This window comes from Lemur catta, chromosome 12 (genome assembly GCF_020740605.2).
Source record: "Lemur catta isolate mLemCat1 chromosome 12, mLemCat1.pri, whole genome shotgun sequence".
Classification (NCBI taxonomy): Eukaryota; Metazoa; Chordata; class Mammalia; order Primates; family Lemuridae; genus Lemur; species Lemur catta.
This window is the reverse complement of record NC_059139.1, coordinates 84,403,901-84,692,258: the sequence shown is the minus strand read 5'-3', so window position 1 is coordinate 84,692,258 and position 288,358 is coordinate 84,403,901. Positions and strand designations below refer to the sequence as shown.

Sequence of the window (288,358 nt, the reverse complement as noted above, 5' to 3'; positions counted from 1 at the left end):
CAAGAGCCCAATTTCATTCTTTTGTATGTGGGTACCCAGTTTTTACAACACTGTTTATTGAAGATACTATCCTATTCCCATTGTATATTATTGGAACACTTGTTGAAGATCAGTTGATCGTGTATGAATGGATTTATTTATGGGATCTCTATTCTATCAGTCTATATGTTTGTATGCTAGTCCAATACTGTTTTAATTATGGTAGCTTTGCAATATAATTTGAAATCAGGAAGTATGATGTCTCCAACTTTGTTTTTTTCTCTCAAGATTGATTAAGCTACTTTGGATCTTTTATGGTTCCATATGAATTTTATGATTTTTTTATTTCTTAAAAATACTACTCAACAGCAAAAAAATAAATGTCTCACTTAAAAATAGCACAAAGGACTTGAAGAGACATTTCTACAAAGAAGACATACAAATGCTAACAAGTACAAGAAAAGATGCTCAACATCATTTATTGTCAGGAAAATGAAAATCAAAAGTACAATGAGATATCACCTCATAGCTGTTAGGACAGCTATTACCAAAAAATCAAAAGAAAACAAGTGTTGGTAAGGATGTGAAGAAATTTGAATCTTTGTACACTATTGGTAGGAATGTAAATTGGTACGGTAATTATGGAAAACAGTATGGAGGTTCCTCCAAAAATTAAAAATAGAACTACTATATGATCCTATACCCAAAAGAATTGAAATCTATATGCCAAAGAAATATCTGCATTCCCATGTTCATTGCAGCATTTTCACAATAACAAAAGTGCAAACAGCCCAAGTGTCTATAACAAATGAATGGATAAAAAATGTGGTAAATACATATGATGGAATATTATTCAGCCTTTGAAAAGAAGGAAATTCTGCTATTTGAAATAATAGGGGAGGGGGAAAGGAAAGTTGTTCAATAAGTATAAAGTTTCAGTTGTACTCAATATATGAGTTCTAGAGATCTTCTGTATAATATAGTGCATATGGTTAACCATATGGTATTGTGCTCTTGAAAATTTGTGAAGAGAATAAATCTCTGCTATCTATTCTTACTACAGAAAAGGGAAGGGGCAAACACAAGAAACTTGTGCAGGTTTTGTATAAGTCTATTGCCTTTATTGTGGTGATGGTGTCATAGTGTTTGCATATGTCCATTTTTTATCAGATTGTACACATTATATATGTGTAGTTCTTTGTATGTCAATTATACCTCAATAAAGCTATCAAAAGTCCACTGTCAAGAAGTGTTATTCTAAAAACTAAATAAAGAAATTTAAAATAATCTACAATGTCTGGCTTTAAATAGGTGTATAAACCTCAAAAAAAGACAGAGAGACAGAAAGGCATGAATACATGAAATGCCATCATTTGTTTGGTGACAGTGAGCAGTATTTTATTTTGAGGAGATCAGTACATGTTGAAGGATTGGGAGTTGTGTGTATATACACAAGCTTAGATAAGATTTTCAAAGTCTTTGGGTCTTACCTATTGAGTAATGCTCAGAGGATAATGGATGGCATAGTCTTAAGAATCTAATGCCCTGGGAGATGCAAGACTGATCTCATTTTTTATATGTGAGACTTTTTCAAGCACTAGATGTTACTTTGCTAATACTCAGAGTTTCAATATAATACATCTTGAATTGTATCTCCTCAGACTAGCTACATATACAGAAGAATCCTTTTATGTCTTAAAGCTAGTTCTGTTCTCAGATACCGTAATATGAAATGAATCATTCCATTATTCAATTAGCTTCACAGCAATACAAAAACAAATTAAGTATATCCACTCAAGACCAGAGTGGTAAGTAATGTCTGAGGAGGGGAAAGAATCAGTTGAATCTATTTTCTTACCCTTAAGTTAAATTTGCCAAATATGTCTTTCTTTTAAGTATTCTTTGAGTTGAATCAAAATCCTAAGAAATGTAACCTGCAACAACTATGACTGCAACTGTTTATTTTTTCAAAATAGTTCTGCAAACCTTTGTTTTTCCCTTATAATTTCATGCTCATAAAACCTCAGGTAAATATGGTAAGCGAAGTTTATACTTCTCTCCATACCTGTTAGGCATTAAGCCAGGATTATGAGTTCTTGAGGATAGATTCTCACTCCAGCTTCTTCAAATTAAAGACAAAGTCAGAAAGTCAGTATTTTTTATTTTTCTATTACCTAATAACTGATCATTTTCAAGGAGGGAGGGTTTAAGAAAACAGTGCTTAAACTACTGTAGGGAAATCTTAAAATGATGAGAATATGAAAGATTAAAATGAGTAATAATTGATACTTAGGAAAGAACTAATAAATTACAATATCTAGTTCTAGTTCTCTAAAACATTTTCTATAATTATATTGTATAATGCCACTATTCTATAACACCCATCTATGATCACTGGAAAGAAAAATATAAGAAAATTATTATTTGCATTTCAAAGTTAAAATATATATCAAGATTGAGTGAAGACCACATATTGTATGGTTTCACTTAAATGATGTGACCAAATAAGGCAAATCCATAGAGATCACAAGTAAATTACTGGTTGATTTGGGCTGGGAATAGGATGGATGGAAATTAACTTTTAATGGATTTGGGGTTTCTTTCTGGGGTGATAAAAATGTTCTAAAATTAGATTATGGTGAAGGTTGCACAATTCTGTGAATATAGTGAACGAATATGATTGTACATATTAAAATGGTAAATTTATGTTATGTAAGTTATATCTCAATAAGGTTGTTTTTATGAAAGTGAAGTATGAAGAACTCAGTCCCTCTAAGCTGCCAATATTTTTAATGCAAGAGATGTACTTAGAAGGGGTGGTGGAAATGGAATTGGGAGGGGCTAAAATGTGAACTCCATTTCAAGTCTGTGTTCCAGACTGACATATTTACCATTGCTTTTTATTTTGTTTTTCTTTACATAGTGCCTTTTTGATCATCCTGTGACATCATACATTTTTTAGGCTGTTGTCAACTTCCCTTTGTGATTTGGCTGTAGTGAAGTACTTCTAAACTTTATGAAACCTGAGTGATTTCTGGATTTTCAGGCAGGTAATATTGTTAAATTTAGGGCTCAGATGACACACATCTTCAAATCTTCAAATTGGGGTGAAGGGGAGCAGGTAATGTTGCATTTGTAACCCTTTTACTCATGCCATTGCTGGTGTTACTCTGCCCCACTGATGGGATTTGCACATATTGGTGATCATAAAGAGCCATGTTTGAAGACTCTGTCAAATACTCTATTTTATGGGAGAGCACAATCAGCACAGTACTCTGTGGGAGTTTGCTCTTTGACCTGGACATGAGGAAACACGTTGCCTACTCTCATGATGCCATGTAACTTCACCAAGTCAACCATGTCTCCCGAGATCCTGAGATCTGAACTGACATGTGTTGTCTTTGCAATAATGCGGCAACATTAATATAATAGTTTCTAAGGATGGGAGCAGTCTAACACAAATAAGTGAGTGCTGGTTTTTAATGCTTCTAAATCAGGGGTTCCCAACCTATGGTGAGTTGTATAATTATTTCATTATATATTACAATGTGATAACAATAGAAATAAAGTGCACAACAAATGTAATGTGCTTGAATTATCCTGAAACCATCCCTCTAACTCCTCGGTCCATGGAAAAATTGTCTTCCATGAAAACCATCTCTGGTGCCAAAAGGGTTGAGGACTGCTGTTCTAAATCATTTGCTGTTAATTCTTGCCATGTTCACACAAAAATGCTATTCTCCAATTGTGATCATCTATTCCCAAAATTTAAGCAAATGTGAGCTGAGCAACTTGAAGAATGGGTACATAAACATTCTCATTTTATTTGTGTTTTAACATCACATCTTAAAACATTTACTTTCTCTTGTTATTCCAATCTCTAAAATAAAGCAATCACTAACATTTTGCCTTCATGTAGTAACCATTTAGGGGAAAAGGTAAAACTTAAGTACTTTGAAGTAATTTTAAATCAAACATTCTACTTGTCAGAGTTTTCTGTTAACCAGGATTATATTAAACCCATTTTTTTTCATTTACTGGCATTAAAAAAAGGGGCACCATTTGGGGAATTGTAAATTATAACAATGTCTTCAAGCTCATTTATTTCATCAAATATTTAATAAGAATCTATTATATACCCAACTCTGTAATCAGCTGCTTACAATCTTACAGAGAAAGAAGATTTTTGTGCTATATTGAGGATTACAGTTACTAGAAAATCAGTGAAATGGAAGATTAGTGTGAGCTGATTAGTTTAAGGAAGAATTTACAAAAAAGTGGGAATTAAGCTGATTATTAAAAGTAGGTAGAAATAAAAGTCACCACTTAAACAATGAAAATGGAATTCACACAGAGATAAGACATTTGCAATGCATGTATTATATAAAAGATTCACTCAGAATATATTAAAATTTCTGTGTATCAGTGAAAAAAGATATAATAGAAAAGTTAGAAAATAGTTGAATAGGTAGTTCACAAAGGAGGAAATTCAAATTGCCAATAGATATAGTTTTTAAATGTTCAACTTCATTAATCAATAGAAAAACTCAAATAAAAAACATAGTATGATGCCACCACATATTCATCAAAACAAATAAAATAAAGGAAGAAAATGCCAGGTTTGGGGAAGGATGCAATACAACCAGAACTCTCATATGCTACTGGTGTAAATATAAATTTGTATAAATACTTCAGAAAACTATTTGATGTATCTACTAAAGCTGAACGTATGGATACAAAACCCATCAATTCCATTTTTAGGTGTATATCTAATACATAGATAGGTTTATCAAAGTGCAGGTACTAAAATGTCTACAGTATCATTGTTTATCATAGCCCCAAACTGCAAAACCCACTATTAACATGCCTATGAACACTAGAATGGATAAATAAATTATGGTATATTTCCATAATAATAGTATATGGCAATGAGAATAACAATCAAAAACCACATGCAATGATATGGGTGAAGCTTGTAAATATAATTTCAGTTGAAAGAAGTTAGGTATAAAAGACTATGTACTTATCTCTCCAGTATATAAAGTATAAAATAGACAAAACTAGTCTGTGATATTAGATGAAAACAGTTAACTTGAGTGTGAGAAATAATGACTAAAAAGAAGCATATGTGAGCTTTAAAAGTGCTGGTAATGATCTATTTCTGGGTCTTACTTCTAGTTACACAGTATATTTAGTTTGAAAAAATTTATTGTGTTGTAAATTGATGATAGGTGGACATTAATGTATGCATATTGTAATTCAATAGACAATTTTAAAAATGGGTAAAAGAGGTTTAGAAAAAAGTAAAGTGATTAATTCCTTTATTAAAAAACACTTTTCTCAAATATTTTCTGAAACAAAAAGTTTTCTTAAATGAAAATAAAGATGAAAGACAGTTTAAAAGCTCTAAAAAATTTCCCCGGAGTTGGATTTTTCTGAGTTTATATAGTGCAATCTGCTTAAGCTGATCTACTCTAAACAGCCTTTCACCACTATGACAGTCCCAAATCAACAACTTTTGTTTATATATGTAAGGCATTTCTAGGGTACATTTGAATCATCAAAGACAAAAATGTGTTCAATTTCATTTAAGTCTATTTGGTTACATTTTCATTCTTTGAATATCAATAGAACCATATGTTATATCTAAGGGAAAATATTTCATAGATTATTTGCTTAAGTAGCTGATTATGCAAGGGTTCATGATCCCTTTTTACATGTTAAAGATTTTTTATTTCATTTTAGAAGCATTTAATTTTCTTCTCTACTTTCTGCCCTTTCTCTCAATCCTATGAAAAGTCATAACTAGAACCTACATATTCTAAATCAAAATATGTCAGATTCCATAAAATAAAGGATATCATTTAAATATTTGGGGAAAAGGAAAATAATGAGTCATGCAGAGCATAGACACTACAATCTTGTGCAATCAGGGTTATTCCTCAAAAAGGAGAAATGATCAGGTTATAGGATTCCTGGCAGATGATTTAAATTTGATTGGGGGTTTTACTTTGTTGTATGATGAGGAAATTTAATGAATTTAAATTTTGAAGAAGAAACATAAATGATAGTGGGTGGCAAAACATGTTAATTATTCATTATCTAATTTTCTTCATGTTAATAAGGAATGGGATAATTTTGACAGGTAATGGACAATGACTTCTATGAGTAGCAAAATGTTTAATTAATAATTTCTAAAATAAATTATATCTACTTACTTGCATTTTTCCATTGTCAACAATGAAACAAAATTTAACCTTTTCCTTGATTAATCAACAATTTTTTAAATCTTCATTAGTATATTTTACGTATAGTAAACAGGCCACTTATGCATCTATTTTTGAAAACCCTTTTAAGAAATTCTTTTCAAGTTAAGTTTCACACTTTGAAAAGGCATAAACATTCATAGTTAACTAGTTGAAATTCTCTTCTAGGGCAGAGTCCTTTACTGAGGATAAACTAGAGGATATAGAATACAAATATATAAATTTAGCATGGCAGGGAAAATAGGAACTTAGGAAAAAAGGTACAATTAAAACTGGGTAAGGGAAATAATTCCAGAAGATTTTATGGAATTACAAAACCATCACTTTTTAACATTTAACAAAGAAAGCAAAAGAAAGAGATCAAGAGCCTTATAGACTGTTGATCCTCCACTTCCTAAAAGTACAATAAAAATAATTTCCCATAAAGACAAGAAAAAAATTGAGTTTAAAATTACTGTAAGGAAAAGAGAATAATGGACATGTATATTTTAGGATCCTAGTGGCATCTGTCTGATGTTTTTCTCATGACTAGACTCTGGGTTATGGGTTTTTGAGAGGGAGAGCACAGAAGTAAAGTACTATTTCCATCACATGATAACAACATGAGTTTTACACGCTATCAACAAGATTTATCACCATTGATGTTGATCTTGACCAACTGGCTAAAATTGTTTTTGCCAGATGTCTCCACTGTAATATCACCTTTCTTATCCCCTTTCCCATGCTGTAAGTAAATCAGTGTGCATTGCTCATACTTAAGAACTTGTGAGTTATGCTTCCCTCCTGGAGAGCATAATGCAGTTAGCCCTTGAACAACACAGGTTTGAGCTGTGCAGGTCCATTTATATGCAGATTTTCTTCTGTCTGTCACACCTGAGAGAGCAAAACTAACTTTTTCTCTTCCTCCTCCTTCTCAGCCTACTCAACATGAAGACAACAAGGATGAAGCCCTTTATGATGCATCTCCACTTAAGGAATAGTAACTATATTATCTCTTCCTTATGATATTCTTAATAACATTTTCTTTTCTCTAACTTACTTTATTCTAAGAATAATAATACAGATAACATACAAAATATGTGTTGGTCGACTGTTTATTTTATCAGTAAGGGTTCCAGTCAGCAGTAGGCTATTAGTAGTTAGGTATTGGGGAGTCAAAACTTACATGTGGATTTTTGGCTGCATGGGGGTTTAGTACCTCAAACACCCATGTTATTTAAGGGTCAAGTGTACTTATAAAGTATTTGTTATTATTTTGCATGAGAGATTTGCCTCTTCTCCCCTACTTCTTTATTCAAACATTGATCTATGTCAGTACAGACTCATGGGTATTTCTTTTATAATTTGAGTTATAACTCAATACTACTTTATTTTGTGGCCCAAATTTTTCTAGCTTTGGCCATTAGAGTTGTTTTAATTGGCTTTTGTGTCCCTTTGGGAGACCTTCGTCAATGTTTTGTTTGCTTTGTTTGAGAACTTCCTTACTTTCTGGTACTACAAGATGCTCTAGGCTTATTTTGTGTATTCCTTGTTCGGGTCTGGAATTAGCCATTCTCCTGGGATCTTTGGTTCCATTTATTAGAAAACAAAATCTAGCTTTTATGCATGCTCATTCCTACTAAATGTTATTGCTTTTAGGCTCTGTCAGCTGAGCAAAAAAAATATATGTATGCATATTCTAACCTACACATATACACATCTATAATTATGTCTATATGTAACCATCTGAATATACAGCTGCTAAATGTGAGTTCTTACTGATATCTCCAACTCCAAACCATTACCACATGGATCATTCTTCCTTTGCTAATCTGTAAATTCACAACAGTGAGAAATATGGTTCCCACCATCCATTTGCTTAATCGTTTAGTTCCATGTATCGTAATATCAGAAGTAACTTGTATCTCATTAGGAAACAACTTTATCAATAGTGTATGTATGCAGTTTGTTTTGCCTTTAGACCTAGAGATGCCAATCATATCTAAATTACTTAGGTCAGCACCTTTTATACACATTTCCTTCAAAGAGATTGTTTTACACATTTGTATTACAGTTAGATTCTACTGTCATATTATTCATTCCTTTCTAAATGAATTTTTAAATTTGCACATATTAAGGGTCACTTCCTTGTGCTATAAAGTTTTATGGGTTTTGACAAATGTTGTCATTATAATGTCATGTGTCTGCCATTAGAATATCAAATGACATAAATATAATCCTAAAAAAATAAAAAAATATACGTACTTCATATATTCAACCTACCATACCTACCTTTGAGCCCATGGAAATCAATGATATTTTTACTGTCTTATATTTTTATTCTTTTCCAGAATGCTATATAATGGGAATCATATAGTATATAGCCTTTTTAGACCTTTTTGTTTTCTTATTGTTGAATTTTAAGAGTTCTTTGTATATTTTGGGTACAAATCCTTTATGAAATAAATTTTTTGATAAGATTTTAAAATAGCTCCAAAATTGGTGGGGTGATATGAATTGTAATGTAGCTCATAAAGGAAATTTTAAGAAATAATCTTATAAAATCTACGGATAACTCTCCAATAAGTGCATTTTCTATTTGCATCAATAAGAATGTTTAGAAACAAATATGCTCAAAAATAAAAATATGATAAAATTTTACTACTGATAGAAAAATACATTTTTAGACTAAGTATGAACAAAGTTTCCATTTTTCTCATGCTCTAAAACAAAATGAAAATAACTTTCCAATTCCTTGAAACGATAGTACAAAAAAGCTGATAAAAGTTAAATAAAATCAAACAGCTAATGCACATGAGACCTGTGGCACAGAGTCTAGCAATAGTAAGCCTTAGTAAATATTTACTATTATTATTTTCACTTACTATGAAAACCAATAGCCACGTAAAAATACTTCAATTTCAGAATACAGAAAAATTTGATTAACACATTTTATAATAAATAGAAACCACTTCCATTATTTTTGCATCAAATTTGATTCTAAATAAGAGTTAGTAAATAACTCAATGAATAATTACAAGTAACTACAGTAAAAAAATTGAGTAACATGTTAATGAAGTTTTGATTACCAATAAAGTTACAAACAAAGCAGCCATGTTAAAATACAGTTTTACATTTTAAGTTTATATGTAATTACTCCCCCTCTATTTATCCAGTAAATCTTAGGTTAATGATACATTTTTATTCTAATTCATTTGTCAAAAACTTAATAGAATGAATATGAAAATGAAAATTATAGTTCCTTTTTTCCTATTAAATTCAGAAACTGTAAATATCATTTTCATTTTGTGTATGTTAGTCATAAAAATTTCTCAAAATAAAAGCAGTAATGGGCTTATATTTGAAATTAGTTACACATCATCAGCTCACCAAGCTTGTGATCTCAATTTATCTGCATTTATTACTATATTATTTAATCGTAAGTGAGAAATATCATGACCTTATACTTTAAGAATATTTGTGTCAAAGGAGTATTTATGATCATTCTTATGATGATAACCAAAAAAATAAATTAAAATTATTAAGTTCTTGATGTCAAACACTATTATTTCTCTTTTGCTATATAGCAAAAGAAAAAAGCTAGTAGATCTAATTTTCACCCACAGCCAACTTTCTCCAATTACTTTTTAATTATAATGAACTGTGAGGAAATTGAAATTCAACTGATTTTACCTAAAATTTTCCAATTAATTCATAGTATTAACAACTTGCCTTCAGCTCTTCTAGTTGGAAGAAAGAAACACAGCCTTAGAATATTCAGTTGACATGGGCGTATTGTAAATTGTTCAAGGAAATAAGAATAGAAAGTTAGCTCAATAGAGATAGAGATAGCCCTCTACTGCCCATTATCATGAAGACTTAATTCCTCTATTTTTGTTTCTTTTTACCTGTTTTAAAAGAAAAATGATGCCAATACTAATACAAATTAAAGAGATAATATTTTTGAAGAAAGATGATGCACTCTTTCCTTTATATCTCTTTTAAGGCCTTAGGGGAAGCCTATCAACTCCACCTTGTAGATCAGAAAACTGAGAAATAAAGAAGAAAAAAATTTGGCTAAATAATGCAGTTGGAAAGTGGTAGACCCAAAATGTCAACCCAAGCAGTTTTTCCCTGGCTTGTATTCTCTATGGTACTCCATTTCCAATTTTCTATCGCATTACCAACTAAACTATTTTCACTCTCCTTTATACTTCATGGCTTCTGATTACTGAACTAGAAAGTTTTGATTGATGTATTTTGATCCTGTTCTTAATTTTTTTAAACCACCAGTGGTATAGAATTAGTTGTAAATAAAAGTCAATATGTTATTAATATTGTTTCTTTGCTGAGGAAGACAATTCTATTGACTTTGCTTGAGCTTTAATTATCTCACGAGGACTACAATATAAGATCATTTCTACAAAATTCTGGTTAATAAACGTAAACTTCAAGTATAGCAGAGTACATATAATTAAGTAAATTTTCTAATTAATTTAGAATAATAATACTATGTACCCCATATAGAAGTTGTGAGAACTAAACAAGGTAATGCATATAAATGTACTTGGCATGGTGATTGGCATATAGTAAGTACCAAACTGATTCCTACATATTCATCATCACTGTCATCATTATCACCATCCTTAGGCTAGTCTGAATTCTGGAGCAAGTGTAATTTCTTATAATATATATGCATATATATATATACACACACACACACTTATGTCACTCATCACTGTTTACTCATCAAGTTTCCAAGACTCCATCATTTAATTAAAATTTTCTAAATTTATTCAAGCTAAGCTGATGCCCTCTGGCCTGCCTCAACAAAACGGGGCATTTTCTTTCTATTCTTGGCTGTTATGTACCTGTTCTTTCTCCTACTTTAATATCAACTTGTTATTGCAGCATATAAGGAAAATTTTAACTTTTCTTATATGATTTTATTTCCAATCATATCACTGTACTGAAATTACAGGTGAGTGACTGTCAGACTTAAAGGTCATTTCTTATTCTCTATGCTCCTGGATTTCTTTAGGGCAGCGGTCCCCAACCATTCTGGCACCACAGACCCATTTCATGGAAGACAATTTTTTCACTGGGGGATGTTTTGGGGATGATTCAAGTCCATTACAATTATTGTGCAATTTATTTCTATTATTATTACATTGTAATATATAATGAAATAATTATACAACTCACCATAATGCAGAATCAGTGGGAGCTCTGAGCTTGTTTTCCTGCAACTAGATGGTCCCATCTGGGGGTGATGGGAGACAGTGATACCCGGAGTGTGTTGTTTATGTCCAGTCTACTCTGTAATGTCGATTTGGTTGCTGTCACTGCAGAAAACCCTGCTTCATACAGATAAGATGTTGGAAATGGAAACAGACTTTTCAGGGCATTTCTGGCAATCTCAGGATATATTCCACCTTGACTTTAATCCAGAACATATGGAGATTTGAAGTTGTCTCAAACATACTTTTAAGAGCACCGTCATTTGTGATCTCAAGCAGTTGATCCTCTTTCTAGCATGGACAAAGTAGATTCACCTGGTTTATTCGTGAATGGGTCACCGATCCATTCCTTCCCGTTTCAGGAGTCTTTTGTGTTAGGAAAGGATGCTCAAACTCTTTTGAAAGCTGAGATAGGTGATCATGCACCAGCTGGGAGAAAGAAGGCCTTGGCTCAGCCTCTTTCAAAATCTCTGCTAACATTTGAAACATGTCAAAAATCCCAATGTTCACTTGTCACCTTCATAATTCCAATTTAGCTTTGAATGAAGCCACTTTATCTACCGACTTGAACACATTTGTCATTCTCTCCTGAAATGACAGATTGAGTTTGTTGAGCAGGCTGAATATGTCACACTAATAAGCCAGTTTTGTGACCCATTCTGTGTCACTAAAATGCGCCACCATTGGTGACTGTTTTTCTAAAAGAAATCTCTGGAGCGCCTTTTGTGACTCAGAAACTCTGGCCAGTGATCTGCCTTTAGAAAGCAACCTCACTTCTGTGTGTAAGAGAAGACGTGTGTGCTCTGCGTCCGTCTCCTCACGGAGCTGCATGAACAGAATTGAGTTAAGGGCACGTACTTCAATGCGGTTGATAATTTTAATCACCTCCTGCAAAATGTTGTCTAGTCCAGGTGACACTTTTTGGCTAGCCAGCATTTCTCTATGGATGACACAGTGCATAGACTCACATTCAGACGTCACCTCCTTGGCCTGAGTGGTGAAACCAGAAAGCCCTCCAGTCATGGCAACCACTCCATCCACGCATGTACTGACACAAAATGACTAATTCAGTTTTCCTGATATGTAATCACTCAAAGGCAGTTGTGGTTTTGGTTGGCAACAAAAGTGCACATACCATATCCTCATGCACATCCCCATGAAAATATGTCACACAAAAACAAACATTGTGGCCTTGTTGTCAACATCAGTAGACTCGTCAACCTGGATTGTGTACCATGGTGACTCATTAATCCTCTCTAACAATTATACCTCGATATCTTCTGCTATTTCAACAATAAGCCTAGTTATGGTGCTATCTGAAAGAGCAAAACATGACACCTTTTAGACTGCAGCCTCTCCTAAAAGTTCATGGCAAATGTCCTTAGCAGCAGGCAGGGTCAACTCTTCACCAACAGTAAAGGGCTTCTTAGCTTTAGCAATGGGGTTAGACACTAGGAGTGATGTCCTTCCCAGAGACACAGTTGAAGAAGTAGTGGCCTTCAATAATTGCTTCTTTTCTTTGTGTTCACATTTTTTTTCTCTTGAAAAACTCCAAAGACTTGTCTTTTTAGGCAGAGTGCTTGGTCTCTGTGTGGCAAAGCAGATTTGAAGGTTTCATGGCTCTGTTGGATAGCTGGTCACCACATATTATACCATGCAGGCTTGGAGAATGTGAATCATCCGTGGCAAAGAACCTGTAGTTTAAGTAGGACTCTGGTATTTTCTTTTAAATGCAACTTTCATTTTGTTGGCAGTTTTAGAGTCTTCTGCTGTCTCATCATTGGGTCTTTCTCCCTTTTCAAAGAAGCTCTTCAGCAACCTTTGTTTTTCACTCATCTTTGCTAGGGTTAGCTTGTAGGCTTACCAAAACCATGACTGAGACAATTGAGCAGTGTGGCAAAGAGGCAGACAGAAGTGGTTAATAAAATAATAAGGGGAACACATGCTGACTAAGTGTCAGATTCTGACGTAAAGCCTGCCACCAGATGCAGCTTTACAATTGAAGTAAGATGTTCACTTGCCACTACAAAGCCTGCCACCAGGTGAAGCTTAATTGTCACTTGACACTCACTGATAGGGTTTCAATATAAGTCTGCAAGCAATTGATTTATTATGGTCTCTGTGCAGTCAAACCTCTCTGCTAATGATAATCTGTGTTTACAGCCACTCCCTAGTGCTAGTATCCCCGCCTCAGCTCCACCTCAGGTCATCAGGCACTAGATCCCTCGCATGCACAGTTTATGGTGGGGTTCGGGTTCCTGTGAGAATCTAATGCCACCGCTGATCTGACAGGAGGCGGAGCCCAGGCAGTGATGCGAGTGATGGGCAGCAGTCGTAAACACAGATGGACCCTTGCTTGCTGGCCCTGCTCACCTCCTGCTGTGCCGCCCAGTTCCTCACGGGACACAGACTGGTACTGGGCCTACTGGTCCATGGCGGGGGGTTGGGGACCGCAGCTGTAGTGCATTTAATTCACTTGACTTATTTTTCTTGAACTTCTTGGGTTTAATCCACTGCAAATCTACCCTGAACATCAGACCAACCTCTTACAGATGCTCTTTATCATATCACTCCTTTCCCAAAAACCATTAGTGGTTCCTCATTTATTCATGGGAAAATAAAAAAGTCTTTAGTGAGGCATTCAACACATCCATAAACTTATCTTCTCTTATCTTGATACCATTCTCTGAATGAAAGAGGTAAGTTTTACATTGTGATCTGATGTTTTATGATACCAGCATTTTTCCCATTCTGTCTCTGAGAAATATATAATTACCCATTATTGGAACTTCCACTTTCACTTTGCCCGCATTTCCTGTCTGCTGCTTTCCACTGACTACTTTGAGCTAAACTAAGTATCTGTGTAATGGGTATTTTCCCTACTGCAGTCATGACTGCAGGGAAATCCACAAATAAACAGAAACTTATGACCAAATATCATTCTTTAACACATTTAAAGTCTACAAATAAACATAAATACCATTCTTTAAACACATTGACTGCCATGTGAGTTATATTTAACTCAGGCTAGTTTTGAGCCTGGGGCCACATGAAGCAAAACCCTGCAGTTAGGAAAAATCTTACTTGTTGATGTTATTACTTTTACAATTAATATTGACAATTTAATTCTAAAAAAGGGGATTGTATTGCATATAGTCCATACACAGAAAACAATAAAAATTAACAAATTAAAAAGGATTTTTTTTAATAAAACACTGTGGCCCCAGGGAATTTTTTTTTTTTTCCTAGTGTGGCAGTCAATGTGTTAAACTTCTGAACTAGATGTAAATAAAATCATACATTCATGACTTTGGGCAGTTCAGTCAGTTCTATCCTACCTATAATACAACCTAGAAATGTAGAAGATGTTAATTGTTGGCCTCATATAATGGTATCATTTCCTATAAGAAATTTTTAACAAAAATCTTAGGTTTTTTGGGGGGGATCTAAGTAAGTAAGTTTGATCTAAACACAAACAAGTCTAGTCAGTGCAAAGATAGCACAATAGGAAAATGTTTCTGATACACAAATGCTAGGAACCACATTGTCTCCTCTAACATTACAACAAAAACAAGACAGTTCAAAAAGTGAGATTTTCTGTTATTCTATATTATTTCATTCTTTAATTAGCCCCACATTATTTCAATTGCTAGCTATTTTCCTGTATCCCATTATGGCTTTCAAGGTCTAATTGGGTTTTGATATATTTATAGCTTATATCACATGGGTCATATCTTGTCCAATGGCCAAAACAAGTTGAAAATATATTTTCCTGAAGTAGGCAGTTCTTAAAAACAACTCATTCTCTGTTTGGAATTGAGTTTTTTGAAAACAAACCTTCCTATAATAACAAACTTCTAAATAATCTATTACTGTGATAACCAGGACAGTATGATGTATTTAGCATTAATTTCTCTATAAGTGTTAAAACAACTACATTAAAATAAAATAGTCTAAGATTTTTCAGGAAAAGCCAGTTAATCTTGATATGGAATAATTTTGAACATAAAGGAGAAATCCTTGAACTACCTAAATGAAAAGGTAACGGGAGTTTAATATGTAATTCTGAGGAGGTGAACTTAAATGAATATTCCACAAGTAAACTGAAAAAAAAAAAATAAAGGCCTACCTGTGAGTCTAAACTAATACAGCAGACTAAAGGATTTCCACCCATCCCCTAAAAAGAGGATATTCTATAGTAAAAGGATATTAATAATTCCATGTGATAGTTCAGTTTGTCCTACATGGTTCTTATTAAAAAATATTGTCATAAATTTTTAAGGTCAGAGAGAAGAGTGCATGTTCAGATTTGAAGCAATACAAATCAAAATATTTTATTTTATTTTCTTGCTTCTGTGGATTCTGAGATGCAAGTCTTCTGAAAATATACCACTATGAAAAGGAATTGTAAGCTGTAAAACTAAAATAAACTAAGGTGCCATCAAATATGATGACAGGTTTAAAGTATGGGGGTCTTGAGTCCTATAGAGCTTGTAATTAAGTTTATATCATATCAGGATGAAATAGTAATTTATCTATTAGGCTCTCATATTAAGTTTTAAAAAAATCAAATGACTGAGGCTGAATATATTTTTTCATTAAGCTTTTTTACCAGTCAGTTGTCATTCTATTTCGAACTCCCACAAAAATGTTAAACTCCACACAACCATGCTGCTGAATGCTTTGCTATATAAAGGTACCCATATTTTCACAACAAAATAAATGAAAAAAGATTCAACTATGACTCATGTTGATTCATCTGTATTCTCTGGCTTCAAACATTCTAATCTTCATTATATCATGGGGTGAGGGGAAGTGGTTAGGCAAGGAAATTTCTCAGTGATCTTTTCTCAGCAAAGCTATATAAGTCTATAAACGAAAATTTAACTTGAAATTAGACCTTGAAAAACTTCAGAATGAAAATACTCTTCGGTACTTCTCTACCATTCATTTCCCACAAATGCAGAATATTCAGAAGAGGAAAACTGCATATGCCGCTTTCTTTCTGTAAACACTTTTTGGTGATATCCTACAGAGCTACTTTCACCTTTTGCTACTTGAAAACAAAATTTCATAACATAAATAACTATACTTTATGGTATTAATTATTTTGCATTATAGGTGAAATCAGTTGTGTTCGTACCAGCATTTCATTACCAGGAAATGCTTAATGAAAATAACACACAGCTTGACAATATAAATACTCTGATTGTACTGATTAGAAATTCCTCAGTGGTTTCACTGTTTCCTTAATTTTGTACTTGTATCTGTAATAATCCAAATTTAGTTTCAAGTTTTGGATAAAAACTGATTGAAAAATTGTATTTTTTTAAAGACAAAAGAAAATATGGTTATAGAGCAATTTGGAAGTTAATAACAATTCGGTAGTTCTTTGGACTATTTAGAATAAAAACATTATGTATGATTCTGCCAGTGGGTGAGAAATCTATGCTTTCTGTGTTCCTATTGCTTCAAACATCAGACAAAAATGTATAATAAAGTACATTATTATGAATAACAATCAATAGTTGGGAAACAAAATATTAAAAGACTTATGTTTGGCTTTTTGATGTTTTTTAACTATTCTCTAACACATATTTTAAGCTCAGGTAGCATCAGCAATTTTCCCTGTGCGTGGTTACAAAATAATTTGTGTGACATAACCAGATTATTCAACCACCTCATATAAAAATTTTGCCTAAATTTATACAATTTCAAGTTAAATTTTGTGCTTTTTTAATTTTTAATGCTCAAGTTAGTCCTATAAATTCTTGATTTCTATATTTAGACACAAAGTATACATGTAAATATCCATAAGTTAGCCACTATGTAATTTTGGAATGTTTAAATTAGCAAAGATGAATACGGACATACATGAGTTTGTGATGCAGAAAACAATGACAAAGTTCTCTAAGAAATATTCTGTATGAACATATACTTTAACAAAATGAATATGTTTTTATTTATGTGATTCAAAAATATTTTGATATTCTCATGATTTTCTAATTAAATAATATCAGCAATTCATAGTATGGGTTTTCTAATTCCAACTCAGAGATACAAAAATATTTCAGCCCAAACCTGGAAAAACCGTTGCTCCCACCACTACAACATGAGAAAAATTAACAAACAGCAAATTAAACATTTTTCTTGAAATTATCGAAGAACTTAAGTCACAAGACAAACAACTATCCAGAAATCCAGAGGACCCAGGTATTTGCAGGAAGAAACAGGGACTTGCCTAACTAGAGCAGACACTGCCAAGTGGCACATAAGCTTGTCAAAACATTGAGCTAAAATTTTTTAAGAAACTGCTGAAGGCTAAGTGTGGGTTAGCATGAGAGTGGGAAGCTTGTGAGGCTGCAGATATGGGTTTCAATACTCTAGTAGGCTTTCCCTACATAGCCTCGCCAGGGCAAGGTCCGGGAGATCTGAGGAAGCACCACAGCCACAGCCGGCCGTGGGAGAGAAGCAGCAGCCCCTGGCTAACTGTACCAGGAAAGCCTGCCCAGATGTTTTCACGGCTCAATTCTATCAAACACTGAAGGGAAAAATAATACCAATTCTACACAATCTTCTCCCAAAAAATGGAACTAGGAACATTTCCCAACTCATTTTGTGCAGCCAAATTTACCCTAATACCAAAACCAGATAAATACCTTTGATTATAAACCTTCTATAAGCATGGAGACAAAAATTCTCAGCAAAACATTAACAAATCCAATCCAGCAATCTATAAAAATCATAATACATCAAGACCAACTGGAGTTCATTCCAGAAGTGTAAGACAGAATCAACATTAAAAAATAATCAATATTTATCATATTAACAGACTAAAAAGAAAAGCTATGTGAATATCTCAACAGATACAGAAATATCTGAAAAAATTCAACATCTGTTTATGAAAAAAATATCTCCCAAAGTAGAAATAGAAAAACTTTTTAAAACTAGTAACTGGAATTAAAAACAACAAAAAACTACAGCTAACATTATGTGTACTTAATGGTAATAAACTCAATACTTTCCTTCTAAAATCGAGAGCAAGGCAAGAATATTTATATTATTGTTCCTATTTAACATTGCACTGGAAGTCCTAGATGGTGCAAGGAAGTGCAATAAGAAGCATATAGATTGGAAAGGAAGTCATAAAACTGTAGCTATTTGAAGGTGACATAAATGTCTTTGTAGAAAATCCAAAAGAATCTACACAAAACCTGCTAGGACTAATTCATGAATTTAGCATGTTTTTCAGGATACAAAGTTAATGTACAAAACTCAGTTGTGTTCCTGTATATATCAGCAATAAACAGCTTGATTTTTTTTTTAATTTCATTTATAATGGCACCAACAAAAGTACTTAGGAATAAATCCCATCAAATGTGTGTAGGATATATAAGATGAAAACTACAAAATATTCCTGAAAGAAATTTTAAAATACCTAAAGAAATAGAATAATACATCATGTACATGGATTGGAAGACTCAAAGTCATTTAGATGCCAATTTTCCCCAAATTGGTCTGTAAATTCAATGCAATTTCAATTAACAACAAAACAGGGACTTTGGGAAAAATTGAAAAATTGATTCTAAAATTCATCCATAAATGCAAAAAGACCTAGAATAACAAAAACTTGGGAAAACATTACAAAGTTGGAGAACAAATTCTACCTTATTTTAAGATATATTATAAAGCTATAGTAATCAAAACAGGGTAGTATTTGTGTAAAGACAGATAAGTACATCAAAGGAGCAGAAAAGAGAGTGATAAATATATCCACATATGAACAACTGATTTTTCATGAAGCTATAAAATATAGCCTTTTCAACAAGTAGTGCTGGAACATTTGGATATCACATACAAAAAATGAATTTTAATACATATGTATGATATACAAGAATAACCCAAAAGATTGTAGACCTAATTATAAAGCATAAAACTACAAAATTTCTAGAAGAAAACATGGTAAAAAACTTTTGTAGCCTTGGATTAAGCAAAGATCTCTTAGCTATACATCAAAACCATATTTTATAAAAAAAATTGAAAAATAAAACATAATAAAAATTTAAAATTTCTGCTGTTTGAAAAACAATTAAGAGAATTAAAATATAGTATCCACACTGGGAGACTTCAACATATCTCTTTCAGAATTGTACAGATGTAATAGGAAAAATATAATGTATATCAAAAGTATTTAATACAACCAATAAATGTATGGAGAGAGAGAGAGGGAGAGAGAGAAAGAGAGAAAGCAAGAACTTTATCTCTCAAATGGAGAAATGTAATATTATTATATATAAAGAAACTTTATAAAAATGTCATATAATTTGTCCCAATAATATATTATAAAAATTTGAATAGAAATTTATATATCCCATATTCCCTGATAAATTGAAAGATAAATAACAAAAATTAAGAAATTACTGGCAAAAATAACTTTTTAGAAATTAAAATATGTCCTTTTACTTAGTAAAAAAGTGTGCCACAAAAATTTTTAATTCTAAAAAAGAAAACACAGATGAACAAAATACTCATTGGAAAACAAGCAACTAAATAAACCATAAAGAATTTAAATAGGAATTAATGAAGGAAAAAATCTGAGATTAATAAAATTGAAAACCACAGGCATACATACATGCACACACATACACATACACAAACAGAATTTCTAAGTCTAAATATTACTTTTTTGAAAATACTAATAAAACAGAAGCCCATTGATAGCTTAAGTGTATTAGATAAACTGTATAATAGTTCAGATTTGGAACAAGAAAGGAAAATTAATTTCAGATTTAGATGAGATTAATAGAATTATAAGATACTAGGACAGGTAAACTCTTTGACATGTTACCCTCTGGCATTTCCCAAGGAAATAAAATGTATTTTATATGAATTGTGAAATGTATATTTTCCCTCAAATTGAAATTGATTACAGAATAGGTAAAAAGGATGATTGGTTCAATTAACAAGGAAAAAAATCAGAAAAATGATCCAAGATCTACCATTAAAGGGCAACTAACTAGGGAAGCAATTCAGGAGAGAATTGGCAAAAGACAAGAAAATTGAGAGAAATAAGGAGAGATGCAAATAAATGAGGCCAGATGATTGTGGGTCTGAAACTTCCAGCAACAGTCCTTTGCTGAGTATTTCTTTTAAAGTTCAGCCATGCAGATGACATATGGAGTAGATACTAAGGGGATAGATATTCTTTTAAAAAGCCAAACATGAGTTCATTGTTTAAGACTTCTTGTTTGCAGTCCATTATATTTGCATATGTCCAATAATCATCCAAATGACATATTTAAATACATGAAGAAAACATCTTATGAATGTGACAGAGGGAACGATGATGGCCTCCAATTTGGGGAATTCTTCACTGTTCGGTACAGAGAACCAATTCAATTTCCTCAAAATAGTAAATTTCACTTATTTTCCTGAGTAACATTGTCCTGTCGGCCTGCTGTTTAAATGTGACTGCTCTTTCACTGAAGCTGATGCTGATAGAGATAACATCAGATTTCTTCGAATGACTTTTCAGGTCTTTTGATCATTTCTACGGATGAGGTTCTTACACATCTAACCCAGAACAACTGCAGGACACTTGAACCCAAGAGAAAACTTCAGATACGTAAAAATCTCAAGAGCCTGAACAACAGATGAACTATGACTAATTTCATAAAATTTCACAATCAGAAGAAAATATAACTTGTAATTTTTCATCCTGTCAAAAATATTCTATTTTTCATATTTTGCTAACATTTTGCCTATTAAAAAGAGGTAAAGATCTTTCTAAAACCAGATTCACAGGCACTCTAGACCGAAAGATATTTTAACAGTGATTTAGTTCAGTCCCTTATGTGCAGGTTGACACCTGTGTACTAACCAGGATTCTGTGGTTTTAAACAACAGAAAGAAAATCTGAATAGTTTTGTAATATTATGAATGGATTAGGAAAATGAAGAAGTGTCTCTTAGAATGAGCACTGAACAGCCACACCCAGACTGCAGTAGGCAAACAGAAACTAGAGCAACTCTGAATAGCCAAGTGGGTTTACTCATGGGCAGTATCTCTTCCGTTCCTCTCCAGGGATAAATAAGTTCCCACCTCTTGCAGCTCAGATTCTAGGCAGAGAGATTCTGGTTGACTTGGATCAAGTTTCTAACTTGGCCATTGGGGGGAGGGGAATTATATTAACAGCCCCTCTTAGACCTTATCCAATGAAGGTAACTTAGTTCCTCTGGCAAAACAACACATATCCATGCCACATTCCCCATGATTTCCTGAAAAAAGATATCTGTTCTACTTAAACATCGTCAGCACTGGGAATCCATGACCTCCCCAGGTAGCTTACTTCATAGTTCAATAGCTCCATTATATACGTTTCCTTAAGTTGAGCTGAGTTTTCTTTCTTTATAGCTTTGATCTTCTACTTTGAATTCTACCTCATGGAGCTCTTCAAGTCAACAGTTCTCCCTCTTCCTTATAACATATTTGAAAGCAGTTTCAAACAACTCAACCAGGTTCTGATCCATTTAGTCCCTATGTCAAATTTATGTATCTACATCTTATCTACAAAGAATTTGGGGAAACTTTGTAAAAATGCCTTGAATATGTATCCACTTGATAATGCCAAACACACGGCTGAAATGGACACCACCCTTTCTAGGCTTTGGTGGTCGTTGCTTCCTCTTCTATTTTTTTGTTTACATAAATCATCCATTTAATAATTAATTATATAAAATTTGACATACGTAGTTAAGGCTTTGGCATACTACTGCCACTTGGTGGTGGCATAAATAACAGAAATATCTGGAATTTTTTTCAACAGTCTATCTATTTGTAAATCTTAATAATCCAGGGAGAAACAGAAATTGCAAATATCACTTTAGGAAATGTTTGATAAACTAAATTTTTCTTCCTTCCTTCCTTTTTTCCTTTCTGACTTCTTTTATTTTCTTTTATTATATAAAACAGAGTAAATGCCCAGGCTCCAAAAAGTACCTGATTCCATATATACATCTTGCTATATTTTTGAGTAATACTTACCAATTTAATATCAGATTGTGTGTCTGCAGGCATTCATCATGGGTACAGAATTCCACTTAAGGCAGCTTTCTTAGTTAATTCGCAGTGTTGCTCCATTTTCATAATGACATCTCCCTCTGGCAGTCTTACAGTGTTAGAGAATCACTGATCTCATCAGTTCTATCAAAGACTGGAGCATTTTCTAAAAGGTAAAGCTTTCTATATGAAATAGAATCTGATTGAAATTGCAGCCCTACTGCAATTTCTGAATTTGCTGAAGTCTGGTTAATGGCATTGGTTCTTAGCAGAGTAAAAGTTGATTGCTTAATTTACATATGAAGATAACTTAAGAAAAACCAAAACAAACCAAAACAAACAAAAAAGAAAAACAAAATAATACTTGACTGTATAAAGCTAAGATAAATTCTCTAGCAGCCCAGTAGGTTAACTGGTAAGTGTAGACCACAGACATCTCCCCAGCCATCTCCCTAGCCCCACATGTATGACTAATCTCTGGGCATAAATATATATGTCATTTTGTTTTTTGAAAAAAAAAAAAGTTTTGGATTTTCAATACACATTTAACTTTGAGCACTTTATCTCCATAATGATAACAAGCTTCAGGTAATCCTAAAGGTAAGCTTTCTCTTCAATAATTGCAGAAATTAATCTCTTGGTAACTCTGGTGGAGTAAATTACCTCAAGAGAGCTGACTATAAAAAATAATATTTTAATGTTTTCACCCACGTTTCAAAAGAAAGTTTTCTTTTATTCTCCAGTAAAAAAATGCTTTTATTCAATAACTATGTTGGATAATAGTTTAAGTCAAAAATAACTTTGCCTGTGGCTCCAGGTGAAGAAGAAATAACTTAGTTTCATTTATCCTGAATTGTGGTAATGTTAAAGCAGTATTCCCTTACATCCCATCCTGAAAATGAATATTTTTTCTTGATTTATTGTCTATTACAATGTTTCTCAACACTGCCTATACCCTAAACACCTCCAGGAACTTTTTAAAAATATCATTATCAGAGTCTCACCAGACAAATTGAAACCAAATTTCTGGAGCTAGAACCTGAGCAACTGTTACTTTTAAAACTTCCCAGACAATTCTAATACACAATGAAGGTTGCAGACTACTAATCCAGTGTTTCATCTGAAAGAAATCAGTCAAAGATGAACACTGAAGAATTAAAGAAAAAATAGTAGAGAAAATTGAGAAGGATCTAGAGTTAGCTTCCAACTGGCTCAAGAAGTCCACATTAAGACACATTTCACCAAAAAGGATTTTCAAATTCCTGTTGTAGTTCCAAATTTCTTACTTTCTTCAGAGACTGGAGGATACCTTTTCAAAAAATCAATTATAACTTCAAATGAGAGGTGTTCTCAAAATCCATGTCATGCTTAACTGGAGCAGAACCAGGACTTGGAAGCAGATCTCATTCATATCACTGTCGTTACTTTTGTGCCAATCATAGTTGTGGTCACCTGTGCCATGGACATCACATTCACCAACGTATTTCTGTAACAATCACTTTTATGGAAATGATCCAGAGGAACAAAAATGTAATGTCATTAAACAGAAAAAAAAAACTACTTCTAGAAAAAAAATCGAACAAATATATATACAAACCTCTAAAAATGACAGAATTTTGTCAAATCTCAAAATTGTACTCCCTCCAACCTAAAGATGCAAGTGTGTGTGTGCATGTATGTGTGTTGTGTGTGTGTGTGTATATATATATACACACACATATATGTATATATACATATGCAAAAAGATAAGGCCAAAGCAAAATAAAAGCAACAAACAAACAAACAAAAAATCTCCACAAATACACCAGAAGCCATTAAATCAAAAGCTAGTAAGCCAAAGAAAAAGACATTTTTTATATATATTTATTTATTTATTAATATTCTACAGCCTTGACTTGGGTTGGCCCCATGCAATTCCTAACAGTCCAATCAGAAGCATACAGAGACAAAGATGATTTTTAAACATCTTGAAAAAAATACAGCTAAAAATTTATGGCTGGGAAGAGCATAATGAGAAAGCATAGAGGCAGCTTATAGAGGTTCAACTTCCAAACACCTCAGAAAATGGTTAACCTTCATGATTTTTGGTTTTCCTGCCAGGAGTAAAGCAGAGAGAAAAAGCACTCAGAGATAAGATCCCATGCATAAACAAGAATTTAGTTAAACACAAAACTAGAGAAAAAGAAAGAATAGGTTTCTGGGGTAGTAAGAAGTAAAAGATAATAGTAAAATATATCTGATCCACTCAGAACTTAGCACAAGGCCTCCAAATGACACTGACAATCTATCCTCTTATGCTTATGGAGGATTGGAGAAGACTTTTGGGGAAAGCCAGTGTGAAACAGGATTAAAAATTGCTTACACAGCTGTTCTCTGACAAATGCCAAGATTCTAAGGCTCTACACCAAATTCATAGGTACTGTTTGAAGCCTGGACATCTTCTGTCATGGATTAGGATATATCTTCTGTATAGTGAAATGGGTTATAGGACATTAATAAACAAAATACAGTTCAAATTTTCTGACTTGGTTTATGTCTAGTCCCAGCCAATTTCTACTTCACTCCCCATTGGCAATCCCCTTTCCTCAAATACACACAAACCACACACAGATGTGACCTGCAGCTTTGAGAAGACAGATAGAAGTCAGGAGAGGGGAAAAGCAAGCATTTATAATAAAGTTATACAAATAGTAATGATGCAATTAAAAGTATGGGCTAAATTATCCATGTTAAAAATGAGCCAGGCAGGAAATACCACAATCTCTATTTTAAAAGAAAATAAATGGGTAATTCACATTTAAATTTTAATGGAAAGTATGATTCTAATGCCTCAATATCTCAAAGATAAAATCACATAACAACAGAAAGAGATGAAAAGGGAAGATGAAGATTAAGAAAACAAATACAGGATTAATACTACACTGTTACTGAATTATTAAATATATTAGATGAAAAGGAAAAGAAGAGATAGGTGAGAAATGATTTGATAACAAACACAAAAATGTAATATATTCAATATGAAGGCAAAGGATAAAACAAAGTGATTAAAATAAGTAATAAAAAGAAAGGTTTGAAAGTTGGGCAAAGTTGACCAACTCAAGGTTAATCAGAGTCCTCAAAACAGCAAATCCAATTAATGGGATTTAAATGCTTTCAGAGATCAAAAAATTTTTTTCCTGAAACACAGAATAAAGTAAACATAATCTTGAAAAAACAACATTTTCTAGGGGAAACATCTGATATAAAACCATCAACAGTAAAATATATCTTGATCAAGTGATTGAAGTTCAAGGATAAAGAAAGTATTCGAAGTCACTTACAGTTGGAAAAATGTCAGGTTACCTTCAGCAAGTTCCACTATGATATTAGATGCAGAAAACAGAGCAATAACTATGAAATTCTAAGGCAAAGAAAATTTGACCCAGTACTATTATACCAACTAAGCTGACATTCACAGTAAAAGCTACAGACTACAACTACAAACATTAAAATTTAACAAAATCACTTTGAAAATATACTACTGGTGAGACATTCTTGAAGAAAACAAATAATTCTCAAAACCGAATTTTAGTAACCAAGATGTAAAAGAAACACTGAATTTATTTAAATAAAAGCTAAAATGAAATAACTGGGGAAATAAGATAAGACATAAATATCCAAAACAAACCGTATGAAATACATTATAAGAAAATATTAAGGGAAGGCAAAAGACAGAAGAGGGTGTGGTAGACAGGAGAATGGCCTCCAAGGATGTTTAGCTTCTAGTCCTAGAAACCTATAAATATGTTATATGACAATAGGTAAAATAGGAACTTTGCCATATGTGATTAAATTAAGTATTTATGAGATGGGGAGATTTTCCTGGCTTAGCCAGGTGGGTTCAGTGTAACCACAAGTTTCTGTCAGATAAAGGCAAAGTCAACCAAGGAGCTGCAAAGATGAAAGCAGAGGTTCAGAGTGCTGCACTGCTGGCTGGAGGGCATCCTGAGCTAAGGAACGTGGGCAACCTCTAGAAACTGAAAAGGGCAAGGAAATAGAATCCCTGAGTCTACAGAACAGGGGGGATCAGGCCTGTGGACACCTTAACTCCAGCTCATTGACTGTGGATACCTGGACTTCAGAGCTATAACATAATAAATTTACATTGTTTTAAGCCACTAAGTTTGTTTGGTTTCAATCTCTTTTGTAAAATTAAAATTAATAATTTGTATTATTTAAAATTAAAATAAAACAAAAATAATTTACAATAAGGCAATAACTAACAAATTTAGAGGTCAAGTGGTAGCTGGCAGGGAAAAATACTTAACAAAGGTTCTTAACCAAAAATAATATGTATAATATTAAAAGTTTCAAATATAACAGCCAAAAAATTATAAACTTCCAAATTTTCTGAGTAAAATAGACACACACATGTGCAAGCACACTCTTTCTCACACACACACACATCTAAACTGTAAAAGATAAATATTTTAAAAATTGAAGATAAATATTTTAAAAATTGAAAATAAAAACATTAAAATAGAGCAGACAACAAAACAGAATTACAAACTAATATATTAATTCCATCAATTTATTCATTGGTTAAACAATTATGCATTTATAAAAATAATTAAAATTTTATATAGTGTATGAAAGAAGTGTATTAAAAACAGTGATTAGGAAAGGTTAATTGTAAATAAATGAAAGAAGACATATCAGACAAATGGGGGAGAAAAAGCATCATCTAACAGATACAAGAAATGCATTTGAAAAAATTTAATATCCATAAATGGTTAAAAACAAAGACACTTAGCAAAAAAAAAAAAAAACACAAGGAAGAGCAGGAAACTTTCTAAATCTAATACTATCTACAAAAACTTCACAGAAAATATCATACTTGATGAAATAGTTAATGCTTTCCCCCTGATAGCTGGAAAAAGATAAAAATCCTTGCTGTTACCACTGTTAGTCAACATTGCCCTGAAGGACCAAAAGTTTGCAATAACTAAAGAAGAAATAAAAGATATAAGGATGAGAAAGGAAGAAATAATACTTCAATTAGTAACAGATGATATGATTGCATATGTAAAAAATATGAATCTACATGTAAATTATTATAATTAATAAGCAAGTTTAGCAAAATCAACAAATTTCAGGTCAGCATTAAAATTGATTGCATTTCTATATATAAGAAATAAACAAAAATGAAAATAAAAATTATACCATTTATATTAGCAGCATTATGTATCATATATGAAGGAATATAGCTAAAGCAACATCTTCAAGTGTTCTATATAAAAATACTACCCAACAATACAAGATAAAGAAAAATTAAATCAAATGAGCCATGTATTAATATATCCTAATATATTAGTATATCATATATTAATCAATTTAGGTATAAATCTATATGATTTAGAGCACTGCTTATTATGTCTAGATATATAAAAATAAAAAACTTTAATCTTATTTTCATAAAACCAGACTCTCTGGGGAGATGTCCATACTGCATGTTGAAGAGATAATGGATTTATTGTCACCAATTTCCTAGAGATAAAAGGAAGTGAGGGATGCAGCTAAAAGATAACTTTCATATTACTTTTACGTAATTACCTAATTTTCAGATGTTTGCATACACCTAGTACCTATGGAATCTATTCCCTTGAAGTAATTTCCAGTAGTCCTAGTAAGTGTTCTGAAATTGAATGATCAGAATAGCATTAAGGATAAAAGAGAGAGGCCTTTAGGAAAATTAATTGAGCTCTATATTTTTTGTAAAGAAAGTTGCTTCCTATGATTTTGCTATGAAAGTAAAATGTAAAATAAATGCTACCTTTTCAAGTTATCACACAATTTTATAAAAGATCATTTTGAAGTACAAAAAACCCCCAAATTACTGCAAGTTTCCTCAAATTGATCTATATATTCAAGATAATCCCCCCAAATCTTGGGAGTCTTTTTTTGAGGAAATTGAAAAACTGATTCTAAAATTTATATATTAATAGAAATGAAAAAGATTAAGAATAGGCAACGCAAGAAAAGATCAAAAGCTGAGGACTTACACTATTATGTATAGGCACATTTTACAGAGCTGTTGTAATTAAGGCAGTTTGCTATTGGTATAGGGATACAAAAATACACCAAAGAAAGGGAATAGAGAGTCCAGACACAGAGCCACACACTTATACCCAGTTGATTTATGACAAGGGTGACAGGGCAGCACAGTAGGAAAAGTGTGCTCTTTCCCAAGAAAATATTTAAAAGTAAAAAAGACATAAACACAAAATAGTTCCAGAAGAAAGTCTGTGTAAATTTATTTATAATTTTTATGTGAAAGTAGTATTTTTTAACTAGAACACAAAATACAAAAGCTATTAAGGAAAAATTAGGTAAATTTGGCTATAAAAAATGTATCAATTCCAAAGAAAAATAATTGTAACTTGACAGTGAAGAAACCTGCCAGACATCCTATGGCTACGTGAAACAGCCAGAGAATGGGTCGCTGAGAAGAGAAGGAAAACGAATCAGCGGACCATCTCTGCTCATGTGCAAATATCATTTCAACAGAAGAAAAAGAAAGACCAAAGCCCTCTAAGTATCCAATGGCATTGTCATTATTTTGAGAGTAATAATCAGTTAGCCATTAAGCTATCATTCAAAAAACCAAAACTTCAAGTACTGCATAATATCCTAGAGTTCTAGAAGTTATAATGTCACCATTTAAGCATATGAGTATATTTACCACAAAACATTTTAGATCAAATCTGCTATTTTTAATTTTATTCATTACATAGATTTAAAAATATGTTTAAGTATTTTAGTAATTTATTAGAGTCTTACTGAAAAATCACTTCAGAATTCTACTTACTCAAAACTGATAAGGAGGAATAGCAGGATTTCTAGAAGGCTAAAAATGTGAAACATCCAATGTATCTTTAAACGCATTTAAGACACTACTGCCTTCTTAAATTGGCAATTTCTTGTAAGGATTTTTTTTTCCCTAATAAGAGAAACAAAGAAACCTCTATGGCCAAAAAGAAAAAAATAAAATAAAAGACTTCTTAGAAAGTAGTGCCACTGATAGCCTTAAACTTTACAGTTATTGATGTCATATGTGCAATATAAAATAGAACATTTTGTTGAGGCAATCTAAATAGATTCTCAGCTATGAGTTAACTTAGTTTTGGTCTCAAATTTACCATTCAATATACCGTCCTAAGAGGCTGATGTTTATATATACAACTCAGATACGGCAACTGCCTTTTTATTTTTAACTTGCTCTCACAGTTGAGTTGAACAAAGAAAAGTAAACCATTCTCCTCTTGTGTGACAAGCTAAGGACTTGTTATCTGCAGTTTCAGCCTTGCCTTTTGATAGCAACTTGACTTTTAATGATACATGTTTAGATACATGCAACCTTAGGAGACCAGGTGTGTTAATATATTAATATTTAACCTTATAAATTTTGTGAAGACATCTAAAACATAGCTCATAAGCACCCTATTTAAGTATTGCTCCTACTTACTGAACTTAGAAACTTTAGTTTGCAGTGTCTTTTGCTAATTTCTGCTGTTAGGGTGGCCTCCCAAGGTTATACCTTCCTCATTGTACTATTTCCTGCTCCTTCACCTCTATTTCTGTTTACACTTATGTTCCCTGAGAACATGAATCATGTCTCATTAGCCTTTTTATTCTTTGCCAGTGCCAGAAGAGTGTTCAATTCGGTATATAAGTAATAGCTTTATATGTAGGAATTAGTAAAGTTGCAGAAAAACTCAAGGAACCAGATCTCTTCTGCAAATATTAATACCTGATGCAGTCAGTGTCTTTTATTTGATCTTGGTTTGTCTCAGTAGGTGGCCCTGTCTCTCTGCTCATTGCTGTTTGCTAAATAGCCTCTTGCAGGGAGGAAGTGTCTGCTAAAAGCTGTAGTTGCTGACAGTGAACACAGATCCACAGATCCGTCAGTCACTCAGATGATGCCAGATCAAACCGGTACACAGAGGCGGCTGCCGGCATAATAGACAAAATTTTGAGCTCTGTGCTTAAGAGGTGAAATCTAAGATCAGCTACAAACTGGTGAACTTTTACAATGGTTTCATTCAGGTTCAGATATAAAAGGTCTCGAACTCCTGAGCTCAAGCAATCCTCCCGTCTCAGCCTCCTGGATATAAAAGTTCTCTATTAATTTGAAAAGATTTTCTAATGTACAAAATCATTCCCTCCCTTTCAGCCATAATGGTCATGTTGTCAAATGTATTAAATAAATAAATTAGGGTAGGGGCAGTCATGTCAGTATTAAGACTTGAAAAATGAATATCAAATTTAAGATGATTAAAGAAGAAAATTTATGAAATAACATTAACAATACATTTCTAAATATGATTTTTAAAAAATATTTTAAGGATATCATATCTAAAATGGAAACTTTAAAGACTAGGCTGGCTAGCTTGCCCTTTAGGAAAATTAATTGAACTCTATGTTTCGTGTAAAGAAAGATCCTTCCTATGATTTTGCTATTGTACCCATCCTCTAACTTAACTGAAGAGTTAACTCCAGTCCATTAAATCAAAGAGAAGGTCATCACATGGCTATCCCTAGGAGCTCCCATAGGTGTATTACTGATATGCCCAATGTTTTAAAAAAGACTGTCAAATAATTCCATATCCCACTTATTAAAAGTTTCATTTTCTATATGGACACGGTTTTCGTCTTCTTTCCAGTCATTTCTTCTTCTGTATAATTCTCTACACTACCCTCATATCCAATTCTTAAACCTTTTGCCAGGAAAGTCATTTTCTTAGGCTTGCTTTCTTTCATACATTTCCTGAATCATTCTCGGAGAGTTCTTTTTTCTTTTCTTTCTTCTTAAAGAACACATTGTCCAACATTAGTATTGAGTTAGCATTCTAGGGATGAGTAGGAGAATGCTATGAATGGTTATATGCCAATAAAATAAATAACCTAGAAGAAATGGACAAATTCCTAAAAACATGCAAACTGCCAAGACTGAATTATGAAGAAATTAAAAACCTGAACAAGGCCAGGCGCAGCAGCTCACGCCTGTAATCCTAGCACTCTGGGAGGCCGAGGCGGGAGGATTGCTTGAGCTCAGGAGCTTGAGCCCAGCCTGAGCAAGAGCGAGACCCCATCTCTACTAAAAATAGAAAAATGAACCGGGTGTCGTGGTGTAAGCCTGTAGTCCAAGCTACTCGGGAGGCTGAGGCAGGAGGATCACTTGAGCCCAGGAGTTTGAGGTTGCTGTGAACTAGGCTGATGCCACAGCACTCTACTCAGGGCAATGGAGTGAGGCTCTGTCTCAAAAAAACAAACAAGCAAAAAAATAAAATCAAAAATAAAAACCTGAACAAATCTCTAACTAAAGGTGACTGAATCAGTGGTAAAAACCTCCAAACAACAACAAAAAAATTCTAGTATCGGTTGGCTTTGCTAAAGAATTCTACTATGCATGTAAATTAGAATTAGCACCAATTTTCCTTAAACTCTTCTAAAACAGTCCAAAAGAGTGAGTACTTCCAAACTAATTCTATAATATAAGGCCAGCCTTACCCTGATACCAAAACCAGATAATGATACTACAAGAGAATAAAACTACAGACCTAATGAATATTGATGATTGATGCATGGACTTAACAAAATATCAGCAAACTGAATTCAACATCACATGAAAAGTATTATACACCATGTTCAAAGAGGATTTATTTCTGGAATGTAAGTATGGTTCAATACATGAAAATCAATCAATGTAATGCAAATAATAAAAACCACATGAGCACTCAATTGACCCAAGTAAAAATTGAAAAAATTAATCATGCTTTCATTATAAAAGCACTCAACAAACTAGGAATAGAAGGAAACTACCTCAACACAATAAATGTCATATGTAAAAAGCAACAGCGATGGTAGTATCATACTCAATGGTGAATGACTGAAAGCTTTTCCTGTACAGTCAGGATCAAAGCAAGGATGCTCACTCTCACCATTTTTATTCAGCACAGGACTAGAAGACTCAGCCACAGCAATTAGTCTAGAAAATAAAATGAAAGTCACCCAAATTGAAAAGGAAGAAGGAAAATCATCTCTCTTCATAAATGACATGATTCTGTATGTAGAAAACCCTAAAGATTACACACATACACACATACATATAAGCACTGTTAAAACAGATTTGAACAAAGTTATAGGATACAAAATTAACAGGCAAAATTATTTATGTTTCTATACATGACAGTAAGCAACACAAAAAGGAAATTAAGCAAACAATCCCATTTACAATAGGTTATGAAACAATAAAGTAAAAAACTCAATTAAGGAGACAAAAGAGTCGTTGTATATTGAAAACTACAAAATACTGCTAAAGGAAATTAAAGAAGACATATATTAATAAATGGAAAGACATTCTGTGTTCATATATTGAAAAAAATAGTATCATTAAAGTGTCCTCACTGTCCAAAATGATCTACAGATGCAATACAAATCCTATCAAAAACCCAAGGAAGTTTTTTGCAGAAATAGAAAAAAAATCATAAAATTTGGGAGAAAATATTCACAAACTATACATCCAACAAAGGATTAATATCCGTACTCTACAAATCAACAAGAAAAAACAAATAACCCCATTAAAATACACAGAAGACATGAACAGACACTTTTTCCAAAGAAGATATACAAATGGCAAACATATCAAAATGATGCTCAACATCATTAATCATGAGAGAAATGCAAATTAAAATGACAATAAGATACTACCTTACTCCAGTCAGAATGGCCTTTATTAAAACATAAAAAAAAAAAGGCCGGGCATGATGGCTCACGCCTGTAATCCTAGCACTCTGGGAGGCTGAGGTGGGTGGATCGCTCGAGGTCAGGAGTTCGAGACCAGCCTGAGCGAGACCCCATCTCTACTAAAAAAATAGAAATAAATTATCTGGACAACTAAAAATATATGTAGAAAAAAATAGCTGGGCATGGTGGCGCATGCCTGTAGTCCCAGCTACTCAGGAGGCTGAGGCAGAAGGATCACTTAAGTCCAGGAGTTTGAGGTTGCTGTGAGCTAGGCTGACACCACGGCACTCACTCTAGCCTGGGCAACAGAGTGAGACTCTGTCTCAAAAAAAAAAAAAAAAAAAATTAAAAAAAAACCCTACACACAAAAAAACAGAAGTTGTCATGGATGCAGTGAAAAGGGAACACTTATATAATGTTGGTAAGAATGTAAATTTGTACAACCTCTATGGGAAACAGTATGTCAATTTCTCAAAGAATTAAAAATAGATCTACTATTCAACCCAACAATCCCACTACTGGGGATCTATCCAAAGAAAAGAAATCATTATATCAAAATGACACCTCTACTCTTAAATTTAATAGAGCACTATCTATAATAGCAAAGATATGGAATCAACCCAAGTGCCCATCAACTGATGAGTGACAAACAAAAAATGTGTGGTATGTATACACCATGGAGCAATACTCAGCCATGAAAAAGAATGAAATAATGTCTTTTGCAGCAACTTAGATGGAATTGGAGGCCATTATTCAAAATGAAGCAACCCAGGAACAAAAAAACAAATACCACACGTTCTCATTTATAAGTGGGAGCTAAGCAATCTGTATGCATTGTCATACAGAGTGATTTAATGGACATTGGAGACTCAGAAGGAGAAGGTGAATGCAGGATGAAAAATTACCTATTGGGTAAAATGTACACTATTGAGGTCATGAGTAAATTAAAAGCCTAGACTTCTCCAACTATGCAATTCATCCATGTTACAAAAATCCGCTTGTACTCCCTAAACCCACTTAAATATACAATGAAAAAAATAAAAAAAAAAACACAAGTAAAAATGAGCACAGGACTTAAATTTATATTTCTACAAAGAAGATATGCAAATGGCCAACAAACCTATGAAAGATGCTCATCGTCACTACTATTAAAAGACAGCAAATCAAAATCACAATGAGATATCATTCATAACCATCAGATGGCCACTGCCAAAAAAATAAAAACAGGAAATAATAAGTACTGATACATATGTGGAGAAACCAGACCACTCATGCATTGTTTATATAGGAATGTAAAATGATGCAGCCACTATGGATATAATTCCCACTTCTGGATATATATCCAAAAGTATCAGAATCTCCAAAATATGTTTGCACACCTACGTTCTTCACATCATTATTCATAATAGCCAAGATATGAAATCAACCTAAATATCCATCTACATATGAACAGATAAGGAAAATATGCCATATACATACAATGGAATACTGTTCGGCCTTAAAAGGAAGGAAATTCTAACACACAGTACAACAAGAATGAACCTTGAGGACACCATGCTAAGTGAAATAAACCAATCACAAAAGACAAATGCTGTTATGTTTCCACTTTTATTAGGTATCTATAATATTTAAACTCATAGAAACAGAAAGTATCATGGTAGTTGCCAGGGGCTGATGAGGAAATGGGGAGCTGGTGTTCAAGGGATATGCCGTTTCAGTACTGCACACTGAGAAAATTATGGAGATGTGTTGCAAAACTGAAACTTGAACAAAAAGGGAACCTAAATTTTATCCATTTATCCAGCAGATATTTATTAAGCCAAATGTGGATATTACTGTTCACTACAAACAACAAAAAAAAGCCCAACAACATATTTATGATTTGCACAAATAGTCAATAAGCTAGATCTCAAACTAGTAAAAATCTCTATGACATCATTTTAAGCCTGGAAAGATGATTATTTCATATTAATAATAACAGGCACAAATATGAATAAAGATAAAGGAATAATACCAAAATCAAATATACAAAATGAGAGGATTGGCAGGTAAAAGGAAATCAGTCAGACAGCTTTGTTAATGAGTTAGTATAATCTGTTCCTTCTACACACATATTTTTGTAGTAAGTGATAATATAAGCTGAAATAAAATAAATGCAATGTTAAGTATGTTTTAATATATTTAAACTATGGTAAAAATCATTTTGCTTTGTAAAGGGCTACATATTTTTTTAGCCCAAGGGACACATTGAAAACATTAAAATAGAGAGAGAAAGAGAAAGAAAGCAATTAATAAAAAAATGACTTGATAGAGCTTCTTTTAACCAGCTCATAAAAACTTTGGGAAAGCTGGGTAATCAGACTGGATTCAAAGTTTCTGTGGTAATTGCAGTTTGAAACCTCTAAATTTGTGGTCTTCAAACCCCGATCCGAGGCCTGTTAGGGACCAGGTTGCAGAATTCCAGGCTGCCACCCCCATCCATGGAAAAATTGTCTTCCATGAAACCGGTCCCTGGTGCCAAAAGGGTTGGGATCACTACTCTAGATGCTTCCTAGCTGCATATTAACAAAGTTACAAAAGAGATATTAATAATTTGAAGAAAGAGCTGAGCATAGGTCTACAGTTGTGAGAGATTACAGACCATATTGAGCTACCACATGAGAAATTTCAATAATTTTCAGTAATACAGGAAGAAATTTAGCACAATAAGGATTTTAGGAGTCACTATACATGCCAGGAAATGGTATCAAAGACCAACTACATATTTTGCAATATCATAATCAACCTTGGTCTTCAAACCCAGATCCTGTACATAAAATGAATGTACAGCTCAAAAGATACTGCCACATGACTAGAATCTCATTCCATCACATTATAACAAATCCAGCCTATCATCACATCGTAGGGAGAGTGAAGCCATTCAGGTTTACAGGCTTCCATTCCACCTTGTCAGGTTCCAAAAGCAAGTGTGGCTCAACAAACATATAGCCTTTACCCTTTCAAACATCTGGTATAACCAAGTTAAGATACAATGTCGTCTCTTGCTCTCAGCCTTTTTCAAGTAATTAATGTAATACTGGATTCCCCTGTATTTATAATCCATTTAGTAACTCCTTTACCCTCAGCAACTATTCCTCCTTCTCTCCATCCGTACCCAAACATTTTTACCTTTGCAAAGGACATTAGAATCTGATTGCAGGCAGCAATGACAGTCTGGTAATTTCCTCCTCCTCAAGACACTCCCCATCAAATGGGGTAAGATTACATTGGTGCAGAACTAGTGAGCCGTCTTTACCACCACGTAATATAACTGCATTCACTCTTGGTCTCAATTTTGCCAGATAGAGTGAAGGCACAACCCACCCCTATCAGGCCTTTAGCAATTCTGGCATAAGGTTTAAAAATATAGTTACAGCTTCTTGCTTAGGAATCATACCTGTTTCCAGAGCTAGTAGTTTCGGCCTTGGTCCTAGGACCACTATATCAAGTAGGCGGGGAAACTGAGGTGATGTGGGGAAGAAAGAAAAAATATATAATCATTATATCAGGGTACTCCCACCTTGTTAAGAATTGCACAGCCATACCAGCATTCTTCCCCACCATCTCTTCCCTAGATCAGACAGAAAATGGAGGAAAATCCACTGGGGACACTCCTTCACTTCCACTCATGTGGAACGTGAACACACACTTGCAAAGACATGTAAGCCAGCCCTTCATGCTTTTATCCTTTCCTGTTTCAGACGACCAATTATTTGATTGCCCATTACACTTTCTATTGAGCCATTACTCTGAAGAGGATCTCTCTATGCCCATTGCTTGACATTATGAGCTGTACAGTGTGTTCCTTGGTCTGAAAAAATGATGGTTGGCTGTCAAAATCTGTGCAATCTTCTCTATTCTGGGTTTTCTATAGCACTCCGAGCACCCAAGTTTTCTATCAGGTGAGCAAGGCCTAGTCTAGGTTCAGCGTCTATTCCTGTTAAGACCCATTTGTAGTCCTCCAGGGCTACCAGCATCAGTCCCACTTGCCAGCTATATATTCATTCCTTCCCACCAGGGAATCTGCCACATAGCCATCAGCAGTCTGTCTCCTTTACTGGCAAACAACAGTTTTTATTGGCATTATTGATTATGAACCTGTACGTGTTATTATGATGCAATATTTTAAATGGGAGGGCATTCAAACATAATCGGTTCTAAACATTCATAGCATAATGCACTTTCATTGCCGGACTTGTCTTGCTGTGGAAATTAAGAATGTGTACGATACCCTATGCAACTGTATTTTGATGTACTAGGGCACAAAAAGAGTCCCACTAAGGGAGCAAATAAATTTCAATGGCAATGATCTATCTCCTTTGTGAGTGATGCAACTCCAATGGTGTGCTAGTGAAATTTTAGCAACCAGCTCTCCAGGGGGAACAAAAAGCCTGGATTTGTAGCCTTTGCCAAGTTCCATGGTGTTAATAGTTGCACCATGGCTGATTGTAAGCTACCAACATGACGTCACTAAGTGTGGAGTTCAAAAAAGGTGTGCACAATCAGCATTTATGAGTTTGTGCAAGCCAGATCCAGCACAGCATCCCAAATTTCATTAGAATTGAAATGAGCTCCAAATCATTATATGTAGGGTTTCCTCTATAGTTTAATAGCATTTGAAGGACATTTATGAAGTTTACTAATCCACCATTCTCGGTCTCTGTATTCCAGAATTTATAAAATATTGTAGTCTACTATAGACTTTGAAATACAAATATCTACTGCCTACATAGATCTCTATCTTTTCAGGGGAAATATTCTATCAGATTCATGGACAGGACTTCTTGTTAGATTCTAAGATCTGTTAAATTGTAAAATATATCTTTATTTCAATTTTCCCACAAATGTGAAAGCTAAATGCCACACTTCAAACATGTGTTTAAAAGGCTCAGATTTAATGTTACACTGTTTTAGTATATAATTTATCCTTTAATTATACCCCTTACAAATACTCACAGAGGATAAAAAGATTAACTCTACCCTCCATATGAACAATTTTCAGTCTGAGGCAATCAAAAGAGCAAAGGATTCTCAGCTGAACATGGTGAGAAATCCAACTTAGATGGATGGCATGGTAGTGCTAGAAAGAGCATCTCAGGGTAAATAATAATTTTGTTTTTCATGTGTATGAAGTATAATTTTAATTTTCTATTTGATAAATCCAATAGACATTTTATGTTTCATACCCTCACTCATTTCTTCTTATACTCCACATGCCCATGGCTTCAGAACTGTCCTATTTCTTCAAACCAGTTACTCAAACTATCCTGGTTTTCTTTGTACATTGGTTGACATTTCTTCTTTATCCCCTTGCTGGGCTCCCTGTCCCAACCTGATCTCTGAAAACACTGTCACTGCTCTTGTTTGTGAACTCTCACTGATTAATTTTTATCTACTGTTACAATTTGACCTCTATGTAATTGACAACCAAATTGATGCTTTCAGGTCAGAAATTTCTCCAAGTTTCAAAATCATCTGCCTAACTTTTAGTTGAACACCTGCTGCTGGCTATTCCACAAGTTCTGCAAGGTTTGGAGTGACCTAAAATGACTGTACATTGTCACACTAAAGTGTGTTTCTACCTCTTGTGTTTTCTACTTCAGTTGTACCATGATGAACACTTTTACCTGTCTTAGAAACCTGAGATTTCACCCTGAAGAGAGGTACCAGGACTACATACCTAAAATACAAAATCTCCGTACTGCTCTCCTGTACCAGATACCCCATTATCACCTTTAAAATAGTATTTTTTTCTATATGTTGTAAAGTGGTAAAATCATTCCTAAAACTAAAAAATTACTTTAAAACCCCCTAAAATATTATTTAAAATATGTGAAGGAAATAAGAGTTTGGGTTGGTATCTCATATTGGGGTTATGGGAGGGAAATAGAGTTGTAGCCATGTAAATAAAGCCCTATTCACACGGCTTTCCCTTCACTTCCTTGGCAGCTTTGAAGTACTCTGAGGAGCCCATTTGGATTCACATATAGGAAGTTGGAAGCCACTTGACTATAGAATAAAGTTCAGTTCTTGGGATGACATGCAAAGCCTTCCATGATATACTACTTTCCCCCACCTTTGTCTACACAGCCCAGCAATATCAAACCAATGGGAATTTCCCCGGGAACCATGCTGTTTGTCATTCCGTCTTTTTTCATGTTTTCCTGTTGTGAAGAACACCCTCTGAACTGAAACTCTCCATTCAATATCGTTTGGCCATTTATTGTCTAGTTGTAAGATTTAAATTATACATTTCACACATTCATTTATTTAGTCAAACATCCATGTATGAACAAAATAAATAACATACTTGCTATCATGAAACTCATAATCCCGTGGGAGGAGACAATAAGCAAACAAATACTCAAACCCCAGTAAACAGGGAACTGCTTAAATCACCTGTTATTAGTGCCATATTGGCCACGTAACAGACACTGCAAAATACATTAGTGAGCATCTTTTAGTTGCCATTTACAATGCTAAATGCTTTCATACATCTGCTCATTTTAATTCTCAATATTGTGTCAAAAAATAAGTATTGCTCTGCCTCTTTTGTAGATGAGGAGAAAAAGGCTCAGAGAAATTTATAAATTTACCTATGGCCACATAGCTGGAGAGTATGAACCTTAATACAAATGCAGAAATGTCCAATTTCAGAAGCCAGCCATGTGCATGGTAATATTGGCTTTCTGTAGCTATAAAAATTATGGAGTCCATCCATATCTCGAGTCAATTCACATGCTCAAATTTTTCAGTCCAGATAGATTTTACTAAATTCTAGGAAGCTTAGGGGAAGTTTTACAATGTGGCATTGTAGAATTAAAAGGATGTAATCATGAGCAGTGAATCTGCAAAATATGCTATCAGAGCCCCACTGGTTTCAGCAATAGGAAGGAACAGTCTCCCGCAGCATCTGTTATAACAAAATGGCTTTGGGAAGGTAGGGGAAAGCACAGCGGTATACTGAACACCTGGTATTTAAGACATTCTTTGCTATATAAGCACCAAATTAAAGCCTTAGTTATTCTTTTTGAAAATGCATACAGCTTTGCAATAAAATTCTCACATACTAGATGTGGACTCCGAACATAATCACCAACATATGATTTATAGTAATATGTGGTTGCTATATACAGTGAAAATAAATAGAGTAAACAATGTCAAAAATTAGGCACTTGAGTGCCTGAACTGCTGGTTACTGCTGCCCAGATGCAGAAAATATTCTATTCACTTTGACAAAGCATTTCCCTGTAGAGTCTGAACAAATGCTCTTTTTGAACCTGCTAACATAAATTTTCAAGGGAAAACAAAACCACAAAAACTCAAGTTCATATTTGATTCCAAATAAGGTCCTTTCATTTACTGCTAAAATAGGGAGATAGTTTGGAAATTTAGTATAATCTGGACAGGTATTATTTTCCATAAATGAAGAAATATCCCCTTAAGATCACTTCCTAATTGTATCATTAAAACTTAGTCACCTAAAATATTGCCTCCTTGCAGGAAAACAGAGGAAAAATAATTTTCTATCTTTGTGTCTCATTTTTTTAGTATGAAAAATGCTTCTAGGATCCCGTATTCTTATTATTAGTATCTCAAACTATTGTATCATGTTTAAATACTTACAATACTTCTTTGAGTTTTTAATATCAGAAACTGTTGCTTTACCAGTTTGATTTGATTTTCTAAGTTATAAAAGAAAATTACAATAAATACTGTTTTAAAAATTTGTCTCATATTACACATATATTTATAATACATATATATATATATATATATATTTTTTTTTTTTTTTTGAGAAAGAGTCTCACTTTGTTGCCCAGGCTAGAGTGCTGTGGTATCAGCTTAGCTCGCAGCAACCTCCAACTCCTGAGCTCAAGAGATTCTCTTGCCTCAGCCTCCCAAGTAGCTGGGACCAGAGGTGCACACCACTACACCTGGCTAATTTTTACTATTTTTAGTAGAGACAGAATCTCACTCTTGCTCAGGCTGGTCTTGAACTCCTGACCTCAAGTGATCCTACCACCTCGGCCTCCCAGAGTGATAGGATTACAGGCGTGAAGCACCACACCAGGCCTATAATACATATTTTGAAAATTATTTGAAAATTATTTATATATATAATTTAACCAAATGATATATGTAATTCTATATCATGACTTCATGTAATATTATAAATACTGACTGAAACCACTTTCAATAGCTGCCTAATAATCTGTTGAATAGATATTCTATAGTTTACTTAATCTGCTTTTGTACATTTTAGATTATTTTCAGGGTTTTTTTTCTGTATTATTAACACTTGTTTTTCTAATCTTTAAGAGTCTTCAAAAATTTTATATATTTAAAAGTTTTCTTGATGATTATAAAAACAAACTTAGAGAAGACTCTACCAGTAAACCTTCCTATTTCCTGCATCTCCATATTTTAACCTGAATAAATGTCTAAGTCTTGGTTTTATTTGGATATATGAAACAGGTAACAATATCAACTTTTAAAACAATAGTATTTGTCGGATCCGTTACATATATTCACAATAATTCTGCAAGACAAATATTCTCATTTCACAGATAAACTATTCAAAATTTTTAAGCAATATTCTCATGGCTTGTTAAAATGGGTGTCTGCAGGGTGGTGATGGTGAGAGGTTGTAAAGAAAAAGAACAGTATGGGTTTGTGGGGAGGAGCCTGAATTCTGTCTTGGACACATTGGGTTTGCATCACCTGCAGGATGCCCAAATAAAGTCATGTAGTAGGCAAGTGACAGATTTGAAACTTGGAAGAGAAGATTCTTCTAAAGACACCAATTTGGGAGTCTTCCGATTAGAAATGGACTGGAGGCAGTGGAACTGAAAGCGGTATCCCGGTAAAGTACCCAACATGGCAGGCAAAGGCAGGCAAGTACAGAATGTTGGATTAGCAGGTACACTTGGCAAAAAGCAGAAAAGAAACTCAGGAACTAAAGAATAAAAGTAGAAAGAAATAACAGTGGGTGAAGTCTTCAAAATCAGGGAAGGAGACAATTTCAAGGACAGGACATTAGCCATTCAGAACTACGTATGCCATTGGCAATCTTTGTTAAAGGAGGTTGCAGTGATATTCTGGGGCTGAAGCGGGGGATTTTGGTGGGTTGATGAGCAGCTCTCCAACTTAATGGGCAGAACTAATTTAGAAGGCAAATGCGGAAAACTATAAAAACATTTTGCTGCTCCTTTATAAACTATGGTGACAAAGCTCCTGCACAGGTGGGTGGAAGGACCAGGCAGTTTGCAACAAAGACACTCAAATGTGCCTTCTTAGTACATTAATACATAGCCCTGGATTCAACCTAGTTCTATAGGAAGTTGACACTGAATGTTTTCTCACTGTCGAGAGTGGACATTCCAGACAGAATGGGCAATAAATATGACCTGCCCATTATCCTACATCACAAATGAATAAAACCAACAGCAAGTACTCTTTTCTTGTCCATTTTGCCTAGTATCAAATCATATTAAACTGTGAGCTATTAAGTTATGATGATGATACGTGCCTTTTCCCATCAGCATTGCCAAAAACCAGGAGAGAACACCAGGATTCTGGTTTTGAGCAGTTCACAATTTGTTAACATATGATTTTTAAATATCTCAGAATACTATAGGGAATTGAGGAAAGTTGTGCGGATATTACCATCTCTACACTCCCCCACTGCATGACCTTTAAACAGCCAGCCCTAATGCTCACCCCCAGCTGCACTGCTTCAGAGGGCTTACAGAGGAAAAATGCAATTGTGATTTCTTGACATCCACAGATAATTACTACTACTATTTGAATCTGCAGGAGATAATTCTTTGTTCCGCCTTATTTTTGTTTAGAAAAAAACTATTTACATCTGAATGTGACAGCACTTTCAGCTTCAAATATATCTTTCCTTCTGTTTCATATTCAAAGCATTATCAGAACTACCAAAATTACATGAAGCCTCTGGCATTCTCTTATTCACTATATTCAATACTGAACTGTGTAAAAATACTTTTAATTGCGTAAAATGAGCAAATTTAGTGCCAAGTGCAAAGCCATGTGTTTAGCATCATAATCTCCCCTCTTTCCCAAGACATTTCCAAAATGTTGGCCTGACTAAATCTCATCCACAACTCTGGAGTTCAAACAGAATGGATTAAGGTTATGCTACAGGTGGAGTTTATAGATACTTTTCCTTAGATGACAGGGGTTCCATACTCTCTCACTATAATACTCATTCACTCATTCATTCATTCATTCATTCATTCAACAAATATGTATTGAAAATCAATTTTTCACAGTATTTATTTTTTTAGGCCATTTAGCACTCAGAAGAATGAAAATACTTTTTGCACTGAAGATGGCCACAGTACAGTAGGGAAAGGTATGTAAACAGATGATATTAATAATTACAGCCTGAAAATCCCATAGTAAGAATAGAAGATGCAAGCTTCCTAGGGTGTTGGTGATGGGTGTGGGTATGTTAGGGAAATCTCCCAGGGCCTGATGAGGGATTGGGGATGAAGGTTGAATAGCAGCACTTATGCTATAGCTGCAGCTAGAATTATAGGATATTTTTGATTGAGACATATACATTTCTGGTATCAAGGCACAAGTTTGGTAAAAGGGGAAAAATAAAAAAAAAAAAAAATGACATATCCCCTCAAAGCCACAAAAGGCATTAACTAATGTCTTAAACAGATTAATGAGAGTAAATAGCCTATATATCTATATCTAGACTTATATATCTATATGTAAATATAAAAATTAATTGATATTGACAAAGTATTAATAAAAAATTACAAATGTAAGTACTAGGTCATTTAAATGATCCAATGCAATATTTATGGGAGTGTTGGGATATTGCTAGAACTAGTAGAAGTCTCAGGCAATTAAATGTCTGGGGATTTATACATATAAGAAATTTTCAGGGTATTGTAAAATTCCCTTGAATGATGAAAGACAAACAAAAATAAAATGTTTTTAGGTACCAGAGACATTATATCTACTAATTAGTTACAGAATGATATTAGAAAAGCATAATTTGGCTATTTTAATTTCACAACTCTTTGTTTTCATTCAGAGCTATGTGAAATAGAACACAGTAACATCATAATTTTGGAGAGACAACCTAAAAGGCAAGACAGATTTCCCCGAAGGGAGACATTTGGCCTGAGTAAAAGGGATTTACTTAGCAAACCAGTCAGAATAATTGTAACAAAATGCTCATTAGAGATATCAGACTAGTCTAAAGGATCAAGTGATGTTTTAATAGGAGTTGCTGATGAAAATCAGCCTCTTTGGCAAAATAAAAATATTTGATTTATTTTACATACCTTAAAAATTGATAACACTACATTTACGTTTTGGTTTTTATTATAATTAATATAACATGACTTAATTAATTTCTTCTTTCAAGATTTTACCATCTGTTGGTGCCATAAACCCTTGAGTGACCTTGGGGATTTTTGTATCATCTTGTATCACAGACAATATGGCAAAGATAACACTTAACTCCATTCATCTCTCTGTGCTAAGAGTTTTCATTGTAATCATCTGTTTATTTCCACGGGGAACTAAAAGGAAATTATCATTTTGTTTTTGCCCCTTCCTCAAGCTTATAATGTGCACCTAATAAATACTAATATGAAAAATTCTAAACAAATATTTAACGAAAAATTGAATGGGCAAGTCATCTTCCCAGAAGAAATGGGTAAGAAAGTATTACAATACAATGTACAGTCCTTTTCCTGGGTTTTGTTTTAACTTGGTTGACCAGACATACAATACAAAGAACATTTCAAACAATAAATGATAATATTGACCTATATCCACAGAACTAGATCTCCCTGCACCGATGCCTATGCCAGTGAGTAGCATCACTGTGTTCAGGTACTTAAGCAGAAAACTGGATGCCACCAAGACTACATTCTCTCCTTAACACCAAACATACAGTTTTTTAAAACCCCATAGATTCAACCATGTTAATATATCCCTTATTTTTTACCCGTCCTTCCACTTATATACTTATTGCATCTTTTATATCACCAGTAGACTGATTTCCCTCAAAATTAAAGCCTGATACCTTTATGTAGCCTGATCCTACCTGTAACTCTGCACTTACCTATATAGTCTTATCTTGTCCCAGTGGTGCCACGAGTCCAGCATGGTCTGGCGCCCACTCACTTCCCTTGCTTCTCTCTTGCAGCACCTCCCAACTTCTCTTTCAGCCACATCAAACCCATGCAGGTCCCTGAACATTCTGGTCTGATTTTTTCATGCTGTTCTAGTTAACCAGACCTCTGAAGGGCACTGTCACCTGTTTTACAGTCATTTTTTTTTGTTTTTCAACAAATATTTACTGAAGACTTGCTATGTGCCATATTCTGGGCTAAGTCTTGATAATGGGAAAAAAATCATAAAATTTACAACCTTCAAGGAGCCTAAGAGTCCTGAAGATGGGACTGAAACTAATCAGATAGTCACGATCTTGTCAGGACCCCAACTCCTGCCTACTCCTTGTTCCTCACTCTTCTTCAGCCCATCTGGCCTCATTATTAAGCGAATTACCCAGGGTGGCTCCCGCTTCAGCACCTTTGGTTGAGATACTCTTCCCCCAGGTACCATCATGTCTTGTTATCTTATTTTATTAAGTTCTCTGTTCAAATATCTTCTCACAGTGGTCTGCACTAATAATCTTTTTCAAGGTTAAAAAATAACATGTTCTCCCATTGTTTTATAAATTTCCATCTTCATAATATGTATTGTTACTGAAGTTATATTGTACTGTTTTTGTTGATTTTTCTGTCTCCCCAACCTGAATACAGATTCCACTGAGGCTGGAATTCGATCTATTCATCCTCAAACCTTAGAACAGTGCCTGGTATGTGGTAGGCTTTTCATGTATATTTGATGAAACAGTAAGTGAATTATGAAGAAATTTAAGCATGCATTGAGATGTTATGCTAGGAAAGCCCAGGGTGTTACAAGAGCAAACTACATGTGGAGTTGAGAGAGATCTGAAAGGTCCCTTGAAGGGATGATGCTGTGACGGTCAAACTGAGGTCTGAAGGATGTCAAGGAGTTAACCAGGCAAAAGGACAGAAGTATCACAGGAGTCGTGGGATATATAAGAAGAGAAATGTAATGAGTGATATAATCAATCTCTGAAAAATGGCAATATATATAATTCATGAACAAAATAGTCGCTAGTATTTCTTGAGAATTCACAATGTCCCAGGCACTATTCTAAGAGCTTACCTGAGTCAACACATTTAATTTTCTCAGCAACCCTTAGGAATAGATGCAATCCTCATCCCCAGTTTATAGATGAGGAATCTGAAACAGAGAGAGAAGCAACTTGTGTATGGGCACAAACATAGCAAGTAAGTGCCAGGGTTAGAATATGAACCTTGGTCTTGTGTCTGCCTGTACTCTTAATAGTACTCTGTAAAAAGACTATCACAAAAAATTAATTATTCTCAAAATAATTAATACATTTCATGCAATTCCAATTAAGGTTGGGCAGGGGGTTGGAATTTGCAAAAAAATGGAACCTAAGAAAGAATCTGAAATTCATTTGCAACAATAGCTCGTCCGTTGGGAAAGCTAACAAGCATTTGAGAAAGCCATATTCTCAAGGACACCAACTATAAAAAACTTATGCAAAGACTGGAAGAAAACATTCCAAATGGTGGTCACCTGCTTTCTAAGACTATGGGTGGTTTTGTTTTCTTTCTCATATCACATTTTTCTGTATTTTCTAATTATCTTATTTTATACTCAGAAAATTTTAAACAATTAACATTATCAATGCAAAATCTCAAGAATGAAATAAAATTAATAGCCTTAAATAATTCCACGTTAAAAAATTAAGTATTTTGAACATCTACAAACTATAATGTATAATAATATCAGACAAAGTACTAACCAAATGCATGTATACTGCACAGGGAAAAAATAAATGAGGAAGAAGCACATGACCTAGAATATCATGTGAGTCAAAAGCACATGAAAATTTACTAGTTTGGAGTAATTGTGACAGATAATTTTTAAAGAGTATGAATTGCAGGCTATGTTAAAACCAAGATTCTTATTTCTTTCTGGCATAAGAATACGAATGACTTGTATTGAGAAACAAAAGTGCTGTCACATTTGCTTTACTGAATATATAAAATATTATTTGCCATCAGCATATTGCTTGCATGCTGATTATCCTGCTAAAATTATTAATATGTTTCTTTTTGTAATTATGCTCTTGAACCTTGTTTAAATTATTTACTTAGGAAAACTCTTATAGAAAATACAAGAGTTTTCTCCATATTTTACTTCTTGAAATTACTAATCAGAGGCATAGAAACGAATCTGATTTTATGTTTTATGAAAGGAGATTTCATTGATAGTATAATAATAGCACAAGTCAAATTGCAATGAGGTTATTCAGAGAATAAACAAGTATAAATTGAGTACCCAACACATGCCAGGTAATGAACTGGAGACTAGTCACTACCATATAATCAGTCCCTCTAAGTCTTTTTTTTTTTTTTTTTTTTTTTTGAGACCGAGTGTTACTTTGTTGCCCTGGCTAGAGTGAGTGCTGCGGCGTCAGCCTAGCTCACAGCAACCTCAAACTCTTGGGCTTAAGCGATCCTACTGCCTCAGCCTCCCGAGTAGCTGGGACTACAGGCATGCGCCACCATGCCCGGCTAATTTTTTCTATATATATTTTAGTTGGCCAGATAATTTCTTTCTATTTTTAGTAAAGACGGGGTCTCGCTGTTGCTCAGGCTGGTCTCAAACTCCTGACCTTGAGCGATCCACCGGCCTTGGCCTCCCAGAGTGCTAGGATTACAGGCGTGAGCCACCGCACCTGGCCTAAGTCTTATGTTTAATCACTTTTTCATTAAAAAGTAATGATTAGTTTTAGAATCTCTGTTCATAGATATAATTCTATGAAAGTTTTTTTCCAGGATGAACTACAATGATGGCATTGCTTCAAAAAGTAATGTGACAATTCAAAATGTGTCTTATGTAGAATCTTAAATTATATCCCATTTTTTACTGTGATATAACTACCTTATACCTTTCTGATATTTCTTGAAACATCACTTTAGTAAAACTTTATAGCTGTTGACAACTAAAAGTGCTATGTATCATGCACTATTCTTAGTGATACACACACATGTATCAGTAAGAATATATAAAGAGATTATACATATATAAATCACTAAGAATATATATGTTCTTAGAATATATAGAGTATATAGATATAGATAAATTTTATAAGAATGTAAATATTCTTAGGGTATCAAGAAAAAAATTTCTACAACTCCAGGTGCTATTATTACTCATAATTTACGGATGAGAAAAAGCTTAGAGAAAGAGTGTTAAGCAACTTACTCGAGTTCTCACAGATAGTGTGTAGTAGAGACAGGCACAATTATGAAACAGTCTGGCTCTGGAGTTCATAATCTTAACCGTCTTGATATTCTACTTCAGATAAGTAAAAATTTGAGCTGTTTAAGCAATCGAGGTATCTGGACTGTTCTTTAGCTGATTTACCAGAATTTTAGTGATTTTATATTTCTTTACCTTGTGATTTTCTGTTAGTTTGAGATAGGAAAAAACTAAAATCCTCAAATATTTTAAATTAATGAAAGATATAACATATATAACAACATTTCATACAAAACCTGGGCCTTAGTATATATTGAATAAATGTTAACCACTGTTATTGTGGCTACAGGCTCAATAAATCCTATAATTTATTACATTCTAGTCCAACATAATATATCTAATATATCTTGGTAGAATCACTTTTGAGATTTCTATATTGTACACAAAGAGAATGCTTAACTTTGAAATATACAGCATGACACTATCAGAGGTTTCTCTTTTTCTCTCATACCTTAAGAAATCTTGGCTCTACAAGAATGCTAACACATTTCTTCACTTCCAGTGCTACTTACTATCTGGTTTAAGTGCCCTTGTTTTTGTCTGGGCTATGGCAATAGCCGTCTAACTGCTCTTCCATCTTGTACTCTTGCTCTCAACACAGCAGCCAGAGCAATAATTTAAAAATGGAAGTCAGTTCATACTAGTCCTCTGTTGAAAGCCCAGAGAATTGACAATGGCTTTGGAAGTTGCATATGATCTGGCAGAATGCCACTACTTGTTCACACCATTTTGGCCACGCTGAGCTCTTTGTTCTTCCTTAAATCCTCAAGGGTGCTCTCTCTTTAGGAATTCCACATATGCTTTTCCCTCTGACTCCAAACTCTTAATACATATAACTGTATGGCTTAGTCTCGTTATCTACTTCCAAATTTTAGGTTGAAAATATCCTCTTCTCACTGAGGTCAAACATGACAGCCCTATTTGAAATTGCAAATCATATACCACTTCTTCCTAACCTGTCATTCTAGATCCCTCTTATCTTGTTCTACATATTTTCCCCATAGCATTTATCACCTTATAACATACTATATAATTTAATTATTTAATATGTTTATTGTATATTTGTCTGTGTTCCCCCTCTGGAATATAACCTTCAATAAGGGCAGTAATCTCTTTTTTATTGACTGATATATCTTCGTGTACTCAGAAAAATTTGTAGCACATAATAATCACTCAGTAAAGTCTCATGTAATAAATGGATGGCTGGATAAATGAATTCCATATATCTTATTTAACAGCTATTTATTGAGCACTTACATGCATAAATCATAAAAAAATATGATTTTTGTAAAGAAGCTCATGGACTGTAAAATTTCCATATTATGATGGTCACCATGAACTTTTCCAGTTCATGATGAAATGAATGATAAAAAAGAGATAATGTATTAATTACTAATTATATAGTTCTTTGAGATATGGAAGACTTCTTTTCCTTACAAATGAAGAATAAAGAATAGGCTACTTGGATATTCCATCTCTTTTTACTACAAAAGACTACTTACAGTTCATTTAAGTAATAGAATGAAATGGGAAAAAATAGAAATCTATCACAAAAGTATTCAAGATACATATTGAGAAAATATTTGTTTTAAATATAGAACAAACATAAAAATACAATAAAATTGTGCATAATACAGAAATTTCTCTGATTTTGAGACAAGTATTCAAGAAACTTATTTATGTTCCAAATTCCCACTGTTTGATAATTCTCTGATCAAAAAGTGGGAAAGAGAAATGAGCCTAGATGACAAATATACCACCCCTCCCGAATAGTTGTACTACAAGTTGAGAAACCCAGAGAAAAAATTGGCAGAGTTGGAGATAAGCTATGTGAGTGTTAGAACAATTGTCTAGGTGTGAGAACTACATTATTCTCTAATATTTCACAAATTAAAGCATGTGAGAAGCTTGGAAGGATTTAATTTTTTATGTGTATAGAAGAAAGATGCATATCTTTTCATTTGGAAGAGACAAATAAGATAGTAATGGATCAAAATAAAATTTAATTAATTATAATTTTGCGTAGGAAAATGGCAGAATACAGATGAAAAACAAAGAAGGATGGAAATGAAAAAGAGAAGAAGAAAATGTGAAATAAGTAGGGACATCAAAGTAGAGAACATGCTGAATACTGAGTCAGGTGGGTCACATTCGCAGGGACTAAGGCCCCATTTAGCAGATGAGAAGACAGAAGGTAATAGCATTATTCTTATGGCTACAAATAATTATTTCATGCCCATAGTTAGCAAAATTAAATATCAATAAAATATATAATAAATTATTTCCCTACTTTGGGGTTATATCTAAGCAAGTAATTGATAAAACCTTCTACTATATGCAGGGCTTTGGATCAGGTTCTTTACTTTTTTACACAATATGTACCATGCCTTCTTCCACGTTAAGAACAAATTTGGTAAATATTTTATTTTATATAGATTGTACACAATTTTCAGGGATTTCAAATCAATTAGTATGTATGTTTTTCTCACCTAACATATATTTACATGGGAGATCAAGATGAAGTAATAAAAAAAAAAACTCAACTGAAGCTAAAATGTGCCTAAGACAAGATTCATAAAATATATATCATTAATCTGTTGTGAGAATATTCCCCAAAATAGACAATTGAAACTGCTTAAATTTCTTCTATTATAGCTGTCATGCTATTTTGCTAGTATCACCTAGAATTGGGAACATACATGTCATGAGAAAACTGGCTTTTGGTGGTTCTTGTACAATAAGTCTCAAATGATAGAACTACTTGCAAATGGATTTAATGAGCATAAAAAATGTTCCCATCAGCAACAAATCCAAATGACAAATATGTCATCATATCTTTTCTCTTTCTCTCTCTCTCTCTCTCTCTGTCATTTTGTGATTTAAACAGAAAAATTGAAAAAGATGACCTATTTTATCCTATTTATATGACAATGTAATTGAAAATTACCTTGATGGAGTTAATTTATTTTGTGATGTTTTAATGTTTAGTATACCAACACAAAAACTCAGAGTAAAGTATTTCCTGCAATCCATCTGACTTCACATACACTCAAATCAAATAATAACAGTGCCATCTCATCTGTCTGAAGCTTCTGATCATCTATCATCATTGTCCTTATCATGCAAGTCAAACTCACCAGCTCTGAAATAACAAAACTATAATGAAGAGTTAGATTTCATCTTATCTGTAAATATATATCCCAAGAAAAGTATATAACAATGATATCTTATATATAGTATAGCTGAAGCAATAAAAATGTCTTTAAGATACTTTACATAATATTGTCAAAACTTAATGCCCTGAAAAATGGAAAACTATGACATATTCCCTAAACTGCAATCATAATCAAATAATAATAATATTAGTACTCTAGTCTCCTCAGCTGTAATATCTCTGACTGCTCCCCTTAATCTAAAATGATATGCCACTTTTTTTTTAATTTCATCATATTACGGGGATACAAATGTCTAGGTTACATATACTGCCCTTGCTTCAAGCAATATGCCACTTTTTATTGGTAATATCTTCTGCATAGTTTCATTAGTGATACACATCAAGGTGCTGTTTACAATCTTTTATCGTCTTATTAGTAACCCACATTACAGTGTAAAATTCTTCAGAGCTGAGGTCTAGTTTAATTTTTGAGGTAATAGCTATTGCCTACCAAAAACGAACCCCTATGATTCCTTGATAGCAGAGTCCTGATTATATTCCAGGTTCCCCATCATGCACCATGTTATCCAGGGAGGAGTGTGTCTCTCTTGGTCCAGGGCAAACCATGGATTGTAACTAAACTTATAGTTCCCTTCTGTGTCTAATGATTTATTTAGGCATAGGTGCTAGACAAAATGCCAGCCAATGAGAAATGAGGGGAAGGCTTTTGGGTGGCTTCTGGGAAAGGGTTAATATGCCTTTAAAAAAGATGTAAGAAGAATTGAAGATTTTCCTCCTTTGGAGACTTGTTTGAGTCTGTGTGTGATATCTGTAACAGTGACAGTGATTTAGCAACCATGAAGGGAATGTGCCAGAAACACTAAGGATAGGAGAAAAAGAACAAAAACAACAACTGGTTTCTTGCTTATATCTTTAGCTACTGACCCACCATCCTTGGTGTTGTGTGTCTTCTTGGTATGAAAAATAATTGATACTTTTACATGTAAACCATTTTGTTGGTGTTTTCTCATACTTGAAGTCAAAAGTGTCCTACATGATATAGATTTTCCACATTACTGATTAGGCCCAAAAATATGTTAAATAAATAATGAAGTCAGGGTTTCACTGCAGGATGTAAACATTAGATGGGAAAATTTATCAATAATAATTATGCATAAGAGAGGCACATTACAGGATTCCTGAAATAGCGCCCACGATATGAACTCACAATAAAGTTCTAAAAAGTATAGGGTATTATAAAGATAATGGGTTGAATCCACAAGGCATTTAACTTTTGTCTTATTAACAATAAATTTCTAGCTTGAGGAAAGAAAAACGCAGAATATTAAATTGCTATTACTTCAAATTTGCAATATTGGATGTAAGACATGGTTAAATGTGCAAAGCAAACCTCACTAATATTTCTATTTAGGTATGGATATTAAAAGATAAAACATCTAAAGTTGTTTATAAAGTTTCCTTTCTGACATTCAAATTTAATTAATAGTGTGTTGATGCTAAACAGTGTGATTCATTTTCAAACATGGGTTTATAAAGAGCACAGAGTCACGGAGAGCCCCAGATGAGGGAGGATATTACATCAAATTCTTCACAAAGGAAATATTGCACAATGCTCATATCAGGCCTTTTTCCTTTTAAGTCAAATGTCATCATCTTTCTAGATTATTAGCAGGCAAGAATAAAGCCCCTGGATATGTGAGAGGCAGCACTGCCATTTTGTTTGCAGCCAGTGGTTAAGTAGAAAATTGAAAATACACAGGTGTAAAAGCAGCTTTGTGATTTCTATGCAAATCTCTTCTTCATGAGTTTATTAATCAAATCATTATTTTTGTCAGGTAATCCATGAGTTTTCTCAGAAGCTTTTAAAAATAAATGATCGAGGATAACTAGGAAAAAAAAAGAAAAAGAAACAAAGACTTGACCAGAAATAAAATGTACACAACTGCAATATTTCCCTTCAGAAACATTTTTCCTCTGGTTAAATATATACACGAGAATCTGTCACTAGTTACAACTCATTATTTTCTATGAAAAGTGAAGGAGCTAATAAATAATTAAAGCTTAAAGTGTTTATACCATTTGACTCAATAATTCTATGTTTGGAAATATATTCTAAATTATTAGCACCGAAAAACCCTTTTAGTAATGTATCCATTGTAGCATTATAACAACGTATGTTAATATCAAAATAATTGTCAAACAATGGTTGAAATGGTTACAAAAATTATTGTTAGACTGCAAAGGCATGAGTAAATGAGCAAGGTCCATATTCCTCACCTTCAGCTCTGAGCACATTGTCTAGTACAGAGTAAGTGCTCAGGAATCATGGTTCATTCACTCACTTGTGCATTCTGCTTATTAATTCAATGACCATATATGAAGCCTTATTTTCATTCCAGGAATTCGCCAGCCACTGGTGACATAAAGGAGAATACCATGCAATTTTGTCTTCAAGGCGTTAGAGCTGGTGATTCTCTTGGTGATACAGTTGGAGTAGGAAAGAAGAAAAAGACATGCAAATAGGGTGATAAGGTGATAATGCTCCTCAGGTGTCTGATGGTGGTTGATGGAGTAGATGATGGAAACCATGGGTTTTTTTCCAGGAAAATAGACAGACATGTGAGTAGGGTTAAAAACAAAAGAGGTGACGTCCACTTGTTTCAAAGAATAAGAGGGTTGCTACCTGAGACAGTCAGATATCAGTCACATACAAGGGAAAACAGATCTCTGATGGTCACAAAGTCAGGGAAGGTGGTGGATTTGGGAAAGAGTTAGACAAGGGGCCCAACAAATATTTGTTGAATGAATGTAGCAAGAACTTGGAAGAAAATGATGACCGGGAGAAAGCTTCTAGGTTTCCCCATTTTGTATCTACGTTTCTTCATGTTGGAAAATTTCGGGAGATGCTTTTTCCTAGCCTCTCCTGATTTTTGTTTGCTTGTTTAAATATGTGCTATAGATGCAGATGAGAAGCAGTAAAGGCTGAACTAATGTTTGTGGCTGCTAAAGCCCAAGAGCCAGTTTGATGTTCAGAATTCCAGGCGAGAGAGTGACCCTTCCGGTGTATGACCAGCAGGAGGGGAGCAGAGGAGATTTCTTCAGTGTCTACTCTATAGAAAGAAGGTCTATGTTAATAAAGCAGCAAGGCTCAAGAAATGTCTCCTTGTATTATTTCTGTTTTAACTCTTCATCTCAAAAGACATTGGAGGAGGGAAGGGAAACCTACTTCAAAAAATAGCATATCTCTTGAGATGTTCAAACATAAAGAATAACAAGAGGAAACATATCAAGCAGTTGAATTTATTTTGATTTTCATACACACCACCACAGCTTTCACCTTCTTTTGCTTTGCTTCATTTTTATAATAACTTGATAATAGGAATATCATAGGGCAAAGTGATGCAGTTATTGAATTCAGAAATTAACTATGGAAGTAAAATTGCAGGTGATATTGATAAGGAGTTTGTTAACATACAATATTTCTCGATAGAGACCATATTAATATATATGAAGACTTATCTTAAAAATATTTTTATTTAATTTTAAATTTTGAGTGCATCTGAGAAACCTTCGTTATAGCTTGATTATTACTCAGTTATATCATAAATAGAATGTATAAGTGTGAGTGTTTATGTATTTTTCATTGAGTAGTAAAGGCTATAAATATAAATGTGAAACATTGAAATTAAAACAGTTTCCATGGGCTCTTTCACAGTGCTTTATGCCACTCATAATCAAGTCCTAAATTTATTTCAAAGGCATGACATACAAAGTTCAAAATTTTAACAAGATTGCCACTTATAGAAGTCAGAAACAGGCAACCAATAAATTTCAATATTTCCCACTGCAAGTCAATTCTGGTATAAAGTAACTTTGATCATAACATTTTCTTTCTCAGAATACTAAATAAGCTCCAATTATATATTTTACATTATGTACTTCTATATTTTGTTTGAATAAACTCTAACAAGTTGCTCAATATTAATCAATGACTATAATAATAACACATGCCATTCACCTCTATGGTCATCATTTATTTTAGTAAACTTAATATTGTATTAATTATATTTATGACATTATATGAATAATGTCATAAATATATCTAGCACGAAGAAGAAATTGTTTACCTGAAAAAAGTAAGACATTAAGTCAGATAATTTTTCTTTATTATTATGTTCTAACTATAAAATACAAATTATGTAAACCTAAAGCAACTAGGGAGATTCATGTCTTGGAAATATATCAAAATTTTGGTTAGAGAAAAATTTTCTGATATAATCTGGGCTTTGACATACGAGAACTATTTAGAAAAAGATTGCTTTTGAAAGTCAAGGTGCATTTAAATTGCTTTATAACACTCTAAATATATTCCTACTTATTAATTGTAGTAGTATGTACTTATATTCTGCAAACAATTTTTGTAGTATTTACATTTCAAGACCTCCACCAATTATTACTTGGAAAATTATATCGTATCAAAAAAAGATGTATTATAAAACAGATAGGCAAAGAGGGAAAACTCTTGAGTAGATGCCTTAGGTTCTAGCTCTGACCTAAGCTAGGAGCTATGGAAATTTGAGCAAGCTACTTAGTGCTGTTTGGACTCAAATTCTTCATCCATAATATGAATGATTTTATTACATGTTTTAGGATCAAAATTTCAAAAAATATCTGAGATTTCGAATTTCCATTTACCACATGTAAAATTTATTTTACCACTTTTAAAATGGAGAAGTACAAAGATCAAGATAATAATGCTGTCATTTTATCTTTAATATTCTTGTTTACAATAGGAAAAAATAATTCCTCTGTATACTAGAATGCATTTCTAGATTGGTCAGGACATTCTTTTTCTAGCCCACTAAAGGAAAGTTAAAAACCTTGACTACACACAGATTATAGATATAGTATGCTACATTTATGTAAGTAGGTTACAAGAATATATTTTCAAGAGTATGAAAAAAGATTCTATATATAAGTAAAATTATGCAATATTTTTTTTCTGTGTCTAGCTTACTTCACTTAGCATTTTGTGCTCTGTATTCATCTATATTTCACACATGGCCATATCTCCTTCTTTTTTAAGACTAAATAATATCCTTTTGTGTGTGTGCGTGTGTGTGTGTGTGTGTGTTTATGTGTGTGTATGTATGTTTTATACCTCACAATTCACTTATCCATTCCCCTGTCCATGAACACAGGTTGTTTTTATGTCTTGGCTGTTGTGAACAATGCTTCGATGAAGATGGGAGTACAAATATCTCTTTAAATTACTGATTTATTTCTTTGGGGTATATATCCAGAATTTCTAGATCAAATTGCCGTTCTATTTTTAATTTTTTGAGGAACCTCCTTACTGTTTTCCACAGCAGCTGTACTGATTTATATTTCCACCAACCATGTGCAAGAGCCTCTCTCCTTTACACCCTCACCAGCACTTGTTATCAATTGACTTTCTGATAATAGCCATTCTAATACGTGTAAAGTGATATCTCATTGTAGTTTTAGTTTGCATTTCCTTTAATATTAGTGATGATTAGTGATGTGGAGTATCTTTTCAAATATATGTTGGCCATTCATATGTCTTCTTGGGAAAAATGTCAATTCACATCTTTTGCCCATTCCTAAATTGGGTTACTTTTTTTTTTTGCTATCGAGTTGTGTGAGTTCCTTATATATTTTGGATATTAATCCCTTATCAGACATATGGTTTACAAATATTTTCTCCCAATCCATAGGTCACCTTTTTCATTTTGTTGATTATTTCCTTTGCTGGTCATGATCTCACTTATGTGTGGAATATTTTAAAAAGTCAAATATAGAAATAAATAGTAGAAGAGTGGTTACCAGGGTTGGGGAGGGGAAAGAAATGGGTAGATGTAGGTCAAAAGGTGAAAAGTTGCATTTATATAGGAGTAGTAAGTCTAGAGGTCAAACGTACAACTGGAGGATGATATTTAATAATACTGTATATAGAAAACTTGCTTAAGGGAGTAGATTTTAGGTGCTGTTATCAGAAAGAGGTAACTAGGAAAGGTGATGCATAGGTAAAATTGCTAACTTGTAGTAATCATTTCATTATGTACATGTATACCAAAATATCATGTTGTATTTCTCAAAGTTATACAGTTTTTAAAAATAGCTTGAAAGTAGCCCAGCCATTAGTGATCTATGGAGCATTAACAACATAGAATCAGAAGCTTGTCAGTAAGTAGGGAAAAAGAAGGCACACACGGTCTAATGAGGCTAACTTAATAACTTAAAGGTCAGAACCTTCTAGGTGGGGAAATGGGGGAGGAAACTGCCTTTCCTCTCATCTCAAATGAGAGGGGCTCCATACAGTAACACTTTTGGGTTCTCTCTTCAAATCCCTCACCTCTCCCTCTAAAGAGAAGTATAAGTTACCTGATTGGTGAATTTGGAAGAAGTGATGATTATGCTTGGCTCAGCCCTGTTCACTTTGTAGATCATGGACTATTTCATGGAATATTTCCTGTGCATTATGCACATTGCATCTGTAGTAGAAGCAGGCCTCTGCCTTCAGGTACCTTCACATCTTTTGGTCAAATGTGTCTAATGCAAGAGAGATGTATCTGTAGAACTATATGGCCCAGATCTTCAATCTAGGTTTTATCAGTAATAAAGCTACATACTGACATCTTTCTGCTGGACCTTTGTATAAATCTCAAATGATTCTCAACATAATCAGCATAGAGGGGTAGTATTAACTGGCTACCCTAAAACCGTAATATATTTGTATTCCTTTATTCAGTCTTCATTTGACCAGTATTTAATCACTGGCAAATGAAAGAGGTAGACATGATTACTACTCTCCACTAAGTTTATACTCTAATGAGAGGAAACAGACAAAAACAAGTAAGCAAATAAGTAAAATAATTACAGTTGTGGTAGGCAGAAAAATGGCTCCCCAAAGATATCCACATCCCAATCCCCAGAATCTGTGAGTGAGTCGCTATATGGCAAAGGAGAGTTAAGATTGCAGATGGAACAAAAGTTGCTAATCTACTGACCTTGAGATGAGGAATTTATTCTGGATTATCCATGTGTGCCCAATGTAACCACAAGAGAACTTTAAATGTTGAAGAGAAGGAAGAGGAGCCAGAGTCTGAGTAATGCAACGTGAGAAAGCCATTGCTGGCTTTGAAGATACAAGAAGGGGCCATCAGTCAAGTAATGGAGACTGCCCTTAGAAGCTAGAAAAGGAAAAGGAATGGATTCTCTTCCAAAACTTCCAGAAATGGGCACAACCTTGCCAACTCATTGGTTTTAGTCCAGTGAAACCCATTTCAGACTTCTGTGTACTAGACCAATAAGATAATGAATTCGTGCTCCTTTAAGCCACTAATTTCGCAGTAACTTCTTATAGCAGCAATAGATACGGTAGTAATAAGTGCTATGAAGACATCTGTACTTATAACAGGAAAGAGTGTATTTGGAGTGAGGTGCGCTAGCTACCATGTACATGGTAGTTCAGGCATGCTGGCTAAGTATTTTGAAATAGTTTTAATTTTAATGCTTTTAGGATATCTGTACATTTTCCTGTTGGTCATATGTCCCCATTATGAGTATTTTTTCCATGGATATATTGGGCAGAATATTCAGAGCCTATTAGATTTTCAGAAACCAACAATAATTTTTAGAAACCCCTTCCCTGCTCCTAAAATGATAAATTAAAAAAAAAAATCTTGTAATTTCTGTGTGCTGATTGTGCCATTGTAGCTCTATTTACTGTGCTGAACATCACTAATTATCAAGGAAATGCACATCAAACCACAATAAGATATCATATCACTCCAATTAAAATGGCTATTATCACAAAAACAGAAAATAGCAAATGCTGGCAAGGACACAGAGAAAGGGGAATGCTCACACCCTGTTGGTGGGAATGTAAATTAGGACAGCCACAATGAAAAGAGTATGGAGGTGCCTCAAAAACTACAAATGGAACTGCTATATGATTCAGTAATCCTACTGCTGGGTATATATGAAAAAGAAAGGAAATCAATATATTAAAGAGATATATCTATGCTCTTATATGTATTGCAGCATTATTCTCAATAGCTAAGTTAAGGAATCAACTTAAGTGTCCATTAATTGATAAATAGACAAAGAAAATGTAACATTTACACACAATGAAAAAAAGAAATACTGCCATTTGCAGCAAAATGGATGGAACTGGAGATCATCATGTTAAGTGATATAAGCCAGGAAGAGAAAGATAAATACCACATCTTCTCACTCATATGTGGGAGCTTCAAATGGATCTCATGGAGGCAGTAAACAGAACGGTCATTATCAGAGTTTGGGAGAGGGAGGATGAGGACCGATGAAGAAGGTTTGGTTAATGGGTACAAAAATATAGTTAGATAGAAGGAATAATTTATAATATTCAAGAAAACAATAGAGTGACTATTACTGACAGTAATTTATTGTACATTTCAAAAGAGCTAGAAGACAAAATCTGGAATGTTCCCAACACAAAAAATAAATGTTTGAGATGATAAATATCTCAATTACCCAGATTTGATCATTACACATTGTATGCTTGTATCAAAATATATGTAACCCATAAATATGTATGCAAAAAATTTAAAAAGTAAAATTTGAAAAATGTTAATAAACTTAATTGCATGTTTATAAAATGTATCATTATACTATCTTCATTATCTTTATTTCATATTTGTATAAAATTTATTGAATTTGTAAAAAATGTTCTCAGCGAAAAGTCCTATGTATTTTTGATAATGAAGTATATATAATTATAAAGACATTATAGACAACTGTCAATCAGACCAGTCAATTTTAATCAAATAATTTCAGGAAGGAATGCTAAAATCCCATCTAAAGAATTAACTGCAAACAAATTTTACTTAATGAAGGATAGGGAATATTTTAACAACTTGTGATGTCCCAAGGGAAGGGGCTCTGAAGGTAACAGTACCTGTGTCCAGAAGTGTCTTTAAAGGCTTCTGCTCACCTCTCTCTATTGTTTTCATGCTAAACAAAAATGACCTCTTTTTCATTATAAGCCTGTTCCCTGATTCCAATTAAGTTTTTGACTCTCTCATCATCCATTGACACACTGGGGAATGAAATAAAGAAATTTAACTTGCTTTTACTTGGGCCAGCAATGAGTACAGTCAGATCACTTCTATACTGGCCTCTGATACATGTCCCTTACACCAAATTCCATGTCTGACCTACTTTCCACCTTTGGAGTATTCGGGAAAAGATGGTATAGTGCAAGAGAATACTTGACCTAGAGAGAGTTAAGCTTCCTGGGTGCCTGTAGTTACAGGATATCTGAAGACCTTAGAGAAAATTCTCTGTGTCTCGGGATCTCAGTTATTCATGTTTAATGGAGAATTTGGTCTAAATAATCTCTAAATTCTAACACAACTATTTCTGTGCCTTCTAAGGGCCACAACAATACTGGGTCTTGTTTAACAATTGTGTCTAGTGGAAATCCTCACCTTTGAGACTTCCTATAGCTTCAACTTTGCCAGGAAAGATCAAAACTACCTGGAATTTAGAGTGAGGATGGTCTTGTGAGGACTAAATTGAGCTGGGTGCCCAAATAAGTGATACCCCGGCATTCCAGGCCCTCTCCAATGCATCAAGTTGCAGTCTGTTTACTTTTGCAAAGCACATTCTTCTTGAAAATTTAAAAATGTTGTAATCCATTTGAAGGAATTACCTAAAAGAATAAAGCTGTACACGGACAAATGTAAATTGTAAGGTTCATTCCAAAATAACTGATGGGAAGAACTTCACTGGAAAGACTTTGTTATATGTAGAACTGCCTCTGGAGAGACCTGTATGTAATTCAGACTCCATAATTATGGAAGAAACAGTACCCTTACTTCAAGATAGCTGTGATATTTCTAAATTGGTATTTGTTTCTAGAACTACAAACATTTTATAAGTGTGAAACCCTTAAATATATCAACTTGTAACAGGCCACTGTGAATTTAAAAACAAATCATCACCAAAATGAATGCTCTTTAAATCCAGCCATCGTCTGGTTTTGAAATGTCATACTAAGATCAAGGGGTTTTTATACGGGTTTTTCATGTTAATAAAAATTATTTCTTCTCAGCATAAGTTTTTCCAGACAGATACCATCATATGTAAGATAACATGTAATTATAAGGATTTTTTTTAAAAAATGTGCCAGAGTAAAGATAAATTCAGGAGATATTTTGAACAAACAATAAAATTTTTCCTTGCAAAAATCTTCTTGCAATTATTGGCATCATTTGCAGATGATCGGTTAAGAATGGCCTGGTCATACCTTTACAACCAAATGCTAATTTAGAATTAATGTATTTTATAATGCTTAGTCACCTTCTTCAATTTTGCTTCCTATTTTCCCAAACTCCTTAAAAAATGAAGCCGTGCATGTATATCTAGTTTAATTCTAGTCTCCTTTTGGCTCTAGGGTTAGATTCTGAAACAGACATGCTTAATGCTACAGTAATTTTTTCCCTAGTGTTTACAGTACTTGATAATTGCTCCTTGTACTTCATAAAATGACAAGTGTCTCTTTTACACTTTCCTTTTGTTATTTCCTTAACAATAGTAATATTTTCAGATTTTCCTATCCAAAGTTTACTGGAACAGTGGCATATTCAAGTAAAGATGTTTTAAGATAATTTCATGCAAGGTATCCTAAGGAAATCATTTCCTGAATATTAAAATCCAACAAGGAGCTTATTATTGCTATTATAACAGAGAATAAAAGCAAGCAATTGCCATTCTATTGAAAAGTTGAGAAAAATAACTGCTAGCCATAACTAGAGTAAGTGATTTGAATTTTCTAACCTTTGGATAAATCCATTATCAAAAAGCTTTTTGTCTTTCATGTATCCTAAGACTAAAAACAAGAAATAATGAACCACAATAACTACTTTTTTTAACAGCAAATGAATGACTGGGAAAGGTGAAGGTGTAACCCTGGCAGTTACTAAATTCAAGAGGCGATTTAACTGGGGATGAAGGGTGTCTTTGCTTCATCGGAAACATTGAAAAATTAGATAGTTATTTGAAAAATTAAAAATCAAGACAAATTATTAAAGCAAAAAGTATTAAATATTTTCATGGACACTAATTCTGTGCAGAGAAATTTATACTTTTTTTTTTTTTTTCATTCTTAGAAGCTAAAAATCAAATAGTAACCAGTTGGGGGGAAGACTTTTGTCTCACTGGGCCATCGGTTCCCAGCCCACCACCTGGATCTAAGCCCAGGAAGCCTGGCAGCTGCCGAGCCTAATTCTCATCATACGCAACAGAATTGCCCCTTGTCCTTCAGGGTCCCCGACAACTTTTCATACCCTGGTTCTCTCAAGGTTTTAATGAAAGAAACTCTTTGTATTAATAGGTGAAAGTATTATATTTTAACTTTTCTTCTTTTCTTCGTCTACTGTCAAAGATCGTGCCTTTACTCATGAGTCCTAAAAACAAATTTTCTTTGAAGAGGATAAACAGAAATTTTCTATTGTCATTTCACAAATATCCTGAGAAAATCACTGGCAGTTTGTAAGAAGGCTTTATTAGAAATAAGACACTTAACAGGCAGGCAGATTGGATGGCTCTTCCTGCCCTAAAGTTGCATCTGTTTTTAAGTCAATGAAATATTCATATTGTTGAAAACTATAGAAAAATGTGGCACATAATAGTTTTAAATGAATAGAACTTTATAGAGAAGTTTCCTTTTCTTAAAGGATCTGGAAGAGCTTTCGAAAAATATTTAAGGACCCCCACATAGGCAATTCCTCCTATGTAGGCCAGAATTCTCCTCTCACCTAGTATTTTTATGAGGCTGAGGTATATTGTGAGGGACACAGGCATTGGAGCAGACCAGAATTATGGTCAAGTCCTTACTGTCACTTAATAGCTGGGAGACTAGGGCAAGCAAACGTAACCTCTCCAGGCCTTAGTTTCTTAGTAACAAGGAGAGTAAACATTTACCTAAAAGGAGAACAAGGAGGCCTTTAAATTCCCCTAAGCACCTCTAAACTTTAGATTTTTTTTTCATACTATAAATCTCTTACCTCTCTTTCCTTAGAACATTTACTTTAGAGAACTTTCAATTGTAAATTTTGTCTGCTCCTTTAAGATGTAAATTTTCTCCTAGCCTCTTGGCAGTTTTACAATCCAGAAAGGTCTTTCTTGACCTGAGAGCCATAATCATCCAAGATTATAGTGCCTCCACCCCCACTTCCAATCTCTATGGAAGGGTAGGAGCCTAACTTTGATAAGCACCAATTAGCAAACACAGAGACCTAATCACATTGATCAACCTCCCCAATATTCTTTTCACTAACTGATCTCAGCGCTAAAAATGCAGCCTGCCTTTTGTCTTAGCAAAGTTGAGTTCAGTCCTTCCGTCTTATTGAACTAGTCTTACCTTCTATTGAAACAACCTTGAATAAATCCTTCCTTGCCAGTTTAACCTGTCTAGTGCAACTTTTCTCTGACAGAGGTTGTTTTAAGAATGACAGTAGCATTTGTAAAACACTCAGCATTGCATTTAACAGTGGCTTAGTAAATGTTTTTTTTCTTCATCCCCTTCTCTTTCAAACCACAGAATTATTCTCTCAGTAGAGATCCTTGAAAATCCCAAATACCTCTTTCCAAAAATCAGGTATAATGGCATGATATAGCAGTTAAACAACTTAAAAAAAAAAAAATCCCTTGCGTTTTTTTTTTTTTTCCTTTTCTTTATGCATGAACAGACTACAGGAACTTAACAACAAATTTCCATCATCCATGGGGTCAGTTGGAATGATCTGCACATTAGAGCCAATAACAATGAAGGAGCTTTGACAGCTGCATCCTGGCCAGAGGACACATAAGGCCTCCAGCCCAAATGTACAGTGATAAACACAAATTTCCAGCAGAGAGGGCAAATAGCATGTCCCCAAAGCCAAACTGTGAGTTTCCTTTTTAGGAACTGATAATGTCTTCAGGTGAGAATATGAATATTATCATGTCAGGAGGCATGGAGATGATATGCTTAGAAAGTATCAAAGGTAAAATCATAAAGTCCATTTTAGTCTAAATGCACCCCAGAGTTAAACCAAAGAAACCCTTCTTCCAAGTGGCTGAGTACAAAAGAATTAAATACAAATCACTGTCATTTTCATGAACATGAAAATGGTCTCATCCCTTTTAGTTCTTTACTGGGATCATTCCTAAGGTCATCTGAAGCCATTTTTGCACCTATTTTAATTAGATTACATTTCTCTGAACTTTGCTACATGGCTGTTAAAAGAGAATGATGAAAAATACAATGTAATTTCTTGAATAAAAGTGTTTTTTCAAAAGTGCCTTTTCTGTTATGCAATAAGCAGTCAATGACGTACCAGGACCTTCTCTGTTGGAATACTTGATATTTGTTTTCAGGTTAACATGTGTTACAATATTTTTCTATTCACATCATCGTATGCCAGGCTCCAGTTCAAGTTTATTAACTGGCAATGTTTATTTCTACAAATAATTACCACAAGGTCAGAGAAGAGCACTATGAATTGTTTACAGTTATTGCTATCTTTAATATTAAATACAGAATTCAAATGATTATCATGTCATTATTGTTAGCTCATTTCCTGAAATCAAAAAGAGGACTTTTATTTTCATAGCTAAAGAGCATAAAAACAAAAGAATAAAAAATTTTGAAGTTCTTTAAAACTGGTGTGGACACTATAAGCTGATTATAAAGAAAAATACTTTAATTAATAGCAAAGATAATTTGTAAAGGGCTTTGAAGAATAACATTTTTCTGAACCCTGAAATCGACTTGTACTTCCTTAGAATAAAAATTAAAAAGATAAACAGATATGCTAAGCTTTTTTAAAGCACAAATGAAAAATACTAAAGTAACTTACAGAAAGTAGAATTTGAGGGAGGTCATGAGGAATATAACATTTCTGACAAGGTCAAAATATTTTAATTGATTCCTTGTATGGTCAGCAAATAAGAATAAAAGCTCTTAATGAATCATTTTCATGTAATTAAAATAACATTCTGCATTCATAATCGGTAGATACTGATACCTAAGTATGTTACTGATAACTAAGCAATATTCTTAAAATGTATGCAATTCATCTTTTGCTTTTTATAACAATTTAATTTTCCAATTTTACTTTCCTCTTTTTGGAATAGACATTGAGCCAGTGAATGACAGAAACTTTGAGTGGTAACATAATACATGGAAGTCATCTATTCCCCATTTTAACCTTAAGTGGATTTGTAGGTCAGAAATTAATTACTTTTTATGTTACATTAAATAAAAAATGTTTAATGCTCTACATAAACTTTTTTTAAATGTAGAGTTCTAAGCACATTTTTGTCTCTTGCACATATGGTGAAAAAGTGTAAATAGGCTTCATAATAAGTGCTGATTTTATGTTACTGCAATTAGGATAAAATGATATCAGATGCACCATTATCCTTATAGTATTATTTAATGATTGTTAAGCCTGATGATGTAATCACCTGGGTAATTTTAAACCTGATGTCTGAGCCCGCCCATAAAGAGATACTGATTTAATTGGTCCAGGATGGGGCTCAGGCGGTAAAGCTTCCCAGGTGATTCTGACATTTAGAACGGACTGAGATCCATAGTGGTATATCTCAGAAGGCAAAGAGAGAGAGCTCTTGAGATAGAAAATATTCGTGAGTACACTGGTGTTCTATAGTATAAAATGCTAAGAATTTTTAGAACATATATTCTTAGATTTGTTCATCCCTCCATCTGGAAAATAAAATCAGGTTCTCTTTGGTGCAATGAGCACCACGCTTTTATAGAAACCCTGCATTTTTTCAGGTTTGCAACACATCCCTACACTAAGAAAGGAGGGGAAAGAAGAGAATAACCTCAGACGGATGGAGTTACTTTCCCACACGCATAGAAACTCTCTCTCTCCCCCACCCCCACCCATCACTGCCCACTTCTCAGACCCGAGATTGGGTGGGAATTCTGCTTTCCATAGCACTCTCTGCACAAAATGTACGTTCTCCTTCTCCACCACCATCAAGAGTTTTTGTTTCCCATAACCTTCTTTAAGAAACGGTTTCTCTATAGAGTTTAGAAAGGAGACTAAGAGTCTATGGTCTCTTAAAAGAAAGGCTTCTTAAATCAGCTTCTGTGTTTGAATTTTGACAATGGAGGGCTAGGGAAGCCCACAGTTCTGCTTGCATACCTAAACCCAGCTGTATCATCATATGTAACTCATTATAGAAAGCTCCTAAAATACCTTGAAGTAGTGTACACTGCCAAATGCGAGTCCATCTCCCTGTTCTTTAAAGGATTAGTGTATAACAAGTAAGTAGCAGCTATTTACATGGGTCTTAGGTCACGAGAAATCTAGAATAGCTTCCCTCATTTCATGGATTAGGAAATTTGAGGACTAACCTTTATAACTGTAAGCTAAGTAAATGTCACACTTTTTAACTATCAGTAAGAAAACTTTTATGCAGAGAATCACAGACATAAAAATAGTCTTTTCAAATCTCGCTTCGTTCGCCTCAGACATTACAAGGAACAATACATTAAGTAAAAGCAATAGACAAAAGCTATGAGAATGGGAAGAGGTAATCAATAAAGCACTTTACACCTGATTGTTCATTCTATGAGTTCAGTCAACAAATACATACTGAGATGGCAGCTGTATCTTTACTAAAGTGATTTCATCAAATGCAAAAGAAAGAATGCCTGCATTCAGCCCACAGGATAGCACTCTACAGGGAATAAAACAACATGAGGCTTCAGCTCATAGGCTTAGGAAATAAATTTGATGTAAATGAACATAACCATACAAGACCTATTAGAATTTTCTCACTGAGAAGAAAACTCCTATACCTTTTGTGTGCTTATTCCAGTAAGTGGACAGGTTTAGGATAGTTTAAGGAGAATGCCATCTGTACAATTCCAATTGCAAATTGTATTTACCTCTTTTATTTTTATCTTTGAATCTGACACTGAGATGCTTGCCAGCAGGGAGTACTCATTCTTGTCCCATCTACATCACCATAGTGATTTGGATAGAATTTAGGATGAGATGGATCTTAAATGCATGTAATTGAATGACTAAATATAAACCTAAGTAAAAGCCTTATCCTCATGGGAACATTTATACAGCAGACCTCTCCGAAATCCCTCTTATCAGCTATATGCATCCTTGAGAGGAAAAAGCAGCTTTTTCTCCACATTAAGTTAGTCAAGCTAGAGTGTATCTTCAAATCTAAGCAAAACAAGTAAAATCAATACTATAATCTTAATCTGGGTGGCAAAAAGTATAGCTAAACATTCATATATAATTCATTATATTCTCTTGTGTTCAGGTCAAATATTAAGTAAAAGATTATAATTGCTTATTTCTTTTTAAAACATTTTTATTTATTTTTTTAATTGACATAAAAATTGTATATATTTATTATATAAATGTTTTGAAATATGTATACATCGTGGAATTGTTATATTGAGCTAATTAACATATGTATTAGCTCACATAACATTTTTGTGGTGAGAACTTATCTTGTAATTTTAATTATTTTGCCTTTCCTTTTGTTCTTTTTGCTGGGCACTTTCTGCATACGTGACAGAACTTTACATTATTAACTGAATTCTCTTGCTTATTTCTTCTTTTGTGCCAAAATTCTAATTCTAACACACCAATATGTAGCAATTCATCTTCTACAGAGAACTGCTTGCTTTAAGTAAATAGGAATGAATTTTATATCAAGTGAGGAAACTTACATGTCTATGCAAGAATTTTCTCAAGTCTATTCAGCCTACTAGGAGGTCAATAAAATGAAGAGATTGGATTTAATTATTTTAAGTTCCTTCAGTTCTAATACCCTATGATTTTTTGTTAGTAAAAGTAGAAATTATAGGCACTGCCTTTAAAAATATTGCTAACATGAGAGAGGATACACAATTTAAAAACTTACATTTATTTAATTACTAGTTGGTTATTTCTTTCCATATATATTTTCAGGTTTTGTTTAATGAATTTTTACCTCTATTGTACCCATTTTACCACTGTCATTTTTTTTTTTAAGTTAGGAAAAGATTAAGATACACAGTGGAAATCTACAGAGCAAGATTTACAAAACCACAACACTAAGAAGTTATGTCAGGCTGGGGCCACAGGTCCAGGAGAAGGTGCAGCAATCAAAAATAAGCAACGCGTGTCAGGGGGTCACTTGGCTGGAGCACTCTTTTCAGTACTAGGCTCCATAGATCAGGAGGTTATAATCTGAGGTGTGGAAGGGTTTTTGTTAGAACTGCCAGACCCAGAGTTAAGAATTTTAAATAGCACATAATCCTTACCATCAAAATTTTTGGATTGTGATGCATGGTGAAAAGAAAATGTCTCTGTTGGATATCAGAAGAATGGAGTGGAAAATCAGGCAAGCGGTCAAGGGACCAGGCAGGTGGCAAATGCAACTTTCAGAAGTGAGAGGATAAAAGCCTCTCTGAGGAGGGTCATTAGGAATGACTTTACAAAGGAAGACTTGGCAAGGAATTAAAATTATTTAGATAAAAGGAATAAGGGAGATAGAAAAGCTAAATACAGCTGAAATTTGGAGTTTGAGTAATCAGAAAATGACTGAAAATTCATATGGAGGAGATATTTTTAACAATAATTATCTAATAGATGGTAGGTTCACTTAAAAAACAAAACCTGTTAAAAAAACAGAACTTTAGTACTTTATTTTAAATATCAAGGAAAATACAGTCATAATTTGATACAACTATGAAGTTTTAAAAGGAAGTAAAAAAAAATCCAAATACTCTGTTTCCTCACAAAGGCTGGTTTGAATTGGTAGAAAATAATATTTTCAGATGATATATTTAGATTCTTATTGGCAATATTCAATTTCCTTATACTTAAACCACAAGTCACTGTGATCACAGGACTTCAGTTTTCAGTCCTTTTGAAATGCACCTCACTAAAATATGATAAATGTTTTTAACCACAATCATAAACATTTTCTTTTTAAGCATAAACTTGATGATTTAATCTCTTATTTGAACAAATGTTTTTAGAAGATTTATAGATGGCAAATTATACTCTAAATAAATATATGTCCTTTATATATATAATTATCACATCATAAGTAATTAATCTAAGCTACACTTGTCAAAACAGCTTAATAAAATGTGCTTTTTGTTGCAGTCACCTAAGATTTCTATCATGTTCATTTTCTGACTTGCTAATTCACAAAATGTAATAATAAAAAATGAGACCTCTACATATGAACCAGCAAAGTTTTAGAAAAATCATTAGGCTTACCTAATACTATTAACTACAAAAACATCTAAGTAAATATTTACTTCATAAATGGTATGAATAAAATATCATTAGCATCAACCTAGGCAAATACAAAACAATCCACCATATTAACAAACAACATGGATAAATAGGCAAGAAATATCATAAATTAATAAGAATGATTTGCATTTGTTCCAGGTTTTACTGTTGGTAAAGTACTTTCACATTCATTAAATAATTAGGGATTTATAACAACATGTTGGCAGGTGGTATAGAGGAGGAATGTAGGAAAATGTTAGCAAACTAGGTGGTTATGGGGGACAGCTAATTATATGAATAACTATGTAGGAATAAAATGTATAAAACCATGAAATCTGAGCAAAAAGTACAGTATCAAGATCTTGTGAAGGAATAGATAAAAGCAAGGAAAATGTACATTATTTCTATTTTTGTGACTACAAGAGAGACATGAGCTGAGAGAGCATTGGAGTTGAGTAAATAAATGAAACAGAAGATATGAACCATGTGTGTAAGCCACCCTGTGTAAGCAGAAGAGCTTTTACCTCAAACAAATAACAATGACATTCAAAACAAAATATTGAGTAAACAGTAATTAGCTATAAGGTCAAATATAGTCTAGTTGGCTCCAGTCTAGGGGATGTTATAAGCGTTTGGGAGGTGTTCTGACACGTGCAAAGAATGAGGCAGAATCATTTGGTGATTCTGTCTATTCAGCATCTCTGAAGGCTGCAGACTTGTAGCATCCTGAAGTTGCATATCCAGGTTGCCTCATTCATTTTACATTTCAGCATTCTTAGGAAAGAACTGAAGCTTGTAGTCTTAGGAATTCACATGGAGTTTTTGCAATGGCAGCATCCTTCTGTTGACATTACTCGCCTTGCCCCTTGCACTGCAATGGAGTAGCCCAGGTGAGCCCAGAATACATACATAAAGACTTAGTAGGCCCATTATGTAGAAAGAGTGCCACCATTATCTTCATTTTAAAGCAACCCACAGACCTGGTTAAGTAATTTGACTAAGAACACTTAGGATTGGGAAAATTGAGACTCAAACCCAGGCTTTCTAGTTTTATATTGATATTTTTATTCCAATATACTGCCCTCTATATTAATATTATATATACACATATCATAATTTACATCATGAGTAACAGATTTCTGTGGTAGGACATCATGTGTCTTTGATGAATCTGGATACATAAATATATATATATATTTTCAAATTATATTATGTATTCTTAAGAGGACAATTCTTCATATACTAACCTAATTTATTAAAAAATTATATATTTGGAAATTTTCCTAATGAAAATTTAGTATGCAGTTCTAAAATGTTTAATTAAAAAATATAGGTTTGTGAGATAGAATTAAAATATGGTAGCTAAAGACTGCAATAAAACCCAACCCTCTTCATTGTAAATGCTGTCAATTCTCCCCATTGTTTATCAGGACTGTTGTTTGATTCCTTTCTTTTCTATCTCTGTTTAAAATAGGATGGCATCCTAATTTATGGTGAGGTTAAATGGATATCAGGTAATATGAAAAGGAATTAAAGTCTACAAAAATCTATAAAACATTCAAATTATTCAGACACCAAAAATTACTCCTTTGGAAACAGTTGTGCGGCATGACTTGGGCTCAGCCCTATGCAGATCTCCTTCCCTCATTGGGCACATGGGGACTATGGGCAAGATCATGTGACTAGTTTTGACCAATGAAGCATGCAGGGGCTGAGGTAAAAACACCAGTAAGATTCTCCAGCTGCCCTTTCCTCTGTTGTGATCCTTGAAGAGGATGCTGGATCCACAGGATCAGCATGGCCTATATTGCCAAATGACTGCTTAAGGGACTTTGGAGTCTCCCAGACCCAGGGTGAACTCTGAGTGAACAAGAAATGACTTGGATGCCTCTGACATACCGGGGCTATTTGCTACCACAGCATGAGGACTAGTCTATCTTGACTAATACAAAAATATAATTAATTATTTTTCTCTTATTTTATATTTTCCAGCACTTTCTCAGGTAAGTTCCAGAAAATGACGACTTTCACCTCTACAGATACCTGTATACCAGGCAGGATCCATGCTTTAGGCTGTTCTGAAAGCTGGTGAAGAATATGGATTGGGGATGCAGACCGAGTGCCTTAAGTCCAGCTTGACCACCTACTGGCTCTAAGATCGTGGGCAGCCAATTTCCAATGCCATAGTTTTCTCATTTTAAAATGTGGTTATTATGGTGTCTAGGACATCAAATTTTTGTGAAGGAAAAATAATGTTGTGAGGAAAAATAATATGTGCAAACCACTCAGAAAGTGTTTGGCATAACGCCTTGGAAAGGGTTAGATATCATGTCTTGCCACCATGAACCTTTACCTACCTGAGGAGCATATTGTTTTATTTAGCTGGTTTCAGATCCCCTTTGGTAGTTAGGAGGATTGACAATTACATTATCAAATAGTGGAAAATCATATCTGTAGTCTAATAACAAAAGGATGCAAATACTCTTATTAGGGAGAGTTTGAATGCACTAGTGTTTAGAGGTTACACAGAGTGGAACTATTGCTATTTCAGCTCTGGGGGGTCAATGTTAAATAGATGTAATTCACAAGTGAAATACCAGTGAATGACAGTGACACTTGCAAGGTTAATGGCATAATTCTGTGGAATCAGAACTTCTTAGGGAAAAGATCCAAATAATAGTCTTTAAACTTAGAGGAAAACAATCTGAAAGGTGAAGCAGCTGGTATAATACATGAGAAAATCAAGCTTGCATTATTCAGCAGCTCATTCATTTTAGAAGGTAGCTAAATTGCCTGAAATCCCTTTCATATTCTGCAAAGATCAAACACATTAAGAATGTCAAAACAACATTAGGTAACCCCTTTCAAGCATCAAAATAACTGCTCAGAATAAAGGAAAGATTTGTAAAGTTCAGGGGTATGAGGAACATAATTAAATGCTGATGTTGTGGGGAGAAAGCATGGTGAGTCATACCAGCACTAAAATGCCAGCCCAATACTTACTAAGGGGCCAATTTTGGCAAAATACTAAAAATGAGGTCCTGGGTTTCTCTGCTTGTAAATCAAGATAATAATATATATTTTATACATTAGTCTTACAGACAGGTAAAGTTTCAGAGAGAAGTTACTGTATTAGTCTATCTTTTAGAAGTTATCAATTATATGAAGCTATCAATTATATTTCCTCATTATTTTACTTTGGCCTTCATACAATTCTATATCCCATGTTGATTTAACTGTATTTAAAAAAAGCGTGTTCTTTATTATCTCTTTATATTCTTTGACATAAAGATGACTTTATGTTCTTTACATTGCACTTTAGTTTTTTTTCCCAAAAGACTAAAATAATAAATCTAAGTTCTTCAAATGAAATGACACCTACGTAATTGCCACTCCACTCAAATGCAGCTAACTGCGGCGTTATGTTCAACGCTGCTGTGTGCACTAATCATAGCATCACGTGTCATTATTTCAGAATCATGCAACTTGAAAAATTTTAAAACTCCAAATGTTTACACTAAAAACGTAATTACAGTGTCATAGTTATACATGACCCCAAAAATGTCATGTGGTTTTGTGACAATGTCTAGTAATTGTCAAATGCTGTACACTTTACCTAATTTTCTAACATGGTTTTTTATGAACTTTATTGCTCATAAAGAGAGTAGTAGAATTTATTACCTCACTTAGTAATCATTAATACTTTATCAAAGTAGATTACGATGTAATCTTTCATGACAACTTAGAGCATACATTATACCAAAATGTGCCACCAACAGAGAATTAGAATAGAGATCTTCAAGATAATTACAAGACTTGGCATTGCATTGTCACATATATTCCATGGGAAAAAAAAAATTCAGTCAAGGCAGTGATTCATCACTTGATTACACTATTCCTGGTGCAATTATATGCAGAACTTCTCAGACTTTCCTTTATGTAGCACCCAAAAAAAAACTATAATTGGAACCTGGAGATAAAAAGATTTTTACAGCTTCACAGACTATGTGTAGCTGCTACTCCAGTCATGCTAAAAGTAACTACTGATCTGTCCAGAAAAAGCCACAGAATACTGTGCCTTTTTCCTTTGTTCATTTAATAATTAGGATACAGTTATAATTCAAACACAAGATTTTTAGGTTAATTAAACCACTTCAGCTAGTAGTACATTCATTTTCCCAATATTATTAAGCTAATGAGGGGAGATTATGAATATAATACTATCAAATTGGAAGAGTGGGAAACTTCTCTCTTTGCATGTCCTAGTATTTTTGTAAAGATTTTTTTATTTATTTTATTTTTTTATCTTTTTTGAGACAAGGCAATAGAAATCTAATAAGGAAATCAGAATTAAGAGTCCATGCAGAGCAGAAGAATGGGGACCTATGGGAGTGAAGTCTCCCATGGCCATGGAAAGAATGATAAGTATTTGATATATCTGAGCATTTGGAGAATAAAATTGGCAGTTTTTTGATAGAGCTGAAAGTCCAAGATAAAACAGACGTTGAATAAGAAAGTGAACATATTCATGGTCCCTTCTTGGCTTAATGCTAAGCTATACTTAGCTTAAGCATGACCTAAAAAATACCAGTTTTATTTCCTTTTATAACTGCTATAACTATTGGGCAGCGGAAGAGAACGTTGGTCAATTTTCATTTTATTTTTGCCTTTCATCAATGACCTCCAAAAATGGGACAATCTTTGTTTCAAGTAAAAAGACAAAAATCTTTTCTATTCCAATTTAATTAATGAGTAGCCGTATCTTTTGAAATACATTCTATTTTTACCCTATGAATGGATATTGTTATAACTAGTATATTACCATTTTACATTTTGTGGGAATACCACCTTCAAAGGAGTATGAATGCTGGCTCTGTGGTACATGCTATGTGTAAATAAAAAATGTTCCCATCCATATTGTTTTAAAAAATCTGTTTCCTTTAAGAATTTGAGAAAAGCATTTCTGTTTAAAATCTTCAGGAAGAGGAAACATATACAATGTCTTATAATGATTTAACGGATAATGTGTAGAGCTTGCCATTTCAAAATTTAAATTTTGAGAGCAATAGTGACTGATTAAAAAACTGTGCTGCCACTTATGACACTTAATTTGCAAGTTTCCAGGCAAATAACATGATGCCCTCTCAATCAATATCTATATTTTACAAGTTTATACATATGTAAAGCAATAACTAAGTTCTAGTGAATGTTGCAAAATTATCAGTTGGGAAAGAAAACATATTGATACAATATATTCCGTACATTAATGAAAAATAAAACCTAGAGTAAATAAACTCAAAAGAAAGTCCCAATATTGTTTTAATCTAACATTTAATGTTGATTATAAATAAATAAACCATAATAAGAGAGTAATGTCAATAACTACAACATTTCAGGGTTGAAATTTAACTCAGTTTTCCAGGCCAATAGTTAGTTATTAATGTGTTGAATAAAAACAAGTAGAGTTTTGACATATGTCACTACTCACAGAGAAAACTATGGTCATTCATGGGGAAGCTTTGTCTATACTTGGAGGAATAAAGATGGATTTGAACCTTTGAGGTTGTTTCTAGTCATCTGACTTAATGTCCTTATTTAACCAACTTAAATGATTCATTATTCAAATTGCCTTATTGCAAGCAAGTTATCTGCTCTGTGGATGATTGTGATTGTTAGAAAGCTTTATCTTGAGATCCAGCTTGGTTCCCAGACATCAACAAGGGTCCAGGTCTCAAACTATATGGTGATTATTAGGTCACAGTAACCGGCTGAAGAAGGGAGATGGGTTGAAGGGAGAAAACTTCGTGTGTTCTATGATAGTTTATAATCATGAATAGTCTAAGGGACATGTGACAAGATGCAATCATTTAAATCTAGAAAGATAATGAAACCCTGGGTTTATTTATATCAAAACTACGAATGCATTAAAAAGTTAAGAACACATAATTTTGGTATTCAACAAGTCAATTATTTATTTACCTGGCTCATATTCTATTAAACATACTGATGATACAGTTAATAAATTTCAGACTATGGCCTTTCTTGATTTTTGTTCTTATGTTTTGTAACTTTCTGAAAAGTTGAATTATTTTGCTTGCATTATTTTCATGTCTAACACATACAGAATAAAAAGCACACAGAGTAAATGTTTAACATAATATTCTCTGTTTTTCATTCATTTGATCATTGCTTCAAAAATAAAGCCATTTTTCTTTCTGTATTCTGACTAAAATACATTCTCATTTTTAATAGGAAAATATTTAAAAACAGCATTTCAAATTACCATGATATGATCTGAAAAAGGCAACAAAGGAATATATTAAATAATTGAAGACTACCTCCATGTAGCAGCAAAAAGAAAAAAAAAAAGTTTAGAGACCAAAAGTCATATATTCAAATAGATTGTTGTACTCTTTATCAAGTTGCACAGTAACCAAATTTCCACCAAAGATGACTACCTCTACCCTTACCGCTTAATGGATCAATTTTGTTCAGGAACTTGTCCTCATCACGACTCCAGGAGAGATGAACTCATATCTAGCTCCAGGGCAAAACATCTCCTCAGTTCTAATCAATGCAGTTGGGAACTGAACTTGGCCCATGCATGGGTGGGTAAGTTTTCTACGTTGGCAAATAAGACTGAAGAGAAGGACTTTTATTTGATGTTAGAAGGAAAAGATTCCTTCTCTTCTATGAAACAGCAAAGAAACATAACATCTTTCAACTCTAAGAGGAGAAAGTTTAAGGCTAATGCTGAATGCATCCAACTACCAGAAGCATCTATATTTTCCCCTATAATCCTCCTATAAATGGGGGTTCACTCAGGGAGGCAGAGAGCTTGTTGATGCAGGAGGCAAAACATCTTACAGCCTCAAATTTAGTCTGTTCTGGAAGAAGGCTGAGTATGAGGGTCTAAAAGGCTTGGCCCCACATAGGGGGATTTGAACAGAGGGCTCTTGAAGAACCAAATGGAGATGTATAATACGCAATGTCTAAACTTCTATTTATGACATGGAATATGATATTTAATTTAGAAAAGTCTGACATACGCTCACTATAATCTTCTCAAAAATCTGTCAAATTTTGCTACTCATTCTGGTTGATATTAATATGGGGTTAAATGAACCACTACTTAAATTCTGAGGAACATTTGGTTTTGTCATTATTTACTTTTGTTTATTGACATAATGATATTTCCAAAGACCAAAATATTTTATTACATGTGTAGCTGAACATATAATTCATAATTGTATAGTATAGAAAATAAACTTTTTTATATTGTCCTCAGCATTTAATAATGAAAAACTAGTGACAAACATCTTTAGAAAAAAATAATAAAATAGTCCTTCAGTATTAAAATTTCTTAGTAAAAAGTATTAGATCAAAGAGTATGACATGTTATTAATGCATAGATGAGTTATCATGAATAAAATGAATCAAATCCTGTCTCTTCTAGTAAATCAAAATATTTAAAATCTGCAGGTCACAGTTTGTCACAGAATTGCAAAAACAATGTTTTCATATTTTCTCAAAACTCTGAGGTTTTTGATGATACAACATTTAAAATAACGCATACCTAGGATATAAGCAATACGCTGACTGCATACTTACCAGGTGATTTTTATGCCACTTTGTTGAATGCAGAATTAATATGTTTGGGCTTTTTATTGCTTGAGTAGAAAGTGCTCATTACTTATTATTTTATGTTTATAATATAGAAAATTAAAAAAACCAAAAAGTTATTTTTAAATGGCATACATCACACTGTTGTAGTGGTTGATTTCCTCAAGATCGTCTTCTGTGGTTTTGGTGCAGTGGGAGGAGGCACAGTTGCAGGTCTGAGAGGGGGGAAGCTGTTACTCTGGCTTATTCCCAGGCCCCCGTTTTCTAGTGGGAAAGGAGGGAGATGGGGTGGAGGAGGGAGGAGAGGCCCCTGGTGAGGATTTTTTCCTGGTGGGTGGATAGGTTCGTTGTGTAAGTGGACCTCCCTGTTTTTTATGTTATACCGGGTATCACAGTCGGGACAATAGCCATGGTACTGCACTTTTTCATTAAACCGAACCCGTTCTCGAGGCCCCGCCTGGGGACACCTGTCTTTTTCAGGTCTATGCATTAGAGGCTGCACTGGAGCCTTGTCCAGACTGCTGTTGGGTATGCAGCAGATATCTCCATTTGGAATTTTGTTAGGTCCACCTGGTAAGCTTCCGTTTCGTAGGAGGGTGCCATTGGTCTTTACAGGATTGGCAGTTGGCACTACCCTTTGGGAGTCCTCGCACTTCACAGGTGTCAACCGTGGAGGCGGTGGTGGAGGGTTTGGCTTTCTCAGGACCGTGAGGATGGCAGATGGGTGTGCTGGGGGTTTAATAAGCGGTGCATTAGCCTGCACTTTGATCTTCTCTAGGCTGGAGGCTGTTGTGCCGCTCGAGCTACTGTTCAGCGTGTCCGTTTTGGAGCTGTCGGTCATCTCATCCTCCAGCTGTAGGTCAGAGGTCAGTGTATCGATCTGGTCAACCACCTGGTGGAAAGGACAAGGTAATTGTGTTGAAGAATGACCCAAAGCAAAATATACTAGAAACAATTTCTTTTTGTCTGGCTGTGATCTAATATGGGAACTTTGATACTGAACTGTGTATTCCACTGCTGCTTCACGTTTCCAGTCAGGATATTTAGAGAATAGCTACCATTGCACAAACTGCCAACTTGGTATGAAATTATGATAACATAATTTCACAAGTCTAGAATATAATATACTACTTATGCATACATTCTATCCCCAACTTTGCTATACCCATAAAAGATGAAACCTGATGCAGGAATATAACTAATTTTTCAAAATAAGAGAGAATTTCCCTTCTTAGCATGTGGAAGACTACAGGACAGCATCGCTTCCATGCTGAAGATGAGAAAAGGCCAGATTAACCTGCAAAATCATCATTTTTCTTGAGACCATGAGAGAACCGAGATCACAAGGTAACCACGTCAACTAAACTGTCCAGAGTTTCAAGCCCTCTAAGGATAGACAGGACACATCAACTGTTTGACTTTTGGAAAATCACAGGAAAAAGAGGCAGCAGTCATCAAAGTGAGTAAAGAAAACAGCTAAAACTTTTCTGACTAATTAAAGGCTGACTGTGTGCTATCATGACAATTTAGAATCCCTGGTAGCCTCACAATGTTGTCTGTTCTCACTCATCATCTCCATTCCATGGGCTTCTCGTGTGAAGGCTTGAGGGAGGAAAGAGACTGGAAAGAGCCCCTCTTGGGCACGGAGGCACAAAACCCAATCCACTTCTTGGATATTTCTCACTTACAAAGTAGAAGCCTTGAGCACTGGTGGAGTAGAAGGAAACCTTCCAACTTCTAAGACACAAGTTTAACATCCTTTGCTTCCGGGAAAGCACAGAAGCAAAAGCTGTCTGACCTTGAGGAAAGGGACAGAAAATTACTCTGGTCCCAGGACCCTATGCTAATAGAAAGCAGATGTCTGCTATCACTAGGGGAGTGGCAGGAAATCACAACCACTCAGGGCCTGCGACAGGCACCAGGCAGGGAATTGGTTAAGGCTGGCAGAGCAGTCGGATCATGATGCAGGTCTGAACCCAATTTAAGGAGAGAAGGTGTAAAGACAGGACAATTGGATGGAAGCATCTTAGACGATGCAGTTCTAAGGAAAATTTGGCAAGGAGACTGGGGGGTCTGATATCTCCCGTAACAGGCTTGCCTTAGTATCTCCGCCTTGTTCAGTCATTGTCTGGGAGCAACTCGTGGGCAGCGTGGCCTCTGCTCAAATGCTAGATTTCAGAGCACAGCGCCAGGGTCCTCGGCCATTCATGCTCCCTGCAGGCAGAGATCTTGCAGGCCATTCTCACGGCCACCACACATACAGGATTGCGCATATATGAAAATAGAAAATTTATGGGTTACTTTAAAAATAGTTTGTGTAAGGAGGCAGTCCCTTGATTTCACACATTTCCATTCCATTTATTCCATATGGAGATTTTCCCTCCTCTCTTACTTAGGCCTAAAGTTTATTCAACTGTGAAGTTGGCTCAATAACACATGGTGGCAGGATTGGGCTCCAAATGAAAACAACATAAGCATCCAGAAGTTGGGGAGGATAAGGAGACTTTGCTTCTTCCTTATGAGACTCTTCTTTTAAAAAAATAAAAATAAAAAATTCCAAATATTATGGCGGTAGACACGTTTTGGTTCCATAATTTGCTTTTGTACAGTTTGAGTCAAAGTTCTAAGTGTGCTCATCACCCAGATAGTGTGCATTGTACCCACCAGGTGTGAATTTACCCATCCCCTCCTCCGCCCTCCCACCTACTTAATTTCCCTTGAATTTTACTTCCATATATGCACGTAAGTGTAGATCAATTAGTTCCAGTTTAGCATCAAATACATGTGATGTTTGTTTTTCCATTCTTTCGACACTTCACTTAGAAGAATAGTATCCAGTTCCATCCAGGTTGTTACAAAAGATACTAGATCACCATTTTTTTATGGCTGAGTAGAATTTCCTGTTATACATATACCACATTTTATTAATCCACTCATGTATTGATGGGCACTTGGGCTCTTAAGTGACTGATTCTACCAGGCAGGTTAATGCCACCAGTGCTCAGTCTTTAGGTATCTCAAAGGCCTACTAATTCCACAGTTTCAACACATTCAACAAATGCAACAAATAATACAAATTTCTTCTAATGTTTTCTATCTTAGCAAATGCCAATACAAATTTCCCATCTGAATAGTCAGAAGTCTAGAAACTATTCTTGACATCATGCTTTCACTCACTTTCTGGGCAGGGCTCCTGGAGGATACGTCCTTCGTGTTTTAGCTCCTAAATAAATCTTCAATCCATTCACTTTCCTCCATTTTCACTTCTGTGATCCTGCTCTGAGCCTCCATTATTAACCATATGGACCCCCGAAGTCACCTCGCTTCCTATTTCTGTAGTCTCAGTGATTTCTTTTTAAACAGATATGTGCTTTTCAACTCCCTGCTTAAATCCTTTCAATATCTGCTCATTTCTCCTGTGATAAAGATCAATACTTAACGTGTACTTCAAGGTCTCACTCAATGGTGTGCTGCTACTGGCTCTTGGCAGTGTAAGGGAATCTTGATTTGAAGAGTTTGTCGATTTCCAAAGTGTAAAATCCCACCATGGTTGATTTCAAGTTAGTAATGCAACATCACTGAATGTAGGATTGAAAGAAATGTGCAGTAGCACACTACTGTAAAGTGTTTCCACTATATTGATGTATTAATGATAGACATAAACTCAGGAGCACAAATAAAAGTAAACTGCAGTAAAATAGTTAAGAACAACTAGTAATAATTTGAAAATCTGTGTTTATAATGTAATTTGTTTAATTGTTAGTTTATAGTTCTATTTTTAATAATGGTTGTGCTTAACAATCAGCTAACAAAATTTCTGGAAATATAATTAACGATTGACCCTTGTTAGCCGGTATGAGTCACGAGTCGGTTCCAGCACATCACTGTCTCTCACTCCTAAATGACTCTCCATTCTCAACTCTAATAAGTTTCCCTTCTTATTTCTGTTCCTAATCTCCCAGTTCTGCTTTTAGACCCTCATAATTTTCAGTTTGCTTTCTGCCACAGGATGTTTGTAGATACTAATATTTTTTCTTGAAATGCTCTGACCTCTCTTCTTTGTCTAATTAACTCTTACACATCTTTAAATTCTTATCTCAAGAGTCACTCATGAAGTAAGCCTTCCATGTCTTACTGCATTATAGATCAAGTTAATGTGTTCAATATTCACAAGGAATCTTATATATTTCATTCAAAGCATTCACATCATTTTAAATTAAATATTTATTGATGTTGTGAGTCCTGGAATAATGTTTCCCATCTAGACTCTAATCTCAGTATGAGCAGGGCTCTTGTTTGTTTTCTCTCTTGTATTCTAAAGGCCTAAAATAGCCACTGGTACTTATCAGGGGATCAGCAAATATTTGTTAAGTAAATGCCCCAAGGGTTATTTCTTTGGTTCAAGTGTGAGCAAAAGCATTTTCTTTCCTACTTGTTTTTGGAGGTGTTGTTACTTTGATACTTGCTTAGTTATTTTAGAAAAATATGGGAAACAAAAGGATTTATCCATAAATGACCACCGAGTTAGTAGTATATTCTCTAGCTCTGAGTCAGATATTGTAGAAATCAAAGAGGGAGGATGTTGAAAGAATGTGAGAGTTAGAGGGACAGACTTGATGCATAGTCACTTGTACTATTTCATCTGGAGAGGTTATAGACCCCACAATTTTTACCCTATTAAATTCTGTAGCAAAGGAGAGAAAATGAGTCCACTGTGAGGAAAGTGAGCCGATTTTCAGAGATGAATAAATATGGCATAGGTAGGTGCCTGATGGTTTCACCGCTCCTGGCTGGCTTCAGTCTCTATGGTGTTGTTTCCTGAGTGTCTATAAAATGGCAAGGGAATAAAAACAAAACAAAACAAAACAAACAAAAAACCAAAACACTTTCATCATGGATCAGGAAACCTAGTGAAAGGGCCCAACTTTAGACCCTCAAACAAGTAAATGTAAAAGGGCAACTGCCCCAAGTGCTCCGAAGAATACAAGATGTTGTAAGAGGAGAATCGGATCCCATGAGAAAGGTTGGTGAAGGCCTGAAGGGCCAGTTGGAGTTGGAGCTAACTGGACCAAGTGTGGTTCAAGCAGTCTGCTCAGGAAACAGCCTGAGAAAGGCCCTATGACAGAAGGAAACATCTGAGTGTGAGTGATTTAAAGACCCTTCTGGTTGAAGGGCACTTGGGAGATGAGGTTGGAGAGTTTGATAGCAGCTAGACTGTGAGCACCACTGTGTTGTGACAAAGTACTGAATATTTTTTAAATGAGTTCTAGAAGTGAGAAAAACAGTATTCAAAGAGATAATGAATTAGTGTTTTAAAGAACTGAACAGTCCTCTAGAGAAAGTACACAGAGTTTCAAAGAAGAAAATATAAACAAACTCTTATCCAGACATACTGTAGTAAAACTACAGGACACTGAAAAAAACAATGAAGTTTTGCAACAACCAAAAATTTATAGAGCAACAAAAATTAGCCTGACAAGAGATTTTCACACAAGTTAATAGAAGTCTCAAGACAATTTAGAAATAGTTTTCACACTGAAAGAAATAATTGGAAAGGTAATGTAGTTTAACACTTATGTAAAAGTGAGAGAAATAGACATTTGCAGACAACAAAGACTGAGAGAGTATTCCTACAGCTCAGTATTAAAAGTACTGATAAATGACAATTCAGTGAAAAACAAATAATCAGCAGGAAGGACTGGAATGCAGAAAGTATAGATGAACAAAGACATTGGTAAACATATAAATCAAAATATGCACTGATTACAAAAATAATATATTAATGACAAATTTGGGACAGGGTTATAAAAATGTAAAACTAAAATACTATGAAATATAACAAGTCTGATTGTAGAACAATCAGAATTAAAGTTATTTTAAGGTCATTGTCTTTTTGTGTATGTGAAGAAAATCAGTATACATTTGATACTGATTAACTTTAGAACTTATTAAATAAGTCAAGAATGCACATGAAAAATTTTAGGGCAACTACTGAAATAATAGATTTAAAATTTTAACTTCCAAAATAATATAAGGAATAAAAAGCAAGTAAAGAAAACTCAAAAAATCTAAAAAAGGCAGAAAATAACAAAACTAAAAAAAAGGCATAGTAAATAAAAATCACTGCATAAGTAGAAGACATAATTTCAACATATGTTATAACAAATGTAAACACATTAAAATAATTTATTCAAAAGTAATGATTGCTGTCAAAAGGAGACACAGAAACATTGAACATAAAGGGAAAGAAATAACATATATTACAAATAACCAAAGGAAACCTGTTGCAGCCATATTGACACCAAGCAAAAAGACTTAGCCTAAATCTTTCTTAAAGAAACAGCATAGTATCAATGCCAACTTAGGTGAATAAATAAATGAAACAGAATCACGAGTTCATGTTTATGTACATACATGCACACACACACCCCAAAGACAAAATTGGGAAAAAATGTATGAATAAGTAATTCACATGAGGCGAACACCAAATTTCCAAATTCCATAAAACACACTGAATCTCACTAGTAACCGAGGTAATTCAAACTAAAGAAAAATGAGATAGCATTTCAAACCTAATGATTTGATAAAAATGAAACAGTCTGATAATCCCAATTGCTGTTGATGATGTGAATAACTAGAATTTTACACATTGCCAGCACAAATGTAAATTCAGTCATTTATCTTATAAATTCGATAAGGTGCATGCCCTATGGTGCAATCCTTTTAGGAACACAGCCTACACTGTGTAGGGAAACTCTAACAGATGTTCACAGGGATGGAAATACACAAGGATGTTCCTGGCAGGTTTTTGATTTTGTCACAGCTAAAAACTGGAAACAACCTAAATATGAATAAGTGATTGGGTAAGTAAATAAAGAATAGTTAAAATGAATTAACTAGAGCTATTTGTACCAGCACGGATAAATCTCAAAAACATAAGTTGAATATTCTTAAAAGCTATTATAAAAAGATATATTTAATATGTGCATGTGGTTTATGTATAGAAGCACAGGTAGTTTTGTTTATACAACATGAAAATAAATAATACACATCAAATTCAGACAATGAGGACAATGACTAAATGTTGGGCAGCATCAGCTACGTAGTTGAATTATTTGATTTTTTTAAAAACTTGATATAAAGTAATTCTGAGAAAAATGTTACCATTTGTTAAGCCTGGGCTATATTTGTTATATTAATTTATTTTCTGTTATGTGTGAAATATTCTATAATTTGAAAACAAATATTTTTAAAACAAATGCTATTGTGTATGTTATTTAAAGTATACACCATTATGTTATAAGATACATATGTAGCAAAATGGTTACTAAAGTGGAACAAATTAGCATATTCATCATCTCACATAGTTACCCATTTTCCCTTATGACAAGAACAGTCCTAATCTACTCACTTAGCAAAAACCCTGAATACGATACACTATTATTAACTATAGTTCTCTTGTTGTACATTAGCTCTTTTGACTTGTTCATCCTACATATTTGCTGCTTTGTATCCTTGGACCTATGTCTCCCCATTTTCTCCCCCTGGCCCCAACCCTAGTAAGCACTGTTGTTTGTTTCTTTGTTGGTCCTTTTGGATTTCACATATAAGTGAGATCATGTAATAATTTTTCTTTCTGTGTCTGGCTTATTTTACTTAGCATACTGTCCTCCAGGTCCATCTATATTGTGGCAAATAGAAAGATCTCCTTCTTTTTTAAGGTTGAATAATACATATTTAACATTAATTAAATAAAGATATAAAGAAATAAGTGATCTTTAAAGATGCCATGTGATAAATATATTGAAGGGTGCTGCGGTTTATTTAATTGGCCATTTAAACTTTATTACAGCCAAGTGAGAGTTGAATAAATTATCCAGACAAGGAATCCACTGCAGCCTTATAATTGCCTGTCTCTGTTTTGCTTAAACTGTTTCAAAGCATCATATTGCAACTGAAGGAATAGTAACCACAAGTATGATGGAAATTAAAGAGAAAACAAAATGAAAGAAAGTAGGACTGGAGAGACACATTTTTTTGCAGATACCTGGAGATGAGAAGACAGCATGACATCAACCATCTACGCTACTTAAACATCAGGTACCAAGAAGAAATATGTATCTCAAACTGCAAATTGGGTCATCTGTCCAAATGTGTTTACATGGGCCTGTGGAGGACTTTCCTAATCATGTGAAACAGAGAGAGTTTTAAAAGAAAGCTTATGCCAGGTGTTGTTTTTGACAATCTCAAGAGGTTTTTTGTAACCACACATTTAAGGAAGCCATGGTTAGATTGTGGAATAATTAAGAATAATGGGCTGAGCGCAGTGGCTCACGCCTGTAATCCTAGCACTCTGGGAGGCCGAGGCGGGTGGATCGCTTGAGGTCAGGAGTTTGGGACCAGCCTGAGCAAGAGCGAGACCCCATCTCTACGAAAATAGAAGAAAAATTATATGGACAGCTAAAAACATATTTAGAAAAATTAGCTGGGCATGGTGGCGCATGCCTGTAGTCCCAGCTACTCAGGAGGCTGAGGCAGGAGGATTGCTTGAGCCCAGGAGTCTGAGGTTGCTGTGAGCCAGGCTGACGCCACGGCACTCTAGCTTGGGGAACCGAGTGAGACTGTGTCTCAAAAATAAATAAATAAATAAAAATAAAAAGAATAATGATAAATGTGACTTAGGAATCACATGAGCTTGAGGTTTCACATCTGGGAAAATATATGTAAGTCTTTTCATAACAGAGGGGCAGATTTAGAAGAAATTAAATGATTATATGATCTAAGTTATTTGTGGGAATCAAAATTCAGTTTATATTACTTCAATAAATCTTAAACTACAAATAATAAAGACAAAGACACCATAGGAGTGTCATTAGAGAGAAATTCAGAAAAAAATAGATTTATATAAAATTAAAAATATATTTATGTAAAATTAAAAAAATATATATACATATACCTGTCAGGAGCTCCTTTTCCTAAGCTCCCGTTGTACTGTGTTCCTTTATTATAACAATTGCCTTCGTGTACTGGAATTGTCTAGTTCTGTGTGTCCCCTCAGACTATGCAAGCATGTCTACCTTTTATCCCTGACCAAGAGCACAGTGACTGCACACAGTGAGAATTCAATAATAACGTGCTTAGTGAAGAAACTGAATCAATGTAGACCTTGTGAGAAAAGTCATTTCTTGCCTTTATTTTCATCCCTGTCAGCTTTCCTTGGGTCTGATTTTCAAGATCTTCAACCCCACCAACCACAGATGGCCCCAAAAGTCACATAAAAATGGATTAGGTAGAGAAAAAGGAAGGGATAAAGACTTTTTGATAAACTTTCTTTCTATGTTATCTTAAAGCCTTGCTCCAAAGATTGCCACAAAGCATAGCTCAGTCTGACTCCAAAACAACTAAGAGAGCTTAAGTGTATATTTAGCTTTAAATATTTGTCCACATGGCTCTAAATGTATTTAGAACTTTTCTAAATCCTATTTATCTTGTTTAATCAAAACACATAATATACAATTCAATTGCTTTAAAAACAAGCACACAAAAAACACTTTAAATTTGAGTGACTCTTTCTCTAGGCCCTCCTCATCAACAATTCTCAACCATAAGAATTTCAATTACAGACTTAATGGAGACAAAGGAGGAGTTTAACCCTGACTAAAACCTTTTCAAGAAAATTTATGAATTCTTCTAAGACCTTTAAGAATGATTTATGAAAACAACCACATTTAATACACGGTGGCATATGCAGCAAAATACTGAAAAGAGAAATGAATCAGAGCTATAGGATTTCTACCAAGAGAAACAGGTAAAAACACTACCTTCTCACAATGATTTTACTATGCTCAGCAGCTGAACTCAAATGCTGGCTGGAAAAAAATTGTCCAACAAAGCCATAATATATAGGGTAGCTCCTGGCAGTTCCTTTGCTAGAAGAGATCAGATACAAGCCTAACAGAGCAGAAGCAGAATGTAGTGGAGTCAATGGTGGGGATATTCAAGCATGGAGACAGGAGGGACAATACTTTCCCTGAGCTTATATTCATAACCCACATACGTCATACAAAATTTGAAAATCTCTATCTATTCCAATGATCTATTGACAGAATTAAAATAAATAGTTCATCACACAACATCCAATTTGGTGTTCTGTTGCTAGATCACAGAACTTATGATATACCACATATAAATTAGTATATATATATAATAAATCCTATAATTATCTTCTTAATGGTAAAATCATATTGAATTCTATTTGTGTTGGAAATAATTTAATAAATAAAAACATTTAAATGCTTCCACAATTTGGTTAACTCAGCTTTTGCATTTATTTATTTAAAAGGATCTATAAGAAATTTTTTAAAAATAGGACTGACTCAGGCTTCTCTTGACCTCTGAAAATGTCCAGTGTCCAGTATGGAAAGGTTTCTCAGGTGGTTAATAATAAGTGATTGCTTCCAAAAGGATGACTAGAATTGCCTTGGGTTCCTCAATCTGTCTTTGGATTTCTATAATAGAGCAACCATTATTTCCCTAACAATATTATTGTTTCTTAGAGATGGGGCCAATTAGTTGCTGAAATACTTCCACATTTTTCTAAGATCTGTGTCTCTCTTTGCAGTTGGAAACATCCCAAACACCATAATTGTATTATCTAACTCTTTCTCCTTTTCCTTGGTATATTTGACAGAGTATACCATGTAGATAATGGAAGTGATCTACAGAAAGTAAGGCAATATCCTGAAGTTGTCAGAGACCCAGCGTCTGTCTAACTTTCTGCTCTGTTATTCCTAGAGTGTGGACTTCATTTTCATGTCCAAGTTTAGGACTGGAGCTCAGCTTTTACATATGCATTTTAAGGGGAAGGATGGAAAAAGATGGAGAAGGTATACCTACTTCTTTCTAAGATATTTCAGGAGTAACACATTTTGCTTACATCTTACCAGCCAAAATCAAGTCACCCAGACATAAGGGGGCTGGGAAATGTAGGCTTTTACCTGGGATTTAGTGTGTCCAGTGAAAAGCTATGGTTCTGCTACAAAATAAAGGATAAAGGATATTCCAAGGCAACAAGCTCCCTCTGAAAGAGATACTAAAACAAACAACAACAAAACACATATACACAAACATACACATTAATCACCCTGTTGGAAGGTAAATATGGAGGACAGACATATACTTAAAAATTGTTACTGAAATTGTTTTGCAAGGTTTTTTTGGAGATAGAATATAGCAAATTTGGGGGAGATGTTTTGTTATTTCCTTTTGTAACATGCACATAAGTGGCAATTTATACCCTGTTCCCTGGAAGCAAACTAGATTTAAAAATAAATAAACTAATAATTCATAGTTAAGCCTGATGAATAATATAAATATTCAATATCTAATAATATTTTTGGTCAAAAGTAAGATAAAGCTATAGTACAATTTGTCTTATTTTTCTGTGCGTTCATTTGGATTCAGCAAATACTTATTGTACAAGTACTATTAGTTTGGTATCATATAAGACACTGAAGATAAAAAAAATCAGATTTATATTTTAAACTGGACTGATAAAAAAAATCAGATTTATATTTTAAACTGGACTGGGTATTTAATTTATTCCTTCCCAAATGATCGTTAAATGAAAGTAAAAAAGTAAAAATAGTAATAAATTCAGAAAACTTTCTCAGAGTAAATTATAAATTAACCAGCTATTTTTATAAATATGTAAATGAATCTAAAAAAAGGTGTAGGAAAAACACTGATGAAGTCTCAGACAGATTCCACATTTGTAAGTGGAATATAGAGAGAGTGGAAGTGAGAAGTAATGCAAAGTTATAGTGAGGCAATGTTGAATCACTCACTATATTTCACAAGGGAACAAATTGTGTCTCATGGCCCCACATTCTTTCATGTGTAGTATGATGGGCAACATGGCAATTACTAATAATCTAAAGAAAAAGATAAAATTCTTGCTCTAAGACCATTTAACCATGTCTCTGGATAGAAGATCCTGAGTATGGTCTGTAGCAACTCAGAATAAATCTCTCTCCTTTATTCTTTCCATTAGGAAGGTTAAGAGAATATTGTCACAGCAGGTAGCTGATCTTCTCTCTGACTAGATACCATAAGATCTTGAACACACAACACACATTTGTCATATTCAAAATCTTCAATTCTCCCTCGGCCCATATATACAAAGACTCTAAAACATCTGTATCTTAAAAATATATGACCAAACATTTTGAGATATTTTTGGGAAAGCAACAGCACAAAAGAGAAGGACCAAAATGAATGAACATATTAATACTGAAGATAATGCTGCCATTATTAGTGAACTAAAGAGAACTTTGTAGTAAAACTAATGTATTTAGAGAGCTTTGAAAATGTATTCACAGCTATAAAATAAGAAAACACTGTTATATAAAAAGAAGCAGTCATAAAATAAGAAAAAAACATGGGATATGAAATATAAACTGCTAAATTAAAAAGATAAGTATAAAGGCTTAAAGATAAAAATAAAATCTAAAAAATATTCTCAAACATAAAGCAAAATTTTTTTTTACCAATTAACCAATTAACAACCATCTAGTCCAATTTGATTAATTCACATTCTATCCCTTTATCCCAGCATCACATGTACCCATAAATATACACAATTATAATTATTATATACTCATAATAATTAAAAATCTAAAAAAGGAAAAAATAATTTTTTAAATATGAAAAATAAAAAAGGTAAAAGACATGGAGCAAAACAAAAAAATCAATCCTTGAGCTTCAGTGACTAATTAAGAAGTTCCAGAAACAGAAAAAGAAAATGTAAAATGGCAATAATCAAAGAAATAATAGAAGAATAAAAAAATTTCATGGTTGACAATAGAAATGGAGCTTCAGATGGAAAGGGCCAACTAATTGCTGATCAGAGTGAATGAAAAAGAAAACAAAATCAATCACTTACCAAACAAACACAGGACACCCAGAAAAAAATGAAAATCAAATGATCAATACAATTTCTTCAGGAAGAACAGATGGTGAAAAAACATTTTATCAGTAACTTCAAAAGTTCCAGTGCAAAACAATTTCAACCCCAATTTCATACCTGGCTAAATGAACAGTTCATTGTAAGAGAAAATTAGAATATTTTTAGATATTCAGGACAAAGGCAGTCTTATTCCCTTGTATCCATTCTTTAAAAGTTAATAAAGGACTGGCCGGGCGCGGTGGCTCACGCCTGTAATCCTAGCACTCTGGGAGGCCGAGGCGGGTGGATCGCTCGAGGTCAGGAGTTCGAGACCAGCCTGAGCAAGAGTGAGACCCCGTCTCTACTAAAAATAGAAAGAAATTATCTGGCCAACTAAAAATATATATACAAAAAAAAAAAATTAGCCGGGCATGGTGGCTCATGCCTGTAGTCCCAGCTACTCGGGAGGCTGAGGCAGTAGGATCGCTTAAGCCCAGGAGTTTGAGGTTGCTGTGAGCTAGGCTGATGCCACGGCACTCACTCTAGCCCGGGCAACAAAGCGAGACTCTGTCTCAAAAAAAAAAAAAAAAAAAAAAAAAGTTAATAAAGGACATATTCTAGTACAGTAAAAATGGTATCCAAGAAAGAAGGGAAAAGAAACATTATAATTAACCCATAAGTGTGAAAATAAATAAAATAATTAAAGAATAACAACTATATCACAGTCCTAATGTGAAATTATTCTAAACTAAAACAAGAAATAAGAGGCTCCAAAAAATAATAATGGATTACATTCAACAGATAATGTAACTGGAAAGTTGTCACATCTTAATAATATGGGGAAAAAGTAAACTACTGTAGGATGGGTGATGAGAATAATGGTATATAGAAGAGATAATATTTGAATCTTGAATTCCCTTTTGAGAGGTTTAAGTTGAGTGACATAGGTTTAAATTTTCTTCTCTATGGGGTCCTTAACACTTATTACTGGGATGCTGGCTACTGATTTTTTTCTTCAATATATGACAAAAGCAAAAAACAAACAAACAAACAAAAAAAACCCCTAATTCCTTATCTTCAAAAAACATGAGTCAAATGATAGTGTTATGGAAGCTTTTTTTGTTTTTTAAATTTGAGCATATTATTTAGACAGCTGACTACCAGAAACAAAAACAAATGATCAAAAGGAGTTATCCTGGAACATACCTAGATATAGAACAGAGATGATACAATAGGCGAATTTTACTTATAAAGCCTTACGAAGAACTTACTTTGGAAATGGGGGTGCATGTACACATATTAGCCTGATAACAGTTAAAAATATACTATCTAAAATCAAAGAATCAAAGAAAAATGATAAAATAAAGTTATTCCCCATGCAAACTGTTATTAATATACTAACTTCTACACAGTGAGATGTGTGCAGTGGTAAAAGGATTTGTAAGTACAGGAAACCAGGGAAAGGAGTGATTTTCCAAGCAGATCAGTCAGTAACACTGTTCAGAGATAGTTTCAAGCCAGGTGATACCTGAAAGATATTGTGAATAATGAAAATGAAATTTGGAGGAAAAGGCATATTTTGGCAGAGGCAACAGCATGTGCAGTGGCAGGTAGGTATGAAGCAAAATTTTTTATCTGTTGGTAAAGAATAAAGTAAGAAATGTCATATGAATAAGAGAGAAGGCTGAAAAGGCAGATAAAAGCCAGGTTGTAGGGGGCCCTGTAGGTCATGTTAAGTTTAGATACTAGTTGAAATTTTAAAGATCAATCCCCCAAATATTCAGATTTGTGGCATTTTTAAAAGAATGCAGGAAGTAATTTGCACTCTTTTGACAGAGTGCAGATGGATATACATGTTTTAGTAAGTTCATTTTGAAGTCTAATTATTCTATAGCCATAGCATAGACAGTATATAGATAACCCACATCTAATATAGATTCATAATCCACATTCAACTGTAGATATGATTTGTAGAAAAATGTTAATGAATCCTTGCAGTCTTGGAAAAGTACACAAGTTTTAAGAGTTTATGTTACCTGAAACACTAAATGATCTAAAAATTTTAACTCTATAATTTGTATAACGATGATGTTTAAGTTTTGGTTTTTTTTTTAGGATCCATAATATAACACCAAAGTACCTGGTTTCATTTAATTCATTTTCTCATACAACCATAAGAATTTATGAGTTGCTCTTGAAGGAAGCAGAAATCCCCCAAATTATCATGCACAGTTTTTAATTGGCACATGCCCAAATGCTTACTGTTTAGAACAAGGAAACAAAACAAGTGCTAAGGGAGAAAGTGATATTAAAGCACAACCTAGTTCCATAAAGTTAAAATGTATTATATATTATAATCCCTTCATATAATTCCCATGTTTACTTATCTATTAGTTTTAGTAAGTGAAGTATTTGTAACTTTTCTTTCCCCTATAACAAATATTACCCACAGATTATAACGACTGAAATGTCATTGCTAACTTTAATTTTTGGTTTCATAAGTTATCCTGTTATTTCAACAGGCAACATTCTGCTATTAAGGCTTCCCATAAGTGTGGAAAAGGAAACATCCTTCATCCTAATTGCTTTAGCAACCTAATAGCTGTAAAAGACTTACTTACTTGCATTTTGTGTGTTTATACTTTAAAATGATTCCATTATGTTAACCATGTTCAGGAGGAGACTGTAACTCAAGATAATGGAACTGTACACATTAATAAAAGCTTACAGCTTTCGATATATTTAATTTATTTTTGCATTTGTAAAAGTATAAATTAAACAAAAACCCCTTAGGTTGTCTATTATTTTCCCTATACATGTTAAACTAGCTCAGTAAAAAATATTCTGCAGGTATCATGAGTAAGGCGACATGAACAAAGCTGCTCTGTATCCAGCCCGCTCTTTCTTCCATTCAGTCCATTCTCTCCATTACAGTTGGAGAGAGCTGCCTTTAAGTATGAAAACATTTCTTCTATATATTTATATCATATAAATTACTAAAAGCACTTAAGGGTTTCCAATTGCTCTTAGGATAAAGACCAAATACTTAAGAAGGTTACATTACTCCCAGGATCCAGGCCCTGCTGTCCACACAGGGGTGCTCCTGGGCCATGCGTCCTCACTCCATGTGCCTTTAGTTTCTCTGAGTGATTAGAAGATGCTAAGCTCCTGCCTGTGGGTCATTGTATGTCATTTCCTACTTAGGCCTAGTCACTCTTCACATCACACATACACACACCACACATACTCACTCTCTGTCTCTGTCTCTGTCTCTCTCTCTCTCTTTCATTCTTCACTTGTACTTCAGGAATTAACCTCTGTATCTTCTTCAGGCAATTGTCCCAATCACCCTCAGATCCCATCACGTAGCCCTCAAGCACCTGCGTGTGTGCTTCACACTAAGCACCACACTGTCACACAGTGATTAATTGTATAATTAGCCCCTTAGTGTTTGTCTCCTTGGCAAGCTTGTAATCTCCCAGAGGGCAGGGAATCCTACAACTTTATGTCTGGAATAGGTATATGTTGAACAAATAAATAATAAACATAAATTAATCAAAGGAAAAATACTGTACCTAAGTATTTTTATATTATATGCCTACTGCTTACATTTTGTGCATGTTTATAAATTTTTGAAGTAAAGAATTTGGGCTGTAAATAAGCTGTGTTCATGAGATTTCTAATTTCTCTCTCTCTCTTATATACATATCTATTTATATATACACATATCTTTAAAATACATGGCACTTTCAGAAACAGCTCTTTTGGAGGGAAGATATTCAAATGATATAAAGTAAGCTAGAAAGATTACTGTAGCATTTCATTTATCAATATTTTCAAGAAATATCTACATTTACATAAAATGATATTTTGACATGTTTTTACTTTGTACACATCAGATATTGAATTAAATGCTCAGTGTATAATGTAAAGGAAGGGTAATTTTAGTAAATTATACTATTATTTGCTTAAATTATCTTAGAATCTATTTATAATGTTAAATTATTTGTCAAAAATATCATAAAAGTCTATCCTCTCTTTAATATCTCAAGCACATCATTATACTGTAGAACTAATAATATTTACCAAAAATCAAAATAATATTACCAGAAATGTCCACACTGATAATTCTACTGGATATAAAGCTAGGATGTTTAGATATAATTACAATTTGGAGTCTCACTAGTTGTGTGATGATAAAACTGGGGCTTTTTTTCTAGCATTAGTTTCCTACACTGTTAATTTATAAAAAAACATATAGAAAGAAATTGTCTGTGATATCTAAACTTTGAAGGATCAAGTGGAAAAAAGAGTACTCCAGGCACCAGAAAATGCAAAGTAAAGGAAAAGAGGTTTGAAAAATAAAATGAGAGTTCTAGTAGGAGAAATTCATCTGATATGGTACAGTATAGGTGGTCGTGTGTGTGTGTGTGTGTGTGTGTGTGTGTGTGTACATGTGTATGCTTGGGGAGATGTTTAGTAAATAAAAGGACAAGCTAGGAAAAGGTAAAGACAGAAAGGGAAAGGGATGCAGGTGAAGACATGTGAGAAAGCCAAGGAGTCTTCAACACCATGCTAATGAGTTCAGCCCTTACCTTAAGGTAATATAGGTGGCCACAACAGTTTACACAAAAAAGCGATGTGGGCATCTATGATTTTGCAAAGTCTCGAGGTAGTGGAAACACATTACCGTAAAGCAAGTCATTAAAAAAAGTTATTCTTGTCATAAGCAAACCTAGGGAACACTATGGAAAATGATGCAAGTAGGGAGGCATTATATTATTTTTGCATTAGCATTAGTGAAAACATTTGAAAATCTCTAAAGCCCATCTTTAGAACAGTTTTCTCAACTTGAAAACAACTAGTTTAGCTCAAGTATGATGGGAGTGTGCTTGGTATGAATGCACGTGGGGACATTATCCCTGGTTTAGTAAAGGTATGCAAGCATTATGATATTCCTTTCTGTGCTTGAGTTTCGGCATTTTTAATGGAGTAAGGGGAGTTGCATGTTAAAATATAACACCTTCACACCTCATTTAATGAGCCAGATATATGAGATGAAGAGAAAGAGGGAATTGAAAATTTGGAATTCTTGCAGAATAGACTTTCCAAGCATCTGTTTTCCCTCTCATGGGGCTCCAGAGATATTTTATAAAAGTAGATTACACATAATTTGAAAAACAATGGAAGTCTTCATCACAGACACAACAGTTACCTAAATCTACTAGGAGATTTTGAAAATTGATCTTTTATGCCTCTCGTTCTGTTGTCAAATCCCTGAAAGACTTCAACATTCTTTGTTGTTGTTGTTGTTGTTTATGAAAACAGAGTATTCATAGCAAAAGCCATTTATGTTGTTTAGCTTTAACAAAACTGTATTGGGAGGTACTATAAATACGCATGTTCTATATGTGGTATTGAAGGAAGCAAAATGTGGAATGTGTCCTAACTCTCAAAATATTAAGGCAAAGAACATATGAAAACTGTAAAACTTATCCCTTTGTTAATCAGCATTATTTACCACTCTTAACATATTAAAATATGAAACACTGCCTTCACCACATACAACGCATCAAATATATTACATATTATGCTTATAGTTAGGATAAAATGATTGCATATTTTGTATATTACAACCCCATTTAAAAGTTTGTAATTATACACTTAAACCTTTGGTAGCCATATAACATTTTTCATTGTTTATCTTCATAATTATACTCTCATTGGTAAAAAATATCAAAGCCCTCTAGTGGCCAAAATTGTGTATTTCCACGGTACTTCCATAAATTCTCTATAAATTATTACTTTAAAAAAATAATTAGCATATTTGTAATGCTATTAATATAAATCCCAGGAATATTGTTTCTTCTTTAGAAACAAGACTTTCTTTTTTACCGAGGTCTAATTTAAAAGAAAATGTGGGTCACTTATGACTTTAAGATAATATCATTAATAGGAAAGACATTTTAAAAAATATGCCATGTAATATAAAATTATGAGTGTGAACAAACTGTTTTGAAATTTCAAATTTAATATGTAGAGGATTAGGCATATGGACTGTAGGACACATGATTTTCATATGTAGAAAGCAAGAATTAGAGGATAATGACTAAATAGCCCGGGTAATATTTGCAGTATCTATCCATTCAAACAATATTTCTTTTCAGAAGGCTAATGCCAAACATTTACATAAGAACTACATGAGACATTTTTACAAAGCAATAAGCCATTTTCAAGTATACCACAAAGTCCAGTTGGCCAAGCTAGAAAGCAGAGGTGCATGAATACACTGCAATGAAGCAGGGAACCGCAGTGAAGAATGGAGGATGCGACTAGCTAATGGGAACATAGAAAAAGGGCTTCATCTTGCCCACTTCAAAGGATTTTAAGAGAAGCTAGAAAGACAGATTTTCAAACACTGGTGTGATTTTTTAGAAATGGATTGTGCAGATTGAGCCAAATGTGTTTTCAGGAGTCAGTCAGCTCACACATCACCATTCTGAGACCTCTTGCTTAATAACCTCAGTGTCATTACATGAAGACATAACAGAGTTATTCTCTTATGGCACATTTGAAAAGAACACTTAGCCAAATCTTCCTCAAAATTAAAATAGCTGCATTAGCCTTTCACAAGCAATAAATTAACATAGGGCATGTCCTTTGTCAGAGGGTCATTTTATCTCATAAACATTTTGTCTCGAGCTTTCATTGCCTCATCACCTGTAGGAAGATTAGGAAGATGTGCCCATATGGCCATGCTTCCCAGGCATGTGGCATGAGGATCTTAAGACAGATAAGGATCTGTCCAGTTCCTGATATGTTTACTGTTTTAATCAATATATTGCTGGATAGAGTTAATCTTTTTAAAGCAAATTAATTTTGCAACCTCAATGTTTATTATTAGGAAACAAAAGTTACCTTCAGTCCACCTCAAAATAGGTTGTGAACCACGAGGGTGTCATCACATGTTACTCAGGGTCTTTCTATTGTAAGCTGTTTTATAAAGAATTGCTTACCAAATAGTACAAATGTGCTGAGAGACAGCTTCGACCAGAGCTGGGGAACCTGTGGCCTTCTAGGTCCTTAAGCGCAGCCTTTTGACTAAATCCATATTTTACAGGACAAATCCTCTTATTTTTATTAATACGTTTTTGTTTGTCTTTTATATTTTTATTTTTAATATGAACATATTTAAAATACCAAAGAATAAAATAAGTTTTCAACAAAATAATCCTCCCTGATGGACCGGCACAATTAGAACATCAGTAAGCCATAAGGGCTAAACTGATGGCTGCTACACTCATGCTTTAGTTCCAACTTTTCCCGCCTGACTGTCGTTCTACTGCACGAGGCTGGTTGGTGAGTTATAGGGGTTGAGTACACTACTCCGTTATCAGCTTTTGACAACGGTGCATTGTATTTCTGTCTGAGGTGGAATTTGTGCAAAGTTGCACAGCTCAACAGTATTTTTTAATTCTGTCTGCTTGACAGTTCATCATGTCAAAGATGACCAAGAGAACAATGAAGGAAGAAAACAGATTTTTTAATAAGAATTGAGAATTGCAATATTATCTTGTTTCTGCTAAAGACAAGATGATTTGCTTGCTTTGTCATATTGCAATATCAACATTAAAGAAATTCAGTTCTCATCAGCATTATAACGATCATAAGGGCCACAAATATTTTAAATTAGAGAGCCAGGCATAAAGGGTTGTATTCCAAAAATCAAAACATGAAAAGGAAAAGCAAAGACAATTCTTTCAAGCAGCAATAAGACCTGGAAATAATGCCACCAAAACAACTTATAAAGTAGCTTATATACTCAGGAAAAGAGGGAAGCCTTTCAGTGATGTAGAAATTGTGAAAGAATGCATTCCTGAAGTTGTAGGATGCTTAGACCCCAATAATGTTTCAAATTACAAACAACCGCCTCTTTTAAGGAGAATCATAACTGTTCAGCAGTATGAATTAGCCTTCAACTTAACAGAACAACTTCATGCACTACTTCAAAGGGAAAATATATACTATTCAATTGCTTTGGATGAAACAACTGATAGAACTTACCTGGCGCAGGTTATATACATCATTCTGGTCATAACAGAAGATTTTCTTTGCTACAAAGAGTTAACTTGCTTTGGGCACTCTTGGGAATAGAACACACGGAATAGATATTTTCAACAACTTTCAAGATCAATATCCTGAAGTTGGACTGAATTTGGTAAATTTTGTGAGTGTATGTACAGACACTGCACCTTCTGAGACAGGAAAACATGAATGGTGTATTGCACAGATTTAAAAATGTATTAACAGACCCAGATGTTCTGATTTCTTTTCATTGTATCTTGCATCAGCAAAATTTCTATGCTAAAGCTACTATTTTAAGTGACACTTCGCAACAAGTTATAAATATTGTTCACTATATTCCTGCAAATGCAACATGGCATCACCAGTTTTGTAACATGCGGAAGTTGAAAGATGAGGTATCTAGCGAGGATTTGCCGTATCATTCTAAAGTGTGTTGGCTATTGCAGGGACAGGTGTTAGCCAAATTTTATCTCAGATAGTTAAATTTTATGAAGAACAGAATCAGCACGGTGAATTATTGAAAGAAGATTTCTATAGGAATGCAGCATTTCTGTGTGATATCATGTCAAATCAAAGCTATTCGAATATTACTTTGTAAAATAAAACTAAGTCTATATATGATATGTGGCCAAAAATCCAAGCATTTCAAAAAAAACCCTCTTTTTTTCAAAACACTTCTTCAAAGATGAACATTTTCCCCAGTTAGCAAAGGTCACTGATGAGCAGGATGATATATGCGAGTCATTTGAAGAATACACAGCTGTCCTGTTAATTGCAGAATACAATGAAAGGTTCTCTGACTTTGAGAATCATGACATTACACTCAAATTCGCATTTCAGCCTCACTTAGTTGATATCTCCAAGGCACCTAAAGAACTACAGATGGAATTGACAGAGCTCTCAGTAGATGACATTTTAAAGTCATTGTTTGATGCTAAGAAAGATCCAAGTGAAATATGGAAAAAAGCAATAGAATACCCACACCTTCAGCAACATGCCCGAAAAATGCTTTCTTGCTTTTCAACCACATATTGCTGTGAATCTGCATTCTCCTACCTAACCCAAATCAAGACTCCCTTAACTAAAACTGCGAACTTCCATGCTGCCACCAAATACTCAAATGCTTTCCAAAAATAAACAAAAAATGATATAATAAAGTCATTAAAAAGTTAGTTAACTTTAAAATTAACAAATGGTTTCCATTTTTTGAAATTATTAAGTACGTAATAGTTACATTTTTTAAAATAATGTACATTTTTAAGTATATCTAATTGAAGTTTCTTGAATGAGGCCTCATTTGATTACAGATAAATTAATGTGGCCTTCCAACATGAAAAGCTTCCCCACCCCGGGCTTAGACTTAATTGTCAAAAGCAATAAGATAAAAATCCGATTTCCAAAAATATACTAGATGCACTCTACAGTGATAGGAATGCATCTATCAGAGAGGCAAGGGTTTCTTGACAGGAGAAAAGTGAAGTTTGAATTGTGAAGTAAAGTTCAAAAGTCTAATGTATGATTTTCTGATTAACAATTTTACTTCTAAGCTCATTTTCCTTAACTTCAGTGTTTTGGCATTGAGCTAGTGAAAGAACAAAATGTACTTACTTACGAGAACATGATGAGGAGTGAAATCTCTAGGAAGCAATGACAAAGAAAGAATTTCTGGGAATTAAAACCAAATAATCACGGTAGGAAGTGGGCACTAAACGACAGTGAAAATAAAATAACTTAATTTTAAAAAATTTTTTTCCTTCTCTGTTCAACTTTTTCAACCATTTCAACAGCATACAACATTATTTTTACTTATAAAAGTGAGGTCATTGTGAAAAGTTTAGGAAACATGGTAAAGTAGAATTTCCTTCCTCAGTAACAAAACAACAAATAGCACAAACATTTAATATTAATAGCAGAAACCAAAAAACTAAAGAGGCACAATCCACTGTCTGAAATTTGAAATACTATCTACTAAAGAATAAAAGAGAGAGTTTTATATTGGCTCAGTACAGATCCTAAAACTGGCCTTGATGCCTCACTAAAGGCTGCCCCTAACATTTTCAGGGCCTAGGGTAGGAGTAAATTACCATATATCTAAATATTAAATAAAGGCCATTTCAAGCTAATAAACTGTTTTAAAATGTTTATATAGTCTATCCTCCTATCTTGAAAAATACACTGTGATAAAAAGAGCTGGAAGGCCAATTTTGAATACAGAATTTATGGACAACTCTGCATTCTATGTCAGAGTGTGGCAGGGAAGAACAAATTCCTGCCTCCCAGGCCTTGACCATGGCCCATCACCCTCTTTTTCCCACCGCAGCTGTGCGCTACACCATGAGGGGCCTCAAATGTAATTGTGTGGAAACCCAGCTCACACTGCCAAGCTCTGTGCACAGTCCCTGCAAACAGTCAACCATTGGCCATTCCTTGGATCTAAGGATAATTACACCAGGGGTTTGGTTTGCCCTCAAAAAGAAAATTCATGACATGAGGCTACTGATGCCTTAAAAGAGTGTTTGAAACCAATGGTTAGGGAATTCCAGGGTCTCCGGTACGGCAGTGTGATCTAGAGGGAAAATACAGACTCCAGGTGGCTTCATATAGCAGCTGGAGGAGGCCAGAGTGCAGCACTCTAAAGCACAGTACCCAAGGCAAAGGTCTTTACTGATTAAGTTTAAACAAATTAGAAAGGGAATTAGAGGAAATAATAAGAATTGAGGAAATGCAAAGTTGATACATTATACATCATAGGAAACACTACTTTTTGTAATAAATAGACTCTATTATTATGGAACAGAAAAAAGGAGTGTTCAAGAGCCTAATTTCTCTGAAAGGAAGCCACTACTGAAATTTGGCCACTTAAACTGTACAATGTGTTCCAGTAAGATCTGTTGGTGAACAATAGCCACTAAGAAATACCCAGCATTTCAAGGATAGATCTGCAAGCAGAAGGAGCAAGTTAAGTACAAGGCAAAAAAGTCAGGCTCGCTCAGACTCTTCCAGAACAACATCAAATGACAGAAGATAGAATAGCAATGGTACAAAGTTCTGAGGGAAATAAAGTGTGACCCAAGAATGTCATGCTCCGCTAAGTTGCTATGAAGTATAAAGACAACAGACGTAACAGTCTCAAACCTCATGTACCCAAGGAAGATACCAAGCTCAAAATTTGGCAACCTAAAAAATGAAAGGAGAAGCCATGATGAAAAGATTAGATCAAACTTCAATGTCCAGGTCTATGCATTCTGAAGAATATATATTATTTCAGACTGTTCTTAAATCACCAAGTTATCCTTCAAATTATAGAGACAACTGACAGAAACTCTCAAAGATCTAAGAACACACAGACTACAATATCTTTGGAACATTTCGTTAGAAACAAACACACAAATAAAAACAAAAACAAAATTCTTGCCCAATATACTTGACAGCATAGAGTCATATCAAACATGGAAAAGGATTTCAAATTCATTTTTATTTTTACTTGTATATTCCACAATCACTAAACAATAAAATCATAATTTAAAATACATTCAGAAATTTATATAAGTTATGCAAATTTTAAAAACACAAATAAGACTACATGTTGTCATCTGTGTAGTTTCAAATAAGAAAAAAAGTCTCTATGCAAATACATCAAAATAAAACGTGTTCAATCTGGATCACTGGTACCATGTGCCTATTATTTTCTGTACTTTAACATATGCTTAAAAATGTTTATAATTAAAAATGTTAAAAAGTAAAAAGTCTGAAAAATGTATATTTGCTTGTTTTACCATGGAGAAGTTTTGAATATTTTAATTGGATAATTTGTTAAATTATTAAAATTCAGATTCATCATTAGGAAAGTATTATAATAAACAGGAAGAGCACTGTGGCACGCTTCCTTTACAGTGATGTTTGTCAACAAAGGAAATTAGAGTTACACAATATGTTGCCACTGATATCACATTATTTTAAATGTGTTGGTAAACAAAACTTGTTCATAAGAAATATAATTTCAAATTTAAAATAACTATAATATATATGTTTGGGGACCAGAAGATAGAAAGTTGATAAGTGTACTTTAAATGCTTATTTTGCCTAAAGCTATGTATGTATTTATACGTCCACATGCCAGTTTCATAAGTTTAGGATGAGTCTAGTAATGAAACACTCATCTGTGCCCCGGGCTCCACACTCACTCTGAGGAAGCAATCTAAGACACAGGGAAGAGGAATCTGACTTGAGAACGTGTGTGGCAGGGCGTACGTGGTGAGAGGTACTAGGGCTCTGAGTTCGAGGACACCTGTATTATCTCAGCTCCTTCAGTGGTCAGCTCAGGAACCAGAATACAAAGGTGATTCAGCTATGACATCTGTCACTCTCTATAAAAATCAAGTTTTTTGGCTCAATGGTTCATTTTCAAACCTTTACACCTTAAACCATCCTCTCTTCAGATATTACTGTGTCTCTTTTTGACCAGAGAAGGTCGAGGCAGCCAGCTGTTCTAGGATAAACACAAGAGACAAGACAGCATCACACCCCAAGTACCCAATAAACATAACAAACCAAAATTCACTAACCCACAAGATAAAGGAAAAGCTATGTTAAAAGGATTAGATCAATATTTTACTGTATATTTCAAAATAGGTAGAAGAGGATTTGAATGTTCCCAGCATAAAGAAGACATAAAGGTTTGAGCTGATGGACATCTGAGTATGCTGGTTTGATCATTATACATTCTATAAATGTAACAAAATATCACAAGTATCCTGAAATTATGTACAAATATCATGTATAAATAAAAATATTCACACATTCTGAAGAAGAAAATATATCACCAGAGTATTTTAAAATTACACAATTTTCCAATTACAGAGACAACTGACAAAAACTCTCAAGGATCTAAGAACACACAAAATGCAGATTTCTTGAAAATTTCTTTAAACAATAATGTACCTGATAATGAAATCTAGCCGACAAAGAAATAGAACAAGAATAAATACGGTCTTTGAAAAACCCTAACTACTAGGTGGTGGAGTCAAATTGGCTCACTTTTGAACTTGCATTTTTGCTTATGATAATTGTGTGCATCCAATTAACTCTTTGGGTCTTTAAAAGTATGGCTCATGAAAGACTTAGCATCAAACTAATATAACTTCTGAGACCTTAAAAGAACTGAAACATGGAGAATGAGAGAGGAAGAATTCATGCTAAATGTCTGAAAGGATCCTGATTCTGACCAGAAGGAAGAATAAGAAATTGGCAATGGCCGGGAAGGATAGGGGAGAGGAGAAATGAAAGAAAGAAAAAAAGAGATTGGCAAGAGATTGGCAAGGGCTATAATTTCTTTAGGTTTTTAGATGAACAAGGGCAAGATAATTTGATTTCAGACTATATTTCTAGATTTTAACTTACAAGAGTATTACTTTTTGAATATCCATTTCACCCTCAAATAATTAGAAAATGGGAGTAGATTTAATTATAAACTTGGGGCATCTTACCATTGGCCTTTTATTATTGGAGCTCTTTATGTATTTTGTATCTTTACATATGGGAGTTCTATATGCATATGTATTGTTGGAGTATCTTATTTCTGTCTGTTGACCAAATTGCAAACCTTCTGCTAGACAATGTGATTAGAAATAATATAGGGTGAGAAAAAGACTAGCAAATTTTCATAACTGAGTACAGACAACCTTTGGAACTGATTTAATTGGATTTGGAACTGATTTAAGTTGTTTGGAACAACTTCAACACTTCATGGGGAGAGTGGAATAGTGAGCACAGTTACTTTCTGTTTGCTTCATTCTTCCTTAGTGCTGCCTGGACATTGTACAGGTGTTGGTTTCATGAACAACTAGACTTCAGAGCACGTCTTTAACCACCTATGGGGAACTGTAACAACAGCTGCAGAAATATCCAAATCCTATCAACCTATGTGTGGGTACAGATGATACACTAGGCAGACATACATGTCACCCTGGAAGTTACACAGCATGGGTTTCTCTGCACAATGTGAAGAACAACTTCCATTCTAAAATCAAGTATCGTTGCAGAACAAAAAATGTCCAAAAAATTCTATAGTTGAATCTGTAGAGAGAAAATGGAATTTAAATCTACTAATATTTCATTTTAAAATATGGGTCCAGTAGGTAGAGCTCTATGGGAACAACAAATAACTGATCCCCAGTATTCCCAGAAAGGTACCCAAAGAAACAATGGTTGGTGTTGGGATAGCAGGCTCATGAAGTTAGAAAGAGATTGCCTTAATGGAAAGCTAATTTCCTCCCCACAGGGAAACAATCACACTTTTAATAACGTCCTACTCTTAATGGTTAAGTCCAACAGATAAAACAATAAAAAACAGAAGTTTGGGGCAATCGGTAGTGGACTATTCATTCACACTGCCAATGTTTTCTTCCAAGTGAAGTCACATTTTTTCACATCCTCACTTCTTTTCCCCTTGAGAAGGTAGAGTGAGTAGGAGAGTTGGGAAAGAGCATACATAATTAAAGTTCTTCCTTTTCCCTTTCTCTCATGAGTAAGCCATCTGCAGAGAATACACATGTTCAGCTCCAGGTGCAGGGAGTGCATCTCCTGGCATCTGCCTTGTGCGAGTTAGTGGGTAACTCTGGGACTTAGATTTTAGACTAAGGCATTCTTTCAAATGGTGGTATTACATTAAATGTATAACACCCAGATCTCCTGGAGAAAAAAACTCCCTGATTTGTGTTATTGATGATTTCCATAGTGCAAATACTTCAACTTCAGCTGATTTCAAGGTACCAGCATGATGTCACTGAACATAGAATTGGGAAAACATGACAACAATCAGCTCTCATAAGCTCTTACAAACTGGCTCAAGCACATCACTTCATATAAGAGTCATTTTTCAAGTTGCCTTTTATTAGAACCTTAGGTGTTATTTTAGTTTCAATCTGCTTACTCTAAAGTTTATTCTCAATTGATTTAAAACTGAGGCTGATAAGAGTTGTGCTAGTTATTTGCCTCCCTCAAACACCAAAATACATGTGTGCCATTTCTAATTTTCCTTTATAGCTCTATAAGCAAAACAGTAACTAAACCACACTAAGCACTCAGCAAATAAAAATAAATGAATAAGTTTTATTTTGTGATGGTATAAGGATATTTCCATATATATAAAATACCATGAGGTACAACCTCCATTTGAACAATCTAAGCTCTCTGGTTAAAAAAAAAATTGGCTACTACAAGGGTAAATGCAGACATTTCTTAATCTAAAATTCCGAGGAATAAAAATATTGTTATTTTATTTTTAATCTCAAATATTTCTACCAAAAGCATTTGGATGTGATTTCTTCTTGAAGAAATCTTCAGTAAAAGGAAAATTACTCTATGCACAGATAATGATCTCATAATAACTGTAGATTGAATGAAATAAATTTCCAGTTTACTACAGAAATATTAAGCACAAAATATATCACTTATGTATGATATTAGGTCAACAATTGACTGACTACGTAAATTGCTTACATTTGTTTATAAAAGACACAAAAATTATAGAAGTGGCTACTTTTAAAATTGGTAGAAAGCTACTTTGGCAAGGCATATATAAATATGTTAACTGAAATGTGTCCTTTTCATCACTTATTTGTAGTCACAACTAATTACACTGGATTTTAATTGTTGACATTATACTTACAGTGATTTTCTTTTCTATTCTGGTGTGTTTGATAAGTACTTTAGTAAATATTTTTTTGAAGAGTGATTACCACTGTTAGAAAGTCTTTCTATTTTCTTTGGAGCTTAATGTGACACGAGAGATTATGGGGAAAAAATAATAGTTTTCACATAATAGCAACTACCCTTCTTACATATCTTAAGAAAAGTGGTGCTTGAATTTTACCATACATACAAAGATGAACTGGTGCCCATCCTACATAAACTATTCTTCAATATTGAGAAGGATAGAATTCTCCCCAACACATTCTACCAAGCCAATATAACATTGATACCAAAACAAGGAAAGGATGCAACCAAAAAAGAAAACTACAGACCAATTTCTCTCGTGAACGTAGATGCAAAAATTCTCAATAAAATCCTAGCAAATCGTATCCAAGTGCTGATTAAAAAAATAATTCATCATGACCAAGTAGGCTTCATCCCAGAGATGCAGGGGTGGTTCAACATACGAAAATCTATAAATGTAATTAACCATGTAAATAGAAGCAAAAATAAAGACCATATGATCCTCTCAATAGATGCAGAAAAAGCATTTGACAAAATTCAACACCCTTTTATGATAAAAACACTTAACAACATAGGCATAAATGGGACCTACCTAAAAATAATACAAGCCATATATGACAAACCCACAGCCAACATCATACTGAATGGGGAAAAACTGAAAGCATTCCCACTCAGAACTGGAACCAGACAAGGCTGCCCACTGTCCCCATTACTTTTCAACATAGTATTGGAAGTCTTTGCGAGAGCTATCAGACAAGAGAGCAGAATCAAAGGTGTCCAAATAGGGACAGAAGAGATCAAACTCTCACTCTTCGCTGATGACATGATGTTGTATCTGGAAAACCCCAAGGACTCAACCAAGAGACTCCTGGAATTAATTAACGAATTCAGTAATGTCTCAGGTTACAAAGTCAATACACACAAATCAGAGGCATTCATATATGCCAATACCATTCAATCGGAGAACCAAATTAAGGACTCAATACCTTTCAAAATAGCAACAAAGAAAATAAAATATCTAGGAATATATTTAACTAAAGAGGTAAAGGACCTCTATAAAGAGAACTATGAAATGCTAAGGAAGGAAATTGCAGAACACGTAAATAAGTGGAAATCCATACCATGCTCATGGATTGGAAGAATTAACATCGTTAAAATGTCTATACTACCCAAAGTAATCTATAGATTCAATGCAATTCCTATTAAATTACCAACATCATTTTTCACAGATTTAGAAAAAATAATTATACACTTTGTATGGAATCAGAGAAGATCTCGTATAGCAAAAGCAATCTTAAGCAATAAAAACAAAATGGGAGGTATTGATTTGCCAGACTTCAAACTATACTACAAGGCTGTGGTGCTTAAAACTGCTTGGTATTGGCACAAGGGCAGGAACACAGACCAGTAGAACAGAATAGAAAACCCAAATATAAAACCATCCTCATATAACCATCTAATCTTTGACAAAATAGACAAAAACATACTCTGGGGACAAGAGTCCCTATTCAATAAATGGTGCTGGGAAAACTGGACAGCCACATGTAGAAGACTGAAACAGGACCCACAGATTTTACCTCTCACAAAAATCACATCATGGTGGATAACAGATTTAAACCTTAAATGGGAAATGATTAGAATTCTAGAAGAAAATGTAGGAAAGACTCTTACACACATTGGTCTAGGCAAAGAATTTATGAAGAAAACCCCTAAGGCAATTGCAGCAACAACAAAAATAAACAACTGGGACCTGATTAAATTAAAAAGCTTCTGCACAGCCAAAGAAACAGTCATGAAAATAAACAGACAGCCTACAGAATGGGAAAAAATTTTCGCATACTACACATCAGATAAAAGACTGATAACAAGAATCTATTTAGAACTCAGGAAAATCAGCAAGAAAAAATCAAACAATCCTATCAAAAAATGGGCAAAGGACATGAATAGAAATTTTTCAAAAGAAGACATAAGAATGGCCAAAAAACATATCAAAAAATGCTCAACATCCCTAATCATCAGGGAAATGCAAATCAAAACCACAATGAGATACCACTTAACTCCGGTGAGAATGGCCTTTATCAAAAAATCCCAAAACAACACATGCTGGCATGGATGCGGAGAGACAGGAACACTCATACACTGCTGGTGGGAATGCAAACTAGTGCAACCCCTATGGAAAGCAATATGGAGATACCTTAAACAGATTCAAGTAGACCTACCATTTGATCCAGCAATCCCATTATTGGGCATATACCCAGAAGAACAAAAGTCATTCTTTAACAAAGACACCTGTACCCGAATGTTTATAGCAGCACAATTCACAATCGCAAAGATGTGGAAACAACCCAAGTGCCCATCAATCCATGAATGGATTAGTAAACTGTGGTATATGTATACCATGGAATACTACTCAGCTATAAGAAATAACGATGATATGACATCTCTTTGGTTCTCCTGGAGAGAGCTGGAGCCCATTATACTAAGTGAAGTATCCAAAGAATGGAAAAACAAGCATCACATGTACTCACCAGAAAACTGGTTTCCCTGATCATCACCTAAATGCACATCGGGGAAGGATACCAGTTGGATATCAGACTGGGATGGGGGGTGGGGGGGAGGGGATGGGTGTATGCCTACATGACGAGTGCGTTGCACACCCTCTGGGGAATGGTCATGTTTGAAGGTGCAGACCCGGGGAGGTGGGGGGGGAGGGGATGGAGGTATGACTACATGATGAGTGCCAGGCTCACTGTCTGGAGAATGAGAACGGACGCGCTTGGGACTCTGACTCAGGGGGATGGGCGGGACATGGACAATGTATATGACCTAAACTTATGTACCCCCATGATGAGCTGAAATAAAAAAAAAAAAGTGGTGCTATAAGAAGTGAACAATTGACCTAAAAACCAGCAAAGATATAACTTTAAAGTGGCTATACAATCTAACTGTATTTAGTTGATTTCTTCTTCCATGATGCACAGAGAGCATATTACTAATTACAGAATTTCAGTCAGCAGAAATTAAAGCATAATAAAATCCTATCATAATGTGGTAAGTAGTATCTAAGTGATTCAGTTGTATAAAAGGTGGTGATGATATTTTGAGAATAATGAATGAGCAGTTAGGGGGTTGTGAATTCTACGTGCCTGGCTCTGTGTTCCAAATCCAAGTTGGCTCTGAAATTTGGCACCACCTGGTGGCAACTGTCCACTCTGTCTGAAATGTGGAATATGGTAAAGGCTGGGTTCTGAGACTAGTTGGGGCTTCCTGCACAGTGACAGTAATTCAAGGAATTTCCTGGTTAGTTGGAACCTGTCTTATCATCCCGTCCAATGAGTTGGGAATGATGCATACCAAGAATATAAGGACCTCTGCTCAACCTACACGGCTCTTGAGGAGTGTGTCTCACTCTCCACCCCACATCTAACCATCTCATTCAACCACTGTCATTTGAAAATGTCAGTTCAGTTTAGGATAATAATCAATTACCAATCACCGTCATCCAAATTTGCATTAGCATGGGTCACGTGATTGCATAGCTTTATTGTATTATGTTCCATACGAGGGGACTTTAATGGACAATCCCACAGTCCATATCCCCGAATTTTTATATTATAAATTAAATAAAGAAATTTAAGGGGGCAAATGAAGCAATAAATTAGGTTCTCAAGTATTATTAAGCTAGTACTTCTACTGCTTCCGCTCCTTCTTTTTAAGTATTTATACAAAAACAGTACTTGATCAAGATGGCCACTAGACACAGGTAGTGTGAGCCTCTTTCACAGAAAGGAGCCCGAATAATAAGCAGATTCTCACATTATGAACAGAGAATGGTAGGATTCACCAGGGACACAATAGGAAGCACCAAAAGTGGGTAAGGAGAGGGCTCAGGACAACTTGCCTGGCCAAGGACCAGCTAATATGTGGGAGAAGCTCCTGGATGTGAGGAAACAGTAAAAGAGAAGCCCCCAGGGGTTCACTTACTAAGATAAGATTTTATGATCTTGGCTACAAGAGAACCCCTCCTCCCAACCCGCACAGGTCTTAGGCCTAACATAGGGAGCTGTTTGGAGATTGCACAGAGACATTATTCCAGAAAGGCAACTCAAATGGAATTCCACAGGCATCCAAGCCTAAAGCTGCTTGAGCCAGGTACCATTCTGAGAGCCTAGAGAAACACAGGCATGCCTGCAGCCACTGTACAGCTCCAAGGAGGGATAGAAGAGACGCACTTCTGGGAAGGTTTCCACTGCCCTGCTGCAGGCTGAAGTTGACACTGAGACATGGGAGGGCAGCATTTTCTTCCATTTCTTGTCTACCCCAGCCTTTCTGGTCACAGGTCCAAGGTGCCATTTTGAGAGTTTGACACCAGGCTGTGCCCCACACTCGAGCTGAGATTTGGCTTGACATGGCTGCAGATGCTGCCTGGCTGTGTAGGGGAAGGGAAACCAGGCCTTCCAGTATGTACCTGGGACGTTGTCCATCATCCTGCACCTGGCTGCTGTGGGACTGAGTCTCAAGCTAACTACACTCCCTGTAGTTTCTTGCCAGCCCAGCCTGCCCGAGGAGGACCCTGCCTTCCCTGGTCACAGATCCAAAGTGCCATTTTGGGGATTTGAAGCCCCAACCTTGGCCTGAATTCGAGTTGATGCAGCCACAGCTCTGCCCAGCTAAGGAGGGACAAGGGTGCCCAAGCTCTCTTACACACACCTAGGAAAATTCCCACCACCCTGCTATGGGCTGCTGTGAGTTGTGAATGAACATCATTCTCCCCAGCAATTTTCACATGCTATTTGTCTGGAAAGGACCTCAAACTGTGGGTCAGAAGCCCAAAGTGCCAGTTTGGGATTCTAAAGCTGGGCAGTGGCCCACCCTTTGGCTGAGTTGAGGCTAACCGAGTTACGGCCCCATCCAGCTGGGCAGGGACAGGGAAGTCCTAGCAACAGTTGCCTGGGACAACTCCCACCACCTTGCTATAAGCGCCTGTGAGACTGAGACATGAGCGGGCAGCACTCCCCACAGTTTCTTGCACATGCCACTTGCCTGAAAGGGGCTCTTCCCTCTTTGATTGCAAGCCTGAATGCAGCACCAATTTGAGAGTGTAACACTGGCTGTGCCTTGCCCTTGGACCAAGCTCTAGGTGACACGACTGTAGCTGCCACCTGGCTGGAAAGGGACAGGGGAAAGACGAACTCTCCTAGGCACACAATATAATACCCATCCATCTGTTGTAGGCAGCTGTGGGACTGGGGACTAGCCTGCCCAATCCATTGCAGCTACCAGTAACACCAACATGCCTTGGAGTCACCACCACTAGTACCACGTCCCACATCACACCAGCTGCTGAGGGGCCTGAAAACCTGCCCTCATGCCTGTCCCTCTGATCTAATTACTAGTTTTGGGGCAAACCAATTGAAGGCCCAAGAATTGGCCCTCCAGGACACACTAACACTGCTGCCAGTGTAAGCTGTGGGCCCTAAAATCTGGCATACAAAACCCACTGCTTCCACCACTGGCTAGCCACCCAATGACTGCCTCAGCTGCCACACAAGTCCCCAGAAAAATTTCACTGCTGCCTCAACTAATAACTGTTCCTTAAGCCACCAAGGTAATCACAGATACCACTGACCCTGTGTACTGTCTAAGACATCTTACAAAGACCATACTGCTGCAGGCACAAAAATCAAAGTTGAAGTGTCCTACTCAACCAACAACATACTCTACCTATATATATATATTATACTTATATATATATATATATAATATATATATTATATAATATATATATTTAGGAAAAAATTCTCTACTTTGAAGGCAATTCCAAAAAGTTGGAACAAGAAACTGCTACATTAGATGCACAGATATCAATGGAAGAACACAGAAAACATGAAAAAGCAAGGACATATAACACCACCAAAGGACCACAATTGTCCAGCAAACAGGTCCCAGTCAATAAAAATTCCTTGTAATAACAGAAAAAGAATTCCAAATATTGATTTTAAAGAAACTAAATGAGATCAAACAGAAATCTGAAAACCAACATATATCAAAAATCAATTCAGGATATGAAAAAGGAAGGAGCAAAGCCTTCACAACATCTGGGAATACATAAAGTGACTGAACTGAGGAGTTATTGGTATTCCCAAGGGGGAAGAAAGATCAAAAAGTTTAGAAAAGCTATTTAAGGAAATGATTGATGAAAATTTCCCAAGACTACCAATAGAGTTAGACATTCAGATACAGGAAGATCAAAGATACCCAGACAAAAACACTGCAAAAAGGATTTCACCATCACATATTATAATCAGAAACACTAAAGTCATAGTGAAAGAGAGAATTTTAAGATTACCAAGAGAAAAGTGTCTAGTCACCTATAAAAGAAACTAACAGTGGACCTCGGTAGAAACTTTACAGGCCAGAAGACAATGGGATAGCATTTTCAGAGTGCTGAAACAAATAAAACTGCAAGCAAGGATTATATCTTGTCAGAATAAGTTTCAGAAATGAAGGAGAAATAAAGTCTTTCCCAGACTAGCAAATGCTGAGAGAATTTGCCATTATTAGACTGGCCCTATAGGAAATACTCAAAGGAGTCTTAAACATGGAAGAAAAAGGTCAATATCCACTATCAAGAAACCATGTAAAAATATAAAACTCACAGGTCTTATAAAACAGTCACAAAAAGGAGGAAGAGAAAGGAAATAAAGGACAACATGACAGACGTTCAGCAAATCACAAAGGCAAAAAGAGAAAAAGAAAGAAACAAAGAAATTATAAAACAACTAGGAATCAATTAACAATATGACAAGAACAAAGCCTCACATATCAATATTAACCTTGAATATAAATGGATTAAAAGCTCCACTTAAATTATACAGATTGACAGAATGTATTTAAAAACATGATCTAACTACATGCTGCTTACAATAAACTCATCTTACCCATTAAGACACATATAAACTGAAAGCAAAGGTGTGGAAAAAGATTTTCCATGCAAACAGAAACCAAAAGTGAGCACGAGTAGCTATGCTTATAGCAGATAAATCAGTCTTTAAATCAAAAACAATAAAAAAAAGAAAGAAAGAAAAAGAAGGTCATTATATAATGATAAAAGGATCAATTCAACAAGAGGTCATAACAATGTTGAATGTATATGCACCCAACATCAAAGCACCCAGATTCACAAAACATATATTACTAGACCTAAAGAAAAAGACAGATAAGAAGTCAAGCACCCAGATTCACAAAACACATATTTACTAGACCTAAAGAAAAAGTTAAGAAGTCAATAATAGCAGGGGACTTCAATACCCCAATCACAGCATGAGACAGATCATCAATACAGAAAATCACCATAAAACATTGCAACTAAATTGGACTTTAGAAGAAATGGACTTGACAAAAATGTATAGTACATTCCACCCAAAAACTACAGAATATTTTCATCAGCACCTAGAACATTCTCCAAGAGAGATCACATTTTAGGCTACAAAAAAGTCTTAGCAAACTTTTAAAAACTGCAATCATATCAAGTATCTTCTCAGACCACAGTGGAATAAAGCTACAAATCAATACAAAGAGTAACTTCAGAAACTATACAAACACATGGAAATGAAACAATGTGCTCTTGAACAATCACTGGGCCATTGAAGAAATAAAGATGGAAATTAAGAAAAATTATTGAAAGGAATGAAAATAAAAACACAACATACCAAAACCTGTGGCATACACACAAAGCAAACAAATAGAAAAATAGCCCATCCTTGTGGATCGTAAGAATCAATATTGTTAAAATGACCATACTGCCCAAAGCAATCTACAGATTCAATACAATTCCTATCAAAATAATACCATTATTTTTCAAAGAATTAGAAAAAATAATTCTAAAATTTATATAAAACCAAAAATGAGTATGAAGAGCCAAAGCATTCCTAAGCAAAAAGAACAAAGCTAGAGGGATCACATTATCTGACTTCAATTATACCATAAGGCTATAGTAACCAAAAAAGTGTGGTACAGGTATAAACATAGACACATAATCCACTAGAACAGAATAGACAACCCAGAAATAAATCGGCATATTAACAGCCAACTGATCTTTGACAAAGTCAACAAGAATATGCACTGGAGAAAGGACACCCTTTTCAATACATGGTGCTGGAGAAATTGGATAGCCATACACAGAATAATTAAACTGGATTCCTATCTCTCACTATATATAAAGAATAACTCAATATTGATAAAAGACTTGAATATAAGAACTGAAACAATAAAAATTCTAGAAGAACACCTAGGAAAACTATTCTGAACATTGCCTTAGGTAAAGAATTTATAATTAAGACCCCAAAAGCAAATGCTGTAAAAGCAAACTAAGACAAACAGGACTCATTAAACTTAAAAGCTTCACACAGCAAAAGAAATAATCAACAGAGTAAATAGACAACCTACAAAATGGGAGAAAATGTTCAGAAACTATGTGTCTGACAAAGGACTAATATCCAGAATCTACAAAGAACTCAAATCAATAAGGAAGAAAAAAAAAAACAACCTAATAAAGGGGGCAAATGACATGAACACGCATTTTTTTTTTCAAAATAAGATATACAATTGGTCAATAAACATATGAAAAAATGCTCAACATCACTAATAATCAGAGAAATGCAAATTAAAACAAAACCACAATGAGATACCATCTTACTCCAATTAGAATGGCCATTATTAAAAAGTCAATAAAACAATAGATTTGGGCACAGATGTGGTGAAAAGGGAGCATATATACTGTTGGTAGAAATTTAAATTAGTAGAACCTCTATGGACATCAGTATGGAGATTTCTCATAGAACTAAATATATGTCTACAATTTGATCCTACAATCCCACTACTGGGTTGTGTTAGTCCATTTTGTGTTGCTATAAAGGAAGTACCTGAGACTGGGTAATTTATAAAGAGTTTTATTTGGCTCATGGTTCTGCATGCTGCATGAGAAGCATGGTGCCAGCATCTGCTTCTGGTGAGGGTTTCAGGGAGCCTCCACTCATGGAGGAAAGCAAAGGGGCAGCAGGTGTGTCACCTGGTAAGAGAAGGAGCAAGAGAGGGAGGAGGGGGCGCCTGGCTCTTTTAAACCAGATCTCACATGAAGTAATAAAGCAAGAGCTCACTCATCATCATGGGAGGGCACCACTCCATTCATGAGGGATCTGCCATCATGACCCAAACACCTCCCAGCAGACCCCACCTCCAACACTGGAGATCAAATTTCAACATGAAATTTGGAAGGGCCAAACATCCAAACCATGTCAGGGTATCTACCCAGAGGAAAAGAAATCATTATGTCAAAAATACGTATACTTGTATGTTTATTACAACACAATTCACAATCAAAAGATATGGAATCAACCTAAGTGCCCATCAACTGAATGAATTAAGAAAATGTGGTGTAAATATTTACCATAGAGTACTCTTCAGTGATAAGAAAAAATGAAATAATGGCTTTTGCAATTCATTGTTACTATTTCTCAGATTTTCCTTGTTTTTCATGACCTTGAGAGTTTTCAGGATTTTTGATGAGGTATTTTGTGGAATTTCACTCAATTTATGCTTGCCTGATGTTTTTCTCATGATTAGATTGAGGAAATTCATTTGGGAGAAGAGGACCACAGAGGCAAAATGCCATTCCCAACACATCATTTCAAGAATACTTCCTATCAATATGACGTATCACTGTTTTGATGTTAAGCTAGATCACTTGGCTTCAGGCAGCATTTGTCAATTTTCTCCAGTGTAAAGTTGTTCTCCACCTCTACCCTTTCTGTATTATACTCTTTGGAAGAAAGTAATATACACTAGAAAATAACAAGCTTATATAACTCCAAAGTACAACATCATGACTACTACAAGAAAGAGAAATCTACATGAAAAGGGCATTTACCATTGGTCCAATCTATAAAAATTGTCTTATATTGAGTCTACGCAAAGATCACTGAAAGAGCTAGAATGTAACAAAAATAATTTACATATAAAAATCATTTGAACATCTAGATTAGTCAAATTTTGGATGATTTATGTCTTTCCTTTTCTTTTTGCATATTCAACCTAGTTTCAGTTTCTAAAGAAAATTTACATAAATATATACAATATAATATTCAGAGCTGATACCAGAAATATAGGAGAATGGCAAATTTATTCACAGAATATTAACATGTTATATAATTTAATTTATTATGAATTTCCTTATAAATGTAATCAAGTTATTACCATCATTTTTATCTCATAAGAAAACAAATATTTAAACGTATAGTGGGAAATATGATTGAAGGATATGTCTTAACTCTTTCTCTAGTTTAATATTTTATTAATCTAACAACCTTGAAAATAACATAGTATATTTTTCCTATATCATATTGCAAATTATATAATCTGCTCTCACCTTTTAAATGCTATTCAGTAATAAAAAACTATCTTCTAAATGGCCAAAGGCTGAAGTTACATCTATTTAGTTTATGCTTAACCCAGTTATCATACTTCTTTCTGAACTGAAGTAAAATTAAGAACTTGGGTAACTCATAAATATTATATATTCAGTAGTAGTAGAAATGACAGTGATCCTCAAAAACAGATTTTGCTATCCTCATTCATCCCTGAGCCAGGATGACTCTTGATGCTAACAATGAATCATGTGGGCTGCCTTGACTGTCATGCACCATAAATCTGAATGATAAATGTAAATCAGGAAGAAATGCATTGTAACCTTCCTAAAAAAATACCACTGAATTTCCATTACCTTAAAACTGATACTAAATTTCCAAAGAGTAGGAGAAAAGCATATTGAATTAGAGCTAGAATGTTCCCCAGACAGTTTATTTTCTACATGACTTAAATTAGATCTTCTCCAAACCAATGCTACTGATGTGCTGGAGCCAGCTCATACTGGCTCAAAACAGCCATTTACTAAATTTTCTGGAATTTGTGATCCTACTGTTAAAAGCAGCCACTATTAAAAATTAAATCATATACTCACAATTAATCCTACTAAAAACAAAGGTAATATATACCCAAAACTCATCACTTCTTAATGCTTTATTATTATCTATGTTCTTGAGGTCATTTACATCTATTGTGTATGCTAAAACTTCTATATAATAGTGCACTCTGTGCAATTTCACATTCAGTGACATAAAGTTGGTAGCCTGAAATAAGCCATACTGAGAGTATTTACACCATGGCAATAGGCCAATGCTACAAACAAGGGCTCTGCTTTCCTACCTCAAAAAGCCAGTTGTAAAACATTTACCAGCACACCACTGACTAACCCCATATTTATCCCTCCTCCCAATTCTCTCTCTCAAAGAAAACCAAGCTCTTAGTTTTGGTTCTCTTTAAAGATACTTGTTTTGGGGAAATGTCCTAGTTTTGCCACTTTCAGCAAAACTAGGACATATGCAAACATTTGTTCATTTAAAAATAATAAACAGAGATTTTTACTCTCTTGAGAGAAAAATAGAAAAGCAGTGTCACTCCAAACAACCAACCATCTGTCAGGTAGAAAGCCTCTATGTAGAGTTTAACAAATTCTGAATGTAAGGGAAGGTAGTGAAGCATACTGGTAGTGGACTAAACTGAGTTTAATTCTCATTTTATCACCTGCTACACTGGGAACATAATTAATCTCCCAAACACTTGAATCCTTAGTTATTTGAAAAAGTACTAATACCCAACATTAAAGAGCTGTCATGAAGAATGAAGTGAGATAACAAACATGAAGATACCAGAGACATTCAGTAAATATTAGCTGTTATTTATAGCATACAACTAGGTTCAGCAATGTATCACCACTTTGAAATAGAAGCTATGATTCAAAAACACCTAAGGAATACAGTGTAGATCAGCCTTTTCTAAACCCTGCTTACATATTTACATTGGATAGTAGCATATTAAAGCTCAAAGAAGTTCCACATATAAAAAAGGTAAATAAATATACTTATCAGTGTTCCAAAAACTTCTCATATTTTCCTTGATCTTGTAGTAATATCAGTTCATTGATAAGCCATTCTTCTCCTAAATGCTATATCTAACAGTGTAATAAGTCCTCTCAGCACAGCTAAATATGAATTTGTTGCTGTTTTATTTCTCTGCTAGCCCCTAAGTCAAGATCTCAATACTTGTCACCCCTCCAAACACATCAAATTATATAATCTGGTAATTTTCTCTTATTACCTATAAACACTAGTTTTTGTGAAGTACTTTAGGAAATGGTATTAAGAAGGAGCATAATACTCAGAAACTTTTACAAAGGACTGCAACATTTTCCAGGCTGTATAAAATTTAAAAAGATTATAAATTTATTAGAGTTCAGAGGTCAGCCAATAGCAAATATAGATTTAAAAATAATGAACTCATGAGTAACTCTTTTAGAGATTGGAATTAGTAAAGAAATAATTTGAAGAGTGATATTATAATTAACTTGTATTAAGTCAAAGCTTAGCAGTCAAAAGATTTGACCAACTGTAGTCTATTAAATCACAAACCAAAAATAAATAAGCTTACTTTTTAGTATAAATGATTAATTCTAAATAATAATGCCTTGGCATAGATTGGTATTTATTACCCAAATATGTAGTGACTCTGTTTATAAAATCTGTTTTTTTAAGTCTCCTCCAAAATTAACCAGATTTTCATGTATCTGAAAAATTTTAATTTAACCAAAAGATTGGAAGACATCATAAAATGCTTTTCTGTTCTACAAATATACGATTAAAGACAAAACACATATTAGGCAACAATTAAATAATTGCTGGGAAAAATTTTCAATGTTTTCCAATATTTTCTTCTTAAAATTTCTCATTCTGTGCTTTTTCTGTCATGGCCTTATTGTAAACTTTCTTAATTGTAGATTCCTTTTGAGGCTTATATAAATCATTTATAATTTACTTCATTTCAGAAAGCATTTAATCTAACTTTTTTATTGTTTGTTTTATTCAATAAAATTTCCAGTATTTAACATCTCTTATATAGCACATTCGGGTATCTGAACTCAGGTTATACAACTGAAAGAACTATTGCCTTTTCTCCTTTATAACATGCTGTCTCTGCAACCCATATTCCCTTAAAAACAAAACAAAACAAAATGTAATACTTGCTTCTGATATCCAAAATTCTGTTGTCATGTTTCTCTTAGTCTTCCCATTGATAATTATTTCCTCTTCTACTCATATTTGATTTCTTTCAATTTTCATCTGTAATATTGTTATATATGCATTTATTGCAATATTTTTCCTCTGTTAAACCCAAATCTGGATCTCAATAACCCTTCTTGACTTTTGATACAGCCTCCAGCCAGCAGTCAGATACCCACTTATAATCTAACATATCATCGCCAAGTTTTTCTTACTAAAGCAGTGCTCTTCCTACATCACCATCCAACTCTGAAGCATTCAGTTCTCTTTAATGTGTGCTAGAAAGAATCCATGTATTTCATACTCTGTAATACTGTCCCAGCATAGTTTCTCACTCTTCTGCTATGCTTACACTAGGATTCAGGCGAGTGTCTGAGTTCTCCTGACTTACGACTTTGCTAATGATGTTCCCTCTACCTGGAATGTCCTCTTCTTGGATGCTAAAATTCTACAAATTCTCCAAGCCCACTCATTCATTTTTGATTGATTTAACAGAGACAAGCACATTGAAAAAATAAGACGGACATTATTGCTATCCTTATAAAATTCCAGTATGGAAGCAACCACAGAAAATCAATAGTCTTATAAATAATTTCCTGCAAATATGCGAGGTGCTATGATGAACAAGTTAGAGGTAATATGACAAAAACTCTATAAATTAGGTGACTAAAACTTTTCTGACACCTTCTTAATCTAACCCTCACACCCACAGAGACTGTTGTCTTATTTTCTCTATGTCTAAGCCCTGTGCCATTTTTTTAATATTTCAATAATACTCCAATAATATTCCTATAGTATTTATCAAACTCTAATATGTATAACTTTTTTTTCGAAATTTCAACTTATCTTCACATTTGTAGGATTGTAGGTATGTCTTGAACATCCCTCATCAGATGATCACGTTAAATCAGTCATGATCCTCACTCTGGGCAATGAGACATAGAGGGAAGATTGCCGGGCTGTTTCCAGTGAACAATTTCCTTAGGCTTAAGGAAGATAACCACAAGATTACATGGTATGTATTTATTTTATTCTGGTCATTGATATTCAAGATGAAATGCCTGGAAGTGCTGCAGATAATTATTCACCAGGGTAAGTATAATACCAAAACCAAGGATGACACAATGGAGCAATAAAAGAACCTGGGCTATTGAATGTACCAATTCTCCAGTACCTTAAACCACTTATTAAGTGACTTTAAACTGTTTCTTTTGTTTAAACCAGTAATTTGTAGCAAATACCATACTGACATACTATATTACTAGATTGTAAACACTCTGAAGATGGGATATATGTCTTTTTCATATTCATTATTTCCACCGTATCTGGAATGACTTTTGCTCATAATAGCTGGTCAGAAACAGTAGTTTGGAAAACTAAAATTACACTTCAACTAAAATATTCTCTCTCTTTCTGTGTGTGTGTGTGTGTGTGTGTGTGAGTTGAGGCTCTTATGCCTTACACAGTACTAGACTTAATCTCTCAGCTTCATTAGACTGTTATCTTATGATTGTGTAACACACAGGTTGAGCATTCATAATGACACAAAGAAACAAGAAAGTATTTACTCGATTTTTCAAATCTTTACTGGTTTAGTAAATAACGGATCCGCGTCTTGTCTCTGTAACAGGCTATAAACAGAGCCAAGTAATCTGCATTTTTAAAGAGATTAAAAGGGTGTAGATATCAGAGAAGTTGAAAACATCTAAGGTTTTACAGAGATGATAAGACATACAAATGTTGGCAAAGCACCTACTCAGAAGACAGCCACAGGGATGATTATTTGATTATAGTCAACAGCTGGCTTTATATGAATTGGCTGCAGAGATCAATCTTTCTATTGTAAATGAAAGTCAGGTAAGAAGGCTTTCTATCAAAATTCTCATTTTGAGTTATTTAAATTCCAGTATGGTTTATGAACTTACAATATATACCAACTGAAGTACATACGCCAGCAACACTCTTTCAGTGTATCAAACACCCTCAATGGCAATGTTCTATGTCAGAAACACAGGCGTCATCCATTACTCTAAGAAAGGAGCTGAAATGCTATTCCAAATGCCAGGTCAAATGAAGAATCATGCCTATGTGTTATAAAAAAAGAGGTAGGCCTGGCCTTCAGCTCAAATGATTATGAAATATTGTGACCCCAAAGCCAAGATTAAGTGAAAATATAAATGCAGTTCAATTTTCTGTTGACTCAGGTGTAAATGCAATGGCCAACTGTCAGATATTCTGGAAAGCCCTGTTTGCACTCTGTGTGTGTGTCAACCTGTACCATCTATCTGCCCTATCCATCTTTACATCCCATGAGGCTCTTTTATTAGGAATATGAACAAAATTAAACAACACATAGTATAATGTCAGTGTTGTAAATTTTCCAAGTTTCTTATTCTTAGCATACTTGGGCATTTCATTTTGCCTTTTTTTTTTTTTATCAGAAGCCCTGCTAGAAGTATAAAGGTTTTCAGAGGATAGATATTCTATATGGTGAAGTTAAATAAAATAGCAGTATTTATTGAATACTCACTCTGTGCCTAGAATTAAAATAAGAATTTTACAGATATTATCTCAATTAATCCTCATTGTGATGCTAGTATTATCATTTCTATTTCCCAGAAGTGGAAACTGGAGATTAGAGAAGTTAAATAACTAGTCTAAGTACTTACACCACTAGTTAGGTAACAAATCGGTTTGGAACCCAAGTCTCTGAGCTCTATCCAGGAAGCTCTATGGCCTTAGCTAAAAAGCATTAGCAACAAGGCTATTTTCAACTCCCTAATTTATCCAGGTTTATTGCAACTCCAGCTGGAAAAGCGATCACTTGTTGCTTACATTATGGGCTCATTAGTCCATTTTATGCTTTCGGGACATATTCTGTAATATACATCAAGTTTTCAATATAGATATTTAAAATGCACTCTAATAATTTTAATAACTATAAAAGATAAACCATTACAGGTATAGTATAGAATTAATTTTTCTAAAGACTTGTAGTATTCTGACTAAAACAAAAGAATGAGTGAATCACTTTTTTTTTTTTTTTTACCATGCTCTCATTTTTCTAGCCTTACTAAGGTTAAATACTCAGTTACCGGAATGTAACCCAAACTTAAAATTATGGGTGGTGATTTTGACTACCAGTGCTCACAATACAATTATGCAGAAAAGAGAATCCTCGAATGTGCTAAAGATTAGACATACTCTTTTTCAAATGACTTAAATTTACTCATAATAAACTGAAGAAGCCAAAAAAGAACATTCAACATCGAATATATGGGCTCCAAATGGTGTAAAAGTGACAATTATGGGCTTTAAAAAAATGTATGCCTCTTCTTGCTTTCAATAATTATATTACCAACAAACTTAAATTTTAATTTTTATTTCTTTATGAGATGTAGAAACATATCACTACATCAAATATTTTAAGACTGCATTTATCTTTAAAATGAATTTTGCTCTAATTACAATAATTCAAGAAGCAAGCTATCTACTTATTCATGTCACAAATATATGCACATATAGCAAGCTTTTCAGAGGACAAATACTCTATATGTTGAAGTGAAATTATAAAAATAATATCCAGTATGATTTAATGCTTATCCTGTGCCTGGAATCAGACTAAGAACTATAGGCAGAAACACTGCGTTAGGTAGGTACTCAGAAATCAAGAATGAAGTCATGGATTCTGGCCTCAGCACGTGTCTTAGAGAAACAGATGCTAAGACAGAGGTACAAGACAGTATGTTATACAGGTAAAGGTAGAAAAGCAGTGGGACAATAAAGAGAAGGAAAGTTTTAGTGTGCCCAAGGGTGGGTGGGTTGCATGACAAGAAATAGATGACACTCACTGAGCTTCAGATGATGAGTAGCCAGTTGCTCGGAATTCCTGCCAGGGGTACACGTTCTGGGCTGAGGGACCAGTGTTTGCACAGAGGTACGATAGATCTCAGCATTCTGTGCAGTAGCAACAGTTCAATATGGTTGCAGCACGAGGTGTAAAGATGCAGAGTGCAGGAAATGAGCCTGAACAGGTGGATAATTAAGGGTTTACATATCATGCAAGGGAGTTTACAATTTTTTTCTATAGATCAATGGTTTTCAAGCCGTCCTGCAGATGTACTAAGGTACCTTAGATTATCCAGCAAGGCATGATGAAAAAAGCCTCTTTGAGACCACCACTCTCTTTATGTCCCTGTCCCACACACTAAGGCTCATATCTGATCAACTTCATATAACTGAGATAAAATATTATTTGAAAGAGGTTTCTGCCACGAGAAACAAGCTTAAACACCTATGGTAAATAGGCATCTATTCAAGAATTTTTAACAGAGAAATGACAAGGTCATATTTGACTGTGAAAAGATCAAAAGGTCCACTTGGTGGCTGTTGGGGCTGCGAGTGATTAGTAAAGTTAGTGTCCCCATCCTCCAGATGAGAAATGGTGATGGCCCGGAGGAAGGAACAAAGGATAGATAGACGAGTTTGGCAGGTAGGACTGACAGGACCTGGTGACTGACTAGACGTATAGGGCAAGGAGGAAAGGAAGGTTGCAGAAGGCATCTGAATGTCTGGCTTGGGTAACCACATACCTAAAGAGTGGCAGGTTTGAGGTTCCAAAGGGCAGGCATGGTGGAGAACCAGATGGACTCAGTTTTTGACATATTGGGCTTGAAGTTCTAGGGACATCCAGATAAATAAGATCCGCACACAAAAGAATGTCAACCTTGAGGTCAGGATGGGAACCTGACCTGTGGATTCACGTTGATGCTCTCTTCAGATGAAGAGTAAAGCTGCATCTGGATGATTTGTCCATGGCATGTTTTTTAGAGAGAACAGTGATATTTTCTTATACTTGCTGTTTTCATTGGAAGAAATGAAAGCCAGCTATAACAGAGGAAGGGCCACGGTATTCCTACATAGCCAAGAGCAGATGAATGGATGTCTTTTTTTTTTCTACAGGCATAGATAGCGTTTTCCTGCAGGAACACTGCTTGGGGGTCATTCTTGCCTCAGCCCCACTTTATGAGGGACAGACAGTGTGAGGACGTGGCAATGCTACCTGGGAGTAGGGTTCTCCTTTACTGCAGAAAGGTCAGATAACATAGTTAAAGGGAAAGGAGGAGAAAAATATTTTCTTCGCTTTCCTATACCCTCACAATTTCTTAGAAACTAACATAGTGCTTGTATCTGTTGCTGCTTATGTTTATCTAACATCAGCTTAATTGTTAGTTTGTCTGCCTCCTCCATGAATCCCCCCCATTAATCTGTTAGCTCCAGCAAACCAGGGATCGTAACTTCTTAACTGTTGACTCTCCACCCTTTCATGCTGACTGGCACAGAGTCCTCAATAAGCATTTGCTGAATAGATGAATTGAGAAAGAGTATTTTATTTATTTTTTGCATAAAGAGAAGGCAAGTCATATTCTGCTGTGATCTCAGCACAAGTTTAAACTAGATGGACGTTCTCTTTAGCTTCTCACCCCCACCGTCTCTCTTTGCTTGTTTGTTGCTACCCTTTTGCTCCTTTCCCCCTCTCCCCCACATTCTGCTCTGCTCCTCTGGTTGCCAAGGCCTGGACCTTGCAATAGCCTCATTTAAAAAAATTAAGTAATGGGTATTTCTCACACTCCCTGCCTCTAGGCTTTGCAAGATGTCAGCCAAGTCACTCAGAGCCAATTCACAGGATGGCAAAGTGAAAACTGCCTAACCTATAAACTACATCCATCTAAAGGGTCAAAGCGCAGCAGTGGTTTTGTGGGTGAGAGACTCAGACGGGGAGCAGGGGAGAAAAGGTGCCCTTTGTTTTGTTTTGTCTTGTTTGATGTTTTTGAGAGTAGTGAGGTCATTTTACTAAAGATGAAAAAGGTTGGCCAAAAGTTACCCCGTGGAAAACAAAAATAGCAGTAAAATCCATGTTCTATCTTCGATTCCACACCTAGGGCTCACAAGCGCAAAGCGCATGCAAACAATCTAAATGTAATTTTAATTCTCTATCCATGTGTAAATAATTAGGGTGTAAATAAAACACCATTTTTCTTAGGATTATACTGCCTTATAAACTTATACTTCACTGACACATGGTGAATTACCAGACTATTATGGTGCATTAGAATGACCACCTTCAAGAAAACTTTATGTGTGCCTGTCTCATGTTTCTCTTTCCTTATGTCACCAATCATGTTAATGCCATCAATATAAAAATCCTTGTAGTATTTTATATGTCACATATTTGAATTCACTCACATTGATTTTAAAATGACCATAAGAGTATTTTAAGGGGAAGAAGAATCAGAAAAGCTCCCATCACTTTGGGGTTTGAATTTTGAGCAGGTAAAAGTCATTTCTATAGAATTTTTTACTAAGCTAAGCCTTGTTAGTTAAACTATAGAAGAAAACAGAATACAATATACATGGATATATCATGAAAGGAAGCAAAATGTTCTTCCTATTCATTAGATCATTATTTCCATTTTTATGATCTTCTTGCTATAAAATTAACTATAATTAAGGTTTATTTCCAAACAATTGCACAGTTTAAACAAATTACAATAACTAAAGACTTAAAATATTAAACATTAAAAATACATTAATGAAATCCAAAATAATCATTAAATATTTAACATTGATTAATAGGTAACCATTATATATAAGATGGTAATGCAAAAAAAATAGTTACTTGCTAATAAGAAATGCCATTCTTTTCTTTATTCTGAGTAAGTAGAAAGCACAGATGCTGAATTAAGTCACTAGATACTTAAATTTGAAATAAAATCTGTTGTTTTCCAATAATAACAAAGTAAGTGTTGTAATGACTTCAGAACTGCTTGAAGTTAATTGCATAGATAAGATCTTGCCTTCACTCCTACGAAACATGTGCCTCAACTCCTCTAAAATAACATCTTTCATGAGGATTGGAGCATTTGCCACTGATCAGATAGTCCATTATATTGAGGTCATTATTATAAACTGAAGAGTAAGAATGTTCACCCCTTTTCTTCCTAGTAAGATAAACAGAGAGATAGAAGTAGAGATATTTCTAAGATAATTATCACATCACAGGCTGTGTGTGTGTTAGTTTGTGTGTGTGTTGAGGTGTGTAAGTATGCATGTCTTGGTGTGCATGTGTACTGGTGTGTGTTGGCATGTGTGTGTGTGTGTGTGTGTGAAACAGGAGAGAGTGCAGGGTAGGAGTTCACAAATGGACTGTGGAGCCAGACTGCAGATGGCCTGGTTGCAAATCCCAACAGGTCTTTGAGAAGGTGCTACCTTCAAAAGCTTCATATTTAAATAGGATTATAAGGGAATCTCATGAACTTGTCAGAATTAAATGAGTAGATAAATGGAACATTTCAAAACAGTGTCTGGTTCACAGTGGCATTATCTTACTGATTACCATTATTGAAATTCTTCTAGTCTCTGTGTGTCCATGAATTATCCCCAAAAATGTTGGGTTAAATATTTTGTTTAATCAGCTTGTGCATACACTTCAGTTTTAAAATACCACATTACTAATAACTCAGTAAATGGTCTTAGTGATGCCATTTCTATACAGGTTGAGCATTCCTAACCTGAAAACATAAAATCTGACATGTTACAAAATCTGAAACTGTTTGAGCACCGTGATGCCACAAGTAGAAAAGTCCACATCTGACCTCACGTGGCAGGTCACAAAGTGCAGTCAATGCTTTGTTTAACGCACAAAGTTATTAAAACATTGTATAAAATTACATTTAGGCTATGTGTGTGAGGTGCATATAAAACATAAATGGATTTCATATTTGGACTTGGGTCTCATCCCAAAGATCTTATTTTTTTTTTCTTTTCTTTTTTTTTTTTTTTTTATTTCAGCTCATCATGGGGGTACATAGGTTTAGGTCATATACATTGTCCATGTCCCGCCCATCCCCCCGAGTCAGAGTCCCAAGCGCATCCGTTCTCATTCTCCAGACAGTGCGCCTGGCACTCATCATGTAGTCGGATCATATTATATACGTGCAAATATTCCAGAATCTGAAATCTGAAACACTTCTTGCCTCAAGCATTTCAGATCAGGGTACTTAAACTGCATTTTAAAACAGGTTACTGTGACATCTGCCAACACTAGAAAAGTTCAAGGAGAATTAATCAATTTTAAAATTTCTAACGAGGATGACATAAGATTATTTACAGTATCTCAATATGTCTTTGCCTTTATGTGTTACTTTGAATGCCTTCTAAATCAAACCAACAAAAAATGGCTAAATCAGAGTTCCCTTTAAGAGATATTTTTGTAAAAGTGTATATGAGCGAGTTAAAAAGCATCAAAAAATAGTAAGACATAAAAAGGAAATAGATTCATCAAAAAGAAACAAATGAAGTAAAAAGCAATACTCAAATGGTAAAGTATTTTCTTTCTAAACTATTTCCTCTTATGCTCAGTAAAAATGAAGTAGTCCAGGTTTATATTATATATTTACACATATAATTGAAACTCTTGATGTGCCCCAGAATCAATAATTTAAAAAATCAACTCTTATTTTACTGTGGTGATACATAAAGATAAGGATGTCTCTATTTTAAATTCAGTAAATTCCCTTTGAATTTTTATGATGTAAATAAATCTTCACTATCAATTTATTTTATTGTCACTTGTTTCTTTATGATGAATCAATTCCAAATGTTAAAAATCAGTTTATTTGTATGTGCTACTGGTCCTGACTATTTATAGAAAACATAGCTAAACAACTAAGGAATATGGGAGAGTTCTATCTCTCAGAATATACAGGCTAGATAAACTAGATAACCTGAAACTTCTCTCAAAATGTCTATCTAGAGTTGCTCAAAAAGGAAAGCAACTTTCCAAGTATCAGAAATAGAAATGTAAACTAATGAGCTGTTAGAGAAACAAACCTTCGGTTGGGGAGGAAAGTGAATGTTTGCTGGGTAATCAAGTAATTTGGGGTTTGACACTCATGTGGGCCACAGATAATAAGGAGGTGAAGATACCTTCATCAAAGCAGGATCCTGGGGAATGGTCATGCTTGAATGTTCTGCCTCAGGGGGTGGGGGGTGGGGGAAGGGGATGGGTGTATAACTACATGATGAGTGCCAGGCGCACTGTCTGGGGAATGGACACACTCAAAGCTCTGACTCAGGGGGATGGGTGGGACATGGGCAATATATATAACCTGAACTTTTGTACCCCCATAATAAGCTGAAATAAAAAAAAAAAAGGCAGGATCCTAGAACACTTGCACCCTGTAATAGGGTAGGCAAAAAAAATAAATGTATCTACTCAAAGTAGAAGACAAGGACATTGTTCCCGACTTCTGGATGCATGAAAAAAGTGGGTTTTCTTTTGGTAACATTTAAAAAACTTTACCTGGGCTTGGAATTCAAATTTATACAACCTTCACATCTTGGCAACCATGCCAAGCAGTGGGTAGTGATAGCATACGAACATCTGGCAGAAATAAAGGAAAGCCAGACCTTAGGATATTTTAAAGCTTAAAATGACTTTACAACCAAAAATAACAAAATATTTAAGAAAACAACCCCTTGTGACTGAGAATCAGCCCAGAAAACAAACAATAGAAATAGAAATTCAAGAACTTAATATAATATAAAAAGGAAACTGTGAAATAGCATCTTTAAAGTGACTGAGACATAAATTTAAAAAATAGAATAAGATATTATATATAAATATAAATAAACATATGAGCAAGTTAAAAATCAACTTAGACACAGCTGAAAAGAAAACAGTGAACAGACAAGAGGAAATATAGTAGAGAAATATAAAAATATCAAAAATATTAAAAAGTGGTTAAGAGATGCATATGATAAACTAAGAAAGAACAACAGTTAGCAGTTATGAGAGAGAACATGCGAGAGAGAATGTAAATAAGAAAAATGCAAATAAGCTCGCATTTAAAGAAAGACAGTTCAGAATTTTCCAGAATTGATGAAAATCATGAATCCTCAGATAGATGCAAAAAAAAAATGAGATGTGAGTGTAAATTAAAAAAAAAATAACTCATCTTTTGTCATCATAATGGCCAACAACAAACGAAAATAAAAGATCATAAAAGCGACCAGAGAGAAAAGACTGATTAACTGCTAAAGAATAAAACTATTGTGACAGTTGATTTCAGACTACTCAAAGGCAACAGTAGAACCCAGAAAATAATGGATTAATATTTTCAAAATGCTGAGTGGAAACGAATGTTTGCCTAGAATCTTATACTCAGTAATAAATCATCATCTAAAATAAAAGGCAAATAAATATAATTTGAAACAAAAACAGAGTCTTCTACTAACTGATCTTAACTGAAAGAACTAAAGAACACACTTTTAGACCATAGAAACTGAGCTATATAAGTGCGTCAAGCAGTAGTGAGCAGAGAAATTGGGTCAGTAAATCTAAAGCATTGTTGTATAAAACAATAACTATAATAATGATTACTTTATGATACAAAATTAAATCTAAAATATTGAACCATAAGGTAGTGTGCAGAATTAAAACATTCTAAGATCTTTTAAATGGTTAAGAGGCATATAGAAATACTTCATATGCATTTTAAAATTTATACTTTAGAAATATACACTTGCAAACATCATGTTACAAATCTTTTCAGGTACCGTATTTAGGCGATATGTATGTGTGTATTTCAAACAAGTTAAGGAAATTCAACAATGAAAGTCCTTGGCCCCTGCCTTAATATGCTTACTGTTGGATGATAAAGACATATGTATAATTTCATTCAACAAAATGAAAGATAAAAGTTTGCTTTATCCTAGAGAAATCGAATCTCTTTTGCCTATATTTTTATATACTTTCCCCTTTACAGCCTATGGGAGAAAGAGTTCCACTAAATTTACATACTTCCTAGACTTTAAAAACACAGTGCTGGGCTTCACCAAAAACACAGAACAGAAACAGAATCCATTATTCAACATATGTGCAGAGAGCTCTAACAAGTGTCTGCAAACTTGCCAACACATGTGCTTTGCATTAAATCCACCCCACTCAGTCTCACTTATATGTAAAAAACAACTGTCTTATAAACAAAATAAATATAACTAGAAAAATATTTACAGAGTTCCCATGCATACTGCTTTCTGAAAATGATACTCATCTTTGTTCTCTTGCCGTCAGAACATCAGTTTCTAAATAGAAAAAACAAAAAAAAACAAAAAACAAAAAAACATGAAGTGAAAACAGGAGGACTGCAAGTAAGAAACAAAGTATGCAGGCTTGATGGTCAACCTTTCAGGGAACAATTCGTCTTTACATGTAAGGAATACAAATTCACCAGATAACCAGAGTCATTGAAAAACTGATTCTAGGATCCATGTTGCTGCTAAAAGCAGAAATACACCCAGCAGAATAAGAATAAGAGAAAGGGAATATGGACATGTTTGAAGCTCTGACTTGGGGGGGTGGGGGGGCAAGGGCAATATACGCAACCTAAACTTTTGTACCCCCACAATATGCTGAAATAAGAATAAGAATAAAAAAAATCAAGCCCCCCCCAAAGAAATATAATTATACTAAGAATAGGTCAATACATACTGTGTATGACCATAATTTATTGTATACTTTCAAAAATCTAGAAGAGAGGACTTTGAATGTCCACAACACAAATAAATGATAAAGGTTTAAAGTGATGGATATGCTAATTATCCTGATTTGATTATACATTGTATACATGTATGGAAATATCATTCTTTCCCCCATAAATATGTACAATGATTGCAAGAATGAAAAGATAAATGTAAAGAAGTCAAGAAGAAGAAATATACCCAGGAGAATAAAGACAACAGAAAGGGGATATAATTAAGAAATATAATTATAATAAGAATAGGTCCAGAGATACTGTTTAGAACAAAACAAAACAAGAAAAACACAGTAATTTTTTATTTATTATTTCTTTATTTCGTTAATAAAAGGACTAAAAAGGAAGAGAGAAAATGGATTTGCCAGCTTTTGACAAGTCTTTTTTCAATAGTAAGTTGTTGAGTTGACAAGAAATGGACCGAGATCTAAGGCTTTTAAGCCTCAGGAAATGTGCCATTTAGAATATTCCTGGGGAAGAAATACTTGGAGCTACATCAGAGCCCAATTACACCTTCGTGTAAAAGCAGCAGTGTGACTCTCTTCTTTTGCTTTGATGTATGGCCAGCCAGTGCAATAGTTAAATAATCTGTAATACCTTCCCAATTTTTTTTCACAAAGCTTAAAGTCCAGGCATGAAAAATGATGCACTCAGGAAGATTATTTTCAAACATGTATGGTGGGTGTGTGGATCATTATGTTCTCCATCTATTGGAAGATGCCTGATGATACACATCAAAGACTATCATAATGCATCAGTCCCAAGTCAAATTTTAAAATCTTATTGTTTGCAGTTCCAACTACCATATGATGCTAAAAGAATATTATAAGATGACAGTATTATAACTGCTTAAGAACCCAACTATGATATCTACCATGGCTCTGCAGAATCAGTCAGTGCTCGTTAAATATCTATTACTTCAAACAATGAGTGCAGAGTAGAAGGATCATACATGACTAGCGTTCGGGAGAACTGAGTACTATGCACATCTCAGCCATTTAAAAGCTACACAGAGTTGGGTTTAATCCCTATACGCCTCTGTTGCCTAATATATGGGGGAAATGATAAACGAATGCATTACATATCTCACAAAGTAGAACTAAGTGAAAATCAAAGGACAAAACATAACCTTGAGTTATTCACTATAAAAAAGTATATTAATTACTTATCCAGACTATAAGTACTGGATTTCTTCTATATTTTACAGATCTTCCTCTATATATGAATCTAATAACATGATGAAAGTTCCCTTTCAACATTTCCATTTGAAGAGAAACATTTTTAATGATATGCAGAAAACTAATTTATTTCCAAAGTTAGATATATTGACTTTATCATATCCAAGAGAAACAGTAGCAGTACAGAATTCTAAATAAATAAAACTTCCTATTTTATTGCCATTTTATTTTTATGCTAGATGTTAAAAATGACTTTTTGTCTTTTATTCTACAAATTATGGAGAGAGGGCAGATAAGTTTTAAAATTACAATGGGTTGTAAAAGTTTAAACTTGATTTTCAGGCTGCTTCATCCTTATCACTAAACTGTGGTCCAGATACTTCTGGGCCATGATCTAGTTTCTTTGTCCCTTTGTAAACAGTTTTATTAAGTTATATTTTGCATATAATAAAGTTCACTCATTTAAGTGAATAACTCTTTTCTAGTAAATTTTTTAGTAAATTTGCAGATCTGTGCAACCATTGCCACAATCCAGGTTTAGGGCATTTTCGTCACCTCAAAAAGATCTCTCATGCTCATTTGTAGTTAATCTCTATTACAATTCCCAGGCCCAGGCTACCAATAATCTACTCTCTGACTCTATAGATTTTCCTTTTCTGGACATTTCATATAAATGGAATCATACACTATGTAGTCTTCTATATCTGGCTTTTAGGTAGCATAATGTTTTCCAGGTTCATCCATGTTGTAGCATGTGTTAGCAGTTGGTTACTGTTTATTGCTGTAAGTATTCCATTGTATGGATATATCACATTTTGTTAATCCAATCATCAGTTGATGGACATTTGGATTGTTTTCATTTTTTGGCCATAATGAATAATGCTGCTACAGATGTCACAATCCAGTTTTATGGGGCATGTACATGTTTATAGTGCTTATTCAGCCTTGGGGAAATTGGTACTAAGATATGTAAAGCGTAAATCCAAGCTTCTCAATTATTGTTCTAAGGCTTCCAGGAGAAGAGGGAACTGCAGAGTGGTTAAAAGCACAGACTCTGGAGTCAAGTTCTTTGGTTTCTAAACCAGTTCAACATTATACTAATCCTAAATTAGGCAAGTCACTAATTTCCTTGGTTTCCCTCACTTTAGAATGGGGAAAATGACAATGGTTCCTTGACAAGATTGTCGTGAAGGTTAAATGATGCAAAACACACTTAGCACAGTGCTCACTAGATGGAACTATTATAACAACAACAATGCACAAGATCATCAAAGAAATAACTTAAGGGAGCAGTAGTGCAAATAAAACAAGATGTTTAGAAGATTTCTGAATCTACTGTCCTACTAAGGGATGCACACCTCACTCTTGATTAATACAGTACATTACCAAGCACAAACAACACGTTTTTGAATGGAGGGCAGCAAAATCCTTATTTTCCAATCTGACTGCCACCACACAGGCATCGGTGGGGAAGAAACTCTCTAATAACCACTTGCTTTAAGATAGAACATCACTGGGTTCAGAGACAAAGTAACAGAACTAGATTTGTACCACTGAACACTCATCCTTCCTGCTATCACATCCTTGTGAATATGACACTAGGCATGTGACAAAAGAAAAGAAAAAGAAATAAAAATAATATGCTGAAATAAAAAAAAAGAAATTGAAAACAATTATGTAGCTTTCTGAACTTAACAAATACATAGTGCACATTATGGATCAGAAGCAGTTCTTAGTTCTTTAAAAGTAGTAACTAATAACACTCCTGTGAACTAGTATCTATTTATTATCTCCATTTTTCAGATGAGATAACTGAGGCACAGAGATGTTGACTAATTGGATCAGTAAAACAGCTAGTAATGCAAAGCTGAATTTCAAACCAGGCAACCTGGCTCTAGTATTTATGTTTGCACTACTATGCCCTGCTGCCTCTTTTAGAGGAAGAAATATTTGACTGAAGTAAAACATATTTTTGAAAAAGACAAGTAGAAGCACGATCAGTTTTGTTCTGCACACATACCAATTTCCTTTAATCATGCTATTTGATTTACTTTGAGCCACAGGAAAACATTTTTTTCAAAGATGAGTGAAACAAGGCAGGTCTAAATTATATGTTACTTTTAGTTTCATCTTAAATTCTCTTACCCATTTTATGGGAGTGCAATGCTGAAAAATTAAAGCTTTTCAAGTTCATATATGAATTTCTATGGCTAGAGATTTCTATTTATAAAAATATAAATAGAAACAAAAATAGAAAAAATAAAAATAAAAATTCTATTTTTGTTTCAGAATCTCTTACCTAACCATAAGAATGTTATCTTTATAATCAATCATCATTTCATTATGTGTGAATTGCCAGACACTGTGTAAAACTTCCCAATTGTGAAAAATCTTATATAATTTACATCCCTTTTGGAAGATCATGGTTTACATTAACAGTTTTAAAGTTCTGAATTATACAAACATTAGGTATATACCTATAAGACATTAAAAACCTATAGTTAAATGGCATGTATCTCCACATTAATATTTTCTTACCTACAAATTAATGTTATTATATAACATATAATGCGGGATGATTAAATCAGGCCAATAACATATCCATTCTTATTCATATTTTAAAAGCTCTGAAAAGTCCTGATGTATAGAAACCTGACTAAATTTGTTTAACAGCATTTATCAATTTTTTTAAATAATACATTCTGCTTTTCCCTGTGTAACATCCGTTTACACACATTGGCAAGCACCACTCTTATGTCTAACTAGTCTATAACAAATTAATATCAATACAATTACTTCTTATTCTTCTGCTAAAAACTTATTCTAATATAACCTTTAGGATCTATGACATGGAAAGGATATCAGTTAATAATAAATGATAGCATGGGTAAGTGTAAAGATGATAATAAATAGAATTATACTGTATTAGCTAACATTATCTCATTTAATGCTCAAAACAACACCAAAAGGCAATTATTTGTTAATTAGTACTTATTTTACAAAAGAATGAAACTGAGTAATGTGCCCAAGGCACACAGCTGGTAGTAAGTGGGAAGCTGGGTTTCAAACACAGGTGTTCTAAACCCAGAATCCCCACTGAATCCCCTCTCACTGTGTCCCAGGTAATGAGACCATTACACAGGCAGAATCCCTATGAATGGAAATCAATTAGGACATAGATAATAATTACATAAAATTACCATGAAATTCTAGACATGGTAGGTAGATAAGATTTATTCATCAACATTTATTTATGTTAACTCTTGATACTTTTGCCATTATAAAACCTTTCTACTTTTGTATGTTTCTTTTTCTCTTCCCTAAGGAGTCTGATGATGAGAATATTTATTTTTCTTCTCTATCCTAAAATAACTGCAGTGGCAGCACATTTTCAAATGGTGGTATATTCTGCAAATAGTTGAAAATAATAAAATGTGTCTGCAGTCAAAGCACTACTTTATATTACCTTTCATTTTTTCCATGGAAAGATTATTTATACATTAATCCCTAATTCCAAGATATAAAACGTGTTGTTTATACATGAACAGTATACATTTTTATTATTCTTTCTCCCCACTGCATACTTTTCAAAGTGCTAACATTAAGTTTCTGCAAATCAAATTCCTTTCTGACACAGTCTTTGAAAGAACAAAATTGTGTAAAAAGTACTTGATTTAAAGAGTGTGAAAAGTTGCTAAAATATGGAACACTGAGTTCTAAAAAATGCACACTTGTCACGCTTTGCTCATAGAAGACAATAACAGAATAATGAGTAAGACATTCTTCAGCTCTCTGCAGCTTTTTATCTCTTGGTAACCTCTCTAAAGCCTCTAAAGATGGAAAAAGAGGAACAAACTCAGCTGTAAAATCTCTTTCCTTCACTCCTTATATATTTATTGTGTCATTACTTTTCTAGATATTGAAGACTTAGGAATGAAAAGGGCAGATGAGAGCCATGCTCTTAAGAAGGTTACATTTGACAGGAAGAAACAGTCAGCAAAGAAGAAAACAAAGAGATAAACATTTAGCCCAAAGTGGTAAGGGCCATGAGCACACTACAGACAGCACCATGAGAAACAGAACTGCACCAGGAGGCTAAGTGAGTGAGGGACAGAGGGAGAGATGCATGTGAACAGCAGATGCTGAGGTCACCTCTTGAAAAAGGTGACATATGAAATAGGACTAAAGAATGGAACAGCCAAACATGTGCATACTAAGTATAAAGGCCCAACAGCGGGAATAAGTTCAGGAAGCCCAGGACCCAAAGAATAGCTTGTGTGGCAGAGTGCTGGGCAAGGGCATCAGAGGCTGATATGAGATGGGTCTGGGGGTCAGAAGAGATCACAGTGGATTGATCACAAGGTAGATAGTCAAGGCAAAGGGAAAGACAGAACCCTAATGGCAATGAGAAGCTGCAAAAGTTTTCAACGTAAGAGGGCACAAATTCTTCTACATTAAAAAAACAAACAAACAAAAACACCCAAACACCATTTTTGCTATGCTCAGGAAAATGAGTTATAGAAACGCAAGAGAAGGAGCAGAGTCTAGTCAGGAATTCATGTAAAGTCAGTCTAATTAAAAGATGAGTATGGCTACGATGGGTGTAGTGAAGATGGTCAAAAAGAAGGATTCAGGATATATTAATATTTCGGAGGCAGATTTGACAAAATTTTCCAAAGGATAGGAAGTGAGGAGAGTGTAAAAGGGAGAAAACAAGAATGATGTCCAGAGTTTTGGTACAAGCAACTTGTTAGATGAGGGAGTGATTTACTGACATAGAGAAACCTAAAGGAGAGTCGAGGGCCAAGCTATATATAAATTCTGAAGTTCTGCTCTCACGTGCTTATTTTAAGATGCTCATTAAACATCCAATGGAGGTGATGAATGGGCTCAGGGAGAGGGCTAAAGATACAAATTTGGAAGTCATTCACATATAGTTGTAAAGCTATGGGACCGGTTGACACCAGCAAGAAGAGCTGGGATGGGGAGCAGAGGGTGGAGGGACTAGGCAGGGAGGAAGAGGAAGGGAGACACTGCTCAGACTGAGTACTGAGGCCTTGTAACATGTATAGGTTGTTGAAGCAAAAAGCATTCAGCAAAAACACTGATGAGAGGTGGCCAGTGAAGTAGAAGGGGAAATGTAAATTTACCTGTTCCGTGCACAGAAACTTGACACATAATATTCTAATAATAAACACCAAAATGTAGTACTCTCTGGCATTTTCACATACATCATTGCTTTTGTAGCGAGCTCACTGACCTACATCCTAGAACTTGTTGTTTGCTGATAAAGGTAAACAATGCAAAGAACATTTCTCTAGAATAATTTGTAAAGCTGTTTTCATTTGGCAACAAAATCAAGCAGCCCCACCTCATAAGCACACCAGGTTATCAGTCACCGCGCCGGCATGTGGAGAGCCGCAGCATCGTTTCGAAGCCGATCTGCTGTTTGCCATCGCAACTGCCGCCCTTGCTGTCACTGTTCTCCATAATTCCTCACCGCTGTCGTATTCAAGGTCACTCTTTTGACAGACACATTTAAGATAAATTTCATGTGCTGTGTTATTATGGAAATGTACAATCTTGCAAGATTCTGGTATACATTTCTCATTTTCTTTTCATTTCACTAAAACACCAGAGTTTGGCATGGCTTACCAATGTATTGTGCATGCCTTCTTCAGAAATTCAGATAACTATTAAACAAAACTTACCCCAGTTTTTTGAACCACATTAATTTTAGCTGCTCTCTATTATCACAATACATCCTTATTTCATAACATTCAATTTATTAACTTTTATCCTTACTCTGATTTACCTCCAACTTAAACAGAAAACACTTATTTTTATGTAAACATCTATTTATCCTGCCTTACTTTTTTTTTTTACTCTTCTATTTCAACTGTGTGAATGTGAACATAGCAAAGGCCATAACTGTGTCTCATTAATCTTTATATCCCTTATTTCTAGCATAGTGTCCGGTGCAAAGTTCATGTTCAATAAGTATTGAGTGAATTAATGAATTAAATAATCTACTATATTAGCTCAAACTATTCACTTTTAGTTTGACAAAATGGTAAAGATATCAAAGGATTCTTTATTATATTTTAAATTAGACTCTTAGGAGAAATTTTCCTATCACTGAAATTCATCAGTCCCTCAAATTTCCCCTCTTCCCTTTGATTTGGGTGTGTAATTTTCACTAGTATGCTACTTTAATAACAAACCATTTTGAGTGACAACTGCTATTGAATTAACCTATGATTTTTTTAATCCTCAGGAACTAGCAATGTGATTAAAATCAATAGCAACATTAAATGCTAGGATCTCTCTTTTGCTCAATGCAACAAATATTCATATTTTAACAAAATGTATAGTCCCTATAACAATTACGGAAAGACATTGCAAATTCCATTTCACTAGTTAACTTCATAATTACATCAACAGTAAGTTCATCATTTTTTATCAACTGAACTCAGTTCAAACAGGTAAGTATAATATTTAGTTATGAATTGTGCTGCTATAAACATTCGAGTGCAGATGTCTTTTTTATAGAATGTCTTTTGTTCTTTTGGGTAGATGCCCAAGTGCCCAGTACATGAGTGGATTAATAAAATGTGGTATATGTATACCATGGAGTACTACTCAGCTATAAGAAACAATGGTGATATAGCACCTCTTGTATTTTCCTGGATAGAGCTGGAGCCCATTCTACCAAGTGAAATATCCCAAGAATGGAAAAATAAGCTCCACATGTACTCACCATCAAATTGGTTTCACTGATCATCACCTAAGAGCACATTTAGGATTAACATTAATTGGGTGTTGGGCAGATGTTGGCAGGGAGGGGATGGGTGTTTACATATATAATGAGTGTGATGTGCACGGTCTGGGGGATGGACAAACTTGAAGCTCTGATTCAGTAGGGGGGAGGGGGGGCAAGGGCAATATACGTAACCTAAACTTTTGTACCCCCATAATATGCTGAAATAAAAAAAATAAAAACAAAAATAATAGTTATGAATCTTGTTTTCAAGAAAAATTATAACTGAGATTGAGAGGTTCTGTCATTGTCTGATAAGTGCACAGCAATCTATAATGTACAAAATACTTGACTGGAGGGGATGATGTTTGAGGCATCAGGTAATACGCACAAAGGGTTGCTATATTAACAATTTGGCACAAACATTCATCATGTTGTTTACATGAGCATCAATCTATACCTACCTAATGCCTTCTAGATAAAGAAAGATATTGCCTGGTTGTAGATCATCAAGACTTTATTTCAGTGGAAAAAGCTGGACCTACAGCATTTGTTCTACTTTTTATGTAAAAGTCATGTCGAACAGAATACATGGAAACTATGTCTTGAATTCTCTGGTTCATCAGGTCAGCTGAAGAACTTAAGTCTTAAATAAGGTCTTAGCAAATCAGATTGAGTAAGGGACTTGCAAAATATTAATTGGAAAGTTAATATTCGAGTTGGAGTTTAAAATTGAGAAATCTTAATTACATTCCTATTTACATTCTTAATTACATTCTTACATTCTCTTCAAAGCAGAGTTTAATATTGGATATGTTGTATAGCTTCATGGTGAATTAACATTATTGATACAAAAGGAAAGAAAACAAAACAATAATTCCAAATATGTCAACATGGGTCTTTCCTATCAATAATAGAACAACATACCCTTTACTTGCCTCAAAGTATAATCTGATTGAGAAGATAAGTACAGCTAAATTCCAAATAACATTCCCTATTGTTTTACAGTTAGAACACGTTAAAATGTAGACTTATTAGTTTTCTCATTACATTTTTAAAGTCACTGTACACTAATATAGAAAGTTTACATAACAGGTGCTCAACTACAAAATCAATATTACTTACAGGAATTCATTCTAATACAGTGTTCTCAAATGCATAACAAAGGGATATAACTGAATAAAGAAAAACAGTGATTATAAACTTGCCAATGTATCTTCAATATTTGACATTACCCAGACATCTTTTATTTTTGGTTTCAGATAAAATAACTTTAGTCTTCAAAACCAATAGTGACTGATCATGCATGTTTCAGCTTTTACCTTGATGTGGAAATTTTCAGTATCTATATTTAACACAAACAATAACTATAGTCCCATAGAAGTAGAAAGGTTGAAGTATCAGAGCTTAATGAGCAGTAAGCCCATATTCTTTTATACATAGAAAAATACTGAGAACAATGAAACTCTTCTTAGCAGCCTTTTATGATAGGAAAATAGAGTATTGCAACAAACGAATGTTACCAACCTTGACTGTGCATGTTTTCACTTCACTAGGAATTCACAGCTGTTAAAGGTAAGGATCCTTCTTATGGTAACATATGGCATGACCAACATTATCCCTGAATTATAAATGAGTTCTATGTATCACAAATAAATCTTTGACCAAAATGATCATTTGATTTTAAATTATTATATCTTTTACAGAAGCTTTTTTTCTAATGGACAAAATTAATTTCCTACAATAATATATGTAAAAGAGAAATTATTGAAATGTAAACTAGTTTTTATTCACAGAAAGTGTGAATATTCTAACATAAACTCATTAATGCTGACACCTTGGAAATTAAATCCTATAATTTAAAAAACACCATAAATGTTCCTTAAGATATTTTTGGACCTTACAAAGAAAACATTGCTAAATTCACGATATTATTATACTTTTTCCCTCTGTGGAATTTTAACATAAAACACACACTAATAATGGGACAATTTATATGATGATAACCACTGCTGTGATTGTTAATCACGCTATTCATGGACATTATTTAATAATTTTAATATTTGAAGAGATTTAATTGTTAATCTCAACTTTTCCATATATTTTGAATAACAAATGATATACAGAACTTGCATAGTTCTTAGAAATGCTGGTATGTGCTGTCCAAATTCCTGGAAACATCATGTCAAGGTGGGGCTGACCTTCTCAGGCATTTCCTGATAACCTGTTGTCACTGTCTACCTGCAGCACTGTTTCCCTGTGCCATCATGTGGGGAGGGAGGAGTAGGTTATAGAGCTTCTGGTAAAAAAATTAGAAAACTTTTAAAAGTATATTTACTTTAGAATTTCCAAAACATATTGAACAAGGTGCAGGATGTTATGAATGGGGTGGAGACATTGGAGTCGGTATGAAGGAATAGGGTATACTGATGGAAATCTACACACAGGTGGAAGAGAGAAGGAGTCAACGTGAACTTGTCTATGGAGGGAGTTCATGTAAAAGACCACATATTGTGAGTGAAGACACACGAACTATGAGTATAGATCAGTCAATCAATCAAGTCTTCAAGCACTTTCACTGAGCTTATGGTCTACGAGGTTTCACTCAATCCAGAGATGCAAGATTTTTCCTGCCAGACTGTGTACCCCTCACTTCTGCCTTACACCTTTAGTAACATACTTCCCAAACACTGCAGTCACTCTACTTGACTTATTCAAACTAGATATTAATAAAAGGGTGAGAGCTTAAATTATTCAGTCTGCCCAATTATTCACTCATTCTTTCATTAACTACTTAGAGAACACTATGATGCGTCAGTACTTGAAATACAGAAATGAATGAAAAAGTTCCCTCCTCCAGGAGCTCAAAAGAACCAGCCTGGCGTAGGTGTTGAGAAAGGGCATAATTTTCTCAGCTTCTTTCAGCTTCCCATGTTATGCCTGATATTCTTCATCAACAATAACCTTGAATATTTAGTAGAGAAAGCAAAATTATACATTTGAATAAGTTCAAGGCATCTCACTTCATCATTCATCCATTCATGAGTACGTTCAATAAATACTCATTGAGTACTATGTGCTAGGGACTCTTCTAATTGTTGGGAATATGAGAATGAATAAAATGCCCAGAATTCCTGCTCACACTTTTACTGATACACATGGATTATAGGAAACATTTCTGTTAATAATAAATTGAAATGTTTGAATGCAAAATACTAATTAAAAATAATTACCTAATGTAGGCATTATCTAATTATTATTTGGTATTAATTTTATGGTTAAAACATTTAACAAAATCAACAGTCAAAAATAAACTTCTGATCACATTTCATTTTAAATTTATGATGAATACTCCTAATATTACTAACAAAAATTAGAGATTTATAAAGTTAAATTGTTGAAGTGGAAAAGCAAAGAAATGGTAAAAATTATGCTCTTTATATTATATTAATACTTCTAAAGGAATATCCATATCTCTGTTCTCCCCTCCACCCAGGGGAAATAAAAAAAAAAAAAAAAATTACCAAAAAAAAAGCCATTTAAAAAAGCCCTAAGGGCCTTTGGTACAGAATAATTTTTCTTTGGAGCACTGTTTCATTTTTCATACCAACACACTAACTAATGGTGGCAGAAGTACGCATGTTTTCCACAGTCAGACTCACCAGCTGTGCAAGTCCAGGCAAGGTACTTACTTCCCTGTGCCTCTCTTTGCTCATCTTTGAAAGGGAGGCCTAAAAAGTGTACTAGTTTCACAGGGTTAATATGATAATTAAACCAACTAATACATGGAAGGAATTTAAGCATTTTTAAAGCACACAGTAAGTGCTTACAAATGTTTGCTATTGTTTCGGTTATTAAGTTGGGAGAGCACTGAAGTAACAATGCCTGTTAGAATCTGTACTGACAGAGGTTCTCCGAACAGTTTGAATGAAGCATTCTGAACCAAGAACTTAAGCTTTGTGGTTAATCTAGGTGTCAGCTATTCTCTGGGCAATGCAGCCAGGGACAAAGCTGCAATACGGCAGCAGAGCAAGCTGCGGTGCAACAGGCAATACATTCCTCCTCACAGCAAAGTGAAAGAGCCAAATTCTACGTGTGCTGCTAGAATCCCCCAACTCTATAATTGTTACCATTTCCCATTTTGACAGCATAGATTCTGTTCTGCTGCTTGGCTGAGATTGTCTGGCTTTGCAAAGTGGAAAAACTATTACCAAACCATTCCAGCCATAACTTGTGATCTTATTCAGCAACAAAAATTTCCTGCCAACTACAAGCTGAACAATTCCTTCCTTCATTCCCCTCGTGTATTTTAGATACAGCCTCGAACAAGGCTAACCAAACCAAAGTGGAAAGAGTTTGAAAATTGTCTAGTAAATGTTTGAAGTTAAGTCATTAAATTGCATTTCAATGGTCTAGAGTATTATTGTCCATTCTAGAAGGAAAATGTCTGAACTTTATGCTTGGCATTGGCTAGTGGGAAATAACAGATGATGATTTGAATTTGTTAAAGGGGAGAGTACCAAACCTGAATTTATGACAAATGTGCACATACATTTTTGGTCTTTGCAGAATTAATCAACATCCTCGATCTGTTTTGCTAACTCCACCATAAGCATTTTCTCATTCTTCCAACAAGAAAATGCAAAAAGAGCCCACAGCATGAGAACAGAGTGTTGAATAGATTTTTGAAGAATCATGATAGGTTTTGCACTGAGCTTTCCATGTTATCTCGTCTCCCTTGTGGTCAATGAAGTATATTTGTAAGATGCATCACATGCACAGGGTCACAGTTTGGTTATAGAAGAAAAAAATGCCTCTGTGTTAAGCCATCAGATTTATCTAGGAATCAAACAAACACCCATAAACTACAAGCTGCAAATATCCATCAATTGAATACACCTGTGTCAAAGTGTTTTGTTAAGGAAAGCTCTATTCAAATGCTAATCATTATCTAACTGACTGCACTAAAAGTTCCTTCAGGGAAGTGATAACCTCTTACTCATCTTTATAATACCAGCCTCTGAGAACCAAAGGAGATTGGTTTATGGGCTAAACACACTTAATTAAAGCTCAGGTCTTAGGCTAAGCAGCAGAGGTCTACAGGAATCTCAGTCCAGATTTCTTAAATGAGTCATATACCTGGACATAAAGAATTAAAGTTCAGAGTTTACTCTCATTTTTAGTGGCCATCACCTAAATGATGTATTATTGCCTTAAAGAAACAGTATTTATCAACTAATAGCATATAACTATGCTGCTGAAATCACACAAAGGACCCCAGAAAAGCCTACAATATAAAATTTAAAAACTGAATGTAATTATACAATCAATCATATATAAAACAATCATATTAATTAAATAAAACATTAAAACTTTGAATTAGGCTTTAGTTATTTTGTCCCAAGTGGAAGCCTACATGCCTATTTTTGGTAATGTCTTTGTGGGAATTAAGTCATAAATTTTAGTAACGTGCTTAAGGAATTACTGGAAAAATACAAAGCATGACCTCCCATAAACAAAATAATACATATCAAGATCTAAGAGAAAGAAGAAAACAGAAAAGAAATTTACAAACTTTCAAGTTCAATTTCAACTGAAGTGCCACCAAAAATGCAATGATAAAAATTTGACTATAATACCTAGTATTTCTCATTTATAAAATACCAATACCAATATCATATGTACTCCAGTTTCTGCTGAACTGCTAACTGAATGCTTTGCCAACAATCTTCCAAAAGTATACAAAATGCTTATGTGTCTTTGTCCAATGAGTGTTTGAGTTATAGAAAAATAGTACAGTCAGAGTGACTTCTTAAGTCATCCATCATTTTAGTAAAATAAAAATGTGAGTTTTCAGGTTGAAAATATGATCATGTCATTTGAGTACTCAATTTCAAGGAATACATGGATTAATATTCACATTAAGGAGAACTTTAAGGATTTGCAAAAGTAATATTATATGTACATTTTGCTAAATTATGCAATAAAAATAATTATATTTATTAGTATTTTAGAACACAAAATAGCAAATCATCAAAAAGAATCAATACATTTGTATTGAAACTAATTTTGGCTTTGAAGTATAAAGTCTGATTAATTTTGCCTGAAAACTAAAACCCATGCTGCCACATTAGGCCTTCTGGGTTTAAATAAAGAAAGGGTGCAGTTTTCATGTAGAATATTTCAAGGCAGTATTCAATTTTAGACCAGTTACCTTTCAGTGCAAGGGAATTTATTCAACTGGCACTAGCAGATGAATATCAATGGAGAAAAATTCCCCCACCACAAATCTATTCATTAAATGGTAAGAAACTGCATCTGCACTTGCCTTTTCAGGATAATGGTGCCACACACATCTGGGATTAAACTGTGGCTGAACAGCCTGAAGCTAAATGTCCTCATTTATGGAATATAGGCAGAGCAGGAAGACAAGCCTCAAGACCAAAGGGACTAGCACTGCAGGGAGGCCTGGGAATTTGGAAAGCTAAGTGCAGTGCAAAAAGTAACTCTAGGACAGTGAGACTGTGGCAGCATTCCACAAAGTTTAAACTATTATTATTCCAGGAACAGTTCACAGAAATGGGAAAGAAAATGGAGGGAAGATTTCCAGATAGTAAAAATAACAGTTTTATTTTTACTTTTCTATCTGCTAATTACATGAAAAATCTAGGACATATACATGTGTCACTCACACAAAATGAAATTCTCAGTAAAACATTTTTTAAAAGTTTGTAAGTATTTCATCTAGAGAATGAAGGGAATAATTTGATAAGATAGACACTACTTTGAGCCTCACCTCCATGCTGGCATTATTGTTTTTTAAATCTTGAAACTTTTCACTGTCTAAAAACTTGGCCAAGTGGCTCCCCATCCTGAGATCATCATATCTGTTACTACAATAATTTGGCAAAGATCCCAAAATAATTTGAAAAGAGAAGCCAAGTGAAGCCAAGAGAAGCCAAAACTTGATGAGGGATATTTCTTTCTTTCTTTTTCTTTTCTCCCCTCCCCTTCCCCTCCCTTTCTTTCCTTTCCTTTCCCTCCCTCCCCCCCTTCTCTCTTTCTTTTTTCTTTCTTTCTTTCTTTCTTTTCTTTCTTTTTCTTTCATTTTTCTCATCTTTCTTCCCTCTCTTTCTTTCTCCTTTTCCTTCTCTCTTTTTTAGAAAGTGGTTTAGAGTTTACCAAAGGCTAGGGGGAGAATGAAATAGGAGTTACTACTTAATGATTACAGAGTTTTTGTTTGGAGTGATGGAAAGGTTTGGACATTGATAATGCTGATAGTTGCACAACATTGTGAATGTAATTAATGTCACTGAATTGCACAAATAAAATGGCAGTTTCTACTTATATATATTTACCCACTATTTTTTGACATTTTATAAATTTAATTGCAAGAAAATGTAAATTCTACAAATAATAAATCCAAAAGCAACTTTAAAACCAATTTTTGATGAATCCATGTTAATGAGTTAACATGGTTGATAAGAATTCTTACAGCTCAAAAATCAGCAGCAGCAGCCTGAAGCCTGGGCTTGCTGGGAAATGTCCGTTCATCTCAGAAAGTGCAGGGGGATTTTGCAAGTGAAACTGCACCTGGTGGGCAGAAGTTCAGGGATCCAGTCTTCAAAACAGTCATTCCTCCTTTATATAATTAACTACAGAAGTATCTGAATCTTTTGCTATTTTATACACTTGACATTCTCTGATTAAGGTTATTGGCATCTTTTTGCCTGTCATATATACTCTACCATTTTGACAACTACACAATAGGTCAATTATTAAAATAGGCAAAGGATAATTTCCACTAGTATATGAATCACCACTAACAATGCATCTCAGTCAAAGTTCTTTTTCTTTCAAGAAACTGTGCTTCAGAGAAAATAAAAATGAGAAATTTAGTTTTCCCCAGGATGTATTTGTTTCTCTCTAAAATTTTATGTCATATCAAAACATCACATGTTGGTTCCATTTGATTCTTCTTTCTCCATAGACAACTATAATTATCAGGAATTATACAGAAAACAGCATGAAATAAAAAAGATATTGTTTCTATTCACAAAAGTTTAATATCTAGTTAACTTACAACCTACTATTCTCCATTTATTATTTACTACAAATATTAGTATAGTAATCATCACAGCTATTTGGCTGAGAGATATAATTATTCCCATTTAGAGACTAGAAAACTGAGGCTTGCAGTTCTTAATAACATCCCCCCCAATCCCATAGTTCTTTAGCTACAAAGCCTATAAAATTTACCCCAAATAAATCTATAAAATTGTTGCTACAAAGTCTACAAAATCTACTTAAAAAAAATATCTTCCAAATCTTTGCACTAGAGCACACTGTCTCTTCCTTAATCATCCTGACCTTTTTCAGGCCAAAGATCTCCTTCGCTTCTTAGAAATCTTCTAGGAAGGGCTCAGTATCTCATGGGCAGGTTCTCAGGGAAGCGCCACTGTCATCTTCTCCTGGCAGCTCAAGAAAGAAGAAAGGACGCAAAGCCTCCAAAGAGGAGAGGGGACAGTATGTATAAATGAGGGCATCATTTTCAACATCAAAAAACTCGATTTCTTCCATCTCAACATCCAGGAAAATTCCCACAATGCTGAAGGCCAGGGCTTGCGGGAATCCTACTTTCTGGGATGGAGCTGGCATGGATGGCCCCTGCCTTCATGCGAATGGTCCAGAAGCCATGCTTAGAGGACAAACCTCTGCCTCTTTCTGTCAACCAACTCTTTGCAGACACCCAGAGACGACTCCTTCACCTCTCTCACTTCAACCTCCCAGTAATGTTGACCAGAGTAGAAGCAGGGTGTTCCCAGGACACAGGCCAGGTGGGCGAATCGCCTGGGGTCTTCCATCATGCCATGGTGGGTCTTTGCATGCTGGACACTCCTTCAATCATTGGACAGGATGAGAAAGGAGCTGGTGGTGGCTACATCCAGGGTCATATCATCCTGGAACCAGTGGAATTCACTGCTTACGTATAGACTTTGCTCCAGTCAGTAGGGGCCAGCGCTGCTTGATAGGAAGTGTCAGTGCTCTGATTTGCCATTCTTCCAAAGGAGTTTTCTCCACTATCCTCGACACAAGGGGTAGGTCAATTTCCAATCCTCCCTTTCTGACATCCAATTTTGGATGCAATCAAAGCAGAAAATATGTGCACAAGAGAGAGAAATGGGATTGGAGAAAAAAATCCAGCAAACTGGGCAGGTCACCTCTGCTTGCAGACTTTTGGCCATGGTCCCTGAGGGTTACTCCTTGGCAGTGAACTGAGTGGAAATGATCCTGTATCAGCTTCTGGAAGCTCTTGGAATCCCTTAGTACACAATCTCCTCTTCAGTAATCAGGACATGTCTTGTCTGCAGATTGCCAGATGATGTGTTGGCTGTGACTAAAGCTTCTTCTTGTGGAAGCTGAGCCCAATTGGGTCTTTAATAGGATTTGGAAGTATAGTCTCTACCCTAATCAGTATTCTTTGTAGGTCACCTTGACTTGGAGACTTCTGGTGGAGGTCTCAGATGTCTTGAAGGTCCGAAGTCTGCAACTCTTCCACTCTTGGCCTCGTCTCCTCTGAGCTCGTGCTCAGATACTCTGTCCTTTTATAGGGCCTGGGACACAGTCTCGACCCAGTCAGAGTCATAGGCTCCACCCCAAAGATTGTGCTATTTAAATCTAATCAATTAAAGCAAAGTGTTTGTGCCCCCATAATATTCTGAAATTTAAAAATGAAAAGCATTTGGAGAGTAAAAAATGGTTTGGCTGCCATTTTTCTTATTCTGTCCAGGACCTACACACAAAAGTAGAATTGCTGAATCAAAGGACATGAAAACTGTTTTAGATCCTGACACAGACCATGATGGTATCAGAGATATTAATACTAATGATTACATTAGCTGAGATTTGATTGGCTTCCAACTGTACCTTTCTGTATTTGATTTCTAAAAAATTTTGCTTCTTAAAGTTGAGTTCTGAAATTAGAGAATCTTATTCAGATGGGAATAGATTTGCTTATTTAATTGAAAGAGTTACTATGAAATTTTGAATTTTGTACTATGAAATTTTAATGACATAATTGTGCATGGAAGGGAAGGGTTGATTAAGTTTAATTGATTATATTTAAGTAGCATAACCACTATATTTGAAAATTGATTATATAATATACAAAAAAAACTGAATTGTACAAATAGGTGGATTGCGGTGTATGTGAAACATATCTCAATAAAGTTGTTGTAAAAAACAAAGAGTATCCCTTCTTATGGAAGAAATGTACATTTTTAAGAAGATATGATCTTCCTAGGATGAATAATCAGCTCTTTTGAGTATGGAAAGTTTCAAGGATTAATTTTCTTCATAGAATACTGAGACCATCAGGAGAAATCCTCTTTTTGACACATTGCTAATTCTGGAAAAAGTATAATGAAATGAAGTTTATGTTCCAAAAATCCACCAGAAAGAGTTAATTCCAGCTTATTTCCTTTGGGTCACAAACAAAAACAGAACCAGGATCATAGCAGGAAGAAAAAAAAGAGATGAAATACCATCTAGGGTTTCAGCGAGAGCTATTTATCACATACACTTTTCTGAAAGAAATGCAGTTGTATAATTGAAAATAAGTTAGTAAAATCTAACATAATACATGTGTTCCTATAACTAATAGGTTTAATTGTTTTATTCAATATTAAATCACTAATAAGTACTCTACCATTTTTTCTAACTACTAAAGTACTTGCAAAATTTGGACTGTTAAGCAGTAAACAAACCATGATTTTGTAAACATGTCTATATTTTTGTTTTTGTTTTGTTTTTGCATTAGTGAGGTAGTTTTGTATTAACTATTCTTCACTTCACTTCTACCTATTTTGAAAAATAATGTAATTATCATAAATTCTGAATACCAGTGCTGTTTTCAACATTCAAAGTTCCTATGCAAGAATGGCTCAGAGCCATCAATTCCTTGGAGATGTGAGTCAGGGACCTAGTCTAAGAAACCTGGTTTGCATAATAAGCACACTTTTTTTTTTCTTCAAGCTTAGATTCATTTGGAAGGGCTAAGAGTAAGGAAATAATGGAGATTATGCAAGGAAGGCTAAATTTTATTCCATTCTTGTGCTACCAGAAACCTCTGGGTTTCACTTCTTATCAGCGTAGACTCAAAACTAAACATTGGACATATTTCTAGAAAACATGAGGGAAAGGCTTCAACCAAAATATGCTCTGCTTTTCTTGTGAGTTTAAGATGCTGAGGCCCATGGACACGCATCCAGATGATTACCCTTGCCTGCAGGGACTCCACGATAGCAACTCCTATTTCCTTTATACAATAAAATATCTCAAAAAATTAAATATTTATCTCCAAAAGTGAAAAGCATAAGAGTGGCTTGTTTTAGTTTCTTCCATTTAGTGCTGACAAGATATAAATCATTATCATATTTCACATTGTATCATTGCATGTGAAATACAGTGTTTAAAAAAAAAACACTAAGAGCTCTTCACTTTTCAATGAAAAGTGAAAAGAGATAGTATCTCCTTGAAAAGTGAGTACACTAAGATATATATTTCACAACTGCCTGTGTGGACAATGTTGTTATACATGATGAGTGCATTTTACAATGCCTCCTTGAAACAACTGAACCAGGCACTGATATTTACACGTTCCAAGGAGGCAGCTACAAAAGAGAATTTGTTGATACTTGAAATATGCATGGCTAAATAACCATAGCCAATAACACAATGTTAAGTAAAGGAAATGATATGATTTACTACAATTTCTCCTAAAAGCATCAGATTGGTGACTAACATGACTTTAGGTAATAAGTGAAAAATATTTAAAATGTAACAGTTATGTATTTATCTTAATATTACTTAGAAAAACATTACTATTCTATCAAACCAGTGATTGAAGTTTTCCTTCTCAAAGAAATATATTTAAATTAAAAAGTTAGTCAATATAAAAATAAATGTGTAAAAAAATGCAGATGATAAGCTACTGTGGCAAAAAGTACATGCCTGAAATCTAAATGACTAACACGGGAAATTTTTTTTTTATTTAGGTCAAATAGTCTAAAAAACATATAATTGGAAATTAGTCTCAGCTCTGCTACAACTAACATGCTGCTCTTAGCAGGCCAGTTACTCTCTATTCAATTTCCAAATTTCTGAACAGTTAAAATAATCCCAGTTATTATTGTGATTTGTTGAAATGACAAATACAAAACTGGAAACACTCTGAGAAAGTATTTAAAATATGTGAAGGTACACATATTATAACAATTCAGAGTCTTCTGGGTCGAAACGAGAAAAGATAACCCAAAGTGGCTTAAACAAAAAAGAGAGACTTCTAGTCAAATTGGCATAGGAAGTACATGTTTTAGTGCATCCCATATTACTCCGTACTCAGGTATGACTAATAAAATATAAATAGGACTTAAACAGGGAGAGTTATGCTGTAGAGGTGGCAACTGGATGTACATAAAACTCCTCTGGGGTAACAGAAACATAAAGGGCTTAAAACTATACTGAGGATTTGAGTCAGACTCAAAATTGAAGGCTAAAAAATATCTCTTGCAAACCTCCGCCTAACTCTTACATGGTCCCATGGGCCTGAGGAAAGACATCGGGATCTCCTTATGAGCAGGAAAGAGGAAATTGTCCCATCTGTCTAATAGCTGACAGAGTGGTTTAACTATCAGCAATGACAAGTGGGGAAAGACCTGGACCTAAACTGGAAGAGTCTGGATCTGGAGCCAGTTTAAGGCAACCACATATGACTAGATGGAGAGAGGTAAATACAGAGCGAGTGAGAAAAATATAAGCAAAACTAAACTCACAAAATGATGCATATTAAGAAACTGAATGCTAATCTCAATGGCATGCGCTTGTAATCCAAGCTACTCTGGAGGCTGATGAGGGAGGATTCATTGAACCCAGGAGTTCAAGACCAGCCTGGGCAATATAGTGGGAACCTCATCTCAAAAATACACACACACACACACACACACTCTCTATCTCTCTCACATAAGTTAAATAGAAAGTCACTTCAAGTAAAAATGTTTTAGAGTATTGTTACAAAAACTTTAAAATAAGTATATTTATATGTTTAAAGAGATCTAGGAATACAAACTTTCTCATAGGACAGAATAAGAAATTATTAAACAAAATGAGAGGTTAAAAAGTGCAAATGTTTTCTGTCTTATTAAAGAACGGGAAATAAATCACTGAGAAACTTATAAGAAATTATTATGTCAGTAAGTATATTAACATTTTAAAGAAAATCAATACAGTAATAAAAATAGAAAATTCCTCTTTGAGGGTAAATGCAAAATTTATATTTAGACTCAAATATTTTGCATGTTACATTTCTATGGTTAACTTATGCACTGCTTTGGGCAGAGAGGTGGGGGGAGGGAACAGAAATAATCAGCACGTATGGCTTCCAGACTAGAAGAGGGAAAGCATAGCATAGAAAACTTTATCTGTTAACCAGAAGGCAAGAGAGGAAGAAAAAAATCAGAAAAAACAGGCAAAGCAAAACAATAATAGGTAGAAAGCACAAATTGAGATTGTAGTAATGAGTCTAAACATATTACAATAACAGGTAACATATTTGTATTAAAATATGGAATATATTGTCATATTTTTAAAAACACATTATAAACATTTTGTTAAAACATTTTTAAATGATGAGGGAAATCTTTGTGGGAAATACTATGAAACTTCATTGGAAGACAATAAAGATGATCTGCATATCTGTATAGATGATTCATGTTCATAATTGAGAAGACTCCATATAATAACAACAGCTACTCACTAGTTCCTCCTAGGGATTGGTCACAGACAGAGTGGGCAGCAAAGAAAAAGGAAAGGTATAATGTGTAGAACAATTGTATTTCAAATTGTTTTTGAAATAAACTACTACTAAAGATTACGGTTCTATCACTTTCCAAAAGGCTATCTTCTTAAAATCACAACATTAAAAAAATCTTATTTACTGTGATTCATACACTTCATACACATGTAATATATCAGTTGAAGCATTATCTGTCAAATACAAAACAAAAACAAATTATGTGGTCTCAAATACAGTATTTTGCAACTTAGTTGCATTAATCATCAATTCAGTCAAGAGAGTTTACTAAGCATCCACTTGCAGAATACTACTCTTTTTGCTCCAAGATTTATTCTGCATTTCATCATCCAGTCCTACAAGTATATTTTTCATGTTAATAAGTACAGTATTTTCACCCGAAATTTATGTTTGAAAGACAGCGTTTTTGAAGCAGCATATAGACTTCAAACAAGTTAAGTTTGTTACGAAAATTTATGGAAGGGTAGTATGACATCTTCATCATTATGCATGGCAAAACTATAACATAGTATAATTCCATGGTTATGATAGTTTATCTTCTCAGACATTGTGATGATAAAAGTGATAGATGTCCAAAATGACACATAAAGATTCAAGCTGTTATATTTCATAAGAAATAAAGACTAAAACAGCAATCCTAGGCTTTTTTATCTTACACATATCAAATGGAAACATAAGCTACTCTTGCAAAGCTGTTTTAGCCTGTCTCTTAGAGAAGATACTATTCTAAAACTTGTGTCTTTAATTTGTACTTTTGAAGATTCAAGATAAGGAATCCCCAGCCCTTTTATACATTTTTGTTTGCAACACTATTAATCACTATGAGTGTACTATTTCAAATTTATTCTTACCATATTATATAGCAATTCCTACAATTCTGAAAATTGAAATTAACCAACACTACCTAAATATTCAACACACTTAGACTATTCATGTAGTTATGAGATAAGAGGAAGTAATTACACAGATAATTCAGAAAACACATAAGATAACTGAACATATAAACTATTTGTTTCTAACTTAATCCACAAATCCAGTTATTTTATGTATCAAATTAGCTAAATAAAGTTGTTTTGTACTTCACTTTATAATGTGTATTTATAATGTATAGAGAGTTCTAAGAAAACTGAAATCCAGATATGTTAACCATTTGTCATAAACCAATAAAGATAGTATCCATTTATAAAAACATTTGTATCATCTATAATACAATTATTGTGACAAGTGAAGAAAGAGGACTATATGGAATATACGTATATATTCTCTTAGAATTCTTTGAAAATCAAGGACTTACTATAAAAAGTATATATATAAAACTATTATTGATTGATGTTAGAACAGTTTGGAATACTAATAGAATAAATCTAAAGAATACAAAATGAGAGCAGCTTTCTTCATTTTACACTATTATAAACAGAATTGTGATGAACAATTATGAGTCATTGATAAACACACTCATTTTATTTATAGTAATAAAAATATAGCTAACCCTCACTGAACATTTATCATAAGACAGGAGCTAGACTTTATGGCCAAGGTCTTATTCTACCTTCACTACAACCATTTTGCAATTTTCCTTCTCCCTTTTACAATTATAAACACTGGAACTTGAGGAGGTCACAAATCTGGAAGCAGCCATAGAGTAATATGAAGCCACATCTGTCTGACTTCAAACTTCCCCAATAACTTAGTTCATGTGTTAATCTTAGTTACTAAGGATTCTAGATACATTAACTACATCTCTAAATTCTCAAGCTTTCTAAAAAAAGGTAAACATCTCTAAAACTTCAACATTGAATCAGTCTTTATAGAATGAATATAAAAGAACATCAATCAACAGAATAAGCATAAAATAGAATATTTATAAAGGAATTCTTCCTAACAAAATACTTTTGGAGAACACAAAAATGAGGTAAACCTCCCTCAAACTGCTCACTGTTTCTTAGTGGGATATTTCGAAGGCACACCTAACTTCAGGGCACAGAAGGACTGAATGGGTGCAGCAAGCTAGGCACACACTGTGATGGGCATTCAAGAACAGAGATGAGTGAAAAAAGGGGGAATCACAAATCTGAGCTGGGTCTTGAAGCATCAAGTTGGGGAGAGGCTGGGCTTCATCTATATTTATAGCCGTTCCCCATCCGTGGCATCACCACGTAAGTGCCGTCAGAGCAGTGGTGGCATTAGATTTTCATAGGAGCGTGAGTCCTACTGTAAACTGTGCTTGGAGGGATCTAGGTTGCACGCTCCTTACGAGAATCTAATGCCTGTTGAGCTAGCGCTGGGAGCAGCTGCAAATACAGATTATCATTAGCGGACAGGTTTGACTGCATGATAAATGTAATGCACTTGGATCATCCTGAAACCATCCCCCACCACGCCTGTTCATGGAAAAATTGTCTTCCATGAAACCTGTCCCTGGTGCCTAAAAGGTTGGGGACTGCTGCTTAAGGAAAACTATGCCATAGAACTATGCCGGTTCTAAGCCACCTTCTTGGCAAGCAAATTCAGAATCCAATTTGTTTTTTGGCTTGTGGCCCTTGACCAGTTGGTCAAGGGATTACTGCCCTAAATCCACAGGCTCAGACTAAAGAATACGTTTTGTACCAGGTTGGACATTCTGATACTTTGAGAACTTGTGAGTACTATCCTGGGACTGAGCTAGGTTATACCAAATGTTAATAGATTCCGGTAATTGGAAAGTATATAGAGAATGTTCTCGTTAAAGAGATTGGCACCTACAAAGGTGTGAAAGTTGGAACCAATAACAAATATGCAGAAATTAAGTATGTTCCAGGTTAATGGGAGTACACGTTTTAAAAGCAGAAGATACATTTCAGAGAGTGCCTTTAATTTAGATAGTAAAAGCCCTTGAAAATAAGGCTGATGAGCTTAATTTTTATTCTTTATTGAAAGAAAAAGCTTACTCATTTAATCCTTATTATAACCTTATCAAGTGGGTTTTCTTATTATCTCCATTTTACGGATGATAAAATTGAAGTACAGAGAGGTTAAGTAATTTAAAGTCATACTGCTAGGAAATAGTAGAGCCAAGATTCTAACCCGGAAAGTTTGCTGGGACTTTTCAACCTAGAAAATAACATCACTAGAACTGGGTTTTAGTATGAATAACCTAAGGATCCTATGTTAGATATAGAGAGATGAAAATTTGTCCTATTCTTTTAAAAAAAATAAGGGACAGAGAAATAAGGGTGGTTTAATTCCAGGTTGAGGGTACACTGTCAGAACTTTTTCTCTACATTCAATAATGAATTATTTAAATTCACAATAAAAAGTTAAACTAAGCCATATAATTTACAACTACAGGCATTGTCCTCAGAGACAATGCAGATTCAGTTCTAGAGTCACACAATTTATTTTTTTATTTTTTTATTTCAGATCATCATGGGGGTACAAAAGCTCAGGTTATATACATTGTCCATGTCCCGCCCATCCCCCTGAGTCAGAGCCTCAAGCGTGTCCATTCTCCAGACAGTGCTCCTGGCACTCACCATGTAGTCATACCTCCATCCCCTCCCTCCACCCCCCACCTCCCCGAGTCAGCACCTTCAAGCATGACCATTCCCCAGACGGTGCGCAACACACTCATCATGTAGGCATACACCCATCCCCTCCCCCCACCCCCCGTCTCAGTCTGATATCCAATTGGTATCCTTCCCCAATGTGCATTTAGGTGATGATCAGGGAAACCAATTTTCTGGTGAGTACATGTGATGCTTGTTTTTCCATTCTTTGGATACTTCACTTAATATAATGGGTTCCAACTCTCTCCAGGAGAACCAAAGAGATGTCGTATCACTGTTATTTCTTATAGCTGAGTAATACTCCATAGTATACATATACCACAGTTTACTAATCCATTCGTGGATTGATGGGCATTTGGATTGTTTCCACATCTTTGCAATTGTGAATTGTGCTGCTATAAACATTCTTTGGTGTCTTTGTTACAGAATGACTTTTGTTCCTTTGGGTAGATGCCCAATAATGGGATTGCTGGATCGAATGGTAGGTCTACTTGTATCTGTTTAAGGTATCTCCATAATGCTTTCCACAGGGGTTGCACTAGTTTGCATTCCCACCAGCAGTGTATGAGTGTTCCTATCTCTCCGCATCCACGCCAACATGTGTTGTTTTTGGACTTTTTGATAAAGGCCATTCTCACTGGAGTTAAGTGATATCTCCTTGTGGTTTTGATTTGCATTTCCCTGATGATTAGGGATGTTGAGCATTTTTTCATACGTTTGTTAGCCATTCTTATATCTTCTTTTGAAAAATTTCTATTCATGTCGTTTGCCCACTTTTTGATAGGGTTGTTTGATTTTTTCTTGCTGATTTTCCTGAGTTCTAAATAGATTCTTGTTATCAGTCCTTTATCTGAGGTAGAGTCACACAATTTTTTAGATTCCCAGGGCATATAAAAATTATATTTACACTAAAAACCAATGTGAATACCTTACTTAAAAATACTTTATTGATAAAAAATGCTAATGATTATCTGAGCCTTCAGCAAGTCATAATTTCTTTGCTGGTGGAAGGTCTTGCCCTGATGTTGATAGCTGCTGAGTCATCAGAGGTGGTAGTTGCTGAAGGTTAGAGTGACTAAGGCAATTTCTTAAAATAAGAAAACAATGAAATTTGTGGCATCAATGGAATCTTCCCTTCACAAAAGAGTTCTCTATGCCATGCAATGTTGATTGATAGAATTTTACCCACAGTAGAATCTCAAACCATGCCACTGCTTTTTCAACTAAGTTTATGTACTATTCTGAATTCCTTGTTATCATCTCAACAATGTCCATAGCATCTTCAAATAAGAAATTCCTTTTTTTTTTTGCTTATCCGTAAGAAGTGACTTCTCCATTAAAGTTTTATCATGATGTAGCTGTTCAGTGACATCGTCAGGCTTCACTTTAGAAGTTCTAGTTCTTTTGCTATTTCCACCACATCTACAGTTACTTCCTCCACTAAAGTATTAAATACTTGAAAGTTATCTATGAAGGTTGAAATCAAATTCTTTCAAACTTCTGTTAATAATGTTGATGTTTTGACCTCCTCCCATGAATCACAAATGTTCTTAATGACATGTAGAATGGTGAAAGCTTTCTAGGACGTTTTTAATTTGCCCAGATCCTTTAGAGGAATCACTATTCACAGCACCTACAGCCTTATGAAACGCATTTGTTAAATAGTAAGTCTTCAAAGTCAAAATTACTAATTGATCTATGTGCTGCAGAATGGATGGTGTGCTGATATACATGAAAACAACGTTACTCTCCAGTTTATCTTCATAAGTGCTCTTGGGTGACCAGTTGTATTGTCAGTGAGTAGTAATATTTTGAAAGGAATCTTTTTTCTGAGAAGTAGGTCTCAACCATGAGCTTAAAACAGTAAACTATACTGTAAACAGATGTGCAGTCAACCAGGCTTTGTTGTTCCATTTATAGAAGATAGGCAAGTATATTTGGCATGATTCTTAAGGGCTCTAGGATTTCCAGAATGGTAAATAAGCTTTGGCTTCAACTTAAAGTCAACAGCTGCATTAGCCCCTAACAAGAGAGTTAGCCTGTCCTTTGAAGCTTTGAAGCCAGGCATTGACTTCTCCTCTCTAGCTATAAATGTCCTAGATGACATTTCTTCCAGTATAAGCCTGTTCTATCTACACTGCAAATCTGTTATTTAGTGTAGCCATCTTCATCAATTATCTTAGCTATATCTTCTGCATAACTTCCCACAGCTTCTATGTTAGCACTTGCTGCTTCACCCTGTACTTTTATGTTATCGAGACAGCTTCTTTCCTTAAATCTCATGATCCAACCTCTGCTAGTTTCAGACTTTTCTTCTGCAGTTGCCTCACCTCTCTCAACATTCATATACTTGAAGAGAGCCAGGGATTTGTTCTGAATTAAGTTTTGGCTAAAGGTGATGTGGTGGCTGGTTTGATTTTCTATCCAGACCACTAAAACTTTCTCCATATCAACAGTAAGGCTGTTTTACTTTCTTATCTTTCATGTATTCATTAGAGTAGCACTTCAGTTTCCTTCAAGAACTTTTCCTTTGTATTCACAACTTGGTTACCTGTTTGATGCAAGACATCTAGCTTTCAGCCTATCTCATTTTTGACCTGCCTTCTTCACCAAGCTTAATCATTTCTAGCCTTTGATTTAAAGTAAGATGAGCAAGTCATCCTTTCACTTGAATACTTAGAGGTCATTGTAGGGTTATTAATTGGCCTAATAGGAACAGGCAGGCCAGAGGAGAGGGAGAGAGTTGGGGCAATGGCTGGAAAATGGAGCAGTTGCAACACACACATTTAACAATTAGTTTGCTGCCTCCTATGGGTGTCGTTCACGGCACCCCAAAACAATTACAATAGTAACATAAAAGATTACTGACCCCAGATCATCATTACAGACATAATAACAATGATAAAGTTTGAAATCTCATGAAAATTGCCAAAATGTGACACAGAAATATGAAGTAAACACATGCTGTTGCAAAAACAGCACTGATAGATTTGCTTGACTTGACACAGCATTGCTATAAACCTCAATTTGTAAAAAATGCACCATCTGCAAAGTGCAGTAAAGCAATGCACAACAAAATGAGGTACGCCTGTACTACTTGAGGAAATTATTTAATATTACATTTGAAACAAAGATAAAAGTATGCTTTCCTTCCTCTAGTAAATTGTTGAATTAGGTGTCTTAAAATAAGAGACTTTTTTTAAAGGTAGAAATACCACCCAGCCTATAATTTCTTAAAATTGTTTTACCTATTGCATTTAAAGATTAAGATAATATATGCATCAATCAAAAATACACTTTTGTATTTTACTTCTGTATGTAAAGAAAAAACTCCAAGATGACAGGGATACTGGAAATGAAGGTACCATGTTTACAAGTAACTGAAGCACGCATATTCAGCTTGAAACACTAACTTGAAGTGATGAATAATATAAATAAAGTTCTTAATAGACTGTAACTATTTTAGGAGACAAAGATTAAGGTATAATATGTAAGGGAGATGGCAAAGGGGTGAGAGATGGCAAAGGGGCAGGAGGTGGGGTGAAGGAGCAGTGTTTTTATTTTTAACCAGACAGAAAACCCTGTACTTCCTTCTTCAAATCAGCACAATTTTCTTATACTAATGTGTAGTGGTATGTGTTGCTATTCCATTAACTCAAAATTTAAATGTACAAAAGTACACCCACTGCAATAAGAAAATACATTTTCCTCAGGCATAGAGGTGGAATTGGCATATCTGTCTTGTTCTTATTTAACATTTCAAAGTTCATTGATTTTAACTTGTTTTAACAATTGTGCCTTTCCTTTCACACAAGGTAAGGGCAATATTTTGCTGTTTTATTTGAGAGAGTACTTTTGAGAGACTAAGACAACAGCTGAACAAATCTACTCAGCTGAGAGGCCGGGAGCTTGGATTCTGAGAAGAGGGCTTCAGTCCCTCTCTGCCTTCGTCAGGACGGAAATGACTGTGTCTATGAATCTTGATTGTTCTGTAGCACCACCTATCTTGTAAGATCACTGGGAAGAATAAATAAGGAAACATATAAAAGTAGTTTCTGGGGACCTCCTATATAGAAGGCTCTTAACCTCGGAAGACTACTATTTTACAAAAAGTACCTTGATCTTAAACATGAAATTTAAAGTCAGAAGTGAGAATTACTACTCCTGGTTGTCCAAATTACTAAATGTTGGATCATGAGCTATTCACAGCTCATCCAAAGTACTCTTTAGTTCGTTATAAAATGCAGATAATCTACTTTGTGCCTATCTAAAAAAATTGAGCATCAAATGAGGTACCGTATATGAAACAGAAAAGCAGTATAAATTTAGTATAATTAATTTCAAATAGCATTCATAAAATACATTCTAAAATTTAAGAATAAGGGCAAGAAAAAAATTTAGCAATTAAAATTTCAGTCTATTAATAAACTGTGATATCCTTTTACTTCCCTAGATCAATTTATTACCTTGCATTTAACTAGAATCATACAGCTACTTACTACGTGCTCTCTAAGATTGTTTCTCACTCTTAAGTTTTGTAATTTTTGACATCCTTTTATAGAAACTGTGAACCCAGACTTTAAATCAGAACTCAGGAAAATGAAGGCGTTGTGCCTATCCAGTCCAAATAACTTTCTTCAAATAATCAACTCTTCCTTTATGTTCTGGAAGGTACTTACCTTGTAAGCCTCAGCTCCTATCACTTCCCTTTTTGTCCTATAATTTATAATTACTCCCTGCAGCATCCTGTCTCTATTCTCTTCAAGTGGTTTTCCCTCTGCCTAGAAGACTTCTCTTTCTTTTACCTTTTATCATGACACTTCCCATCCTGTAGAGAAATGGCCTATTTGCATGTCTCTTTCTTTCGGTAGATCCCTTACGGCTCAGAGGAGACCTTGTTCATCTTTGTACTTTCATCAGAGTACACACTGCCTGCCCTATCACAGGTGTTTGATAAGTGTTGAATTGAAGAAATAAAAAAATCAAGACAATCTTTAAAACTACCTAGTAATACAAATCTCTGGCATACATGGGACAGCCTGGGTCAATCGCCTAAATGATTACAGCTGCCAGTGAACTGAGAGCCCCCCCAAAACCTCAGGCAACTAGTGGATATCATAGAGTCTGGGAGCCCAGCACTTAAGAGGTAGATTTTACTCAAACAACAAACATCATCACTCTAAAGTATCCAGCAACTTCCAGAGATGGCTTTGTGTCAGGCAACTAAGCTTAGCCTTGGAAGTTCAACATGCCCAAATCTCAAGATTTGCACAGTTGTAATCCCATTCTTGACACAGTTGTTTTATTTTTAGATATGTTTCCAGTCATGTTCCACAAAGCAAATTCCCAGGTTCTCCACAAAAATATTCACCAATATAAAAGAGACAAAATATAGTCTCCCCTTGGGAGTTGGCCTAACCCCTGTCATGTTTAATAAATTACTTCCAGGAGACAAATGTGACTCATTGCTTCCTACCTGGTTTGCCAGGTCCTGGCAATTTTTAGAACCCTCAGATGGAATAGCAGATTGTATTTTCCAAGCATGGTGACAAGCATCAGTGCAAGACACATACTGACACACACACATGCACACATTCCTTTTTGTATATACCTGTTAAAATATGATATTGGAAATCCTCCAATAAAATGTGAAGTCTCTTTTCCCTTCCCTTTAAACCTGGGTGGAACATTGTAACTGCTTCTACCAATAAAATGCAGAGGAAGTGATCCTGTATTACTTCTGAGGCTGAGATATAAAAGGCAAAATGACTTCAGCTTGGCTCACACTCTACCTTGGGACACTTGCTCTTGGAATCCAGCCACCATGTTGTAAGGAATCCCAGGCATCAGGCAACATGAAGATATCCCATGTGGACATTCCAATGGATAGCCACGGCAGGCCTTCACCCCTAGATCTGTGATGAATGAGACTATAGATAATTGCAACCCATAGAAACCATGAGAAATAATATGTGATTACTGCTGTTTTAAGCCACCTTGTTTTAGAATGATTTGTTATGCAGCAATGGATAACCAATATAGATCTGGCGGGCTGCCTAGCTTCTGGAATATCAATTTACAGCTAGACTTAAGGCAGTCTGAGACCTCTCACACTCTCGGCAATTTTTTGTTGACAGATCACCTAAAAATAACCACTCTGAACTTCACATTCCTAGAACAAATATTACCATTATGAATGAAATAAGAAAGTCATTCATAAAATACTATACCAAATTCCTGTTAAAATCTTCCAGATTGTTTTTTAAAGCCCTTCACAATACTTTCCTATTTATGTTTCAAATATATTTCTCTAGCAGAGTTTGAAGAGCATAGTTTGTTGTTCTTATTGTTACTTTGTATTGTTTTAGTTTTTAAAATTTGTTTCCTTCTTTTTAATGAAATCTTTTGATTTCCATCTTAATTTACTCCTTTACCCAACTATCATTCAGCAGTAGGTTGTTTTGTTTCCATGACTTTGTATAGACATAAGTATTTCTGTTGGAGTTGATTTCTAATTTTATTCCACTGGTGTCTGAGAAGATGCATGGCATATTTTCTATTTTTTTAAATTTATTGAGACATGTTTTGTGGCCTAGGATCTGACCAATCTTAGAGAATGTTCCACAAACTGATGAGAAGAATGTATATTCAGTGGTTTAGGATAGAACGTTCTGTAAATGTCTGTTAGGCCCATTTGTTCTAGAGTTCTGTTCAAGGTCATTGTTTCTTTGTTTATTTTCTCTTTGGAGGATCTGTCCTGTTCTGCAGAGGGGTGCTGAAGTCTCTGGCTATTATGGTGTTGCTGTTTATCATTTTGTTTAGATCAAGTAGGATTTGCTTTATAAATCTGTGTGTACCTGTGTTAGGTGCATAAATATTTAGACGTGTTATGTCTTCTTATTGAATCATTCCCTTTACCATTATACAATGACCATCTTTGTCTTTCTTTACTTTTGTTGATTTGAAGCTTATATTATCTGATGTGAGAACTGCTATATCAACTTTCTTTGGGTTTCCATTTGCATGGAATATGGTTTTACATTCCTTCACCCTGAGTCTGAATGGGTCCTTTTGGGTTAGATGTGTTAACTCAAGTGAGAATGGCTTATATCAAAAAGTCCCAAAACAACAAATGTTGGCATGGATGCAGAGAGATAGGAACACTCATACACTGCTGGTGGGACTGCAAACTAGTACAACCTCTGTGGAAAAGAATCTGGAGATACCTCAAAGAGCTAAAAATAGAAATACCATTTGATCTAGTAATGCCACTACTGGGCATCTGCCCAAAGGAAAAAAAGACATTCTGTAAAAAGACACCTACATTCAAATGTTTATAGCAGCACAATTCACAATTGCAAAGATGTGGAAACAACCTAAGTGCCCACCATTAATACTACATTAACTACACTAATATAATGTAGCATATGTATACCATGGAAGACTACTCAGCCAAAAATAATGGTGAACTAATACCTCTTCTATTAACCTGGATGGAGTAGGAGACCATTCTTCTAAGTGAAGTATCACGAGAATGGAAAAACAAGCACCACATGTACTCACCATTAAATTGGAACTTATTGATCAACACCTATGTGCACATATGCAAATAATATTCATCGTAAATTAAGCAGGTGGGGTGGGGACGAAGGGATGGGTAAATTTACACTTAATGGTACAATACACACTATCTTGGGGATGGGAACACTTATAACTTCGACTCAAACTTTACAAAAGCTATTTATGTAACCAAGTGTTTGTACCCATGTAATATTCTGAAATAATAAATTAAAAAAAGAAAAAAACTTAAAACTTTTATATAAAATGAATATTCAGAGGTAGGAGATTAATTCTACATTGAGAAAAAGCTATATAGATACTGTCATTAATACTTGTATTACATATCACCATGAAAAATTAAATATCCTTAAATAGAAATACAGCTAATTAAATTATGGCTCATTTATAGACGCTCCTTGACTTACAACAGGGTTATGTCCTGTCCCGACTAACCTATTTTAAGTTGAAAATATCATAAGTCAAAAATGCATTTAATACCCTGATAAACCCATCATAAATTCAAAAAATTGTAAGTTGAGCTATCAAAACCGTCTGTACTCGATGTAATATTATGCAATATTAAATTGTTTACAAATTATTATAGTAACTCAGAAAATTGTTAAGGTATAATGTTTAGTGAAGAAATTAGATAGCAAGAGTACATATATCATAGGACAATAGGACCATAATCAAGTATAATAAATTTATGGATAGAATAATAACTGGGGGTAAATATAAAATTGGTTCCTTAAATTTCAGGTTTATAACTGACGTTTTTAGTTTGTATTTCCATTATTTTTCCAAATTTTTCATAATGGAAGATATATTCTTTTAAAATGAAGTTTTTTTTAATTAGTTACCTTTTTCTTATCCTTCTTTCCCCTTACTTTTCATTATATTTTTTTTTCTTAATTCACAAGTTAACATATCACTTAAGAGTTTCATCTCTGGATTCCAAAAGCACTGGGTTTAGATCACACCTCAGTCCCTTTCTAACTGTGTGAACTTATGTAAGTTAGTAACTACATAGGTTTCCAAATCCATAAAAATTAACATTATAGTAGCATCTCCATCTCTGATTGCTAGAAAAATTAAATGAGATAATAGAAATAAAGCTCCTAGCTTTGTGCCTGCCACATAGTTATCACTCAATAAATGAAATCTGCTACTGTGTACTTTCTTGCCTGTCATTCATCCTGTTGTGTCATTGTTTACCTTATTTCAAAGAGGTTCAGTATTAACGGAGGCAGAAGACACATCAAACATTTCCTAACCAAAGCAAACATTTGTGTGTTCTTTCCTGTTGCATTGACTTGTACAAAAAGATTTTCCAAAATTCCAGGAAGCAGTGTTAATGAAATGTGTCCTGAAAATATCAGGAAGGTGTCCATATTACAAACAAAGAAGAAACCTACCCAACTAAATGTTATCTTAAAGAAAACATTGGTATTATTTCTTTGCTCCTATTTTATTTCGTCAAAACTGAACTAGTGTGCCAATCAAGTTATTATCTATGGGGATAAGGGGTGGACCAATGTCATTCTCTAGATGTCAATAAAACAGTCTGTCTCTAGTTTCTACATTTTTCAGAGTTGACAATATTTGCTAACTGAAATTTCATATGCCAGTGACTTCTCAATACGAACATTGCAAAGCTTTAAACACAAGCATTTGAGGTAAAATATTAATACAAAAACCTTGTTTGGGATTTCTTTGTTAAAATTTCAAAGCACATCCTTGGAACATGCATTGTTTTTGTCTGAATATATCACTATATATATATATATATTTATATGTAAATCATATTAATGTGAACTCACAAGAATATGCAATTACTCACACATTTTGAGCAATTTCCTGGAATTCACCAATGCTCCAAAAAAGAAAAAAAAAAAAAAAAGAATCAGCATAGGAAAAGCAAATCTTTTAAAAATGGTGTTTGCAGTAGGCTTCTCCAGAGAAACAGAAGGGTGTGTGTGTAAAAAAAAAAAATATATATATATATATATTTTTTTTTTTTTCCGGGGGACAAAGTGTGTATGTGTGTGTGTGTGTGTGTGTGTGTGTGTGTGTATATACTTTTAAGACCAGTGTCCCAGCTCAAGCAGTCAGGCAGGAGCTCCCTCTTCCTCACATAGGGTAAGCCTTTTTGTTCTCTTCAGGATTTTGACTGACAGGATGAGGGCCACCCTCATTTGGCAGGGCAATCTGCTTTATTCAGTACAAATGTTTAATCTCATCCAAAAACACCCTCATAGACACAACCACAAATATTTGGGCACACCACAGCCCTGTCAAATTGACACATAAAATTAACCATCTCAGTATTATATGCAGGTGCTTGTAAAATAAGTGCAAAATGAACAGTGGATTTTCGCTGATACACTCCTGTATAAAGTGAAGAGCATATTACCTTGGGATACAATTAACATATAAAAGGTGCATAATTTGTAAATTAACATTAACATACTCAATCTTCCCTTACACATTTCGAACACCATTTATGCATTGACTACTGTAGGGCTTAAGATCATATGAATAGTAGTATCTGTTATTTCTAAATAAGTAAATCAAAGATCACTTAATAGCTAAAAATATCATCCAGTCCTCTTTCCTGCTTGAAGTGAAAAATTATATGGGTCAAATTACTATAGTCAAGTCTAAGAGTGGAGAAGCCCTCTCTTTCAGCATTTTAAGTAGTATTATGTAAGTTATATCCATATAACTTGCAGTGCTTGGTAATAAAAACTTGTACATTAGAGATTTGATAGAAAATCATAACTTACACATTTATCCTAATTTCAACCAACCATTGCTTTTGGAAGCAAAGGCATATTTGAAAGCAGGCCCCTTCCAGAAAACCTGAAGCAAAGTGAAATGAACATTGTACAAGGTTTCCTTTTTATGGAAATAAGACACAAAAGGATTAAAAGGGGTCATCAAGAAAGAAGAGGGGATAGTGGACAAGCACTTCAAGAACCATGAGGTAGAAGACAGGGGGAAATGGAGGCAGTTTGCTAAGATATGTGTAGCACACTAATATTATCACTGTTCCCATGAGGCTTTATCCCAACTTGGTAAGATTTCTAGAGCCTTGCAGACAGAATAATGCCCATACTGCAAAGCATTTCCTCACTCTCACAAAAACTGATATGCTACACAAATGGATCCAACTCCATTTAAGAATGAACTCATATGGGTGAGTTATAACTTAAGCAGTGGGTAGACCTCTTTATTAAGTGAAGGATTACATCACAAATACAATCTGATCATGTTTATTCCTCCTGAACTTATAAAACTGCAGAATATATATTTTTAAGTTCATAAAATCCAAAATCAAATCATATAAACAAAGCACTTCTATTTTTCATATATCAAACACACAAATTCCCAAGAAAGCATTTGACCTTCATGATATAAATGACTAAAATGATGGCAGGACAGCAAAATATAATAAACAAAATAATTAAAAATAAGAAAAAATAAAGGAACTCCCTTGAGGAAAAAGCAGAGAATATCTTAAAATGAGTAAATTATTCCAGATATCTTGAAGAAGTGGTAGGGTTACCCAAATTGAAGTTCCCCATTGAGAGTTAAATACAAAGATTTTAAAGATGGCTTCTAGCTGGTCACTATTTTTAAAATTAATAACACTTTTCTGATTTTTCTAGGCATAATTCCAAGAATAGAATAGTAGCATGATTAAGGAATTATAGCTTAATTTAAGACACTATCTGACAAAGGGCAGTGTGTAGGAATGGGCTTTTGCTTAATGTCAGAAAGAATTTTGATATAAAAATGTTGAGCATTTTCTTTTGAATGAGTCAAATTGGGGAACACATTAGCTGCAAATATTTTCTCTTTATTCACTTTTCTAACCTTTATTAACACATTTTATTGTAGTATACTATGCACACAGAAATCATACAAAGCATTCTGAATTTTGACAGAGTGCACACCTATGAAAACCAGGGGGCAGTTCAAGAAATAGACTATGAACCACAAGCTCCACCATCTCCCCTTAAACACTCTCTCAGTTACTACCTCCCCAGGTAGGGTTCTTATTTTTAATTCCATAGATTCATATAATATGTTTTAAATTTTATATAAATAATTATCATGTCTGGCTTGTTTGTTCAATATAGCGAGTAAAATGTTATGAATCCATCCATAAGATTAATCCATACCATTGCATGTAATTTATTCTTTGCTATATAGTATTTCATTATATGGATATATAACAATTTATCTGGTCTATTCTTGATGTACAATTTGGGTTACTTCTAGTTTTTCTTTCTTTCTTTAAATTTATGATTGACACAATAATTGTAGTTATTTATGGGGTAAAACCTGGTGTTTTGATATACGTGTAAGGCTCAAACAAGGATAGTTAGCATATTCATATCCTTAAACATTTTCCATTTCTTTATAATGGGAACATTCAAAAACCTTTCTTCTAACTATTTTGAAATATACATTATTAACTCCAGTCATTCTGTTATGCAATAGAACATCAGAACTTATTATTGCTATCTAACTGTAACTTTGTACACATTGGCAAATTTCTTCTCATTTCCTCCTTCTTCTTCCCTCCCCATCATCTGGTAAACACTATTCTACTCTATACTTTTAGAAGAGCAACTTTTTAGATTCTACCTGATCATGTGGTATTTGTCTTTCTGTGTCTGGGTTATTTCACTTAATGTAATAACCTTCAGTTTCATCCATGTTGTCCCAAATGACAGGATTTCATTCTTTTTTATGGCTAAATAGTATTCTATTTCACATATATACCACAATTTCTTTATCCATTCATCCATTAATGGACACTTAGATTGATTCACTATCTTGGCTATTGTGAATAGTGCTGCAATAAACACAGGAGTGCAGAAATCTCTTCAACATTTCCTTCGGATATATTCCCAGCAGTGGGGTTGCTGGTATGGACCATATGGTAGTTCCATTTTTAAATTTTTGAGGAACCCCCATACAGTTTCCCATAATGGCTATAGTAATTTACATTCTCACCAGCAGTGTGTAAGGCTCCCTTTTCTCCATATCTTCACCAACACTTGTTATTTTTTAATTTTTTGATAGTAGACAATCCAACTGGAGTGAGGTGATATCCTATTGTAGTTTTTTTTTGTTGTTGTTTTGTTTTTTTATTTTCTTTTTTTGAGACAGAGTCTCACTCTGTTGCCCGAGCTAGAGTGAGTGCCGTGGCATCAGCCTAGCTCACAGCAACCTCAAACTCCTGGACTCGACCAATCCTCCTGCCTCAGCCTCCCGAGTAGCTGGGACTACAGGCATGCGCCACCATGCCCGGCTAATTTTTTCTATATATATATATATATATATATATATATATACATATATATATATACACGTTTTTAGCTGTCCGTATAATTTCTTTTCTATTTTTAGTAGAGACGGGGTCTCACTCTTGCTCAGGCTGGTCTCGAACTCCTGAGCTCAAACAATCCGCCCGCCTCGGCCTCCCAGAGGGCTAGGATTACAGGCGTGAGCCACCGCGCCCGGCCTGTAGTTTTAATTTGAATTTTCCTGATGATTAATGATGTTCAATACTTTTCATACAACTGTTGGTCATTTCTATGTCTTTTTTTTGAGAAATGTCTATTCAGGTCTTTTGCTTATTTTTTAATTGGGTTATTTGTTTCTGTTTCTGTTTTTGTTTTGTTATTGAGTTGTTAGAGTCTCTTATATTTTTTGGATACTAACCCCCTTATCAGATGTATAGTTTGCAAATATATTCTTCCAATCTGTAGGTTGTCTCTTTGCTCTGCTGATTGTTTCATTTGCTGTGCAGAATCTTTTCAGTTTGTCTATGTTTGCTTTTGTTGCCTGTGCTCTTGAGGTTTTATTTAAAAAATCCTTGCCTAGACCAAGGTCATAGAGCTTTTTCTGTTTTCTTCTTGTAGTTTTGTAGTTTGGGGTCTCATATTTAAGTCTTTAATCCATTTTGAATTGATTTTTATATATGGTGAGAGATAGTGTTTAATTCCAGTCTTCTGCCTGTAGACATCCAGTTTCCCCAGCACTATTTATTAAAGAGGCTGTCCTTTCGGCATCATGTATACTTGGCACCTTTGTTGAAAATTAATTGAGTATAGATGTGTGGATTTATTTCTGGGCTTTCTATTCTGTTCCATTGGGCTGTGTCTGTTTTTATGCCAGTACCATGCTATTTTGGTTACCACAGTTTTATAGTATGTTTTAGGTATGATAGTGTGATGCCTCTAGCTTTGTTCTCTTTGATGAAAATTGCTTGGGCTATTTGAAGTCTTTTGTGGTTCCATACAGATTTTAGGATTTTTTTTTTCTATTAATATTTATTTGAAAAATATAATCGTTATTTTGGTAGATCTACTGAATCTATAGATCACTTTGAGTAAAAATGGGCATTTTAAAAATATTAATTCTTCCAAACCATGAACATGTGAAATATTTCCATTTTTTCGTGTATTTTTCAACTTCTTTCATCAATATCTTATGGTTTTAATTATACAGTTCTTTTATCTCCTTTATTGAATTTATTCATAGGCATTTTTGTAGCTATTGTAAATGAGATTGTTTTCTTGATTTCTATTTCAGAAAATTTGTTATTGGCATATAGAAATGCTACTGATTTTCATATGTTGATTTGTATCCTGCAATTTTAATGAATTTGTTTTTAGTTCTAATAGATTTCTGGTGAAGTCTTCAAGGTGTTCTCTATATAAAATCGTGTTGTCTACAAACAGGAATGATTTGACTTCTTCTTTTCCAATTTGAATGCTATTTCTCTCACCTGATTGCTCTGAGCAGGACTACCAGTGCAATGTTGAATGAAAGTGGTGAAAATGCGCATCCTTGTCTTATCCAGATCTTAGAGAGAAAGGTCTCTGGCTTTTCCTCATTCAGTATGATGTTGGCTGTGGATTTTTTATGTATGGCCTCTATTATGATGAGATATGTTCCTTCTACATGTAATTTGTTGAGAGTTTTTATCATGAAAGAATGTTGAATTTTATCAAATGCTTTTTTCTGCATCTATAGAGATGACCATATGGCTTTTGTCCTTCATTTTGATGATATGATGTAACATGTTTATTGATTTGCATGTGTTGAATCATCCTTGCATTCCAGGAATAAATCCCATTTGGTCATGATAAATATATTTTATGTGCTTTTCGATTCAGTTTGCTGATATTTTCAGGATTTTTGCATCTAAGTTCATCATCGATATTACCCCATGGTTTGCTGTTTTTGTTATGTCCCTGTTTGGTTTTGGTGTAAGGGTTACTTCCAGTTTTTGGCAAATAATTCTACTATAAACATTCTTTTACATGTCTTTTGGTAAAGACAGTCCCCCCCTTCTCCATGGGGGATATATTCCAAGAGCTCCAATGGGTGTCTGAAACTGCAGGTAGTACTGAACCCTATATATGTTTTTTCCTACACACATATGCCTATGATAAAGTTTAAATTATAGATTAGGCACAGTGAGAGATGAACAACAACAATAATAAAACTAAACAATTATAACATTATACTGTAATAAAAGTTACGTGAATGTGGTGTCTCTCTTTTTCTCTCTCTCTCAAAATATCTTATTATACTGTACTTACCTACTTTCAGACCAGGGTTGACCACAGGTAACTGAAAAGGCAGAAACCAAAACCATGAATAAAGAGTACTACTGTATATGAACAAGTTCCTTTGGTATATACCTAGAAGTGGAATTATGTGTTTTAATGTCCACATTATTTTCAACTTTAGTACACTCAAAAACATAGTTTTCATAATAGTTGTATCAATTTACATTTATACCAACAGTGTATGAGAGTTTTAGTTGCTCCAGATCCTATCCAATATTCTATATCACATTTTTTTCATTTTAATTATTCTAGTGAATGTTTAGAAATATTCTGAAGTGGTTTTAATTTGCATTTCTATTTAATTAATTAAATCAAATAGCATTTCATATATTTATTGGTAATTTGGATATACTCTTTCATGAAATGGCCATTCATCTCTCTAGTATATTTTTTGTATGAGGATATCTTTATTATCTTTATTGATATGTTGGAATTATTATATTCTGTAAACAAGCACTTTCTCAAATAGACATATAACAAATATCTTTCCCTATCTGTGCCATGGTCTTTCACTCTCTGTGATGTTTTTTGATAAAATAGTAGTTCATTAACATTTAGTCAATTTACTAATATTTTTCCATTACAGTGAGAACTTCTTTATGTTTTTTATTTTTTTTTTAATTTGCCTACTATAAGGTCAGGAAGATATTCTATATTTTCTAAAATCAGTAGTGTTTTACTTTTCACTTTTATAACTATAATCATTCTAATATTGATTTTTTATGATATACATTAAGGTTCAATATTTATTTCTTATTTCTAGTCTGCATATCTAATTTACATAGCATTACTTATTGAGAAAAAACATCCTTTCTTCATAGCTGCAGACATTTTGTGTACTCACTTTAGCTTATTTATTGTACAAATGCAAAGTGGCAGGTATTATAGATAATTCTGCTTCTCTTTAAAAGTGCTTTGAGAACAAGTTTATTACCTACATAGTAACAATATATTCCAATCATATTCCTAATTCCACAACCTTACTGGTTTGTTAAAGAATAAGGAGTTAGAGATCTTATATTCATGGCATCTACCAAAGTCCTGACATATTGTAGGTGCTCAATAAATAAATCTTGAATTAAGTGATTTTTACATTCTTCTAGCTAATAGTTCTGGATTCTTTGTTTATAAAACATTTAATAATAAGATATTATTATTTAATATTTACATTAAATTTGAAATAATTATAAATATTACAGTGATTTGATTTGAAAAGATACATGTAGAATCTTCATGAAAAAACTAAATAGAATTTAAAACATAAGAATTCATAAAACCAGTAATTTCTTTCACTACCACCACAAGAGCATCAGGATTTAAAATTGGCCTCATTTAGAAAATTACCACTTCGGGAATTCAAGGATTTCTATTAGAAAGGAAAATTCTTGCCCTGGAATTATGCCTTATAGTCTACTTTCTCCTTTTTACACTTCAGTATATTAGGCACATGAACCTATAGTATTTTTATACACAGAAAACATGTTACTTTCAAAAGTTCTAATTTATCTCAAAACTACCAGTATCCAGTGAGAAGCATTCCTACCAAAGTCCTCAATAAGAAGACAGGTGGTTGTTGAATACTTAGTAGCAGGGAAAAGTTGGGTCATCTTGCTTACCTACTTGTTGTGATTTATAAGGCTAGAAGGCTACAATAAGAAAAGTGCAAAAAAACAAAAAAATAAAAAACTTCTCTCAAACGAATTTCTTCCATAAATTCTCTTGATTTAATGTGAATGTAGCCATTTGCTTAGAAGAATAAATATATTCAGTTAGCACATGTGATGCCAGTAAAAATGTAGCACCATCAAGTAAACAGCCATGGAGATCATACGCCAGCTTCTGCTCTAAAGAAAGCCAGCACCTTAGCAGCTTTGGAGAAATTTCAGGAAAGACTAAATCCTGAAGTCAGACCATTTGAAGACGGCTTAAATCAAATTCTGTGTCACGGTTACTAAACAACTTTCTTTAAAATCCAAATAGCACTCTCTGAATTTTTCAAACTAATACTCAACAAACTTACAATGTTCAGTCTATGTTTATGATTATTTGAAAAAGGAAATGAACCTCATGCTTCGCAGCATGGTTTCAGCATACCTTTTGATGTGTGAATTTGTTAGTCTCATAGAATTCATAAATTGGTAGAAATAGGGGGTAAATGACCTTAGATTCTACTGATTTGTATTCCTCTGAGTCAAATAACATCAGAACAAAAGCAGATCAAATGAAAATTGTCTTACCTAACTGAACACATAAAGGAGAGAGAACCTAAAGTTTTATTTAAAAAATAGCACTTAAGATATTTTCTTCCCATTATTTACCTCTAAGTTTAATATGAAATTAAACATGTTTTGAAATCAAGTAACATATTTTATCTCTTGAACCTTGTATATGCTTCTCTATGGTTGGCTGTTTTTAGTTAAAAAATGAGATATAATTGAACGGAGAACAATCACCTCAAAAATGAGGCAAGTCAATGCTATAAAAACTTCTATAAAATTTATATTTGCTAATTATTAATGTGTGACATTATTATGGGACAGGAAAGACATAAATCTTTTGGCTTTAGGTATGAAAGACTGAGAGGCAAATCACTTAACTTTCTCCTCTATTTCACTAAAATTAAAAAAAAAAAACAAAAACAGGAAACTTCAAGAATAGAGCAAAGTAAAAATGTTAGAAATCAGTAACCTGCAAAAAAAAAAAAGAAAAACGAATCAGCCAGAAGATTAAACTAATATATTGCAACCTTCATTGTGGAGATTATCTGAAAATTACATAGTGTTTTACGGTTTTAAAAGTATGTTTATATATGTATATTTCTGGTTTTTTTTTTTCAAAATAAGACATAAGTAGGTAAATTGTTATTATCCTTACTTCACTAAATTGAAATAAAATATAGGAAGGGGAAAGAGTTGGCATTCAAAGATCATAGGCTCTGGATTCTGCCTAACTTCCCATGTTGACTCTGAACAGATTAACTGTGGGACACTGGACAAGTTATTTACCCTCATTAAGCCTCAATTCCTCATCTGTAAAATCGCAAAAATAATAATTCTTATCTCACTTATAGGAAGGATGCTATGAGATAGCATGTCTAACATAACTAGCAAAGCACCTCTTCTGTTACAGCCACGTTGTGGAAGTTACTATTACTGCCACTGTCGTCACTATTACCATGAAAATCCAGTTGAGTAGCAGAGCCAAGTCTGGATCTTGGATACCACATCTCCTGGCTTAATGCTCTCCAGGCTCATTGGGCTCCTTCTAAAGTTTTACTAAATTAGTCCAAGAGAAGGCTGTAGCTTTGCCACCATAAAATTAGCAACTCAAATGCAAATGCCTTCAGAACCAAGGCATGAAACATTAATAAGACAACAGATAATGGTGTGAACTATGGCCAGCTGAGAAGTATAAGTCCAAAGGCTTTCAAGTTCAATTTTTTTCTGATAGGCTTAAAATTGGAATTTATTTCTCCTGCCATTTTGACATGAGTAAGAAAACATTTCAAAACAAGTATTTGAATTCAAAGCTATGAAACCTAAATATGTAACAATGTGAGAAGGAGACAAACATAAACATATACAATGGCCACCAGAAATAATTCTAGTCAACATTCTTTAATTCACAGTTTAAAGTCACAGACATTATCTTTAGCAATTTCCCTTAAGCTGATGCAAATGTCTGGGGACTCCATTTGCCTCTGCTCAAAATAGAGGCCAAGAATGAGAATAGCCATGTTTCATTTTGGCAGATAAGAGATATACTAGAAAACGTATTACAGATTTTGTCCATATTAGCTTTCTCTACTTGCTCTCCTTACATTGTGTCCTGAGGTTGCTTCCATTGGGTTATTTTTTTTCCATGATTCAAACAAAATAGCTCCTATAAAAGTCATTCATGGATTGCAGGTTCCAAAATGATATTCAGGCCATGTGTGTTGGCTGATGCTTATAATCCTAGAACTCTGGGAGGCCAAGGCAGGAGGATTGCTTGAGCCCAGGAGTTTGAGACCAGCCTGAGCAAGAGTGAGACCCAGTCTCTACTAAAAATAGAATAATTAGCTGGCCATTGTGGGTTGTGGTGCACACCGGTAGTCCCAGCTACTCGGGAGGCTGAGGCAGGAGGATTGCTTGACACCAGGAGTTGGAGGTTGCAGTGAGCTATGATGACACCACTGCAGTCTACCCAGGGTGACAGAGTGATACTCTGTCTCAAAAAAAAAACAAAAAAAACAGGAAACAAAATGATGCTCAATTTTCAGGCCTCATCTTATGCAGTCAGCAGTGTATAACCAATTTGATCATTCCCTACATGTTTAAATATTTTTACTAGGTTTCCTATACACCATTTTCCCTTGGTTCTTCTACTTCATGACATACTCTTTCTTGATTTCTTTGCTAGCTTCTTTTTTCTGTAATCACTAACATTTGAATTTGCCTTAGGTTCAGTAATTAGATCTCTCCTTTTATCCCCATACTTTTCTCACTAAAGAAAATTCATTCAGTCCCCATTAATTAATTTTGTTGTTGTTGTTTTTGTTTGTTTGTTTTTTGCTTTTGTTTTTTTTTTTTTTTTTGAGACATAGTCTCACTCTGTTGCCTGGGCTAGAGTGAGTGCCGTGGCCTCAGCCCAGCTCACAGCAACCTCAAACTCCTGGGCTTAAGCGATCCTACTGCCTCAGCCTCCCGAGTAGCTGGGGAGACTACAGGCATGCGCCACCATGCCCAGCTAATTTTTTCTATATATATTTTTAGTTGGCCAGATAATTTATTTCTAGTTTTAGTAGAGACGGGGTCTCACTCTTGCTCAGGCTGGTCCCGAACTCCTGACCTCAAGCGATCCACCTGCCTCGGCCTCCCAGAGTGCTAGGATCACAGGCGTGAGCCACCGCACCTGGCCTCCATTAATTTAAATATCATCTATATACAAACAGTTCTCTGTTCAAACCTCTCTCCTGAACTCCCAACTCATATCTGAAAACCTGCTATATGTCTAAGTTGGGAATGTAACAGGCAACTCAAACTTAATATGTACAAAATGGACCTTCTGATTTTCCTTCCCACAATTTTCCCTATCCAAGTAAATGGGAACCTTGTCTCTCCAGTTGTTTAAATAGAAAAAGTAAAATATAATAATAGGCCATCACTGATTCTTCTTTTTCTTTCAAATGTCATCTCTAATCCATTAGCCAAACTTACAGGCTATTCATTTAAAATTTAGCCAGAATTTTGTTTATTTTTTTATTTCAAAATATTAAGGCATACAAATGTTTTGGGTTACACGGATCATTTTTGCAACGTTTGAGACCTGGCTATAGGTGTGCCCATCACCCAAATAGTGTTCATAGTACCCATTAGGTTGGTTTATTTCCCTCCTCTCCTCTGCCCTCCCCCCTGGTTGCTCTCTACTGAGTTTTACTTCCCTCTGCGCATTTGCGTGTTCATCAGTTAATTCCAATTTAATAGTGAGTGTATGTGGTGTACATAAATTAGCAACATTCCTGTTTTTTTTTATTTTTAATTATTATGGGTACATAGTAGTTATATATTTATGGGGTACATGTGATGTTTAGAATTTAATCACTTCTCACAACCTGCATCTGTTGTACTATGGTCAGTTACATACAGCCACAAATTCTTTGAGAGCTCTCCCATCAAGGGATGAGATTTAAATTCACTATGCTAGAATTTGGGTGGGCTCTGCGACTACTCTGACCAACAGAATATGAGAGAAGTGATTTGACAGCTACTACTTCTGGTCTTTTGGGATACTTGCTTAATGGAGTTATCAACCGCCCTGTGAACAGTCCAAATACCCTGATGGAACAACCTTGGGGGGGGGGTGTCCTGAGACTACATGAAAGGAGAGAGCCCAACCTTCTATATGTCCCTTCCAAGGCACCAGATATATGTGCATGAAGCTAATTAGGATCCTCTAGTCAAGCCACCAACTGAATGCCTCCAAATGACACTAGTTAGCTCCTCGTGAAGCAGAATTGCTCAGCTGAGGGTGCTGCCCACACTCTTGACCCATAACCATGTGATACATAATAAAATAATTGTTGTTATAAACAACCCAGTTTGAGGGAATTTTTTTCCAAAGTAATAAATAACCAGGTTATCCTCTCCCAAGGTACCATCATCCCTCTCTTGGATCACTTAAAGCTTTCTAACTGATCTCTGATCTTCTGGATTCCAATCTTGACCTTTCCATTCTTCTCTTCACAAAGCATCCAGAGAAATTCTTTAAAAATATATCACCGCTTTGCTCAGAACCATCCAGTGGACTCCCATCTCTCTGAGGTTAATAGCCAGATTCTTATAATGACTTTCATTGCCCTACATGATCTGAATCTCCCCTAATGTTATGCTCTTAGATAATACCATTCTTTCTTGTACCCACTCCACTTCAGACATACTGGCTTCACTGAAGTTCCTGTAACACACCAAGCACGCTGTCACTGCATTTACTATTGCATTTCCATTTTCTCCTCCCTCTGCTCAGAACAAATGTCCTCCCTTGTCACCACATGGCTCCCTCCTTCACTTCCCTCCATTCTCTGCTTAAATGCTACCTTCAAAGAGAAGAATTCAATGACCATTATATATAAAATAACATCCCAATATTTCCATCCAGCATTCTCTATTATCTTACATCATTTCATTTTTTCCCAAACCATATAACATTGCCATCTATACTACCTATTTGCTTATTTATTTTGTCTCATCCTTTTTGTATCATTTTTTTTGCATCCATATTCCTCCTTAAACTATATATATATATATATATATAAACATATATCATATATATATTTCTAAACCTTAGTTTTCAAATTTACAAAAAACATTATCATGTTTATAATCTTTGGGATTCCATTTCTTCATTTGACAATTTATTATTAAGATTTATCCATATTGTTTAATGTTTTACAGTTCATTTATTTCGCCTGTGATAAAGCTGTGCGAGACGGCTCGTGATTCCACTGTGTTTGTCTGTTTATCAGGAGCCAGTGATGACAGCATTCCAAACGTAGTTCACAGTTTTTCTGAAATTAGCTAAATTCCTTTCACAAAACTTCTACTCAGACGGTTCTGAAAAGTTAACCTAGTGTACCGGACAATGAATGTCCAAATCCTATGTGCCAAAAAAGCATCTGAATCACTTTATTCAGGAAAAAAAAAAAAAAAGTTTGTGGTAGTGTATAAACCTATCATTACTGAAGAATATGTAATTATCACGTTTGTATTACCTGGTTCACTACAAAAATAAAAAAATGCTATAACATATGTGCCATGGTATATAACATAGAGAATAAATCAACAAGTATTAAATAGTATTTTCTATTTAGAATGGTTCTCTTGATTAGGTGACAGAGAAGGAGGTGAGATTAATGGAGAGGAGTTGGTATTTTATTTTCTTCTTTATACAGGACATTAAAAAGTCATTTTTTTCCCAGAAAACTTTATTTTGGTTTCTTTCAGAAAAGATCTTTCCCATAAATATCTCATATCCCTGATCATAACAAATGACATGAAGTTCATCACTTACTCCATGCAGCAGTACTTCCCCAATAGGTATGCAACCTTATTATCTACGGAATTTTTAAAAGTGCAGGTTCTTTAGGCTCTATCCCAGACCTGTTACTCCAAAATCTCCCTGGGTGGGATCTGGAAACCTGTAATTTTCAAATGCCAGCTTAATAGGGTCATGTATTTGCATTTGCAATCCCTGCCATTGCTGCACACTGTCTGGTCCCATCTGCATAAGTTTTTCTGAGTTCTCCAGGCCTCTCAAATGATGTCTGATACGCAGAGAAGCAATTACATCACCACACAAAGCTTGTAAAAATCTGTCCAGCAGGTATTGATAATGCATTAACAACCAGCGAAACATTGCAGGGTCCCAGTATATTCCATTAATTGAATTGAAACTTTTGTCATATATTAGAAATGCACTGTGCAGCTACAGCCTCACTCAACAGACGTGTTGGGCCTGAGTGGGATGGGTGCAAAGTGGAGTGGACCTGGATAAGTTAGGGCTTGGTCCAAAGCAATAGATCGTTTATTTCCAGGGCAGGTCCTTCGAAGGTAATAAGTTGTGTTGATGATAACACCCTACCAGCCTCTGTGTACCCTGTCTATTCCACACAAATATTCTGATTGGAGAGGTCAAATCTGATAGCTAAAGCACAGTGGCAGGAAGGTAAACTAAAGAACTAAGGCAAGGTCCAGTCCTTCAGGTAAGAAGTCCTGTGAGAGCCAGGCAGGTTGTCAGGACCCTGGGCAAGCAGATTGTGCTTCAGAAAAAAGAAACTAGGCCAAAAATCAGTGGCACAGACTGGACACGCAGTTTTCAGTTAAGGACCCAAACTGTCCATTGGTAGATAGGAGAGTGCCAGTATAGGATTAAATGGCATGTGCAACGTATCGAGCTTAGGAAATGGATTTATTCCTCTGTACAGATTTATAAGGTATGATAATCATGAAAGCATAAAACAAACTGAGCTGATAAACATGAAAGACCAAAACCAAACGGCTGAAAAGCTGTTTACTTTGAAACTGTATGAGAATTGAGTACGCCTTAAGAGCCGGGGGGGAAAAAATGACAGAATTTCATGAGACATATAAGAAAATCAGGTTTTTATCAATTTAAGAGTAATATATCAAAGACCACAGTGAAACATAAAAACAGCATAATGCTGTTAAAGTCAAGGCAAAGTGATTTTCTGGTTGAATTCACAGAAAATTATTTCTAAAATATGTATGAGAAGTTATTCAAGAAACTGTTAACAGGCCTTGCTTCTCAGGGGAAGCAGTGAAAGACAGAGAGATTGACCCAGAAAAGTCTTACTGTAAAGTGCATGCCCTTTTAAAACTTTTAAATTTTACAGTGTGTACAGACTATTTAAAACTTAATCACTTTTAAAACAATAAATAAGTGCTTAAATTTCTCACTTTGTTTTTTTTTAAACATGGATATAATCAGTGACCAAAAACACTTCCATCAGCCAATAACACACCTCAGCAAAAGACACTGCACTAAAGAGTTGTGGGACCAAGAAATTATAGACTTTTGGCAAAAAAAAAACCCACCAAAATAATATATGTAAAGCTCAAAAGGATACAAAAGTATGTGGTGGTCAAGTTATTGGTTGGGTAGTATCCACTGGAATGGGTAGGAAGAGATTTACACACCCTAGTCAAATATCTTAGTTGGTTTTCTGCTGTTATTAAATAATACCACAGATTGGGTAATTTTTAAAGAGAAGATATCTATTTGTCTCACAGATCTGGAGGCTGGGATGCCCAAGCACAAGGGATCTTGACAAAGACCTTCTTGCTCCATCACAACATGGAGGAAGGCATCACAGGGTAAGGAGGGTGAGAGAAGGTGAAAGAAAGTGAGAGTATGTTGAACAGAGAGAAAAAGTGGGGCTAAACTCATCCTTTTCATCAGTAACCCACTCCTGAAATAACAGCATTAATCCATTCATGAGGGTAGAGTCCTCAAGGCCTAATCATCTCTTAAAGACCCCATATCCTAATACTGTTACAATGGCAATTAAATTTCAACATGAGTTTTGTTCATGTTCAAACCATAGCATCAATCATGCCATGTTTATATATTTAACATAGAATATGCTCTGATGCAAGTATGAATAAGATAACTCAGACCTGTCAAAATTCAGGGGAAAAATTATTTGGAATAAATTAAAATGTCAAAATACTGTGAAAGAAATCCATGCGTGATGCAAATGTAAAGTTAATTGCACTTCCAATAAGCCCAATACTCAAAATAATGATAGAATAATTTTAGCAGCGTTGGGTTTAAGACGATAACTACTAAGGCTTATAGTACACTTTAGAATTAACAAAGCTATTTGACAGGAAAGACTCTTTCTTTCTTGCATCCCAGAAATCTTTAAGTAGTGGTTATTATGTATTTATTTTTATATGTTAGAGATTTCACAACTATTAAGTGGTAGAGATAGGAATTAGAGTCAGGATTTATTCCAAATACATAGGATTTTTCCAGATCACATTTTGATGAATTAGAAATTCAATCAAACATGGCATGACCAGTTCTTTTTTAAACTACTAGCATTAAATTTTTTATCCCCATTTTGTCAAGGTTAATCAGATTAATCTGAATGGGCTCATTTCCACATATAAAGAGTACAGAGTCTAAAAACGTCATCTCATCTCAATGAGATGTATAATTACACCAATTTACCACTTTATATTTCAAAGTTATGACTTGCCTTAATTTTTTTAAAAAATTCTTTTTCTTTTCAAGTTAACTGCTAACATATCACACATAAAGAAACTGCAAAGCTCAGCTAAGATTTCAGCATGAGTATCAAACACATCCATATAAGTAAATGCACCATCAGAATACTAGCTCGCCAAGAACTATTACGATTCATTACAGCACTGCATACATGGGGACCCTGAGATTGTGTACTACTAACACATGCCACTAAAATGTTCTAGGTTAATTCGTGCTCTAAGGTGGTGTAATCCAAAAATAACCACAACAAAAAATTATCAAAGTTTCAAAGGAAGCCTGCATATTTTATTCTGATGTCATAATTGAGTATACAAGCTGTACCTTATTCATATAAAGTAAGCAATAAAGTTCCTTACAAAATTGAATACATCAGAACAATTGGAAGATATTGACATTTAGTGTTATCAGTTAAAGAGATTTAGATAAGGGTTTAAAAAACACCTTTATCCAATTATTTCCCAGAAGGATAATCTTTTTCTAAAATATTAGATATGAAAAATCATATTAAAAGTTACATATGGCATTTGCATTAGGGTCTAGTGACGAGGTGTCTATTAATACTTTGTTTCAAAATCTCCTATGTCAAACACATAAAAGTAGAATGTGGCTCATATTTATAATCCTTCCAAATGTCCTTTCTTTTTCCACAGCTATATATTATTTATAAAGAAATAATTTACCTAACAATCATTATATTAATTTATTACTTAATAGTCTTTCAATGTTTAAGTAGAGAAGTCCTCAGTGCCTTTACTTTTTCTGTTGAAAGAGTGGCTCATTTAAAATGATAGCTTTTAAACTTCTGATTTCTATGCTTATAAAAAAATCCAAAGAACATGGAAGCATTTAAGCAATCTTAAGGTTAAAAAAACCTAAGCATGGTATTATGCTTAATTTCTAATGGAACGATCCTATACTTTGTAAAACAAACTCTAAACCTCTAACCAACATCTATGTCCTCCCACCTCAAAATCTGAAATGTTTCCTAAATATTATTAGTTGCCAAGTAGCCTGAGTTTCAAAATGATTCTTCAGAAAAATCTATGTATAAAAACTCTAACTTTGAAAAACATGTTATTCCAAAGGATGCTAAATAATTTCAAATTACCAATAACCTAATTATCAGTTGTGGTTCATATTTCTTCTACTAAGTATTCAATATATTAAAATATAATCATATATTATAATACATATTTCATAAAAAGAAACCACAGGAATTATAATTATATATAATCAAATCTTCTATTTTGTGTGACAAAATGAATACATAGAACTACCAGAGATTTGTCCAAAGTCACAAAGCTAACAAATGACAGGGTCAATCATTTGAACACAGATATCCTTATACCCAGTCCACATATTTTTTATCACACCAGTGAATGTTCAATTAGTTGTATTAGTGGTTATAATTTGGAGCAATTTTCAAAGAAAGCACAGATACAATTAAATCAAATATCACATAGGCAGAATAAGATATAAAGAAGGTGACAAAATATATATGAATTATATAGATATATGCATGTATGTATATATGTAGATCTAGAAGTTCAGGTATGTAAAGCTATGCCAAAAGAGCACAAAGGGTGGGAATCTCCAACTTTCCCAAGAAAAGGGAAAAAAATATTTACACTTAGAGTATCAATTTTACAATTAGTTATTTCTACTAAAGGAAAGCATATAAATACCTCAGAAGAGAGAGATATTTCTTGGTTCTGAGAGCTAAAAAATTTTTTTATGAGTATTTTTGTAAAAAATATCATTTATAAACAATAGCTGTCTTCAACAGCTTTCTAGAAATGTGTGTTTTAGCAATCTTCAGTAAGCACCCAGGGTCCAATGTTACATATAGTACTACAATGTAACATGAGAGAATATTGGAGAATCTTCTAAAACAAACATATTTGGCCGGGCGCAGTGGATCATGCCTGTAATCCTAGCACTCTGGGAGGCCGAGGCGGGTGAATAGCTTGAGGTCAGGAGTTCGAGATCAGCCTGAGCAAGAGTGAGACCCCGTCTCTACTAAAAAATAGAAAGAAATTATCTGGACAGCTAAAAATATATATAGAAAAAATTAGCCGGGCATGGTGGCGCATGCCTGTAGTCCCAGCTACTCGGGAGGCCGAGGCAGGAGGATGGCTGAAGCCCAGGAGTTTGAGGTTGCTGTGAGCTAGGCTGACGCCAGGGCACTCACTCTAGCCAGGCAACAGAGCGAGACTCTGTCTCAAAAAAAAAAACAAAAAAAGCAAACATATTTGGAAGACTTTTCTTCATGCAGCAGTTGAGTCTGCTAGTTCTTCAAAGGAATTCTCATACAGAAAATTCAGAGCTGAAAAGCAAGTTGTTTAATGCTGTTTGTGGAAGGGACCAGGTATGCAGGCTAGAATGCCAAATATGATTTTGTAGTTTCTGCCTTGAAGAGAGTTAGCTTGTGGAGGATTAGTGAGGGCTGAAATCTAGCCAGTCCTCCAGTTTCCAAGATGTGCAGTTGGCCAGCCAGCCCAGAGGAAGAGGGCTTGTAATTCATCTGCTCAGAGGAAGTTCCTTTTTCCTAAATTGAACAAAGCATACAGAATGTGCTAGCAGTATTCTGCATGTGAGTGGCAAAATAGCTCTGTATCTATTTAATTCTTAAAGCAAATCAAATCAATCCCAGAGACAGGTACAGGAAAGCACAGAAACCATGGCCTTGAGCTGAAGAATTTTGATCACAGAAATTTTCAACATAAAAGTCCCCATGGGCTTCTGTTTGGTATGAGCGAGACTGCACCCCAAAAAGCCAACTAGATAAATTACAGGGGATGTGGACCTCCAGATAATCAAGGGTTTAGTAGATTGCTTATGCTCCATTTGGACAGCATGGTACAAAAACAAAAGAATGAAATTAATTCTGGTATAAATAGTACTAAAAGCTCTTACTGGTAATTGGAGAATATGTGAGCTATTTAATAAATTTTCTTTTTGGCATTCAAAACATATATTTTCTGTATGCTCTGGAGTTGATAAAAAAATTAGGAGTTGAGCTACAGTTCTCTTTTATGCCATTTAAACTATGAATTTTTCCATTTCAGAATTCTCTGAATCTCAGAATGATATTGGTGAAAAGTTGGATGATTATATTCTAAGACTATGACTGGGCTGACATATAATTCCTGTCCATGGAAACGAGGCCTCATCATTTAAAAAAAGAAAATCATTTTTTTCTAAATGGGAAAATAAATATGACAGTGGTCAGGATTCTATTTTGTAAACTAAAACCTTGCTGTCCTTCATGGTAAAAAGTTTTTTTAAAAGCATTTGAGAAACTCAGATAAAAACAAAACCAAACAAAACAAACAACAACAACAACAAAACCTTTAAAAGGTTATCTAGCACATTGTGTTTATAATTCAGAAAAACCAGGAAGTTATTCATTTTATAGAACAGGTCCTGTTACGGAGTAAATAATTCATAGGCTGAAGCCCTAACGTCCTTGGAAAGTAATCAGGTTTAGATGAGGTCTTGAGAGAGGGGCCCCCATGATGGGATTACAGGAAGAGAAATCAAAGCTCTGTTTCTCTCACTCCACCATGTGAGGACACAGCAAGAAGGCAGCCCTCTGTGAGCCAGGAAGCAGGCCCTCATGGAAACTGAACTGACCAGCACCTTGATCTGGGACCTTCTTGCTTCAGAACTGTGAAAAATACATTCCTATTATTAGGAATAATACCCAGTCTATGGTATTTTGTCATGGCAGCCTGAGCTGACTAACACAGACCCAAAACAGGGTTTTTCAAAACTGACTGACTTTTAACAGTGGCCAACTTTTTTCAAATAAATCTTATATAATACCTCTGAGATGAAAGGGCGTGTTAGAATATGGGAAATCTGAAACAGAAATTGTTTTCAGTGAGGAAACCAACTTTGCTTTCCCGTGAGTGAGAATATCACCTTGTGAATGCTGAATTTGCTATCGATAAGTTAATAAACATATGCTATACATTTACAAAGGTTTCCTTGAAAGAATGCATAGAGGTTGCTAACATAAATCCTCTCAAACTGGCAATATAAACCTCCATAGTAAAGGGATAGTGGCTTAGCAAGAATTTGGCCTCACCCTCAACGCTGGCACCATGCCGGGTTTGCAGAGTGTCACTGTCATGCCTTCCCCTCAGCGGAACATGGGTGTAGCTGCTTCTTTGTGTTTAGCCACCTTTCTTGTGTGCAGTTAAATTTATAAGAAACTGTGACAAGTGTCTGTGGTATGTTCCTTGCTTCCAATCCCAATCTAACCCACAATCTTCAAATTGTCGTCGTATTAAATTGGAGACAGTAGAGCTGCTCCAGTTCGGATGTCGTGAGGCTTACATGAAATCCTATATGTGAAACAACTAATATAGGCCCTAAAACATAGTCCTTAGTCATAAATGCTGGTTCTCTTATTTATATTTGCCCAGTTTTTCCCTTATTTGGGAAATAGAATTATCCCACAGATTGGAGCCACGTTGCAATTTGAATTTTATTATTACTTTATTTTTCTGTTGGCTCATGTCTTCACTGAATCTTAACAAAGCAACCCAGTTATATAACCCAGTTTGGGTTTTACAATAGGATTTGCCCATTCTATAGTTTGCATAAATGAATTTTTAAAATATTAATTTAGAACTTGAAATCCTTCTCTGTTAAATTTGGTCATGATTTCTGCCTACAATTTCAGACTAGCAAGATCCTGTGAATGTGACAAACAGAAAAACAAACACTATACATTTATAAACACTCTCTTGAAAGAAAGCACAGAGATTATTGGAACAAAGCCACCCAAAGTGGGAGTTTGCTAGAAAATCTTACATGGCAGTCCTGCCTACACACCTGGTCCTTGCCACAAATAGCATTAAACAAACTTGATTTGGAAAATTTTATTCTAAACTTCAATATGTTTGCTATCCCCTCTTGATTGTATATTATCTGTGAATTTAGTTAGTATTCATTCTATGGATTTAATCAATGTATGGAAAAAATGTTGAAAAGGGACAAAACATAACATTGGAATGTGACTAGAGGAGGCTTTGCCAGTTAGATTTAAGTGGATATGTGTGATTTGCTAGAAAATTTTTTTATATGCTATCTCATTCAAAGAAAGACTATTACTAAGTGATATGAGCTGAGTGTGGTTGTTTCATTGTTAATTATTATACCAAGTTATAATGTCATTGAGAGCATTTTTTCAAGCATGAGTTTTGACTGTGGTATAAAGAACTGGGAAAAATAAAACACACTAATCAGAAGTATTGCAGAAATGAAAGACAGTGGTTACGTCTGTACATGTTAGAAACTGATGGCATATTGCCTTGAAACATAGTAAGATATTTCCAGTTCTTAGAAATGAATTTACCAGTTCCTGTGGATTGGGTCTTAAAATCCCTCTGCAAGAATGTGATGAAAAAAGATTATGATGATCAAATGATCTTACAAATACCTTGTGAAGACAATTTACCTAGAAAATAAGGATATTCACCTTGAAAATCATTTTTTAAAAATGAAAAAGAAAGCACTTCCACAACAAAATCAAGAAGCTTCTAAAATTCAGGCTTGCATGCATTATTATTTAGAGTGATTATGTGCTTGATAATCTGTGCACAATAATCCAAAGAAACTCTTCTTTCTTGAACTTGGAGGAATCCCTTCTGTGTAACAAAAACATCATGAGACACTCTGCAAAATGCCTCACTAAAATCAAATTAAGGTACAGAGGAAGTAGTTCCTAATTTACCATTTCCATTTTGTCATCCTACCAAAACATTAAATGAGTTTGATAAGATTGGTTCTTAGGAAATCAACACTATATTCTGGTCACTACTGCTCTTTTTGATGTCCTCAAACCATGGTTTAATAACAAATCTATGCAGAATTTTGCAAAAATATAATATGTATATACTTCTCATGATATTTTATTTTCAATAAAGGGAATAAAATGATTTATCACTTAGTAATCTGTGATCTTCACTCCTTGTGGTATCTGTGTGTTGTGGAAATAGCACTGAAACTAAGGTTAGAAAACCAAGATTACATTTTTAGGTTTCTCACCTACAAAAGTTTGTCTTGGACAGTTAGTTAAAATCTCTGGACCATCTATAAAACAAGAAAAGTAGTCTGAATTCAGAATTTTCCAAGTCTACTCTCTCAACTATGCAATCCCACAGGTCTGAAAAGATTTAGTCAAGATCATGAAACTGGTTAGTTTCACAGGTAAACTGAGAACTCAGGTCTCCTCATTGGAATTCTAATCTTTCTGTCACTAGCAACATGCAGAGGATAACTCTAAAAATCAATAGGTAATCAGTGTTCAAGAACTCCTTAAGGCATGACATACTATAGAAATAAAGACCATGATGTTATCAAAGATGTCTTCTGCACAATTTTCATTACTATAGGTATAATGTGTCCAAGTTGAGAAAGTTGATAAAAAATGTACATGTTTTATTTCCACAAGGATCATCCAAAATCAAGAAATATGGTTTAGTTTATATATAAAAAATATTAGTTTTTGAATGACAATAATTTTTTTAAACTATTTTTGGCTAAAAACAAAAATCTGCATCAGTTTTCCAGAACAAGCTAGGAATAATCCATATAATATCAGAAAACATTTTTATTTTCAAGTTTATCTTAAAATGATATAAATAGCATGGGTTTTGAATGATAAAAAATAAATATTATGTTTCACTGTCTTACAATTTCTATATGACTTTAGCTATATTACGAATGTCAATACCACTGCCCAAAATAATATGTATACCTTGTTGTTTTGACTCCATTTATATTTGTTCTATTTCATAGGTCATAGTTACCGTAAGCCCAGTGAATATCAATAACAAAGATTCAAGCTTCTAGTTCCCAGCGCAATCACTTGAGGCAATATAATGAGACTGAAAGAAGCGTTTCCCACTGGCAATATATCTCCAACCATGTCCGTAAAATGCCATCGGAGTTTTGAAAGACACAAATTGAATTTCTAATCAGTATAAACTTCAGAGGCTCACCTGAAGTCTTATCAGAATAGTCCACTTATTGTATACCTTGCCACAACTATGAAAGTTACATGCCACTTTCATTTGTTCCCAAATACCATAAAGGTTTGTGACTTGGGATGTGAGAGGACGGCTAAGACTCATTTTTGTTTATGGCATCATCAGCAAGGAAGTTATTTTCTGGTCTCAAATGAAAAAGTAAATCTATAAGATGCTTTGCACATCCTGAGCTAAACTCCTGGTGAAAATATGCATCCATCCAATCAAATAGTGAACACTTATTAAGTGCATAAGACATGATGGGGCACAGCAAGAGAACGGGTTCTACCAAGTCAGAGAATCCACTTGTCTCTTCCCTCTGGGGAGCCGAGCAATCCTTCCAGTGCAGCTGACGTTTTGTACCACACCCTGGCACTAACATGAGCTCTGCATCAACAGCAATCTCTCTTATATGTTTATCATGTCCTACACTTAGATGAATGCCCTGGTCTTAAAACCACTGATCAAAGGAATCATTGACAGTTGGTAGAAAACTAAAATTTAACACACAGTGACATTTGATAAAGCTTAACTTGAAGTTTGATTACAGAATAAACTAACCTGCATTTATCACGTATTGATTATATGCCAGGCACTATGCTAAGAGAGCAACTTGATGAGGGGATTCTTATTATCCATATTTGATAGAGGTTGAAGCTGAAAGTTAAATTAAGTAGCTGGCTAACAGTATCAAAGCTAGTTACTGAAAGAGTCAGCATTTTAACCCAAGTTTGTCTGACTCTAAAAGTTAAATTTTCATTCTTTAAAATGAAGAAACATGGATGAACCTGCAGGACATTATGTTCTGTGAAATAAGCCAGATACGGAAAGACAAAATCTACATGATCTAATTTATATGTGGAATCTAACAAAGTTGAACTCATAGAAACAGAGTAAAAGGGTAGTTACTGGCAGTCGGGGGGAGGGAAAATGGGGAGATGTTAGTCAAAGGGTACATGAGCTCTGGAGCACTAATACACAGCATAGTGACTACAGTTAATAATAAAAATAAATTGTACACTTCAAGTTTGTTAAGAGAGTAGATTTTCCGTATTCTCAGCACACACATAAAAGCTAACTATGTGAGGTGATGCATATGTTAACTGGCTTCATTGTGGCAATCATTTCACAGTGTACACATATATTGAGACATCACATTGCACACCTTCAATATACACAATTTTCACTTGTCAAGTATACTTAACAAACCTGAGAGGAAAAAAAGAGGAATCAGCATTAGGGCTGGTAAGGAGCAATGAAGGTACTGAAATAATCAGGACATCTGCCAATATCCTGTCTTTCGCTGCTTTAGGCCATGTTGCATTTTAAAGTGTGTTAACAATAAGAAAGAAAGGGATGAGGGTTTAAGGAGAGAGAGAGAGAAAGTGCAAAAATAATGGCAGAAGTGTCTATGTTCAAAGTATTATGCTGGGTGCTTACACAAATATTAACTCAATTAATCCTCTTAATACCGTTTCTATTTTCAACTGGATAAATCACCAGCACCAGGATTCAAATTCAAGCCTGTCTGACTCAGAGAGGATGCATTTTCAAATCCCTCGTTTGCTGTGTGTGTTGAGGTCCACTCACTCCTACCAATCTTAATCAACACAAGAGGCAGTGGAAACATTCTTTCTCTCATCAGAATAGAAGGTGAGTATAGTTACTTTCTAAAACTTTATTTCACCTTCAGTTATCCAACACCAAACCTCTGAACTCCCTCCACCTTGTGCATGTAAAATTATCTAACCCTCAACTTGTCACTTCTCCAGTCTTTTTCATTTTCCCTACAGTCAAATAATTTCTCTTCTACTTTACCTCATAGAAAAACTAAGACAAGCTATTCAAACTCTGTGTCCAAGCCCATTATTTTTCAAAACATTTTGTGATGTCTGGAACTTCACATTTAAGTCTGTTAGTAAACAGGAATGGGGGAAAGTGTGCTTAAAGATGCCTTTCTAGATGAATGACAAATAAGTGCTGTGCAAGATCCTGTGCAAGATCTCATTTTCCTAATAACATTTCTATGAATGCTATTCTCTCTGCCTAGCACAGACATACCTCTTCTGGTCATTTAGTTAATTTTGATCCTTTCTTCAATTTCTTCTAGGAAAGTTTGCTCTGATTTTCCCAACCAGGCCAAATCGCCTTAGCCATCCTTTACAATTTTACAGTGCTTGTGAGAGTGCAATTGTACATTTCTGTGAGACATTATATAATTTTAGTCCCTCAGGGTAGAATATAAACTCCAGGGGGGCAGAGACTTGATTATTTTTACACATTGTATCCTTAGGTGACTAGCAACATTTTTGTGCATAGTGCAAGCATTTGTTGAGAATTAATTTGCAAATTAATAACCTAGAGTTAGGGTGAGACAAATCTGTAGCCATGGAATACAATAAAGTTTACTGGATTTGAAAGTTAACTTTAATTGAGACAATGTTTAACCTTATCTACTTTAGCCACGACATGCCTTGGCTCCTAGACCATTACCAATATAGGCCATTTTTCTCAATACCAGCAATACAAATGGATATTTTAAAGAATCAAAAAGTATGTGTTTAGAATCTTCATACACATGAGATGCCACAGAAGTACAAAGAAATATAAATAATGGTTCCTTCTCTCACAAAGTTCATAATCTAGTTAATGCACTAACATGTTCATAGCCATTTGAAGAGGTGAAAATGTGGCAGCGTTAATACGAGGGTCATAGAGAGAGAGCTCACTGAATGCCATGCTAGTCAGACAAGGACTCACAGTGGAGAAGGGATGTGGGACACCGTGCTGGGCAAAAAATACACAAGACGTGGACTAAAGCAGAAGAGGAGGTGGTTTCTGGCTAGAGAAAAAGGGAAAGCATAAGATATCCTGAAGGAAGGAAATGAGGCCCACCCGGGTCCTGCATTGGGTGAAAACTAGTGAGAATGTTTCCATAAGTAGAAAGACAAGAGATGAAGAGGGGTCTTACAGCCCAGCCTGAGACTTCAGTTGATGAGGTAGAACACAGATAGTCACTTCCAATTCTTAACAGTGGAAGGGCATGTTGGACTGTATGTTTTAGAAAGATTAGTTTAATAAGTTCATCTTTTAAAGAATAAAAATAGAAAAACATGCAAGGTTAGGCAATTTGGAGGTTTTAGAAAAATAGGTTAATATGCTCTTCTAGAATGGTAATTTGGCTTTATTATAGAAAAAGAAACAAATATATTTATGAGTGTATGTGTGTGGGCGTGTGTGTATGTGAGAGAGAGACAGAAGACACAGAAAGAGGGGCTAGTTTGTTTTCACACCAAGCCTGAACATTTTCAGTAGTCAGCTATCAGTGCATTTAAACTCAGTTCAGTGAATCAAAATTTAATTTGTGGAATCTAACCAAAAGCAGAGAGCATGGCAGTCATGCAGTGGTTTACAGCATGTTTATTCCCTAATTCCTTAGTCACCTCTTGGTCAGTGGCAAGTCAGATACCACCCCATGTTACAATACAGTAAATCCACAAAAAGATAACACGTGTCAAGTCCTAATTTATTTCCAGCTCCACTGATAAAAGATAATTCCAGATGAGATCAGGTGTGTTCAGGGAGGTATGGCCAGAAAGAGAAAGTTAAGCACTGCATGCTACCACTCATATGTGGAAGCTAAACACCACTGAGTTCATAGAAGTACAAAGTAGAATAGAGGACATAGCAGCCGGGAAGGGTAGGGGAAAAGGGAGGATTGGGAAAGATTCGTTAAAGAATACTAATTACAGCTAGATAGGAGGAATAAGTTCTAGTGTTCTATACCACTGAGGGATGACTGTAGTTAATGATAATATAGTATAGAGTTTCAAATAGCTAAAAGGAGGCTATTGAATGTTCCCAACACAAAGAAATGATAAATGTTTGAGATGATGAATATGCCAATCATCCTGACCAGATCATTATACATTATATGTAAAATATCACTCTGTACCTCATGAATATGTAAAATTATTATTTGTGAATTAAAAAATAAAATAAAAAAGATAGTTCCAGGACAACAACAAATGAGCAAGCACAAAAGTTGAGTGTTAATTATAACATTTGACCCTTAAAACACTGAAGTTACTATGTCAACCAGAGAAAACAGGCAGCCTAAAATGACTGACCTGCTATTTTCCATATACATCCCAATTTTTCTTTAAAATAATCCTGATTCAACTAAAGTAAAGCATTTTCTTTTAACCAGTAATAAAAAGTTCACAATATTTTTAAACATTTTTCTGTTTATTATTGACTAAAACATTTGTTTAGAGAGCTGTACCTGAAGGCTGCCGGAGCTTTAAGGAAAGAATTTTGCAATAGTAACTTAAAGTAATCAAATGAATACAAAACATTGATGTATCTACATCTGAAAAAGATTGTCTACATGTGCTGAGGTAAGCAGTGCTGAATACAAAGAAAGCTAATACATTTATAGTTCGTTACTTAGAAGTAGGTACAGCTAGGAAACAAAGTAAATGGCAACATCAATCACGCATGGTCTAGCTACAATATTTGGAAATAGGGTCATACATTTTGCATTTTTTTCCTTTGAAATTAAACTTCTTAGCTTGAAAAATATACTTTACTTTCCTCAGTAACTCTTTATACTTAGCACTATATTATCAGTACACAGAAGCTGAGGAGATTCATCATGAATGTGCAATTTATTATATTTATTTACCAAAAAGTTTGGTGTTTTTATTTTCATTACACAGCATTTTTGTCATAATGCTGAAGTAAGATCCTATGAAAATTAAAATAAATAATATTTCTCACCTACTGCCTGTCTGGGTACATACTTTTATAAAAATTGGTAGGGTCATTGTTCATTTTAATTAATTTTTGGAGAAATAAGTATATATTATATCCATAGAGACTCAGAGATCCTCACTTTCCTTTGAATATCTGCAAGTCTCAGTATGAAGGGATTTAATACTTGGTACAGAAAATTTTAAGTAATTTCAAATAAGTGAGCACTTTGCTCACTTCAGTGACTGACATCCTGTTCTTTTAACATCCTGTGACAGATAATAAAAACTGAATTTTGTTATCAATTATGTTCTTGTAGATAATGCTGAAAGATAATTAACATTGTAAGAAATGAAAATTGCATCATAATGAAGATGCTGTGCTTTCCGAGAAAAACACAGGTCTAAGAATAACAATTAAGGATCTAAGGAGGAAAAGGACAGAGGGAAGAGTCACCAGCTCTTTTATTTTTCCTCTCAGGGCAGGCCAATGGAGCCTCCAAGTTTAAAAACTCAGCCACCCTGCCTAGGTAGGTCATGGCGGATGGGATTTGGTGATGTATCCTTCTGTTTCCTGCCTCACTTGGCAACAAAAATTATATCCCAAGGTCTACATAGTGCCATTCCCCCTTTTTGGGGAACTTTCCCAGGAATACGTAAGGATCCAAGGATCTGGAAGTATTTTGTCAGCCTTAGAAACAGATAATGGTTTGAGCTTTTTAGAATTTGTCAAAGCCCTTTCATTAGATTCAATGTTAACTCTTAACTCTCCCAGGAGCAGAGAGGAAATCTCTAGCTGAATCCCTGGTCACCTCCCCACTGTGTGCTTCCAGTTCAGCAGATCAGGCAGTGTTAGTTGACAAATCATTGCACCTGTCTCCTCAAATTAAACACTGATATGCAGGGATGATTTCAAACTGTTTAGCAATCAGTTGATCAAACCGATCAATCAGAAACATCGTGGGCTTGAGCACTGGGGCCAGCTGCTGTTGGTTCCTGCCGTGCCAAGCAAACTTTAAGGGCCTGTTGAGCCACTGGAGAGAAACTTTGAATGGCGGTAGGGGGTCTGATCAACAACTATCATTTAATCTATATAAAAAAATTCAGGATTTTCACAACCCAACAGGCATTCTGAATAAATATTAATCATGTGTCTAGGTATAAGCATTCTCTCTATATTCTAGGGAGTGTGGTGATTTAATTATTGGCAAGTTGCAAGTAAATCTTTGTTAAGCTAAATATGGAGAAAGAGCAGCACTGTGGTTAAGAACACAAGCTCTTGCCACTAACTGAGCAACATTGTTATTCACTCCAGTGTCCTCACTCATAAAATGGAAATGATAAAAATATCCCCATGTAAGCGCTCTGAGAATTAATAATGTATGAAAATCACTTTGCATGATGAGTGCCCAGTCAATGCTGGTATATGTTTACTTCAACAGTAGAAGGCTGTATGGTCATCTAACTACACTGTCAAAGTCAATAGAAAATGGAGTCACCAGGTGTATTCTAAATCACCTAAAAAGAAATTGGCAAGAACACATCTACTTTTCAAGCTGTTGAAGAATGATATGTTCAACCTTAGTTTGGGAATTGAAGAACAAATGCATTTGTAAGGAGGTCTAAAAATAATCAAATCTGTAGGTACCAAATGTCTTTTTTTTTAATTTTATTTTTAATGATGTAAATGATTCATTAAGAAGAGTACAACATGACATCAATAATGCATTAACCAAATATACAGTTTTAGGATATTCCTCCACAGATATCAATAAAAAGTATAAAATATTCCAGGCAGTACTTTTTAAATAATTTAGTTTGGAAAGCGCTAAATACCATCTTATTTTTGTATATGTTTAATGATTTCTTTTGCCAATATTTTCTCCTAAAAATTAGCCCCATTCCAAGAAGGATAAAAGTGTAAAGTGAAGTTTTGCAGCCTTCTTTTTTATAATATGAAAGTCACCACCATATATGACGTCAACTATAAAATTATAAAATGTTAGAGCTGAAAGAAACCTTGCCAATGAACTTCACATTACATAGAGAACATTGATTAGTTCCAAATGACGTGCCTAACAAAAATATGAAGCACACAGACAGAATCCAATACATAAAGTCACGTATATTTATTACCTAAAGAAATCTACTTTGATTTGCCAGAAAACAACTAAAACATTTGGCATAGACAAGGACACTTACGCACACAGCCATGTGCATGTGAACAAGCATGAAGAAACAATATCTGTAGGTAATTAAAAGGAAGAAAATAACCTTATTTACCAAAAAGACATCTGATGTTCAATTTTAGATTCCTAAGTAGCATATCTCTGTTCCTTTTCTCCTACCTTTGCAATCAGCCTCGGCTCCTTCTTGGAGATACTATTATTTCCCACTATACTGATTACTTGGGCTACATGGAAATCTCAAATCCCCAGTTAGCAATAAATTCACATTGCTTATGGAATGTTACTTAAGATATCAAGCTGAGGAAATCACCTCTGAGGTATGTCAGATTTTTGATCTCTAGGTGGAAAAATCACATTCAAGTATCGAGAATATTACCATCTAGATTTTTCAAAGGAGGAATGAATAGGAAATCAACCCATTGATGAATCATGCAAATGACTTACTGAGTGTGTGACTACTTTTTTTGAGAAATGAAATATAAAATATAGAATAGATTAGGAACATACTATATAGCAAAATAAAAAAACATAATTAGAGCACATACACTGTTTCAGGAAATTTTTGTTTCAGTGCATGTAACACAAGCACGTACATACACACACATATGTGTGTATACTAGGTTATGATGAGAAAGACATTGCTTTCTGTTATAATGGGCAAAAATGCTTGAAGCCCACTGAAATAGATCAGAAATCACAAACTGGCATCCAACAAATGAGTTCCAGCCTACAACATATTTAATTTAGTCCAGAGTGAGTTTCTTTAAATTTAATTAGTTAATATTTGAAAATTGTGAGAGTTCATGTAAACCAACTTTTATGTGGCATCCTTTGATAGATCAGATCCGGCATGCCTCTGGGCTGCAGTCCCTGGGAGCTGAGTGACAGCTGCACCATTAGAAAGAGAATGGGCTCTCAGGGTCATCAGGGCCCTACATCCTCCTTTTTCATTCAGGTCTCTATCTGACAGATCACTTGAAGCATTTGAACTTGACACTTCTGGTCTAGACCTCTGCTCCCATGATAATCATTGAGATCCAAGGATTATTATAGAAACTCATGATTTGGCCCGGATCATCCCACAGCCTGACAGACACTGACTAGCCTCTGTACACAACTGTGAAAGAAAGGATTAAAAACCCATCCATCTGTAAATCCAACACATTCCTTATAGGTCCTTAGTCTACACTTTTCATTTCGCAGATGGGGCGACTGACACCTCATGGGAGCAAGTAAAATACCAAAGGCCACAGTAATAGCTCCATGATTAGAAACAAGTTCTGACTCCAACCCTGATGTCATTTCAATTATGCATGCCTGCCCTTGGTTAAATAATTTCCAGAAAGAAAAGGCAGTAAAATCATTGCAGAGGCCTAACAAACCCAAGGTGATATGTAAGTTGTGTAAATGATCAAACAGTAATGTGGATGCTGCTGATAGAAATGAAGTATTATTAATCACTATTCTCACCAACATCATTTTTTGTTCACATCAGTTCCCTTATTTATCTATAATTTCCATGTGTATATCCAATAGAAGGAGTACATATTGGTTTACAGCAATCACTATATAATGTACATTCTAAAATACGAACAAACAAGTTACATGGCAGTTTCTTGAAATAAGTGACTGACCTCTAAATGACTAAAAAGATGAGTATGTTGCCAATATATTTTGATCTAACAGTCCCCAAATAAACGTCAACACCAGAGCTCGTAAAATTTCTGCACTCAGTTAAGGAAGAAAATAACACTATTATATGCTCACTACCTGCTATAAAACATTCTTTAATCTGAAAGTACTTCCTCAACACTTGTTAAGTAGTTTTAAGCAAGTTTTAATCAGATTTTAATATATTTTAGAAAAATTTCCCAAGTATTTTACAATGTAGGGAAAGTTCAATTGTTTTTTTAAGAATTGGATAATTACAAGTTGAATCTCTGTACCTAAAAGGCAAGGGGATTATATTTCAGCCCACAGATTTCTAATTAAAAAAAAGTTATGCCACATTTACTAGTAGCAAATTATTACAAAACCATAGAAATGTAATAATCCTCATAAAATACACCATTCTTAGCTATCCTAAAATTAAGATCTTCTAAAAGTCCTCAAATGATTTCCTCATAGTTAAAAACACAGCAATGAAACTACAGATTATATAATTATTCTTAATGATTGTCTTATTTCTATTCTTGATTCTTTAAAGACTGAATGCTAATAGTATATTAATAAATACCAACTTCAGTGTCTCCATGAGCGTGAGAGATGGATACGAATAAGCCAAGATTTATCTACCTCCAAAGAAGAACGTTTTCAGTGCTAGACACAGGACACGGCAATGAGATAACACTGGCCTCAGTAATGTATTTGAAATATATGAGATTTATGGTCCTGGTTCTTCTCATTAGTGACATATTCCATGACATCTCAAATCAGTCTTTTGGTTAATCTCCATCTCATTTTTTTGTGTGTGTTTATGTTGAAAACATGGAGACCAAATGCACAGTGGTATCCTGAATTGGATCCTAAAACAAAGGACATTAGTGGAAAAACAGGTAAAATCCTAATAAAGTCTTGAGTTTAGTTAATTTATCCATGTTAATTTCTTCATTTTTGAAAATGTATCATGTAATTAAAAATGTTAAAAGTGTAAAACTGAGTCAAGAGTATACAAGTACTTTTTGTCATCTCTTTGCAACTTTTATGGAAATCTAAAATTATTCCAAAATAAGAGGCTTATTAAAAGCTTTAAGAAGCCATTAATAAAGATGTTAAGAGAATGTCACATGTTAGAAGTAAAAACAGAAAAGGTATAGATATATCTTGAAGAAAAAAAATTATTTTTTACAAAAAGCTACTGCAGCATAATTATTACCACTCAAAACCTTGCAACAAGCTGGCTTGAGGCTCTAACAAGACCTAATGGTTGCTCTAAAATTGAACTACAATGGCCCCCTAAGACATATAACACACAAAAAAATAGTTTTATCTAATAAAGAGGTATCTTTTTCAGAGGTTCTTTGTAACAACTAGAGGGGAAAACTTCCAATGATTTGTTGTCAACAGAATAGTCCCAAGAAGACATACTACTTATTTTTAATCTGTGGCTCCAATGAGTACTTAAGACCATAATAAAAAAGAAAAAGAATAAAGGAAGGGGAAAAAACACCTGCCTATTGGTTCGAGAAAGATTGGAAGAATGTGAAGTGGCGAAGACATCCTGGAGAAAATGCCTTTTCAGTAGGTTAGCATATGTCTTCCCAAAACCCATCTGAGCCCCGAAAGTTGTATGACCCCAGTTATATAGGCAAGAACACTCCATGTCTAGATCCATAATTCTTACCAAAGACTAACTTTTGTTATAAAAAAGGATGCAGATATGAAGGTATCTCAGCATCTGAATCCTAGGAAACAGGCAATTGTTAAAAATGGCTGTAAGTAATCACTTTAAAGCTCCAAATCTGCTTTGGCTGAATATACTATGTAATTTTTCATCATTAGTTCTTAGAAGTGGAATGCACAGTTTAATGTGCATTTTGGTCTATAGTGCTCAACAAAATCCTGTCTTTGTAACTAGAAATGATACAAAGTTGAGAAGTAATGAAAAACATTCAGGCTTTCAAAAAACAGTCATCTGTTGCTACATGTCTAGGCTGTGTTACCCTGCCCCACCTCAAACACTAAGCAATCAATTATGAGACCTCTAAAGAATCTCTTTATAAAATACATACGTGTGTTTGTTTGCACGTGTCTGAATGCATTTGTTACAAAGCCCTCATGTTCATGGCCCTGTTCCAGGTGCCTACACAGAGCTTACATTCTATCTGGGTTGGAAGACAATGAAGTGTCAGTAACAAAATTAATAATTTAATTACAGTTGTGATATGACCAATGCTACAAAGTAGTAGTATATAATATTAAAAGTTACGGAAAAGGGGGTGTTGATCTATTCTAAGATCATTAGAAGGCTGAGCTCTTTAAACTGAGTTCTGAAGGATGGGAAAGAACTGGTTAGGACAGACCAAAGGGGAGAGAGTTGGGGAGGAGGATGCCTTGCATCTACGGTCTGGGGGAAGAAGGAGCATCACATTTTCCAGAGGCAGGAAACAGTTCTGGGCTGTGTGACCAGAACACTGGCTGCCCAGGGTACAAGGTACAAAATGAATGGGGTAAGAGAGGCTTGGCCAGGGCGCATATGGCCTTACAAACTTGAGACAGAAATCTGATCATTCTCTTAAAAGCCAGGACTTTTCTGATAAAAGCAAAACCAAGCTTGTAAAGCATGTTAAGGAGGGAAGAGACATATTCGTATTTGTATCCAATCTAGAAAGATCAATCTGGCTGCTATGTGTAACAGATAAGAGGCTCCTGACTGGCCTCTGCAGTGGCCCTGCTGAGAATTCCTGTCCTGGCCTGAAGACAGGCTCTTGGTGAACAAAACACAGAGTATGTGAATGTGCTTGGCTTAGTCAAGAAAACAACAGTTCCATTCCTGTCTTTTCTGACTAATGAGCCATCAGTGTTTGAAGCCCTGTGGAGGTTCACCAAAAGTGAACTGGTTTCAGAGTAAACTCAGAACACGGCCAGCTCCACACAGGTAGGAGCCTCTGGGACGGCAGCTGCGCTCTCAGGCTTTAGAAGTGACAGGAATGAATTTCAACCAAGGAGGGATTTTGAGACAGCAAAGAACCTATAATATAAAAGACAATAGACTCTAAAAATGAATCAGTCATCTCTCCCACTACATATGCTAACTACCTACGCATTAAAAAAAAAAAAGAAAAAAGCTCACTACTCATATTTTTTTACAACATCCAATTACATGATACTGAATTGATAAACATGCATTAACCAATGAATAATACAAGAATCTCATACCCCATAATGCTCTTCTATAAACTTTTTTGTACCAACAAAGATAGCTAAAATTTTGCTGGAGATAACATTTAAATCCACAAGAGTCTTAGATGGCTATTCAAATATGATTTAATATTATTAACCCTTTAAGTTTCAGAATCAAATCTACATTGAAATTATTTTGAACATTTATGGGCATTGTTTCTTGGCTTTTGGTTTCTTTGTTATTTTAAATATTTTATCCTGATTTAAAATATTTTTAATTTGCCAAGAAAAATACTGGTTTAATATAATCTTTGTTATTATTTTGTTTTACCAGTATCATGATTTTTAAAAACCTGGTGTTTAATAGAAAATATTCGTGAGAACCCGCATCAGTTCTTCTTTTCATGTTGTGGAAATGGTCTCAAAGCTGCTTATTAGAAATTTCACAAAATGCTAAAAGCCAAACTGTACTCCTTTCTGTTTTCTCAGGAGCCCAGGTATTTACGGAAACAAACAAACAAAAAAAAAAAACCAGAACAAAACAAAAAAATCTTCTCTGCCCCTAGAGTCATCTTGTCTGCTCCTGATTTAGCCATTTTCCTTCAGACCAATTTTATTTCTTTACATTTCACTTCACCCACTTTTTCACAATCTTCCTCCAGGGAACAAACTCACAATACAATTGCTAGCCAGCAGCCAACACTTTCTGCAAGCAGTGGCCCTATGTAGGCTGCACATGCTCGTCCCACTCCAAGCCCAGCTGTAACCACTGGGAAAAGAGAGCAAGAAGATAATTCAGATGATTGATATCTCAAAGGAATGGGTTATTTGGGAGCATTTAGGAAAGTCTGGGAACCGAGGACAACTTTCTTTTTTTATCTGCAACTGCAACACATTAATGCAAATGCTGAAGATGCTTTCAGTTTTTAAAAGCACCCTATAGACCTGTACTTCTTTCTTTTCTAAGGAATTCAAATCACCAAGCAGTTATTGAATTGTTTTAGCAGTGGAAACCTTTATTGAAACCCCTAATGTCCTCTGAAAGAGGCATTTTAGTAGCACATATTAATGTTTATAAGTTCAAAATAGTAATATGTATATCCGATAAATTGAATTACGTGTATTTTAACAACACACAATTTCGCAGTTGAGGTTTATAGATGACTGCTGCTTCCACAGATGAATTAGTTGTGGATTCCATTGTGGTCACAGAGTAGTGACAAAATCCTGACTCATAGAAATACAGATGAAAATGCCACGTTTTCTCAACAGCTCCACTTAACATCTCAGAACACTTATCAATTAAACTAAACCAGTAGCTTGCAAGAGGGGTAGTGGAAATCTTTTGTTCAAATTAGAAATGGAAACATTAGCTTGCTTGCATTTCCTAAATAGTAAATATTCAACATAATGAAATCCAATGAATAGACAACTCAGTCTTAATCTCCTTTATTTAGCAGAAAGTATATTTCAAACTTTTAATACTGTTTATATTTTAAAAACTGTTAAAAAAATTTAAGACATAGGGGTGACCATCTCTGACTAAAAAAGTTCAAAAAAATTTATGTTGACTCCAAATTTTATTTCAGTTCCATTGCTAGCATTTTTACTGCAGTCACCTGCAGGGTAATTCTGTGATTTTGCTTGGCCAAATTCAGCTTATTCTGCTTCACAGCAGTTGGTGGGGAGGGGTTCTAATCTATTAAGCATTAGTACCAAGGATAAAATATTTTTATAATAGAATGGATAATATTGGTGTACTTGCTAGAGTATCCTGAGTATTGCCTAGTATGCAACATATGTACTGCAGTAATTGAGAAATTTTGTATGATTACAAACCAAGCAAATATAATACTACACTTTATCTAGTCAATTACACATTTTCCAAAAGTGTCAAATATATGCTTAGAGATGGTAGAGAAGGATTTATTTTAAGAATTAATTTGGTTAAACAAATTAAATGCATTTGTGATCTGTGTATTCAAATTTAATTAATAAATATGTATTTTTTAGGTCTTTAAGTGGTTAATTTTTAAAATTACATTTCAATCAATGATTGATTACATTACAGTGATAAGGAACACAGACTGAAAAACATTAACCTAAATAAACCTTAAAGAAAAGGGAAATATATTGGTTCATAGGAGGCAGATGACAGCTAATCCTAGTAATTGGACTTAATTCATCAGTGACCAATAAGGACAGAGGCAGACGTACTAAACTGTAAACATATACCACACCTCTTCCCACATAACAAAATTGCTATCCTTTCATGTGAACATATTTTCTCTCCATTCACTCACGTGTTTTGTGTCAGCCATACAGTGTACATGTGTACCTATTTCCAGGCATTGTTTTACAAAGACAAGACATTTTGGTACATTTCATCTGTAGGAAACTTTGAACTGGATAGTGTCAATATTTAACTGGAAAAACAAAGTAACTTCATAAAGTATATTGAATAATATATTAATAAAATGTGTGCAATATTATGGCATTGTCAAAGAGGTGGTCACAGCAGCATTATGGGAATCAGAGTATCACTGACATTTAAATCATTCGGTCCCTAAGGAGTCCCAAGCAGTTGGAACTCTCACTCTACTGATCACAGGGATATCACACGCGCAAAGTCATTTGCAAACTAACTGTGCCAACTACATCTGTAACTAAACACCAGCAATGTTTACTATGATATTTTATAAACAAGTCAGTCATTTAATATAAGTAAATGACCTATGGTTAGTGACTCAATTTGGGATAACTGGTGAAATATGACAAAGGTCTATAGACAAGATAATAGCATTATACAAGTGATAATTTCTTAATCTTGGTAACTGTATTATGGATATGTAAGTGAAAGTCCTTACTTTATATGTAAGCAAAAGTCAAAATATTCAGAGATGGAGGTGCACCCTGAATATAAATTACTATCAATGATTTGAGAAAACAATTACAGAGTGAGAGAAAGAGAATAAAGTAAATTGTTAAAATCTTAACAGCTAGGGAATGTGGGTACACACGAATTCTGAGTACTAATGGTGCAAATTCTGTGACTAAAAACCCTTCGAAATAAAACGTTTTAAAAAAACCATCTTACAAAGCATATTTTTTACTTCATGATGACAATAAATCATAAATTATTGCTGAGATCTGTAATGTTATTCATGATTTTTGAGCACAGGAGCAAAGCAACAGACATAACATCCTCATGGGAGCTTTTACATGGCTTTAAATAAATACTACCCATTTACCAGTGGCAACCAAATTTATATCTCCAGGTAAGACCTTTGGCACAAACTCTTGAATTGTCTACTCAATTGCTTATTCAAGGTCCCTGGATGTCTACTAAGCAACTCAGTCAAGCTCAACCTGTCAAAAACTGAACTCCTGTTTCTCCCCACACCTGTCCCATGCACAGCCTTCCCCGTCTTAGCGGCGACACCTCAAAATTCTCAGGCCACAAAACTTGGCTTCACTGTTAACTCTAAACTGCGAGGGAGGCTCGTTAGTTATACTTTGAACACATATCCAGCATCCAGCCAGTTCTCTCTACTTTCACTACTACCTTTCTGGTCCAAGCCCTCATGGCATCATTGTTCAACCTGGATTATTGCACTAGCCTCATAATTTTCTCTCCATCCTTGCCATCCTGCGGGCTGTTCTCAACACAGAAATTAGAGTGGTCCTTTAAAAATATAATTCAGATCATGTGCTTCTTTGCTCAACGGTTTGGAGTGGCCCCTATTTCACTCAGAGAAAAGCTGAAGTTTTATAAGGAGTACAACAGCCAATGACAGGCTCTCACTGCCTTTTTAACTTCATCTCCTAGTGCCCTTTTCTTGCTCCCTCTGTTCCAGCCACACATACTGCCTTGAATATACCAGGCTTGGTCCTGCCTTGGAAACTTTGCCCTGGCTATTTAGACCAGCTAGAATGTTTTTCCCAAAGATAGTCACATGGCCAACTCCCTACCCTCTTTAAAATCTTTGTTCAAATGTCACCTTTTCCATAACCATCCTACTTAAAATAGAGACCTATCCCCACCTCTACCCTAGCACTCAGATCCCCCTCATAGAAGTCTACATTTTCTTTTTTCCACAATACTTACCACTTTCTAAAATGCTATGTAACTTATCAATTTATTATGGCTACTGTTTAATGTACATCTCCTCTTTTAAATTTTAATTTCCAACAGAGTTAAAATCTTTACCTGTTTCATTTACTGGTATTTCCCCCAAGTCCCTAGAACAATGGCCCGAACATAATAGGCATTTGATAAACATTTCTTCTGTGATTAGGTTGATTTGGAATTACTAATATTGATGTCTTATATTCAAGTGGGTGAAGAGAAAACACATGAATATTTCTCCACAGAAAATCCAGACCATTCCAAAAGAGCTGAGAAGTAGACTGTGGGGTAATCTATCCTACTGTCTTCTTTCTGGCCCCTAAACTGCAGTTGAGGTAGATCCCTTTGGTAAACAGCCAGAGGTGAAGGGGGAGTGGAAGAGCAGAAAAGCAACAATCAGCCTATAACTTAAGGGACATTGCTCTAAGCCAGAATGACACAGAAATGGAAAACTGAAGAGAGACATTACCCAGGCCCATTCATTCTATACCTTTTACTGGTATACAGAAAAATTTCTGGAATGACATTTGCAAAATATTAATAATGACTTTTTCTGGTGAATGGTCTTTGGAGGTGTTTTGTTTTTTTTTTTTTTTTCATTTTTCGATTCTAGTACCATCTCTATAAAAAACAGTATGGAAATTTCCCCAAGAACTAAAAGTAGACCTACCATTCAATCCAGCAATCTCACTACCTGGTATCTACTGAAAGGTAAAGAAGTTATTTTATCAAAAAGACATCTGTACTCAAATGTTTATTGCAACACAATTCATAATTGCAAAGATTTGGAATCAACCCAAGTACCCATCAATTCATGAGTGGATTAACAAAATGTGATGTATGTACACCATGGTATACTACCCAGTCTTAAAAAAGAATGAATTAATGCCTTTTGCAGCAATGTGGATAAAACTGGCGACCATTATCCTAAGTAGGATATCTCAAGAATGGAAAAATAAACACCACATGTACTCTCCAATAAACTGAAACTAAATTGAGTGGCACACATGTGCATAGAGTAAAGTAAAAGTCATTGGAGGCCGGGCGCGGTGGCTCACGCCTGTAATCCTAGCACTCTGGGAGGCCGAGGTGGGTAGATCATTTGAGCTCAGGAGTTCGGGACCAGCATGAGCAAGAGAGAGACCCTGTCTCTACTAAAATTAGAAAGAAATTAGCTGGACAACTAAAAATATATAGAAAAAATTAGCCGGGCATGGTGGCGCATGCCTATAGTCCCAGCTACTCGGGAGGCTGAGGCAGAAGGATTGTTTGAGCCCAGGAGTTGGAGGTTGCTGTGAGCTAGGCTGATGCCACAGCACTCTAGCCCGGGCACCACAGTGAGACTCTGTCTCAAAAAAAAAAAAAAAATAATAATAATATTAAAAAAATAAAAAATAAATGTCATTGGAAATCAAGCAGGGGGAGAGGAAGAAGGGAGGGGCAAAAACCTACCTAAGAGGTATACCCCAATGGACACTATTCAGGTGCTAGGCACACTTATAGCCCTGACTCAAGCATCACAAAAGCTATCCATGTAACGAAAACATTTGTACTCCCTTAATATTTTGAAATTAAAAGAGGCTAACCCATAAACTTAAAGAATTTTAATAAACACTATTTAAATTCAAGGAGAAAAATTATCTTAATATGTTTCAAAGGAACTGTAGGTAGCTTTCCTAATGAGCCTATATATAAGTAATAAATCTAGAAAATATTTCCAAATACTTGTGGAATATCTTCATTTAAAATGATATGGCTGGAGAACCATCATGAGATTTCTGTTTAATCTTGCCTCAGAAAGGAATTGGACAACATGGTGTCTCTGGATCCTAACCTATAAGATTTTTATGATTTTGAGAACACACTGTATAATCATTATATAATTTTTTTTTCCATCTTCTCTGTTGATAAAAAAATGCAATCTATGCTTGCTTTTTCAGAATTTGAGAGGAAGGAACCTAAAAATACCCAAAAAGAAAATTTCTAAAAGAGTTTCTTTATAATTACCTCTTCAATTAAGTCACTGTTAACAAGGTGAAAATGGTTGTATTCAACTCATTAGATGCAGTTAACAACACTTTATCACTGTCTCAACAAGGTAATGTACCACAGCTTAGCAGAGTCATGTCAATAAATTAATTATATTTCATAGCATATTTACATATCTAAATATGTATGTGTAAATTGTATATTTATAATTTAGCATTATACTTAGGAGATACTTCTCTTTTTGTATTTTCTCTTGGGTTCTTCTCTACCAAATGCATGCCAATCTAGAGAGTTCTGAAGCATCATTTAGACAGTGGCAGAATGTCACAAAGCAAGCCACCTAAATGAATGAAGATACCTCTAGGAAGGTAGAAATAAAAAGATTCAAATAACCCAGGAAAACACCCCAATTGATGCTTCTGTGAAAATGACCTGCTAAAGAATGTATGTCCGTTGACTGGTTTACTGTATTTGGTAGTGACTAGTATTACGAATGGAAAGCTGAACACCAGGCATATTCTTCTAGACCTGTACTTCACTCACTACAACCCATCCTGAATTTTGGTCACAATGACCACAGAGCTGCACAGGGCCTTGTAGGGAGTGGAAGATAGCAGGAACCTCCCCAACACTATCCTCTTATAGGTCTGAGCCACTTCCCCTGAACAGCTCTTTCCATAGTAAAACTGGGGTCAAATATGGGAACCTATAGTTTGTCATCAAACTATAAAACTCCAACACTAAATGGGGAAAGAATATATTTATATTCCAGAAAGGTTCTTGCCCAACAGTTTTCTTTCCTATACATGGGAACAGAAAACTTGTAGGCTGGGTTTTTAAGATGCCTGGTTGTTGTAGCCAGTGTAATTGGAATGCAGAGAAAATGGAGCTAAGCAATGAGAATGTTTAATCTGGCAGAAGAAGGAGGCTGTTGGTACATTTCTTTTATATTTCAATTATTTTTCACCAACTGTATATTTATTTCTGTTTCAAATTTGTGCTGTACTAAGGTCTGCACTGCATGAAATGATGTAGGTAAGTTTATAAATATGATTCCACCATGCTCTAATAAGGGCTCTTGCTAAAACTTTCTACTATTTTGGTAGCAGGGATTGTATTAAGCTCCCCAGTTTAGATGGGCAAACACAAACTCCCACCCTGTGTGCCAGTGGGAGACTCTTCCCCATTACTCAAATAACCCTTCACCTTGTCTCCTCTGATCACATTTCACCCTGCCATGCCTTTCTCTTACCCTTATCTCCTGCATATCACTTCATCCAAAATCAAATGCTACTCAACCTTTCTGTTTTAACAATAGGCTGCTTCATTATCATGGAGTTATCCTAGCACTAGTTTCAAGCTATTCTCTCATATTTAATCTTATTATTTAATTAGTTAAAGGAAAAGGAGGGAGAAGAAAAAAAGGGAAGCAAAGGAGAAAAAGAGCAAATATACGGGACTATAAAACAGAAAATGCAAGGAGACATAAAGTGAAATAAAGTGAATGAAGGACAAACGACAGAGAGGAGAAGTCAGAGGAAAATGGATACAGGGCAAGCAGAGAATTACTGTCATTCACCTATTTTGAGGGCTTACTCTGGGGAAGGCATTGTGCTAATTGCTTTACATGCAGTGTTTAAGTAAATGTTTAAGTAAGTGTTTAAGTATATATATTTTTATGTCTGTAGCATAATTACATGGATAAACTTTTTTTTTTTTTTTTTTTTTTGCTTGAGAATTACCTGTACTTAGCTTTCCAATGGTCAGGTCTTGTTATCTTGATATATGACAGGAAAAAATATATATTTTTTAAGAAATGTAAGCTTACTAAGAAATGAAAAATATATGTCAAATTTCACTCTTTTCTTCTCATTTCCTCCCAGCACCCAAAACTCAATTTTATATTATTTTTATGTAGTGAAAAAGGTTAATGCTAAAAACGAAAAAAAAGGCTGTTACAATTGTGTTCAATGTTTTCTGGTATTATAATTGAGTGACTTAAGTTATGTGCTCTTAAAAGATGGTAAGTTACCATGGTAACCAGATCCTTTGACAATTATTCTATTTTGGTGCAAACCAATACAATGGGGTTAAAAAAATACCATATTCTTAAATCCTTAGACTCATAGTCACTACTAAAGTTTATCCTTACTTCTCTTGTCACATTATTTTTCAAGAGGATGTTTAAATTTTGCTGTCCCCTTTCACACCTCATCAAGCTGATTTGAACAGGAACACTTTGCAGACCATGAAAGCTGATGCACTCTTGACAGTGAAGACCCAGCAGGAATTTTTGCACTTAATTCAAATAGATAAATATCACCAGAATTTGTTATACCATCCAGAAGGTTATTTATTGTGCTTGCTTTTTTACAGAGAAAAAATTATATTTTTGTTTTAGAGATAGATACTTTTTAAAAAATAAAGCCCTATCATACATGTTTTAGTGTATTTGCAATCTAAAGAGATGATTTGATTGTTAATAAGTTATCATTAAACACTGTCAGAAAGAAAAAAAAAGTACTATGCCCTCTATGCTTTTATAGCAATTTTATGTATCTCTTCATTGTTAGTGACCATAATGTCAAAATTAACATAATTGCTAAAGCTATTATTTTCCTCAGAAATCATGTCAAATTCATCTTTATAATTTGAGACAGCACCTGCCACTTAGTGGACCTTCAATAAACGCTATAAAGAGAAAGGCAATTATAGTGAACAATGATGTGCTTGTTCTTCATCAATGTCCATTGATGAAGCGTAGTGCTCTAATATACATTAAGAGTTAATGTCTGTTGAGTTGAGATTAAGTTTGTTTTTCAGGGAGGAGAAAAAAATTAAATAATAAAAATTCGGTGTTTAGTGAAATTGCAAAAATGTGATTTTCTACTCAAGCTATGGTATATCATCCAGGTAAATTTGTGGCAGGGTCAACCAAACATTACCTCTTTCCACAAGGCCCTATAGTTTTAATCAGCTTATGAATAACATCGAAATTATTCTAGATATTTAAGCAAGCCACACTATTCAGTTTCCTGTACTCCTCGTGAGTATGTGATCCTCATTCAGCATGTGTATGGCTGGAGGGAAGATCTTTCAGCAGTCTCCAGGCAGGTGTCTCAGCCAGCCTCTCAGGATTTTCCTGCACTCTCAATCTTCTGCAGCATGCTCAGACTGAACTCTGCATAAATCATCTCTAGACCTGGTGTCTCTACCGTATCTTCTTTGTACTCTTAAAATCAAGGTCCCCACCTTTCCCATTCTGCACTAGATCTCTGCATTGGATCACATTCTGCACTAGATCTCCACATTGGATCACATTCTGCACTGGATCCCTACGGTTCAGCTGCAAAGTCAGAGGCCTTCACTAAGCTCAAATTCCTAACTGATTTTCTGACTGTACTTCCTCCAAGGTACCGCTGTTTTCCCCAGTCTCTCCTTTTCCATAGGCTCCCTGTCATGCCAGGCTCTTTCCTCTACCTCATCCTCAGAATATGGCAAAGTTGCCAAAGTTGGTCAATATCTTGATTCCTATAAAATCATGTGTCTGGCAGTCACCATTCAGCTGCACTAAAGCAAAGGCCATTTTAGAGCAATACCAATTTGACCATTCTCCAACTAGCTCTCCTCACTTTTGCTGTATTCTCTTCCTTTTGGTGGCTCTCCATGGTGCTCACTTAGTGTAAAAAGCTTAAAGTGTTTTTATTCCTATTGCCAGCACATTTGGATTTCCTTTCCTGACCTCAGCTCTCCATTCTACCTGACTTCTAGAATGTCCCACAGCAGCAGGTAAAAGATATTCTATCCATCCCAAGCTCACAAGGTGTTCATCATGGCATAGCAGGAGGACCAAAGCACCTTATCACACTATTAAGGATTCTGAATACCTCTCCTAGCTAACTTTTATCTAAAATAATATTTACCAAGGAACTTAATTTGAATTTTTTTGGTATCATTTAAAAAGCATTCTTGCCCAGGCACGGTGGCTCACGTCTGTAATCCTAGCACTCTGGGAGGCCAAGGCAGGAGGATCACTCAAGGTCAGGAGTTCAAGACCAGCCTGAGCAAGAGTGAGACCCCGTCTCCACTAAAAAATAGAAAGACATTAACCGGACAACTAAAAATATGTAGAAAAAATTAGCCAGGCATGGTGGCGCATGCCTGTAGTCCCAGCTACTCAGGAGGCTGAGGCAGTAAGTAGGATTGCTTGAGCCCAGGAGTTTGAGGTTGCTGTGAGCTAGGCTGATGCCACGGCACTCTAGCCCAGGCAACAGAGTGAGACTCTGTCTCAAAAAAAAAAGAAAAAAAGAAGCATTCTTGGGGATATCTGTGGATTTCCTTTCACCGCTTCATATTGTTTTCACATTAGAAATATACAAAGGGGAAAGTTAATTTCCATTCTTATTGTCCTTTTCACTTCCAGGCTGCCATGTTCTTCTAGAGAGGAAATGAAATGAGCATCCCTTGGCCCTGCCTTTGATATGTTCTCTCCTTTCTGCTAAAATGGACACAACATCTGGGAGCGTGCACACAGGAAAGCATTTGTCAACCCCATCCAGACTATTTGCAAAAAGTTCATGCAAGTGTAAAAAGAGAAAGGAAGTCAACTTTTAAATTCTAGAGCTACTTTTAGAAACCAGGAACCCATGGCATACTCAATTTTTTTTCCTAATTGAACTCTACATCTAAATACATTCAGACACTGTTACCAACTATATTTCTCACTTCATGACACAAAATTAGCCTGAGGCTACTTAAACTGTTGCTTATTAACATGTTAATTTGATTAGAATCTCTCTGGGCTCTTCTGTTTTCTTAATCCTTAAGACCCAGGATGAGCAAACTACAGCCGTGTGCCAAAGCAGGCCTGCCACCTGTTTTTGTACAGCCCATAAGCTAAGAATGGTTTTTACAGAAGAACATGAGCAATCAATTTGATGACAGGGAACATTAACTTTAAACCACAATTAAGAAAAACAGCATCCCTGCGCCCTGAAAAAAGAACTCAATTATTCTCTTAGTAGACTTATGTTACAAAAACTTGAACTCAATTATTTTGAATTCCATCAAAAAATTTATGGAAATTCGTTTGTTATATAAATATCTGCAATATATCCTCAATTATGCCTCTCAGCCCACAAAGCCTAAAATAGGTACTATCTGGCTCTTCACACACAAGTTTTGCTGATCCCTGCTTTATTCCACTTACCTGAGGGACCTGAAATAATCAAATTCATAGAATCAAAAAGTGAAATGGTGGTTTACAGGGGACTGAGAGAGGGCAAATGGGGAGTTACTAGTCAAGGGGCACAAAGATTCATTTAAGCAAGATGAATAAGTTTGACATATCTGCTGTACAGAATTGTACCCATAGTCAACAACACTGTATTATACACTTAAAAATTTGTTAAGAGTGTAGATCTCATTCTAAGTATCGTTACTACAATAAAAGAAAAAGAAACAAACAGAAGGGAACACTCAGCTAGAGATGTTTCATGAAACACAAAGGAAAATCTCCACAGAAGTTTAATTAAGGCAAGAATACTAGGATTTTCACATATTTTCCTAGATTAATCTATATGTATTTGTTTTTGTGCTTATTACAAAGCATAGCTAGTAAATGTAGTAAGTGATAAGAGCTCTATCATCCTTTTCTTACTAAAATAGGTATTATTATTATTTTCAAATTAGTACTCATTACTAGCATTGATTAAATGCTTATTCAGTATTAGACTTTATGTGTTCCACAAACCCTTTGAGGAAGGCATTACTCCTCTTCAAAAATGATGATGAAATGGAGACTTAGAAAAGCTAACCAGCTTACCTAAGACAGAGCTAGTCTAAGGCATAGCATAGTTTGACTCTTAGCTTCTATTTTTAATCACAATAATGTGCTGCCTCCCCTGTTTTTACATTCCTTTAACTATCTGCAGCTTCTATTTGTTCTAAAGGTAGCAATTTTTCACTGCTGTTTTCTCTGCCTTTCACCTCCCATTCAGAAGCAGCACAAGCAGCCACATAGCCATGGAAATTTAGAAGTGTCACAATAGCTACGTCCCAATGCTAATTTGAACTTCCAGTACCCTGATCTTGTATAAATTACAAAGTCCAGCATGGAATTCTGGATAGAGGCAAATACCCAATCCAGACTTGAGGGACCGAGAATGAGCTATCACTGCCAAATCTCGCCCGCCTTCCTGAAATTCAGAGATTTGACTAGGAAAGCTGGGGTGAGGTGGGGTGGGAGAGGTAGTTCTGATTTATTATATCTTACACCTGGGGACTAGACTGAAGAGGCTTTAACGTGGGGAGCATTATCTATCAAAGTGAGGATTTACACAGCATTACAGGAAACAAATTAATTGATCAGTAAAAGCAATGATTTAACAGTAGATAAACCTAAGTTATCAATCTACCTCAACCATAAATTCACTGTGTGACATAGGTTTCATTTCACATAACTAGTACTTTTTGGATATGCTAACTCTTTTTACTTTAGTGATTACTGAAATTTCTTCTAACTCTATCTTTCCATGATCCTTGGGCTCTACAGTCCACCTATACAGTGATACAGTGTTGAGAAGAATGCTACCTGAGTAGAGGCCCCACCTGAGCAAATTATTTTAATATTGGCCAATCAGATCTCCCATTACTAATTCTCTTCAAAGATGCATCTGGAATAGTTGAGACAGTTCCACTGCAATGATGTCACCAAAAACCTAGATATGGTCTAGAAATGCCTGAAAACTCAGTAAATAATTACTAGATACTCTTTCATTTGTTACTTCACTATGATTTTACTGAGATCAGGCTGCTCAACATTTTTTAGAATGTGATTTAACCAACTGTTGTGCTTACAGATCATATTATCTTACGGTCGCTGACCTCTGGTAGAGAGCCGAATTGATACAGATGGTGGTGGCACTGTGACCACAGATGTGGCCTACCGAGGGCTGGACACACAGTGGAGCTCAATAAGCACACTGCAATGAGTAAGTGAAGGAGGAAACTGCAATAATTCATGTTATTGCCAAGATTTGTTGCCTGAGGAGAAAATGTAAAAGGCACAGAAATGTATTCTAAAAGTCAGAAAGAGGAAAAAAATGGCACCCAATTATAGTTAAATAACATAAATTCTTCTGGAAGATATACAGATCTGAAAGTAGTGGTATAAATAGATTTAAGAATGACAACAAGGGACTGAAATGGTCTGATTTGTGTTTCCACTGGGAAGAAGGAGACAAGTGTGACCTGGTGTATACAACGGAAAAAGTCTGCAAGGCTCACATTAATGACATGAAGGTGACCACAAGATGAGACCTTTATTATCCAGACCCACAGTTTCTAACAGTGACACAACAGTTTCTTTGCAGCTCATACCATGGATGACCCTCCCCCTAAGAACAGAAAGGCTACATTTGAGATTGTGGACCCAGCCCCTTTCCCAGCCAAGAATAAACCAGCTAAGATTTCTCTTAAGATCTCCCTTAATGTATTAAGTTATTGTATGGGAAAACACCTGTCCAAAAAATGTTTCTTCTTTTTAAACTCTTGAAATTGTTTAACCAGGGAGCAAAGCTTACCATTGCCTAATAATCCATTCATTGCTTCATTACAAAAACAAATCCTGTGCTCAACATCTATTGCATCAGCTTGACCATTTGACCTGAAGTGAGTCCTCACCAAGGCTTATTTTTTAAAGTGCACTAATGACTTATAAGCACTAACATGTTCTGTAACTGCTTTGTGTGTGCCCATTTTGTTTACATTCATTACTTGAAAATAAAAATTTGGCAAGACAAAGGCCCTCACAACACCTAGCAGAATTTTCTACCTAGTAGTTGCAAAAACAAACAAACAAATGCAGTATTGATGTTTCAGCTAAAGGAAATACATGTGTTGTTTTTTAAAGTAATTATTTTTTTAATTTCAGCATATTATGGGGGTACAAATGTTTAGGTTATATATTGCCTTTGCCTCACCCGAGTCAGAGCTTTAAGCATGTCTATCTCCCAGATTGTTTGTACTGCACCCGTTAGGTACGAATATACCCATCCCCTTACATGTGTTCTTAAATTAGATCAATATTGCATATTCACAGTGATCTGTGGAACTGAACAGCATGATATAGAGTTCTACTTAATAAACACATTTATTTATAATCAGCCACGTTCCAAAAGAATTTAAGATGGCTTGCAAAGATTCTTAAAATACAGCAAGATAACATGAATTTTAAAAGGGAAGAAAAAGGAAAAACAACAGTGGAGCTAAAATATGTATTTAAATCATTAAGTTCAAGCCTGGATGTGGAAGAACTGACAGATATTGAAAACTATATCATAGAAAAGGTACACAAATGTCAGCTTAATAGTGTTAGGATGCTGGTTGCAACTAGCTATGTGACATTGGGCAGATTCATAAACTTCTATATCTCAGTTTCCTCATTCATAAATTGAAAATAATGCCATTACCCTAACAATGAATGCTGTACAACTGAACAGATTTCTCTTTCTAGTTTGGTTCCTAGAAATTTGAGAGCCAAGTTGGAAGCTCAGTTTCTAGAACTATATTGTTTCTTATGGTCTACATATTAATATTATTTCCTCTGGTTTTCAGTTATTACTTATTTATGTTTCTCTTCAGTTTAATTATATATTTCTTCTTTATTCCACTTTTCTTAGTGTGTTTGATATGACTTCAAATATTTTGTAGTACAAGTTGGGTTAAAAGTTAATCAATAAATGAATACATATATATTAGGTCATTAAATATGAAGTATCTGATTTCAAATCAAAAGTTTAGTTTATTATATCTCAAAAAAGAAGCACCGTAATTAATCAAAAGTATGTACCATCATAACAATAGTTTGTTTATGAGATCAGTGAAGAAGCCTGGAGAGCAAGTGACAATGAGATTGCAAAAGACAATTTCCACAGCTTGTTGAGAATTGAACATTTTTCCTTGTAAGAAGTGGTCCAAATCCTGGAAAAAGTGGTAGTCAGTGGGTGCAAAGTCTGGTGAATACAGTGGATGACAGAGAATTTCCAAGTCCAGCTTCTATAGTTTGAGCAACATTGTGTGACATGTGGTCGAGTGTTATCTTGCAAGAGGATTGGCCTGTCTCTATTGACCAGTCTCAGCTGCTTAATCACAAGCATCCTCATCATTTCATCCAACTGGTTGCAGTAGACATCAGCTGTAATTGATTGACCAGGTTTCATGAAGCTGTGCTGGATAATACCACTGCTGGACCACCACACAGACACCATTAGCTTTTTTGGATGAATATTCAGTTTTGGACTGTGTTTCAGCACTTCATCTTTATCCAACCGTTGTGCTGAACACTTGTGATTGTCAAAAGAAAAGCTATTTTTCATCACATGTAACAATATGGTGCAGAAATGGTTCACCTTTATGACATGATAGCAAAGAAAGGCAAGCTCCCAGACGAGTTCTCTTCTGATGTTCATTTTATTCATGTGATACCCATCTATACAGCTTCTTTATCTTGCCCATTTGTTTCAAATGGTCCAATATTATTGGAACAGTAATGGAAAACCTTGATGATAATTCATATGTAGGTTGAGATGGATTCGTTTCCACTACAGCTTTCAGCTCATCATTATCCAACTTGATCTCGAGTTGCCCACATGGCTCATTTTCAACATTAAAATCACCAGAATGGAACTTCTCAAACCATTGATGTGCTGTGTGTTCAAAAGCCACATCATTCCTAAATACTTCATTGATATTTCAAGCTGTTTGTGTTGCACTGGTTTCATGAGAGAGAACTCATATTCAAAAATAACATGAAGTTTTTGCTCATCCATGCTTTCACAATAATAGCTCTAAAAAAAACTTTGAAAGATAATCCCAAGCCAAACTTTGTATTTGAAAGAATGAGGATGTATCTTCACAATAAAAATAAAACAAGAAGTGTCAAAGTGAAATGTTAGAGATATCAACTGTTAAAATTAGTAAAGAAATCAGACATTTCATATTCAATAACCTAATACATACTTGCTCTGAAAATGTTGACTGAGGATGACTTTCACTAAAAATATATGTTCATTTAAACATACATATAAATTCAAGCATGATAAATCACTGACTGTAGGCAATAATGTCTTCCGTATATTCTACAGACCTCCCTCAAAAAACAGATTTCAATTGAAAATAAATATTAAAATATAAATTATTAATTACAATTTATGTTCAATGAGTGTAGCTACAACTTAAAAGAATTAAACAGTATTAAAAATAAACCATATCCACTTACATCAATATTAAATGGTATTTAACTACAGTATTCATAAATACAAATGAATTTATTATACTGTTCTATGGCAAAGTTTATATCTGCAATTCAAGATAATACCTCATTAGTAAAAACAAAAAGCCCACTAATAATAATATCAACTATTAAATAACACACTTAATACCATATGATGTAACTAAATTATTTTAATGAAATATATCAATCCTAAGAGGCAATTACACCTAAAAATTTTCAAATATTTTCATGACATCAATGTTGAGCTAAATATTAAATTATATCAAAACTATAAATATATGTACTGAGAAGATGGATTATTTTCTAGAAATTCAAAGGCAATGAAATCTAACTACAAGACTGCAACAAATAAACGAAAGATTTAAAAGCAAATCATTTCAGTTAGGTTCTAATGTTAATTTAGAATCATAGAGCCCTTATTTGTGGTCTATGATTCTAAATTCAGTCAAAAGACAGATAATAGCTTCAAAAGTTTAACACAAAAATGAGTACTGCTTATAAATGCTGGTTTTCTATTACACAGTAGGGAGACCACAGCAAGTGACAATGTATATATTTCAAGAGAGCTAAAAGAGAAGATACTGAATGTTATTACCGCAAAGAGATGATAAATGTTTAAAGTAATGGATATGGTAATTACTCTGATTAGATCATTATACAATGTATACATGTATTAAAACATTACACTGTACTCCATAAATATGGACAATTATTATGTGTCAATAATAAATAAAAAAGAAAAAGAAAAAATGAGTCCAATAAAGATAAGTAGACTGTACTTTGTGGTTCTGATTGTGTACATATATGCGTCATGTAGAAACAAAGTTACACACAGTCCATTAGAGCTAAATAACAATAACAACCACAGCAATAGTAATAAATCCAGAAATCTATAGCATTAAAAAACTGTGGTACTGAAGATATGTTCTTTCCGATTGTTTTAAGAAAAACGAATAAATCCATTCAAGACACATTTTATGCAAAAAGAACAAATCTAGAGGCATCATATTACTTGATTGCAAATTATACTATAAGGCTATAATAACCAAAACAGAATGGTACTGATATAAAAATAGACAATAGATCAATGAAATGGAATACAGAACCCAGAAATAAAGCAATTTACCTACAACCAACCGATCTTTGACAGAGCAGACAAAAACAAACACTGAGGAAGGGACATCCTGTTCAATAAATGGTTCTGGAAAAATTAAATAGTCATAAGCAGATGAATGAAACTGAATCCCTATGTCTCTCCATATATAAAAATTTACTCAAGATGAATTTAAGACATAAATGTAAGACCTGAAACCATAAAAATTCTAGAAAAAATATAAGAAAACTCTTTTGGACATTGACCTAGTAGGCAAAGACTTTATGACTAAGACCCCAAAGGAAAATATAACAAAAACAAAAATAAATAAATGGGACTTAATTCAACTGAAAAGCTTCTGAACAGCAAAAGAAATAATCAACAGAATAAATAGAAAATCTACAGAATGGGAAAACATATTTGCAAACTATGCATCCAACAAAGGACTAATATCCAGTATGTACAAGGAATTCAAAAAATTTAAGAAGAAAAAAAATCAAATAACCCCATTGAAAAGTAGGCAAATGACATAGATAGACATTTTTCAAAAGAAGATATACAAATGGCCAACAAACATATGCAAAAATGTCAACATCACTAATTACCAGAGAAATGCAAATTTAAACCATCAGATACCATCTAGCTCCAGTCAAAATGGCCATTATAAAATAAAACAATAGATGTTAGGATATGGAGAAAAGAATGCTTATACACTGTTGGTGTGAATGTAAATTAGTACAACCTCTATGGAAAACAGTATGGAGATTTCTCAATGAACTAAAAACAGATCTACCATTTAATCCAGCAATCCAACTACTAAGTATCTACCGAATGGAAAGGAAATCATTGTATCAAAAAGATATCTTAACTTGTATGTTTACTGCAGCCCTGTACACAATAGCAAAGACATGGATTCAACTTAAGTGTCTATCAACCAATAATTGCAAAAAGTAAATAGGATACACATACACACACACAAACACACACACACACACACATAGATATATATGCACCATGGAATACTACTCAGCCATAAAAAATGAAATAACGTGCTTTGCAGCAACTTGGATGGAACTGGAGGCCATTATCCTAAGTATCTCAGGAATAGAAAAACAAATACCATATGTTCTCACTAAACAATGGCTATGCATGGCCATATAGAGCCCCTCTGCTGGGAACCCCCATACAAGGTACAGTTGATGCAGAGGGACAAAGGTCTGTGTCCAAATCAGATATTTCCCTAGGCCATATCAATTTTAGAGCTTCTACTGGAATTGGCTGCATCCACTCTTGTAAATGCAACACTTCAATTCCCCGCCTGCCAGATCTTGTTTTACTCATTCTCTAATTGGTGTTTCCTGTGGCACTTCCTAAAAAGCCTCTGTAGACAAATCCCCATCTTCTGAGGAACATGACTTATGATGCTGTGAAGAAAAAAATATAAAAAGTATGTATGCCATAATTCAATACGAAATAAACAAAGGTATTTAGCAGTACTCTAAGAATTTTTTTTGTTAGAAAGAGATAGAACTCTATAGATCCTCAAAATAGTAAACAAAAGAATATAACTTTAAGTCATACATTTTATATGACTAATTTTCAGGTGTAACACATACGTGACAACTCACATAAGATGTTCAAATTGAGAATAATAAATGAAAACTTCTCCTAAACCAAAAAGGACCCAACGTTAATGCACTACAAGTAGTAAAAGTGCTAGATGCGTTAGATGTTGTTAAAATACTAAACCAACATGAACCGAGATTTGGATGACAGGTTTCTCTCAAAGTTGGTTCTTTAAAAGGAAAGATCATCTACCTACTGTGTTCTTTCCTCTTTATTCTGATTTTACTATAATTTCAGGAACAGGATCAAACTATGTGGTCAAAATTCTAATAAAATATTGGACATATCATATGAAAAGAGGACATTTGCTTCAACTCTCTCATAAGCCTATGGTGCTTTCTCCTGCAATGTCTTTTAATAATAGTGGGTTTAGGAATTAATGGTATCTAGAAAAGATTCAGAATAAAACAATTGAAGGAATGAATTTAGGGATGTATCATAGAAAATCAAACTTAAAAAAAAAAGATTTCTTCAATAAAAAAAGAGAAAGCTGAAAAGTGACATAATCATGTTAAAAATGAGGAAAAATCCATAAAATGTATTCTTTTTCAGCTCTAGCAAGCTAGAAATCTTATTTATCTTCTCTACCCAGAATCTTAAGGGCCCATCAAAATACCTGGCACATTTTTCTTCTTTAAAATAAGCGACATCAAAAAAGAAAAGCTGCTATTTCATTGTTGGTGCAAGAGATGTTTTAGTTGAGAAATGAAAATTTTTTTAAGAGATTTAATTTTATAAGAATCATAATTAACTTTCACTAAAGTTAATTTCAGGACAACTAGGACTTTCAATATCTCATCATGTGGAATCTTTTTTGGGTAAAACAATACTAGGTTATTCTTCAGAAAGCCTCATACTTGGATTAGAATGCTCATCATAGAAAATAATTTCTTATCATATTGCTATAACAAAATGGTTTATTTTGTCACTCAGTGTCTATAATGTAAAGATTCATGACACAAATTCCAATCAGTTCATGTGTAAGAGACTGGCATCCTTCCTTTTATTATATAATCATTATAAATACCATTTTCCATATTTGCCATCAGCACATGCAAAGCTAACTCTTATACCCAGTGGATAATAAATTAATACTGTATTGAATCAGCATGGATCAGCAGCAGCCTAAGAGGCACAGACCTGCTAATTGTCCTGCACGTCCTGGGCTCTAGATACTCTCGCCATGCTCTGCAAATTCAACCGCACATTGGCAAGAGAGAAGTAGTGACTCCCTGCTTGTATGTTATAGTCAGTTAGGGATAGGAGAGTGAGGGTGGGTTCAGGCACAGGTTTATCTGTCCCCAAACTTTTGGGGCTTTATTAGTGAAGACACAGGCTTAATTAATAAAATAACAGTAGCATTTTAAACAAGATAGAAGTTTATTTTTCCCTCATGTAATAGTCTAGGTATAAGCAGTCCATGGCAAATATTGCTATTCCACAATGTCAGAGATTCTGGTTTCTTCTATCATGATGCTCAGACATCCTTAATATGAGATTTCCACCTCATAGTCCAAGATGGCTCCTCTAGCTCTACTTACAATTCAGCCAGTAGGAAGGGTACAAGGCAAAGGAAAAGTCACACACATCCCATGGAGAACAAGGTGCAGGAATTACACACATCACTATTGTTCATATCCGTATATCCATTGGTCAAAACATAGTCACCTTGCCATACTATACTAAAAAGGGGGTTGGAAATGTACTGTTTATTCTAGAAGGCCACATGTACAGGAAAAATTCTATTACTATAAAAGGTGGGACAAATACTGGTGACAACTAGCAGTCTTAACAAAATAGAATTTAATAGGGAAGGCTTTTCAGTTCACAAACATAATTTTCTTTCCCTGCAGAGTACACAAGCTCTGCAAGAGTGAGTGGGTCAAGATGCACTTGGATACCAGTTTTAGTGCCACTCTTGGAACCTATATTAAAACTCCATCCCTGGTCTCCTTCTTATACAAAGAATTCCTTCTTGAAGACCCCATAGTTCCCATAATTTAGCTCTCATATGGTCACTCTATTCCTTTAAAAATATCTATACATAATTAAGGTCAAATTATTGGAGTTGAGCAAATTATTGTCCCCAAAAGGCCCCTGGGCTTCATGTAAATCACTTATGTAAATAAATACCTGCAAAACTTAATGAGAATTAACATGTATTAAATACTTGCTCTTCTAACTGTTCTGTATGTATTACCTTACTTAACTCTTAAGCTGCCTATGATGTATGTGTCATTCTCACCTCCTTTCTAGATTAAAAAAAAATTAAGGCAAAAAGAGGGTAACTTATTCTGGGTCATATGCACCTGAAAGCCAACAAGATTTCAAATCCAGGTAGTTTGATTCCAGATCTTATAGTTCAATAACTACCCATCCTTCACTATACTGACACACAATTTTTCCCTAGCCAAGTTAATTGATTCAACTTGCAAACATACTGATGCCCTGCAGAGAATTCCAGAACTTTAGAGTAGAGGAATTCCTCATAGATCTCGTAGAGTGCAGAAGTAGAGGACTCACATAAAGAGCAGTGACAAAGAGGAAACTAGAACCCAGGCCCTCTGGTCTCAGAACAGTCCAGCAACCACTTCACACTGGCACCTCCCTTTAGAAATGGTGTGAAGAAAGACTGAAAAAGAAACAAGGCAAGTTTTACAACGTATTAACCAGAATATTCTGGAGTACTTCTATTAAAAAAGAGTAATTTCTAAAAACATTTAGCTAAGTTTCAAAAAAAGGCAATGTATAAAATTACAACTTTTTAGACCCTGGGGATTTTGCAGGACATTTTTTCCACCATCAAAAGGTTCTTTTCTTTCCACTTACGTTTTATTTAAGAAAACTATATATTTTTATGAGAAGCCACTTATGTATGTAAAAAGCTTTTTCTACAAAAGTCTGAAAAAATACAAACAAAAGTCTTAAGAATGGTTATTAAGGGTTTATGGAAATGGGTAGAGGAGTGGAGGGAGAGGAGAAAAAGAATCACAATGTATGGTGGACAATAAAACAGATTTCTGCTTCTCTAATTTATTTTAAAGGAGAATGAATTGAATTCATGTATTGATTGTGTACCTCTAGTAAGGTAAACAAAGCATTAAAAGTAATGTGTTAAAATGAGGAAAAGCAGGCTGCCCAAAGAGATTCAAATAAAGAAAATCTTTTTTATAGAATGTCTTTTGTTCCTTTGGGTAGATGCCCAGTAATGGGATTGCTGGATCAAGTGGTAGGTCTACTTGTAGCTCTTTGAGGTATCTCCATATTGCTTTCCAAAGAGGTTGTACTGATTTGTAGTCTTACCAGTAGTGTATAAGTGTTATGTTTATAGCAGCACAATTCACAGTTGCAAAGATGTGAAAACAACCCAACTGCCCATCAATACATAAATGGGTTAATAAAATCTGGTATATGTATATCACAGAGTTCTACTCAGCCACAAAAAACGATGGTGATCTAGCACCTCTTGTATTATCTGGGATAGCACTGGAGCCCATTCTACTAAGTGAAGTATCACAAGAATAGGAAAACAAGCACCACATGTACTCACCATCAAATTGGTACTGACTGACTTAACTGATCAACATTTAAGTGCACATATAGTAGTAATATTCATCAGGTGTCAGGCAGGTGGGAGTGGGGAGGAGGGGATGGGTATATTCACACCTAATGGGTGCGGTGCACACCGTCTGGGGGATGGACATGCTTGAAGTTCTGACTGGGAGTGGGGGCAAAGGCAATATATGTAACCTAAACATGTATACCCCCTATAATATTCTGAAATAAAAAAAACAAATAAAGAAAATCACTCTCAGTATATTCTCTGTTGTAACAATTTTCTCCCAGACCATTCCAGCACAGCAGTGCAAAAGTATCTGCTGCCAAAGATTTCTTACCAATTTTTTACTCTGACTCAGGGAAACCCCGAGAAGCCTTTTCTTTGGGCAGTAGTTACCTGATGAGGATTTCTCACATAATTTGCTAACAATAGAAATTGTTCTTGGTTATGATACAGACCCAGCAGGATGTTCAAAATGCCACAGGTGACTCAGTGGTCCTGCCTGGCAAAACCTGCTGATAGGCACCAGGTGAGCCATATGGAAATTGCTAAAATGGGAAATAAAACAGCAGGTTCTGAAACCACCAGCTTTCCTTGCCATGGTAGAATTAGCACTAGTCTATGGTGCAAAACATTCCTGCCTTTGAAATGCCCAATATCCATGGAATGTCATCAATCCATGGCAATACATCAAATAGTTTTGCAATATATTCTGCTGATTTCCTTTTTATGTCTTTGATTAGTGCCTGATAACCATATTTTGAAAGAGCAAAATGTAAAAAGAAAGGCCTCTATGTAGGCCCTTGTTTGCTCCACAAAATTAATATTCTTTAGATGCTAATGTTGTTACAGGATGATTTTAAAGCACAGCATAAATGCCTTACAATTGCTAATATATGTGTCCTTCCCACTTGAGAGATAATATTACAATATTTCTTTTTTTTTTTCTTTCTAACAGAAAACTTTTAGTCTTGAACTGCATTGTGGGGACAGTCTGGAGAAGCATCTGTACTACAAGAGAGAACTGTCAGAAAAGTAAAAAATGTTCACCAAGAAATCTTCAGTATGGAGAAAGAAAAACACCATAGATTTAAATTTGAGAGACATGTTAGGTCAGGGTCTCTTGAACAAGAGATTCTTAAAGAAAGAAATTCTATCAATATAATATATGGAAATAACTTCCAACCAAATAAAGCATCAATAATCTCAGAATACATAAATGCTATAAAGGCAATGAACATAGGATCTTTGCATAAACCCCACTCCACACAAGACATACTGTACTTCTCTTTCCATAACATGGCTTAAAATCAACTGTGAGAAGCACATTGTATTTATCATATGAATTAATATACACATACATGTACATATTATGTCAAAGACTAGTATAATATGCTATTAATCTGGTTTATTGGAGTGAGTGAGAGCATAAAGATTTTAAAAAGAAATAGTGATCGGAAAGGAGAGTATCTCTGAGGCTATTAAACTCAAGTAATTTCCAAGAAAAGGTGCTATGTTCAAGTACATAATGCTAAGTTCTCATTATCCATGTTACCATCAGTTTACAACATCAGTATTATTAATCACATGTTAACTTTTTCAGTGATTTACAAAAGAGATTATTTTAGAAAGGGACTTCTGTTGAAAGTGGGATGAAATATCTAACATGTTTATTACGGTTTGAATGTATTCCCCAAAATTCCTGTGTTGGAAAGTTAATCCCCAATGAAAGTGTTGAGAGGTGGGACCTTTAAGAGAAGATTAGGTCATGAGGTTTGTGCCCTCCTGAATGGATTAATGTCATTATTGTGGGGGTGGGTCCATTATATGAGAGTGGGTTTGTTCTGAAAGCAAGTTTGCGTCCCCTCCTGCTCTCTCTTGTGCTCTCTCTTACCATGTGATGCCTTCCACCATGTGATGCCATAGCAATAAGGCCCTCATCAGATGCAGTCCTTGATCTTGAACTTGCCAGCCTCCAGAACCATGAACCAAATAAACTTCTAGTGTTTATAATTACCTAGTCCAAGGTATTCTGTTACAATAGCACAAAACAACTAAGAAAGAACAATGGTACTGAGAAGTGAGGCTGTTCCTATAATTAATACCTGAAAATGTAGAAGTGGTTTTGGACCGAGTAATGAGTAGAGGCTGGAAAAATTTGGAAAACCAAGCTAGAAAAGGCCTAGATTGCCATAAACAGAGCACTGAAGGTGATTCTGGTGAGTTCTCAGAAGACAGAACTGTAAGGAAAGTCTGGAACTTGTTGGAGAGTACTTAAGTAGTTGTGATCAAAATGTTGGTAGAAATACGGACAGTAAAGCCCATTCTGACGAGGTTTCAGATGAAATATGGGAACAAGGTATTAGAAACTGAAATGAAAGCCATACTTGTTACACCTGCAAATAACTTGGAGGAATTATGTCCATGTCCTAGAGTTTTGTGAAAGGCAGAACTTAAAAGTGATGAACTAGGATATCCGGCAGAATAAATACCTAAGTAGCAAAGCATTCAAGGTGCCTCATGGCTTTTTTTGGCCACTTACAGTAAAATGAGAGAAGAGAGAAAGGATTTAAAGACAAAATTCATAATTAAAAGAAAAGCAAAATAGAAAGATCTAGAAAACTCTCAGCCTGGCTATGTAAAAAATAAAAAAGGGTATTGAGAAGAGAATGTTAAGGGTGTGGCAAAGTGACCCTCCACTAAGGAGATTAATATGGACAGAAGGAAGCCAGGTTCTATTTGTCAAAACAGTGGGAACTTCAAAGCAAGGTTTCCAGAGAGGCACTCACTACTTGTTATAATGCATAGAGAATCAGTAAATCATTAGGATGAAAATAGCATCTTAGATTCATACATTCATCATTCATTCATAAAATACTTATCGGGCATCTAATAAATGCCAAACATGGTGCAATACTGGGCACATGATGATGAAGGAAACAGATGTGATCTCTAACCTCATAAGCCTCACTGCCAATTGAGAGAGACATTAAATAAAAGCACAAATAAATATGTAAGTCCAAATTGTGACAATTTCTATGAAAAGGAGGAACACAGTGATATAATAGAGAATATTGTGATGGAGAGGGCTGGAGGGGGTGGAATTAATTTCTGAAGATGAGGAGCCAGGTAGAGAGTAGGGAGAGACAGAATTCCACGTGCAGGAAACATACTCTTACCTGGCACCCTGAGAGTATGAAGTATATGAGAACTGGAACGGGGTCAGTGTGGCTGGAATATAATGAGCAAAGGAAAGTGGGCTTGAGAACAAGTTGGAAAGATAAGCAATAAAAGATTACCAACACAAGAAGTCCATATTCATCAGGAAGTCACTGGAAGGATATAAGCAGAAGAATGACTTGATATGCTTTAAACAGGCTGTTTCGATAGTGCCTATGAGAAAGACAGTGTGAATATCCTAGATAAGTAGCAAATATTCTAATGTGATTAGATATCTCAGATCTTTATGGACATTTCTCAATTCCATCTTCTTGTAACAGGTGGGACAGGATCTCAATCTAATGTCGGATTAAGTATTTTTTCTGTGCTGCCCAAAACTCCATTCTTCCCTTTTTAATATCTGAGAAGAACAATCAAAAGCAGATATTCTACAGCAAGAGATTTCCCACAGGGAATTTCTATCAGTGACAGTTCAGCTTTCCTGGCAGCTCCCCCTCTTCTCCAAGCTTGCAACTTTTCTGGCTAGGAGATGAACCACAGGCAGACAATGGTGACCTTTTATGGATCTGACCCCCTGGAGCCCTCAGAACCTCAGAACCTCAACAGGGAAATAGAAGGTCATGCCACAGAGAAAAGTTAGGGAAACTAGATGGGGAGGGAAGGAGATGTGCCTCCTGGATGCTACCTCTGTACCTGGAGGGAAAACAAGGACAGTGGAAGGGAGGGGACTCCAGGACCAGCGAGGGGTTTTAGGTAAAGTGGGAGCCTGCAAAGCTGATCAGCAGATGCCTGAATCTAGGGCAGGGCTGAAATTCAGCAGAGCCAAGGTGGAGAAAGTTTGTGAAACTCCATTAACCGCTTTCCTCTCAGGATTCCTTGACTACACTAACAAAACATTGCCTAATGGCTGGGGTGAATAAGACTGAATAATTTAACTGTGGGATTTATGGGCTTCAAACCAGATTTCTCTTTCGTCAAAGCTTTTAAAAATAATAGCTCTTCTTTTTCCTAGAAGATTCTTGGAAAGGGTAAGTTTTCTCACTTTTCTAAGATAAACCAAATTGATGGAAATGGCACACCTGGAGAAGGTTTTCCAGGTTTCTGCTTGTGTCTTGTTACTTGACACTGAACTGTGTCAAAAAAAATTCCATTTCTCCACTTTTGCCTAGCTAGTGTTTCAAATAAATTTGATTTTTTATAAGATGAGAGTAAAATATGAGAAGTCTAATTGCCTTTTAAACACCAAGAACTCCCAAAATAACTACATTAACTGAGTAGAAAGTCACCCTAGACCCGAGTTCTCTAAATACTGAATTAACCTAACATAGGCAGTGACAATAAGGGAAGGGCTATGTGACCAATTCCACCGAAAATTTAGAAATAAAGGAGAAGATGGTTTCCCTCTGAAAATTAAATTATAAAGCCACCACATAATAGGTGAGAAAGAGATAAGGCAAGTCATTCTGAAGAGCCAGAAGTGGCTCTGAGACATGAGACATGAACATTGGCAATAATGTGACTAAAATCAGTAATAATGTATCAGTCAAAAGGAGCGTCAGCAATGGAAGTTTAGAAAAACATAGAAATGAACATTCTCAGAGGCCCAGTCCAAAGGAGAGTATCTTTAGCTAAAGGCTGCATTCTCTTTCACCCCAGGGATAAACAGAACTTTATTTGCATGGATTAAGGTAATTTAGATCGGTGGTGTTCAGCCTAAACTGATTCTAAGCAACCTGTACAGGTTTTTAATTATATTCCAATTTCCCAAGTAGTTTGCCTTTAGGGAGAGGATTAGCTAGCCAAAAGATGATGACCACTTTGGTAGTGCTATTTCTCATTATACATTACTGCACCGACATTCTGTTTTGATTCATTAGTTTCTAGGATCTTGTATGTGGAACCCTAAGAGACAGATCCACGTTCAGTATGCTAATAAATCAGGTTTCTGAGATGTAAAGCTGAAAACCAGACCCTATCACATACTATTGTCTTGTACTCTCCTCCAAATGATATTAGTTATCCCAGACAGGTAGGGAACAGGCAACCACACATTTCCCAGATGACAGAATCAAAGTCACATGGCTCACAGGTGGCAGAACCAGGACCAGAATCTGGGCCTCCTGATTTTTTGCGCACCCTTCATGCATTACAACCTAACTGCATTAGAAATATATGTAACACACTATTTATTGACTCTGTCTAAATTTCAAGATTTGAGGTAAGCAGGAATCCTGTAGGTATCCAATCTGGGGACTATCTAAGTAGATGTATTTACGTAATTAAAGCATTTTCAAAATTCCCCACCCAATCACCCTGTTCATTCTGTTTTGTTCATCCGTTATATATAAGGCTGCTTTTGATAGTTTAAAAAAATGGTAACATCACATCATGTCTAACATCCAATATGTTGAGTACAGATGTCATTTCACAGGACATAATCTTTTTCTACAAATGATAGGAAGTACAAAATAATCCCTCACAGATAGCAGGCTCTGTTGCACAATGATAAGCATGCCAGGCAGTAATTTTTCATTTTAGCAATTTCCACTAAGGAGCAGTTTCAACTGTCAAGACCTATCCATTTCTCATCTTTCCATTATGAACTGTATTCTAACATACATTAACAAGCTCCTAGGTAACACATTGAATGTTATTATTTAGTATTTAAATAGCTTTCTGAGAACACAAAGTGTTCTGCCAATCATGAATACGTTGCTCATAATACTATCTCTTTAGAGGCAAACATAAATCATTCTCTCACTTTAACAGTTGAGAAATTAACACAAACACAGAGGAAGTTAATGACAAAAGACAGGCCAGCTTTAAGTAACAAGCCTAGCTAAATTAAAGTATGTATTTACCCAGTTTGTCCATTATAATATAAGGGCCTTTTAACTCTTCGTGAACTGACTCTTTTTGACACTTTCTCTTGGACTAGTTAGAGCCTCACTGATGCACTAATCCAAACATGTACACGTGGAGAGCAGCACAGTGAACAGAGAATCAGTTGTTCTGTTACATCAGAAGCCCAGCATGTCCAATTGGGAAAATGTTCCAATAAAAAAACAAAAAGAAAGAAAGAAAACTTGAAGACCTAAAAGGCCACTCTAGTATATTACTCAATGCTAATACAAAATTCCAATTTAGAAGGTTATTAACTCTCTGTTAGTGAAAGTTTCTCATTGAACAGAAATATTGTTAAAATAAAAATTGAATTGCTTTGTTAGTCACCTGACAACTTCAGCCCACATTAATTTCCTCCCTTCCTTCTCTAATTCAAATAGTACCGGGTAAAAATCTGGTGCTTTTAACATCAAAAGACAATTGAAAATTTGACAGCCATCAGCAGCCTAAAATTGGTAATTTCCTCTTCTCAAACTTAATGACCCTCCACCAGGTACTGCCTAGGTGCCACCACATTTAACTATGGCAAATGAACAAAGGAACTAGCAATAGATAAACCCTTAGTGGAGGAGCCCTTCTCAGCCATTCTTTATGTTCCGCTCAGGAAAACAGAGCCTCAGCAACCAGCAGACGTGCTAGCGTGTGACTACACCCAGCTGAAACATTTCAGTGGCCCAGAATGACTTCCCATTCCTCTTCTGGTGGCCTCAGCCAATCCTTTTATTCCCACATGATACCAAAATCATATGGTTGTAAACAGTCCTACAGATGGATGAAGAGAATTTAACAGAAACCAAGGGGAAAATCTGGCGTACAGATGTATGATTACACCATAGAGGGCCTGGGTGCTTATAAACCATGTGAGTTAAAGTATTAACAAGATGAATACTAGAAACACAAAACACGTGTGAATGTAAAAGACAAGGATTTACTGTGCTACTGCATTTTGCCAGATAATTAAAAATTCACTATCCAGATTCACGGGCAACATAAACATAAGGCAGAGCTATATAATCTAAATCAACAGCCTATTTTAGAGAACACCAGTCCCATCAGTATGTATTTTCAACTTCACAAATTTTATTTGACTAAAGCAAATTATTTACCATCACCAGCCCCCCTACCACCCAACTAAAGTTACAGGTTAAACAGAAAGGAGCATATAATAATAAGTATTTAAATTCAGGTAATTCTAACCCTAGTTCTTCTTATAATCTGATTTAGCTTAGTCAATGACAGCATTTATATATTTAATATATTGAATGGTTGATAAAAGCTGACCGTGATTTTATTATAGCTTTGTCCTTAAATTAATGCTTTAAAACATAAGATGACCCCTGTATGTGGGAAAAACACCCCAAGTATAAAACTAAAGTGTTTTCAGAAAGATATTATCCAAATAAAGGTCTGTTAAGTAAAGGTAGATTTTATAAGTATATTCTGGATATATTGGAGAAGACTGAGTTTACAAATACAGGAATATAAAGATATAAACAGGGTTTACTATTGTTGTTCTAAAAATTTTCTTTTCTACTAATTTCTAAAGCAACTGAAACTTGCTGGATTGTTACCTGTGTGAAGGAGTATCAAATATACTGATTATATCATATTGCAGCAGAATGCTACTAAGAGATCAGATTGTCACTAGGCACCACACATTCTCCTTTAAGTTATTACAGCAATCAAAATTGGTTCAATTGCACATAAAAGAAAACCCAAATAACACTGCTTTCAGTACACAGGGTTTTCCATAACAGGAAATCAAGTCTTAAGCAATTCAGGGATGATGTAACAAATACAAGAAGTTTGGAATAACTATTCCAGATGCTCCGCATCTCAGTGCATGGCTTTCATCCTCATGCTTTCCAGATGGAAGTTGTATCTCTGGACATTATATCCCTATTCCAAGCAGGGGAAAGGGAAGAGGAATAAAAGGAAAAAGAAGAAAGTATGTGCAGCTGAGTCTGCTCCTTTCAAAAGCTTTCCTAGAAGATCTATCAATGACAAACCTAGATATCACGGGCCTGACTGCACCACATTTTTGTAAGAGAGGCTGAGAAATACGGTTATCGAATGGGAACATCAGTGCCTCAAACCAAGGTGGGATTCTGATATGAGGGGAGAAGGAGGGAAAAACTGTGGGTAGGCAAATGCTAGTATCTGCCATTGTAATAAATGCACTGCTCTGTCTTCCAGTTGTCATCCAACCCAACAGGACATAGCTTTGAAAGTCTCTGAAAAACAGAAACAGTTTACACTGATTGTTTCTTCAGACAGCCATGCCGTTTCAAAGATATCCAAGCTCAAACTGCATATTTTAACACTTCATACTGACCTTAAAAAATAGTTGACTTCCATTTCTTTTCCCTTGTTGATCTATAAAAAAGGTATGTTTAACGAAAAAAAAAAAAACAGAATAAAATAAAACAAACCAAAATGAACTAATAACAATGACCAAAACATTAAATTATAGTCTTCAGGCTTTATATATACAAACTATGCCCACATCCTCATTCCAACATTTTACCATTGCTGTCTCTGGACTGATAAAGGACTGGGAATATTAATCCTGAGGGAATTACGCTTTTCTGTAAGATGATCACACTAAATTGATGAAGTACTCCATCTGTTCTGCATGCAGGCACACATTTGCCATTTTTGCTAACTTAAGGTTTTTCACACTAAGAAACACTACTCATAAATTAGGAATGATGATCACTGAAAAGATTGTTTTGTAATTTAAGTAAATATTTTCTGTATATATTTCATCAAAAATAGAAATAAATTTTAATGTCCATTTTATCTTTGAAAGCATAGGTATATATAAAATAAAAATGCCTTAAAAGTTATAAATCTTTGACTTTAATATTGTAAATGTAGGATATTACATGTCATAAAAAGTACAGTGATGACATACAATGGGGGGGATGGTGCCCTTATGTTTCTGGTTTCTACAGAGATTCTGGATATATTCTCAAAAATAAAAGTAGTATTATCCTTTAAGACAAATCATTCAAAGAAGAGATTTCTCCTATTGTGTTTCTTCAGCCTGGTGTGTTCACTGACAGAAAGCTGACATGAATGGAGTGGCAGACCATGAATTTACTCCTCCAAGGCCATTCGCAGTTGCCTTGCTTTCTTCTACTGAGGCCAGAAAACTAAAACGCTCTTTCTACTCTCCCTTCTGGTCATGGAACCTAACTGTGGTCAAGGAGAAGACAGGAACAGATGGGAAATTTTTCAAAAAGACAGGCTCAGCTGGCAAGACATTTTTTAGTCTTTTGCTCTTCCTTCTTTTTTCTGCCTGGAAACTGATGTGACACCTGGAGGTTCAGCATCCATCATGGTACCATGAGGGAAAAGTCACATAATATGGGTAGAGAAATAGAAAGATAGAAGATGCCTAGGTCCTTGATGACACTGTGGACCTGTTGCTTTAACCTGAACTGCCTGCCCTGGAATTTCTTGTTACAGAAGAAAAATAACCACCATTAAGTTTAAGCCACCATTAATCAAGTTTTCTATAATTTGCAGATGAGCATGGTCATAACTGATACAAATCAGTTCAGCTTACATTATATGTATGCATTTAACATCAAGCCATATCTCCGACAGATTTTTGTAAAATGTTTTAGAAATAGCTAATCAAAATATGTTCTAAATTGTTTAAATTTTGTTATGAAAAGATTCCTTATAAAATAAGATTGTATCTGTCTTTTCCATAAAAAAGAGGTACAGACTGAAAGAATTAATTTTAAAGAATACCTAAAAGTTACCTTTTATGAAAATTCTAAATTAAAACAAATGTGCACACATGGTAATTCAATGATAATTCATACGGAAGATACCCTACAGCTTCTGTACACTGTATATGCTTGTCTGTTTGTTTATTTTTAAAGTATCATTTCTGGGAAATCAATGCTTTCAGGTTATCAATGCAAGAAAAGTTTTATTTTTCATCATATGATATGGGTTTACAAGTGAATGTGATGAAACCAGGTACACTTTATACAGAAAAAAGGAAGATACATATACATACACACACACATATATATAAACTCTAAGTATGTTATCTATGTATACAGATACACATGTACATATGTACATAAACACACATATACATACACATATTTTCATAAGGGAAGTAAATTTATATACATATTAGTATGTATGTACGTATAAACATACATACATATACATACTTTCAGAAGAGAAGCAGTAAATTTAAAAAGTAGATATCATATTAGTTTAAAATAGACATGCCAAATAATTCATGAAATTTTTTATTTGTTTTACCACTTTTGAGAGATTTCTCAAAGAGAAAGGACAACAGAAAGTTGTAACCTGTTTAAAATTTTACTTTGTTGTAATCTGTTATAAAAGTGGAAAATTCCATTCCACTTTTTCCATTGAAATAATTGACACTTGCATAATTGCCAAATGTACATAATCTTCATTCTACAGTGATGGATAGTCTGATAATTCTTTCAATGAACAAACTAAAAGTAAATTTTGAGAAACAAGTTTTGGAATTTTAACTTCAATTACTCAAGTATTCTCCATCTATTAACTGGGGTGCAAAGGGGCCCATTTGAGAAGTGCATTTATTATTGGACAACTGCCCAAGCAGGAGGCAACAAACATATTCAACACCTTTAAAGCAACAAATTCCCTGTTAGGGTTCTTATCCAAGACTTGAATTGCTTTAATGCATTTGCTCAGAAACACTTTAGTAACCAAATGGATTAGAAATTGTTTCTTTATTAAAGACTCCATCAGAGTTTCTTTAGACATGACAGTTCTCAATTCAAATATTTATGAGAAGCCTCATTAAGTTTATATTATCCTGCAATTCATTTCCAGTATTCATTTTTTAAAAAAGTATTTGAAAAGGGAGAAGAAAGAGAGCTGAAGAGAGGAGAAGAGAGGATTAAATTAATCAGATGGCATTCTTTTTTGGATTATTCTTGCAAAAATTGGTATATAGCTTGATTCTCTATATTATATTCAAAATGTGTAGAAAAAAAAACAAAACAGAAAATCCATAATAACCTGGAGAGGTGCTACAATATAACCACTTCTGTCTTCTATCATCAACTCCTCCTCCTCTTGTTCCCATAAGTTAGTGGGATCAAATCCTGATGATGCAAGGTATTTCTTTGCCAATAGATCTGTGACTATGGGCCTTAGGAGATTTATTCGAATACCAAAATTAATCTCAGGATGTGTGAATCTCTGGCACTCACATTTAATATGCCTAAGAAGCAGCATGAAAATGTCTCAGCCATTGTCATCCCCTTAAGAGTCTTGGCTTCAAATGGGATCCGTGTGGCTGAGGGGACCTGCAGGGCTGTGCAGCAAGGAACTGGTTTGTGCCCTTCTCTGAATTCCCACTTGAGCTCCTCTCTACCGACCACATCAGCATTTTCTTCCAGAGACTCTGCCCTCTGGGATCAAATGTTCATTGTCCATGTCAACCCCACATGGAGCAACTCACTGCTCTTTTGTTTTTTTTTAATTGGTAGTATCCCTCAAAGACTGGAATAAAAGAGTTTCTTTTACACATGTCATCCAGTGCATGGCAGACTTCTTCAAAAGCAGGCAGTCTCAAGATAGTAAATGAAAAAAATCTTTAAATATATCCCCACAATTTCTTCAGTAACTTACCAGCTCCACACTTAAGAAACACCTGGTAGGAATTAAAAGAAATTTTGATTATCCTTTTGTTTTGTCTCCACTAGAATCTGAATGTGATACAAGACTTCAAATACGCTTCTACTGATTCTGGTGTGTTGCCAATGACAGAGTTTGCCAGTGTGAGATGGTGCAACATGGTGGGTTGTTTACTTCCAGCAAAATCAGCACCAAGGCCAGGGAAGAGGGAAGAACAAAGTAGGTGAGGGGTCTAAACTTCTGCCAAATACCACTGTGTCTCCAACAGCTGGATTATTTTACAAACAGGTTTTTTTCAAAGAAATGTGACTCTTATTTGAGTGCCAAAAAATGTTCTCAGCTCATAAGGTTATCTGAATCTCCTTGCCATTTTTTATTGTTACCATTTTCCCTGCAATGACTGTGTCTATTATTATCTCTATTAGGGTATCACACTATATTAACAAACTCATTTTTCTAGACCTAAATGAGAGCATATAAAATTATGGCACTTCATAGAAATGGTAAATGAATTAAACAGTATCATTATTTTTTTAATTTTAAATCTTTAGAGTTTATGTTCCTTTTTGAGTAAATATTTTTCTATAATTTCTCTCCTTTTCCCTTATTTCATTGAAGATGAAATTTATACCATATATTCTGAAAAGAATGTAAAATTTTATTTTTTATGATATTTATAAAAATGCTCAATACTCATATTTACTAATTTATTCTTAAACTTTCTTAGATTTATTGAAGGGAATTCAATGTCTTTAACCAAGATTAACTTGAATATGTAACAATTAACTTTGTTTCAACCTAGTGATCCTCAAATATCATAAATGTTTCAATGCATAATATGTTTTTTCTTTTGTTTTATTTCAGAATATCACAGGAGTACAAATGTTTTTGTTACATGGATTACTTTTGTACCACTTGAGGCAATGTTGTAAGTGTACCCATCACCCAGATAGTGTACACTGTACCCATTAGGTGTGATTTCATCCATCCCCACCTCCCCCCTTCACCTGCATGATTTCCATTGACTTTTACTTTCATCTGTTCACATGAGTGATCTTCACTTAGTTCCAATTTAATAGTGAGTACACATGGCATTTGTTTTTTCCATTCTTGCCATACTTCACTTAGGAGAATGATCTCCAGATCCATCCAGATTGTTATAAAATGAATTAATTCTTTTTTTCTGGCTGAGTAGAACTCGATGGTATACATATGCTACATTTTATTAATCCACTCATGAATTGATGGGCACTTGGGATGATTCCACATCTTTGCAATTGTGAATCATGCTACAATAAACATTCGAATGCAAGTGTCTTTTTCATTAGATGACTTTTTTTCTTTGTATAAATACCCAATAATGGGATTGCTGGATCAAATGGTAGGTCTACTTTAATTAATAGTTCTTTGAGGAATCTCCATACTATTTTCCATAGAAGTTGTGCTTGCTTGCAGTCCCGCCAACAGTTATGTATAAGTGTTAATTTCTCTCCCCATCTGTGCCAGCGTCTATTATTTTGGGACTTTTTGATAAAAGCCATTCTCACTGGGGCTAGGTGATATCTCAATGTGGTTTTAATGTCTTTTCCTGATGATTAGTGACAATGAGCATTTTTTCATATGTTTATTTGCCATTAGTCTATCTTCTTTTGAAAAGCTTCTGTTCATGTCTTTTGTCCACTTTTTCATGGGATTGATTTTTTTCCCTTGCTGATTTTCTTGAGTTCTTTGTAGATTCTGGTTATTAGCCCTTTAACAAATGTATAGCATGTGAATATTTTGTCTCATTCAGTAGGTTATCTATTCACTCTGTTTGTTGTTTCCTTGGCTGTGCAGAAACTGTGAAATTTGACAAAGTCCCATTTATTTAGTTTTGTTATTACTATGATTGCCATTGGGGTCTTCTTCATAAATTCTTTGCCTAGGCCAGTATCTAGAAGGGTATTGCCAACATTTTGTCCTAGAATTCTAATGGTTTCATGTCCTAGGATTAAGTCTATTATCCATTTTGAATTAATTTCAATGAGTGGTAAGAGGTATGGATCCTATTTCAATCTTTTACAAGTGGATATCCAATTTTCCCAGTACCATTTATGCAACAGAGATTCTTTTCCCTAGTGTATGTTTTTGTCTGCTTTGTCAAAGATCATATGACAATATGTGGATGGTTTTATATCTGGTTTCTCAGTTCTGTTCCATTTGCTATATCTCTATTTTTGTGTCAGTACCATGCTGTTTTGGTTACTTGTCCAAAGTATCCTTGTCATGTAGTTTAAAGTCTGGTAAAGTGATACCTTCAAATTTGTTCCTTTTCCTTAAGGTTGCTTTCGCCATTCAGCCTCTTTTCAGGTTCCAAATGAAGCACAGAAATATTTTTTCTAGATCTGCAAAAAATGATGTTGGTATTTTGATGAGGATTGCATTGAATCTGTAAATCACTTTGGGTAGTATGGACATTTTAACAATGTTGATTCTGCCTATCAATGAACATGATATGTTTTTCCATTTGTTTATATCATCTGCAATTTCCTTCCTAAGTGATCTGTAGTTCTCTTTATAGAGATCTTTCACCTCCTTGGTTAAATATATTCCTAGGTATTTTATTTTCTTTGCAGCTATTGTGAAAGGTATTGTGTCTTTGATTTCATTCTCAGCTTGACTGTTGCTGGTGTATAGGAATGTTACTGATTTGTGCACATTAATTTTGTAACCTGAGACTTTGCTAAATTTATTTATCAATTCCAGGAGTCTCTTGGCAGAGTCTTTGGGGTTGTCTAGATATAAGATCATATCATCAGCAAAGAGCAATAGCTTGACTTCTTTCTCTATTTGGATACCCATAATTTTCTTCTCTTCCCTGATTGCTCTGGCTAGGACTTCCAGCATTCTGTTGAGTAGAAGTGGTGACAGTGGACATCTGTGTCTTGTTCTGGTTCTTAGTGGGAATGCTTTCCATTTTTCCCCATTCAGTGTGATGCTAGTTGTTGGTTTGTCTTACACAGCTTTTAAAATTTTGAGACAAGTTCCACCCATGCCTATTTTGCTAAGATTTTTTATCATAAAAGTGTGTTGAATTTTGTCAAATGCTTTTCTGCATCTGTTAAGATGATCATGTGATATTTGTTTTTGTTTCTGTTTACATGGTGAATCACATTTATGGATTTGTGAATGCTGAACCATCCTTGCATCCCTGGGTTGAAGCCCATTGGTCATGGTGGATTATTTTTTTTGAAGTGTTGCATAACCCCATGTTATGCCAAATTCAGCTTAACATGGGATTATGAACCAGAAAAATATTTTTAAATGATAGAATAAGTTCTAGCTTTGCTGAGCTAACCATTTCACTGTATAATAAGAGGTTTCTGAATGGCCAGAGGTCATTTGAAGATCTTTTGAATAAGAAGAAACTATTTTTCTGACACAATAGCATCAGCTTCACAATAGACTCATAGATTGTTGGAGTCAGGAGAAAGTCTACCGTTCATTTCATTAGGTTGAAGCAGAAATTGCTAGTAGAGAACTGTTTTTGACCAACAAAAATGGCCACATCATATCACTTGCCCAAAGTTAGTAACAGAACTGGAATTTAAAATAAGACCTCTGGATTCCCACACCAGGTGACCTTGCATTTCAAGCAAGCAAAACCTCTTCCTGTATCAATTGTCCTATTACAGTTTCTGTTCTCTACCACTGAAAACATTCCTGACAGAAACATAAGGAAGAATTAAAGGAATTTTCTGCTTGAGGAGTAACAAAGACAATAAGAAGAAAGTTTAACCCTTGACTGGTTATTGTATGTATTTTAAATGTATTATATATTCAATTTTAATATATGATTTTGAAAGTAATATTTACTGGGGTTCTTTACTAATTAGGAATTAATATTTTGGTTGTCTAATGTTAAAAAACAAATATGAGAAGAATGAAGAAAATTAAAATAAAGAAGAAATATAGAAAACTGTTACAGATATTTTGCTGTACAATCTTTTATTTAAAATTTTCTGTGCTTCTCTGATTATTTTCTCATGACAGATTCCTTGAAGTGGAATTATTGAGACTAAGGGTTTACAGAGCGTCTGATAAATACTGACAAACTTCCCTCCAGAACTGCTGTTCTAATTCACACTTTCATTAACACACTTCATTTTGAGCATGTTTGACTCCCTCTTTCCCTCCACAGAAATGTTTGTATGTATTCTAGAGAGGAACTAAAATAAAATCTTAAGACCCACAGCCAAGTGAGTAGACCCATTCTTGGCCAAGGGGACCCCAGAAAAACCTTAAAGCTGAGTTGCAGGCCATGGGAAGGAAGGTCAGATAATCCTCCTTATACCCCCTCCATTTTGAAGTTACTCTTTGTAACAATAAGGTGCTAAATCATAAGCAGGCCTAAGGCCATGCAAGACAAAGGTTAAATCACACCTGCGGGCCATAAATTTACTTATCAGATCATCTGAGTCTCAGTAGAGGTCCAGGGGCTCTTGATTAAGAAACTTCCTTATCTTAACTCAAAATATTTCCAGCCTTTAGGCAAAGCATCATTTCTGTAGCGAATTACAAATTAAAGAATCTTTAAGCTCACCTTTAACCTACGAGTCAGCCCCTGCGAGATGTCCTGCCTTCTGTGGCCAAACTAACATATATCTTCCACATACTGATTTATGATTTTACATGTAATCCATGAATGTATAAAACTGAACTGTAACCCAGCTACCTTGGGCATATTTTCTCAAGACATTTTAAGGGCATATTTCCTCAGGACAAGGTCACACACACTTTGCTCAGAATAAAACTCTTTAAATTGTTTTACAGACTTTTGGTTTTTTCCATTAGCATAGACATTTAGTTTCTTCTTTCATGAGCCACTGGACCACATTCTGTCTTCATTTTTAAATTTGGATCACTGTACGCACTGCTATGAATGAGACCTCTATCAAAATATGAAAATATAATCTTCCTGTAAATTCCTTTAAACAACAGAGAACATGTTGTTTATAAAAATGTCCCCTTTAAAGAATAAGTGCAAGAAAAGATGGCAAATAACTGCTTTTACATTATACAACCATATAATGAAATTTTTCATATAAGGAAAAATAAGGCTAATAAACTAGACTTATTTTTAGAAGTTAATCTTTGTTTATCAAGATTCACTTTGTTTCAGTATTTGTTCATGTATTTTAATATTTCAAAATCACTTTTTCTTTCTAGACAAAAAAAAATCTGGTGCCTAAACTTTTGATGGATTCAGTATCCCCTTTCCGATGCTATTACTATATATATATATTTAAACCTATTTTCACTTAAAAAGTTAATGGCAGAATTCTTCAACCAAGATCACCCACAAAGAATAAACAAAATTCTGAGAATTTCTTCATTAAATTAATTCTATACACCTTCCTAAGCACTCTCACATTACCTCTATATATTCCTGTAAAAGCTTTTTATGTTTCTACCTGTCCTTTGAAGTTAAATGCCTCCTTCCTGAATTCTTTAAGAGAAAGTACTTAATTTTTTCCTTGTATGTCCAGTGTATTTCATTTAATGGTCACTTAATTTGTTCTTTAAGTCTTTGAAGTATTATGTAAAAATAAGATTAGAAAAAATACACAAGGAAGTATTATCCAAACATTAAATTCTATCCAGTCTGTAAGATAAATAAGGAAAAATATCAAGTTTATAAAATGTACCATAAAATTAATAAATTGTGATTATCTCCTCATGGTTTTACTTTAATTGTCATGTTAAATTATTTGTGGTTTTTTTGCAATGCTTTTGTTTTTATTTTTGTTTTAGAGATGGGGTATCACTGTGTTGCCCACGCTGGAATGCAGTGGTATGATTATAGCTTACTGCAGCCTCCAAATCTTGGGCTCAAGCAATCCTCCTGCCACAGCCTCCCTACTAAATGGACAACAAGTGTGTATCACCATGACCAGCTATTTTTTTTCTTTCTTTCAGAGAGACAGGTTTTGGTATATTTGTTATTTTAATAACAAGACATAAATATACATTTATTTTTAGCATAATTTCTATATTTAGATTTTATTTAGTGAAATTGACAGGAAATCCAAATTTCTTAAAATAAATCAGTTTCCATGTGGTATTTCTCTCATCTAATTAAGAATAGGCAAGAAATCAAGAATATATGATCCTTTCTAAGTGACTGCCATGTTTTTGAGATTCATGATATAAAATGTAACATTTTAGCCAAAAATTTAAATTTTACAATATATCTGTATTATCAAATACAGAATAAGTTTATTGTTCTAGTCTAAAAACAAAAGACATTAAGGATTTCTGCTTCCAGAAAGATGAAGTAGAGATGTACTTTTCTCTATAACTTCCACTAAGTACAACTAAAAAGCCTGGACATTATATATAATGCTAAGATAACAGGATTCTAAAAGGGTGATAGAAGAAGGAAGACAGGCTAGGGACTTCAAGACCCCTCTCCTCAAAAGAGGATGAGTTTCCTGGGTTTTCTTTTTGCCTCATATATCGCAGACTTGGAGCTGAAGAAGCCAGTAGCCTGGAAACCTCAAGGGAGGCAGGAAAAAAAATTCAACAAAAACTTTCTCTCTCTAGCCAAACCACCCAAACTGGATATCTAGTAAGACAGAAAACTTTTAGATAATAATTGCTCTATTCCATCCAAACATCACAGAAACACAGGGGTCCTAACCCTCACTTGCACCAACAACGGCAAAGTGAGGAGCCTAGAGTTGAACCCTCAAGAGGCTGTTAAGAGGCATCGCCATACTCACACCTGTGTGGTATTAGAAACAGCTGAGTAAGGAGGAAGACTGAACTTTAATACTCAAAGAGTAGGAAAGAGTAGCACTCCCTTCTACACCCTATTTTTCGTGCCTCTGGTGTCAACAGAATAGAGTAGGGTAACTGGACTTCTACCCGTGCCTGCTAGCAGTGACGTGTTGCACCATCTCCCTAGACTCTAGTAACATAATTTGCAAAATGTCCAGGTTTTAACTGACAATCACTTAGACCAAACACCAGGAAGAATCCCAAACAGAATGAAGAAAAAAAAAAAAAAGACAATCAATAGATGTCAACATCTTTATGAAAGTGATGTCAAAGATTTTAAAACAGCCATCACAGAAAATGCTTCAGGGAATAATTACAGGTATGCTTGAGACAAAATTATTTGCCTTAGCAAAGAACAAAAGATATAGAGAAGAGCCTGCTGTAAATTATAACAGTGGAAAATACAATAATAAAAATTAAAAACTCAGTGAATGGACTCAATAACAGAATGGAGGGACAGAAGAAAGAATCCACAAATTGAAGATAAAACAATAGAAATAAAAATTATCAAATCTGAACAACAGAGATAAACTAGCCTGAAAAAAACACCACAACAAAGAGAGACTCAGGGAACCATAGAAACATAACCAAAGAGCTAATATTGGAGTTCTAGAACAAGAAGATAGAGAGGGCAGAGTTTAAAAAATGCTAAAGAAATATGGTTAAAAATGCCCCATATTTGGCAAAAGATATAAGCCTATGGATTTGGAAAACTGAGCAAACCCCAAACAGGATAAATCTGAAGAAATCCAAACTAAGGTATCTCACAGTCAACCTCCTGAAAACTAAAGAAAGAAAAAAATAATCTTGAAAGCAGTAAGAGAAAAATAACAACTTATCTATAGGGAAAAAATAATTTGAAAGGCAGCAAATTTTTTTATTACAAACCATGGAGACAAAAAGGAAGTAACATACAATTTTTAAATGCTAAAAAAAAGAAAAAAAGACCTATTTACCTGGAATCCTATAACCAGTGAAAATATCTAAAGAATGAAGGGGAAACCAAGATATTTTCAAATATAGGAAAAAAGCAGCTGGTCATTAGTAGACCTTTCCTAAAAGAATGACCAAAGGACATCTTCTAAACAACAGCAACAAAAAAGAAACAAAAAATTGAACCTTTAAATCTCTGGAAGGAAGAAATAACATAGTGAACAGAAATGTGGGTAAATATAATTTCTCTCGAGCCTTCTCTATTATGTTGATAGTTGAAGAAGAAAGCAAAACACTGATAAGGTTCTAAGTGTGGGTAGAAAAATATTTCAGGCAAATATACTATAAATGGGAGAAAGTAAAAGGATGTAAAAGGAGGTAAGGTTTCTATACTTCACTCAAATTTGTAAAATGAGAATACAAATAGACTATGGTAAGTTGTATAGATATATATATATAAAATATAATACCTATAAAAACTACCCCAAAAAGCTATATAAAGAGATAAACATAAAACCTATAGATAAATCAAAGTAGAATTCTAAAAATATTCAAGTAACACAAGAAGTTAGGAAAACAAAAATAGAGAAATGAAAAGCAAAGAAAACAAACAGACAACAAAAACTAAAATGGCAGACTTAAGTCTTACCATATCAATTATATTAAATGTATATGGTATAACTATATCAATTAAAACAGAGAGATTAGTAAAATGGATAACTGTGTACTAGCTACAAAAAAAACTCACTTCAAATATGATGATACAGAGAAGTGGAAAAGTTGGAAGAAAACAAGCCATGTAGAAATTAATTTTAAAAAGTAAGAGTGGACCAGGTGTGGTGGCACATGCCTATAGTCTCAGCTACTCAGGAGGCTGAAACAGGACTGCAAGGTGCAGTGAGCTATGATCTTGCCACTGCATTCCAGATGGGACAACAGAACAAGATACTAGCTCTAAAAAGAAAAAGAAAGAAAAAACAAGAGTGTTTATATTAGTATTAGATCAGGTAAATTTCAGAGAAAACTCCATATAATATATAATGTTATATATATTATAACAGCATAATTAACTATATATATTTGAGACAGAGGAACATTATAGTAATATAATAATAGCAGAATCAATCCATTAAAAAGATATAGCAATCCTAATTTGTATGAACCAAAAACAAAGCTATAAAATAGATGAAAAAAAACTAATAGAATTAAAAGAAAAAATATATAAAACCACAATTATAGTTGGAGACTTCAACACTCATCCTTCAAAATTGATAGGACAACTAGAAAGAAAACCAGCAAGAATACAGCAAATCTCAACCATGCCATCAACAACAGGATCTAATCAACATTTATGGGACACTCCATGCAACAGCAGAATGCACATACTTTTCAAGAGTTCATGAAACATATACCAAGATAGACCATATACTGGGCCATAAAACAAGTATTGACTAACTTATCAAAACTGAAATCATAACAGAGTACTTCTTTGGCATTAATGGAATCAAATTAGAAATCAATAATAAAAAGAGAACACTGAAATCCCCAAACAGTTGGAAATTAAACAACACACTTCCAAGTAATCTATGGGTCAAAGAGGAAGTCTCCAGGGAAATCAAAGATACATTGACCTGAAAGAAAATGAAAATACAAGTTGTCATATGTGGGACACAGGTAAAGCAGTGCTGAGAGGGAAGTGTGTAGCACAGCACACTTACAGTCAATAAGAGGAAAAGTCTAATATCAGTAATCTAAGCCTCTACCTCATGAACCTAGAAAAAAGAACAAAATAAACCAAAGCAAGGAAAAGGACGTTAATAATAAATATGAGAGCAGAAATCAATGAAATGAAAAATAGAATAACAATATAGAAAATCAAGCAAAGAATTTTTTTTAAAAAATAACAATAAAGGTGATAATTCTTTAAAAAGATTGACAAAGAAAACAAGAGAAAAAATATGAATTACCAATATCATTAATGAAACTGGGGATATCACTATAGGTTATGCAGATATCTAAACAATAATACAAGAATACTATGAACAGCTCCACAAACATAAATTTGACAGCTTAGGTGAAATGAATAAGTTTCTTGAAAAACACAAACTACCTCACCATATCTAACATAAAATAAATAATTTTAATTACTAATATAATCATTATGTAAACTGAATTAGTAATTTTAAAATTCCCCAAATAGAAAATCCCCAGGTCCTCATGGTTTCACTAGAGAATTCTCCCAAATATTTAAAGAAGTAACAGAAATTCTGTACAATCTTTTCTAGAAAATATAAAATGAGGGAAGACTTCCCAATTCATTTTATGAAGCGAGTATTACTCTGATACCAAAGTCAATCTAGGACAGTAAAAAAAAATAAAACCATACCAAAATACATACCATAACTATAGATAAAAAAATATTTAACAATTTATTAGCAAATAGAATTCAGCTATATAAACATAATTAATTATATACTATGATCAAGAGGTGTTTATATAAGGGATGTAAGGCCGGTTTAATTAACCATGTTAAAAAGCTAAAGAAGAAAATCAAATAATCATATCAATTGGTGCAAAAAACATTTGACAAAATTCAAAACCCATTCTTGATAAAAATTCTCAGAAAAATAGAAATAGACAGGAATTTCCGTAAGATAATATGGAATATCTAAAAAAAAACCTCAACAGTTAATATTTTACTTAATGGTGAAAGAATGAATATATTTTCCCTACAATTGAGCAGAAAAAAGGGATGTTCACTTTCACCATTTTTATTAAACATAATCCTAGAGGTTTTAGCCAGTGAAATAATGCAAGAAAACCAAATAAACATCATACAGGTAGGAAAGAAAGAAATAAAATTTTCTGTATTTGCAAATGACATGATTGTCTACATAGCACATACTAAGGAATCTAAAAACAAATTTCTAAAAATAATAAATGAGTTCAGCCAGTTCATCGAACACAAGATAACTGATCAACACTAAGGTGTTCACACAGTAGTAATATTCTTTGTGGATAGGGAGGTTGGGAGCGGGCAAACTCACAACTAATGGATGCGGTGAGCGTTGCAGGGGGGAAAGAGCATGCCTCAAATCATGGTTTGAATGTAGCAAAGTCATAACATGTAACCAAAAGTTTTGTACCCCCAAAATTTCCTGAAATAAAAAAAAGATAATCAATTGTAAGTCTATACACTAGCAATGAACAGATGAATACAAAATTAAAAATAATATACTACAGTCGGCCCTCTGTATCCATGGGTTCCACAATTGTGGATTCAACCAACTACAGATAGAAAGTATTTGAAAAAATAAATTCTACAAAGTTCTAAAAGCAAAATTTGAATTTGGTACATACTGAGTACATTGTTGAATCCATGTGAATGAAGTGATGTGTACGTGTTGTGTTAGCTATTATAAAAAATAGAGATGATTTAAAATATATGGGAGGATGTACATAGGTTACATGCAAATAGTATGCCATTTTATATAAGGGACTTGAGCATCCTCAGATTTTGGTGTTTGTGAAAGGTTCTTGGACCAATCCCCATGGATACCAAGAGAGACTGTTATTTTACAATCACTCAAAAAACAGGTAGAACTCTAACAAAACATGTACATGACTTGTATGCCAGAAACTACAAAATCCTAATAAGACAGATAATATAATCCAAATAGACACCTCTGTTCATTGTAAGAAGATTCAACATTGTAAAGTTGTCAATTCTCCTCAAATGTATACAGGTTTAATAACATGCCTATCAAAATCCCAGCATAATTTTTTGTACAGTAGATATTGACAAGATTATTCTAAAATTTACATGGAAAACAAATAAATTACAATAGCTAAACCAATTTTGAAAAAGAATAAAGTAAAAAGAATCAGTCTACACTATGTCAAGATTTTTATAGCCACAATAATCAATACTCTATGATATCTGTGGAAGAACAGACATACAGATCAATAGAACAGAATAGAAAATCCATAAGTAGTCCAACCGCAAGATGCACAACTGATTTTTTTTTATAAAGGTACAAAAGCAGTTCAACAGGAGAAAGCTAGTCTTTTCACAAAATGGTGCTAGAGCAAGTGAACATCCATAGATAAAACAACAAACCCCAACCTAAGTCTCACACCTTATATAAAAATTAACTTAAAAATGGATAACAGAATTATATGTAAAATGTAAAAGTATAAATTTTAAGGAAAACATAGAAGAAACCCTTTAGGGGTTTCTGAACCTAGGGCTAGGTTCTTATAATTGACACTAATAGCATAAGTAATAAAATAAAAATTGCTAAATTAAACTTCATTAAATTTTAAAACTTTTGCTCTAAGAAAGACCTTGTGAAGAGGAAAAAAAGACAAGTTACAGGTTGAGAAAATGTATTAGCCAACTCTGTATCTGAAAAATATTAGTATCGAGAATAAATGAAGGACTCTCCAAACTCAACAGTAAAAACCAAACAACCCAATTTAAAAATGGGTAAAAGAGAGGAATAGACATTTCACCAAAGAGGATGTACACATAGAAAATAAGCAAATGAAAAGACGCTCAACATCATTGCCATCAGGTAAATGCAAATTAAAACCATAATGTGATACCACAACATGCCTATCACAATGGCTAAGAAAAAAGTACTGACACCAAATGCTCGTAAGGAAGCAGAAAAACATAGAAACTGGATCATTTATACATTGCTGGTGGGACTGAAAATGATACAGCCACTCTGGAAAACTGACAGTGTCTTATAAAACGAAATACATAAGTGGCATTTGATCCAGTAATTGCATGCTTGGGTATTTTTTTTCCAGAGAAATAATTTATGGTCACACAAAAATGTGTACATAAATGTTTACAATAGCTTTATTCATAATAGTCCCAAACTGGAAACAACTAGTTGTTGACAACTGAGATGTCCTTCAGTGGGTGAATGGTTAAACAAACTATGGTACCTCTATACCACGGAGCACAGATCAGCAATAAAAAGGAACAAATTATTGATACACATAAAAACCCAGATGAAGCCCCAGAGAATTATGTTCACTGTTCATGGAAAAAAAAGCCAATCACGAAATGTTACATATTGTTTGATTCCATTCATATAACAATCTTGAAAAGATAAACTGTAGAAATGGAAAGCAGATTAGTGATAGTCAGGAGTTAGGGAGTAGGTAGGAACGGTGGAGACGGGAATGTGGCCATAAAAAGGCAACAGGAGAGATCTCGTGGTGATAGTACTGCAACTTGACCATATCAATGTCAGTATTCTAGTCATGACATTGTGCTGTAGTTTTCAAGATGTTACCACTGGGGGTAACTGGGTAAAGGTAGATGGGACCTCTCTGTATTATTTCCTACAACTATGAGAATCCACACTTTTCTCAAAATAAAAGGCTTAAATAAAAAAAGTAAATAGCATCAACTTATTAAAGACTGGTTAAACAAGAAATAAGAAAAAAGTGTAACAGTTTTGGTTTAAAGTAGTGTATGCACAATAAGGCTTTTTTATTTTAACTAAAAATCAAACAAATTAACTAAAACCAATAATAGTTCCATAATATATCCTTAGAAAACAAATCCAGGTGTATTCCACATATGACTTAAAAGTAAAGGTGAGCAGGCTGGACATGGAGGCTCACACCTGTTATTCCAGCACTATGGGAGGCCAAGGTGGGAGAATCACTTGAGGCCAGAATGCTGAGACCAGCCTGAGCAACATAGCGAGATCCTATCTCTCCAAATATTTTTTTTTAACTTAGTGAGGCATGGTGCCATGCGCCTGTAGTCCAAGCAACTTGGGAGGCTGAGGCAGGAGGATTGATTGAGGCCAGGTGTTTGAGGTTGCTGCTGTGAGCTATGATGAAGCTACTGCAGTTGAGTTGGGGCAACAAAGCAAGATGCTGTCTCCAAAAAAAAAAAGGTGGGGGGAGTAAAGATGAACAAAGAAACAAAGAAATTGAACACTGCAATTTATTAACTCTATTTATATAATATATTTCTGTAATACTATGTATACTGGTAATTCTGTCATTCTAAATTCACTGATTTAATCAAATGAGAAGTGACATCATTCCCTCAAAATGGTAGATAGTTTTAAAAAATGAAATCAATAACAATAGAAAAGAGAAAGAGTGTGCACCCTTAGGTCTTGTATCTAAGTTAATACAGAAAGAGAAAATAATTAGAGTATTTTTAGTGTATTTTCAATTCCAGTAACAGATTTCCAAGAAAATTAATCACAGAACCTAGTCATTTTCCATTCTTTTCAAGTGATTTCTCATGTTATACTCAGTGTGACAGCAGGGAAACATTAGACACTAAGTCTAGACATAATTTACACCAACATCTGCAAGTCTCACTAGTAACTCATCATGAACAATTTCACTGTGGTTTGGTCTCTACTTTGCACAATACATCACTGCTCCATTTAAGAGAACTTCAGTAAATCCACAACAGGTAAAACATGTTATAAGCATGTAGATAATCATGTCAATGCCTGCTTAATGTTGGCATTTGCCATTATCCAAAACGCATCTAACAAACAAACGTGTACTGAACATTATGGTCCTTTTATAATTTTTCACCAATAAAATGCCCCAAACTGAAAGTCATCAGTATTTACCTTAATATATTATTGGAATTATGGAAAACAATTTAAAGAAAAATTTGTTACAAATTTTTATAAAATTCAATATTATAGAACAGGGAAATATTTTTAAATCCATTCTTCTAAATGGAATATGACTTATAAAATCTGTTGAGCAATTAATATTTCCTTATAATTATAAATTAGTAAGATTCCATAAGTGGTCATTTTAAATGCTAACAAAAATTATGTATATGAAATAATTGTACTCAAGTCAATCAGCTGCATTATTTGAAACAGTAGAAAGATTCTCTTCCTGAAGTTCAGGGAAGGAAAAATTTATATATCCCTTCTCCCATAGAATCATACATATTTTGTCAACAAAAAATATACAATGTCTTAAATCATATAACTATATTTAAATTCTGTAACAAATAATTTAAATTATATAAAATAGATGTGTATATACAATTTACAACACTAATTACAAGACTAAGCACCAACTTCCTAATTATGTCATGATCCTATTAAGAGAAAATAAAAAATAAAAAGACACATTTCATTCTACAAATTCAAGACAGCATTATGCCATTATCTTATAATTTAACATGATGGAAAAAAATATATTCTGAAAATTCCATATTTCTGAAGGTTACATTTTTTCCAAATGAAATGTAATTATTTATTTACTTTCAGTACTAGAACTAACAATCATTTAAAATGTTTTATACATTTGCCTCGCTTTTTAAAAAAGAGTATGCTAATGATACTTAAACTTTGTTTGGATAACTTAAATAATTGAGGAATAGAGATTTTTCTTCTATTAAACAATATTGTACATTATGCATTTGCTTGTTTTTTTAATAGTCATACTGTGTGTTTTCTTATTATTGGGCTGTATACTGTTTCACACTTGTGACAGTATACAAATCCATACAGGGGAAAGAAACTCTGTAGCCCATTCTAATTTGGTATCTATAACCTACTATGGTCTGAAAATTAAGAATGTTAATATTCTGTGCCAACTGAAACCAAGTAAAAACTGATTGAAATAAGGTGTGTTTTAGTGCATGGTCTTTGTACAAATGAGTTAAGAATCACTTAAGTCAACCGTAGGCATTTCTTTTTCCACTTAATTTCACATTCTTGGCCATCTCTGACATCTGAGATATTCAGAAATTTGTATCCATGATAAACTAAATAGTACATATTTTTTATTTAAGTTTTCACTGACAAGCACAATAAAAAATGATGGACTCGTGAATTTACTGTAGGCTAAAGACTCCACTAAAGTGAATTTCTTCTTTTTTATGACACATTCTGACGTTTATTCAATCTATGTGATCAAGATGAATGTTTTCTAGAATTGCTCCACAGAATAATAGTTCTGACATATGGTCTCCAAAAAGTATAATCTTTATCCCAAGAAATAATGTCAAATGTATTGAGTTTGGCAAATTTTTGGCATATGTAAAGAAGTTATGTGTGTGCATGTGTAAAACCTATTTGATGAAATGAATATTCCATAAACCTTACTTTGAAAAGCAATAATCCAGAAATAGTAAAGTTGTTTCCAAGACAATACTGGGTTCATTAAACTCCAACTGATTTTTTTCATTATGGGTTCATGAAAAGGTTTCCTTTCCCTTGCATTCTGGGTGGGGCTACAGTTTGGTAAGCACAGGCAATCTGTACCACCTGTAGACTAACATACACAGTGTGGGTATGAATTCTCCTTGCATCCTTATTTTTTCCTGGAAGCCATATGCTGAGATAGCAGTATCACAAGAGCCTAGGTCCCTGACTGACTCTATCTCTGCTCCCACCAGCGTGCATTGGAAATTATGCTCTGTTAGACAAATAAACTTTTATTGACTTAAACAACTGAAATTTCAGGGTTAATCTGTTACTGCAACATAATGTAACCTGCCATAACCAATATAATAGTTGAATTCTGAAATAATGAAAGTAACACAAAGACAGTTGATTAAATCACAGATACTCAGATACTGAAAATTCCTTATTCACTCTATGTCAGCTAAATATACTTGTCAATGATTTTATGTTTATAGGTCTTCATTAAATATACATTTGCTAGGCTGCTACATGATAGGCACTGCTGTAAAATAACAGGGTAAGATAGATAATGTAAAGATATATAAGGTTCTTATTCTCATGGAGCTTATATCCCGATTTTAAGAAAGAAAATGCCCAGTGAGTAATATGCTCTTTTTTAAAAAAAAAAAAAAAAAAAAGGTGAGACATTTTCCATTTTCTTGTATTAGATAGATTATACATGTAATTTCTGTACCCATGGTAAATTTCATTTAAAAATATAAATTATGGCAGTCATAGCAACAACAAAAAAAGAAACCATGGTCATTTCTGTTAGAATGGCAGATTGGATACTACATCAAATTAGGTATTTCTTGGTTTTCTTGAGTAATGGAAACATATTTGAACATAATAATTAAACAATTTCAAAATTTATTTTGGAACAGAAAATGATTCTAAGTAAATTGAAATAAAGTTCACTTAATTTCATTAAAAATGCTACAATTTAAAATTTTCTTTATTACTAAACCATTCTCTTTTTATGACCCTGTACATGAAGCATCACTTTTATTAGGAAACCTCTCTTCAATTCACAGAAACATCTTTTTTTTTTTTTTCTTTTTTTTTTTTTTTTTTTTTTGAGACAGAGTCTCGCTCTGTTGCCCGGGCTAGAGTGAGTGCCGTGGCGTCAGCCTAGCTCACAGCAACCTCAAACTCCTGGGCTCAAGCGATCCTCCTGCCTCAGCCTCCCGAGTAGCTGGGACCACAGGCATGCGCCACCATGCCAGGCTAATTTTTTCTATATATATTTTTAGTTGGTCAGATAATTTCTTTCTATTTTTAGTAGAGATAGGGGGGTGAGTTTTGCTCTTGCTCAGGCTGGTCTCAAACTCCTGACCTCGAACGATCCCCCCGCCTCAGCCTCCCAGAGTGCTAGGATTACAGGCGTGAGCCACCACACCCGGCCATATCTTATTTTTAAATTAAACTTGTAGCCATGTTAATATATCACACTCCATCTATAGTGATAAATGTATGTGTTTTCTATAATTTGGAGTAAAGATATTAATACATTATTACTTATCTTTACTTTTCATAAAACTAAAACTCTTCCAAAGACTTCCACAACAATTTTATACTGCATACATGTATACTTAATTCCTTTCTATACTAATAATGGAACCAATATCTGTAATGATACATTTTTTAATGTTGGTAAAATAGCTGTGTTTAATTTGAAAATCAACAAATATCAAAGGGAATTAGATCAGCCAAACTGTTGCTTGACATATACTTTATCATTAAAAAATACTTCAGGTCAATGTTAAGTTGATGAGTATTATACTGTGCGGTTTAGAATTCTGAAGACATGAATTGAATCAGATCTCATATATTTACTGTTAGTATAAAGCGAAACAGGAATATTTTATATTATAATTGTACAGGAAATCATTTTCTGAATATAAAATACTTTATCGGTTTAGCTTTACTCACAATATAAGACAATTACCGTCTCGCATCAATTCAGTAAAAGAAGGCCTACATTCATGTTTCCTAATATTATAACAATAGTGTCCTAACTGTATATACAAAACATGCTTATTTATATATTTCCCATTCAATGATAGCCCTTGCCCTGTTTTTCCTATCTTTCTAAACTCTGTTCAGGTGTCAGTGCTTTTTCATTAAATCCCTTTTCTTCATCAGTCCTTCTGAGGAGAGGAGACACATTATCAGGAACCAACAAGAACAAAATATATTTAGAAACACTTCAAATCTAAGCAACAGCTAAGCTGTACACTACAGTAGTTAATTTCATTAGTAAACACTAAATTTTCAGCATAAAAAATAAGACTTCACTTTTTAGTAGAATGACAAAAAGAAAAACATTATAAATAAAAATTATCTTGAATAGTATCTTGATAACCATCCCCCCTCCACCAAAAAATTCCTGGTAGTGTTATTGGCTAACCCAGTATTCAATGCAAAGTATATATCAGGTTACCAGAGTTCTGTAACTCAGAGGCTATTGGTAAGTAATGGAATTCATTAGACATTATGGGTATTAATAACATTAGGAAGCAGATGTTAAACTCTCCAGCATTTTGGTGCGTACCATCTATGATTAATGAAACAATCACAGACATGCATGCTGTGCCATATTATTCTGTATATCAACAAATGTGAGTTTCCCCAAGGGCCTACAATACAGCCTGTTATGAATAAGGTTTAAGCGCTGAATATAAATCTTCTGGAAAAAAATGTTACATGGTGAATGTTTAGTTTTGAATTCCATTTTTAAATGAATTAATCATTATAACATAAAGTACTTCCAGGGAGTGAATAGAGCTTAGAAAATAATGCCTCAGAAAGTTATTGAAAGCAGTTTATTTTATTTTTTTCACTTCATCTAATGATGAGCAATTGGAATAGTAGGTATCAGAGTGGCTTAAAAACTACAGGAGTAGAATGATGGCTGCTAGAGGCTGGGAAGGGTAGTGGGAGGAGGGAATACGGTGGGGATAGTTAATGGCTGCAAAAATATTCGACAAAATGAACAATATTTTATAGCACAATAGAGTGACTACTGTCAACAGTAAGTTATGGTATACTTTCAATAACTAAAAGATAGGAATTGGGATGTTCCTAATACAAACAAATGACAAATGTGTGAGGTGATGGATACCCCAATTATCCTGACTTGATTGTTACACATTGTATGTCTACATAAAAACATCACATATACTTCACAAACATATACAACTATTACGTACCCATAAGTTAAAAATAAATTTTGTTTTAAAAACTATAGGATATTAAACAAATATAAGTAATATTGTATGTCAGTTTAGAAAACTTAAATTCAAACTCTAGTCTCTGATTTTTAAAAATGAATAAGCACCACATGTACTCACCATCAAATTGGTTTCACTGATCACCACCTAAGAGCACATTCAGGAATAACATTAATCGGCTGTGGGGCAGATGTGGGTGGGGGAGCGGATGAGTGTATACATACATAATGAGTGTGATGTGCACTGTCTAGGGGATGGACACGTTTGAAGCTCTGACTCAGGTGGGCAGGGGGGCAAGGGCAATATACATAATCTAAACTTTTGTACCCCCACAATATGCTGAAATAAGAATAAAAAAATAAGTAAATATCAATAATGTATTTAATTTTACAATATAAAATTATCTTCATTTTTACACACATTAGCAATTATTAATATCCTATATTAAATGACAACAATATGTATTTTTTTTACCTTTTGTCATTCCAAGGGATATCTTGGTTATTACCTAAGGTAGCTTGAAACCAATATATTTAAATAACATTTCAATATATTGAACAAAATGATGTCATTAAATGTTTTAATTTCTATGTCCAGAGATAATCCTCTAGTTATTATAGTTTATAATGATTTACACTTTGCATATATTTAGCATGTGGGAAGGTTTCTGTTCATATTCAAATTGCACAACTAAAACCTAGACTTCAGTTGTAAAAACTGAGGAACAGTTTGCTACGTAACATGGTCTTTAAACACAGAGGTCCAGTGGTATTCCTGACTGAAGTGGACAGATTAAAAACATGCATGTGAAAAGGCCAGGCATGACTAGATCTCCACAGGTAAGAGGGCAGAGCATGTGTTTTTCATACCATACATTGAAAGTTCAGTAACTCAATAATATAATCTGAGTAAAACAAAATAATGTTAGATGAAGAAATCCCTATTTTCTACATTAATGTCTCTGGTGTTTTAGTATCTGAGTAGGCCAATTATAAGCACTCATATTTTTGGACACTAGAGGGAGTATAGAAAAGAAAGAAGAAAAGGAAGCCAAACATTGACATTACCTAGTTCCTTAGTGTTTTACATAATTTCAGGTCTTACCAAACTGCTCGCTTGTTTCTCATGCACATAAGTGGAATGCTTAAAACTTACTTAAACAGTATCCAATATCCCTTTTTAAATTTCATTTTCCAGTTAATTTAAAATTTGTAATGACTAATGGAAAGAAAAATGCATAATATTCAAGAAACAGAAAAACACAGGGAATGCTGTAAAAAGTAGACATACTCTGTCCTCATTTTAGTTTACATATTCTATTAGAAGAATGTAGAATTGTATCTGATTTAGAAGATATAATTCTAACTAATTCAAAGAGTTTAAAATGGCATGCCTGGGCCTAAGGGAATAATGAACACTCCCAAATCAGAGCCAGACTTTTGTCTGAAGGTGAAGCCCTGACATTCCAGGCCACATTTAGGGTTTATATAGACAGAATGTCTCCGGAATTTCTATGTGGGAGGGACAGTTTGGGAACCTGGTTGAGAGATGAGAAGGGTGAGGATTTGATGAGTTAATATTTTTTAATATTAACTCTGTCTGACACAGACATGGAAGTCTGTCTGACACACAGTGAGCATTCAGTGTACTAGCTATTACTGAGAGATACCCTGTCCATATCAACAAACAAGAATGTGGGTTAAGTTGAAGGGATGAGTTTAACGACCGTACTAGATTATGGAATCAAAACTGGTGAAACAAGAGCTCACCACAGCTGACTCACAAACCACCACCATGTGTAATAGGTGGGAAGATAAAGAATCCACACAGAGTTACTGAGCACATTCTTTCTTTGCAAGTTGTGGACTTCAGTGGAAAGTAAAAGGTGATAGTTTTGATCCTGGAGAACTTTTGAAGCACAAGTTTACAGTTGGAAGAGATCCAGTAACTTATTGATTTATTAATTCATTTAATGAGCATCTACTACATGTCAGCCACAGCTCTAGGAATTTGAGATACATAAGGGAATCAAACAGAGGTCACTGACCTTCAGGATATGACATTCTAGAGGCAGGAAATAAATCATAATGAACAGTATATCTAAAGCTGAAAAGGTGTAGAGAAAAGATAAACAAGGAAAGAAGGATAATGAATACCAGAACATATGACATATGGAGTTGCCAGAATGAGCTGCAGTATGGTGACACTTCAGCAAAAGTTGAATGAGGTAAAAGAATGAGCTCATGCCTAACTGAAAATGTGCATAGCACATTTGTTCCTGGAACAGCAAGATTACTGCTGCTGAGGCTGAAGCAAGGTAAGCCAGACAGAAAGTTGTAAATAAGGGAAGGTCAGAGCAGTAACAGAGAAGGGAAGAAAATCCCTGGAAAGACCTTGTAGCCACTGTAAGTACTTTGACTTTGAGTAAAATGAGAAACTGCTACAGGGTTCTGAAAAGAATGATGTCATCTAACTTTAATCTGACTGATGAGCTGAGAAAAGGCTTAAGGGAGCAAAGGAGAAGGAGGATAGACAGGAGGCTGTTGTAGCGATCCAAGTGAGAGAGGATGTTGGCTTGGGCCAGGGTGGTAGCAGTGGTGGAAATAAAAAATTGGTGAGATTCTGGAAACATTTTAAAGATGGAACCAACCAGGCTTTCTGACGAATTGGATATAATTCACGGGAGAAAGAGGAGTGAGTAATGACTCCAAGGCCTAAAAGGATGGAAATGCCGTCACTGACATGGGAAAGACTGCAGAGGCTTAGGTTTTGGGGGAGGGAGGAGATCATGGCTCAGTTTGGGACATGGTAAGATGAAGATGTCTCTTAGACAGCTATAGAGATATGGAATAGACCACTGGCTATACAAGTTCAGAAAAAAGGTCTTGGCTGGAGATATGAATTTGGGAGTCAAGGCCCCAATGGAATTTATCCATGAGACTGAATAAAAATATCAAGAAGAGCAAACTTAAAAAAAAAAAGAATAAAAATTTGAGTTAAGATATTCCAGAGAAGGAATAGTGAAGGTAACAGAGAAATAAAAATCAGTGAGGTGAGAAAGTGTGGTATCCTTCAAGTTAAATGAGGAAAGATTCTTAAAGAGGCCATCAAGTGCTGCTACCAGATTACATAACATTAGTTCTGAAAATTGACTATTGGATTAAGTAAATAACATGAAGTCACTGACAACCTTGATAGAGGCTGTTTTGGTATAGTAGTGAGAGTATGGACCTTATTTGAGTGGAGTAAGAAAAAACAGTAGAAAATAGGTGATAGCAAATATAGAGAACTCTTTCAAGATTTTTGTAAAGGAGAGCTAAGAAATGGTATGATAATTTTCAGAGGAAGTGGGGTCAAGTTGCCATCTGTATACTGATGGGAATCATCTAGGGTAGAGTGAAAAAAATGTTGGTTTAGGAGAGATGAGGAGGATTATTAGCAATTTTCTTGAGTAAATAAAAAATAGGCTTTCACACTCAAGTGTGAGTCCTCAATAACCTTAGTGAGTACTACTTGGAATTGGATCCTCAAGTTCAAGTTCCTCATTAAATAAGAGTGAGACTTGAAAACTGTTGAATTGAAGGTTACATGATTAGTAACCACCAGAGAAAGGTTACTAGTTCTTAAAAAGGAAAACTCACAAACAGGGAACAATTGTGAAGTAGTGTAAGCAAATACAAGATAATGGCATAGTGGCTATAAATATGAGGGGTATGGATATCAAATTGATTAAAATATTGAGATGGTATCAAGATAGGCTGGGATGGTCTCTGTGTTACTCAATGAGAAGACAGAGATAAGGTCCTATGGGAAAGATGAGACCTTGAATGTCAGGCTGGAAGGCTGGGCTTGGTCATTTGACATTTTAAGTAATAGGAGATAGTGTATGATCTTCTAAGCAGGGGTGTGGCCTGAAGGAAGCAGTGAATTAGATTAATCTGGCAGTGTTTAAAGAATGAATTGGCACAGAAAACAAAAGGCAGAGAGATTAGCTTTAGGCCTATTAAAATATCATCCATGAAATCAACAGCATAGGGATTAGTGAGGTGTCAATGGAAAGAAGGTAGCCAGTCAAAATCCCCTGCTCAGCGAGAATCAACAAGACTTCTAAATGATTGCATGCTCTTTTCGCATCATGCACTTTTCTTTCATAACCCTTAAAACCCTTCAGTAAATATTACTTTTATTATTATTTAAATAATGTCTCCCTACTAGAAGGTACGTTCCAAGACTGCAGCGGCCACATGTTTTGCTGACTATTTTATCTCTATAGACAAGCCCAGTAACCTGCATAGAGTAGGCATTCAAAGGGGTTTTTTAATGCATGAATAAGATCTGGAAACATTTCAAAGAAGTAGATGAGGAAGCTGAAGAAATAAAAGGAGGAGAAAAAGGAAGAGAGAAAGAAGAGGAGAAAGACAGAAAGGCAAGAAAAGAAAAAGAGACAGACGATGCAGAGGAGGCAGAGGATGAGAAAGAGAAAAAGAAAATTATGTTGAAGTTAAAAGCCTGAAAAATAGCAGAGTGATTGTATTGCTGACAGGAATGGGAAGTTGGTTATGGATAAAGGGGGAAATATCAAGAGTTCAACTCCATCACTTGCTCTTTATATTAGTTACCCTCTCTGTCTCTGCTTCCTAGTCTATAACTATAAGAACCACAAATGTTGACTGTGAGGATTAGATGAGTGAAGTCAGAATGGTGCCTAGCAAATAAATAGTGAGTACTTACCGGCTGTCATCAGCATCCCCATCACTATATTTCTTCTGTAATTTGTGCCATAGCAAAAGAGCAGTGACACCATTCTAACCTCTCCTATGTCTGCAGAAACGGAACAGGCAGGAGAAGCACAGGACTAATCGGCGGATGAAATGAAAGGCCTTCCTTCCAGTCAAGGTTGCCACTGACCTCACTCACTCACGAACTAACTGGCAAGAAGACAAGCCGCTCGGCCTTGGCTATTCCTATCATCATCCCTTCCAAGTGTCTCTTCTTTTTTCCAAATCCTGCAATGCACATAAGTACCCAGATCTCTTGAAAATGTTTAACTTTTTAAAAATTTCATTGTGAAAAATAAAAAACAAGATAAAGGAAGTGGTAGATGGAAACGGCAAGGTGTATATTAAAATAGATTGAAGGAAGGAAAAAAGAATCAAGTAAATGTGAAGAAAAATACAGATAATGGCATTTTTTAAAATGATAGTGGATATAAGACATGAAAGAAACATAAAGTCCCATGCTAAATGGATATGCATAGGAAAGAAAACGGTGGGTAGAGAAAGCAAGATGAAGTAAGATGGAATAGGAGGAAAGAGCTAATTCTCAACAGAGGGGATTCCCCTCCCCCCAGGGGACATTTGGCAATGTCCAAAGACACTTAAGGGCTGTAACACTGATGTTTTGGGTAGCTGCTGGCATCTATTAATAGTTGGTAGAGACCAGAGATGCTGTTAACCATCCTACAATGCACAGGATGGTTTCCCACAACAAAGAATTATCAACCCAAAATGTCAACAGTGCTGAGTGTGAAAACCCTAAGCTAGAAGTTAAAGGTAAAAAGAAAGGATGGATGTAGGTAAGATCCAATCACTCCTCTGCTCAAAACCCTACAAATCCCCATTTTACTCTAAGAGTCAAAATCCTTAGACATGTTCCCCATGCGGCATCTGACTCTATCACCGCCACTCCTTCCCCTGTTCATCCACTACTGCCACACTTGCCTCCTTGTTCTTCCACAAAGACATGGGACACCTGCCCACTACAAGGCCTTTGGACTGCTGTTACCTCCACTTGGGAAAGTGCCCCCTAGATTTCCATTTCGTGTGCTCGTTCACCTTCAAGCTTTCCCCTAGTGCTGCCGTGCCACTTTCTCAGAGAGGCTTAGTCTGGATCACCCTGTTTAAAGTTGTGCCTCCTCCTCATCACTGTTTACCTCATCATAATCTATTATTTCATAGAACTTGTCACCTTCTAATATTTAATATAATTGAGCATTTATTCTATTGGCCTATCTTCTCCATGCCCTCCCCACCCATAAAGAAAGTTTGTCTGTTTCGTTCACCAGTATAACCCCAGCAAGTCGAGCAGTGCCTGGCATATAGTAGGGGCTAAACAACTATTTGTTGAATAAATGAAGAAAGGTGCTCAGACAAATTCAGATAATAACAACATTGACAAATACATATACAGTGCTTGCTCTATGCATGGGAACTGTTTTAAATGCTTTACATACAACTGATTTAATCTTTAAAACCAGCCTATATGGTAGGTAGCATTATCACTATTGCCATTTTAAGGAGAAAATAAAGGCAAAGAGATGTTAGATAATGTGTCCACTATTAAACAGCAGAACAATTTGAAACAAATCAGCCTGGCTTGAAAGTGTGAGATCTTACACATTTATACTTTGCTATCTTACTAAGCATCATAGCCTCAAATTCTATTGTTTAAAAAATTACATATGTATACACATAACTCCAAAAATTTATCAAAAACGTTGATCTGTTCAATAAAGAGATAATCAAACACTTTCTTCTACATATAATTGAATAGACCTAAATACATGTCTGATATTTAGGCTTTAAAATTACGAAGTTATTTTCAATTAGTGATAGTTGATCTACATACTGTTACCGTTATCATCGACAGTAAAAGTAAACAGAACATAGTTACCTGGTTGCCATTTTCAGTAATTCTCTCATAATTTTTCATGTATTAGTCAAATTAATTTAATATGTAGAAATCATATACCTATAAAAGCTTGATTGTCACACATATGTAAATCATCAATGATTTATTTTAATATATTTTAAAAAGAACAATAACTGATTTCTGTTTGTTTTCAGATGCATTCATGTCTCTTTGGCAACAGAGCTTCTCACGGGGAGAGACTTGCTTCATAAAGGTAGCTTCTGGCGATAGTAATATGTGTTGAAATTTAATTTAGAGTATATTAACATAATCCCTAAGAATAATGTTCTAATTCAGAATAACAAAGCAACATATGCATGAGTTTGAAAGTTCTGCCCTCACATCCCAAAACTATGATGCATCATTACAGGAGTTACTACACATCTTGTTAAGCAGAGGTTAGAATTCATTAACTCAGAGAGAAATCAATTAAAATGGAAAGTAAGATGAATGCTTCTTCCATCTTTGCATTCTATGTGTACTTTAGTATGGTCCTTTACACATTTACACTGCTTTAACTCTAAAGCCCCCTACCAGAGGTGACATTCACCCTACTGGAGGTGATGTTATTCAAGGGGAGGTTCTTACTCACTTTGCAGCTTTTCCAGTCTCCAGCACAGTGAGTTACACATAACAAGAATTCAATATATCTTTCATAATTCAAGAGTTAATGTCACACAAGAAAGTAATAAAACAAATAAAAATGCTGTTCTAGAATCAGTTTTAAGAAGAGAATGTGCTTAACTTACAATGAGCTGTGAAAACATTTTGTCCATCTGTGTAGTGACATACTCTGGCTCACATCATAAGAAATAAAATGAGAGAGTTAAACTTTAAACACATGAGCATTCTACAGTTTTTGGAGAGTAGCAAATTGTGTATGTGTGTATGTGTGTGTGTGTGTGTGTGTGTGTGTGTGTGTGTGTGTGTATATATATATATATATCACTCTGAGATTATATCCACCAAGGCCTTTCTAAGAGAAGTACATTATTGATAAACCACCCATTAGCTCCCTGGAATAAAAAAACATCAGATTACAGCCATCAGTATTTCTTTTTTTTTTTTTTTTCCTTTTTGTAGAGTCAGGAATTTTAATCCTGAAAATTATGGAGCTATACCTCAAACAACCAGCTAATTTTGTTTTTAAAAGGCAATTAATCACTGGTTTTGTCTCTTCACCTCAGTCTTTCTCACTCATCCAAAATTCTCAGAACATGTACAGAAATTTATGTTTCTATGAGATTTTATTTCAGAAGAAATATCCCCAACATTTTTCATTCTTTCAAAGCGACCTATGGTAATGGAGAAAAAAAATAAGAACCACTGACACTAAAACGCAATTGATTTCACTGAATTTTTTAACCTGGTATTTTTCTGTCACATAAATATACAGTTTAAAATCTTGAAATAAGATGTGATACCACGAAAGTGGCAAATACACACCAATATATATGTTACCTTTTTTTGTGGTACCGGAAGAGAGAACCTGTTAGAAATTACCAAATTTGCTTTTTCCAGACAAGTCTGACATATGTTATCTGTAGTTGAAAATCTATTTATAGTGTGCCAAACACTGTAATAAGTGACTCATTGGGCATAGGTATGTAATTTGACTCACTTCAGTTATTCTACAAGTACAAATTTATCTCAAACACCAAACTGAAGTAGTATTTGCAAAGTAGAAGGAGGGAAAACAAGGATCATGAATATAAATTTGGTCCTAACAATATTAATATTTCTTGCCTGCAAGTGAGGTCTGGGAGTTTAATTCTTTTGGAATTTTCATGTCTTTCCATTCTGAAAAAGAAAAATTGTTTATGTTATATAGGTAAAACAACATGTGTCCTGAGTTGCCAGGGTCCACTTTGTAAGTCTACTTTGATTTGGACATTAATTAGAGATGTCTTTATTTTCTCATTTCAGTTAATGTTACTTTCTGGCTCTTGGTTAGAGCTGAAATACTGCTGACTTTGGGTTCCCAGGTCCTATGGGAAGCTTAATTTAGAGCAGTGCTTCTTACTGAACAAACTTTTGATATAATGAAAACATCTCTATTCCTATTATAGTGGAAAAGAAAACAGAATTTTAGAATAAGGCTGTTTCTCATATCCCTTATAAGTGGGGGAGACGGGGTGGCTTATAATCAGTAGCACTAAAATTAATCTAAGAAATCTAATTACAAAATACATATGAAATCATCATCCAGTTGAACAATTTTGTGCCTGGTAAAGAATTCAACAAGATTCTCTAATTCATCAGTCATAATAGAAAGTAAAACAACTGTCAAATCCTAAACATCTCAGAAAACTTAAGGATAATGCCTCCTTTCTAAGGCAATTGGATAGTGACAAAAGAATAATATTTCCCAAATTATTTTTATTCATTCAAAATGACTATGTAATGCTAGATATCAGCAAGCACCCATATTAGCTGTTCCTTTATTTTCTAAGCCATATTAAAAAGATATTGCATATCATTCTTATCAACATTTTCGTTGAATAAGTTAAAGGTAATTCAATACAGCACTCATTTATTTGCAAAATTTAAATTGCAAGGTCTAATTTACTCACTATTAATTTTGCCTCAACACTTGTGCCTGAAATTAAGTGCAACCCCCCCCCAAAACAATGACTGTTGCCATGAAGATAATAAATGACACAGCAAGCCTTAAATGAATGGCTTATTTACTTCACTCCAAATTTAAGAAACAGTGTCCATGCACATACTGCTGCTGTGAGTAAAAATTTGTGAACACACTCTGGAAGACAGTTGGGCAACATGGATCAAGGACTAAAAGCTTTCATATCCTTGACTTCTAAGAAAATGCAAAAAAAAAAAATTAAGAAACAGGATTATTATAGAACTTAGTGGTTAAATGCTTGGGCTCTAACACCAAACTACCTGGCAGTGAAGTATCACTTACTTCACTTATACGTCAAGTGATCTTGGGCAAGTGACTTAACCTCTCCAGCCTCAGTGTTCTTATCTGTAAAATGGGGAATAAAAATAACTTCTTCAACTGTTTTGAAAATTAGATTACTTAACATAAATAAATTCACTTAGAAGAGTACCTGGCAGAGAGTAAGAGCTATCTGTGTTAACTATTTTCAGTGCCAAAGCTGTTCTTTCTAGTGATATATAGTAACCATAAAATATTGGAAGTAAACATAATACTCAACATTAAGAGAAGTATGAAATAACTTATAGCAAATCTATGTAATGATTATGATCTAACATTATTCAAATACCATTGTTGTATATAATTCATAATTTTATATGACTTCATCTATGTTAAAATATGCATGCAAAATGAAAGGAAATATAGCAAAATGTTTAGCATGCTAATTTCTGTGCAATATTAAAGATAATTTTTATTTTCTCCTTTATATTTTCTTAGATTTTTCCAAAATTTCTATAATATTCACATACTGTATTACTTCTGAAATCAGAAAAAAGGGAAATTTGTTCTTTAAAAAAAATAGTATCCTTTGTTGTTTACTGATCTTGCATTTGCGGCTTGAGGTCACTTATACATGTTTCAATCATAATCTATTGGAATGAATCAGTAACCTATTGGAATTTTATCACTGTAATTCTCAAAATTTCCCATGAAATTTTTCATAAACTAGCTCTACAGAAAGCAGGTTCTGTAGTTTGGGAAAATATGTTTTGCTCAAATCTGCATTTCTATCTCCGTTTGTTAATTTAGGTTTAAATATCTGAAATCTTCAGAGAAGCAAGGGTGAAAAAAACATAATCTAGGTAACAATGAAACCTATTACATTGGTTTTATTATCTATTATTACTTCACTATTGCCTGAAACACGCTGCCTATTACTTTAAGTCTGCTTGAATTTCTTATCAGCTAATTCTCTAAGTGTTGGACAGTTTAATTCATTGGAAACAGAGAGACAGTGAGGGATGGTTACTGGCTATCTGTATGTTCTCAGAATCATTCTCCTCTTTTAGTAGCATGATAACCCATCATTTTAAAATTAAAAAAAAAAATTTTAAAGTATTTTAGCATTTGCTAAATATACCTTAATTTGTGGAGGTAGACTGCTGTATAGAATAGTAAAAGTACAGCTATTGCTACAATTAAATGAACTATTAAATTTCATTCATTCATAACTTTAGAACTTGGAAAATATTCCAGCAATTATTCTCAATGATTTGTTCTAGTAATGAGTTTTATATGCATGAACTTATTAACCAAAAACTACTCAGGATTTCCCACAGCAATAAACTATGGAACTTCAAGTGGATAAGCCATTAAAAAGGAGAGAACATTTAAAAGCAAATATATTTTGAAGAGAATTGTTAATTCTGTTTTTATCTGAACAAAATCAGACTGTTTCCTATACGTTGTCAAATTTTCAAAACTAAAGTTTAACTTATTTCTGTTTATGAATTTATAAGAAAAACCATGAGTGCTTTACAGTTTACAGCTACAATGCTGAGACCTTCTCAGCCATGGGGTCCAATCACTGACTGCTTCTAGGGCACTAACAAAACATCTCATTTTAACTGGTTCTTCCATAAGAGTTATGTCTACTCACTATGCTCCTCCAAAATAAAAAACAAAAAATGTACATATATATATACACAAATAGTTCAACTCATGTACTAGTCATGTTACTTGAAATCATAAAATGAAACGCTACAAAAAATGCTCAAGGTTATAATCAGTCTAAAAGAGAATCCAGCTAAAGCAGTGATGAATTTTGTTTCCAGATGAAAATATTAGAGATTCCAATGTCACTCTAACCAACAAGATCTGTGATCCCGTATTAACACTAACATTTGATACACAACAGTTTACCAGTGGGATCATAAAAGAACAGGCAAATTGCTACCCAACAATGTCAGATTATTTAAGAACTATTTATAAAAAGCAAAAGCTTTGTTTCTACATTTCTTAGTGAAAAAGTACTACTCACACCTGCTCTACCAGTTATGGTTAATTTTATCCCTACAACTCTAGAGTTTCACCATTATTTTTTTTCTTTTTTTCAATGTGTATAAAAAAGCAATATGGATTAATCTTACATTCAAAAGCTATTTCCTATTAATTTCTTCTCCTGTTACCTCTTCCAATCTTATCCATGTTACAACAACTGATTCAAAATCTTCCTTTTTGACTCTTCATTTCTCTAATGGACTTGCCTTCTTGAAAATCTTCAATATTTAGTTATCATATTTGGATATGTGGTCTCCTATATATGACACAGATCCATTTATGTTAATCACGACAATCTAAATAAATTGTAAATTTCTTAAAATTCATACCTTATCATCTTTTTAAGATTCTACTATCTTCATCAAATGTTTGCCATACTATTATACTAAGTACATAGCATATATTGGTTTATAAATCAACATAGAGTCATTCTTATTCTCAATTCTGCTTTCTTTTCCAAGCCTATCGTGAGAGTGGCCACTAAAGGCTCTACCTTTTTATACCATGATATTAAAAGGCAGGATAAATACATCCCAAACTAACCTTTTGCACGCACTGAGACCAGAAACTACAACTCATTCATCTTGGTAGCAATAAAAAGATAGTATAATACTTGAAACAGGGTAGGTGCTGAATAAATACACTAAATTATATTTAAGGCTTTTCCATAGTAGTAAAGAAGACCAAAATATCCATGTTATTTCTGAAAAGTCTAGTTATTTGAAATTTACTAAATTCTGAGGGCAGAATAAAACTGCCCTTAGACTTCCTAGAAATCCTATTCCTCTTCTCCCAATATATAATACAATTATAACTGGCAAAGTAATTATAACTAAATAATTATAAAAAAGACACCCATAATAACAATTCTTCTTTCTAGACAGGCTGGAGTTTTGTTACTACTTATTAAACTGTTTCAAGTAGCTACTATTATGTTTGAATCTACTCTACTACCTGAATTTTCAAATGACTGAAGTTCAGAAAACTTCTACAAAGAAAAGCAATTTCAGAATAACCTCAAACCGTGCAGGGGAGGGGAAGCTGCAGCCTTCTGATTTCAAAATTCTTCTTTTTTAAGCACCAAAGAGGAAAGAAAAGCTTCATCTTTCTCTGCTACACCCCTTTTCATAAAAGGATTTGTTCTGTAAAATTTGGATTTAGTCAAAAGGCCCCACTTCAGGACGGAGAAGGCCACATTTCACCTTAAGGCCACAGGTTCCCCAACCCTGAAAGCTTATGCTAAACTAAAGGACAGAGTATTCAAAACAAAAGACTTCATTTTAATTAGATTGAAAAAAAGTAGAAAGGAAAAACAAATGGTAACTGACATAGTGATCTAGTCATAGCCACTCCTTTATTTTTAATTTCTGTTCTAAGTTATAAAAGCTTGCTGATAATTTATATCAAAATATATCATGGTCTAAAAGCATAGCACTACCAATGAATAAATTAGAATTCTAAATATAACAGTTAATGTATACTAATTATAAACTACCAGAATATTGAATATGACAACTGATGAATTAATTAACAGCAATGTTTATAAGTCATAGGTATAGAAACCAAAAACTTTTTAGTAAACAAAGTGTTATTCTTTTATTCAAAACCACATCAAAGACATTTTCAATCACATATGCAGGATTATCCCATAAAGATAAATGATGGACAACTGCAAGATGTCATTGGTTAAACACGTCCTATAAATATTTTGTTCTCAAAATAACTCTCATTCATATTACATAGTTCAATGTTTTGAGATTCAGCCATAGTATAACATCTCCATGTGCAAACCTAGGATGATGAAATTCACACAAAAGTAATTAACAAACACATCACATAATTCATAAAATTCAGTTTCATGGTGAGATTTTTACTCAGACAAGCCCGGGTAATCAAAGTTTCCAAAACATCAAGTCAAAATTTTATCTCTAGATCTGTTAGATCGCTTCATCTACTTGGTTGTATTAATACATTATCTATGCTTTTTTAAATTCCTTTTATACTACCTTTTCTTTCCCTTAAAAATCCTCAAGTAAATGAAGACAGAGAGAGACCAAGAGACTCCCTGATTTACACCTTTGTGATTCTAACCGAGAATCACAGGGAGGTTAAAAGTTTCACCATAGATCTATTTGGTCTCCAAATGTCCATAGAATAATGATGCAAAGCAGAGCCAGGACTATGTGCAGTTTCTTGTAATTTATTCCACGAAAAATAGTGAGTGGACTGACACATCATAACATAAGGAAGTATGGCCCACAGATGCAGAATTTTGACTGACTATCTTTCTCTTAATCTCAGCCTGGCAAAAACAGTAAATGCCTTACTGTGCTGCTGCAGGTTTAACACATCCCCCACCTTAGAAAGCTCAACTATAAGGCATAATTCTGCCAAAAGGAACATGCCCCATTTGTTCATTTTTTAAAACGCCATAATGTTTCAGATGAAAACACAGCCTGCCAAAGATGTCAAATAAAAGAATAACAAAGAAACGAACATCTTTAGACTTGAATTTCAATGCATAACCCCTCCATCTGCCAACCAGTTGTGAAGCAATAATCCTAGGGAAGCCTGAAAACACGGACAAGTTTTATCCCTGCATCTATATCAACAGCCACTCTCAGGACCTCAGTAGTAATTACGTTCCGTCTGTGAAACAAACTACAGAAATGACATTTGCCATTGGCAAAATGAACCCCAGCGACGAACGGGCCGTTTTAACAGAATTATATTTGGTAACAAATGTGGAGTTTAGTTCACAGAGGTAATAAGGGGAGGAGGGGGGGACTAGGGGACTCTCCTCAAATTTGGATTGGAAATTGAATACAGGACATTAATCTCTAGAGGCCAGTCAACCAAACAACCCTCAATCTCCTCCTCCTTGGCCTCAGAAACAGGATTGCAATTTTGGACCCAGACTACGCCCCACCCCTTCTCCTCCCGCTGTGGCCACCACCTTGGAAGTTACAGTCTCAGCTCTCGCGACCTGGGGCTGCGGACTCTCTCCCCGAGAACCACGCCAGGCGCCCGTGCAGTGGGGGGCACCGCGCCGGGACTGTGCCACGGCTCCACCGAGCCACTAGCGCCGGCCTGACTCGCGGAAGACCCCACCCCTTCCAACCCGGCCCTGGCCCCCGCCCGGAGCAGCCGCGTGGGTTACGCAGCCTCAGACCTGACACCATCTCGGCTCCTTTCCACCCGGATCACGGAGGGGTGGGGATGGAGGGGCGAACAGAAGTGGGATGGAGGGAGGGTGTAAGAACCAGAACAGTCTCGGTTCCAAACAGCCGGGACCCGGTGGCAAGACCCCGGCGCGCGCGCTCGCTACACACACACACACACACACACACACACACACACACACACACACACTCTCGCCTGCGCGCCCTGCTCCCCAGGTTCAATGACAAGCGGGGACAGGATGGAAGGAAGGAAGCAGAGGTGGGGTAGCGGGAAGGCCCAGAGTTACTGGGAGCGACAGTCGCAGGAGAGAAGGGGATGCTTCAGGAACTGCGAAAGTGAGAAAGTCCCAGAACCCCTCCATATCCCCGAGGCTGGACTCTCGCGCCAGCAGCCCAAGTCGCCTTCCTCCCAGTGGGGCTCCGGAGACGGCAGGGGAGCCTGAGCCAAGCCTCCCCGGGGCTGCCCTCCCTGGCCTGGCCCAGGGCCCAGAACCCGGCCCCCTTTTGGCCCCCACTCGGGGAGGCTGCCAGGCAGGGAGCGGGCTTGCCAGAGGACTCGGGGAGCGAGGGGACAGGAGAGAAGCATCTCGCACGCTCCGGCCGGGCTGCTCGCGTCTTCGTCGGCCGACACACCCCCGTTACCCCTCCGCCGTCATCACACACACACACACAGACACGCGTGCGGTCGCCCTTCCCACCATCCCAGGTCCATCGATTAAGACACTAGTTGATTTCTTCCTGATTAAAAAAAGAAAGTGCAACAACAACTCTTCTCCGGAGTAGAGTCCCCGGAGCAAAGAAAGTCAGTCTGCAGGCGTCTTTCCGTAGTTTCCCGGGAGTTTACAAATTTGGCAGTCCCTACGGAAAACGGGACCGGGAAGCCCGAGGGAGCGAAGGGTGCCGAACCCCCTCCCCGTCCCCGCGCCCCTCACCTCCTTGAGTTCCTTGGCCACGTCCTTCAGGTCGCCCAGGACTAATTCCAGATCCTCCACGATGATTTTGATCTGTTCCTTCACCTTGGTTTTGGAGGCTGCCGGCGCTCCTTCGGCTGGAGAGGAGGAGGAGGGGTTCCCCTTGGACTTGGCTGACATTCTTTGGGGACAAGCGAGGCAGGTCAGGACAGGCGGGCGAGCGGAGGCTGCTGCGTGCCCCCGTCCCTGGCGCTGCTGCGGCCGCTGCCGCCCCGGTCCCCCCACATCTTGGGCGCTCCCCGGGCAGCGGCGTGCGGCTGCGCTGCGCGCTCGGCCGGGCGGCCGCACCGCGGTGCTGCCATCGACTCCCGAGACGCGGCGCGGGCTGCGGACGGGCGAGCACCGCGCCTGCGCCTCCTCCCGCCGCGCCCGCCGCTCTCGCGCACACGCGCCGCTCCCGCCCGCGGACGGGCGCCGGGCCGGGCTGTCGGCTCCGGTCCCCTCGACGTTTCCCCCCGGGTCCCTCCCGGGCCGCCTGGGTATCGACGTGCAGGGGGCCACGTTCGTGTCCTGCCCGTCCCCTGTCTTGGTTCCGAAATGCCCCCATCAGCCTGCTGTGTGTCTTCTCACCTCCAGCCTGGATTCCTTTTGCTTCGCCCGCTACCAGAGACTTTGGCCAATTTAGAAACCACCACAGTAGGATCAGCAGTGGGCGTTAGGGTCAGTAAAGTGACCCCAATGCTTTTCCAGAGCCAAATGACGTCCAGAGGCCCCCGATTGCTATCCCAGTGACCTGCGACTTAAAGAGACTTCTTACTTCTGCAGGAAAAAAGAGGAGATGTGCATAATAGCGACCCCTTATCTACTTGAACCATGAAATTTAACCAGTGTTCTTGAAAGAGGTAGCCTAATCCTGCTGATTCCACAAAGCTAATAGCGGATTTATTAATTTGAAGCCCCACACCAAAAATCCCTCCATAACCCCCAGAGGCTGTCTGAGTCATCTTGGCTATACTACTTATCTAGGCTAACTCCTTTTTTTTTTTTTCTTCCTTTTTTTTTTTTTTAACTGACCTTCCTCTTTATGTGACCTGTGCTGATTTATGGTTTAAATGAGGGGGAAAAACATCCTATTTGGATCTCCTGAAGGAGCCAAATAAAAATATATCTCCAATTTCTCTTCTATCATTTTTTACCCTCCATTTCAAGCCTTTCACTACTAAACAAATAGGAAATAACTTTCTTACTGTTCTGTCAAAAGGACCCACGGAGGGGAGTTAATAGGAAGCCTTCAATTCATTCTCAGTAGGTGGCTACCATTCTCATTAGCTAGAGTTTTAATTTCCTTAGTAGCAAACCCATGGGCTATTAGCTACTGACCTGGCAGGCTGGCTCTATTTTCTTCAGTGCACACTCCTCCAGATCATTCTTTTAATAGGTTTCCCCTTTTGGTCATGCCTTAGCAGGGCTCTCTGTTTCTTGCTTCTCACACTCCAGGTAGCTCCAACATGCTTCTGTACGTGAAGAATATGTTGGCAGCTCTCCTCTGCCCAGTTCTGCAGGCTCTTAATCAATCACTCTCTTCATTCTAAACAATTCATCGTGACAAAATATTTGGAAGTCATATTTGGAATATAGAGGACAAATGAGAACAGAAGAAAAAATTTAGAAGTGGTGTCAAAAGAATACAGCACCAAAAATTGCATTGAAAAATCAGAGGAAAAAGAAGAAAGCAAGCAGATGCTGCTGTAAGGTGAATAAAATAAGAAAAGAATAAAAGAACCACTTTTCAGCAAGCAAAATTGGAGAGGAGAAAAAGAGAAGAAATGATTAGAAGTGTTAAATAATATGCTTAAGTTCTCTGATGTAGGAAGAATAGATTCTTTTAATTTCGTTTATCTCTTCAGGTTCTTCTCTATTTTATAAAAATGCAACAGTAAAAATAATTATATCAGGTTTAACAATTTCCCCACTGAAAATCCCCGATCTTTGATGATAATCTTATATCTGAAGAAAGACAAAGGGTCAGGAATGGCAGGAGCTAGTGTTAGGGTAAAATAGAAACAGCTCTTCTAGATTTGAAGTGTTGACTCTCAATAGTAGGCAAGTGAATAAGGAAGCGCCCAAAACTCAAAGTTTAATGATTTTAGGCAAGGGTATTAGATACGAAGAAAGAAAGTGGTGTTTTCCTTCCCAGGGACAAATTAATCCTCCTACGATATAGGAATATTCCCATGCTACTTAAGTTTCCTTCACTAAAGATTTAAAAAAAAATCTGTTCTATGATATCCATTGTAGCTACTGAACCAAATTATTCTGGATCAAAATCAAATTGTAACTATTACTCTGAAAAACACCACCCACACCCACAATACAATTTACTCAACACAATTTACTATTTAATAGCTATCATCTATCTATATCTGTATCCATATCTATTTACAATTTAGAATTAACTGAAAAGCGGAAAAGTTAAAATTGGTTTCCAAGACCAAACTGAGAAACCAGTGGTATCTAACAGTATCTTCTAGTCATTTAAGATTGCTTAAAACAAATCTTCATAAAATGTTTCTAAAGAAGAAAATTTTACAGAGTTAGAAATATAGAGGAGAATGGGGCAGAATGAAAAGAACATATGAATACGAATAAAATCTATTTACTTCCTATTTTCATATTACCATTACGGAAAAATCTTTTATTCCTTTGGCTTATCCTAAAGTGTCAGAGATCAGTATATATGATGATTTGGACCAAAACAACCGCACAACAAAGGTGACAATAATGAAATTTTTGATGATGCTTTCCATAAATTTACTTATGATCTAGTGCTAGCTGCAAACAGTTACACATCCAAAATACATTACTTATAAACTTAGGATAACAGTTTTCTAAATAGAGAAGGGTCTTACTCATTTATGGATGTAAATATACAACCAATGTGTTATTTTTTCTGTCTCTTTATTCTTCATTTTCTGAATTTTGTAGCAGGACGAATTAGTTAATTATGAGAGATCATCTAGTGGTTGCTTCTTCAGTTATAAACCCTTATCAGTATTCTTAAGTGAGTGTGTGTGTTTAATCATTGCATTTGATACCTAATAATTAACCTACAGAAGGAAGTCCTATGATAATGACTAATTTTTAATTCACAAAGAGCACAAGAACATTCCCAAAATATTTTGTCCCATTTTGTTGGCAGTGACTATTATTGACACACTACCGTAATATCCCTCATTGATTCTCAAAGACTGATATGCATAATGTAAAGTTACTCTTAATAAAGACTTTCATTTTTTTTCCTTGCATGAACTTATTTTTGTTTATAAGATCCAGTGAAGTCTTTAGATATATTTCAAAATGTAAAGAATAAAAAAAAAGAAAAAGAAAAAAGAAAAAGGTTTGTTCTGACCAAAGTAGTTTGCACTGGGAGATGGGAGACACTTTAACAAGTTTCTAGGCTGTTGGTAAGAGATCACACTTTGAAAACCACTGGTCTGTGAGATTAAAAAGAATACTTTATGTTTATTTTTAGCTAGAATAAGCCTGAAAGATCATACAGTTAAATTTCGCTATGTTATTAACGAGAAAACTGAGGCCTTGGGAGGCTAAATGGCACATCCAATGTTTCACCTCTAGGGAGCAACGAATTGAGAGCGAGAACTTCTTGTTCACTCATATATTTTGTTAGGCTGTCTCCATTTGACTGGAGAATGTCTCCTTGCAGTGTATCAACTGCTTTTGGCATGATGGCTATGTACTGTTGTTACACACTGGTTAAAAAAAAAAAAAAAGCAAATGTGATCTGAAAGTTTAAATACAAATACTCATTTTAGTATCCTGAGTAATTAGAACTGTGTCTGTTGCAAACAGGCTGCTCAATAAATGCTTGACACAATGAATGAATGGATAAAGTGTTGTCTCTGTGTGTTTTGAAATTAATTCTATTCAATAAATAGCTTTAAAATTATTACTCTGGCAAAAATCTATGCTCTGGAGTGGATGTGCCACTAGGTTTAACAAGACATAATCCCAGGAGGAATAATTAGATAATTCTACACATGATTTTAATATAAAGTAGGATTTCCTCCGAGTATTTCTTCCTGCCCTCTTTCCTAACTGCAATCAGTTCATTTTATTATACTTGATCTCTGCTATGGTCTGAATATCCACCCCACCCCCCGCAAAATGCACTTTAAATCCTAATTCCCAAGGTAATGGTATTAGGAGGTGGGGCTCTTTGGGAATTAAGTCCTGAGGGCAGAGCCCATGTGGATGGGATTTGCTTTCTTATGAAAAAGCCCCAGAGAGCTCCTTCCCCACTTCCCTTGTGTAGGGACAGACACCATATGAATTAGTAGTGGTCTGTCTTGGGTCAGTAACTGGTGGTGAGGAAGTGTAATGATTAGCCCAACTTGGATCAAGTTGCCTACTCTGTGGTCTATTTCTTTCCTAAAAGAAGAGATAACGTTCCTGGGAAAATAAAACAATATATATCCACCATATAGCCCTTAGATTGGATTATATACCTTACTTGTATCTCACACTTACAGATTGACATTTTTTAGTTGTTTCTGCTGCCTCAAGCTAGCTTTTCTCAAGTTTTAAATTTGGCATTTAGTTTACCCAAGTCAGGAGCCATCTACTCCCTCATTCATTCCAATCTCAGGGTCGGTACCCGGCTCTAGAGACTTTAAGCACCACAGTGCTCTGCTGAACTGCCCACTACATGTGTAAGCAGTGCTCAAAATAATTATTCCGTTTCACTCAAGTTTTCAGGAATTACTGTTCATCCTGAAACCCTGGGGACAGTGCCTAACATGATAATCCTAAATTCACTGAACCTCTCAGCTTCAAACTGTTGGACCAGGTGATGAGAGAGCCTACCTAGGACTTTCAGTATTCCAGGTCACTCACATCTGTGACTAAGGAAGTGTTCCTAAAATTTGAACCATTTGCCACTCTGTACTGATTAACAGAATCTTTTCCTAGAAGGGAAGTCAGCTACAACCAAGGACACCTTGATCATTTTGTAGAACTCAATACACACTGCATGCACCAAGATAATCAAAAGTCCTATTTAATCATTCATATACCCAGATAATTTTTAGTAGTTACTTGGCAATTCTTGTCCTATTAAGTTTCAAAGTCTTCCCCCAACCCAAGGAAATGATTAAAGGGGAAAAGGACAAAGTCAGAGAGGACAAAGAAGTTGCCAGAAGTTATACCCCTCCTTTACTTAAGGAACACCCTGGCCTTCAGACATAAAGCCATGTCCTTCCAGGTGTTGGGTGGCCACCAATATTTCTACTGTTTATGGCCAGATAGAGTATTCGATTTAAGTTCCTCATTTAGGAACTGGGATAGAATGACTGACCCAACTCTGCATTCTAGCAAGTAGTCAAAGACATTCTGTGTGATGCAGAAGCATAAGGCCTAAGACATCCTGTCAATCTGAATTGCTGGATCTTGATAAAATAATTTGCGTCAATAATGATGCCATTAAAGTCACTAAATATGAAATGTCCCATTTCCTTAAGTACTAAATTGATATCTCTGACATTTCATTTTGACACTTTTTGTTTTATTTTTATGTTGAAAGTACACCTCATTCTTCCAAATGCACAGTTTGGCTTGTGATTATCTTTCAAAGTTTTTTTTTTTTTTTTAGAACAATTTTCAGGAAACCATGGAAAAGCCAAAAATTCGTGTTATTTTCAAATATGAGTTCTGTCATGGAACCAGTGCACCACAGACAGCTTGAAATATCAACAAAGTATTTGGGAAGGACGTGGCTATTGAATGTACAGTACATCAGTGGTTTGAGAAGTTCCATTCTGGTGATTTTAACCTTGAAAATGAGCCATGTGGGTGACCTGAGACCAAAGTGGATAATGATGAGCTGAAAGCTGCAGTGGAAGCGAATCCATTTCAACCTGCCCATGAATTAGCAGCAAGGTTTGACATTATTATTCAAACAATATTGGACCATTTGAAACAAATGGTAAAGTAAAGAAGCTGGATAGATGGGGTACCCATGAATTAAACCAGCTTCAGAAGAGAAATCGTCTTGAAGCTTGCCTTCTTTGCTGTCACGACATAAAGTTGAACCATTTCTACACTGTATTGTTAGGTGTGATAAAAAGTATTCTTTTAGACAATCACAAGTGTTCAGCACAAGGTTGGATAAAGTGCCGAAACACAGTCTAAAACTGAATATTCATCGAAAAAAGCTAATGGTGTCTGTTTGGTGGTCCAGCGCTGGTATTATCCACTACAGCTTCATGAAACCTGGTCAATCCATTACAGTGGATGTCTACTGCAACCAGTTGGATGAAATGATGAGGATGCTTATGATTAAGCAGCTGAGACTGGTCAACAGAGACAGGCCAATCCTCTTGCAAGACACAGCCCGGCCACATGTCACACAAACAATGCTGCTCAAACTGGAGAGGCTGAACTTGAAACTCTTTGTTATCCACCATATTCACCAGACCTTGCACCCATGGCCTACTGCTTCTTCCAGGCTTTGGACCACTCCTTGCAAGGAAAACTATTCATTTCTGAACAAGCTGTAGAAAATGCCTTCTACAATTTCATGGTCATTCACACTCCAGGCTTCTTTGCTGCTGTCATAAACCAGCTACTGTTAAGATGGCAAAACTGGGTCAATACTTTAGGGGCATACTTTGATTAATTGTACTGCTTCTTTTTTGTGATATAATAAACTAAACTTTTTATTCAAAATTGAACATTTCATATTTAATGACCTAAACTAACCTATTTAATTGGCTTGGTACTTCTACTTTTTACCCCTGTCGGTCACCAAAAGTTCATGAGCTGTGGCCTATGCCTCAGCCTTGCCTTGAAAGATACAAAAGGATATTATTATTAATTGACTATTTGAGTCCTGCACCCAAGTCATTTATTTAAGTCCTAACCCCCAATGTAATGGTATTTGGAGATGGGGCCTTTGGGAAGTGGTAAGAGTTAGGTGAGGTCATGAGGGTGGAGCTCTTACAGTAGGGTTAGTGACCTTATAAGAAGAGGAAGACCTTTTATTTTTATCAGCCAGGAAGCAGCAGATTATATGGAAACTCAGGGATGTGAATTTGAACATCATTGGTTTGAAACTAATATTCCGCCACTTGCTATGTGATCTTAAACACTGAAACTCCACTAGCATTTGCTTCTTAATCTGCAAATGTGGATACGATACAGTTTTGCTAAAGGGGCTTGAGAATCAAAAGAGATAATCACAGGGGAATATTTTATAGTCTGTGAATTAGTGAACAAATGTGAGTAACTGTTATTCTTTTTTGTATTTGTTTTGATTGATGTTCTCTGTGTATCAAGGAGCCTACTACCTGCACTGTTTCAGGATTTGGGTGCTTTCCAGAATTGCTTAAGCAAATCTCTCTATAACAGCATTTTTCAAAGTTTGTTCTAACAGTTTCAATTGTCAAACAAATTGGGAAATTCTACATACCCCTTTTTACATAATGATGAGGTTAAATATCAGTATATTAATATTAAAGTCCAAAAGATCTTACCTGTTTAAGATTCCGAACTTATTTTCTTTGACCATGGAATCCCCTTCTTTGTTTGTCCTTCCCTCCCTCTCTCCCTCCCTTCCTTCCTTCCTTCTTTCCTTCCTTCCTTCCTTTCTTCTTTTAACCTAGCCCTTTATGCATCCCATTTAAAAAATTTTCATGGAACACATTTTGACAAACACTGTCCTAGAAGTTTCTAATGATTACTCTGTTCATATTTTGTTTTCCTAGAGATTGATTCTCTAAGCCTGGATTGTCCTGTATAGGAGAGTTTTATCAGGAATTGTGTCTGTGTGTTTCAGTAGTATTTTTACATCCGTGACTATTTTTGTATAAGAAATTTTAGTCTGCTATTACATTCATGCTGTATTTGTATAGAACTTTACTATTTTCTTAGCATTTTCCAATGTCATATTATTCCCTCCCTTCATTCTCAGTATGATCCAGTAAACTAGAGCAGGGAAGTGTTGCTATCCTCAATTTTCAGGTAAGGCTTCCAAAGCTAAAATACTTAGTTGGCATCATGGGACAGCGCCAAGAACAGAGCACAGGTGTCCTCATTCTTACTCATTAAGCTTTCTCCTACAGTGCATAGCTTCTTACACTCTTCGCCTTTCACGCTCTGCATCTCCAATCTCTTTGCTGTCCCTGAGTGCCAAAACATAGTGTATTTTGTGCTTCCAGTCAGAAACATGAAGGATAGAATTTTTGTGCTTATTTTTAGCTACCTGATAAATGAACTTCTATCTTTATTTGCTACAGAGTATTTAGAAATGGGAAAAGGAGAGGTTGATATTTGGTTTGAATTACTAGAGAAAAAGTCTCCCATTCTCAACTTCAGACTGAGAATCGGTCAGGAAATTTTGAAGACTGTGGCTATTTCAGATTTGTAAAACACAAGACTGAATCCTTTGAGTTAATAATCTTGTAGTAGAAAAGCATGTACTATGAAAATGAATATTTCCCTGTCATAGCAATATTTTATAAAAGGAAAACCAGTTGTTCAAGTGATGCCCACTTGGAGCCATAAAGGAGCTCAGAATACATTAATGCAACCAGGAAAACAAAAGGGAAAGCTTTTCACCGTGTACTTCCCACCATGCATTTGACATATTGGCAGTACAGTACATTCCTGGCATTTCTAAGCTGTTCTGTGGAGCAACACATGAATAGAAAGGGTGACTTAGACTATACTGGCACATCACCATGCTGCAGCACACGGTAAGAGTCAGTCAGCTTCTCTTTGATAGGCTGAATGCCAAGTAACACATAGCCAAGTGAACTGATGCTTAGAATGCTGTGAAAAACATACTATATACTGAATTCTCCGATAATGGGACCATTACATTCAATTTCCTCCTGACTTAGGATTTTTTTTTTTGATGTAGTAGTTGCATCATAAATCACTGACTTACGCAATGTTGATTCTAATAGGGTATGTACTATTTCTTATTTACCTAACAACATATATGTTTCTAAGTCTAAAAATCGTTGTAACATATAGTTTCACTAAATCCAGTGATAAATTGCATATTATAAAATTAAATTTCTATTTTCAGCTTTATTTTGACATGTTACATACATTAAAAATTTACAATCAATTTTATAAGGATAACTCTAATAAAGTTATGAGTGTAATATGGCGCTCCCTTTTCACTTTCTGCTGAAATTATTCTGCTGTTACAAAATGTATGTTGGATGGCAAGTGGGGGAAAGGGGTTGATAAATGGAGCCTGGTGGAGGAGTCACCAGAACAACAGCCTGAATTGGTAAAACCAGATGCACTGTCCACTATACTGTGCACAAGGAGACTCACCTGTACAGACTACATCCATGTGTTCTTAACTCAATCTTCCAAACTGGTTCAGGTAATAGGGACTAGAGGAAGAATATTTATTTATCTTGCATGTTTTATTTAGGGCTGGCTGTATCCCTAAGTCACAACCCTTGACAAGGGTCCTTCTGGATTCCAGTTACTATTCTCCCCTTGTTCTTTCAGACCTCATCCTCTTCTGAGGCTCTTTACTACTGCTTGGTTTCACTATACTCTAAGAAGACCTTTGTCAACTATCCCTTTATAGAACTCTTTTGAAATTATACAATATGAAAATACCATATTTTACCTGATCCTGTTTTATGTAGACTACAAAGTCAAGCACGTCTGCACAATTATGGCTGGCCAACCAGTTAGGTCCCTATTTGCAAAAATATAAGAGAAGTCAATAGGAAAACATTCACTCTATAAGGAGAGAGACCTCAGTCCCCAATCTTGGTTCAAAGCGTATCCTCTCACCCACAGCCCATTCTAAAATAAGGGTGCATTTATAACCAGTTTATTTAATAAATTACTTTTACATTTGATCAAAACAGAAGAATATTAACAAGTTTATATGTTTAAAACTAACATGTTTTTACAGTTGCATAAAATCTCAGATTTTTCTTGTGATTTTCTATCTTTAGTTCTCACATTTACATTGTGCAAATAGCATTACCATCATACACTCCCTTGTTCAAGTTATTTTCCGAAGCGATTAGGTATATTCAGAAAACATTATTCCAAGTAAGTAGTGTCAAGTGTTCTTCCATAAGCAATATAAGGCAAATAAAAGATACATGGTAACATAACCATAAATGTAAATAAATATTTTAAAATGCATTTGGATTATTTTTAACTTTTGTGCTGATAAGTTTTCATAGAATAATAGTTGGTTATACTGCTGATTAACTTGAAAATAACATATTCAAATTGCTTTACATTTAAATTATTTTAGAAAATTCATTAGAAGCTCAAGTCTCCTTTCATACTATGCTGGCATATTCTTTCTATTTGAGTTTCCTCATTTAGATATTTTGTAATGACATGTGACTCTGTATGGTCTCTCACAGCATTCTAATTTGTAGACCATGTTTAGCATGCTTTTTTATAGACTTATATACTGTTGGAGCCCTCCAATGTCCAACATTGTTCTATAAAATAAATGACTTGAGGAGACATCTTGAACAGATTCTCTGGGGTATGGAGAGGGTGGAATGTTGTTGATCACATCCCTAAGGAATGTTCTCAGGGCATGTGGTGAGTGTTAGTGTGTCTTTATCCTTTGGAAAAAAATGTAGCTAAAGTTAACATTACATTTAAAAATCTCAAAATGTAATTAGTTGATTGTAGTTTTCAATGGTTCCTTGATAGCAGAGATTGATTCTATTCTCCTAAATTTTCTTTTCAGATTCCTATAAAGACAAAAAAAGAAACAAAGGAGAAATTAGATGCCTGAGTACTAACAATGATATTAGGCAAAACCAGCCAATATATCTACCAATGAAAACTTCTTTTTTTTTTTTGAGACAGAGTGTCGCTTTGTTGCCCTAGCTAGAGCGAGTGCCGTGGCATCAGCCTAGCTCACAGCAACCTCAAACTCCTGGGCTTAAGCAATCCTACTGCCTCAGCCTCCCGAGTAGCTGGGACTACAGGCATGCGCCACCATGCCTGGCTAATTGCTTTTTTTTTTCTATATATATTTTAGTTGTCCAGATAATTTCTTTCTATTTTTAATAGAGATGGCGTCTCCCTCTTGCTCAGGCTGATCTCGAACTCCTGACCTCTAGCGATCCACCCGCCTCGGCCTCCCAGAGTGCTAGGATTACAGGTGTGAGCCACTGCACCTGGCCTGGAAACTTCTTTAATGTGGTCAGAATACTGCTAATGTCCACTTGCATAGCTCCCTATCATTGCAGAGGTTGTGACTGCTAGATAAAAATAGGACAGCTCTTCGAAGAGGAGATGAAAATGGTGGCAGATTAAAACCCTAATAGGAGAGTGGAGTTCTCAGAAGTAAAATGAGCTAAGCACAAAAAGTACCATGAGGTAGCTCTGCATACTAGGAATTGTACATTTTGATATAAAGAGTACTTATTAAAGTTTGAGGTATAAGAAGCTGGGTAGAGAGTATTAATAAAATAAGACCATCTCTTCAAGCAGAAATACACCAAATAAATGCCAACGAAGCACCAAGAGTTAGCCTGGAATCATGCATGACAAACTGCCTTTCTGGTTACACCTGAGATATATCTTAGAGCAGGGTAGCTGATATGTCCGATTGCTGGCCAATCCTGAAATAGAAGCTCCTTAATATCTCTTCAAATAAGGATGGAGGCAGTGGGAAGGGAAGAACAAAAGAACATAGGGACTGTGATTAAATACTGCAAAACAAGTAAAGAAAACCATTAAAGTATGAATAATACGGAAGAAAATGCTTGAAGAAATAATTGACTAAAGAAGCCAGACAAGTAGTATTTTAAAAGAAATTTGGCCATATCATTGAGAAACAAGAAAATATGGCATCTATGGAACAAGACTAGTAAAGCATACTTAAAAAACAGGTTGAAAAGTCAGGTAATATACTGTGTCTTTGAATATTTCAGGACTATTTATATAAAATGTATTATGCTAATACATTTTTGCTAAAACAGATATTATATGACATATTTTATGATCAGAATACCATAAATGCAGAAACTAGTGTCAAACATTTTTAAAGATAATTATGAATTTAATAAAGGTACTCTTACAAATTACTATCAAATTCCATTAATAAAATGCCTAGTACATAATGCTAATGAGACTACTGGCCGCTGAGCCCTGTGAGGCCATGGAAAATGCTTGCCTTGTTCTCATTGCTTGTTCAGTGTGGGCATGCCTGGCACGTGGTGTATGCTCAGTAAATATATGAATAAACATTACTATACTAAGTTGGGTTCCTTAGGGGCAAATCCTGAGCTGAGGATTCTTGATTGAGAGAGTGATCTCAGGAGGAGCCTGCAGGGATGAAAGGAAAGCAGGAGAGAGTAAGAAGAAACTGGGCAAAGATGTACTAGCTTGGGCTACCATGACAAAATACCACAGACTAGGTGGCTACAATAACAGAAATTTATTCCTCACAGTTCTGGAGGCTAGAAATCCAGTATCAAGTTAGCAGAAATGCAAATTTTATTTTGAAGCCTGTTCTCTAGGCTTGTAGGTGCCACCATCTCCCTGTGTGCTCATATGACCTTTTCTTTGTTTATGTGCCGGGAGAGAGCAGGAGAGAGAGGTCTCTGGTGTTCTTATAGGCCCCACCCTCACGACTTCATCTAGCCCTGATTCTCTCCCAAGGCCCCATCTCCAAGTACCATCACTTTCAGGGGATAGGGCTTCAACATACAAATCATGAGAGGACACAAATAGTTCATAACAGAAGTAGTTTCAGAAAAATTCCAGCCTTTTTGTGAAACCTAGTCTGTTCCCACCAAGAACTCTAACTCTGAGATTTTATATCTATATGAAATCAGTATTCTTGTTGGTTACCTCTAGTATACTATGCTTTATGAGTCATCTTCTGGGTCAGATATCAAATGTCTCAGTGCCGCCATTCTGACTTAGATGCAATTATGACCATTATGCCCACCTTGCTTCTAAATGTTAAGTGCTGCTCCTGGACCTCTGATATTCTGAGATTTTCTCATCCCCATTGTTAAGGGGAAGTGACAGAATCTCCCACTGTCAGCCTTGTCATACAGACAGAGGGCAGCCAGCACTGTTGTCCTTGGGAATGCTGGTGTTTCTCCCACCAGTGCAGCCTTTATTGCTTTGCATATTCAGCTGGTGTGTCTTCCAATCTTATATAACATTCATTCTAGCCTGTGATCTTCTTTGAGCCTTTTGATCCATGCTTACATATTCTCCCATGGCAGTTCTGCTATTTCTAACTCAATGTGGGCCATTGACTTTTCCAAGTTTCTAAGAATCATCCAAGAAGTATATTAAAATCATCTCCAAAGGCCTGTGCCTGAGTGTTAATTCCTGGCATGGGAGAAGTGCCCCGAATTAAAATTCTCCTTATCCATAATTATATTCTTCTGCTTTCGGGTTCAGTATTTTCAACATTCATTCCCAGGCATATTCTCAGGCATATATATTTTGATATATATTATACATGTTAGCTAAGTATGATAGCTCCTTTGTTATAAAATTCCTCTCCTCTCTTCACATGCTGAGCTCTTCTCCATTCAGGTTATGCTCAGATTTGACAAAATTATTGGTCTGGCGGCAGGGAGGGTGGATCAGAGAAGATCCTGGATAGGTCAAGATTATCCTGTAAGGCACTTATCACATTTAAGGCCACTACAAAGTCTTCACACAAGGGGTACCATTATCCTCTGACAAGGCAAAGTAGACCAATTCCACAGGCCTAGAGGTCTCAGGGGAATCTTGAAATCGATGTATTTCAACTGTGTCCAAGCCTCTGACTGAAATACTTTTCTCAGACATCGCCACAAGCCTCACTTCTTCACTACTTTGTAGCCATTTTTCAAATAGCACCTTCATAGTGATGACGTCCTGGACCACCCGATTTTTGTCTTTATGATGGCCACTGATATTATTGATTATATATTTTTTCTGAGTGAATGTTAAGTATTTTAAAAACCCTTGATGTGTTTGCCATGACCTTCAGAAAAATCGCCCTGGCACACATTCCAACTACATATCTTCTAATCCATTGTGTTGTAACAGAACTTCGTGGGCACCAATTATGTACTATTTTGCTAAACGCTGCCTTTTTTGCTTATTTTGTGCTATCAATATGGCAGAGAATGGCCACAGACACTATATCCACAACCCAGTGTGGAAGCCACCCAGCCAGGGAGCATTGTGCCCCACTGATTCTTCCCATTGCCACATCTTTAATAAAGGAAGGCTTACTTACAAAGTTATTTGTTTAGATAGTCTATGGATTCCAGTGGTCAGTTTGCTATTGAGTAGCCTGTTCATTATGGGTGGTAGAAGTAATTAGGGAACAATAAATCAAGACTGTGTGGACAATAAAACCTCCATGATAATGGGAAGATATTGGAATGAATCATGAAGATATCGCAAGGGTATGTGAGTGACTGCTGCCTCCTCCTATAGGTCTCCTCAGGGATGTAGACCATATTTTCAACTCCAAAGATTGGCTAATCAGTGCTTGATGGAAAGTCAGGGAGTGTTGCAGAACAAAAATAGGATAACATCTATTGTGTCCTTACTCTGCTCAGTGCTCTGTATGTATTAGCTCATTTCATCTTTACAAATATCCTATGAGTTAGGTAACATGTTTATCCTTATGTGCAGGTGAAAAAACTGAGGCAAAAAGAATTTAATTGAAGAATGAACAAGGGGAAGTAGCAGAGCACTGAATTAATCCCAAGTCTGATTGACTTCAAACCAGTTCTAGACTCCTAACTACAAGTCTTTGAGTCAAGAAAAGGAACTTTATTTGTAATACGTCATGTATCTACAAACTGGAATAAGTTTTGTTCTTTCTTGGTCTCTATTTTTCATCTCTATAATAAAGATATTTTACTTGACGGTCTCAAAAATTTTTTCCACCTGCAATATTCCATATATTCAACCATTTACTTAATGAGTTTACATCAAGTGCCCAGAAATTTTAAAGTATACCACTAGATGATGTGGTTAATATGAGTTTAAATTATTCACTTCTCTTCTATTACTTTTTTCAAAGGAGATTTCACTAAGAGACAGAAATAACTCATCATTTATGTTTTTTGCTTTTTTTCCTGGATACCTCTAATCACTAATATTATAGACACACAAACACATTATTTTTTTACCAACAGTAGGACAACATCCTCTTTACCCTAATATTATTTTCTTTATTTTAGAGACAGAGCATAGTTGCTGAGAACCCTCCATATTTATGTAATTGACTAACTATGTTTTTCTCATTTCCCTTTTAGCTCTTTAATAATGAAAAAATGAAAAGAAGGGTTTGGAATGCTTTCTCTGATGGTTGAAATCTATTCCTCGCACCATAAAATTGATATCAGAAAAACACAAGATCATTTATAACCACACATTTTTATATTCCAGAAGCTATAAATGTTTCCCATTTATGTAAAAGCAAATACTTTTGCCATTCTGTCCTTTATGTTTTTAGTAGCCTTATATACTCTACATGCCAGAAATGATTATTCTCACCATGTTTCATTTTTGTCTGTGTATATAATCCATTTTACTCATTAATCAAGATATGTTTTCCAATGCACCATCCCAGTAACATATTTTGAATGTGCATAGATTTAAAGCCTGTATAACATTTTATTTGAAATAGAAACATTTTGTTCTATCCTCTTTTGAAATAATAATGTCAGAAAAGACATCTACATTGAACTTATCTCTGTTCTACATCACAGGGAATGCCATTTTCCTGCCATCTAGCTTCTCTTGCCAATTGGCTTCTGGTCAGGTGTAGCCAATGGTGAAAACTGGAAGATGAGAGAGAAGCTAGAGTATTTCTTCCTCTCCTAGGCAAGAGTTAAACACCAAGGCAACATCTTTGGGAGTGGCTGTATCACCTCAGATCATGTAGAACAACCCTTTCTCTAGAATACAACTGTTGCTGACCATGACTCCAGCTCCCCTTGGCTAGTTCAACTTCTAGATCTGTTGCCACCACCTCTTCCCTGCTCCAAGCTAGTGTTGCTTCCAGTGGTTACTAATCTCTGGTTTGCCTCATCATCCCTGATTGACTCACCAGCTCTTCTATCACCCATGTAAACAATTTCCTGAATTTTATTCCTGCGGTTTCAAAGACCTAATACAGTTTCTATTTTTGGACTGTTTATGTTTTTACATGTAGAATAACCCACAGTTACTCATTTGACATCATTCACCAAAACTTCATTATGTATCCAACTAGTGTGAGGCACTATAAGCTAGCCATGGGTAAGGGTGTACCCAAGGATAAGATACACATTTTCCTACTCTTTATGAAAATTATAGTCCAGTATAAAAGATAGATATTGTATAATAAATCACAGTCACAATTTATAAATAAATATGAGGTCTGTCCAGAAAGTATCCAGCCACGTAATATGAAAAATAGAGACATTTATTGAAGAAGATACAAGAAACACTGTACATAGGACAATGATGCCTCAGTCCCCTTCTAAGTAGGCACCTGGGAACTTCACACAGTTCTCCCAGAGTCTCTTAACCTACCCATACACGTTCAACATTCTCAGGTGTTCTGCTTGTTGCAGGCCGTCCAGCATGAGGATCACTTTCAACAGATTCTTGACCATCTTTGAAGTGTTTGTGCCACACATTTATTTGCACTGCACCCATCACATCATCTCTGAAAGTCTTCTGAATCATATGAATAGTTTCTGCAAAGGATTGTTTAAGCTTAACAGAAAATTTGATGCAGATTCGTTGCTGTACTCAGTCATTTTGAGTGTGACAGCCACACAGTGCACACCCTGGCTCAACAGAATCTAGTGGCCCAACTGACTCGTGCAGTGAAGGCATCGCTGTTCACACATGCGCATCCCAGTCCACTCTCCTTGGCTGCCAGGTTATACTGATGTTGTGCAAACCGTTCTCATCACATTAACAATGGCTGGATGCTTTCCAAACAGACCTCGTATTTCAAGATATATATATATATATATATAAATTAATAATCTGATATTATTTATCACTGGTTCACAAATGGAACATTCTAGCTGTGTCCTTACATGGCAGAAGGGGTGAGAGGTCTTTAGTGCCTCTTTTATGAGGGCTCTGTCCGCATGATCTAATCACCTCCCCAAAGCCCTACCACCTAATGTTAGAACTCAGCATATGAATTTTTGGGGCACAAACATTCAGAACATAGCACTCGCCATTCTTACTTTTTATTTCACCAGTGCTGATTTTCTTATCAATACTAACCTTTCTCAATGTAGAAAGAAAAATGCACTTTCTCCTTTCTATGATTAATTCTTTTACCTTGGCTCTTCTTTACAACCAGTACTCTTAAAATCTGGCAAATGTTCTCCCTCCATCGTTCTACTATTTTCTTTCATTTTCACAATCTATTGGCTCCTTTGTCTTTGTCCATAAATGAGCTGTTGTTTCCATTTTATTCAAAGAGCCATTCCTTAATTCCACCTGTGTATGTTTCTATCTGCTTGTTTCTGCTTTTGTTTCTCTCTCATGAAACATAAACACATTCAAAGGAACATTTATGCAAATTACTATGCAAACACAGAAGAGGCAGCGGCTGGGAAAGGTTTTCTAAGACTGAGGTTTTGCAGAATCTGTGAGATTTTTCTAGATAAATGAGTCTCAAACTTTTCAGTATCAAGACAACTTTATGCTCTTAAAAGTAACTGAGGATGCCAAAGAGCTTTTGTTTATATTTATCTATATTTACTATTATAAATTAAAATTTCCAACATATTTTATT

General features: G+C 34.9%; 1 protein-coding gene across 4 annotated transcripts; it reads right to left on the bottom strand.

The window, feature by feature from the left end:
* Positions 1–77,456: 77,456 nt before the first annotated feature.
* PRR16 (proline rich 16) lies at positions 77,457–271,182 on the bottom strand. Of its 4 annotated transcripts, XM_045565972.1 has the most exons (5): positions 270,562–270,612; positions 172,002–172,032; positions 162,606–162,728; positions 138,010–138,160; positions 77,457–78,836 (listed from the first exon to the last, which is right to left on the bottom strand). In XM_045565972.1, the coding sequence occupies exon 5, from the start codon at positions 78,783–78,785 to the stop codon at positions 78,081–78,083; it is 705 nt and encodes a 234-aa protein (XP_045421928.1). In that variant the 5' UTR covers positions 78,786–78,836; positions 138,010–138,160; positions 162,606–162,728; positions 172,002–172,032; positions 270,562–270,612; the 3' UTR covers positions 77,457–78,080. The 4 variants fall into 4 exon arrangements, with proteins under 4 accessions (XP_045421928.1, XP_045421929.1, XP_045421927.1 ...); XM_045565973.1 differs by lacking the exon at positions 138,010–138,160; XM_045565971.1 differs by lacking the exons at positions 138,010–138,160; positions 162,606–162,728; positions 172,002–172,032 and adding an exon at positions 271,171–271,182 and having other exon boundaries at positions 270,562–270,721.
* Positions 271,183–288,358: the final 17,176 nt, after the last annotated feature.

What these genes read in the sequence shown, in the direction of transcription:
- PRR16 (XM_045565971.1), bottom strand. Translation starts at nt 270,720, where the DNA reads ATGTCAGCCAAGTCCAAGGGGAACCCCTCCTCCTCCTCTCCAGCCGAA. An exon ending in TGGCCAAGGAACTCAAGGAG is followed by an intron (nt 78,837 to 270,561) that starts GTGAGGGGCGCG and finishes CCTTTCCACCAG; the next exon opens with GTGGTTGACCAGATCGATAC.